The sequence below is a fragment of the Sparus aurata genome, chromosome 5, assembly GCF_900880675.1.
Source record: "Sparus aurata chromosome 5, fSpaAur1.1, whole genome shotgun sequence".
Taxonomy (NCBI): domain Eukaryota; kingdom Metazoa; phylum Chordata; class Actinopteri; order Spariformes; family Sparidae; genus Sparus; species Sparus aurata.
In genome coordinates, this window is record NC_044191.1 from 11,233,309 (window position 1) to 11,519,035 (window position 285,727).

Below are 285,727 nucleotides of genomic sequence, written 5' to 3' on the forward strand. Positions count from 1 at the left end.
ATAGATTCAAATATTAACTTGAGATTTGATGTCGATTATCATAGCCTATGGCCTTCCTTGTCTGGAGCCGTTACTATGGATATTCATCCAACCATTAAGAGGATAGAATTATACTGCGTAACTGCAACAGACTTTGAGAAGCTCACAGCAAATTTGAGGATAAAACATGCACAGCAGGTAGTCTACTTGGTAGCAGCTATTCCTCATAACCTGTGCTGAACCTTCTCCATCTTATTAATCACCCCCTCCCGGATTAATGACCTAAGAATGCCTTGATCTTCTCAGGGAAGTCATTTCATCGCCAAGAATACGTAGGCAAACAGAGTCCCCTTCAATAGGTCTTTATTCCTCAGGGGCAAGAGGTGGGGGAAAAGGAGAGGAATAGGAAGCAGCTTTAAAAGAGACAGAACGGAGAATAAGAGAGAAAAGAGAGGGAGGGCCGTAGAGAGTTTGAGGGATAGAAAGAGAGAGAGAAAAGAAAAAAAACGAGGAACGGCATCCCAGTCATGAAGTCAGTGAGAAGGAATGCTGAGCTCACAAGCTTTACCTCTTACACTTCAGCAGTAGCTCATATTATTAATATCACGGAGAAGGGCTATTCATCTTCCCTCAGACAGCACATGGGGGAGAGATGTGGGATGCAGAGGGGAGGAGAGGAGGACAGTACCGAGGGGAGGTACAGCTCGTGCCGCTCTTGGACAGCACGGATGGGGCGTGTGGAGTACAAGTTCATCTATGAAATGAGTTTTCGCTCCTGTGACAGTCAAGTGAATTTTACTTGCAACTACTGCTGTGTGGTGTTTAATGCTGCCAGCTAGAGATGCTCTTCTGCGCGCTTCAGTGCTTCTGTTTCTAATACGAGAAGACATGATTTGAAAAAAAATCCGTCCCTTTCATTTTTTACAGACGTGACAATATTTATCTCTGTGAAAGTCAGTCATCGTGATTTTGCCAGTTTCTGAATGCGACCCATCCTCGGCTCTCAGTGCTCTGCCCGCAACGGTGCGAGAGGGCTCGCTTTTTGCCATGCTGTCAGCTGCGATGAGCCAGCGCATATAAAAACAAAAATAGGGAAGAGCACCCCTGACTGTGTGTCATTTCACTCTTCTAGACCTCTGCTGAGAAGTCACTGGTCCGTTCCACCGCCTTCAAGCCTGTGATTCCCAGGAGTACGTCGTCCGCAGAGACAGGCCACAACAGCCTGGACCACATACTTTGTCCTCTGAAAAAAGCAAGGAGTCCAGAAAATCAACACAAGCAAGACACCTTCTCAGGTCTTTATGGAATATTGATACACTCCTACCATAAAGTGGAATTTTTTCTGGTCGAAGGACAAATCCTCATAAAATAAAATGTCTTTTTTTTTGCCTTTCAGGGACTTTCTCAGACTCCGGACGTAACTCCATGTCTAGCCTGCCCACCCACAGCACCAGCGGCAGCCTAAGTACTTCCACCGGCCCTGTCAGTCACGGCGATGGCAGCTCAGCTCCCGCAAACGGCCTCAGCAAGGGAGTACAACCCAATTTCCCTCCATGGGTCAGCGGGAACAGCGCTAACCTTGACTGTAGCTACAGGGCCGGTTTAAACAGCGGGGGGTCGACATCTAAGGGAAATGGGGATGCGAGCTCCCCACTCTCCGCAGACGAGCCAAGCGCTCTCTCTGAAACTTCAGGTGGGATTCGCTCCCCGATTACTACGGACGAGTCACTGATTGAACGTTTGGAACAAAGGCTGCTCGAGAGAGAGACTGAGCTGCACGAGCTACAGGTACCAAGTTGTTGCTTCACAGTCAACAGGCACCTCTCTTCCGTCGTAAACTGTTCGAGACAAATTCTAACTGAGATGTCTTCATCCTTACCACAGGTGAGTTTTGAGGAGAAGGAGGAAGACACCTGCCAGCTGTTTGATGAAAGACAAAGATACTGTGCGGAGGAGATGGAGGGGCTCAAGCAGCGGTGCTCCACAAAGCTACGGCAAGTGTCGCAAATGGCTGCAAGAACCCAGCAAGCTCTTCAGCTGCAGGTCAGGCAGCTCCAGGTCAGTCCCCACCGATTCATTCATAATCCTCCCTACAACCTTTTCCTATGAATCCATTGAGATACCAAAAAAAAAAAAGCATCAGCAGATGCATTTAAAATCTTACCTTGCACACAAGCTGAGTGAAATGAGAAATCAACTTTTGTGCAGGCAGAGAAAGAGAGACTCCTGGAGGACGTCTCGAAGCTAACCCGGGAGAAGGGTCTCGTCGAGCTCAGACTGAGGTCGTATGAGACGGAGAACACGCAGCTGGCTCCGACACTTGAGGAAACTCAGTGGGAGGTGAGTCATGAGTCATTTATGTGAAATATCAGTAAGTTCAGAAACCTTGTAGCACACAGCACAAACTGGTACAACCTTGATGACTGCCGCTGAAGTGTGGGAACATCAAGTTATTCCACCCCTACAGGAAAAATCTGCCATTTTGCACCATATTTAAGAAACAGAGATCAGTCAAAAGAGTCAGGGATACAGACGTCTTTTATATTTTTCGCAATAACTGACAGTGTTGCCTCCGAAACATCAGGGACATTACGTACTTTTATCTTTAATCAAACTACTCCCTTTCTTTATTATGAGCTCTTGAACCTGTGTGGGTGTAGTGTCCCTAGTTGCACACTTGATTTCCAAAGAATTATGAGATGAACTAACTGTTTTTTCTCTTCCTATAAAGATTGAGTTAAATGATTTTGTCTGATGAGAAAGGTGTGACTCTCAGTGATGAACCTACAGAGAAATATTTCCAACTATGTCTTTCTTTTCAAGAGGGCCTCAGCAAACAAGCTCTGATAAACAGACTGTAGGGTACTTGGCCAACATGACACCAAGTACAACAACCCAGTCACCATTACGCTTCAGCAAACCTAACATATTTTACAGAATCACGTTTATTCAGGTTCCATTTTCCATTTATGTTGCAGCAGTGCTGTGCTTATGGTCTAACTAGGTTAAAGCACAAAAATACTTGGTTAGGGTTAGGGGAAGATCATTTTTTGGCTTAAAATACCTATTAGTCCACCAAACACGGCACAAGTTGTGCTGACTTCTAAAAATCTAAATTTTTGCCGCCACAGACACCACTGGAGATTGTCCTGAGGTCTCCTCAACGATATCCAGTGATGTCACGCTTACAAATGTTGAAACGCAGGCTCGAGCTGTGGTTCTCACCTGTAGCTCCACCAGCATCCCCTCCACATCATAAACATGTCAAGTCAATTTTAGTTTTGTATAAATGACAATATGTATATGTAGGCCTATGACACATTCGACACAGTGGAACATTTAGCTCTTAAAGGGTCAGAAGTGTCCCCGTGTTGGTGGAGAACAAAACAGGGAGAAAAGGAGAGTGACTACTGGACTTGCAGGGTTGCCAGAACCAGGACTTCAAATAAATGCTAATGTTGCTCTGTGTTTGTCAGATGAATTAGGCAACTGTTTGCGAGGACTGCCAAAAACATACCTGTAAATGCTGATAATATATTAATGTTTTGCTATCAGACGGTTGCGGGTTTATCTGATAAGGACGTGTTGGTCTTGTTGCTCCAACATTGTGATTCATGTTCCAGGATTATCATTGCAACTGAGCCAAGGTAACAATGCCAACAGATGAGGCAGGTTGTGACTGATGGTTGGGTTCAGAACAGGACTTTCCCCCAGTAGACTTAGATTTGTCTCCTGAGTGGAACTAGTTATAGTGTTGACTTATTCTTTCAGTTTTCCGTCATTGGTCATGTTACAGTTGCGCTGCTTTCGAGTAGCCAACCAAAAAAAGTCAATCAGCGCACATTTTAGACATATTCTCTACTAAATAGTCTTACTTTTGGCACGAGATGAAAATGTAGTAAAGTAGTGTTTTCCATGCCTACTACTGCCATACGATCTGTGTTCACAAAATAAACTGAATAGTTTCCCAGCCACCTTCTATGTGCTCTCATTACAGGAAATGTACCAAATCCATAATTGTAAAGATGCTCAGAGAGAAATATATCCTAATCCTTCTGGAAAGTCTTCCTCTGTCAGCGAGGGGTACAAAACACACTCAATGTTTACTCTGACGGTTTCATCTTCATATTTGTCTCCGTCCAAATGTAGGTGTGCCAGAAGACAGGGGAGATCTCGCTGTTGAAGCAGCAGCTGAGAGACTGCCAGGCGGACGTCAGCCACAAGCTAAATGAAATCGTCAGCCTCAGGGCTTCGCTGAGGGAAAACGCGGCAAAGATGGAGACTCTCGAGAAGCAGAATAAAAACCATGAGGACAAACTTCGCTCTCGCACTATCGAGGTTGAGGTTAGTCGGTTGATGATTCAGCGGCATATAAATAAGGACATACAGCCCATAATGCCCACACAGTACTTAATTAAAGCACTTCTCGTTAGGAAGGATATCTGCCATTATGTGCTACACTGAACTGTGACCCTCAGACTGTTTTAAGCGTCCACGTTTTAGCAGCAGGCTTAACAAGAGAACTTATGTGACACTTAACTTGAGTAGAACTGTTACATCAGTCAGAATAGTCTTAATTGCTGCCTGTGTCTGAATATTTGACATTTCTTTAATACAGGTCTGCCAAAACGAGCTCCAGCGCAAGAAGAATGAGGCTGATTTACTCAGAGAGAAAGTGGGCAAACTTGAGACGGACATTCAGGGAATGAAACACGACCTGGCCATGGCCAAAGAGCAGAGGCTGCAGCACAGTTTGCAACGTGAGGTCCATGCCCAGACACAAGCCTTGGAGAGATTAATCCAAGGCTCAGACTCCCCCGCTCTGGGCCAGGGGGAGGAGAGCAGTGGACATGTCTCCGCAGAATCACTCCAGAGAGACGTGGAGAGACTGAAGCAGCAGCTCAGGGAGGAGAAGGAGGCACAGGAGAGGCTGGCCAACAGCTTTGAGCAGGAGAGGCAAACATGGAACAAGGAGAAAGGCAGGGTCATCAAGTACCAGAAGCAGCTCCAGATCAACTACGTGCAGATGCACAAGAAGAACCAGGACCTGGAGAGGATCCTAAAGGAGCTCACCGCCGAAATGGAGAGCCGGACGGAGCTCGGCATGGACATCAACTACGGCTCAGGGTTACAAACATATGAAGACGTTATTGCCACAGAGATTTGACCGGAGCGGTCACACACATTTGGTGAAAGCGAACCGCACACTTGACTGTTTGTTCACCACAGATATTTATTACACCTGGGGATCAGTCACTGATAACTAGTATTTTACAAGGGTTATTTAATAGAATGTGCATACCGTTATATTGTGTATTTTCTGTCTAGGGCACAACAAACAATAAAGTTCTAGCTTTTTGTGATGACGCTGATAGTTCTTGTTCAAAAGTAAATGCTAAATTATTAAATGTTCAAATGAGAGTATTTTTTTTTTTATTTTTCTACCACGCTGTCAGAGCAGAGAACGTTGAAATTGTGTACAATTTTGCCGTTTAAACACCATTTATGAGTTTTTAAGCGACACAGATGAGACAGTGGGTGATTTATCCGTCTCATGATTAATGTGCGATGGTGACACGTGATAAGCAAGATCGCGGCCTCACATCTGTCTTTTCCAGCATGAACAATGGCAGTGATGTATCACCTATTGAGAGTCTGGGTTCCTGAACCTTAATTTTGTTTGCCTCGTGAATCCACATATACGCTCCCACACAATCCATTCTTGTGCTGTTTGTGCATGGAAAAGAGTTTTAAGTTATTGCAAAACAGTACACAGGTCTCAGGACGTGAATATTGGCAAACAAGGTGTCTTGCACTTCAAAAGACGTGTTAAAATATTTTTTGCTTTAATGCATCTGCATCCTTTGAGGTCCTGTTTGTAAAAAAAAGTTGATTTTTGACTCTCATTCCCATCTCGTCAAGCACTGACACTTTGGAGGGGTGTCTGACCCGTCCTACAATCCCAAAGCACCAGTATTTGACAAGTTGGGAATGACATTCAAAAATCATCTTTTCTTACAAATAAGACCTTTAAATTCATTTCACCAGTGAGAATCTAAGTCAATATACAACCACACAAGACTAAACCTAGTATATTTATTATATAACCTCTGCTTGTTTTTTTGTTTTTTTTGTTTTTTTTTGGATCTTGTGAAATTCAAACTTTGTATTATTAATAATATATCAGTGATCAGTGAATACATCTTGCAAGGCAGAGCGCTTGCATGTCTCAATTCAGTGTGTCATGTTAAAAGGAAACTACGCTAATTTTACACATTGAAGTGTGTTTACATGTCTTGGGAGGGTAAAACTACGGCAGTGCATATGTGAAGAATTTAGTAAAAAGCCTTTTGTGGTTCCAGAGAAAGCTGCATGTGATCTGATAAATTCCCTCCAGTGATTTCACTCATTGGCAAGGTTGCATTGTGGGCATTGTAGGCTCCAGGTTTTGGAAAAACAAGAACAACGTGTTGAATTAAAGGTGATATCTCTGCAGTGTTTCCTCCAGGATTTTTTTCAGCAGCGGGGGCAGGCTCTCCGGGGAGCCGTGGCGGCGTAAACAAATGCCACTTGACTGCAGATTTTACTTTTATGCCCAGCATAATCCCCCTTTTTATTGAATGGCTGGCATGGAAAATGGTTTTTTAAAGTCTGAAGGTAAAAATAAAAAATAATAACAAAAAATACAACAATGAAATTAAAAAAAAATTGTTTAATTTAAATTTCATTTAATTTAGGGTCCCAGCCTGATAGCCTGTGCTTCCTTTAGGCTTTTCTCCTCTACGCTCATCTCTCTCTCCTGCACCATCACTTTGCTCTCCTGCTCCTTCTCTCTGCTCTCCCCCTGCTGTACTCTGCTCTCCTTCACTTTGTTCCACTGCTCCTCCCTGTCTACTGTTACTTGTCTTATACGATTACATAAAACTTTAACGTTAGATAATTTACACTCACATCACATCTGATTACAAATGTGAACACAATTTTTTACCAAACCATCATCATTTGAGTCAGTAAAAGGCTTATGATACCTGACTAGCGTCATCTTTATCAGGTGTCTTTCTCTTCTTTGAGAACTATTTGAACAAGCTCATCTGAAAATGCAATCAGCAGTTACATCATGGCATGTATATATTCGCTTAATGCTATCAATTAGTTTACTCACGTTAGTGACACTATATTGGCATCAATATTTTGCGAATATCTATTGAACTTATAAGATCTATTATAAGTTTTCTTCAGCTAATAAGTCTACCTTTTCTCCGGTGAGTCGTTGCCCTTTTTTCAAGATGACACTCCTCTGACTCTCCGACCTGGTGCCTGGTAGCTTGACGTGATGTTACTTTCAAGGCCGCGCTCTCGCGAGTAATTAACGTCGATGGCACCAGTAAGTTCTTGGGAGGGGGGGGAATCTACTCCAAAGAGCAGATACTGAGCAAAATAGTTATCTAGTTTACCTCAGCACTCGCGACACCCGACCCAGTGCAGGACTCTGCTGTGAAGGTGGAGATATGATGCGGCGGTGGTGTTTTTGCGACAATTAAAACTCCTAAATGAATGTAGAGGAAACACTGCTCTGGTTCTGCTGTATCAGTTCGGCTCATTTGTTTTGTAAACTGTCCATAATGAGTACAACAGTGTTAAAGGAGTGCAATGTGAGACCAGTGGAATGCTGTTGCCGCCATTAACCAAAATGCTCGCTGGAGGCAATTTATCAGATTACATGCAGCTTCCTTTAGAGGCTTCATACAAATTTTTTCACATATGCAGTAGGTCTCTTAAGACCTGTTAACATACTAAATGTATGTTAATGTTACCCTTTAAGTCCTAAATGCACTTATGCAATTGCAACCAATCCACTTAACAGATATTGTTTTGGGTTTTTTTTTCTGTATGAACATAAACTTCCGCAATGGGTTAATTGTAGTTCAGGGTGACTGTGTTGATGAGCTCTAATGGTTGTAATCTAATTGTCTAACTTAATTTTCCATGGCTTCGTCTACAAACTTTAAGAAGAGATAATGAACAGTCTGAATCGGTGGAGAGTGCCACTGCATTGTCTAAGGGTGCAGAAACCGGGACTTTGTTAAGGCAAACATTTTGCCTGAGCCATGCAGGAAGAGAAACACTATTTCAATGTGTTGTGTTAATTCCCAGTATAGAAATGCACGCAGCACTATATACACTGCAGAACACAGCTGACAGATACCAAGGGCAAATGCAAATGTCGGGATTCACTTTGTGCACTGTGTGTGTTTAGAGAGAGAAAGATAGATTAAAGGACCGGACGAAATACAATAAAGGCAAGTATTTTAAGAGAAAAACAAAGGGAAAAAAAAAAAACGGTGATCTCCCTGTAATGTCTATCTCTCTCCCTGCATTGTTCATCTAACTTTGTGAGAGTTAGCTGGCACTGCTCCACTTGGAGACAAACAATCCTTCCTCGCAGCAGCTCTGGCCATTTGGCTCTACTATTTTGGAGCTATTCCACTTCCCACAAGGGCAAAGTAGTTTGTGAAGCAAAAGTTTAACTACTTCACCCACTCAATACTCAGAGGCTCACACAGACTACCAGGCAGATATATATGCACGGAATGTGCTGGTCAGGAGTGTGTGGCAATCTCCGCAATGAGGCTTCTCGAGATTACTCGGCAAGCCACCATTACTTTACATTACATTACCACGGAGTGTCAGGACAGATTTGGATGCAGACAGACTAAGGGGAAATCTAAGGTGAGGTGCTGGAAGCAGTGGCACTCAAACTGAAGTGAGAGATAAGTGTGTTGCAGCCCTTATTCTGGGATTTAGCACAGAAAACAAGGATGCAGCGCTGGGACAGTTGATAATGCAGCTACGGGGGCTGTCGCAAATTTCCAGGGATTACATCTACAAAATCAAATGTAGAGCAACTTGCACAAAGCCTCTGCGAAGCAGCCGGTATTAGAATTGGAAATAAGTTTCAACAAACAAGCTCTGGTGCAAACACAGGTGATTTAAAAAGCAGGAAATGTTTGTCATTTGTGCATCAGTGCTCATTCGAAACACCTCTGCTAATTTACATTTGCTGTTGGCTGAAAGTCTGTTTATCTCAGAAAGTGAATCTCAACAAACAGACTTGTTTACTGGTGCTTTTCGTCAGAAGCAGATTCAACCGTGTTCACGTTGAAAGGTATATTAGGTGAATGCTTTTGATGAAGTACAACGCACCACCGTGGACAACACCACAGCCGTAGACGTGTGCGATCTTGAAAAGCTTGTCAAACAACACTTACTATTCATTACATAACTTCAAAAGCAGCGTTTTCGCCATTTGGAAATAAATATGAATGCCGTTGATGTATATTCAAAGCTGTCAACTGCACTCTTTGTCAATCCCTCATTATCATTCCCCATTCCTCTTGGGCTTAAATAATGAGAAGATTGTTTTCCTCTGCCGTCTAATCGTCTAATTTCGGCCATTACAGCGTTTCCTTCCTCGCGCAGAGGCTCTTTCCAGCTCAGAGTCTGTCATAACTAAGCTGATTGGACCAAATCAAAACTGAAATCAAATTAAGGCCCATTGTCAATGTGTGTGGCTCCGTCACCGAGATGAAAGGAGGACCACACCGAGGAGATAACGCAAAATTCAAAGTCGCTGACATGAAAGAAAATAACAGAGCCGGCTGGTTGATGGGATTTCTTCCTCAAAATAACAATCTAAGAATCATCACCTACACACATTTGATTGTATGCTACAAATAAAAAAGTTCTAATCTGTTTTATAAAAGAAGTAAACAGCAATTTCAGGCAGAATAGTTTTAAATTTTGATTTTAAGGTCACATTTTTTTTTTTCATGAAATCGACCATTTTCAATCACAGCAGGTTTTTTTGGGGGAAGATTATGATAGGCATCTTTTTGAATGGGCTCAGCTGAACATACAGAGTTTTGGTCCGGCAGATGTCTCGGGGTTGACTGGACAGCAGTTAGGCAGCCGTCAGAAGACACTGGGTGATAATTTAACCCTGCCCTGCAGTGACATGATAATAAAGCACTCATATCCTGCTGTGATTCGTCTGATCGGCTGACAGTCAAGCACAAAAGAGCCTGAATTCATTAGTAATGGTGAGGCGCGTTTGCAGACCTGTTCGACATACAAAAAGGGGATCTCTGCTTAAATATTCGCAGCATACAAATGTAATAAATTCACTTTTGAACTGTTGTGGAAAAAAAAAAAAAAATTGTACTCCTATGGATGTGAGTTTCATTACACGGCCCGACCCTCACCTCGAACATTATAATAAATATTCCATACCGGTAAATAATAGATGAGTCAATAACACTGTATCAGTTTCTACCTCGCCCTCATTACTCATTACACTCACATACTCAAATGTGCTATATCCCGGCCATACCCCTAAGCAATTAGTTGCTCTAAAATATCAGGGGGCTAGTTATTCAGGCATGTATTTCATATTTTTATTGGTTCATTCGGAGCCCTGCATGCAGACCAGGCTACGGCAAGCACAGCCTCAGCAAATCCCCATGCTCCTCCACAGTCAGCAAAGTAATTGAGGAGGGAGTCCCAAAGGGTCCTCGCACACTACTGAACACTTTGCTACCGACAAGTTGAAATGGCAACGGAGGTAGATAGGAGTCAGTGTTAGTGCGGTACAGGGGGTTGCTTGAAAACTTTGTGTGAACAGGCCCGCAGTCTTTAGAGACTCGCTGGTTGGCTGGGAAACCATCTGCCTCCCCAACCCCCCAGCTGCATCGCCCATGGTTCCTCATTTCTATGGGGATGGACATCTCTGCCCATTGTGTGTGGGTGTGTGTGTATGTGTGGGGGGGGGTCCTGTACGGAGGCCAATTTAAGACCCCACTGCTCAAAATTAGTTAATTAACTCTATCTCTCACACAGAGAAATTTCCTTTGTAAGTAATTCTACCATTCATCACAATCCAACTGTTTTATTCTTAAGCTCTGCCAACTATCAGCTTTTGAAATTAGCAGGAACAGTTGAATGTGGGATAAATCCATAACATTACATAAGAACAAATGGGTTCCAGCTCATTTCAGGGTTTTGGCCAGATTTTATTTAAATTTTTTTTTTAAAAAGCACCTTTCAGTCTTATGCTTTGTCTGCACTGATAAGATTAAGATGATACAATTAATTTTTGTTTTGACATAAATTAATTCATTTCTCAGAATCAATGTGACTCACACATTCATTCATTATGCGTATTAGACCCCTGGTTACTGTTACAGCTGTCTGCCACGAGGGAGAGGACGTCAGTGTGCATGTGTTATCAGGACAGGCTAAGCATATAATGAGATCTACTCAAATGGACCAGTAAGTACCAATAATAATGCCACAAAGCCATTTTTATACAAAAATATTCCACAAGCGTTTAATTCACAACTAAAAATCATGTCAGTTTTGCACACTGACTCTGTGCACTGAGACAAAGTGGTCATATCCTGAGGTGATGATAAAACGAAGGTGGGTCGCACTGCTTCCGTTTAGCTGTAAGAAAAAAATTAAGAGATGTTTTGTTTTATCTGTTAATTATATTTCTTCATTTTGTTTTACATCATTACACTTTCATTCTGACTTACTGAAATAGCATTTGACTGAAGGTGTCCCTCTGTGTGTTCAAATTCTGCAAAAACAATCAGCTTGTTTATTCCTATTTAAATTCGGTGGCATTAAAAACAAATGTGCAAACATACACTGCAGGTGGATGGCCCCTTACCTTTCTCTGTAACAGGCTCAAACTGAGAAGCATTTTGCGAGGTGTTCTTTTCTATCTTTAGATGCTTGACTGCAAAAGAAAAAAAACACAACCAGATATCTATAAATGTACATATAGGGGACGCATCGGGAATGGATTTTTTGTTTCAGCCGACACCAAGAAACACAATAATTACCTGCTTGTCATGACTGACACCTTGAAGATAACCGATCATTTGAAATTTTTCTATTCTGAAAAGAAGTTCCTAACCTGCAGTTTATGCACACCCGAGGGCAAGACAGCTTATATGTAGTAAGCAAAGACGGATGATTTATTATTCCATAACTCTGATGACATTTGTTTTGTTAAAGCTCATCTTGGTTCCCTTGTAGAACATGTATTGCAAATTACAATTTCCCCCTGAAACAGTAGAAAACCTTGGGGCTACGCTGCACAGCTCTACCCAGCTGCATTATTTTGATGTCACGAGTGCGACAACAGCGTGCGCCATGCTGCTCTCCTTCTAGGTGTTTACTGACAGATTGCAAGCGAACTTTAGAGGAGCATGCTGTCACGTACTGTGTTGGTCCAAACTTAAGCATCTCTAACAACTACTGGATGAATTGCTATGACATTTTGTAAAGACATTCATTGTCCCCTGATGATGATTCTTAACCTGTGGATCCACCATGTGGATAACATTTGTTGTTTTGAGTGAAATGTCTCAACAGCTGTTGAATGGATTGCTACACATAGTCAAGCCCCTCTCAGGATAAACTTTAATTATCTCCTCACTTTCCATCCAGCACCACCATCAGGTCAAAATTCCAATTTGTACCCATGATCTGGTTTATGAGCAGAGTATTCCCATCAGAATCCGATGTGCTTTGTGCTCATTGATAATCAACATGTGATTTTACGCCAACATGCTAAACTAAGATAGTGAACATGGTAAACATTATACTTCAGCATGGTGGCAATATCATCGTTAGCATATCCGCATGCTGATGTTTGGGTTTCAGATCAGAGCACAGCGTCAGTGCTGGTAGCATGGCAATCGTCTCTCAGGCTTGTTGAAGTATATTAATTCTAATCATGTTTTTTTTTTTTTTGCTTCAAATTACCACATAGTCAGATTTTGTCCAATAAAGAAAAGTAAGAAGAAAAGAGAGTTTGAGTGATATATTGATACAAATGCATAATAATATATAGGTGTCTGCACTTCAACAAAATAAGGATTAAGGGCTAAATCTAAGAAAACTAAATACTAATACAATAAGTTGCAGTATAGACCTTGCATGCACGTGATTTCATTCTACAGCAAAAGGCATGGCAGAAAACAATGGCGGTGAGCTGATAGCTGATCAAACATGGACATATGCTTGGCTGTAATTTGCGTGTATTCTGTCCACAGATTCTGCCCATTAAAGAAATTAGGGAAATATAAAGATACATCCTTTGGATTTAATCTAATTATGATCAGCTGTAAATAATGTGAAATTTAACATGGACAGAAGCAGTGACGAAGTCAATAATTCTAATAAGTCTTTGCTTGATTTCTCAAACAATTTCTTTGACAGTTAAGCACAACATATGACACCATTACTGCCTCCGTACCATTGCAGCTGTCCACTGTCACAGCAGAAATCTTGGTGGGTTCAGCAAAGCGAATGATGAACTCTTGAGGAAACATCCCGGTGGACATCCAAAATGTTTTGGTGTTTCTGAACGAAGGGGACAAACAGTTGGTTTGGGTTTGGGCTTCATTAGCACTGAATAAAGTCAACACCTGTCATTAACTTTCATTTGGCGTTTTTTCATAACACATTAAAGCCAACACTCACCCGTCAGTGATGTTTTCTGGTGGGTGATTCTCATCGCCGCATGTAGCGACGACAACTTTTGCACCCGAGGAGCTTAGAGAGGAATCAATCATCTTCGCTGACTCTCACAGCAAAGCCTGTGGCCCCCAGAGCTTTCCCGTTGAAGAAAATAATGGAAATTTCGATGATAATAACAGGCCCACACAGTTATCTGCTCTGTGTTCGGCACCTGGAGAAGTCGACGGCTAAAGGGCACCGCCGTTACCAAGCCAACCACTGCGTCGCAAGATATATACGTCAACATGGCAATAGCGCGTCACCACTTCCGACGCACGTTGTTCGTTAGTTGTTTAGCAGTTAGCCGTTAGCAGTGAAATCTACGAGTCTTCACATGGCGAATGGGTGCGACGACGTGTTGTTTGCACGAGGAACTGGCCAGGTTAGTGGAGACGCTCTAATGAGCGTAAGAGGACAATACGTGTGGGGACTTTTTGTTAGCCGGTGTGAGTTTGGCCGAGATGCTGCGCTAGGATGCTAAGCTACAAACCATTGTCGAGTTCGGTTAAGTTGGGGGGCAACAAAGGGGAATTGAAGTGGGCAAATAAAATCAGAAGTGCAGAGTGTAGCTCTCGCGTTTCGTTAGTCGAGATACTGTAAACTAATATGACGTCTCGGATAATATATCAGGCCTATTAGCTTAAGCTGCACACAGATGTTGCACTTGTAACTTCCTGTAGCATCCTCTCGACGGTGCAGGACGCAAAGATAAACAAGTCAGGTGAACTGCAGAACATAGCTGCACTATCATCAAAATAAATAAACCAGATGACAAAGAGTCGTCTATCCCTTTGCATCTTATCGGTGTTGCTTTGCATTGGAGGGGGGAAAAAAATGCTCTAAATGTTTTGCTTTCTTTTTCAGAGTGATGATTCGGATATATGGGATGACACGGCATTGATAAAGGCTTATGACAAGGCAGTTGCATCATTCAAGGTAAAATAGGTGCCCTGCAGTGTATGTGTATGTGCATGTGCATGTGAAACGATTATGTTTGTCTTTGCCACTTATGTTGATGAGGGTTCTAAGTCATCCAGGTCTTGGCAATTCTAAGCGCTGTGTCATAGGCAACCGGACTTTCTGTTCCTTGAAGACATTGCACCTCCCATCATTTACTCCTCTTTCAAACCATCTGTCTTCTCTGGCCAAGATGTTTGCATTGTTGTCCTCAAAGGAATGATGTTTCTCGTTCAGATGTAAGTGGACAGCAGAGTCTTGACTCTGACTCTTAACTCCTCAGGTCAAGACTCTAAAAGAATCCGTCCGTATCACACTGGAATCACTGTCTTTGAACGAAAGGAGGTGGCCTACGACATTATTTATCCCCCGCTTACAATGCAGTACTGAGTTCCCTCCCGACCCATTCACACCCGGCTCACCTAGCCCTAGCAACCCACTTAAAGGCTGGTTGGGTCAGTCACCCACAAGTAGCCCTAACTACCCTGAAATTCAGAGCTCACTCGTGTCCTTAACAATTCTGTAGGGACACTTCCACGCAGAGCTTAAAAGCCTGCAACGCCTCTCCGGTTAGAACTGAAGAAGCCTCTTGGATGAGAGGTGAAACATCTCCAAGAATCTGAACCACGTCCAGTTGCCTACATTACAGCTCTTAGAATTTGTCACTTATGTTTCTGTTGTTGGTTTGTGTTCCAGACTGCCCTAAAGGGTGAAGATGAGCCGCAACCCTCTAAGAAAAACCAACCAGGAAAAAAACGGAAGAACAACAAAAAGAACCAGAGCAGGAAAAGAACCAATGCACCACCAGATAAAGAGGTGTGTAAGTTTTTTTTTTTTTTTTAGAGCTATGAATAAAAAGTCATCCATCTTTGCCCGCTATATCTAAGCCTTTTCTTCCCCTTAGGGGTGCATAAATCAAAGGTAATGAACTTGTTTTTAAAATTCAAAAATGTGAAATTATTAACAGTATCGGCCGTGAGAAGCAGGTAATTATTGGTTTTGGCTGGAAAAAAAACAAACTAACCGGTACTCTTTTGGTGGGGGCAGTGCCAACACCGATATTGGGAAGAAGGAATTCAATATCTGCCGAAACATATACTTTTTTTGCAGTGATCTCTGAAACATGGTTCTAAAACACTTGTGATTTAACCAATGTAGTGGAAGCAGCATATAGAATAGATCGACTAAGATTTCACCAGTGCATTTAAAGTGTAAACTTTTCTCGAAATGCATTTAATTATATTAACCCCAAGCTTCTATTTCTGTATGATATTCTCAACTGATATCGTTTAACCACATAGTCACCACATATTTCAATGATCCAAATCAGTGTTTCACCCACCTTTTATTATTCTGTATTTTATTTACTTTAGATCAGGATACAACCAAGACAGTATGGTTACGCTTTCATTTTAATTACAATTTATGTTGTGACACAGTGGCAGGTTGGGGACTCCTGCAGTGCATACTGGTCAGAGGACGGCCAGCTGTACGCAGCTACCATCTCCTCCATAGACAAGAACAGGGGCACTTGTATAGTCGTTTTCACCGGTTACGGCAACGAGGACGAGCAGAACCTTGAAGACTTGCTTTCAGAGATTTCTGAGGGTGATGAGGAAAAAAATATTAAGGTAAAGGAAAAAAACTTTTAATTCTGCTTGGCAAATTGTTATGAAATACAGTATGATCTGTGTTTTATTAGACTGTACATGTTTTTACCTTCCTACCAGGTTAATGGTGGTGCACATCGCATTTCTTGAATCTGTTTTGTTTGGTGGTGCATTTATATTATTCCCTCATGTCAGATTCACAAGATATTGTGTCATGTACAAATAGCATGACTGAAATCTTTCGCTTTTAGAGGTGTGAAATGTTTTGTCGTCACTCAGTCAGAGGCAAAGAAAATAGCTTATTTCTAGACTGAACATTTACATTTTCAGTAGAAATAAACTAATTTCACAACACTCACGATTTACACTTTGTCATTTACCATCTGCAAAGCCTTTTTTTTTTACTTCATTTCAAACTATCCCTCTGGCAGTGAGCCAACTCAAACCTGGTAATATTTTTATAACCTCTAGTCAAGCAAGGCAGCGTGATCCTCTGATAAAGGTCTCACTAGTTTGTCTCTACTCCACAAGTATGCACAGCCGAACACCACAAATGAGAAATGAGACTAAATAGCCAAGTTGCCTTTTGTCTGGCACACTAAAGACCGAACAAATAGCAGAAAATTACTCACAGCTGAGGTCACTTGAGGCAAAGTAAGAAAAATGTAAATTAAAGGACTTGATCTTTATCAGATGATTACTGCTAGATTGCAGGGAAAGGGGGGAAAAACTGCTATCCCACAGTGTAATCAATCCAGGGATTAAGTTGCATTTATTAAAGCACTTGAATCTCAAGTGGATAAATTAAATTAATTTGACAATTTTTCCAGTTTTTTCTTTTGTACCTTTTTCATTGGTTCCAAAACAAGAAAACTACTAAACCAATTTGTCTTTGCAATTAAGGTAAAGGAGGTTGAGTCATCAACAGAGGAGAGTGACAGGTCAACTACACCAAACCAACACAAACAGCATCCCCACAGTAAACCCCCAAAGTCCAGAGGCCACAGAGAACCTCCTCCAGTGTGGGGTCCTGGTTTCCCCGGGTTTCCTCCAGGCCCACCGCCCATGCACTCGTTCAGACAGGTAAGAAGAATTACCCAGTTCCTTTCCTCATTAGTCAGCAAGCATAATGAAGTGGTAATAGACTGTCTTCATGGATATTAGTGTTTGAGATTAAAATGTTAAAATTGAGATTAAAACGATTTAATCTATTTAGTTTTATTTAAATTCGCTGAGGGTTAGCTCGTTACTGCAGGAGATTTAATAAAATAATGAAATTTGTACAATGAACAATAAAATTAGACTAAAGACATTTATCTTTGGGCAATTGCACTGGATTATAATAAATTGCGTTGCCGTTAATGTGAATAGATTTAAACTCTGCACAAAGTCATAAAAGAGAGGAATGGAAGCAAAATGATCTGGGGTACTGTTTGGTGATACTGAGATCATAGTGTTTTGTTTTTAACCCCTTTTTTTCTTTTGTGTTCTCTCCCAGGGGGGAGGCAGACGATCAGGTGGTCATGGGCCGGTGCCTCCTTCCTGGCCTCCCATGATGCCTTTTGGTCCACCAGTGAGTTGCATATAATCTTTACACTAATTGCAAATGTAAACACTACAGCAGGTACTGTTTATTGCAGAAAGCTTTGCAATTTACAGCAAATCATCTTGATGAGATGATGGACCACTATGTGCTGCCAGAGCGGCTTCAAAGCTCTTTGGCATTGATTGTTAAAGTTTCTGGAACTTAATTGGACAAACGCAATCCCGTTCTTCCAAAAGACATTTCCTTGTTTGGTGCTTTGATGATGGTGATTGAGCGCTGTCAAACATGTAGGTCCAGAATCCCCATATGTGTTTAATGGAGAGGAAGAGTCTGGTGACTCTGAAGGCCACAGTGCATGATTAACATCATTTTCATACTCATCAAACCATTCAGTAACCCAGCACACAGGTTAAAGGTGATCGATCAAAACAACTGTATTGTTTTACATAGAGGTCCAGGGGTGTCACAATAAAACAGTTATTTTCAGTTGTGACGGCTCTGCTATGGGTAGACTATGTTATCTGGATTTTTAGACAGATATTCTTTACAAAGCCACAACAGCTGGACTTTATCCTGTTGGATTTTTGCAGGTTCCTGTTAAGTAGGTTCAAATAATATTCACCAGAAATAGCAAATTCTGAGTTCAACAAAAAAAATACCACCCTTTAGGGACTCAACAACACACAGTGAAACATAAAAATGTAGTGTGTTGCAAACTTCAGTTTCTCAATTTTTGTTCCAAGTAAACCCACTTCCCAAAGAAATCCATACAGAATCTCTGAAAATATGATAAGTTCAGTTCAGGTTCCCCCCCAATCAATTAATTCGAGTTTGTGGTTTAGGGCGATTTAAAAAAAATTTAATCGAGTTTCTCTTTAACTTGCTCCGCCACCACTCCGCATGGGCTCCGGTTGTTCATAGTGGGCTCCGCCTTCCCCCTGCATTTACTGTCCACAGAGAAACAAACACAACAACATGGAAGCAAGCCAAGAGTTTGTTCATAAAAAGGCACTGTCTTGTTAACAGCTTGGTTTTGTGGCGTTGGACCCCGAACAAACCACGGTCCGCTACAAAGTCTGTTCAAAGGCTGTTGCAACTAAAGGCAGCGGACCGACCCATTTATTTCAGCATCTCAAACAGACGCATGCATCACAGTGGGACACTTGTTGTTCACTATGAGACGCACAGGAGCGTGGCAGCCCACAAATACCCGCTAAAAAGCAGCCAACATTAGCAGAATCATTTAATCATTGTGTCCCGTATGACAAGAAAGGGTCCCGGTGGACAGCTGTTACGGACGCAGTCACGTTGCATATCGCTAAAGATATGGTGCCCGTACATACAGTGGAAAAGCCGGAGGTTCATCCACATGCTGAAAATGTTCGACCCCAGGTTTGTGCCACAAAGCCACAACGGTGCCTCAAACCAGAGGCAGGAGACGGGCTCGTCTTCATGGCCAGAAATTTGTAAAAAATGACAGCAAGCACACACCTCATGTTCTGTACATCTACCAACATGTGATGTTTACTTTGCAATGCAATGCAGATATTTAATTTAGTTTACATATCTTCAGGGATATAAAATACTTTTTATAATCAAAAGGCACCTTTTGCAAAATAAAGTATTTAATGAAAGTTATGTTCACACTTTATCAATACCAATATGGAAACTGATCTGTGTTTAATAATAGCAAGCAATCTGACATGTTAAATGTATGTTTACAAAAGCATTTTATCAAAAAGGGACACAGTCTGTTCAAAAAGATGCACTATTATTTATTTTTTCAAGTGAGTTCGAAGGTGCACTGTTTACAATGGCAGGGCAAATTTGTTTAAAATAAATGCAATGCTTTTAATAATCTTTGTCATTTTAAGTTTGTTTTTGAGAAGGAAAAAAAAAATCGATTAAAACCGTAAATCAAGTTTGGTGAGAAAAAATTGGAGATCCAATTTTTAGGTGGTATCACCCAGCCCTAAAATAAATCTAACATTACCCAGAATGAAAAGGAAAAAGCAGTGGGGGGAAATCATCAGACAGAGTCATGCTTTTGATTGAAATTCCAATTTTGTCAAAATTGAGACATTCCAAGCAGAGATTCTTTCCTTTATTGCAGGGCTGGCCAGAGTAGGCCCACCATAACATTCAATTTGGCCCGAGGTTTCTAGAGATAAAAATAACAATTTTTTAATCAATCATAATATGCATCTCTGTTAATGCTGCATCATTTCTTTTTGTGAGGTCCAAATTATCTTTAGATATCTGTCAGATCTTTAGGTATCTCAAAGTATTGATTATGTTTGATAGTCGGAGCACAGCAGGCAGAGTGACACTTTCTGCAGGAACTCAGTCAGTTAAGGGACATTGGGATCCTTGTTTCATCTTGCATCATGGCAATACAATATATTAGGTGTTTGCTTTTGGCCCGCCAGTAGAAGTTTCTGTTTTGGCCCAACAATGCTTTCACCATTTGCATTGTGATCACACTCTGTCTTTCTGTTGTGTCTGCCTCAGATGATCCCTCCACCTCCACCAATGAGCCCTGACATGGTGGATGATGAGGCCTTGGGCAGCGTGCTCATCTCCTGGTACATGAGTGGATACCACACAGGATACTACTTGGTATGTGCACAGAAGCTAACTGAAGCTTTGTGGATTTCCAGCTTTTATTCACAGTCTCTTGCATTAACGAAGAGCAGTGGGCGTACTATATGGTAATGTGGACCCTGTTTTGCCTTTTTGGTTAAGTTGCTTAATTTTCGCTGCCATGCTTCTCAGCGAGAGAGCCTTTTCATCAAATGCCTCCAGCTTCATAATAGGTGGGAGTCCTTGATTTTTAAACACCATATTCTTTTTACAGGGGTTAAAACAAGGACGCAAAGAAGCTGCTAATTGGACGAAACTGCACCACAAATGAACCGATCAAGTCAAGATTTCATAGTTTCTGTGACCCGGGGCATCACCTGGAGCAGCAGCCATCCTCCCTGTTGTGCCTGATGCGTGTCCTCCCTGTCTCAAACAGAAATGTTATGAATGAAGTGTACATGCCACATGAGTTCAAGGAGGAGAGTTTTGTATTCTTTGTAAATAGGTGAAATAAATGGTATCAGAGCACAGATGATAACTCGCTCATTGTTTTCTGTCTCACGTTGTAAAATGGAAATTTATTGTACAGATGTGTGTTATTACCGACACCATACATTCATTACTCATTAGAATTATTTCTTTGCTTATTTATATTACTTGTTCGTTAGATAATGTATATGTGACACTCGATCACGTGTGGTTGTAATGGCGAGTATTGTCCAGCAGAAGTCAGACTAGTCTAATGTATTCCCATTATAGGAAAATGTGGCATGAATACAAAATAGCGTGGGGTATAAACCTGTACAGAATCACAGCCATACAGAGACAGAAACACTCCCCACTTCTAATTGTGTGTCTGCTATACACTTGTGTCTCTTGGCATGCTCACAATTTGATTGCAAGCCAGACTTGAGTCCTGCTTAAGCCCCTCTGGTGCTTTCCACACAGTTAATTCAGAGAATCGTTCCAGTGTATGCCTTGCATTCGAGCTCTCTGTTTTCCCTGAGGTGTTCCCTCGTACACCGGCCCAATATAGGACCGCATCCATCATAATGTTTTTCAACTTGCATCAGATCGGTGCATATTTCTGGATGATAGTAAACAAGGTTTCAAGAGCAGACAGTATGACATATTGGGTCACTTGTGCAGATGCAGATGGATTCTCAAACAAAGTTGTGAAGGCATTAAGATTTCTCCACGGTATTTTCTCTAAACATCTTCTGCACTTTACCGGCTTGAACTTGCAAACCGTAAATGCAGATAATTTAAGTCGTACATGGTGTGCTTGTGTGGAGTTAGACCCCGAGGTCCATTACCCTGGTCGTTTCATTAATTTTGTTGTCCTTAAACTGATCCTGGAATGTCTGAGGTTTAATAACCTTAGAACAGTAGAGAGAAGCAGAGCACCAGTTTCAAGTACTGTATGCCAGTGTATATTTAGAATATAGAAAAACACATGTAATTACAGTGCAAAAAGCCACAATCATGCTGCTCAGCCTGTAGTGCTTTCGTTCCATGAAAAGGAAGCCAAACTGATTTCCCATAGTTCTGGTGGTTTGCTGCCTGCTTACACCCACTCCTCCGGTTCTTAACTGGTGGCCAATTGATCATCGACTGTGTGTGAGTGTGTGTGAGGGAGCGGAGGAGAGCGAGAGAGAGAGAGAAAACAGAAACAGAATACGATTTTGTGGTACGATTGTAACAGCATGATTGTCTCCTGTTTTTTTTCACCATGTGATCTTCCTCCAGCTGCTGCACGGCCGTTGCTTTCTGTGTGAAGAGCGGCCCCTTTGTTTGTGTACTGACTGTGGTCGGCATTTTATAGCCCACTGTGACTGTGTGCCAGTGTTGACTGCCGTATTTGATTCTCACTGTAGCAGTCACTTTTGTTTTTCAGCCCGTCTGTGTGGGCAAAGGAGAGAAAGCAGGGGAGAAGAGAGTGACGGCATCAGGGGAAAATGTAGTTTGTGGGATTTACAAATAGAATATGCAATATAAACGAGGGGCGATAAACCAAACCTATCTTTCCCCCACAGATGGGTTTAAAATCTGCCACGGCAAAGCCTGCGCATAAGCCCATTGCTTGTCTGACTCTGCAGCAAACTGAGCTGCCCAAAGGGCTCGGTGGAGCCCAGTGAGGAGTTAAAAGGGGGTCAGACCTAGCTTGGGAAAGCACTGTTCCCCTCTGTGACTGTCTACCCCCTACTGACCAGAGCGGCATGAGGCATGTAAACATAATCTGCATTTCACATAGTCCCTTCTAGGGAACAGACAGGCATCCAAGTGAGATCACATTGCTGCATGAGTTAGAGCGCCTTCAGCTATTTACTCAAGCACCCGACATCAACAAACATCCTGCTTTTAAATAAGACACTTGGGGGGAGATTAGAGAAACGGGGGCTGCGCGAGAACCTTACCCCTTTCTCCATAGAGACCGAGCACCTCACTGAAGAACTCCAGTCATCGCTGTATGTTGAAGATTATGTTTTAACCCCAACAGAGGTGAGTGTGTGTGTATATAGTTTTTTTTTGATGGGAAAAGATACATTTGGACTGTTGAGCATAATGGGTAAGAGTTTGGTCTGCGCTAAATCGCTGGATTAAAGCGCATGTGAGACTTTGTTTCACAGTAAGCGCCAAGCTGTCAAGTAATCCGGCTGAAACGCAGCGTGGGAAATGCAACACTATTTATATTTGTTCTGTTCCAAAAAAGACAAACATGTGCCTCCAAAGAAACTAAATTTAGGTGTGTGTGATTGGCAGACAGACAACAGATACAGATTCCTGTATAAAGGCTGTTTACGCTTCAGACAAAAATCAAAACATGCTCACCATCATAGCATGGCACCATGACTCTGGCAAGCGGGTCCTCAGAGTTAATTGCCTACCCGATGTAAATCAAAGCGGTTGTGTTGAAAACAGTGGCAATATCACAGTGAACAATGGTTTCCAGTTCCATAAACTCTATGATGTCAACTTTATCTTAGTGCGCTGAATTTCAGCCTGCCAACATGAAAGGATTTTAAACATATTCCTGGCTTTTAGGTGCCTTCTGATTCCTCTCTTTTTTTTAACGGCTCACAGTGTTGGCATAGTCTCAGGTGATACAGCGGGTCATGGTCTGGGTTACACAGTGCCTGAATGTGCAGAAAATGGATAAACAGAGCTTTGTTGAACACTGGAGTTCTAGTTCTTGTAATATCAACACTGAACTGCCCACTGGAAAGTGAAAGTAAGGGAAGAAAGACTTCTGACATTGACGCATTTCAGGCAAGATGTACAAGCTAAGGCCAAGCAATGTGGCCTTAAGATATTATCAGGAGGCATAATTTATATTTCAATATTTTGAAGGCTTCTCAGAAGCACTTCATAAATAGCCAGACTTGGAGACAAAATCAAATATCATCATATGGATAATTAAATCAGGAGCTGATGTGTTTACATCTTTACAGAGACCTGTCTCCGCCACAACATGCCAGATCAAGCTGATGCCTTCAATGGCAAATGGGACATCCGGACTCAGCGATGCTTGGTGCTCACACAGGGTGAAGGTTGATGGACAGTTTTTATGCGATGTCGAACTTTCAATGTGAAGATGCCCGCCATATTATCACCTTTACAGTAAAATGCACTGCGGAAGAATTTACCTGGGTGAACACAATGTGAGTTTTTGATAAATAATCCTCAGTAGTGTGGATAGAAATGTTAAGTAGGTAAAGGCAAGTGTTAGAACAAGTGGAACAGTCTGCTAGAAAGTATCAGTAAGTCTAAGGCTGTGTGTGGGGACATGCTAAAGCGCTTACTTGACACGGAATAAACCGCCAAACACACACACACACCTACGATCGGTTCCACGGGGTCACGAGTTGGATGCGGGTCCCTGCTTGTGGATAAAATGTGCCTTCTTCTCAGAATCCTGTTTACTGCTAAATATTTTTCACTTGGTGTGTTAGTGCATCACAATGAACACACTCGAAAAGGAGATTAAAGCAGCTCTTTAAGTCAGCGAGGATTGTTAGATAAAACGAGATTGAAATTAAATATGAAAATCATTGAATAATCAACAATACTATCAGTATTTACAATGTGACTCTTTTTATGCGACCGTATTAGCAGAATCACCTCTTGTCATGAGGCCCACGACTTCCCAGCAGACCTTTGTCACCCTCTGCGCGGCCTCGGTGAGACTGATCCTCGATGACTTTCTGACCTCTCAGAATTCCACTCACAGCAGGTTCAGTAAAGTCCCGGTGCCAGCACAGACTGTGATCCACATTCCTGCTGGATCTTCATGCTCAGTTGCAGATGCTCGTAAATAAAATGTTCCGCCATGGAGGCAAAAGCCCATACGCCCAAATTTAAAGCCCTCGGTGTAGGCTGCAGTACAGGTATTGAGGAAATTGGGATTCTCAGAGACTAGAAAAGTATTTACTGAAACATGTAAACTACCTATATGTAACCTGGTAAACACCTCAAGCTTCCCAACTCAGCAGTGTTGATCTAGATGGGGAAGAAGAACAATCTGGACCCTATAAGATCTGGCGTCAGATCTAGTTATTTTAGTTTTATGGAGTGGTACAGCACTTCATCCATTTGAATACAGGCTGCCTGTGTGTCACCCTAGATGATAGCTTTTGATTTGTAAAGTTCCTTTCATGCATAAATTATAGCTCATATACACCGCAACAAATTTGAGCGTGATATACAAAGTCATTGTCCGCTCGCTCCCGTGCTGATGGAAATAGAATGAAGTTTTACAGTCCACAAGTCACTTCTGGAGCTTCGCAGCAGGACAGAGTTGCAGCAATTTTGTAGACAACAGAAGTATATGGGGACTGGTTTTAAAACATAAAAAACAAGTGGGGGAAAAAAAATAAAAAATTTTGCTCCATGCAAGTCTCTGGAAGCTCCAATATCCCAAATTGGCGTGAAATGACCAGGATTTGGAAGGTAAGATTCAGCTGAGAGGATTCTGATACAGTTAATAAGTAGCTGTTAAATATGTAGTCAGTCAAGTAATTCACGCGTTCAGTGTCAAGTGTGGAAAAATAACTCCTTTTAATAACTATTTGGGATCCCAGGGCTTCCAGAGACTTGGATCACGTGAGACGAACTTTACAGAGTCACTTGTTGTGGAGGGACTTTTTCCAACAGTTTTAAGTTGCCGTGGATATGTTGAGACGAAATGAACATCAGAACAAAAAACGCCCAGAAAGTTAACAACTTAAAAGATGAAATACCAAAAAAGCAGCACAGTTTATATTAATTCTACATGTAGGCTTTAAAGGGGCACTGTGTTATTTGGAGAAGAAATCTAAACTCAGAACTTTAATATCTACAGTATTAACGAGACCCAAAAATATTTTTCGCCATAGCTGCATAAACAAGCTGTTCTCAGAGGTAAGTAAGGTCCCCAGAACACTGTTTGAAGCTAGACAGGTGGCAGGGTCCGCCACATATACAATAAACTGTATGAAATTGTGTAGTCCTTTATGGTGAGTTTGTTCATTCAGCCATGACAAATAGTTTGTTTAGTCATTAAAAATCAGCCAATGAAGATCTCTCTCTTTCTTCCCCAAAAACTACACAGTGCACCTTTAAGGACAGACCTGGTCTATTTTGAAAGTTGTACGCCAGGATGAAATCACTCGGCCTGCACGGACTGGTGTGGTGCGCACATGTGGTTTTGCTGGATGACTTGCACAAACAGGCCTAAAGAAAACAGGCAGTTGAGATACTGCCATAGTAAATCTCGGTGGAGTTGAGGACACTCGTCGCCGGCAGAGGTCTCCGGGCGCAGGGCAGGGCAGGGCAGGACAGGACAGGACAGATCTCGGCTGCAGCACATGGGGTGTCACCGTGTCACCGTGTTTGGGGAGAAGTGAAAAGTCGGCTGTGAGGGAAGACTCGCGTTCAATCTGCCTCTGGACCGGCTTCGCTCTCTGCTCCCGCATCAGAAGACACGGCGGTGTTTGACTCGGGGTTTTCTGCCTGAACCCTCCCGGGAGCTTCTCTCTCCCCCCCGGCGGGGCGGCGTTGTTGCCACTTTTCGAAGCGATTCCTCTCGTTTTTTTTGTTTTTTTCCAACTTCATCTTATACGGTCTGCACAGGACTTTCTGTGAAGTTGCCAGCAAAGCGGAGACGATGTTTTGCCGGAATCAAACAGCGAGAGCCACGGTCGCCCGCGGCTCTGCCCTTGAAATGGAGATACGGCGAGGGAAGTTCAGAAAGAGCGTTTTCCTGGACACATCACAGGTAGAGTCAGATTGTCCGCCAGTTATCACCACCGTCTCACCACACACACACACACACACACACACACACACACACACACACACACACACACACAAACACACGCTGTGGGGGAATCTCTGTTTATAACTTTGACTGATCTGTCTCCCTCTGCAGACTAACTTATTTGGCACACGTTTAATCTCGTTCTGGAGGCATCTGAGAGCGCACTTCGCTTTGTGCGGCGTTTTAATTACATTGCACTGGGGAGCCGAGCTTGTTGCGTTCAGGTCCTCAAATTAAAGCTGTTAATTGCCGCATTTTCAAGCTACTTTGCATTTTACCCGACTCCCAACAGCAACAACAACAAAAACAACAAAAAACCCCCCAATAATATTCCTATCGAGACCTGGAAGTGAGTCTGTGGTGCTCAGTTGAGAGTAAAGTTGTGTTCCGTGTCCCGTGACACTGTTTCAATATTCTTGTTTAGTTGCTGTTCTGTGATGTTTCAGGTGTTTGTTTGTTTTTTTTTGCACGACATTCGCTTTAATGGTTCATCGTGAGCTTAATAATGATTTTACTTCCATGTAAAAGTGTTCCAAAGGTGTCTTCCTCCCTTGGTATTCAACTTTTCTCAAACACTTCCCTTGAATAACATTGCACCACACCAAAAAGTGTTCCTCTGTAACCCCACAGCAGCCCAACCGATACCAATAAAGATATTGGGGAGCCAGAAAACAAACAAAAAAAACAACAGCAAAAGAACAAGTCAGATTTGCATAAATCAGCTACATAAACACATTGGTTTTTTTTTCTTGCAGTGATCCTTCAAATGTTGCTGTCAAAGAGAAATATGTACAAAGGAGGCGGGATATCCTACAGTTTAAAAATAATCTTTATTGTCAAATGATGTCAGAGCTCTGAGGTAATAATGTTCACTGGCAATTGAAGAATTATAAATGATCCCTAGCTTCTTTAACAGCATTAAAATCTCTCCCAAGAAAGTCTCCGATACGCCGATACCGATATATCTCTGATGGGCCAGTTAGGGGCTGTGAGACGCATGGAGTTCAACGTCTCGGCTCACTTGTATGTAAAGCTGCAATGATCTGTCGATCTAAAGAAAATTAAATACCATCTATTTCAGTGATCAGATCAATAATTTTGAGATGTTGATACTGTTGCAGTGATAATGAATGTCAGTGTGTTTGCAGTTTCGTAACTGCAACAGATGAAATCTACCGGAGCCCGAGTGATACAACAACTGGCCAATACTATCGGCCAGTATTGGCGGAAAGGTTGGTTTTTGAGATTATAATGCAGATAGAAGACGCTCGGAGTAGTTTCTAATAATTGAATTCCTGGTGAAGTGTTACTGTTTCAGTGCACAGACGTCCTCTTGGATACTGAATACTGCCTTGGCTGTCAGCTCGTCTGACATACATCAAATGTAGAATAGTACACGGCGGGCGAAACACTAATTTGCGAACAGAGCCAGACCAACGTGGCAGTTTGTCGATAAAGTATAGTAGTAGGAGGTTAGTATCTGATATGCAGCAGTATGAAAATGTACTGCAGAAAAAGATGCTTGGGGTTAGGGTTAGTGAAGAGACTTTGAGGTTATGGACCGAAGCAAACAGAGGAGGACGTCACTGTGGGAAACTGTGATGTGAACGTGTGTCACGGTTTTCAAATGATTCATCGAGTAATCACGAAAACAGTCAGCAGATTAATCGGAAATTGCAACCCCATAACTTGTTTGCCTTCGTGCTTTAGTTCTTAACGAAGCGTGTGTGGACGGACACCTTCAGAGAAACAGTCAGGGGGGGGAAAAAAAAAACAGAGGGAGGCTTCAACCAAAAGTTGGGAACTGGGTCAGAGATGTAGTCTGTGTATCCCTCTCAGCTGTTTGTCACTGGATTACAACTGGTACTCTTCATGCATGTTTTCCTCTTCCTCTGTACAAAGCCCCCGTGTAGACATCTGCTTCATATTAGCCACCGTTTGTCGGCGGCGCAGACAGGCACAGGAGCGGCTTCCAATCCAAACTCTCATTATTACTACTCACGGACCGCTTTTAATACTGTTTTGATCTCCCTCCTCTTCCTTTCTCTTTCTCCCTCTCTCTCTCACACACACACACACACAGTTGCGTGTGGAGCGCTGATGATGGTATTTGTTATTCAGTCTGAAACATTCTCCCGCATTAGGCGTGTTTGCATCTGTTAGATTAAAACTAAACCCACGCTTTTAGATGTACGCAGTTTTGGAAGATCAGAGAAATGTTTGGTAATTCTGGACAGACGTAGAATCGAGGGATGTGTGTGTGGAAGAGGGTGGGAGAGAGAGAGAGAGGTGGAGTGGGGGGGGGGTTCTCAGTGGTAAGAGGATACTTAAGGAATGTTAATGGTGCAATACAGCAAATGGAAAAGATAGGGTATTGATCCCGTCTCTCTCCTTCCCTCTCTGAATCTTTCTTGCCTCTGCGCTCTTGTGTGTGCAGGCATACACATTGTCAGCTTACGTGTACTGGTTGTTTATAATTCATGTCACAGGAAAAGACCGCTAACCCCCCCGGTGGAGCCAGTCCCACTCCGTCGTATTGATCTGCAGTCAGCATTGGCCTGATCCTGTGTCGGAGCGGGCGCAGGTTCATATCTGACACACAACACTTCTACAAGTCTGCTCAGCTTTTTACTCCGAGGGAATTAAATGATCTCATGCCTCTCCGGGTTTATTTTGGGATGGTGTGAGTCGGTGTTTGTCTACAGAGATTAGGAAGAGTGTAAGCAGAGCTGCAAGTCCACTCAATCAGTGAGTCGACAGAAGAGTAATCGCCAACTTTTTTTTTTTATCAGAGATTAATCGTTAAAAGAGACATGTTGTGCTTATTTCAAGTTCATCATTTTGTTTTTGAGAATAGGTTTAGCTTCGGTTTCTCTAAGGCCCGCCCCCCGACCACCCGATATGCTCTGATTGGTCAGCTTACACACGCCTGAGACGGCACCGCTCACCGTGTCTCCAGTCGGCTCCTCTGCTGCGAATAGGCTTTAATCGTGGTGAAGTGTGGAAAAAGAAAGTGCGGATGTAGGGAATTTCAGTCACTTCAGGAGCAGTGTTTTCCTTTTGGGCTTTTTAACTTTTGAGACATTTTATGCACAAAAACCTGTTAAAGCATGGTAGGTCTCTTTTACAGTAATTTTTTCATTTGAAATTGGCTGAAAATGCTGTTTTCTGCCTCTCAAATATGGCGATTTCCTTCTTTTCTTTGGGCTTTGAATGGAAAAAACAAAGCATTTAGAGACGCGGCCTTGGACTTTGGGAAAGTGAGAAGGATACTTTTCACTATTTTCTGACATTTAACAGACCAAGCGATTGATTTATTAATCAAGAGAATAATTGTCAGATTAATTGAAAATGAATATAAATGTTAGTTGCAATTTATCCCTGAGGCATTTTGATAAGCGAGATGAAAAGAGGCACACATTCGTATTCATGTATGTATTTATTTGTTCTTCGGGTTCAGGTGAGGGTTTGATAAGGAGTGGAAGGGGAAAGACTGTTCTTTACCTGCACTTTGTGGAGAAAGACAAACACAAAGGGGATAAAAAGGGTCTGAGCAGGCATTTGCTGGACCATCACCTTTATCCTTAACCCACCCTGAACTCCTATTACCTTCCCCTGTTTGTTCTCTGTGTTACTTATTTATCAGGGTAAAGACTTCCTTTCCTTTCACAACAGCAACAATCACTGCTTCCTTAACTCTGTAATCTGTCCTCAGCTGGTTCTCATACAAGATTAATTTGTGTCTCTGCCTTTGTTGCCAATGCTAATGATCCTTTTTCAGAGACTGGGTCTCTCCTCCGGCTCTGTGTGTTAGAACTCTCTCAATGCCACCGTGGAACCAGTCTGTGGCATTTCAATGAAGCAGGCTACCCTCGGTGTGAAAGCACCCCATTTTCACTGTGCCAAGGGATATCATGGTGTGTGTGTGTGTGTGTGTGTGTGTGTGTGTGTGTGTGTGTGTGTGTGTGTGTGTTCATTCGTGCCAACATTTGAGCCTCTTACGTAAATGTGTGCATGTTAAGGTGGCTTGCCTGGAATTTCTGTCGGTCAATGACATGTTATCAGAGAATGAGCTGGTGGAAAAATGACTCCTTGGTTGGACTGAACCAAAAGTGAGTATGATTTTGTTTTGCACACTCCCGTGGGTCATGAAAACGTGTATCCAGCAGAAAAAAGATACAGGTTAGGACTCTCCTCACATGCTCCATTTGGCCACATTCACAGCAATGAATTGTGTCTATTTCACCCGGTTAAAGGTGCAGTTTTAGTCGAAAACATTAAAAAATTAGGATTAAGATTACGATACTATAATGTTATGTCCAAGATGTCTATGTATTGTGTTGCAGAGATATCTATTGAAGTTAGCATGCTAACCAGCTAGCCTGTTAGGTACAGTTAGCAGCAGTTAACTGTTACTGTGGTGATGTGCTGCCAACTGTTTGTTTGGAGGATGAATTCGGCAGGTGGCCAAGAATTTTGAATTTAATAATATGTGTGTTTGGTGTTCAAGGGTCGCTTTCAGTATCCTTTGATTGGGGTGAAAAAAGCACTATTACCAAATAAATATGCACTATTACCACTTTTACACCAAAATCCACATTGTCTAGCTTTATTCTTCTTCTTAAGCGCGTGTTACCTTGTTAAGCAAGGTGCTATGAATAAAGTTGATCATTATTATGATTATTGAAATAAGTGTGAATGTGCAGGTTTTTCAAACCCACTACAATATAGGCAAATAACTCCTTTTCCATTGCCAGGGGGTGAGTTTGCGGCATCATCACAAATGCCGCAGAAAAACATTGTACCTCATCAAAATAAATACATCTTCAGATGTCTTTATCACTAATAGTATTTGATGATGGTAGCTGCTAAGAAGTGAGAAATCTCACTTCTGACTCATCTTTGTTGAGAGTTGCACATGTGCAGTTCTGATCAGGCGGCTGGCAAGGGCTGGACAGTAACAGGGCAACGGTGGTTGCTTCTTTAATATCTTTTACTCCAGTCTCTCTTTCAAATTCAGCACCGACGGCACTGGCTGCTCAAGCAAGGATGGATGGCAAAGTATTTCCAAGCCGGCGGCCTAAAAGCCTGATAGTGGGTGTTAGGAGGTTTTTTTGTCCGGTGTGAAGGGTTTATGTGCCTGGAGGCAAATGCCAAGAGCATGATTTTGTATGGCTAAACGACTGCTATTATTACTCTAGAAACTGCAGATTAAGACTTTTGGGGATGTCTGTGGACTGTGTGTCTAATTATGGCAATCAGTCATGTAAATAACAGATTAAAACGTGCCAGGCATCCGGCGTAGACGTTTTGACATATCATATCCTTCACAGGATATTGTTTCCCTGCAAATATAATTCAACTGACTCAGAATTATCAAGAGAAATCCTGACAGCCTGTCTTGCTGTGTGCCGACTCCGCGTCCTCTGAGGTCCGGTGGTGGTGAATCATTCTGCTGTGTGGGTATCACAAATTGACAGGCTAATATAGTCAGAGGGTGGAAGGAGAAAAAGAACCTGAGCGAGCGATTTCACGCTCATGCGGCATTTGTCCAGAAATCCATTCTGCAGCCGGCCTGTCGATCCCCTGCTCGATGCTCTCAGTGGGAGCAGAGAAGACATCTGCTTTCTACATCCCTGCTCTCTGATCCACGAGGCCAACAGTGTGTCTCTGCTCTCTGCTCCGTCTCCGTCCTCGTCGGGCTCTGCTGTTTCAGCTGAAGCCACCCAGGCATGCAGTGGGAGCCCGGGCCTGGTGCGGTTATTATTATGGAGGTGGGGATGGAATGTCCTGTATTTCACTGCTCCGACTCTGCATTATGTTTAACTCGAGGATGGTCCCTTCTAGCCTGCTGTGGCTACCACCAGCTATGCATGGCCAGGAAGTGGTTAGATTGGGTGTGTCATCGCACACACATCCACCCACACACACTCTCTCCCAGCCTTGCAGGAGTGGATGGCAAGGTCTGGGAGACTTCCATCCGTGTTGAGTAAAGAGCTTTAACAGCTTCGGGCTGCGGTTTGGTTGGTTTTGGTGCTCTGCCCTTCTCCACCCTGTAGATCCACACACAGATCTCACCAGCACGTATCCAAACTGAACATGCTAGTGGCTTGGGTGAAAATTCGGATACCATGGGTGTTCCCTTTCACTCGGCACACGTCACCCACCCTGAGAAGAATGTGTTGGTCACACCAGCAGCGCAGTAACGCCTATATCTGAACATTTAGATTTTGGTTATGTAATGCAGTGTTTTTGTTTTTCGTAGAGGGACAAGAGCTTATCAGAACTCGTTTCAGCCGGAGAAATGTTCACGTGTATTTTCTTCAGTGTCTGATCTTTCAGGTTTGAGGAATACTCCGCTTCTATCAGTGTAAAAAGATGCATTGTGGTGTTCTTTCTCCGGAGTCTGAGATATTGTGTAACTGATATGTTTTCTCCAGATGCTCGGATGTATGGTTTATAGCTCACAGAGGCAGACCTCGCACTGTAAGGAGCCTCATACTCAGTGGCCTCTCGCTGTGGCTTCTGCTCGTGTTTAATGTGGCCTGGCAGAAAACGGTGATAAACTAAGCCTGTTTATGTTTGCATATGTTTGCCTCCGCACATACACTGAGGGAGAGAGGTCGTATGGATGTTGCCGGGACGACACTTTTGCCAGCGAAGAGGAAGCACCTCAGACCATGAACCCATTGAGAAAAGTTTTCAAGGAATGCCAAATCTTCCCCCCATGAGTCCTCCTCTCAAGGCAGCTCTGTGTACCCAGAGAACAATGGGCCATCACTGCTCCGTAGCCCAAAACAAGGCAATGTTCCGGGGGATGAAATGCTGGGAAAAAAGGGGGATCAGGGACCTGGAGGTTCTACGCTGTGGATGCATTCTACAAGATATCTTGTGTTGGAGTTGGCAAGACCGGTCCACATGGAGTTCTGTGAGAGAGTTATGATACAAGACTTTTAGACAAATCTGCCAAATGAGTGTGGGACCTAGCCAGCAGTGCTTAAATCTCTGTAAACTCTAAAGTGTGCGTGCACCCTCAGGGCTTTCAGGCACGTTGAACACTGTGGGGGTGCAGGGGAGATGCCAGGGAAAAGTTTACCCCTCTTAAGACCTTTCCTCTCAAACAAAGCTCGCCCACTGGAGCTTTCTGCTCGGAGGCTTTCTTGGTATGTTGAGGGATATTTTAACTAGCAAATGTTTAACTTCTTTTTATTACCCCGGCTTTGTGTGCGCATCACTGTGGAGCACTTTTTCCCACTCAGCCTCTGAGTGCTAGCGCAAATGAAAAATTGTTTAATCTCGGATTCTTCGGGCTGCGACTATCATTCTGCCAATGTCCCGCTATTGTTCCCATAGTAATGACTGGACTGTTTGCTTAATAAGGCTGGTGAAAGAGGGAACAGAGATTTATTGTTTAAATACAATATTTAATAAAGTTTCTTACTTCTCACGCGTACACGTTCTTTATTGTTTCATGCAACAAGACAATCTCACCTTGTAGCTTATTATTTAGCACAGTAGACCTATTGTTGGTAGGGAAATTTCATACATCTAATGTGTTCTTTTTCACTGTGAGCCATCTGAACAGCTGACAATCCTCTTATACTACTTGTACACTCTTTGCCGAGCCTCAAAAGCCCTGAGGGTCTGTGTTCTTTCCTGTTTCATATGACCAACACTCACGGACACACAGTGCGCTCATAGTTAGCGGATGTCTTACTGCGCTGACCCTCCACTGGTCCCCTCAACACACAAGGATGGCACTCTCCTTTACAGCCTTACTTTGTCTCAGTGATCGTGCATGCTGGGTAACAATGTGACGCCTGGCTTGGAGACATCCTAAGATTGGTATCATGATGGTAAAATCTGATGTTAATTTTTAATTGCACACAAAATGTGTGGGCCATTAAAGTTTGGCTTGCCAGATGTTTTTTTCTCATTTGATTAATGAAAAGAAAGTTATAATATGCATCGCTGTTTATGACTTAATATGTTTTTGTGAGGTTGTTTTTGAGATGCAAGTGAAAAGAAATTAAGTAACTTTGAAAGACTATCCTGGCAAAACTCATAAACGAAACAAATCAGTAACCCCGGGAGAAAAAACAAATGATTAAATGGATGATCAGAATCTTATCTCACTCGCGGACCTATAAAATTAAGTGTTGCCCCCATTTTCATCTTAGATTGATGGACGGATGGATAGCAGCAGGGTTGAATGAGTTTGTTGCTGAAGCTGCTCTTAATCTTAACATCTTAATCTTTTGGCCCCTGGGCCACCATAAAGGTTCAGTCTTGGCCCTGCAAGAGAAAAAGTTTAGGAACTTCTGTTCTAGAGTAATTTAATAGTCATTGTACAATACATAGTGTATAACAACACATCTGTTAGTAGTAAATGTTAACATTGGCTCCAATTTTTTTGTAGTTAGTTTTTGATTATTGGACATTTATGAGCACTGGTAAGAAATTTGTTAAGAGTTTATAGATGCTTAAGGGCGTTAAAGGTCGGATTCATACTCCACACATACTGAGCAGCATATCACCGAGTAACTTCTAACTGCTGCTTAATGCAGCTGCCATTTGCTAGTTAGCTCAGTTAGCCATGCAGCTAACGGCCCAAACTGGTAGCTTGGTGCACTGGGGGATTGTCGTTGTTGTTTACACTGCTAGCACAGCAGTTTTGAACTTTTATCAGATGCATTATTATGAATCCCAAAGGACTTCTCGCAAGACCTGCACTACTTTGACTGTGATAGGTTGGCTTGGGTGGTTGCATGAAGGTAGCATGCTAATGTAGGGCATTCATAAGGCCTTTAATTACCTTTCTTAGGAAGTCTGTAGTGTAAACTGTTAGTGAGGCTCTTTAGTGCTCAAAAAGGTCTCATGATCTAACAATTCACGTCTTTACGACACTATTATTGACACTCAAGTAGACTTAGTAACACATAAAAATGAGATATGCGTCTTGTAATGACTTATAAAGTAATGCTCATTAAAATGGCTTTAATTTAGTGTTAATTTCTGGCAATGGATAGTATGTTTTTACTCTGTTGTATCCCTTATTTGCTTGTTACAATGTTCTGTGGCCATTCAGTCATCTATTTCCAGCCCCTCGTTGCTGTAAAAGGATGCAGAGTGGATTGCCTCAGTGTGAGGGCCGTAAGTGTTTTTAGATGTAAGCGTTTCGGCCTTGGAATGTGGTTAGCGGCCTGTGTCTCTATGTGGCAACTGGTGTCAGGGTGCAGTTTAACAGCTGAGGGTCTGTTGCTGATGTTGCATGTGAACCCCACCCAACCACAGTACATATTCTTGTACATTATGGGGCTGAAGACGGCGTCAGGCGTTAATGGAGAGAGCACAGACATAACAGACGTGCACGTACACACACAGGAAGTGAGTCACACGTGCTGCGAGGATCCGGTTCACAGATATATCTGCATCTTCCTTGTTTTCTGTTGTGAATGAATGCTGCTGTTCTGAGCTCTTCATTAGTCATACGTGATGACTGCAGTTCGTCAGCCTCTGTTTCACCCACACACGTACACACACACACACACACACCTTCAGACAGTGACTAAGCAGCTGTCTCTCCTTGAGCAAGGTCCGCTGCATATTCTCAAACATAGACAGGCTTTGTTCACACAGCGTACGCTTGTCCTGAGGGAGGCTGTCACTGGCAGTGACTCGGTTAACAGACACATGGAGAGATAGATGGAGGTGGCGTAATCACTGGATACCATCCCAATCCCCCAGATGGGGAAACTTCCTCCATGCATCATCAAACCTGTCTCATTCACTTACTACCTCTGCTAGTGAGGTGGATAACGCTTCTGAAACTGAGCAACCCAGAAACGCTTTCCAGTCAAGTCTTTTCTTGTCTCCCTGTTTTTTGTTTTTTTTTACTGTGTATTACTGGAGAATGTTGCAATGGTAGGATTTGGAATCAGTCCAAAGCTATCCCAACATTTTGAATGGGTCTGAAAGGGTTATAAAACAAACAAGATTAGGGCTCAAATGATCTGAAACAATGTTGTGTCTTCCTGAGCGAAGATGATAAAAGTGGTTAACATTAAAGAAACATAGTGCAGATAAATCCTCAGCTCTGCCTGCTTTCTGCCTCCGTTTTATTTTATGTCTTTCCACTGTTTCATTCTCCCCAATCCATCTAACTGAGCGCCTCCCTTCCCCAGGAGAGCCACATAATGTGGGCCACACCACTTCTTTGAGGCTCAGGTCCCCTGATATAGCAGGCAAATTGGTACTTTTTGTCATGTACTGTAGGGCTAACCCACTTTCCTGATCCAGATTACACAGAGGAAGTCCTTTTTTTTTGTTTCCTCTAGGCAGCTATAGAAGATTACTGTTGGTTTTACATCCCTTTATCTTTCAATCTATTTGCACCGTTCGCCTTTTCTGTAAACACCCCACCAGAGACCTTAACCATGACCCATCGAGCCCAGCGCTAACGGACTGTAAAACAGAACTTGACTGCCTCATGCCAAAGGTATCTTCTTCCTGTGAACACAAGACCCCCACTGCGCTCTGCTCTGTTAAACATTGACAAAAAGACACCAGGACACAGACACACACACAGATTCCGATGTGTGGTTTCACTTACAGTCCAGGACACTTGTTGTCAGCCCCTTTGACTTATCACAGAGGGCTTAGAAACACGAGAGGCTTTGTCTCCATGTGTAGAAATGGCATTCTCTAACAAACATGCGTTGCTTCGGGAAGTAGTTGCAAGTGGTGGCATTTGTTTAACTTTGTGCATGATTTTTGCATGGAAATATCAAAAAAAAAAAAGGAGGCACTTTTGTTTCTGTGTCACCCCCTTGTTCTAACATGGGTTAAAAAGTAAAAAAAAAATGGAGATAGACCAATTACAGGCCTGTCTGATTATCAGGATATTCAGCATTTCTCTGATAATCCTTTCAGGGGTTTTTATGCGTCCAGTTGAATAATCTGAATCTGCATAGCATGTAGTGACTAAAGTTCTTGAATACATGTAGTGGATTGGAGCCATACAAGGTAGCCGAAAATGGAAACACTTAAATCAACCACCTCAAAACTGTACTGAAGCACGGTACTTTAATTCATTGGTCATTTTACATTTTGAAGATTAAGATTTATATAATTTTACTGCAAATGGAAATTGGATTCAAATACTGGTGGTAACCCATACCACATGAACTGTTCTCAGCACGCATTATTTTGAAAGTGTAACCAGACGTTGTATATAACGTATTAGCGCTGACTTGACAGCTGAGCCCTTCACCTGCAAAACTGATTCCAGAAGGAGTGGATATGTGGGAATATGTGTCGGCCAATTCCTGTTGAAAACATTTGTAACACCTTACAGCGAGGTCGCGTGGACCCAGATAGGCAGTGAAAGTCACTTTGCACTCTGTGTGAATCCAGTACAACACACACCGTATCCTCCAAGTTTAGCCTGTGACTTCACCAGGGACAAGTCATTAACCTTCAATTCCACACGGTCATTACGGCTGAAGAATATGGGGCATGTCTATGTCAGCCCACTTTGCTACATGCTCTCTGTTCACTGCTCTCTCTATTCCAGGCTGTTCGCTCATTTTTTTTTTTCCTGGACAAAGACGCTTTTTATCCCATGCTGCTATACATCACATAACTACCTGATGTTATTGTGAAATAGATGGGAGTCAGGGCCCCTCTTTCATACAGAGGAACGCACTGTGAAAGGAATCGATACCCAGGAATGTTCAGAGGTGCGTGTGTGTGTGGGCAGGTGCACTGTGCATGCCTGCTCCTGCACTGATTTGGACTATTGTTTTCATTTTGTGCAATCTCGCCAGCCTCCAGTGTGATGAGTTCAAGTTACCTACATGCGCGCTGTGAACTGTGTGTGATAACCAGCGGCTGGGGGGTGTTTAATTGATGGATGTAGGCACTGTACTGCAGTCATGTCCTCATACTGTGTAAAAAGACTGTCTGTGCCAAATGCAGTCTAAATTCAAAACTACTTCGATAAAAAGGAGATTTTTGCAGCTGATGATCACTGTGTGTGTGTGTGTGTGTGTGTGTGTGTGTGTGTGTGTGTGTGTGTGTGTGTGTGTGTGTGTGTGTGTGTGTGTGTGTGTGTGTGTGTTTGTGTGTGTGCGCGGAGAGAAGACGGGGCAAAAGGGCACAACCACCAATGATGTTGCTCTCTGTTTTGATGATGGCGAGCAGGTGTTTGACTTTATGAGAGCAGATGGGTCTATTATGCATGTCTGCCTTCCCCGCGCGCTGCAGTAGTGTACTAGTCCCTGCCAGCATGCCCGTGTTTTAATGTGTTTGTTTACTGGGCCCAGTGGCAGACGGCGCGGTGTCAGATCTTGTTGTATAGTTGTGTTGTTCCTGCTCTCTCAGCAATTATTTTTTATCTTCTCTGTTGCTAGTTTCCCGTTATTGCCTACCTCGAGGAGAAAAAAAAAAGGGGAAATTAGCTCGTCTAGATGTTTACTCGGGTGGATTTGGACGTCTAATCACCTCTACTGAAGGTGTGAGTAATACGGTTGACTGTGAAAGATTGAGGCTTGACGAAATAAAGCGCTATGGAGAGGGGCTTAAATGATGAGGATCAGCAATCCTGTTACCAAAAACGGTCGTAATAGGTGGATAAGAGTGAATGCCAGTTAGCACCATTTATCAGCATTAAGTCCAGTGTGATCGGAACAAAATAGATAAATCGTGTGTCCAAATCTGATCAGTGCATCAGTTGAAAAAGATGCCGAATAAACTGTTTTACTGTATGCTTGTCTGGCAGTACCTTGTTGGCTGCTATCAGCCTTTCGACAAAAATCCGATGACATTCATGCCTATCTGCTGTGTCACATCAGTTTGGTGCTGGCAAATTTGTGTCATTCTTGCCATCAATTTCTAAAGCTATGTAATGACTTGGAAGTTCATATCATTCAGGAGTTTATATAGCAGTTTAAAAGGCTTTAGAATGAGTTGCTTTTCAAAAAAAGATAATGCAAAAGAAGGTTATATTGAAGGTTGTTTCATAAATGTGCTTAATGGGATTTGTTCCCTTTCAAAGGAAGTTAAATGAAGGGCTGAATGGCTTTAAAACAACTCAGTCAGCTCCTCATGATGAACATTTATTTGTCACCTGGCAAAAAAAGGGGCCATGAATAAGCAAAATAAAATAACAACAAAAATCATCATTATCAGCTAATGGCTTCTGAATATTTTAGAATCTGGGCACCCTTACGACACAGAATAAACTTGTTGATAAAGGAGTTCAATGTTGATGCGTCAGAAACGTTCATCATAGGTGGATCAGGTTGAATGCTTGTTAGCACCATTTGTCCGCATTAAGAGAGGTCTGGCAGTCCGATGTGATAGCGGCGTTAAACAAATCACCAAGGTCCAAATTAGTTCATGCATCAGTTTAAAAAAGTGTAAAATACATTTAAGGTGTTTCATTGGTAGCAGTCCCACAAATCAGACTATTTGCTGTACCGACAAGTGAAAACAAGTAACATTAAATAGGTATTTCATGCAGTAGAACTTTGGTATGTAACCAGATTTGAAGCACCTTTTTGTAGTGGAGTCTGCAGTGGTGAGTTCTTGTTGTGTATTTGTATATCACACTGACATACAACATATGAGAGCTGGAAAGATTATTAAATGAATCATCTAAACCTGAAATGAACTGCTGTTAGCAACTATTAGATAATGGATTGTTGAAGTCATTTATTAAGCCAAATATTTGCTGTTTGAACTTTTTAACGAATCTTTTAACTTTTAACTAAAAGCCGTTTTTCTCTTGTTGGTGGGACAAAATGAGACATTTGAAGACGGCCGCTGGAGCTGTGGGAAATCCTTCTCCCTGTTGGCTGACATTTAATTGACTGAATGATTCTTCATTGACTTCAGCCGCATAACTATACAGTTTGTGGGTTGTATTATGCACACCACATGCGACGTATCTTTTGCTTTCAGATACTGTGAGTATGAGTATGAGTACTGTTTGTGTATATGGACGACTCGGCTCTCAGCGGGGAGATTCCCCTGAGTTGTGAGTAGCGGGCCGGATGAGAAAACCAGCTGACTAAGGGATGCTTGCGGCTGATGATTTGTGTGATGTCATTTTCAACTAAGTAGTAAACAAAAACCATGTGTCTCGGAAAGCAAGACAACTAAGGTAACACCAGTGAGAATGTTATTGAATATCACTGCAATGCCAAATACAAGGCAAAAAGAGATGAAATCACCAGAATGGTTCACACACACTGACATCATTCAGTCTCCTCTCCCCTCCCTCACGTCCAGCTGACCAGAAATCAGTCACCTTTAAATAAATCAGTTTGAGATGTGGTCTCCCTCACGTCTTTCTCTGCAGATGTTTAGATTTTTATATTCTTTCTGCAGATGTTAACATTTGCGGCTTCTGTTTTCAATTTTCCCCAGACGGACTTTTACTACAAACAGCAGCCCTCTTGGTGTGAGCGCTGCTAAAAATATTTATTATGGTCTGGCAGAAGTGACATCACGGCAAATAAAAATGCAGGCCTGACTTTTTATTTATGGAACAATGAGATTTGATGTGCCTGTCTCTGTCTTTGTCTCTGTCTGTCCCTCACTGCTGAACCCTCGTGTCTGTGGAGCTCATCTTCACCATATCTGGATTTACTTAAAGCTGCTAAAAGAAGCTTTCATTTTTGTGTTGACTCTGGCGGCCCCTGTGGACAGAAGGGGTAAGATTACCACAGGCTCATGTAGCAAAGATCTTGGTCTGGCCACTGCTTGCATTTGTTTTGACTGTGAGTGGAGGATAGACACAACCTGCACCTCCAGCAAGGAAATCATATTTTCACCTGTGTCCATTTGTTGGTTGGTCGGTTGGTTTGTGCCCATTAACTCTTGGCACGTATCCAAGAGGACAAAAAGCAGAAAGGACAGATCCGGAATGTTTTTCTCGCTTTCAATATCATCGTGACATATGGTGTTCTTTTAACATTGTTAATCTCTCCGGGCATATTACATCTTGATGAAAATAATCAATAATCTAAAGATAACCAGTTACGGGCGGTTTAAAATTTAGATGATACATCCCTTGAGTTTGTTATTGAATTACACAACTGGCTGTTGGCAGAGGTATGCACTCTGCAGGGTGCCATTCTAGTTAGGATGCATGGTGATGAGATAATGTGTCTATTTTGGGCGTACGCAAGACTAATAACTGTGACATGATGAGGGTGAAACACAGTTAACTTTGTGTTGTTAATGTTTTAATTGTATCCGACCTGGTGACGGCCATTAAGAATAACATAAAATATAATAACTCTGAAGAAACAGCCTAATTTTTCTCGCCTATGGTCCTGTTGACTTATGTTGCTCATATAGAGGCATCAGTATTAAACTGAGATTGTTTCATAACCAGTGAGATACTCCTTGTAGTTTGTTTAAAAGAATAAGAATATCAGCAACGTTATCTACTCATTCTTTTCAAGCCTCCTTTTTCAATATTGTTCAAATGTAACAAACTGATATGGACTCACTCCACAACTTTGTTATCCTTATTAACTCGCACAGTACTGTGCAGCTTACCCCACCCGCTTGTGTTTCACATGGTGGCACATCATGCTGCGTTGCTGCTGCCGCTCTGCAGAGGGCGCCATTGCTCCATTTCAGACTCAGCAGCAGCAGCAGCAGCCAGGACACACCTTCCTGTCTGTTATTCACCTTTGTTTTACACCTTTGACATTCACTTTATTTTCACCTCACTGATAGTAATTAAAGAAAAGCCCCCGCGTTTTTAAATACTAAATGAATTCCCTCAGTGTACATACCCTCTTAAATCCAGACATATCCCGCTCTGGTATTGCACAGCCGGCACCCCTGAGGGTAGAAATCGATGGAGATGAATTGCCTAACGAGTAAGTTTCTCTTTCACTGAGCTGCCCGCTTCTTCAGAGTGATGAGATGCTGCAGTCTCCTGTGACTGGCTGCGGAAGCGTTCCTGAAAGTCAGCAGTAATTCCGGGAAGCAGCCGGGTAGCCGTGCTCACACACGCTGCTCAGCTGTCTCTCTGGGTATGTGTTTGCCTGTGTATGACTAAGTTCTGGAGTCCTGTTTTTCATCATGGGTAACAGTTGAGTAAAAGGACGGCCCCTCAAACCAGGTGCTTCCAAGAGTCCATGTTTTGTCATCGTTGTGTGCGTTTGTTTGTGTGTGATTGTGTGAGGAGGCAGGCTACTCCCCCAGCTTTTCTGAGCTCATCCACGGACTGTGACGCAGACATCCATTTCTTTAATACGTGATATCCAGTTGAAATTAAAAAAAAGAACACCAGCTGCATGATTTATGGGTTCATGTCCAACACTTCATTTACGACATTACTCATGTTCGGATCACAGATTCGGAGTAGAAGCTTCTCTAAAGCATAACATCCCCTCTATTTAATCTTAAAGTACCAGTCAGACCAGTCAGACATTACAGACTGAAACTGATACACCTAATAACAAGGTAGACCGTCGATGAGATTTACAATGTCATTACTCCGTCTCCGTGTCTGAGTTATGGCTGCGTAGCTGTCAGCGCAGAGGTTTTCCATGCTCTATAACTGAGAACTGACCTCCGGGGGGATTTCTCTCATGATACGTCTGGTTTCACAGCCCGTCACACGCCTCTGTCATCGATTGGAACAGATGTGACCCGGTGCCTGCCGTGACACCGGCGTGTAATTGAAGTCCTGTGATATTCAACTCGGTTGAGGCTGAATTTTTTTTTTTTTTTTTATTTATTTTTTCATCTAGCTGACTGGATTTTAAGTGCGCGTGTCCCTGTGCGTCCCCACAGAAGGTTTCATTTGATCTTTCTGTCACAAATATGTTAGACCTCTGTGCAAGCTCCTTTATTTCCTGACGCACACATTTTATTTGGCGCTCTCGGGTTTTCACTTTTCATTGTGCGACTATTAATCGGTTGATGGAACTTCTTTTTCACTCACTGTCCTTGCGAATTAAACCGCCTGAAAGTGTGAAAACATGTTGTACACTGGGAAACAGGTCTCTAATAACTTCTGCCTTTATTTCACTCCTGTGTCCTCCGGGTGTTTGCTTGCCAGCCAATAATCAAACCGACAAACCCTAATTGGCTGCATTCGGCTTATATTTTAAGACACTTCTGCCACAGTTTAATTTTGCACGTCTGTGTACAGTGTTCATATGGTTCACAGGGTGTTTGTTTATGCCCGGGTGTGTATTTGTGTACGTAAGTGTAGGCTTGTGTCTGCATACGTAGGTCTCAGTTGGATGAGTGGGAGCCGTGGCGTGGGTGGGGTTCAGTTTTCAGATTGGGTGTAGATGACAGTAAGGCTTCTTTGTTGTGGTTTGGGGCCCCGGCCGGCCTGGGGCCCTCTCCTGTCTCACTGCCCTGTTCTGCTGCCACACCGCGTGTCAGACTAAAAGCAGCTTTGAACCTTTTCTAGCAAAGACTCTGCAGCTGTGGAGATAAAAGGTTGCGGTGCAATCTGAGGCGATAAGATGCTGCTGATTAGACGCTGAAAATGGCATTTGTGTGATAATCATCAGCGTGTTTGTTTTGTTTCAGTCTACAGAGTACCATATGGATCTCCATAGGGTTATTTTTTCTGTCCGTTGTTGACTGCCTGCCTGTCTGAAAACCAGCCATACTGATTTATCACAAAGTTTTTCACAGCTTTTGCCTTCATAACATTCAATTCAACAAGATAACTGACGAGAATCTGGAAAAGCAGCATCATCCCTATAAAGACTTCTGAAACCTGAAGGCAATCATGCAGATGTCAAACAACCCCCGCAGGTCTGAAGACGCACTGACTTGGACGAGCAAATGAAGGCAAACAGCTATTTCTAAAATTGTTCGATGTAAATACAGAGAAATGTAGAGAATGCAATCAGAGCCAGCAGACGCACAGTTACCTGCGCAATGAATTACCGCCGCCAAATATTTGACTAGCTTCTCAGCTGGATGGAGCGAGAACACTGCCTCTAAACTTTGGCATTGAAAGTAAAGTTCGGCTTTGAAAAAAAAAAATAATAAACCTGATCTGAAAAAGGAGACACTGGCATTGAAACACTTTGTTATGCTGCCACTCAAAAAAGTCAGACAGCAATTAAAAAACTTTTTTTTTCAGCGCCAATGCAACTTTTTTTCCCAATACAGTCTGTGATCCAATGTCAGTGTTTCGTTTTTACACCTAAAGTTTTTCAGTGCCGAAATTAAGCCACAATCTTAGCTGCATACGCTGACTAACTAGAGGCCATCTTACAGAGGGGTCCCACCGGCTGCAACATCTACCAACAGCTTTACATTCTTATCCATGAGTACTCAGTAGTCATTGCTACATTATCATATTTTACGTACTTATATTATCCTTTTATACTCAAATACTGCTAGAGTTGGGAGAGGGAAGAGATAACGCTGCCAGCGATGCAAACCGGCATCTCGGTTGCGCCGAATTCGGCAGGTTTAAGAAGAGAACGACAAGCGTGAGACGTAACGTTAGCGCATTCAGCAGCCGCTATACCTTTTTCTCTACCACATGTCACAAATACTAACAACTCTGAGGGGACGCAACTCTTCTGTGCTCCCTGCTGGGGCGTCTTTTAAATCAGGTCGTTAGAGCGGTGCAGGACTCAGTGGTCGATGGCTGTCGGCCTTCAGTGATGGACGATGGCATCGTCAGTCTGCACAACCCTCGCCCTACTAAGACTGCTTCTGTGTAGTTCCCAAAACAGTAGGTGTCTCCAGCGCTACATTAAGTCATGATGACACACACGCACACACACACACACATACACACACACACACAGACTTACAGGGTGAAAACAATATCAGCCCACACTGTCATAGCCGACATAATCTTGCTGAAGTGTTGGCTTGTTTACAACCTTTTTCCATCATCTGAAAGCTGTTGTTCCTGATGTGTTATCAGGAGTGTGTTAGTGGGGGCGCCGTTTAGCTCAGTGGGTAGAGCGTGCGTCCCATGTGCTGAGGCTCTGCAGCGGACCTAGGTTCAACTCCCGGCCCGGGTCCCTTTGCTGCGTGTCACTCCCCCTCTCTCTCCCTGTTTCCTGTCATATCTTCAGCTATACTATCAATAAAGCCATAAAAGGCCAAAAAAAAAAAAAAAAAAAAGGAGTGTGTTAGTGTTATCGGCCGATATTGGCTTATCACAGATCCGTCGGTATCGGCATTTATGCTGTCCGATATTTTCCCATATGAAAACTTTTTTAAGAGGTCATCATGCAGAAAAAGATGCCATTCCCAGTGAAGCTTACTGTTTCAGTGCACTCGTGTCATTTTAGATGATAACAATTATTGTTAAAACATAAATTGTCCTGTCTCCATTGAATATCCTCATCACAAGCGTTTGATAACCGCATTTGAGGGGTCTCTGCAAGAAGTGCGTGGATATCAGCCACTCAGCACTGGGATTTATTTTGCTCATAATATCAGAACTTGATTGCAAGTCGGGTTCTATAATTATGTTATGAAAGCTGACGGAAAATGAGCATCAGACTATTACAGCGGAGTGTAGAGTTGATATGTCTCAACAACCTTTTTTCCGCTCCTGTCTATCGGTATCAGCTAATGTTCACCCTGTTGACAGCCTCCGCAAATAAGATGACCTTCACCGATGGCAGCGTCGATGTTTGTCTGTTGTGTCACGTCAGTTTTGCGCCGGCTCATGACCTCGCTGGTTGTAATCACTGAAGAAACTGAGATGAGTGGGTATTCATATGGCAGGCTGAAAAGACTTTTAAAGAGGGGACTTTTTCAAAAAGAAAAACAATCTCGTTCATGTCATCGAGTTTGTAATTCGTAATGTAATGAGGGCTTGAATGACTTTAAGATGGACCAGTTTTTATAATGAAGACTAATTTTGTTTCCCTGGCACAGACGGAGGATTAGATAACAACAAAATTGAATCAACAACCACAAAAAAAAATATCTTTAACGTCAGCTATCGACAGTCAGCGGCACCACTGCTTTACAAATGACCCTCAGCTCCGACTCCAGCCTGTTTCCTCCAGCTTGTTAGGTGTGTGGACAGGAAGTTTTCCATATTCCTCCACGCATCCGCTCAGAAACAAGAAACGCACCGGCTATTGTCCTGAAAGCAGTCCAACCCCCTCAGAACCTATTACGCAACTCTCATTGTGAGTGTGTATGTATGTGTGTGTGTGTGTGTGTGTGTGTGTGTGTGTGTGTTTTGGGGAGGAGGGATTCCATCCAAATGTTCTCATCGTTTTGTGGAACAAGTGATTCCTGTCAGCGTTCTGTTGACCTAATCCTCCGTTTTTTGATCATACCTCACAGTTAGTGTCGGATAAGCTGATTGTGTAATAAATTGGTTTCGCTCCTCCCTCATGCCGTCCAATTAGCACATCTGGCCCCTCTGCAGTCAGACCGAGCCTTTAGTCACAAGCTGCTAATCCACAACCCATCAGAAGGTAATCAGTGTTTTAAACGTTGTAAAATCCCAGTCAGGCCCGAAGCTGTCAGGCCTCTCTACTAACCGCTAATCTACTCTCTCTGAATACCTGATTTTCGCCTCGAACTCGGTGGCTCTGGGCCAAGAAGCAGCGATGCTCTGTGTTTGAGCTAGTCGCACGGCAGCCTGCCTGCCTGCCTGCCTGCCTGCCTACCTGCGTGCCCTGTCATTGAGATAATGGCTGTTTTCCGTCTGTTTTGTGTTCAGCCTCTAGGCTTTTGTCATAAGGTGTCCGTCTTTGTGTTTTACTGCGGGGAGATTTACCTGCAGCGTGTTCTGCTTCAAGGAGCTGCTGCCGGTGTAAACCAAAGAGAGACCAAATGGATTAAGTGGCATTGGAATAACAACGTGTTGTCCTGTGTTCAGTCTTTTAAAAAAAAAAGAAATCCTTGAACGAAAAAGTGAGACCAGCTGTGGGGAGAAATCTGCAGTGCTTCATTTAAGGACTTGAGCCCGTTTTAACACAACTCAGATAAATGTTTGAGTTCTTGTTAAGTGAATATTTTTCCAGTTCAGCAGCGTGCCAAGATCGACTTTCAGAGGGGATTGACTGGATGTGAGTCGGTGAACTGTGAATCAAGCGCACTCGCACAGGAGCCCCGGTCCCTGTGTGCATTCACCTCAACTGTTTCTCTTTCCACCTCAGGAACAATAAATCTCTTCTCTTACTGTGTGTATGTTGGTGTCTGCCACAGATTAGCCGGGTGATTTAAACTCTCGAGGGTGGAGGCTTTTCTTGGGGAAATGACCCCAGCTTGCTACTGGCACCCCTGGCTCCTCTCCTCTGAGGTGAAAAGGGCTCCTTACAGCTCCTTTGTTTTCACTGTTTGCCTGCGTGAAAGGCTTTCCAGAGCGAGCGTGCTCTCGGGGTGATGGAGGGCCAGATGGGCATGTGTGTGGAGAGGAGTGGTGCCAAAAGTCAAGTCAGAGTGACATACATCAAAGCAGCCATCCCAATACTTGTGTAAAATTGTAAAAAAAAAAAAAAAAAGAAAGAAAAAAGTCATACTTAAAGGTCACTCATGCAAATAGTGCTTTAATAAAAGTCTTTTAAAAAAGGGCATGCTAATCATGCTAACATGCTAAACACAATTCCAACACCAAGCAAGTAAAGCAAAAACAGTGCATGCCCACAAAGCAGGTGCTAAAGCAATCATGGTATTTCAGACTAACGACACAAAATAAATCAATATAAAAGCTGAGACACTCCCGATCCAAGGCCAAAAGTATGTAAGAATGTATGTATTTCAATGGAAGTTAAACTTACAGTGAAATGTAAGAAGAAATGAACCACGTTTACTTTCTGCTACCATGAGAATTCTACAACGGCACTGGCGGTGCCAAAATGTGCACAAGTGTCACATTTGGAGATCCCGCCTGAATATGTCTCAACTAAAATCTCTCTCACTTTGCTCTGCTACACTTGATGAGCATCAATCCTGACAGGGAATGTTCAGGTGCTGTGCGGTGGTTTTCCAGAGGTTGCATCTCCATCACTCCAAGGGGTTCTTCGCTCAAAAAATGCCAAATGTTGTTGGGAGGAAAACAAATATTTGATTCAGGATGCGTTCCAACTTCGTTTTACTCTGACCCAGTGAGGTCCATACTGAGGCCTCCAAGTCTCCAGCAATCTCACAAGTATCCCCTTTTTTGTTGGTACAAAGATTTTCCATACAGACCTTGTAGCAGTTTGATTTTGCTGATGCCAGTTCTTAACAGGTTGAATGTACTTAAGTATCAAAAGTACAAATTAATTGATACATATTCATATTTACTGCTCTAGGTTGACTGATTGTCAGTTTGGCCGGTTACCAGATCCGATATTCGGCGTCTGAATCACTGTTTCTTTTGTCTGATGGCTGATAATGTGTGATAGTGTTGTAATGATGGGTTGCTTTGGCTCTGGTGCACCATGTAACCTGCAAAGTAACACGTAACTACAGTTATCAAATAGATGTAGTGCAGCAAAGTTGCTTGCCTCCAAACTGTAGTGGAGTGAAAGTATAGAGTATCAGAAAATGGGAGTACTCAAGTAAAGTACAAGTACCTCAAAAGTGTACTTAAGTAAATTTACTTGGTTACATCCAGTCACCGTATGTTTGCTGTAAGGAGGGATCTCCATCCTCATGACGAGCTCTCTGAAATCCCCTGACTTAACCACAAGAATGTGTGTTTTAATTAATACGCCTCTGTGAGCGGGGCGCACTGTGACGCCGGCTTCCTGTGTGAGTGGTCAGCTTGCACGCCACAAAGGAGGACACACACATTACACACAGCACACACACGTGCTCCGCTCTCCTTCTCCCTCTCTTCCTTTCTCTCTGACACACACACACACACACACACATCTGTATCGGGTACAGGATGAATGCTCTCTGCTCCTGCAATGTCGTGTATGTTCTGAAGAGCGAGGGCAGATCGGCTGTAGGAGACTTTTCTCACAGGACAGAAGCGGAACCGTCAGTGCAGTTTTTATGGCTGGGAGTCACATGGAGTAAACTCTGGAGCTCTCTGACCGGCGAACAGCTGGGCTGATGGGAGAGGAGACTGTCCTCGCCCTGGCGCACGACTTTGTGACCTATTTCTCCCTGCTGAAACAACTTTCCCTCATATTTCCGGACTACATAACTTTTATCCAACGGTGAACGTGAAGTTGACGCGTCTTTTGGGAACCGATGTGTTTTGTCGGATGTGCCAGGAGAGACTGTTATTAATATTTAAACCGTTGACTGATAAAAGATTGAAACGATCCGTGGCACTGGGGATCTGTGCTATGAAATATGCATTTGAATTTGCCAAATGCATGTGACCCTGTGACCTACTAAAATACTGCTTCTTCAAAATATCTGATTTTTCTTTTTAAACCGACATCTGGATGACTCTTGTTTTTTTAATTTGTAAAAGAAAGAAAGAAAGAAAAAAACCCACAAACGTGACTGTGTAATGATATAATTACACTAACGTAACACTTCTAGAGTGTTTCAGAATCGCTTTGGTGTTTATTTTCACTCCCTCCCCTCAGGACGAGCGCCAGCTGACACGGTTGTAATTCCTCCATTTATTATCGCACCAGTAAAAAGAACAAAGCTCCCCACCCCTCTACGCTTGTGTGGTGGTGTGGTATTCGCTATTTGTTTGTTTAAAGGGGCGTGGGGGCGTCTACAGTAATCTCTCCTTCTCCTTTCCCTCTTTTCTTCTTCTTCTTCTTCTTTAAAAAAAAAAAAAAAGTTCATTACCATCACCAGAGTCGCGTCGGAGGGGTTAATTCCAGCGCCGAGGAGTTGGGGAGCGTCAGGGCGCGCACAGTGGGCTAGTTGTGTCGATCACTCCCGCAGAGGCGATGCCCTTTTGTGGAGAGGTCTCTTGTCACACAGAGGACAGACGGCATTCACAATCGGGACACAGGGACACAAAGAGAAGAACTGCTTTTTAAAAGGCTCCATTCTTTGCCGCGCCACCGCTGGGTGTTGACTGTGGGTGTTTTCAGAGGATCTTTGTTGCCCGGAGAAAAGTAGAGAAGAAGAATACGCGCCGTGGACGGGCTGGGGGATTTTTTTATTATTATTATTTATTTATTTTCATGGGCAGGGTTACTCCAGTGCAGCCGGTGCTGTCATCCACACCACCTCTGTCGGTTTTTCCCGGAGCGACTGGTCCTGTTTTGGATGAGGAGCGCAACTTTTACGCAATGCTTTACGCACTGATTGTAGCAGGACGCTGTCAGAATGAACTTTCTCTCCCTGGTGCCTGCGGGGTAGCTGTGTGAGACGGAGCCGAGAGGACGTTTGTGGATATTTTTTCAGCTCAGAAGGATGCCAGTTGATAAATTCACAAACATGGAGGAGAAACTGTGGATACTGGAGGACCTGAATATGATGTACATCCGCCAGATTGCCCTCAGTTTACAGGTAAAAAGTTGACTTCCAGTTGACCATCACTTGTCTCTCATCCTCTGCACTCGGTTTTGTTGCCCTTTTTGCGCCGTCCGCGCCAGTTTTTACACAATCTCAAAGCTGTGGGGTGTGTGAGTGTGAGAAGCGGTCATGTCTCACACTGTTCTACTTTCCTTTTTCTTTGATCGATACAAGCTCTTCCTTTCAGACGTGTCTGCCAGTCCAGAGCACAGTGCATCACTGTGCCAGTCTGCAGCTGTGCCTCGGCTTGTGCTGAAGTTTACAGAGGGGCTTGTTGAAGAATCTTTTTCTATGTGACAAACAGCCCTGGTGTGGTCTCCCCCTCTTTTTACAGATGGCACAGCTCTCACTGACAGCAAACAGAAAACAACACCGCATGCCATCCATCTCTCCCTCTCCCTGTCTCCCCTTCCAACTGGGGTTCAGGCACAGTCCACAGCTGCGCATATGGGCCTCATAAGTCCCTGTGGGAATGCGTGCATGCGTGTTTGTGTGTGTAGGCTCATATTGTGCTCCATACGTCTGTCATTAAGGCAGCATCCAACCAGTCTCTTGTGCAAGTCTCCACAATCTCTGCCCCTCAGTTTAGGAAAGCGCGTGTTTTCATTTTTTTTCCGACACTTCAAAAGAAGAGGAGACACATGGCCGTTGGAAATCTCACAGGAATTTCAAAGGGAAATTCTAATAGACTTTGTTTTTCTGGCCACGTAATCTAAAAAGATATTGTCTGCCTGTGCTGCAGCTGTTCCGAGGTGTTAAAGGCAGACTGTTTCTGTCTCAGCGTGTCAACTGAAATCCAGCCCAGAAAGCCTTTAGCTGTGTGACACACGCGCTGTACGAGGGGTGATATCACCCACTGGTGCGTTGTACCTGTTAGCGGCCTGGCATCGCTTTTATGTGTGAGTCATTTGTGAGTTTATTGGTACCTGCGCCAAGTGCCACAGAGCGTGCCAGGTGCCTGGCTTTTTATTGCCCATGTGACGTGCGACCGTGAAGTAACACACAGTCCTGCAGCCTTCAGCTTGTGCGGGTCTACTCTCCGGTTTCCTAAACGTTGGGCTGTTTTGTTTTGTTTTTTTAAAACCTTAGAGCCACGCCTCCTCCAGAGTAAAAGGGATTTTCCTGACGCTTTTATAGCGCCTGTAGCCTGGACTGTACTGTCGCACAAACCCGATATCACGAGTTCCTTTTACCACCGACTTGATCGGGGCACTAATGTGATTATTAGTTCCTGTCACAGGGCCTCCTTTTGAAGAAGAAACTTGTTTACAGCTCGGGCATAGTCCGGAAAGTGTTGTGTGAATATTGAATTTAGGGCATTATGGTGGAATGTAGAAAACATACAGGCATCTCTGTGCGCAGGTCTCTGCATATTTCAGCGTTTTGTCGCCTCGATTCCAGTTTTATTTCCTTAAATTGAATTGCCAGGCTGAGGAATGCATCGTAACAAGATGATGAGCTCCTATTTAGCCCTGTGAGAAAACTCTCTTGTCACTTCCCCTCCATCAGAGGGAGTTCAGGGGTCAGGGCCGGCTGCAGAGAGGCATTACTCTGCAATAACCCAGCGAGGGTTTCAGCTTGCGGCGTACAAAATGTGCTCGTCTTCAGCTTGCAAGTCTTTCTTGCTGGTAAACACTCGCTTGTTTGCTCACATGCTCGCTCGCTCAGTCCCTCCCTCCGCTCATGTCTCCTCTGCCTGGGTGGGTTTATGAGACAGGGATTCTTTGTATGGCGCTGAGCTGCACGGCCCACAGTCCAACTGTAATTTCGGCGAGCTTTGGATATTTTCTGCTCCGGAGTTTTTTTTCATAAATGTCCTCCTGGGTCATCAGGAGTCGCAGTTACCACGCCGTAAACCCTTTTTCTCCCTCTTTGTTTTTCCCCGAGGCAGCGTGAAAACACCCTGAGAGCCACTCCCAACTCACGCACACACACGTATGTACAACATATGCAGAAGCACACCTTGTTTTGTTTTTTTTCTTTTTTACTGTTTTTCTACGCTGGTCATCTCCAGAAGACAAGAAAATGTTAAATAGTGGGAAGCTCATGCACCTCCTGAGGCCTAGCATTCCTCAGGCAAGCATAATTGCTGTGTCAGGAGCGGAGAGGGAGCAGCCATTGTGTTATTTTCGAGCTCAGTAGGAAGTAACTTTTCGGCTCTTCAGGTTTTAACAAGTCTGTTGTAATAGGAAAGAGTGCATTCTTGGCTCCCATGCGCTGTTTTCTTACGTCTTCCCCACCCCCTCTGTTACGAGGCCCGCAAGACAGTCGATGAACTGCTTTTTTCCTTCGCACACACGCAAGGTTTAAAGGCATTTTTACCCCACAGACGACAGAGGAGAGGTGGCTGATGGGAAACAGGAAATGGTCTCGTGTAATTGCCGTTTCCCAGCGGGAGCGACATCATGATGTCACTGGACTCGCTGCCATTCATAGGCACATAAACAACACTTCCTGTCCCCACAGACCCGGATACATGCGGATGTTTTTTTATTCGCTTTTCACCCCGGTTCACTCTCCTTCACCTGCTCGGGCTCTCTCACACTGTCCTGTCGATAGCCACAGGGCACCGTAGATGGACACTTTCTCCCCGGTCTAATTTTAGCCTGCAGACTGGCCTTGAATAAATGCGCCGCGGCTTTGCCAGAGTTAAATGTGGACGTTTGATAAAAGGGTTTCTGAGGTCATTCATTTTTGCCCAAGTTATAAAAGCAGGATTTGTCTGGTGCATTTCGTTCTGTAAGTCAGTCATTGTTTGTGACCGTACAATACTTTCTCTATGTGAGACTGCGTTTGCGTTGACCTCACTGGCTCTGAAGGGTTGAAGCCTGGGACATTTCACTGCCACAGCTCCGGCTGCCGCCGATCATACCAGTGATATCATCTCATCTGTTGAAAGACTGAAGAGCAGCCCAATCACCAGAATGAATCTTAGCTAACTATGTTTCTGCAAAATAGCACTTTTCGGACCCCTGAAAATGTCTGCAGGTCTCCTCTTTTGATGCCACCAAAATGGCTTCTCAAGGATCTCCTTAAAAAATATCCACTGGCGTGACTGGAACTGCCATCGCCGGTTTTACAGCCTTGTTGGCATGATAACACCACCTCTGTCCCCTCCCCCTCCTGATGCGAAAGTCAGCTAAAAGCATTATTGATTGTATTTAAGATAGTGTTAACAATTCAAAGTTTTCAGTCCTGTTTAGATTTTAATTTACCATCAGTCAGCCCAGGCTGTCATTGTAGTAATCAGGCTGACAAATTACAACTTTCATTTCACTCTTTATCAACAAGTTCTACAAAAAAAAAAAAAGAAAGTAATGATTGATTGCTCTTTGAAAACAGGAAAAAGAGCACTTAATATACCAGAGGCAATCCAGGCACTCCAGATATCAGAGGATGTTTCTGACAAGGAAAGAAATACTTCAAATGGAAAATAGATTAGGCCATATCAGTTTTAGTTGTTTTTGTGGAGCCCTGATGAAGACCAAGTTGAAACATTTTGGCTTTTTTAACGACAGGTCTTTTGATAATTTAGCCACTATAATAAAAGCTTTTTAATACTTTCATCCCCTTTTAGTTTTTTCCCTTTCCTTCAGTGGGTCGCGTATGGTATTGTGCAGATCTTAAAGGTTGAAAAGGTCAAGGTCCGCACGAACAGAAGTTACTCTCCCCCACAGAAAACACTGCTCCTTAAACGCCCCGTCAGTAGTCCCACCTTTAAATCTGTGACTTTGTGACATAACAATATGTCACCATGTCACACATTTGCATAATTTATGCTTAATGGCTAGTTTGGCACGTTTAAATGAACTGATGAATCTGTTGTCGTTAGCGGTGCTGGCTCAGGCGAGTCTACGCTGACCAATCAGAGCAGACTGGGTATTCTTAAAGAGACAGGAGCAAAAACAGAACGTTTCAGACGGAGGGGAATACAGTATAAAAATAAAATTATGAACCTGAAAATGAGCATTATAATGTATCATTAATGCAGTTTGTTATATTTGGACTGCCTGGATTGCCTCTGGTCCCTGAAGTCCTATAGAAATCCTTCAGAACCGCATTGACCCTAACATGTTGCAGCCACGGATGCTCAACCCTTGACCCTTGTTGACAAGGGTGAGCTCGCTTGGGGGTCAGGTGGGAGTTTTTGGCTGCCTCACCCTGGACTCTTGTTTGACCTCTCACACGCTCCCGAACTCTAAACTTAGCTGCGGTCATGCCTCGGATAGTTATGCAGATTCTAGACACCACAGGGCAGGCCTTAAATATCCACTGGCTGGTTTTCATGCAGCCCATTTGATCTCAGATTGCCTCGGCCACTTGATGGAGCGGGGATTATCAGAAGCCAGGCCGTCCGCTCCGATCGGTGCACCGTCTGTTTCTGTTTGTATCAGCAATGCTGTTTGCACAGACATAGCTTTTCTGTATGAATGTGTTTGTTTTGTTATGTGTAGTTAAGTGGCCATTTCTGCTCTGTATATAAGCCCTGGTAACAAATGCAGTATCAGCCCTGGTAACGGATAGTTGGATTCCTCAAACCGAGTGCCTTCTAAATGTAGGAGGTCCTGAAGGGCAAAGGCCAAATTGACAGCGGTTAATCCCTGCCTGCTTGCCAGCCTCTGGGACAGTAAACCAGTATCTCTTTGCACACTCTGGCTGGAATGATGAATCTCACTGCACACAATGAATTTATAGTAAAAAAGTATAAGGTTAATCTTATTTATTCTTGGACAGCCAGACAGCGCAGTGTAAGATTTAGTTTAGATATCCTTGCCTTTCTCAATTGTTTTCTACTGTTATCATTATCACCTAATAAATCGTCCAATCTGAATTTAGTGCCCGTCTTGCTCCTGTGATAAATCCATCCTTTTGGCTTTGTCGGCAGTATCAATATATCCTCCCCCCGAGAAGCAGTCAGCAGTTGAAATCTGTGTGTGTGTATCTGTAGGTGACTGTGTGTGTGTGGGAGTGTGTGTGTGTTAGTTCAGCTGTGAGCTTGTTTAGGTAGCCTAAGTTACGCCAGACCTGCTTGCTCCAGTGAAAGGTGCGCTAAAGCTAACAGCTCTCGCTCTCTTGTGATACAGGATACACACTCGCATCTGAGCCAAAGCACATTCCTCCACAACGGCCTGCTTCATCGTACACCGCTCCCCGCTGAGCTCCTCTGTGTGCCGCCGAGAGTGTGTGTGTGTGTGTGTGAGTAAATATTTGCAAAGAGTAATAAGCCAATACTGTAAAGCTATACAATCAAGCCAAGTGCTTTGATTTAATTAGGGACATTAAGTTTATCACCCTGGATTTCACTGTGAATGTGAGTTTTTACAGTTTGGGTTGAATTGGATGGAAGACTTTCCCGGCTGTAGTGCAGCGGCCCAAAATGAATGGAAACAGCCATCCGCTTGTAAGTGTTATGTACATGGGTTTTAGTCTGTTTGCTGCGTGTGCGCGCGTTGTGTGTTTGTGTAAGTGTGTCTTTGGCATCTCCGCCATGGATAGCTTCAGTGTGTTCCAGTTCTTCCAGTGCTGTATGCCAAAAGCAGGCACGGTGTGTGTGTGTGAGGTAGAGGAGAAAGGGGGCTTTGTATCACATCACACACACCCGTCCTCTCCTTCTTGGAGCTCCTCGCCCTCATCCATCTCTCCCAAGCCCTTCCTCTCCTCCTGCCAGCCTCGCGACTCCAAACCATCTGGCTCCCCACCTCACCTCTGCACACCCCAACTCTCCCCCTAACCCTTCAGGACCTCACCACAGCGCCGTACCCCCCCTTGTACCTCAGTCTCCACCCCAGGCCGTCGCCCATGCAGCGGTTAGGAGGAGCCGCACAGGTCTGAATAGGCGCTCTGTGCGAGCAGGAACCGGTTAGATGCCGCGGCCCGGGCCAGCTTCCTTTGAAAAACAGCAGGCGCGAGCCAGGGGAGTGAGAAGGAGAAAACACCGAGCCAAAGCGAGAGGTGCTGTTATTGGAACGTCGATCCTGACTCCCTGCGCCTTCCCGGCCTGTTCCTCTTTGTCGTTCACTCCCCTTTCTGCGCTATCTCTGCCAGAATCAGTTTCGTACTTTCACTCTTGCTTCTCTGCCTCCTTCTCCGCCTATAGCCATCATTTCCACACTCTTTAATCTCACTCTTCGTTATCACCTTTATTTAATACCCCCGTCTCCCCCGTCTCTGCTCTCACCTGCGCACACACTTTGATTTTAGCATTTAAAGGATTTTCCCTCTTTCTTTCTTTCTTTTTTTTTTTTCCAGCTGCAAAGAAAATTGGAGCCACTTAAGCTGTTTGAGTTTAGACTGCAGGCATTATTCAGATCAGCACAGATTGGATTTACGGCTATGCTCGACTTATCGTGTCAACAGCTCACGAGTTTTCAAGTGGCGATACAAAAAGGAAAAAAAATGCCGTATTCCTTTGTAGAACATGTAATTAAGAGCATCTGAACGTGTTGTGGAGATGCAGCTGGCGGCGCAGGCTGTTTAATCAGATGGCTGTCTTTGAAAATGTGTTGTGAACGCACGCACTGTGTTTAAAAAGAGCGTTTGGTAATGAGCTTAATTGAGCCTGTAGATGTTGCCTTTGTGTTTGTCCATATGGATACACTCTTTGCTCTGTCTGTTTGTGCGCTCTCCGGCTCGTGAGACAAACTGCGCCGCGAACATGATTGTTTGCAAGTTTATGGCTCGAGCATTGACTTTATTGATTTCTGTGCCTTTTGATGAGGTGCGTGTAGGGGGCGTGGGGGAGTTTTATGTGTGTCTATTTCTGTATGTTTAGCTCTCTCTTTATGATCTCTGATCTCTCCATCGCTCTCCCCGCTGTGACTGTGCAGAGTGAGCAACAGAAACAGAGAGTGGGTGGAAGTCAGAGAGGCGGAGGACAAGTGTGTAGCATAAGCTGTCTAAACAAACAATTACCCCCATTAAAACGGTCATAAGCCCGGCGAGCATACCCCTGAAGTGGATAGCATCCGTGGCATCATCGGCATCCTCTAAAGATTGGCTCTTTTGGGGCAGCGTGTGTGATGTCTGAGCAGCAGGCCAAAGCGCCTAATTGAATCAATGTGAGCTGCGGGATCTTTGGCCGTGTGTGTGTGTGTGTGTGTGTGTGTGTGTGGGGCCGGTGGAACATCTCTGTCAGCATTTGGAGGGTTGCCGTCCAATCGTCTGAGGGTCCATTCTGCTTTCATTCTCAAGGACAAGAGAGGACCTCTTCTCTCGCACATTTGTGATGTAATGATGTTATTGTCTCTCTCTCTCTCTGTAAGAGGCCCAGCGACATCACATAGATAGCAGTTTGGTGGTGACACAGAGCTGAACAGATGGCCTCACGGCATCTGCAAATGTCTTTGTTAGCACTAGCCTCGGTTCTAGGCTTCTCCTGATGTCCTCCTGGGTGTCTTGAATTGAGAAGATGGATGGCTGTGTTTTTCGAGGAGAGCCTGAATGCAAAAGGCGAACTCGTCACGGGGGAATTCCAGGGTTTGGAGGCGGGTCAGCAGGAGCCGGGGGCTCAAGCCTGAGGTAGATCTGAGGGGCTGAGGCTGCTGAAAGGGGCCTCTTGTTGTGGTACGAGGTGTTGAGAGGCATGTCTGAGCTGTTCAACACACACACACACACACACCCCAAAAAAAAGCGTCTCTGCCTCACCCTGATGAGATCAGTGGAACAAACTCTCCAGCTGGATGATGTCATGGCTGGGACTCGGGGTCAAAAGCGCAGGGTCACTTTTGGAGGAAGACGTGTGTGTCTGCGCGAGAGAGGGAAGGGTGTGCATGATACCCGATGAGAGTTAGATGAATTTAAACGGTCTGATGTTGGTCTTTGCATGAACAAACACACGCCTAAGCACACACACCTTTTCACTCGCGGTGTCCTCCTTTGCCCCTCTCCCCACTGTCGGTGAAGCTCTTAACACAAGCCTGTAGATCCTCCACAGGTTATGCGGGCTGAAGGCTGTCCATGTGTCACTGTTTGTGTTTTTAACCTTGTCATCATTAGGAGATGAAAAGGTTAATCCATCTTATCTTCACTGCAAAGGACTAAGGGACTGTACCGGGATTCCTATTGGTTCCGAGGGGCAGCATGGCTCGTCATGATTGGCTGAGTCGGACTGAAGACCCCTGTTAACCTCTGCAGCACTGTGTCATTGGTCAGTATGTCACTGGACACAGACGGGTTGTTATGCAACTATGTGTGTAAGTTTATTTAGGCCCTTATTTTAGACGTACGTAAGAACACAGGCAGCTCATGTCCTCACAGATGGCACCCACAGCTGTCACTGTGAGATCCGTCGTGATTGACAGTCAGTATATATAGCCGAATACGATCAGTGTTGATTTAACTTGCATAATATCAAGGCGCTGGGTGCGACAGCTATGCATCACTGATGACACAAGTGCCCCGTGAGGTTTGTTAGGCTTCTCACGCTGCAGGCGCTGAAGCTGAGGCAATCTGGAGGCGTCGCTGCGGGTTCTGGGAAATTGCGATGGGGATTCTTCGCATTTCTTTTAATGCACCTAATCGTGAAAATGATCCACAGATTCATCGATAATGAAAGTAAACACTATTTTCCGCCCTGTCTGAGATCTCATCTGTGATAACAAGCTTGAGTCGAGCAGCCCGTGGAGTTGATGTCATGCCTGTGTGTTGTCCCCTCCCTTGCGCACTTGAGGTTAGACAACTGTTCTGCAGCACCATCAGAGCTGACTGACTGATGACAGCGTGTCTCTACATGCATCAGGTTGCTTGCGTAACAGACAAAACAGTGACTGACACACAACATCAATATGGACGCAGTTTCTTTGAAGCAAGGCAGTTCGAGTAAAGGGGAGAAGTGAATGATCCTCTTTCAGTGTCTGTACATGTTGCAATTCCCTCTTGTGGCCAGTAGGTGGCTGATGGGCTGCTCAGCCTGGATGAATGAGGGGGATGTATTCTTCTTCCATTTCTCATCTAAAAACATGAGGTTGTGGATTGTGACAGGTCGATAATAAGAGTGGCAGTTAATATGGGAAAGGTTGCTGCAGTATGGCTGAACAATTCATATAAAGGGTTACAGTTTATTTGCTGGAACAGCTGGTTCCCCCAAATGGACTTAATATTCACGTCCAGTGCTGTTCAGGTGCCAAGTCCAATTTGTGTCCTATAAATTAGAAAAACTCACATCGCTTAATCAGTCATTTTTAGTCCAGTAATCACAAGGCGGTTGTGGACGCCACAGTACAGTGTTAGCCACACGTCCTGCACTATTTAGCCAAATAATTGCAATGATCGTCAGTTTTGTGCCGCAATAAAAGAAATGGCGCTCTAAAAATATGACGGTAGCAGGAAGAAAAAGCCATTACACTCCAGTGTTTTCATTCTTTTTCACCGGGCACCTTGCAGTAAAGCAACCGAAGCTTATCCGTGTGGTTCAGTGCTTCCTTTGGGTCAGTTTATGTGAAATTGCCCAGAGACCTTTATTCAAACAAAGGGCTGTGGAAAAAAAGAGGGTGAAGTATGTGAAAGAGAAACACAGGCCTGTCCCTCAACAACTGCTGTCAACAAAAGCACCAGATTAAAATCCGCAGAAGCCCAAAGTGCGAATTCGGTGAGCTCGCGTACTGTGCAGTTGCTCCTCCGGGCCCCGATAGGAGTTAAGATTTCATTCTTTTTCAAGCTTATGAAAAGATTACAAATTGAACAGAAGTGGTGTAGAGAGATGCTCTATAATTAGACACGTGGCAACAACAGGCTCCTCCGGAAGGAGAGGAAGGAAAGGGATCTTGAGGATGTACAGTAGCAGCAGCCGGGGAGGAAGAGAAATGGTTGTTTGGGGGGGAAGACACTCTTGTGAGAGAGTCAATAGGAAGTGCTCGAGTCTCAGAGGGAGAGGGCCGTGTGGGTTAGTCTGGCTGGAGGAATGTCCTGTCATCCTGTGAAACGCAGTGTAATGACTCTGGGAATGATGCTATCATTCATTCAGCTGGTCCCACTGACTCATTCAGCATGGGAAAATTGACCCTGTGCAACTACTGTTGGACGTATCCTCTATTCAGATTCCTTGAAGATTTAGTAGATGTGTTGCTGGTTTCCTGAGTAGCCTGTTTAAACAGGTGGACATGGATAGGACCATGGATGGGCCACATTCACGTTACGTACGGGACGGCAGTGGAGTTACAAGCAAGAATTTGTGAGTGCAACACCACCGGATAGTTTTAAGGACACCTCAGGACAGTTCCGGCCATGTTTGTGGAGATAAAAACATATACTTTAAGCTGACACATGATGTTTTCCTAAGCCTAACCAAGTGTTTTTTTTATGCCTTACATGAACTACACCATAAGCACAATGTTGTCACAAGATCAACAAGAAAATTGAACATAAAAAAATGCAACGTTTAAACTTGTCCATGGTGTGCCAAAGGGCCAGACTATGACATTCCTTAAGTCTGACCTGTAAATCTTGAAATTAAAATGCGTTAAATCAATGCACTTTTTCCCCCCCTCTGCTTTGTTTATTAGTTTTAATCTCAGAAGGAGGATGTCAATTGAATTGTCATGAATTCCCCCTGCTTAAACAGCCCCGGCTTCAAACTTTTAAAGGAAATAATTGCTTAGCAACAGACAGAGCTAATGAATGGGGTAATTAGTCACTAACAAAACAATCAAAGGGCCAGAATGAGCTTGTTAAAGGACCGCATTAGGCCCACGGACCGCCAGCTGAATAGGTCTGTTGTAGGCTCATGGATTAATCGCGGAAGTAACTGGCAGATTAATCGCTAATGAAGATGACCGTTAGTCGGAGTGCTAGTGTTGTGCCTGCTTGTTCCGGTCTCGTCGCTCACACGTGTCGCTCCCTGAACCTCTCCGTGAACTGTGAGCGCAGATTCGTCTCCGACAGCACTTCTCTGTCCGTCTCCCTGGCACAGCTACTTGCCGACGAAACCTTAATCTGATTAGCCGTGGGATATATTTACAGCGCTAAGTCCTGAGTTATCAAGGCTCATCTTGTTTTTGTCGCACGCGTCTACACTCCCACATGGAGAGAGCGAGGGAGAAGGCTTTATGTAAGAACTCAAATGTTAAATACTGTATGAGTTTAACATTCCTGCTGGCGTGTGATGCTCTTGGTTTCCGTGGAGAGTGTCCGTTCCAGTGGAGCGGACGCCGTCACAAAGCTCCTCTGTTGTCCTGAGCTGGAGGTCAGGGGCTGTATTCACCCAGCCAGATGCACAGATGTATTATTGCACCAACGAGATGGACTTTGTTGCTCTGTTGCCATTAGCCAAGGCTGCCCACAGACTGACTCTCTCCTCCTCCATCCCGATCCTCCTACTCGTCATCTGCCGCATCTCTGGACTGTGGAACTCGTTCCACTTCTCATCTCACCCACAAACAACAACAGCACGCGGCGTGCTTTTTACCAATCCTCCTTCGCAGTATTCTTTGTGCACTGCTGGCATTTTAGGAAAATGTTAAAACAATTTAAAAAACAAAAAAAAAACGTGAGCAACGTTCAAATCTTTGCAGTTACTTCCTGCCAAAGTGTATTTTCACAACGTTCCCCTCGTGTTTTCGCAAAAGACGTCCCGAACCCTCCTTCATTAGTTTTCCGGTGCGGATTTTTCCTGGAGCCAAACTCTCGGTCAGCTGATTCACCCCTAAACCGCCGAGCTCAGTTTATTCCCACACTTAACTCCAGCCGGACTCGCTGTGTTTTCCGCTTCCACCTGCCCACAAATCACTCCCATACATCACCGTCTGACAGGGTGATACACTCCGCTGCACTACTTCCCCGTGTGCACCTAGGCAATAAGCAGACGCAGGCACTGAAAGAGAAAGAGGAAGGGCAGAGGGAGACGGATGAAGATTCTTATTTTCCCTGGAATGATACGTTGTTCTGCCAGTATCAGTAATAGTGTTACTGAAGTAACTGAAGTATTCGCCTCTTTTCTGACCTACATGGAGTTTCTGCACTAATGTTCTTTTGCATCTGGATGTAGCATACAATTACAAACATTTGTAAAATAGAGATTACTGGAAAAAAAAAAAAAAAAAAAAAAAACTTTAGAGACTGTTTACCAGAGATGGAGTGTAACTAAGTACATTTACTCAATTTGTGCGCTTCCTCCGCTGACTCAGACTGTTCTATGCTCAAAATGAAACCGTTAGATGTGCTTTGGCTTCATAGTAGACATGGTAGACTTCATTCATAGACTATCACAGTCCAGGGCGAGGCAGGGATCGACAACCTCGTGAAAACTGAGATGAAAGTAATCGGGATAAAAGAATACCCCTCACTCCACGGTTCACACTACCCGTGAGGACACATGGCAGACATGCACACAACATCCTTGAGGACCCGTCACATATCCTACACCCTGAATACCAACTCTTACCCTCAGCCAAAAAAAAAAAAAATGCTACGGATTCAGCCGGTGTCAAAGCACCTGCTTCAAGCTTTTCCTACATCCATAACACTATTGAACAGAACAGCAGGTTGATGCTTAATGTAGAAAACAGGCTGCGAAGCACTGTTGTACTTGTTATTATGATTTTATGGTTTTACGGTTTCACAATTACTACCTTATCATTTCTTATATACTTATTCCTGTTATTTTAACCTTTCCGGGCGTGTGCAACATTGTCAGCTGTTTTACTTGTACTTTCAATATTTAAGTACACTTACTACAAGAAAATAACCGTAAGCACATTTAATATCAGATCAATAACAGGAACCTTTAACTATAGTACCATTCCAGGGGTGGAACTAACTATTTCAACCACTCAAATTACTATAATTAAGTAATTTCGGGGTACTTTTCATTTAATTTTCATCAGGTTTGGGGAGGCGACCATGTCCACTGAGAGGAACAGAGCAGGAGTTTGGAGTAATAAGACTGAAGATTTGGAGGAGCAGAACCCCTTTTGATTGAATGCCATTGCCACTGTTTACTTGACAAGCGCAGATAAAACTAACAGTATTTCAGCTGCTTATTTGAATTATGGAAGCAAGAAAAGGACGTGTGTGGGGGGGGGGGGGGGGGAAGAAGCATTGTAGTGCCCAAGTGTTCAGTTATTCACACAGCATATAGAGAGAGAGAGAGAGAGAGAGAGAGAGAGAGAGAGAGAGAGAGAGAGAAAAAAAAAAAAAGTTGAGTCATAAGTTAAAAAAAGAAAAACGTCTTTTTCCACTGTGGGCGGTGTAGGCACAGAGGACCACAGTAGATTTTTACTGACACTCTTGCAACCCACTTCAAACTATGGCCAAACTCCCAGCTGCCAGATCCTTCTTAAGTCAGTTTCTCCCAAATGGCTTTCGACCTTGCCACTGTCATTTCGGAGGGACCTCGGAGCCCAGTGGGAAAATAAAAACATGTTTGTGTGTCCTTCAGTGGACAACAAACCCGTGAGAAAAAAACCCTTCTCAGTAACATTATCTCATTACTGTGCGTCTGGTGAGTGTCTGTGATGACACTGTTAGTAAAACTGTGTCCAACGCCCCCCTGGGAATCTCCTCAAGGACCCCTGGAGGTTCCTGGAGCTGTGACAGCCACTGTCGCTCCCCTCTGCGCGCGCGCGCACGCACGCACGCACACACACACAGATTAGGAACAAACACACACACACACACACACACACCCGCCTCCTCAGAAACGGCTCTCGGTTGGTCCATCAGCCGGTCAGTCTTTATCCTCCCTTGCTCTTGCGGTGCTGGTGGTGTGTGTGTGTGTGTGTGTGTGAGTGTGTGTGGATCAGGACCGGAGCTCTGGGGCTACTCGGACGACGACGACAATGATGATGATGATGACAATGAAGACGACACAGAGAGAGGCTCACACACATGACCGCTGTCGTTCCCAGATTGCCAAGAGTGGGGTTTCTGATTTCTGCGCGGATCCTTAACAACTTCTGCGGGTTGATAACCGGCAGCTATTCTCGGATTGTCGATTTTATTTTAGCGGATATTTGCCTTGTTTGCCCTTAAATGGAGGCGCCTCAGAGGGAAAGTGTGATTTGAGGCATTTCTCGGGCTGTGTGGGACGCTGAACGGTCCCCTCGGTGTTGCGTAAAGCGCCCGTGCTTGCCAGTTTTGGAGAGTTGGGGAGCGGAGCGCTCCTCTTCGGATAGGATGAACAACTCGAAGAATCAAAGGGTAAGAGCTGGTGTCTTGTTTTCCAATCGTTTACTGGCGAAAGATTTCAGAGCACTTTAAGTTTTTTGTTTTTTTTATGAAATGGAAAATGTCAGTTGCGCTGCACGTGACACTGTCCGCTATTCGTCAGCGTCAGATCACGCAGACGGTGATTCCGAAGAGACTTGGAGACGTCTCATTGGACCCTCTATTGATCGTAGCAAGTCCAATCTGATAACACACCGTCCAGTCTGTTTGGGAAAGAGCCAACGTCACTGTTGAAAACGTGGCGTTTTGAAGTGTTCTTGTTTATCTCCCGTCGCTGCATGCCCGATCGAACCTGATCAGGGTCGGCTTTAAATCGATATTGATATGTTGATGAATTCGGCTTGCTTCTCGTTCAGTCAGCGGATTTAATTATTGCAAATTTCAACTTTTAGAATTGCTCCACTCTGCTCTAACGCGATTGATTTGGAGAAATAATAGATTAACCTGTTCTAGTTGTTTAATTGGATAGCACGATCTATGCCGAATTAAAGAGTGGTAGCTGATGATTAGTGAGATATGTTATGTCCTGTTGTACAGGTTAATAACATCGACTTATTATTAAGATTTTTGCTCAAATTTCCAAATTTCAAAGGGAGTTGGGTCACAGTGCATCCCAAAGTGTGCCAGTTGTCTTACGACAGATAGGTGTGCCATTTTACATAAGGGGACCGGCAGAGCTACATTAATTACATTTCCTGTTGGCCTCATAACAAACTCAATAGCAGTCGCAGATAATAATTTTATTTCTTTGTTGCGTGTTAAATAACTGTTTGGCCCTCTCTGTGCTGCGGGTGGGAATAGTTATTCTCATTTTAATGTTGTCTGGCTGCACTGTGACATATTACTCAGCCTCTCAGAGCTGGAACAATGTGACAACTGTGGGATATTACTGCAGTAATGACTTACATCTCCCAGTCGTCAACCTTTCCCCTGTCTTATGAATAAATCTTTCCTAAACGCCTCGAATTGGCAGCGCAAAAATAGCCACACTCCAGCTGACTACTTGAGAAGAAAACACATTTGCAGGTGTGAATTTGGTTTGGTTTCTTTTATTGCTTCTCTCCACATCAATGAATAATTAAAATGGAGATTTTTTTTATTTTAGAATTTTTTTTTTTTTTTGCATTATGCTTTTTTGGCTCTGAGGATGCCAGGCCACATAGTGTCATGTCTGTCATGCATTCATTTTTTCTGTTGCAAGAGGCAGTCAGTCTTTCATTTGAACACACGCACGCTGAGCCACAAACAAGTCCTGAAATAAAGGTCATGCTATCCCCCTGAGTGTGTGTGACGGGCAAGTCACTCCAGTTCCTTGGGCTTGGGCACATTTGACCGACAGGCTGGTAGCTATGACCACTTCCTATAATCAACTTTTCTATCACCGCTGAAACTCAATCCACGTTCAGATTAACCAGACTGCTGGCTGCATCTGTGTCTGGTGATTGCCTTCACTTGACTTAATGACGGGCCGCTTCCCGGTGCAAGAGAGAGCTGGATGTTTAGACTTTTGGACTCATGTTGATGTAAAAGGTCACCTGCATTAACATCAGTCAGAGATTGAAAGAGCGAGACAGATGTGATCTTTCCATTCCTGGGCTACAGCCTGCCCTTCTCTGTGTGTGTGTGTGTGTGTGTGTGTGTGTGTCTCTATGTACATGTGCATACGGAGATCAAAACACGTGGTGTGTGTTCATTTTGTGGTGTTACATCTCTTATCATTAGTTCGGAAAAGGTCAAATCCTCAGTGTGACTGCGCGGCGTCCTAAAGACGCAGTCTTCCTCATGCTGTTTATGCGATGATTCGCTGCATGCATCTCAGCCGGTTTCTCCTGAATGCATTTCGGCTTGTGCTTTTCATTGCGTTTGCAATTATACAAGAGGGGGGCTGGTAGTAAGCATCCTGTGTCAGTTCGCTGGCCATGGAATCCTCCGGCCTTTGTCTCCCAATCAATAACCACTTACTGCAGAGGAGCTTTCTGCAGTCAAGTCTCTGTCTGTCCACCCTGACTTTCTGTCTTCCTCCTTTCTCTCTGTCTGTCAAGATTTGTATCATGAATGTCTCCTCTGCTTGTATCTGTCTGTCTCTCCACCTTCTCTCCTCCCCAGCTTCCATTCACCTCTGCAGTCACGTGCGTGTGTGTGTGTGTGTGTGTGTGCGCGTGTGTGTGTGTTTCTTGCTCTGTGCTGCTGTGTGTCTGCAGTAGAGGTCATTCTGTCTTCTCTGCTGATATTGGCCATTGCTTTTTCCCAGGAGGCGGCTGCGGGAACTGAGATAGGTAGGACTTCCTCAGCCCTGAGAAACACAGAGGGGACTGCAGCCCATTACTCTGTGTACTGTTCGGCATGGCAGCAGCTGTGAAAGAGGTGGGGGGGGTGCATTGGACTGTTTTGTGTCTCCTTGAGCCAGTTGTCTGAGGAATAGTGTGAAAAATGAGCCACTTAAACCCTGCGCCACCAAAATATTGCCTCTCCACCCACCGAAATATAGATTATTTAACTTTAGCATATACACTCCTCCTCTCTCTCTGGAGGTTTCGTACTTTTTCACAGCCTCCCCTGCTTTAGGTTCCTGGCTTCATGGCTCAAAAAGACACTTAAAAACAACGCCAGTTCAAAAACTGCCCTGACATGCCAGAGCAGAGCTCTCCCAGTAATGTCCTGCCCTATTTTTCTTTCTCCTTTTAGAAGCAAGTGTTGTGGGCAGAGCCCTCGATGGGTTTGTCCTGACACGAGTGCCTCAAAAAGAAAGGAGAGTGAGAGACAGATGTGAAGGGAGAGAGAGGGGTATGCCTGTGTACTGTAAGAATCAAACATGTATATTCATGCAGCAGGAGACTGATGGTCCGGGCTCCCATGATGCCGATTCGGTGGATGAGGAGAGGAGTGATGGACAAGGCAGGCAGATAAACAGACAGACAGACAATTAGAGAGGAGTGATGACCCGACGATGCAGAGGGAGATTGTGTGGGGATGGATGGTCATGGAGGAGAGGGCTCAGCCGCACAGACGGATAATCAGACAAGCGGCTAATGCAGAGCTGCTGGTGCTGGCAGCGAATCGCAGTCAGACCCGGTCCACGTCTATCTGTCATGTCTGTCTGAGGGAGCAGATGCCGAGCTGTCAGTCATTTATACAGCGCCGTTTGACAGGCCGTTTGATACGTGCTACCTGTTGTGTGTGTGTGTGTGTGTGTGTGTGTGCGTGTGTGCGTGTAAGCTTTTATTTTCCACTGCAAACGCACTGCCAGTCTGTGATTAAGTTGTGTTTGTTGAGCGGAATTGCTCTCATGTTGCAGATATAAGGGATGGACAGTCACACACACTCAGTAGATCTGTGGAGATCTAACATAATGGATAATCCATCCAGGCTTCCCCTTTCTCCTGCTCCCACGGCCCTCTGATGAAATGCTGGCATGGCCGTTTAGAATCGATAATAATGATATGAAAAATGCAGCTTTACACTGCCTCACACACACACACACACACACACACACACACACACACAAACACAGACACAGGGGAACACACCTCATTCCTTGCACACACCACGCTACTCACACGACGCAGACAGAGAGGATTGTGTGTGAAGCCTGTGTGTGACAGAGGACACACAACTAGCACAAACTGCAAAGTACAACCTCAGTATCAAAGCACGTGGTTAAATAAACACCGCTCTGACGGTGTCGATCAAAACTGGACATTATCATCAAGCATAATCGAATTGTGCGTCATACAAATCACGAGAATCTGAAAAATCATCCGCATAATGAAGTACAAGACAAATCCTGTTCCCCAGATCTAAGAAAATATGTGTGTTTGCTGCAGACCCCAACAAATGTTTCTCAGTGTAAATGAAAATTGGGACTCGACAATAACCCTCACATGATTTTTAACTTTGTACAATATCACGCAGACCTACATTAGTTTGTGAAACTGTAGTGAATGAAGTGGCCGGTGAGTGTGTTTAACCATGATTTATTTATCTGTGTACATGGTCTCACTGAAGTCGGGCCTCCATAAATAAATGCCACAGAGCAGTGAGTGACTATCAGACCTCGGTGCTGCAATGGTTCCACACTGGAAAAACTTGACCAATATGGGCCAGTTCCGATATTTTTAGACCGACTTGTTTGGCCGATGATAATAATATTTACTCCTTAATTTTTCTGCGTTGAAAAGCTTTTTGAATCAACTTCTAAACCTGCATGGGACAGTGATCCTCTCTCAATTCAAACAGCGCAGAGACAATTCAATTTCACTGTAGCTTTCCTGAGACGCCAGGCTGCCGGTCAGCCAGAGTTGGCGCCGTCTGTAATTGTCTGTAGGCCAAGTTTTTGCGGTGTGTCCAGCACTGTCGGCACTTGTTGGTGGCTTTTCGGCTGATTGAGCATGTCTAATATGCAGCGCCCGCCTGTGAGAGAAATCCATCTCTGAGTTCAGCTGAGTGTATCCGTGCACAAGAAGAGAGACGGGGGGGGGGGGGGAAGCTCCTGGAGCCTGTCGCTATAGTATCGATATATAGTAGTGCGGTTTCTCTTTATTTATCAAACATATTCTCGATTAGAAATATCTTTATTAGCAAGAGTGGTGTGAGAATGATTGGCATCGTAACAATGGTTTGTTAATCCGCCGTCCTAATACTTCCAGACTCTCGCCACCTGATGTATGGGAAGTAATTTCCTGCCATGTAGGTGCAGAACGTAAGAACTAGCTGGCTGTCAGATGTAGTCTTTGCGATGTGTTCAAGCACCGCTTTACAGCCACGGCGCAGGAGACGTGGAGGAACTGCCGTCCCCGTTGCTTATAGATTAGATGACTGCCGGCTAAAATGGATATCGATATTTAATGAAAGGCCATTATTGGTACTATTTATCAGTTTCACCTAGATTAAACAGCACGTGTATTGTATGCATGGTTTATATATCCTGTGCAGACGAATGCATTTGCTCAGATTCCCTCCCTTCGCAGACGGAAGCAGGGGAGACAGATGGGGTTCACTTTGCTTAGTATTGTAAGACCATGTGAGGGCTCACCTAGCTCTGTTCATGGTCCATTTACATGTTAGCCAACAGAGGCTGTGCATTGTTCTGTCGTAGCTGAATAAATATTATGCCGAACTCGTGTGTGTGTGTCTGTGCAGTGTCAGTGCTGTAGATAAGTGGTGCAGTAAACGAGGGTTGCGGGAGTTTTCAAGTTTTCTGCTAGTTTGTGTGCGTTTATGTAAATGTTGATCCTCCCCAATCTGTTTAAGTTGTTCTGGAGGGCAGAGATAAGGACCATGCGCAGACACTCACACACACATACACACACATACACACACTTGCACGCTCGCACTTTCTGCAATTAATTCTTCTCGCCTCTCAATCTCGGTCGCCCTTATTCGCTTCCTCGCCTTCACAAACTAATTTTCTCACTGTCTCACGCGCATTCTTTTACACACACATATATGCATAACACGTACATACAGAGACCTAAAGGGTTGATGTAAACCATTAGTAACCAGAGCAGGCTGTAAGTGCTGTGAAGTGGCAGAAGGGTGGAACCAAAGTGACAGACTTAGGGACTGCGAGTGGATCTCACCTTACATGTGTTCTCTCTGACATTGATATGGCGGTCGTTAATCAAGGCAAATGAAACAAACACTGCTTTTATTATCCTGTGAAAGCAGCACTCCTCAGATCTTAATTCATGGTGGCTATTAATTAATGGCGCACCCCAGGGCTGTAAAGCTGTCCTCCTTCACAAAAACGTGGTGTGTTTTACATTTCAGGTCCACTGGGTTTCTCATTTATAAATCTGCATTTCTTGCTGACCAATGGATATGGATGTTCACACGGCGGCCATTTTTCGCTGAAGTCACGCTCAGGGTGGGAAGCTCGAATGTCGCCATTGAAGTCATATCAACTTTGGGGAATCTGACAAATTGTTACCATTTTACCATTTCCTGATTGATTGATAGTGAAAATGTGGAGGGAAGTCGGGCCATATTCAAGGTAAAACAACATACTGGATGAATCCCATTAGCTTCTGTTAGCATTCAGCCACCTTCTAGCTAACACTGCTTAATCCTATCTGTTGTGTTTCACTTCCTGGATTAGATAAATGTGTCCAAGATGTGTGCTGATATTAAAAAATTAGTTTACACCTTGCATTGTGGAACACTATTGAACTATCATTTTAGCTGGGAAGAAATTGGATGCTAACATCAGCTGTTGTCTGATGGAAGCTAATGGGTTAGCAGCAATGTGGAGGGACACCAGCCATATTTCAAGGTAAAACAGCATTTTTTCATAACCCATTATTTTCCGTTAAACAGTAACCCATGTTAGCATTCAACAACCTCAAGCTAACATTTCCGTTTGACAGTGTTTCACAACACAAGGCGTAATTAGATTTTAATATATCAGCCCACAACTTGAACACATTTATTCAAGCCAGGAAGGAAAACATACCAGACAATAACGTTCACTAGAAAGTGGTAACGGAAGCTAACGGCTTAGCAAATATGTTGTTTTTCCTTGAAATATGACCTTATGTGTCTCCACATTTTCACTGTCCATTGCTCTTTCAGTCATCAGTAAGTGCTGAAATGATAACGAGTTGTTATCATTTATGGGGCTTGCCACCCGGAACACAGCAGTATGACTATTTAGCAACGTCAGAGCTTTCATTTCATCCATGAAAAGTGCTCCAGTGAGCATGGTCTGCGGAGGGTACAAATGCTGTAATTTCGAAAATCATCAGAACTGTTAGAACTGTGAAATAAGTGGCTTTCATTATAAGCTTTAATCCCCCAACTCATCCACACCCATCCTCAGTCACACACGCCATCTGAGCCTCATCTGTCCCTTTCTTAGCCGTTTTTACCCTCAGGGCAGAGGGAGCAAGGGTCAGTTTAGTCATATCCGGCTTTGCTTTAGCTCAGCTCAGGAGCCCTGCAGCTTCATGAATATTATAATGGATCACATTCACTTCAGGCCTCTCGCTGGTCAACAGTGATTCAAGAACAGAGATGCAGCACTCACAGCTTCACTATCTGCTGCCTTTTTAATTGTCTTTCTCTGTCCTGTGCTGCTAGAGGACGGACGAAAAAACCTCACCTCCCCTCCAACAGATCTCACGTGGGGGGAAGCACATGTGATTATATATACACATGTGCCGTGTATTCTAAATAAGGCAACGGTGATAAATAATGGAGAGTGATAAAAAGCAGCTTCGACTACAGAGCTCTTGGCTTGAAATGGGGCTCAAAGAGAGCACACCGATATATAAAAGCTAGACGGAGGGGGGAGATTACCTTCGTTTACATGGATCGCAGTATCCCAATATCGGTTAAGACGAAAGGCAACATTTCTGATTACTTCCCAAGTTGCAATAATGAATTGTTGACCATTCCAGGGGATAGGAGAGAAGATAAGAAGAGAGAATAGTGGACACACGGTATAAATAGAGCGGGGACCATCTGTGAGCTTACAGGGCTATAAATACCTCGCTGCCAGTCAAAAAACTGTTGGCACGACAAGCCATCACTGCAAAATTGACGCTTTTATTCAGTTTGAAATAAATAAGCAGCAACATCTATACGGGACATATAATGAGTTTCACATTCAGGCTAACATTTTTAGATATAAAATGTTTTTAAAGGCCCAAACTTAAATGCCAAGGCAAGAAAAGCAAACACAAATCTTCAATCTCTTCTTCCTCCTCGCCTCAAGTTTATTGGCAGCTGGCAAACAACAAAACCATATGGTTAGCAGAGGGGATGGATACGTAAGATTGTATGTTAGGATTTTATAAAAGCCCTGTTTTTGACCGTGCTGCGCTGCGAGACGTGAGTTTAAAGAGAGCATTTGAATGTGAAAAGGAGGCTTACACGGAAAAGGAATAGTGCTTTTCCAGATTTATCCCCATTAATATGGTCTTAACCCCACATGCTCTGCACTTATCTGCACCTCTCAATGTGTGTCTGCCGCACAGCAGAGAGAGCGGAGGTAAGAGACAACAGGGAGGAGAGTTTGGCAGGCTTAAATGCTAGTTAGGCCGGCTGAGCTAATTAGCCCCGATTTCCTCATCCTGATTCAGACGCGGAGGAAAGCCTGGGATTACTGAGTCGAGCATTGTGTGCGCATCGCTGAAATTGTGTCAGGCTGTTGCAACTGTTCGTCAGCTGGGGGGGTTTGGGTGCGCTTATACTGCAAAAGTCAACTAATGAGAGCTTTACAAATGTGGCACAGCGAGTCGCACAGCAAGTGTTAGGATGGGTTTGTGGTAGGGAGATAACTGGTCAACCCCTCACCCCGCTGAGGAGGAAAAGCAGCTTAGAAGTGGGGAACCCAGCGGGGATGCCGCGCTCCTGTGGGAAACTGTGGCACTGTGACCTTTTGTCCTTGACTCACTCCCACCATTTGACCCTTTAGCAGTTCCTTGTCAGCTCATTTCTCTACACACACTGAAAAACACTGCAGAAAAATTGACTGGGATCAGTATGGCACCAACGCAAGGGTTCATTTTCACCCAGTACAAGTTATAAGGCCACATCGATGCACGAGGTGACAATAAAACCAAGCTTTTAGCAGATACCATTTTTTTCAATAGCAATACATTGAAGTGATGTAGTAAGATCTCCCTGAATTGACAAGCAACCCCCTGATCAAGTGCAAAAGACACGAACAGAGTATGATACAGTTCAAAACAGAAGATGACAAAGACTGATCCAAAGCCAAATCCTTGTACATGTTAAATCATGTATTTAAAGTGTTCACACAAATAAAAGCGCAAAGTATTTTGTTATGAATAGCTTCTTCAGTTTCCTCAGGTTCAGTTGTCTTGTAATGTTTTAACAATGCCTTGCTCATGGCCTGGTTAGATTTGGGCACAGAAACCACTTGGTCAGGGTTTAAAAGGTCATATTTTGGCTTAAAATAGCTGTTTTTGTCTCCTTGTAAAATATCCATCGGTGTCACGCTCACAATTGTTGAAATACAGTCTCAAACTCTTGTCGCTGGTCGTCTGTAAATCCTCCACCTCCTGGTATGAAGGTCAAGTCTTAACATGTCATTTGAACTTGGTGTCCCGCGTTGCCGTGGACATGTCAATATGATGAGCCAACGAGACGTAAATACACATCAGTGGTTTTCTCAAATCCGAGATGTTATCCTGGTGGCTGGGCTGAGTAATTAAATACAGCCCATCGTTGATCCTTCTCATACATCTGTTGTCCTAATTGAAGGGTTCCATTGTAAAAGGAAAACAATAATTTCAACTTTTGATTCTCTTTTTTTAAGGTTAGATATTGATCATTTACCCTGTTGAATAAACAACCAGTTATGTGACACTGTTAGCCAGTCACAGGCAAAGAACCATTGTCGGCGATCAAATCCGAGGCTTGTCGTTGTGTCCTCCTCCTCCTCCTCCTCCTCCTTCCCCCTTCCTCCCTCTCCTTGTTTACCCGAGGTGTAGGGAAACAAATCATTCTGAGAGCTGTCTGTCACCATGACATTTGCGCACACACGCTGAGATTCTTGGAAGAATCAAATTAGTTTTTTTTTCCCGTTTGTTGTTCACTAGAAAGAGTTGCGCCGCACACTCCGCCCCTTCCCCTCACAGCCATGTCAGCGTAAGCGATGAGGGACACCGCCAGCTTCCTCACCTCTCTCAGCAGGAAGAGAGAAAGAACGGGCTGTAACGCCATGTGGAAATTCCCAGCACAGGGTGGATTACGATGTCCCATCAGTCCGGTTTTGCCTCAAATGTGTATCTTTTAATGTGATTAAAGCTCCTTTACTCTAGCTCGCCGCTTAGGGATGACCTCGCAAGGTGTTCTGACGAAGAGAGATCAGAGCAGTCTTTGATCAAAGGCCTGCTTCATACTCGTTCCCGCTCTAAAACCCTCCTCTGCTCTGTCCCGCTTACATGCCTAATCAGTTAATGACAGTATCAACTTGTATAATAGTCTGTAGTTGTAGGCCAGCATTGCCTGTGCCAGTGAAGTTCACTGATGAGGTTACAATATTGCTGTGTGTGTGTGTGTGTGTGTGTGTGTGTGTGTGTTTCTTAATTCATTAATTGCCTCGAGCAGCCCCCAGACAGTCCAGTGTGCCAACTACTCTCATTAGGGTTTCTCCATTACTGTTTGCTTGGAGAAAAGGAAGCTGTTTGGCGTCAAGTCTCCGTCTCTTTTTCTCATCCGAAAGCTGTGGAGTCCTCACTTAAGAGCTGTGAAACGCACAAAACAATGCCAGAAATGCTCAAGGACACAATTATCAGCATCACATTTCTTGCACATTTTCTCGCTGCGTTTTTTTTCAGCCTTTTACGGCCTGTTTAGATCCTTGAAGAGTTTTTTTGTTGTGCTTGGGAGGATTTACAATCTGGCTTATTATCTTTGAGCATTATTTTGTGTTTTGAACGCGGCCCAGTATGCTCCCCCTGGTCCTCTTAGAGGTGAGATGGAATAAGAACAGGAGGGGGTTCTGCTGTTATTAGTGTTATTCTGCTGCTGGTTCTGCTCATAATAACAACCCTGCAGGTTGAATGTATACCTTTTTTATTTTTTTCCACAGCCCGCAGTTATTTATGAGCCTCCCTTTCTCAAATCTATACTCTCCAGGCCTGTTAGTTATACACTGAGAGACCACACACAGTCTAACACACACACACACACACACACACACAGGTGCTCTAACACTTCCTATATGTTTTTTCTTCAAATGATTCTGCAGTTTGCTTCGCCTGCCTGCTGCCTCCTCCCAGCTTTCCACTATGCCACTGTATGATTATGCAGACCCGGTGTATTAGGCTGAGTGTGCACAGTCGTGTAAGAGCCATCAAGCTTTAGTGTGCCTATAAATTGCTGAGGAGATCACTGCTTGGCAGACTCTAAGCTCCCTCCGCTCTCTTGTCGTAGCTCTAAACAATTTGTTTTATAGCTTGAAATTCACTCTACTGTTGCTCTCCTTAGGGCCAGCAGCCAAAAACACAAATGCACTTGCAAGCGCAAAGTGCACGCAGAACAAATATGCACCGATTCACTTGCATGCACTCTGCATTCACGGGCATATTCCATCACCTCAAGCATGCGCATAAAACATGATTTGCACTCTCTAGGCCTGGGCAGTGTATAGATATTATATTGTTATCATGATATGAGACAATATGCTGTATATGTTTTAGATTTCTGCTATCGTTATATATTGATATGATGAAGTGTTGTCTTTTCCTGGATTTAAAAAGAGACATATTATGCTTTTTTAAAATTAATTTCCTTTCCTTTAGTTAAAAAGCCCAAAGTGTGCATCAACAGAAGCTCCCACAGAAAACACTGCTCCTTAAATGCCTCGTCAGTAGTCCCACCTTTAATTCCGTGACTTCTTTGACATCACACTTCATCACACTACATCACCAGCGTTGCGTAATTTGTGCCTGGTGACCCCAACTGTCAGCTGAAAACAAGGACTGGAGACATGGGGGGCGGTGGTGGCTCAGGTGTGGGTGAGCTGACCAATCAGAGCGGACTGGTTATTTGGGAGGAGGCCCTTGTAGAGATGGGAGCTAAAAAAAAAAAACCCTGAATTTGTCACCTGCAACCACTCCTGACTGTAACACCACTGTTGTAAATACAAATCCCAGGTTTATGTTACAATATTATCAGATGTGATGTCAGATGAGCTAACTAGCTAATAGCAGCTACAGTTAGCAGCAGGTGGCGATAACTTTAGCAACAAGTAAAGCTAATTGTCCATCGGAAAACTCCGTCTTTAACAGAGAGTTGAGACGAAGCAGCAGCTTCAGGGGGGGAAATGTGATCCAATTTCACCGACAAAGGTGGTATTGTGTGACATAGTGCTGTGAAGCATGACACACTTCTCACTGGAGAGGTTACAAAGCACAAATACAAGCAATTAATGTGCAAACCTGGACCTGATAGAAACACCATCCACTCTGTTACAAGTCGGTGTATCGTTAAAATGACTTTGAATCTAAAATATCTAGATATATGTCGTGTATGGCGATATAGGCTAAAAATATTGCTTCATTACTTCAAGGCTGTGTCGCCCAGCGCTCACACTCATGGATGCATACTCTTCCTCTCTTTAGCACTTTCTGTTCTGACTCCACCCATGATGTTCTGGGACCCAGCTGCACTGAAAACACTGCTTTTTGTGCGAGAACAGCTGGCTGCAAAGTCATTTGGACACATGCTCGCACACACCAGCACATGTGGGCAAGCACCACGCAGATACACACATACTTTTCCATGCAGGCCAGAGCTGAAACAGTCTCTATTGTCGGCCAATAATTGAATGCATAAGCTGTCGGGAAAGGGGAGGAGGGGGTTTACAGTGTTCCAGCTATAAGGGTGAGCTGGTCCGCTGCTGAAACTCTATAGCAATCACCTCAATAATGACATCAGCATGTTGGCACCTAGACCGGGGTACACAGGCATATTTGGCCATACGAGAGGGCCCCTGGAGTGAGTGTGTGTTAAGTGTGTCCTGGCACTGAACAGACTTAGACTGCTTTGTAGCCAGCTTCGCTGTCAGAAAGGCGAATGCAAACCCTCCACCCAGTTACTGTTTCCCTACCTCCTCCTCCCCCGTCTTTCATGACCAGTACCCAACCAGTTCCTTCACTGTTGTTGTGCCCTGGCTTCCCAGCAGCAGCTGGAGTATGGGACTGTAGGGATGTTGTTCGGTGAATGGGACCATTGTTTTTGAGTGGTTTGGGTTTGGTTTGTCTGTTTTCTGTTCTCTGCTAATCTGACTCCGGGCTGTGTGTTTGTAAATCTGTGTTCACATGCGCACGTACTGCACTTGATGGGTGCTCTGCTCTGTCTCACTATATTGACATTGTGTTGTGTGTTACTGACGGCCTGCTCATTCCATTTCCTCCCCGAGGCGTCAGCAATTCACATCGCCGCACCATTTCATCCATTCACGTATATATTCTTATCCATTATCCTTTCTCCGTCGTCCTTCCAGCTCTTTCCTCCACTCTACTGGTGTCTACTTTCTCACTGTTCATTTTCTCTCATTTTCCAACCCTCTCCCGGTGTAATTTGCCATTGATTTTTCCCTCTCTCTCTTCATTTATCTCTTACTCTTTCTGGCACTCTTAACCGCTCCCTCCAGCCTCAACTGCAGCCGCGCTCGGGGTGTGGGAGAGGAAGAGGGTGAGCATGAGGGAAAGTAGCGGAAGAGGGTGGAGAGGAAGGCGAGGCACATACTTGTGGCCGGCTAATTGAAAGCCAGCAGTTTGGTCAGTGCAGTCCCGATTTATGGGAGTGGTCAGGAATCTGTGATTCTTGGTTATGTTTGTGTATGTGATACAGAGACATGACGCATTTGTGTCAATGTTCATGTCCGGGGCTGTTGAGAATTAAGGATTGCGGAGTATTTGACTGCGTGTGCTTGTTTTTGTGTGTGAATGAGTAATCGTCTTTTTATCTGCATTGCATCTCTGTTTCGGTCCTACTGTCTGCCCGTCTCCTTTCACTCTGTCTGTCCAAACAGCTTTTGTTTTGACTGCTGTGGCGTCTCGTCTGTTCACAAAGACAAAGGTTCAGAGTCAACAATGAAGAATAGGAGGCAAGGTTTTATTGTGGTTAGAGAACCCAGGCTTTAACAATTTCAGCGATCCTTTCTCTCACCTCTGACCTCCTTTTTACATAAGCATAAGGAGATTCTCTAGTTCTCTGTTGTGTCAGTGATGTTGACGTGCAGCTTGTAGTTGTGCACGTACTGGTGCTGCAGTAAAAGCTATGAACTGTCTGAATCGGTTTATTCTAAAAAGACTTGGACTCTGCTGCCATGGTGTGCTGCCTGAGGCCCTACTGTGGCACAGCAGAGTGTTGTACTAAATGCAAACACCAGCATGCCAACATGCTTATAATATTTACGTTGTTCATCATCTTAGTTTAGTGTGTCAGCATTGAAAAGTCATACAGGTCCTCAGTCTTAAAGGGATATTCCGGTGCAAGTTTAATCCATGTTTTAACACACCGTGACACCGAGTAAGACCCCCCCCCCCGAGAGATAAAGTTTGCAGACCGCTAAGCTTACGTAGTTTTAGCATCCTCAGAAACGACCGCACGACAACAATACATTGCAGTAAATGGGTCCAAGTATAAACCGCCATCAAAAAGCCACAAATAATGCTCAGAACAGCACCAAACTTCAGCAACATTAGAAACGGGGTCCCAGCACATATTTCGAGGCATCAAACATTTGATATTGTCGCCGAATTTGTCAGAAAAGACCCGAGAAGCCTACTTGTTGTGGGGAAGCCCTTTGATTACCAAGTGCATCCCGTCATCCTGCAGTAATGATCATCATTGAGCTGTTTCTAATGTTGCTGAAGTTTGGTGCTGTTCTGAGCATTATTTGTGGCTTTTTGATGGCGGTTTTATACTTGGACCCATTTACTGCAATGTATTGTTGTCGTGCTGTCGTTTCTGAGGATGCTAAAACTACGTAAGCTAGCCGTCCGCAAACTTTATCTCTCGAGGGGGGAGGGGGGGTCCTACTCGGTGTCACGGTGTGTTAGAACATGGATTAAATTTACACCGGAATATCCCTTTAAGCAAAAGTATTGGACAAGTTACAAATTTGACTCGATGATGGCATTAGAAAAGTCATCAACACGCAATTTCAAAGGCCTTGGAAGTTTCATGGTAAGTAGGTGGTAAATACAGCAACATATATGACATTTCTTAGAAATGATGATGAATTACCACAACAATTACCTTCAAATTCATTTAAATTTACCCCAACATTATTTGATAATAATATTCAGGTTTTTTTTCCCCAACAAGCAGCTGGTAATTTGTTTTGTTTTTTAGTTTGTAAATGCTTAAAACATTTACTTCAACATACTGGGCTTATAGCTATAAAGTTATAAAAAAATGGCACGATCGGCAGAAGTCGAGCAGAAACAGGTGTCCAAGAAATATATTTTAAGTTGCCAGATATTTATTGACTGCTGTTGGGTATTTTTTCAATACGTTTTAAAGAAAGAAATTCAGAATGTTACCACCTACCTATCGTGAAATTTGCAGGCCAGTGTTGCCAAAAAGTCCGCTGTTCATCGGAGTGATTACAAGCCATCTTGAGAGGGGAACATTAATGTCTCTGTACCAAACCTCATGGCAATCTAGCCAATACTTGTTGAGATCATTTAGTCCGGAACAAAGCGATGCACTAAACAACAGACTGAACGACAGACCTGAACGAACGTGAGTAATTTTGCTCAGAAATTTAAGCACAATTTATAATAACCCCTCCTCCCCTCTGTGACTTTCATTCTTAAGTGTTCTAAATTCGTGTGGTTCTGCTGTACAAAGCCAACTTTGTTTTTTCTTTAGGTTTTTTTTTTAAAACCCATTTGTATGTTAAACCTAACCCCCGGACCTATAGCCCCATGCTGGGACTGCAATCGTCTGGTCTGCTCGGGGATAGAGGTCAGAGGTCAGGGGGTCAGTGATCTGAACAGGAAAGCCTACTCATGCAGAACAACACATCGTAAACAAACCATTACACACCATCTGCGGCGGCGTCGAAATCCCGGCCAGTATGCGCGTGTTTGTGTAGGTGTGTGTGTGTTGCGGTGTCCCCGAGATCACACCCGGAGACACACAAGTGAGGATCAACACACACAGCCAGACGGGGACAGAGAGGTGACAGAGGAAGTGACCATCTGTTATCTACTGAGGCGTCAAATTACCTGCTGAAAGGTTACATCGGCTTTATGCATTATGCATGTACTGTGCGCACCGTTCGGGGATGCTTTGAAACGCGTATATATTGCTGTGTTTGTTTTAAAAACACGTCTATCATTATCTTTATTAGACACATTTATATTTTTTTATTTAACACAGGGTTTTTTTTGTAACCGAGGCACTCTTTTTTTTTCTTTTTTTTTTTCTAACACACTCAAGGAAGCATCAGTACGTAGATGGGAAGTAAATCACCTGCCCTGCGGCTAATGGCCAACCTGCTCCGCCATCTTCATGATTAAGCACAAAAAAAACTGCCAAAGTGTTCGGTCGATAAATTCTGTCATCACTCTCGTTCGAAGTTAATTGCTGACACGTAATTATGAAGTTTTCCGCCCCGGCCATTAGCGCAACTGACACGTTTTGAAAAGACAGACATGCTCTTTTTTTTTTTTTTTTTCCTTCCTCCCCCGTCAGACAGAGACACTATCTCCGCCAATTATTTCCACGCCTGCTCATTTACCGAGCTTCATGCTTCAACTACCTTGGCGGCAGATTCACTCGTATACTCTAGAAACCCGCCGCCTCTTTCTCGGCCGTCTCTTCATTTCCTGATTCCAGCCTCCTGCCTCTCTCTCTCTGTGTTGTTCTTGTCTCCTCTTGCGAGTCCAGCACCTTCATCGAACTCCCCCTCACTCGTCGTCCCCCCCCCCTCCTCGTCCCCTACACCCTGCCTTGTCTCTTCACATTCAGCGTGTTCTTTTTCTCTCTTTTCTCTCCCACTGTCTGTTCCCTTTCTTATCTCTCCTGCCTCTCCACTCGACCTTTCGCCCTGTCAGCCCATATCTCCTCCCGTAGCCTGGCTCTACCTGGCCTCTGTTCTTTTCCTCATGTCCCCTCTTGTTTTCACTGACAGCTTTACCTCCCCCTCTGTGTCGCTGCGTCCCCCGTTGTCCATCCACCCTCGCTTCACCTTCTTATCTGGCCGCTGTCCACGGCGCCCACTGGTGCAACACCTGCCACTTGAGAGACGCCGTGTGAGGGAATCACTGCGACAAAGTGCTTGTGAGGATTCGCGTGATGTTCTAAAATTAAAATCATCCACTCTAGGCGTTTGTCCTGCTTGTTGTGGTATTGTGGCTAAGCTCGTGTTGTTTTGGACTGTTTGTCTTGTACTTCTGGGTGTTTGTCTCAGTTAGCTGTGCTCTCTTGGCCCGACATACAGCCAGACACGTGGATTAGACTTCCATCTAGGCTGCTTGTCTTCTATTCTGAGATCCCCAGAAGGAGAAGCCTGTTAATTTAGCTGCTATAAATACAGGACCTCCTCAGCGGGTCACTCTAACACCCGCTGCATGGAACTGGACCGTGGTGACAGCTCCCTTACCCGGTTTATGTGTGTGTGCACTATATGTGTGTGTGTGTGCATTCCTTCAGAGCTGGCTGGCTAGCCTCCGGCGCAGTGGTGCATGGTTTGTGGTGCCACCATTGACAAGGACGTTTGGACAGAGCCTCTGCCGGGCTTTCTCTCGTTCCACTCTTTTCTCTCTCTATCCTTAGAACAAATTTCTTTTCTGGTCTGTCTTTGCTCATGTTCATCGCTTACATGTAATGGTTTTATGCTGATTAAATAATCTATCAAGAATCTTCTCAACGATCGATTTAATGGCTTCATTTATAAAACATGAGTTTGATCATGGTGATTTTTCCATTATTTGGGATAATAATGCATATATTAACACGGTAAATGTATGGTAAAGTGATTCCAGTAAGTTTCACGTTCATTTTGATTATTATCTGGGTAATATCAGGAATTAGAACCCTGACATTACATTGTTTAAATCATCCCATGCCGAGTCCAAGGGAGCCTAGTCAAATTAAGGCGAGGCAATATATCGAAAATATAGAATTATCCTAATATGAGACTGTGTATCGTTATCTGGATATTGTGATGTCATGATATGTTATAAGTGTTGTGTTTTCCTGGTTTTAGAGGCCACTTTGCTGTAGAGTGGTGTCACTTTCTGAACTTACCCCACTGTTCTACTTGTTGTAATACTTCTCTTAACGCATCATTAACGAGTCATTTATAAATCCACATTACTGATGATTATTGATCAGAAATCATTCCTACACTTTAATCGCCATATTGATATTGACATATTTGGTCAAAAGTGTGATGATATTTGATTATGTTGCCAAATCCAAGCTTTTGTGAAGTGCTTTTTTTTTGGCTATTGGCCATATTGACCCGCCCTAACCCAACTTTTGCGAATTAGTACATTTCTAATGATGTGAAAGAGAGAAAAAACAGCAGCTCTTATCGCTGATGGGCTGTTGTTCTACAAATGTAAGATATTTGATAGCTTGGGGAATTACTTAGGATTATTTGATTATCGAACTTGTCAGCAATCAGTCAAGTGATTTATGAAATGATTGTTTCCGGTAGGGATCGACCGATATGGTTAAAAATCTTGGTGTCAGAATGTAGGATAACTAGGATAATAGGTACGTTTTGCTCAAGTACTGTGCTAAAGAACAAGATGTACAAGAGGTACTTGAGTTTTGAAATGTTCAACTCTGCATTTATTTGATTATTTCAACTACTAGTTACTTTGCAGATTCAGAGTTGATTGGCTATTACTTGTGACGTGTAACTAATCAGATAGTGTTGTGGGCGGGACATTGAGTGAGACCACAGAGTGCCGAGGACCGTCAGAGGAAGCACGCTGCATCAGAATCAAGATTGCATTTTTGACCTAATTTATTAGATCGGCAACCGGACAAAAAAAACACAGATATCAGAAACCAAAATATCAGCCCTGATAATCGCTCTATCCCTACTTTCAGGGCTGAAGCCTGTCTGTCTTTCCTGTTGGCTGCACTCTCGTGTTTAGGATGTGAATTCTACAAATAGCAGACCATTTTTCATGTCTTCAACCTTGGCCTCATTTTTGTAGTATCGGCGATCTAGGGAATCCACATACCTTGCTCTCTTGCTCTCTTTTAAAAAGCTCCCTGTAAAAGTATTAACTCAAGTATTGACTGCATACACATCAAATACACAAACGCTGGCCTGGATGTGCATTTCCCTCCTCTCCCCTTTCTCAGTTCTTCTCCTCTCTCCAAAAACTCACGCTTGGATAAAGGGAACCGACCGGATCGATCGTCCCAAATCTCATAAACAAACACTTTAAAACTGAATTCCACACTTGCAACTTGCAGACATCCAGCAGTCAACTGATATCTGTGTTTATACTGTTTCTGTAATTTGGTCTCTTTTCTCTCACAGTCTTGAGTACTATAATTGCCTGAAGTGTTTATTTATTGACAGGCTTATTTGTGCAGCTACATTGTGTTGACAATGACCCTAGACTGATCGTCATCAGGATTAACACGTTAATTCACGCTCTGATTTTCTCCGATTGCTCTTCACTCTGGCAGAGAAATCTCCCAGCAATCACCTCAATCTCTTTAAATGCATGTCAGACTATTACCGACAGTCTTTTAATGTTTTGGTGGTTTGGTTTTGAGGCAGAGCAGTCGGTCCTTATGTGTGATTTAGAGCCGTTTGTGTGGCTTTCACCAGCACACAGAGCAATTGTGGTTATAAATCCCGAGCAGCAAGTTAGTTTTTCCGACGCAGAGGTTAATCGGAAGCCTCATTTTAGAGTGCGCCTCGTCCAAGCGCGAGGCCCTGCGTCCAAATGTGGAATTTCATGTCCAAACTGCATTCGCTCCTCTCCCACTGCGCCTCTGCTGAGCAGAGTGCGGGGCTCGCGCTAACGCAGAGGCAGGTAGAAAGGAGCAAAGGGGTTGCGGGAGGAGAAGAAAGAAAAAAGGGCCGAATGAGGACAGCGGAGTGGAACGGACGGTGGCGTGTGAGAGCAGGCGGAAGAAAACGAGCAGCGAAAGAATAAAAGCTTAAATCAAAAGAATAAAAAATTAATAAGAATCGGGCGGAGAGAGGGAGAAGATAAATGAGAAATATTGGAGCGGAGGGGAGGAAGGTGCATTTATCAGGCAGGAAAGGAAGGGCAAAGGGAGCATTAGAGATTGTTTGTGGGGAGAGTGTGTGTGCTTGTTAATGAATCGCTGAGGAGGGCGAGCACACGCACGTTAGCATACACGCACACACACACATCTGCAGTTGGGCAGATGTTGCACGCCATTTGTTCATATTGTAAAACACAAAGTAATCTTAATGCTTCCCAAATTTGCTCCGCCACTTCTTGAAAGCTGACCTTCCTGAGGGAAATCCTTTTGGTTTTAGGTATTGATGTGCAAATACATGATTTAAAAAGAGCACCGGCACTAACAGTCAAGGTCAACCCGGCGCTCCTTTCGCTGCGTCTTTGTTTGATTCCTGGATCCCTTTGTGCACTCTCATCCCTCTCACTGTGCTGACAGAGTCAGGAGGGGCTTAGAGATTTGTTTAACTCTGGACAGCATCACCAGAGGCAGAGCCACACTGTTGAAAGATTGAGGGACCTTTACTGTCTGCATGTGTTTCAGTCTGTTGAGCGTGTGTGTATGTGTGTGTGTGTGTGTGTATACTCCTGCATAAGTCTACGGAGCCTTTCTAATCACAGGCAGCCTGAGGCGGGATGGCTTTCTTGCCCCAGAAAAGCCAGGTCAGATTTAATTTAATAATATTTTATTTCTCCCCTGAGGAGAAGTGCAGTAGTTTGAAATCTTACAAGTGTGTGCATTTTCTGTGTCTGGGGTCTCTCATTTGGGCTGCAGGCTTTCGGTGTTTGACAGCTTCATTCTTTATTCTCTCACTTGAGACGGGCTGCTCCTCGTGTGTGTGTGTGTGTATGTGTGTGGGAGCGAATAAGTTTGCACTAAATGATTCAGCATCTCTGTGTCTGCTCAGTGGGGTAGTGGGCTCGTTGGTAGGAGGGCAAAAGGCCATATGTTTGAATATTGTGCACACACACACACACACACCACTGAACAATGACTCCTGAGTGCTTTCAGACACACCGTGCTGATGTATCCACGAGAGATATTTTAAATTACTGCAGACTTTTCACTCTCTTCTCGTCTCCTCTAATCTCCTTTCCTTCATTTCACCCCAAATGCCCTCTTTTTGGTGTCATTATCCGTCAGAGAAGTCGTGCCTTTCATTAGCCTCTCGCACGGCACTTCCCTAATAACATCTTTTTTCAAATGTGTCATTCATTATCTGTGCTCTCTCTCTCTTTTTGTGCTCGCAGGACAGCGACATCCAGAAGAAGATCGACCATGAGATCCGGATGCGCGACGGGGCCTGTAAGCTGCTGGCCGCCTGCTCCCAGAAGGACCAGGCGCTGGAGGCGGCGAAGAGCCTGCAGACCTGTAGCACTCGCATCATGGCGTACATGTCGGAGCTGCAGAGGATGAAGGAGGCCCAGGTCATGCAGAAGGTCACGCGGAGGTCGTCGGACGCGGGGCCGATGGACGACAGACTCCCATGCAAAGGAAAAGTGGCCATCTCAGGCAAGTCAGGCATCGTTGAAAAATGTCTGGATGTGCGTGTGAACCTTTTTGGTGTCGTTGTTTATTGCAGAGGCTGACATCCAGCTCCCTCCCTCTCTCTCTATTGGAGGATGTTTCATTCTCACATGGTGACTTACAGACGCTGCCCATTGTGTTACGAGAGAGGGCAGCCATATTTATGATAATGGAGCGACTCTGTTTGTATCGCCGTCGCACAGCAGAGAGATAATTCACAACATGGGTGAAAGGTTTTTTTTTTTCTTTCCCTAGCTGTTGTCATTTTGTTTGTTTTTATAAGATAATGGCGAGGTGAAAAAAATAAATATTAATGAGATGTGAGACTGGGAGCGTGTGTGTTTGTGTGTGTGTGTGTGTGTGTGTTGGTGGGTGGAGGTTCACGGGGGGTGCCGCTGCATGTCTGGTACCCAGCTGGAGAGCATGTTACTCACACTCACGCAGACACACGTACAGTCAGTAATTAGCCGCGGATACCTTGACTGAAAGCAGCTCGGGGAGGGAGGCGCACACGCAGATACACACTCGTTAGTGAGACAGTGAGGGCGATTAACATTTTTTTGTGCTCTAATCCCCTGCCTGTTGTCGTTACAGATCTTCGGATCCCTCTCATGTGGAAAGACACCGAGTACTTCAAGAACAAAGGAGGTGAGGCGCCACCTCCGTATGATGTTGCGTCGATGGGTTATTAATGATTTATGCCTGGAGGATTTATTAATGATTTGCTTGTGATGGGGACGGTGTGCGCCATCACACAGTGGTGAAAGGGAGGATTCAAATAAGGAGTTCATACTTGGTACTGACATGCTACTCGAGCGATTGGATCTCGCCTCGCTGCTCTTTATGCAAATGAACACAAACATCAAGGGAACAAACGGATATGTTGTTCATATTTTACACAAATCGAAGTATCGTCACGTGTAACATTGGCCGAGTTAACAAGAAGGCCTGAATAGTGAAGAATTTGTTGTGGACAGTGTTCCACAGAGTTTATAAAGTTTCTACCAACTGCACAGCCCGCAAAATCATGTGATTTCTTAAGGGAGTCTGGGGACTTTCTCCACAGGTTCCTGTTCATTTGGTTCCTGTTCACAGCATTTGTAAAATTTTACGTGCTTACCATCAATAAAATGTCGTCATCTTTCATAAATTTTGTGTAAATGGTGAAACTGGTGGCAGGGGCGGTTGAAGGGGGGGGGGGCCACCAGGGGCCAGTGCCCACGTAATTCTGAGTCTGGACCCCCCTGTGGCCCCCCTGACAGTGAGTCTGCATTAATAACACAATGACAGATTTCTTGCAATGATTTTGTTCTGAAGGGAAAGGCAGAAATAAAGTGTCTCAGCAGTTTACTACCCAATCAAAATTGCTGAAATTGTAAACACTGCTTTGTCTGAATGAGGGATTTATCCTTTTTTCCAGGTTGTATGTGCCCCCTAACAAAAAAGCCGGCCCCAACCTGGCTCCCCTATTAAAACTGGTCTAGAACCGCCACTGACTGGTGGAAATAGTGTGTTCCAGCAGCTGATAAACCCTAACCGTTGGACATTAAAGCAGACAGGACGCACTTTCGACACATAAGAAGACAGGTCGGTGCAGCGGTGCCACAACAAACAACTTAATGTATTGCATTTAATGCGAACTGTACAAGAGAAGATAAGAAGCTAGCATTGGCAGGTTTGCATTACAGTGAACCAAATGAAAAATCTGACAGTTGAGTAGTCCTTCAATGTGACCCAGAACACATGTGCATACACACTGCTTAAAGAATTTGGGCCACTTCAGATTGTGGTCTGAGCGATCTGATCTCAAATGCATGTTCACACCTGTACTTGGAGCTGTCCACTTGTGACCAGATCACTCAGGACACATGTTGATACCAAAGTGCGAACAGCACTCAAAGATAACCAAAGTGTGCAAAAGCTTGTAGAGTGTGGGATTCCTCGTGCCTAAAGAACAAAAATCCCCTTTTATCCTTGGCTTGAGGGTGAAACGCTGAAGTGAGCTCTTACTTTCACATATCAAAGATATGCTGACCCATCCAACCGGACAGACAGAGACCGTACAGTATGACATATTCTCTATGATATGCGGGGTCCGTCGCACAGGTCCAGGAGCTGATCAGTGCAGTCTGTTGCAGCTTTAACAGAGTTCCCTGCCTTTAACAGGAAGTGATTTCTTTAGACGTGAGAAGCTCCTGGCAGCACAACCTGAGCCACCGTTCATTCCTGCTGGCTTTGCCTCTTGGCTCTGAGAGGCAGCAGCACACAGGCGCTGAACTGAACTGGGTCATAATTAGCAGCGTAGAGAATACGAAAAACAAATGAAATCTGTTGTCTCTTCTGTCCTGTTGAATAGAACTTGTGAACTGGGTCATATTTTTAAATGTTATCGTGGCATTTCAGAATTCATTGGCGCGCTGAAAATATAAGGGTGCTAATCTTCATATTGACTGTTTGCCATCCCACCTCCTGTTAATGGAGTCAATGCGGGTAAGCCTGCATGCAGTCATTATACGTCTCCGTTCTCATTTTCTCCCCCGGCAACTTGAACGGAATTAATCTGCATGACCTGTGCATGTAAATGAACTCAAGAGACAGGTAGTCGACTCTTAACGAAGCTAAATGAGGCTGTTAGTCAAGGTCATTAAGCACACCGAGACATAAACTGAGCCCGGGAGGTGAGGAGTAAAGCATGTTCCTTCTCTCGCGTGTCCAATCATATTTTATTTGTTTGAGTGTTGAGCTCAGACTATGTGAATATGAAGTATCAGTGTGCCAAAGCACGGAAGAGGGAGCAGACCGCCTCTCTCAGCCGTTTTTTCTTTCAGCTGTAACCTTGAGTTTTAATGAGAAGAGAAAAAAAAACACCTCACAATTAAAGAAAGATACCGTCAGGGGCCACACTATTAATATTACAACGATGATACCCAAGGTACTGTTTCTTGCATTTCTCACTGTTCTAATTGATTACTAATCATAACAAAGCATGCCCAAAAAGGGTATTAAGGGCTTTTTTTTTTCGCGATTGCACGTGTATTCCCTGAGATGGTTTTAGTTTACGCGATGCAACATTAAAGACCATTGTGCTTCAGTTTCAACCGCAAAGCTGCAAACAGTGCTTCTTCGGATTTTTTTGGCACAGCTGGCCATCGAGTCTGCTGAACTGAAACTAACAACAGTCGAAGTGCTTACAAGCCAAATGGAGGAGCTGATCTCTTAGACTTAAACTACTCAGGTCACAGGCGTTCTCTAAACGCTTTGTTCAGACAGTTGTGTATCATCTTCAGGGGTTGCAGGCGAGGCTGTTTTTGAGCTGAAAAACGATTTTCCTAGTGACTGACCGAAAGCTGTTTGTTCTCATATGCTTTCGTTCTGACTTTCCGCCTTGTCCTTGGTAGAGCTTCACCGGTGTGCAGTGTTCTGCCTGCTGCAGCTGGGAGGAGAGATCTTCGACACGGACATGGTGATAGTGGACCGGACACTCACCGATATTTGCTTCGACAACACCATCGTGTTGTAAGTCCTCCGGCGGCCACACATTTCGTGAAAAACACAGGACAATTACATTCAGCCCGCAGGTGACACTGAGAATGTTTTCATCCTTTTCGCAGTAGTGAAGCCAGCCCGGGCTTTGAGCTGCGCGTCGAGCTGTACAGTTGCTGCTCGGAGGACGACTACTCAGCAGGGAGCACGCCGAGGAAACTCGCCAGCAAGCTGAGCTCCTCGCTGGGGCGATCGGCTGGGAAGAAGCTCCGGGCAGCCATGGAGCCTGGACCGTGTAGTCCTGTTAGCAATGGAGGGGCGTCTCCTCTTCTGCTGCCAGTTCCATCCGTACCGTAAGTCCAATTTGAAACATTAGCAAGTGTTGTCGTTTTTTCTCTGCATGGAAGGAATGGTCAATTGGATGGCTTCCTGACCTCTCCTGACACACTGACTTATCCTTTTTTTACTATCTGATTTTATCAAATTTTATGTGTGTAAAAATAACATGAAATAAACAGATAAATCATATTGTTATATGCCCTACTTGCTAGATAACATCATCCATCAGGTAGATATTGAAATCGTTTATTTCAGGGAGCGCAGGCAGGCGTATTTTCTGGACACCTTTTTCCACTGAACCATGAACATGCGATGCTTGAACACAGAATAAGTGTCTGTCTTCTCTCCTGACAGGGGCCCTAAATACCACCTCCTAGCTCATACCACCCTGTCGCTGTCACACATCCAGGACAGCTTTCGCACACATGACCTCACCATCTCAGGCAACGGTGAGTGGCAGCCTTCATCAATCTGTCTCCTCGCCATCTTTCTCCAGTCTCTGCCAAATCAGCCATCTGTCTGTTTTTTTGTCCCCCTCACTCGCTCATCGCCGTCCCGCCTCTCCTCCCTGCATTCTAATAATTTCCCTTAAACCGAGCATATTGTGCGCCCTCTCCCCCCCCTTCTCCTTCCGCCCCCTTTCCTCCTCGTCCTCCCATGTTCTCTGACAGGCAGCCATTGTCAAGGTCACTGTAATAAAGGCCGGTGCTGGTGAGGGGACCGCTGTGTAAAGCTGTAATGATGTGGGCTAACAAGGGCCCAGACCTCAGACAGACAGGCCCCTAGTGTTTTATTCATTGGCCCTTCAGCCTGCTGTAAAGTTTCATTGCAGCACTTCATGACATTCCCTGCAGCTGCCAGTCTTTTACACCCCTGTGCCTTGTTTTGAAGGGGGTCTGCAGTACGTCATGAGGAAAAAGTGTGTGGATGCACAAGTGTTGTGTGTGTGTGTGTGTGAATACTGAACGCCACGTGGGAATATTTTTATTTATTAATGCTGTTTTTTTTTGCCCGTCCACCTCTCTCTCCCTGCAGAAGAGTGCTCTTATTGGCTGCCGCTCTATGGCAGTATGTGTTGCCGCCTTGCAGCTCAGCCTCACTGTATGACCCAGCAGATGATGAGTGGATGTTTGAAAGTAAAGGTAAGCTGGCAGGTGTGTGCAGCGGTGATGAATGGAGTACTCCTCTCGAGGTCTCCATAGTTTTTGGCTGTAGCCCTGGTTTATTTCTGCCCTTTTCTCCTCCTCTCCTTCCTATGTTGCCATCTTTCTTTGCGTTTCCTTCCACACTCAACTCATCTCTTTTCTCTACCTCGCAGCAGCTAGGTGGTGACACTCAGAGTTGGGCGGAGGTGTACGCTGTTCTGAAAGGAACAAGCCTTTTCTGCTACCACCGGCAGGAAGATGTGGAGGCCAACATTGAGCCAGCGTTCACCATTGCCATCAACAAGGTCAGCAAAGGAAAAAAGAAACTTAGTAAAACACCGTCTCCAAAGGTTGATCCAGCCTCACAGAACCTATACAGTTGTGTTGTTTTTCAATAACGCCTCAGGCATCGAGGAAATGGGATTGTGGATCGCTGCCAGTTTGAATCTCGAGCCAGCAAGTAGACTGAGCCAAAAAGAAAAGAAAAAAAAAAGAGTAAATAAGGAATGATGCTCTTCTCTTAGCAACTATGACTACGCTGCCCTTGAATGAGACATTTAGCCCTCAGCTGGCCCCAGAAGAGCGGCTCAGAAGCCAAGAGTAGAAAACTGGTTCGGTTGCTCAGCTTACAGGTGCAGCTGTGCAGATGTTGAGCAAGGCTAGGAAAGAGCAGGCATATCTGGATATGGGCCATCAACGATTTCCAGAGTAAAAATTCTCCTGTCACAATCGAATGCAGTAAGAGTCAGCAGTCAAGTCATATCTCGCCGATCCGTCGGTTTTTCCAGGCACCAAAGTGAAGAACAGTCAGTCAGCCAGCCAGCCAGCCAGTCAGGTTCTTCATCATCTTATTTCCTGTCTCTGAGAGTTAATGCCCGCGGGGCTTCTCATTCCTTCCACCCAGCGCGCTGTAGCCTCTGACCCTGAGCTCGCAGCCGACCTGAAGCCAAGTCGGTCAGATCAGGTCGGCATGATCCTTTTGTTAGTCAGTTGCCTGGCTCATCCAAAGGGGAGGGAGGAGGTAGCGCGCAGGTGCAGGTGGATGAATGAATGGAGCAACACTGCCATCTAGTGGCCGCAAACGAACCTAGACACAATTGGAGGAGAACGAGGAGGTGGGAATTGGGAGTCTGCACCTTTTGTTGGATAATTGCTGAAGGGAAATGGTTTGGAAGAGGACTAATTAGCGGCTTTATTAGTAAGGGCTTATTTTCACCGGGGACTCACAATTACAATTGCAGTAATGATCACTTGTTGCCGCACATGATTCCATTCGTTCAGAAGTGCTGGCATTCACCCCTGACTGTAGTCATTTTGTGGCAGATGATTGTATTCCTTGTCGCCGGCGTGTTTTCAGGAGACCAGGATACGTGCGTCAGAGAAAGACCCTCAGAGTAAAGTTCAGAATATCTGCGTGAGCAACCAGTACGGAGGCGAGGAGGTCACACACACGCTGACCACAGACAGTCGCGAGGACACACACCGGTGGATGGAGGCTTTCTGGCAGCATTTCTACGACATGAGTAAGTACTGCGGAAGTGCGTGTGATACATCCACGGCACACACTAAATGACTCAATTTCAAAGGACTGGTTAATGTTCTGTGTCTGCCGCTCGGCGTGTTGAAAATGACGGTTCATCTCCAACGTACAGGCCAGTGGAAGCAGTGCTGTGACGACCTGATGAAAATTGAACTGCCATCGCCGAGGAAACCGGCTCCTGTCACACCGAAACAGGGCTCGCTCTATCACGAAATGGGTGAGAACCTCTCTCTGGTTGCATCACTGTGCGATCACAAAATATCTTTGGTCACTTTTATCTCAAGTCGGAAGTGGGAGAAAGTAGAAAGAGAAGGCAGGGAGAGACGTGCCTGCGCTGCATGCGACTGCTGTGTGTAGCTTTTAATTTCCTCGGGTCCGCGTGCATGAGAGAGATGCTGCCACAGTTTAATGTTTTCCTCCCACGATATCTCGAACTCACACTCTGCTTTACTTCTCTGAACTGTAGATAGAACGGGTCTTATCTCTGACACGCTGACTCACTCTCTGTCCTTTGTTTCTCTGTCCCTCTTTGTCCTTTTCAATTTTCCTTGTGTGTCCCCGAATCCATCACTCCTTGGCTCGTGCCTCTTTTGTCCTCCTCTTATTATTTCCTTGTGTCCTCATCCATTATTCATAATCAACGGCACATTTTCCATCGACTTTCGCTATTAATTTTTCACGGGCGAATCGTCTTTATCCCCGGACGGATCTTTTTTTTTTTTTTGTCCCCTCATCACGCCTCAACATTCATTTCCTTCATAAACACGCGCCAACAAAAATCACAAAAACTGATCTCCACCTGTTGCACACCCCCTATCCACTCTACCCTTTCTGTCTCCCCAACCTCCCTCTCGGTTTTTCCTAACCCCTCCTGGCAGCCCCTCTTGCCACACCCTCCTGTGAGGGTCTTCTGCTGCAGGATAACGCTGTGTCTGCTGAGATTCGTGCTCTGCTCTCGTCCTATTACAACGACAGGTGAAGTAACAGGAGTAGGGCTCCCTATAAGTTGTGTTGTGGTAAATGTTGAGGATTTACTGCAGATCCAGAATCGGCCTCCTCTGGCTGGTGGTGAGTAGGTTCTGTGAAACACTGCAGGACAGGATCTCTATGGATCATGGATATGGATGGCTTGCTTTTTGATACGTGATCTTGTAAAATCCCAAATACACAAGTGAGCAGAATTGAAATGCACAAAACGCAATTTGTGCTTTGTTTTGTTTTTTCATGATGCCGCTTAACTCTGCGATGCATCACCAGACAAACAAAATACCTCAACATCTCATCTGAGCTCCATATTAACTCAAGGATACCTTTCAAAGTATCAATCCCTTCTAAATCCATACTTCCAGTGAGATCAAATCATTTCTTGATTTTGCTTCATAATTACAATCCCTGCCCTGCCTGATGAATTTGGAGAAAAAAAAATTAGACAAGAAACTTTAAATTCATAGAAAGATACGATGAGATTTGTTTTACCCAACTCAAATGTCAGATTGAACCCAAACCAATTATTCAGATCTGTCAGGTAATAATCTTTTTGAATAACAAGTTCAAGCCCGGTCTCCGGCAGTCTAATGATGGGTTTTGCTGCCTCTCTCCTGCAGTTATTGAATCATCCGATGACCTCAGCAGCACCGTGTCAGACATCCTGGCTCGGAGGATGCAGGAGCTGGAGCTCCGCAGCCAGCTGGGCACCTCCCCCACCTGGATGTCTGTTTTTGACGAGAGCAACCCAAAAAGCGCCGGCCGCCCCCGTCCCTGTACCTCTCGCCTCTCTGGCCACAGCCCCTGCACCCCTCCTCGACTGCCCCGGAGCCCTCTGAGCCCTCACCGCTGCCCGCAGTTGGGTCTGCTGTCCTCGGACGCAAGCCTGACTTCCGACAGCGACAGCCACTGCAGCACCAGCCCCTGCTCCCAACGCCACGGCTGGCCCGAGCCTTCCTCAAACTTCTCTCTCCTGTCGTCCTCCCCCTCCCGTCTGAGGCCACGCACTCTGTCGCTGGATGCCAAGCTCAGCACCCTCCGAGGGAGGGGGTACGGAGGCGGAGGGACCTTCCAGTGCCCCTGCCAGCCTCCTCCCTCCTCGCTGCTCGCCCCACTCCCCATCTCCTCCCGTTCACCTCTGTCGCAGCGCAGCACGCAGACCACGCTCTCCTGCTCCAGCTCCACCTCCAGCAACAGCTCCAGCAACAGCGAGGGCAGCCACAGCCCCGAGTCATCCGAGGGAGCTCCATTCTCGAGGCCCTCCCCGGCCAGACGCAGCCTCAGGAACCTCAGGGCCAGACTTGATCCTCGCAACTGGCTTCAGAGTCAGGTGTGAACTGTTGCGCTGGCCTAAAGGCTGCGGTGCTCATCAAACCATGATTTAACTGGCTTAACATATGTGAACCAACCTCAGGCACTCTGCTAGGCCACATGCACAGCCCTGAGGGGGATAAGCTGCCTCTAGCCTGCCTCCTGGTGGAGGATGGATCACGGAAGAGCCTCCTGGGGGCAAACTGGAATGTCTTCTAACACAAAGGACAGTTGACAATCACTGCACAAACTGAATGGGAGGTACTCTGCTTGCTTTGAGAAACCATGGTCTCGCTGCTTCGGAGGAAAGTGATGCTAAAGACTGACACACACATCACACTAAGCCTACTGTCTGTCCTCGGACTCTAATCCCGGAATTAGAAAAGGTTTCGCCCTCCACATCGGCCATCCCGGCGACTCAAACTTTACTTCAAGGTCATCTCTACTAATGCACTAGCAGTAATTTTTGACTGGATGTTTCCTATCTATATTTTATAAATAAAGGTTTGCGGTGTTTATGCTATGAAAGCCAGTGAGCATGTGGCGGGATGAACACGCAAGACGAACATAGGGTATAATCAAGAGTTCTCAGACGTTAGAAAAAAACTGTTAAGCGTGGAGGGACGGGTTGGTGTCTGTTGCCTGTACTGTGATCTACTTCGGTGTAAGTATCTAATTAATCATTCAGCGGATGACCGTTGTGGTTCTCCCGAAATTACTATGCACCATTTTGTTTTATTGCATGATCTGACGTTCAGTTTTAAATGTTGAACTACTCGAGATCATCTCAACAATGAATCTGGTGAAAGCTTAACTTTATGCAAGTGCTCATACTTACTGTACTGGTAATTACTGTGATCTCTTCAGGGTGAATAATCTGTGCTCTGGTCTTAATTTTTACACATTCATCTGCACGCTATTGACAAGACTGTCTTCAGAAATGTACAATACATCCATCCACACATGCATAGAACAAAAACCCTAGAATAAACTGAAATTAACCAAAGTTAAAGTATTATTGAACACACCAAGCCATACTCACAATCCTCCCCCACTGCCTCGCTGCAGTATAGTGGCTCCTCACTTCCAATAAAATGTGAAAAACGTCCGCCGCTCAAATATTTATGCAACACAGACACGTTTTATTATTTTATGGTGGCTGCATTCTAGGCAACGTTATATACTTTCTAACGCCCCCCAACCATTAGGTCACGTTGGTAAGAAAAATGATAAAATTGTTTACACTGCCGCCCGTTTCCCTTTTTAAACAACTATGTGAGTTATTGTCATTGAGACAGCTCTTTACAGCAGAAAACATCTGACTGAAGGCGTCCATGTGAAAACAATCCGTCTGTGCAGTAAAGCCTCTTCTTCTTCTTCTCTGTCTGTCTGTCGTTTACTGTGGATTTTACTTTGGTAACCGTTTTCCCTCCCGGGGCTCAGAACTCGGGCAAACATTTCTACTAAGAATTAAAACTGTCAAATGGTTGTAAAAAAAAATGAAAAAAGCAAGCATTTGTTACTGTAAATTAATTTTTATATAAGTTAACAAATAAACCTCCTCTCTTCGTCTTTTGTTACATTATTGATTTTGTTATAAATGCAGCTATATTGATACCTGATTATTATCATAATGTTAACAGATGATGTGCAGATCTTTAACTGTTACAAATAGATAACATTGAATGTTATAACCTTGCAAGAGTTTTCCCGTGTTCGCAGGCTTTGTGTTCTGCATGTACGCCGTCCTAGGGGGCAAATACGAAATGAGAAAAAAAAATGTGGAAAATCTCATGTTTAAATAATATAACATTAATTATAATAAATGTTTTATCAATTCACAGCTGACTCGTTTTTCTCTACATGAGATATGATCTTTGATTTCTATTTTGATGGCAAGACCTCCTAGTTTGAAATCATCAATCCTGTGTTTTCTTACATTTTGACAGATATATGGACAGACTCCTTAATCATAACAGCTTGGCGCAGAATATTTGACTGTTCGCAGGTAAAACACCCCGATTTGTTTCTGCGGTACACGACAAATGGAGTTGAGGGAAACATTCTTTCTTCTCCACCATGTTCCCTTTTTTCCTGCAGTGGGAGAGCTTCCTGTCAGATCAAGTACTCACTGCACTTTGAGCATATGATGGATCATATTCTATCCAAGTCTGTGTGTCTGCTCTTCCACCCTCCAGCAACAAATCCCACAGGAGAGCCCATCTTATGTGAAGATGATATTCCATGTAGAAGCTGCAGTTGTCTGTCTCGTGAAAGCATCAAGAAAGGCAGGCAGAACAGATGCTTTATTGTCAGTGTTTGATAGCAAAGCCTTAGATTCGTCAATAGTACAAAGCACTGTTACAAACATAGGAGGTAGTCGACACTGAGTCTTCACTGAGCATTGTAAAATGCATAGAGAAATACTATGGCCATATTGACTCTGTTTCAAATGCCTCGGAGGGGAGCCTGAAGCTCCCTGCTTACTGTCTGCAGTGCAGAGTTGTACCATTGTTGTGCTATTATAACTTCACAACTGCTTAAAGTATATAAAAAAAATACATATAATCATATTCAACCCAACGGATACATATCACATTAATAAATACTTTATATTATATGCTTCATATCAGAAGGATTATTGACTTATGTAACCCAATAGGTGCATTTTACACAAAGTTTGGCAATTCTATGATTTCTGTTGGATTACATGAGTAAATGAACAATGTTACATCAAGTTGGAGATAAATGACCCTCTTTCATGTCCTTCATATTTAAACACTTATCTTTGTGCACTTGTGCTTCCTCCAGCTCCGCGATCCCCTCTCATTAGCAGGCGCTCCGTGGGTTACACGCCCGCAGCGCCACCCCGGCCAGAGTTCTCCAGGCGAACGTGGAGAACTTTGCAGGGCACGTTCCAGCTCGGCTGATGTAGGTCGATGCGATCCGGTGGAGCCGCTTGGCACCGAAGGTGTTGTAGTGTCCTGGGAGGACTTGGTCAACCTGTTCAATGAATTTGCCAGTGGTTAACACTTTAAAATCATGTACAGCACATGCTACATTAAATCCTAAATCATCAGTTGTGGCTGGGGCTGCAGGATACGGCCAAAACAAAAATCCTGTTGTGATTATTTTGACAGATATTGTGATTAAGAAATGAGTTGTGACTTTTCCATCGCAATTTTCATTTTGACTGAAGCAACTTAAAATCATGATGATGTGACACTTATTGGAGTTTGTAAGACATGTAAATGCTGCATCTGTTGTAGGCCCGAGCGCCTCTGCAGCACCACAGTACCTCATTAGAAAGCTGTCTCGTCACACATTTTGCTTCCATCAAAAAATTGCAACCCTCAGCAATTTGGCTATTTTACTTCGCCACCGTTTTAATAATATTCCAATTAACTGTGCAGCCCTAGTTGTGGCCCACTCAACCTTAAAGGATAAGTTCAACCAAAAATGTAAATTCAGTCACGATGGACTCACCGTCACCGTTGCTAATGTGAAGTCAGGTGAAGTTTCATTGTCTGTAAAACATTTCTTCGACTGAAAAGCAGCGGTTCAGCATTCTCCTAAACGACTGAAGTAGATGGGGACTTGTTTTTAAATGTAAAAAAATATATATATAAAATGGCTCCATACAGCTCATCCTGTGTTATCCAAGTCTCTGAAAGCCCTGAGTTCCCAAATTGATTTGAAAAGACTTTATTTATACCCTTTCTAACGTTGAAAACTTGAGCTGCTGAGCTTAAAGTGTTGCGCACTCTATCTGAAGTGGGTGTACAACCTCGCCCGAGCTATAGTTATATATGGTATTAATGTAGCTTTTCTAGAAAGAACATTGGTAAACTGTAAATCTCATTGTCACCGAAGACGGTGAATGATTGTCAGCTCAGCAGTTGCATTTAACAGACATTTCATATGGGATTGGACTGTTTGTGCATCAAAACTCAAGTAAACTGACACCAGATAGTGGAGCTATGGGGTGAAATGGTTAGGAGGCTGACCCGGCGTGTTTCAGTGTTACCTGTTCGCTGTCCACCAGCCCAACCAGGCGCTCACAGCTGCTGACGTAGTCGCTGACACGGCTGTAGGGCAGCCAGTCGATCATGGAGCCGTCGTACACAACATCTCCGCTGAAAAGCAACTTGTTGTCGTGGTCGTGGAGGCAGATGCTGCCTCGGGAGTGACCGGGCATGTGGAGGACCGTCAGCTGTCTGTCGCCCAGGTTGATGACATCACCTAGAGAGTGAGGAGGGAGAGATACACACACAATATAACTTATAACTTCAAGTGCACGCCATCCTGGGCTTACATCCATAATAAATCCTATTTTCCGCATAGTCTGACCGGCTGGAATCAAGCCTGGGTTATATTTCCGTCACCTCTTATCAGTATGATGCACAGAGTTTAGGACATTCTGCATGTAATTGATTTAGTCCAGATCAGCTCTGAGAGGCTCAGTGTGACAGTAGTGAAACCGACACACCAAGCAATGAGATATTCCATCTGCACTGCAGCAGCGGCTCTGACACAGCAAGTCAGTGTATTGGCCGACGGTGCAGAAATTACCTCTGAATACTAAAGACGCTAAAGGTAAAGCACCAACATAAACAAACCTGCTCGTGCCCAGTGCAGCATCCTTTGTGATATGAGCGCTGTGTGAACAACTGTCTTGACATAAATGAAAATCTAAAGGTGCAGAATGCGAGTTTCATGTATTGCCGATTGATCTGCGAACAGCAAAGTGTTGTGGGGTCAGTAATACTCTCAGGTGTGGCCCATCTCTGGATTCTCTTCTTCTGTCTTCTTTCTTAGAAGTAACAGAATCCAAAGCCATCGACACGGCGGCTTAAAATAGAGCTGCTCTGCGAATACACGCGAAGAATGAGTGAAGTCGCTGCCAGTGAACACGCAGATTTCCTCTGGTCACATATTGTCTCACAAACTATCAACGCAGTTTATTAGAAACAGAGTTCTCTTGGCGTGTTTTCCAGCAAAAAGCGGCTGGATCAGGTGCTTCTCAGCTTGACTACGGCAAAGTTGCAAAGAAACAAAGGGGACAGGAACACACTGATACGTTCACATGCACAATTAAAGGCTGTAAACTTACCAGTGTGCTCCGGACCCCTTTATCAACGCAACCTGGTTAGGTTGGGCCCTTGACAAATGACCTGTCTCTGCACTGTTGTGTAATAAGACATTTACACCTGTGTAAGCACTGGCCAAAACCTCATGATGTGAGATCCTCTGTGCACCATCCATCATGACACTTCCTTCTTCCTTCCTTCCTTCCTTCTCACCTCATACAGCACCTGATCACTGTCTCCACTACACATGTGCACGTTATGCATCTGTGTGTGTGTGTGTGTGTGTGTGTGTGTGTACACATTCATTTAGTAGGACATTTTTGGCCTTCTGCAACATTCCTTTGTGTCGTGAAATCCTCCTGTGGGGATGGAAAGGATCCTGTTCAGAGCATGATGTTCTGAGTCCAGGCGCACCCATTAAAATCGCCTAATGGTATCGACCTTGATTCTTATCCCTTGGCAGATGCATTCAGACCTTATGACCTGGCGTGTGATCGCAGATCCACTCCCCTACAATAAATCACATCAGCTGAGGCTGCAGACTCCTGCCTACCTTCCTGCAGTATGTGCGTGGGCTGCACAGCCTTCACTTTGTAGTGCCTTGCCCTCCATCCCGGACTGGGAGCCTCGACTATCTCCCTGTCGCTGAGCCAGGTGACCGTCTCGAAGTTGTCTCCGTTGGCCAAGGCATCGACCTCGGCGCTGTGGACGCCCACTTGTTGGAACTGATGCAGCCCGCCCGAATGGTCGAAGTGGGCGTGGGTGGCGACGGCCAGCAGCGGGTTCTTCCTCTGCGGATCTTTGCCGAGCAGCCCCTTGGCGTCGATGTAGTCAGGTAAGCTCCTCAAGCCCAGCCCGGTGTCTATCACCACGTCCTGGTGTGAGCCGCGGAGCAGCCAGATGTTGGCCCGGTTGTCTGACTGATAGAATCGCTCCTGGATCCAGAAGATACCGTCTCCGAGCGATTTGTGAGCGTACCAGTCGGCTGCAGACATCCCAGTTCATGCGCTTGTCGAAGTAGTCTGCTGCGGGTGTCGTGCTGTCGGGGGGATTTTGCGGCGGAGAGGTGCAACTAGCCTTCTAGCTAGAGGTGATATGTTTTCATTGAGGTTAATGTGATGGTGGCCGCCGACACACCCTTGTTGGAAGAGAGCGTGGCCATTGGGCGAGCGGGTGAGTGACGACAACCTCAGACGCGCTGCCATTGGCTTTAAATAACGCACGCCCTCTGCGACGTCACGCAGGGGCGGGGTGACGTTAAAGCCACATTTACTGCTGAGTGGAGTGTGAGTGGAGGTTTCCTAGCCGGTGTTAGCAAAACTGTACAGAACCTCATTCGGATTTACGTCAATTTAAGCGATTTCAGGAGTTATTTTACGAGCCGAACCACAGAAGAAATGGAGTAGCCGAATGTTAATGACAAGTAAACTCGAAAAGTGTAAACATGGAGACTTAGTATGGCTACATGCCGATAAGTAGCCCCGAAATACACAGACTTTTACATTAGAAGCAATTTCCTAACAGTCCCATAGTGAGTATTTTAACTTACTGTGTATGTCTGTGAGTCTCTGTTGTAGTTCAACACCGCCTACTATGCAAAGACAGGCCAGAAAGGCGGTGGCAGCTGTGTTGCATTCACTTGTTGTGTGCACACGTGTTTGACAGTGAAGTTGACTGGACACATGTGGACTCTGTGCTGCAGGTACAGAGGAGGCTTGGAGCCATGGCAGGCAAGGGTCGCGGAGTGGCTGCCTTCACTTTCAACGTTGAGGCTCTGGGCATCGGCAGGGGCAGCATGCCAGAAGCCAGGGTGGGGCCCAGCCCGCTGTTTCCAGTAAGTACCGAGCACACACTCACACACACATAGATGCAGAGACCCAATGATGACACATCATTTCAGTGCATTCAATTGACCTAAAAGCCCTCATAGTGTTGCATGATGGCACAATATCTCAGAGAGGGGGGACTTGGAGCATGTAACTGTACTTGTAGTTGTTGACAGGTCAGAGAGATGGGTGAAACCTGCATGGATTTAGTAGGATCTACTTTGATCTATTGAACAAATGTATGAAAAACAATGTTTAATTTACATTCATTAATATAGTTATACAACTTGCGTGCACAGTTTGTCATGGTCTTGTTGAGCACCTGTCAAAAGCGGTGTCCCATTAAACACCTCTTCCAGAGCATGTTCCTCTAACAGACTTTCAGCTGCCGTCGGATGTGTCTGGTTTATTTCTGAATGATGCAGCAAGTATGGGAGGCATAGTCAAAAAATGACTTCTCTTTCTTAATACCTCCTGTGCATTGTGCATTTAAACAGTGGTACTAGGTAAAAATACATTTACGTTACTGAAATATTACTCAGTTACAAGTCAAACAACTGGTATTAAAGCAATACTTATATTTTATTAAGTTAAAGTACAAAGTATTCTTCTTAATAGCTACTCAAGAGTATAGGTTACCAACTCCACTCAATGGTCACGGTCACCTCTCCAAACCTGGGCCTGAGTTTTGTGTTTTTGTGATCAGACGGCCTCACTGGCTACAAAAATGCAGATAAAAGGCTAAAATGTATGCTAGGTAGATTACATGGTGTGATGCATACAAGTAAAATTACAAGTAATTTGAGAAGCTGTAATTAGTTACTTCCATCACTGGTAATCCAATACGGCTTGATTTTATTTTGCATAGACCAACCATGTCATTGTAATTTAGGTGTGTGAGTGTGTGTGTGTGTGTGTGAGTGTGTATATATGCAACATCTTACTACAGAAGAATCATTGTATATGGGTCCTTTGAGGCCCCTGGGGTCTAGTTTTACCTGCTGTGTATGACAACTGTCCACTGACTCGGGCTGAAGGACCCCAAATTCTTACTGTTAGTTTTGTGTCACCGTTTTTGGCTTTCCACAGATTTGTTTATTTGTTGTCATATGTGCAGGAGGTTTAGTTATTTTTGCCCATGTCCATTAGTTGGTTTGTCAGCCAGCCTACACCACTAACAACTACTGAACAGATTTCCACTAACTTCGATGGAGTATGGGTCTCAGCCCAGAATAGACCCCTTTTTAACTTTGGAACAGATCCTGATAAAGGGACAGGTCCTGGAGATTTTCTCGCTTTCTTGAGAATTGTGATTTATTTAAGATTTATTGAATATTGACATTTTCTCTAATTCTCATGGGAGTAATGTATGGTTCTTGATGGGGAAACAATCAGGCTTATTTAGGTGGCTGCTACCTTTCGAGGGATGACAGTTTTACACAGATGCATATTCAAATCCAGATCCAGTGAATATTTGTTTTATTTTTTTGATATTGGATTAGGCTTGATTATAATAATGGTGACTGTTGGGCCTTGGCAGAGATATGGGTATTAAGTGCCTTTCTAATCGTCCATAAATTATCTCTGTTAGTTTAACTGTAGGATCAGTTTTGTGCAGTTCAGTATTATTTTACTGTAATTGCATGCTGCCACATGTGCTCCGTAGTTGTCGATTGAAGATAAGTGCAACAAACCGGTTATGCGATTGCTGTCATCTCCCCTTCCTCTATGTTTCCTCCTCCAGAACACAGACTTTAAGCCGGTGCCGCTGAAAGCAGGCGAGGAGGAGGACTACATGTTGGCCTTAAAACAGGAGATGAGGGGAACTATGCAACGGCTACCTCACAACATCAAGCCTAACTCCAATAAAGCAGGTGAGTCGGAGAGTGGTGCATTAGAGACCTGCCGTCTAATAGAAATGCTATGGCAAGACAGTTGGCTGCTGTGAGGGAAGATAATGCAGCACTTGCGAGCTAAAACATTTAATAAGGGTCATCATGTCTGAGGAGAGGAAAGAAGGGCAGATTTATGGCAGAATATTGAGTTACAGCTGCCGCCTCATCTGAGGGTTTTAATATGATTTCTGTGGTCTAGCTTGATAGGGCCTCTTGAGTTCCCTGATTCATATGGAACCAACGATTGCTTACTCTAAAGTCAAAACTATTAAAACTAGATTTACCGTCTTAGAATCAGGGGTAGCACCAAGAGGTTTGTGTTGGTTCTGATAAATGAGATGTGAGAGCGAATTGGGACTTGTTTAAGAGCGCTCTGAAATAGAACTTTCTCTTGTTTACATTAAACAGAAGTGGAGAAGTACACGGAGAGATACCTGAAGCAAAAACAGATGGAGGATGACGAATGGACTCCAGGTACTTGCACACACGGGCATGTGATTAGAGCAAGTTGAGAAAAAAAGTGGTCATTAACAGAAATATTTATTCCTGATATTTCAGACTGGAACCTCTTCCCGAAAGAATTGATGCCCCAAAAGAAAAAACCTCGAGTTAAACCAGGTATGTGAAATATGAAAGCAATCGTGTATGTAATAAGATCTCATCTGTGGCTATGTGAATAATAACAAAATGCTTAAATCCAACAGGCACAAAGAAGAAAACTGTGATATCACGCAAAGACGCAGAGGCCGTGCTGAGTAAATTAGATGTAAGCTTTTCTTCACTTGTTCTGTGTTGAACTCCTGAGCATTACATTTACTCTTGATTTACTCTCGACCACATTATGCACTCATTAATGAAGGCGTCAAGCTTATGCAATATACACAAGCTCAGGATGTTTGTGTCCTTACCAAGAACGTCTTTCTAAACTTTGCAAACTTTTCGCATCGCTAATCCAATCTTTCTTTCATTATCTCAGGAACTGGCAAAGAACGACGACGGGAACCCTGAAAAGTCAGATGATGAGACTGAAAAGAAAAAAGGGAATGAGGATGAAGAAGAAATTGAAGAGGAAGAATATGAAGAAGAGGACATTGAGGAGGTTGGATAACAAAAGAAAGCCTGACGTTTTTTTAATTGCCACATTTGTGAAATGAAAAGATATGCAACAAGCAGATTTCATATTTGACCGTTTCCTTTGTTTCTCTGTAGGACAACGACTACATTGAGAGCTACTTTGACAATGGCGAAGATTTCGGCGCAGGCAGTGATGATAATATGGATGGGGAAGGAACATACTGAGACGGTGTGACTCAATCCTGCAAACTGAAGCAAGCATGAACTGCTGAGGATTACAGTTATGACGTGAACGATTGTATTGGTTTAAAATGGGAGACACGTTGGGAATATTGTTTATAATGGTTGTTTGTTTTGTTTGGTCATGAGAGGAAAGCTTTCCTTCAGGATTTATGTAAATAAGAGATGCCAAACTATGTGCATACTGGCAATAATTTATTCAAAATAGATGTATTTATTTTGCAGCCTGTAGCACATTCCCACAGTTTGAAAGGCACATACTGTCAACAACACATAATGCTTTTTCATGAAGTGTCAACTGAAGACAGTGATTAAAATAAAAGGGCTATATATATCAAAGTCTGAAATTCCACATAATTACATGTATGAGTCATTGTGGGAATACTGTGCATTTCCCATTGTCCTCACGACGCTCTTTGAGGATTTCTGTAATAAGAAAAAAAAGAGCATTTCTCTCCGCGCAGGCTAAAGAAACGAAAAATATTCAAGCAACTTTCATGAAAATTCAGAAACATAATTTAACTGGCAAATCCCAATACTGATAGTGTAAGTAAAGGCTAACTCTCAATAGTCTTGAAATAAATTAATTCTATATCAAACATAATGGCAGCAAGAGAAGTGGGAAAATACACTATTTCTAACATGGCAAAAAACACAGTTGGAGCAATTTCTGTAAAAACTGATAAAACCCCATCCGCAGACATAGTTATTCTCTCAGGGTGTGGCCGGTGCTCCATTGCGGAATAAACAAACCGGCTGATCAGAGATCTTTAGAGTTTTCTGTGTCACATACTGAAAATGCAGCAGCGTATATGATAAAAACATCACCTCAATTTTATCGGCTACACTGATAATAAAACTCTGTATTCGTCTTTTAGCGAACCGTAACACTCGTTACCATTTGCCCATTTACACTCCTTGTTGTACAGCATATAAATGCAAATAGGCAAACAAGAGGAATGACTATGGCCACACCCTGAATTTTAGTCTCTCAACCTTATAAAAAACAGAACTGTTCCCACTATAAAGTGACTGTTCCAGTCTGATAGATTGCATTGATATATCAAATCTATAAAACAACTCAAAATGATAACATCTACCCAGTTTTATTAGGTCTCTGAGTTAGCCACAGATCTGTGAAGTTATAATCCCTTGTTATGTTTTCTCAAGCTCTCCGTGTCCACCGTCTCCTTCTTTGTCCACATCCACTTCCTGCTGCTATCCGTTAATCACAACTTGTGGTCATTAGCTTTGGTAATATTGCCATGATGGCTGACGTCAGCTTTCATAAGAACCTCATAGTACAGCAGATAAAACACAGGCGTGACGATGCCAACAACCAGCATGATGGCCACGGCCGTCCACCATCTCATGCCCCAGTCTGCTCCGTAGTAAGGGTCCTTTCTCTGCGCTGGTTTATACTCGACTTCTCCTAGCAGTGGCTGCTGTTGCTGCAGCGTCAAGGAGGACACGACCTCATTCAGGGTGCTTCGAGATGGACCTGTGGATTTCACCAGCCGCTCAATGTCCTTGTCCTTCTCCATGAGGAATCCTTCCACACTGTCGGTGGAAGAAGAAGAGTCTGTGGAGGACTCGGAGGGGAGGGAGGTAATGGAAGTGATTTGGGGCAAGCGCCTAGCACCTGAGGGGGAGGCAGAGTTGAGAGGTCCAGTGGTGTGAGTCTCAGTCAGGACGCTGAAGCGCCTCACAGGAATCTTGACTGAGCGCAGGGCGAAGAAGTCCTGCTCCGTCAAAAGGTTGTTGGCACGCTTTATATCAGCCACCTAGGAAAGACACGTAACATACAGTTACTACGCTTGCTATGTTACTATGCTGTTACTACAGTTACTATGCTATGTTTACAGACAGATGATTTTATATTTACTCTCACAAGAATATTCTGGATTCTAAGTCAGGATTTGTGGTCAAAATGCCAACTACTGTCACAATACACAAAGATTGAAATGATATATTGCGGCTTTATTTGACAGGACAGCCTCTGACATGAAATGGGATGAGAGACAGCTACATGTCCTCTACTAACCGTGGGCCACAGCGAGGACACAGTCCGTGTCAGTGGGGCACACACTCTACCAACTGAGCTACCATGGGACTCCTAACATGAATATCTATCAAAGTGTTTCGTCGTATGCTACTGTATCAGTCATAAGCTGAATAATTTTAAATAGTATAGAGGTGTGATGGGATCTACTTTGATCTACAGAGTCAAAAGCAAAGTTGAAACAAAACTGCAGACTTGTGTGTGGGGAAGAGGCGCCGCTCAACTGCTATGAGCCAGCTCGAGTGTTCGGAGCAAAGCCGGACCTGAGGAGTGCACGAGTGAGGAGAAGGACCACAAATGATCCTGCAGTCATGCTTGTTTACACAACCACAATTGCTGTTGAAAATCTATCCGATCCGACTCGGTCACACATGTTGACACACAAGGTAGTGTAAGGAAGTCATTTTAAGTCTTGTTGCCTGACTTCCCTAAGGCGGAAGTAGCAACGGCGACCTAATGAAATGCACCAGTAAACTGAGTTATCTTATAGATTTCCCTGGGTTTGAACACTGTTGGAAACATTTTACCTTTACAGTTAATATGGTTTGCTGGCAGTTAGTTACATGTTTGCAACCCTGCAGTCACAGAGCAACATTAGCATTTATTTGGAGTGGCCACCTGGTAAATGTAATTCCATATGGCTTTCTGGTCTCCGTCAACTCCTGAAGGAAACATCCAGCTCTTTAGCTGCTGAATGCTGCGCTATGTTCACCAGCAAGACACCAATTTTGTCTGCCTGCCTGAGCAGATGGTGCACAGTGTTTTTATTAAGAACACCTGCCTGATGCTTAGATATTCATAACGCTCCATCTCCTTCTACACATTGATTATACGTCAATGTTTATACATTGTCTAGATATTCATATTCACTATTAAACATTTATTTTCAATTTTATTTAAGGAGCAGTATGTTGTTTTGGGGAAGAAATTTTAATTAGAAAGTAAAATATTCACTGATTTCATGACTTTAACTAGACAAATTGTCCTCAAAGGACAGCACAATTTCATATTCTTTTACATTGTTAATATTTGCAGGACCATTCTAAGTAGCCATCTTTTTTAGCTTCAAACACTATACTGTGGACCTTGTTTCCCTTTTGAGGACAGCATTCGTTCAGGCACAAAGCGTTATTCACCAAATAAACATTTCTGAGTTTATTTACTGTGTAGATATTACTTTATTTTAGCTTAATGTCTTTACCAAAACTACATAGTGCACCTAATATAAAGCTTATAATGGCTATGTTTTACATTTGTGTACAAGTGTATGTAAGAAAAGAAATAACATTTTAAGAACAACTTTAACATGAAAGACTGTAGAGTTGGAATTCACAAGAGGAGAAAGACAAACAGAGACAGACACACAGTTCTGAGCACAGACGTACTGAGCAATGGTACTGCAGGGCGATGCTGTTCAGGGTGTCACCCTCCTGGATATCTCTGGTCAGGTAGATAATATCCTCCATTCTCTCTCTGGAGGTGCTCCTTCGCAGCCTCTCTCTGCCACGTGGCCGCAACTCATAGCTCTCGCCATCTTCCTCTGACAGGTCATTCTCGGACCCATTGTTTCCAAACAGATAGGCGTGACCGCCATTGGCTGGCTGCACCATGGTGGCGGACTGGAACCCATAGTGCTGGTTTCTACTGGACATTTTTTCTTCACTGTAATGAGAAAAGAACAAAATATGCTTGATTACCACATCTTGAACTTGTGCAGCATATTTCTTTAACCTGAAGGAAGTTAACAAGGAACACTTAAAGGGGTCTTGTGGTGCTTTTTGAGTTTTTGCCTTTCCTGCATTGTGTTATGAAGCATTTTTGTGCATGTAAAAGGTCTGCAAAGTGAAAAAGCCCAAAGTCCACGCCAAAGGGAGTGACTCTGCAACAGAATACACCGCTCCTGAAACGCCTGCTTTGGAGTCGAGCCTTTACATCTGTAACTTATGTGCATCACTATGTAACAGCCGTTGTCTCACTAAAGGGGTGCTGCAGCAGTGCATCATATGAGAAAAATAATGTGTTTTCTGAAAATTTAAGTATATAAAACTATTCTACTAGGACCCCTGAATAAAAGTAAGAACCTGAAAATTAGCTAAATATGACCTCTTTAAAGCAAAGGTGTGCTATCTAGCGAATATGATATGTTCATGATAGACACACAAGTCACTTTGTGCCAGTGTAACTTGACAGGTAGAGCATGAAAGACTTGGCAAAAAAAATTTAAAAAATGCAGGTGACTATTGTGTTATTCTTTCCACCAGTTTTGGCAGCCTGTGGGTAAAGTTTACTTTGGGTTTGGGTTCAAGCTTAGTATGTTCCATTAAAATCATCAGTGTCAACCCTAATGTGACCACTGTTTTAGATCATCTCCCAAATACAACCAATCAAGCTGTACAGATAGAGACAAGACTGTGAGCTGGTCTATGTCTAAGACCCAACATGCATTTCTTCCCCTAAAAGCTGCAACTAACAGGTGCTGGCAGCAGCGAACTTCACTTACAACTAACATTGCATTCTCACATTATTCAGCATGCTGAACCAGAAACGAAAGGCCACATATCTGGCAGTCCTGAACATGCAAGTTACAGTAAAGATAGCTAGATAAGATTTGGCCTCTTCCGATATGAGAGGTGACGTTTCAGGCAAGCACATCCAATCCTCTGATGTCAAGGTCCTCTGTTTATGTAACATTTCTGGCATCTTCCCTATTTCGACCTCGGGAACACCACCAGCTACGTGGCATATTGTAAAGATAATGTTATAGATCTATTCCCCCGTCACAACTTATGATTATCCTCACCTTTTAGCAAAGCTAAGCAGACTTGACTGCTGGTTACTTAAATCCAGATGCTAGATTCCTGACCCACGTAAGGTAATGTTAGCTAACGTTAGGCTACTGCCTAACAATCTAAATCCTTAACCATAAAAACACCAACAACTATCTTGCATCAAGTACGCAGGCGTGTGATTAACCAGCTAAGCTTGCAAAACCTTACTGTGGATAAAATAGCACACCTGACTACTTAACTAAGCAATTAATATGGCAGTAAAGCAACATAGCTAATGCTACACGTCAGTATCTCCCACCCCACTAAATCCAGTCGATGTCATTGTCCAGTGGACACTGTAAACAAATTTGTTTAAGCCGCCGCATAAATAACGCCAATGAAACGGTCAGGTGGGTCTTCAAACGATATAAGTTCAGGTTACAGTAACGTTACACAGTTCGCAAACTAAGAACCCTCTGCACAGGCTAGGCTAGTGCTAACTAGCGTCCATTTATGTTATGTGGCTAGTACCGTTAGTACATTTCTATCGGGTAACGGTCAAATCTGGTGGGTGAGATATGTGGATGAAATCGTCAACGGCTACCCTTACCTGAGAAAGTGAACACCGGATCAGTCAGTTGATCTGAATAACATCCATACTTCCATCGGAGCAGCTTCGGTCTTACCTTGCCTTTGATTAAGGCTAGTTACCTACCTGCTAGCTACCGTTGAATTGATACCGCTCACGCCACGTCAACAGAATATTACGTAATGACGTTGCCACGGACGCCTCAGACAAAGCACTCACTTTTAATCACGAGATGGCGCTAAAGGTCAAGGTAATAATAGCTCGGACCGCTAATGTTTGGGACGTTTGAAGTAATTTACGGAGATTTACATGTAAGTTATGTATTACATTTTTATTTCGTTGTTATTCAGAGTGTATTCACATTCTTATTAACTCATTTCTCAGTGTTTATATAACGTTATACCAACTATGTTGGTCCAATGTGTAAATAAACTTAAACTACCTAACGTTACCCAGCCATCAGAAACAAGATAACTACAGATAACTCAGCTGGCTTTCTTAATTAGCTAAATAAATTCCCTTTACCACGTTTAAATATGCAGTATTTAAGTCTAAATATGTAAATGCAAGTTTTGCACAACTCCTCCTAAAAATAGCATATAACATATATTTAGAGTTGTAATACGTATTTTTATATATGTTCAACCGGGAACAACGTGGTCGTTGACGATGCAAAAGACATTTCGCATAATTCTGCTTGTGTTTAGGCTAGTTATGATATTATATCAGATTTCAAATTACAACTTGATGATGTACAGATTGGAAACACAAGTTCATGCACAGAGAGGACAGCTTCTATGGACAGCTCTGTGCCTGTCCGGCTCGCAGGGTGGAGCTGTCCACCACCACACCGAGCAGCACCCTTGAGAGACAAATGGGATTAAAACATCTTGTCTCATTAGGGAGCAAGCGGGGGACGAGCCGGAGTCCCTGAGGAGCTGCAGACTAATCTTTCCACCGGAGCAGTGAGTCGTGCGTATGTGTGTGTGTTTGAGTGTGTGTTTGTGTACAGTAGCAGCAGCCCTCACATGGCTACAGGAGCCCGGAGCTGAGCGTAGAGAGAGCACAGGGTCCTGAACAGACCGGGGGAACCGCTCAATCTCCTCGTATTTCTCCCGGCTCCAGTCCCGTTAGATGACATACGCGCTTCATCCCATGTTGTTTACCGGGGACCCAAAGCTGCCGAGAGAAAACCCAGCACAACACAAAAACATGATGCACTTACTGGCTGCTGTTTGAGAAGAGAAAGAGCTGAAGACCTCGGGAGCGCTTATCGATGTTATCCTCAGCATCAGATATATTATAGTAATTCATCTTGGACGGAGAGGCCAAGCAAGGTGTCAGGTAAGTTGGAATCACTCATTTGATGACTCCTTTTTTTTTTTTTTATTGATGTGTCTGTTGGTTTTTTTGTGATCGTGGGCCAAGCCAAACTTTGCTGATTAATTTCACAGAAAGATGCGAGAAGAAAGCGCTTTGTGACACATGCTCGCATCGTCTCCGGGACAATGCAACCGCCTTGAATTGATTTTTCAGTGAGTGAGTCAGTAATGATTGGTGACTCCAGGCGCTATTGCCAGTGGTAGATTAATAGCACGGAGGAATAAAGGAAACAAATGAGTAGCGATACTCCTCATCAATTATGCCAGACAGCTCAAGCAGACATATTGTATAACACTATAAGAAAACGATTAAAAGTGGTTGGCCGCTGCTAATTTCTTTTCGCATTGTGCCAAAATATCCCCCTCGGTGCGAGCTAATAAAATTGAAAAGCCTAAATATTGATTCAGCGCAATCAGTAAATGAATGGCCGGGCAGCCCATTGAGGAGGGAGACAAACGCTTCCATGGTTACATCCAGGATCTCCAGTGTGATTACTGCGCTTTGTGTGGGTTTTCTCTCTCACACTGAAATAAAACAACAATTCAGGGGGAACTGCCACACATGGTGAGCTGGAGACCCTCTCATAAAGGCTCCGTTGACTAATCTATAGGCTTACTCTGGCCATAAGTAATCTTGGCACACTTTGAGTTGCGCACATGTGCTGTTACTGTTAAATCAGCGAGTGGTGCCTGCAGCCTCATTGTGCTGCTGCCTCTTTGCGTATTTTACGCAGATGTTCAGGCTCCATAGTTTACACCAGTTGATGGGGTGGGGTGTGCGGTGCTTGAATAATTGATAATAATCCACCTTATCTCCAATTGATTTGACATGATGTCATCTTGCTGCGTCCCTCGCAAATCTCTTTTGTTGCCTCCTCTGTGGTGCCTCAGCAGAGTTAAATCCCTTTTCTCACTGGGGAGGAAGGGAGGGAGCTGCCTCTGTATCCATTCAGCGCTTACACCTGCTCTTCCTCAGCGCCAGCCTTCACTGCTAACTGTTTCTGAAATGTATCTTTGTATTAAGGGGTTAGTAAATAATTCGTCCTTTCCCTTTGTTTGCTAAGAGGCAACACAACTTGGCATGAAATTTTCACGTTTTTTTATTTCCTCCAGCTTATAGTCTGATAGGCTATCATCACAAACACACAGGTCGGTCTGACGTATTTTTTTTCTGGATTTGTCTCCTCTGAGATCCACACTTTTAGAGCTCATGGTCCTTTGTTTGTCTGTGTTTATGTCATCGCCTGGCAGGGGTCAGCCCCCAGTCGCCTGTGTGAGGGTCTGAATGTGATTCACTGGGCGGAAACTGTTTTACTGCCTGCCTCTCTCCCCTTCTGTCTCACCCTTCTAATGGCTGCACACTACAAAAGGGGACAGTACCATAAACAGAGCCTGTTCATTGATGAAAGGTGCTCAAGTGTTGCACACTGCAGACAGGATGAGATTGATGCTTGCCGGGGATGAGAGGGGCTTGCGTTCCCAGCATGTGGGCATGATGGAAAATAGTAGATGGAGGCACAGCTCTACATACGCTGAACCACTCTGCAACAGGCTGCGCCCGCCTCATCTGCTCTGTGCACCATGGACCACTGCTGGGAGCAAGAGCTATAAAGGATGTCTTTATCTGTTGAATAGAGGACATTAATGTGTTGGGGCTTTGCATGGCTTGATAGCTGTATGCATGATCCTGTGGATCTACAGTGGTTCCATAACCTTGGAACATATCTGTGCTAGTTAAACTGAAGGATGTGATATTGTTTTCTTACATGTTTTCTGCATCTTACCATATGCTCATTATATTCACATAAGAAACTGAGGAGACCGATGGTCATTTACACATCGCAAAATGTTTGCTTGTCTTGTCTGAAGTGCATGTTCTGGATTTACATTTTTCAAAGAGAAAACCAACAGACCAATACCCACAATGCACCTCTTATTAGTTATGGTCTGGTTTTCATTTCCACACCTCAGGAGGATAACATGTTGTACCTACTTCCCCACTTCTCCATTGCCCTTAGAAGTACCATGCAGTATAACAATTCCTAATCCCTTGGTGCAAGACATGTATATCACAAACCTGCCTTTTTTTCACGGTGCTGGGAGCTGACCGGGTTCACTGAATGCTTTTTTGAGTGTGTGAACCATAGGTATTGCATTTTTGAAACATCAGATCAGATTCCCAAGAAATCTTTTTGGAGCGGTAGATTCTTAGTAATACCCTAATGCACAGCTGTAATGTGCGCGGTTTCCACAAACATTATAAAACAGTGCAAAATTCTTAATATTTAAATGATTTCCTGTGCTGCAAGTGGTTGTTAGATTATATTTTATACATTGCAATCATTTTCAGATTTTCCTCTGCCAAGAAGGTAATGTTCTCACCCGTGTCCATCTGTTGGTTGGCTGGTTTGTCAGCAGGATGCATGATGGAGAATGGTTCTTGGCCCAGAATTGCGAGTTGATCAAAAAAATGATCTTGAAGAAAAAATGAAAAAAAATCCAGATCTAGTGGATCTGAATGTTTTATTCGCTATAGGATTAGGCTTAATTGAATTAAAGAGCGCTGTTGGGCCTTAGTGGAAGTATGCACTCTACTGAGTGCCATTCTAGTTGCTCCTTGATTTTGTGACATTTGGCCAGTTTCTGAAACAAAGCACTGCTGTGGTGTAGGGATTCACTGATCAGAGGCTGATACTGGATATCTGTCCAGTACTGACTCAAATAGATGGCTCGGGTGTCTGTGACAATTGGGCTGATCTTGGCACCAAGTGATTAAAATAAATTCTATGTTTACATCTATGTGCTAATTTATGTATATATATATATATATATATATATATATATATATATATACATATTTACAGAGTTATTTGTTTTTTGTACTCATTTGTACTGTGGTTTAATTTAACACGTTTTTTTGCACTAGTTTGGTTCTTAACTGTAATTCAGTGTTTACATTTAGTGCTTTTTTTTATATCTATGTATTAATTTGTTACCCTTTGTTTTACAAAGTTAGACTAAGGCTCAGGCTTGTAATGTTTAATTATAGCCTGATGATGATTTTCATTTAAAATAATTATCTCAGTCAAATAAACTTAGTGAAGCATACAGTTTATTAATGAAACACTGGTATCGGATTGGTACAAGGTATCACAAGTTCAGGTATCAGAATCGGATCAGAATGGAATAAAAATGGACCGCTGCCTCCCCACTGTGGGCAGACATTATGATTAAGCCTCTCAATTCTATGAGGAGATTTTGGAGAGACAAGGAGTGTGCTATAAGGTCAAAAAAAGAAAATACAAAATGCAGGAAAATGCCTAACAACAGCACAAGATAAAAGAAAGTGATCCATACCACTGATGAAGGAAGGAGTTTAGCATGCCTCAAACACTTCACATGGATCTGGAGGCCTGTCTAGTGCTCTCAGTGAAGGCTACTTTTGTGACAGGTTAAAAAACAAGGAACAAAGTCCAAGGTAGAGTGGAGTACATGGATACAAACCACAAATTTTTATGAAAGGACTATGTGCGTTTTCATCAGAACGATGTGTACAACTCTCATTGAGGTGAAAATAATGTTTCTTTAGTGCTAAGATCTGATGTAGCTAATGTTGTATTTACTCATTTCTATCAGTAGTTTCTACTTCTACTATCCTTTAAGACAGGAACAGTAGTGGTTCATTTTTTCCCTTGTGTTTAACTTGACTCACATCATCAGGTTCAATGCCAGAATGTCTGGGAACCCTGCTGAAGTTGATTTTAGATTTAGTGAATGAACAAATTCAAGTCGTGAATAAGTCTCTTATAACGCACTCTGGGATTTTAAGACCTTGTTTTTTCAAAAATCACTTGACAGTTCATGCTTACGCACAGGAGACAGTGTCGTGTTTTAGTAGTTGTTGTGCTTGGAGCAGAGGGACAGGAAAATGGTGGGCCCTCAGCGATGGCCAACAATCCTGAGGTCTCTTTAGTGGGCCTGACCAACCACGTATTGTTCCCGGTGAGAGGATGCTAGTACGGTCGCAGCAGCAAACCCTCGGCCATGACCTTGCTGTCAACTCTCATAATCGCCCTCAAATACATACACTTATTGTTATATCTTGCACCCTGTAGAGGTGACGGGGAGCCTCCTACAGCTCCCCAGCATCTCCATTCGAGTATTAAACTTGAACCCTGACCTCTTGATGCTAGTAAACCAGTAGCTTCAGATCGCTCTGCCTCAGAGCCTCTCCTACCTGCTGTGCTGAGCGTAACGCATGACCAATTCCTCTATTAGGTCTAACAATGATCAATAACAAAACACTCCACCACAAATTAATGAATATCAATCGATAACAGAAAAACATGAGAAGTTCTGTTAAGTCGTATGGTTACTTTGTTTGAATCCACTTAATCCAACTAAAGCAGCTATTTTTCATTTCAACTTGCAAACTGCGTGGAAAATCAGTGCAGGAAGCGCACAGAGCAACATCCTTTTCTCAAATGTCAAAACAGTGAAAAGTAAAAGAACATTTAGGAAGGCTGTTTCCTCTGGCCTCTGGTTCACATTAGCTTGGCTAGACTCTGTACAAATTAAATTAAGGACTGTCTGAAGCAGGGATTCTTTTTTTTTCTCTTCTTTTTTTTTTTTGATCATTGAATGATCTATTAAGCCTGAAGCGATAAACCTGCTCCCATAACCTTATTTGATAAATGAACGCACTCCTTGGTTACTCTTCACTGATCCCATTTTTCAAACCCGCGGACCCCTGCGTGGGATCCTCTCTCCGGCCATAAATCACCATGAGTTCTACCCCTAGCCTCGATGTTTTGGGGGGAGCCACGTGGAACACACCCCTTGGTGGCCTCCGCTTCCTGTGCTAATTTAGACAGGTCAGGTTGAGTAGGTCACACTTCGGCTGGAAGGACATCATGCCTATCCATCCTTATACCCTTCATTCCTTGCATCCTCACATTAGGATTTCTGTGTGTGTGTGAGAGAGACAGAGTGAAAACTAGTGAACTTCAGAAAAGGAAGGGTTGGGATGTCCAAAAAACAAACACCTGCTGATGAAGGTCACCAAGTCTTAGAACAATCTAGCGAAACCCAGACTTCTCTCCATTACTCTTTAAACATATTTATCTGCCATTGATCGATGCGTGTGTATGACCTATTCTGTATTACTTCATCCACACAGATACACTTGTTTCCACCCCCCACCCCCCCATCTGCTCAATCCCTTACACCAGCCCCTCTTTCTTTCTTTCTGTTCTTGTCTTTCTCTGTTTATCTCTCACTTCCCTCATTGTACTGTAGTTGGTCACGGCAGAGGAATTCCACACGAAGGTGGGGGTGGTTGATACGAGCGTGGCTGAGAGGTGGCAGGGTGTGTTTATCGTTGTAAAAAGACGTATTTATCCACTTTCTCTGGATGCCTTTCATTATAGATTATAGGTTTGTGAGTAAAACATGCCAAGAGATCAGGAGATTGTAAAAGGAAAAAAACACACCCCGCCTCTTTGTGTCTTTCACTGTGTGATCTGTGATGTGCTGCCAAGAAGAAATGGCTTATACTGAATATTGCTGAATGCAAGATGAGATACTGTTGAAGTTGATTGGTGTGTTTTTTGGTTAAGTGTACAACAAGACCCACAATCACATGTATGCTGGCTTCAGTTATATGTAGGCACCTGTAAATGCATCTTCTCACAGTGGCAGTTGAAAGCAGCAGTTCTGTTATTTTTCTGTATGATAATAAGGAGTCTCCTGACCACACTCGCTCAGGGATTTGCCTCCTCCTCAATCCTGCCATCTGGCCCTTCAATGCTGCAAAGGCTTGAAAGAGGGGCTGCCCCACACCTACTGTATCGGGAATGTGTGTGCTGTGCGTGTCCTTGTTTAGGAGTGATAGAGTAGGGCAGAGAGAAAAGAAGTGAGTCTGAATAGGATGGCTTGGATTCTGTTGGAAGAGGAGGCCAGCGTGCCAAAAAGTGGGAGAAACAAAAGAATCGAGAACTGTGGCAATTTTAGAAATGCACACAAAACACAAAAAGGAGCATGAGTGAAAAAAAAAGCCTGCTCCTTAAAGTTGTGTGCTAGTCAGTGAATCGTAAAGTCCCGCTTCTCCTCCAATGAAAATACACCCCCGTTCTGGGTTGCCTCTCTGTTTTGGGAACTCTTTTGAAATGCAATTAGCATTTCATCCAGGCCCAACCGGTTACATGCAATGAAGTAATACCCTTTCTAATTTGGCCCTTTGGTCTGCGAGACTGTGGAGAGCACAACATTGTTTAATCCCCTGAAAGTGCTTTTCTGTCTGCTTCCATCACTGTGTGTCATACAGGCTAATCAGTCAGCCAACACTCAAACTGGAAAATGCTCTAAATTGCTCACGCACTGGTTCCTACTCAATTGGAAGTACTTTCCTTTTTCTATATTCCTTGCTCCCCACTGTTTCCCAAGAAGAAGAAAAAACTCTTGTTTTTAGTTAGAGATGCGAGATGCCATTGGCTCAACTTAAGAGCAGCCGACCACGGCCGTGAGGACAATACCTCAGTAAAACTCTCCCTCACTCTGTTTCTTTTTTCACAGTAAAATGCACACTTGATTGGCAGCCTCTTGCCCCTGAAGGAGAAATGCCTGGTTGAAAAGTATCGTCTGACAATAGCTGGAAGGCTGACCTCATGCATTTTTGTTCTTTAGAGAGGTATTCATTCAAGTGTTTTCTTGGTCCCCTTATGTGGAATGGCATAATTTGGCTGCAATTCAGCTGCCATCCGCATTTCCCCAAAATCTTTCCCTTCCTTCTTGTTGAACTAATGGTAGGTTTTCTGTTTTTCTCCTCAAAATAAATAGAACTCTGTTTTTGGCTGGAGCTCTCCAAAATAAGCCCAGTGAGTAACACAGAGTTTTTTGTCAGATTTAATGATGTATGTTTTAGCTCTACTTGCTTATTAAGTTTCTTAATTTCTTCTCCCCATCTTCGCTACATGGCGAGAACATTCACTGATCTAAAAATACCAGAGGGAGAAACTACATGTGAAGTGCAATTATGGGCTTGTGAGTTGACCGGGTATGGCAGCCGCGGCTACGCCGGGCTGAGAACGGACGGTGGGTGGTTTCTGAGGTAGGGCCCGACACACATTGGGCTGGTAGCATCGCTTAGCGGGGAGCACAGCTCAAACAGAAAACAATCCAATAAACAGAGCAGAGGAGGCACCATGGTTTGGGGCCAAACACATCGCCTGAGACTTATAAATGCAAGTTCAACTGGCAGAACCCTGTCTATGAGTTGAAAAACATTTTGTTTATATACATTTAATCACGCAGTTTTATTAGATTTTTATTTTGCATTTAAGGTATTGGTAACCTTAGTAAACCCTTTCAATAACCATTTTAATAAACCCTTTCTTATATTATATATTTTTCATATCTAATCTGACCCCTGAATAATAACCCACCATTTTCCGTTGGTCACATCCCTAAAAGACTGGCTTAATGCATAAATACAGCTACATATGAAAGCCTTTATCACCTCTTTCTGTATGTCTTTCTACCCACAACACCATCTGTCTCTGTATTGCTGTTTACTTTTATGTTTATCTCTGTCACTCTGTCATACTGTGTGCGTGCTCGGTTTTTAGTGTGAATTTGTCCTGAGGAGACACATGCAAACGTTCCAGGAACACTGTTATATTAGTAGATGGTAATGACAGAGCAGTTTCTTTTTGTGGCCAGACTGACTCCAGATCATCGACCAGAGCTGTAAGATTGATGAATGAGATCCCACTGCAGGCCTCCCAGTGTCAGAAAACTGGAGATCCCTTTGTGCGTGTGTGTGTGTCTGGGTCTGTGCGTGTGTGCAGGCATGTGCATGTGTGCATGTGACCAACTGCGAGATATAACCACAAGCTCCTCACCAAGGGCGTCTCAGGACCAGGGAAGCCTCAGGGCAGGGATGCCTCATGGGAAAGCCCTTGATTAAAACTCTACAGACTGTTATCCCACACACTCTCCAAAAGGAACCAAAGGAAGTGGGAGAATGGCTTTCCTTTTTTTCAAGCTTTTTTCCTGTACCAATAATTCTCAGCTAGATAACTAGGGGAAAGGCATGTCGTTGGCTATGATTATAAAGGCTGGCAAGGAGAAGAGAAATTCAAGTGACTTACCACCCAACCTAACAGCATGTGACAGCACATTTGTGATTGTGCACTGTATACCAGTATCGAAGGCCCGATCAACTGACCAGCCACAGATGGCACATGGCACGTTCTATATGGTGAATCCTGCAGTGTCACGCTTACTACCATCCTCTGACTGTGAAGTCTTGCAGTGAATAATTAATGTTAAAGATTACGACACAGAGGCCACTGTTAAGAGAAACCCTAGAGGCATCAGCGTCGAGTGCTGACCCCAGGAGCAGCCCTGCAACCAGACACCTCCTCAGCACCTCTGACAGGGATATCCAGTAGATCAGTTAGCGAGTGTATGTGTGTGTGTGGTGTGTCTGCAAGGGATCTGCTGTAATAGTTTTTGTGACCAGGCTCCTGACACCAGTAGGCTGCTTTATAGAGGGCTGACAGGTGATGGGGGTCAAACCACCAGTGACCAGCACTTATCACAGTGACTGGTCATGTGGTTTATCATGTTTGAGCCTGCGGTGAAGAGAATGCTCTCTGGTGATGAGCTGTCCATCAATGAGATACAGCAAAAGGAGTTTGTCTCCAAGAAGAGGGAAGCGATAAGATGTGTGACAGTATATCAGAAGATAGGAATGCGTGATTGCAAGTGGATGCTGAAGGGATACTCTATGGAGTGTGTGTGTGTGTGTGTGTGTGTGTGTGTGTGTGTGTGTGTGTGTGTAGGTGGGCGGGTGGGTGGGTGGGTGTGCATGTGTGTGTGTGTGCATTTGTGTGCGTGTATGTGTGTGTTTCCTATGCATTGTTCGCTTCAGCTTTGATCTGAGCTTAGTTTGGGACTGCTGTTGGAGCTCAGTGCCCAGCGCTAAGAAACTTTCCTGGCAGGCACAAACCCTACTTGTGGAAGAGGACCATAACTCTAAATGACTCTGCATATTGAAAAGAAGAAAGACGTTAGCTGGAAGTGTTATGTGATGAACAAAAACGGTTATGGTGAAAGCAGGTTCAAGGTCAAGGCTTAACGAAATAATAATCTGATTTAAACACTTGCTTTCGGAATTTGCACCTAATTGTTTGTGAGAATGATTGAGGATTGTTCCAAGCTGAAAGTAAAATTTACACAAAAACAATGCATTGTTGTTATGTTGTGTATGAATACAATTATCTGCATCACATATTTAGCCAGTACTAGGGGTGTGCCAAAATATCGATACTACGATATATCCCGATATTTCGTCTTGAGGTACGTTATCGATACACTGGTGCCAAATATCGATATTAAAAAATGTAAAAAAAAATAAATAAATAAATATATATATTTTTTTTTTTTTTTTTTTTGCCCACCACCTCCACCCCTCTTCGGAGGACAGCTTTATCTTTATTCAAACATAGGTATTCAACCAAATAAAATTAAAAAAATGGTTTAAGCAGCTCTGAAACCCACACAATAGATATTTAATGATAGTTGTAGTCAGTGTGTGTGTTAAGAGACACTGTGCAATATACTCTTTGTTTACTTGGCTGTCATTTAAGTGAAATTGATTGACAATGTTTTGTCATTCCTGTGAAATGGATTCAGTGAGTCAATAAATTCTGAATTTCTTCATTGAGACAGATATCGTGATGTATCGTGGATGAAATTTCTTGCAATATATCGATTATCGCAGAATCGCTGTATCGTGATATTATCGTTATCGTGGGCAAAATATCGTGATAGTATCGTATCGCGAGGTACCTGGTGATACCCAGCCCTAGCCAGTACTATATACTAACTATACTAAGGCTCCTGAAGATGCTGCGGCTCCCCCTAAAAAAATTGTCATTTTATTTATTTATTTATTTATTATATGACAAATTAAGAAGGTCCAAATAATTAATAATTTGTCATATACAGCATTTTACAAAGTTTTTGAAGTGGTGTGGGAAATTTCTCTTTCTTCATCTAATTGCTGCACTATGTTGTTGGTCAAGCTTGTAGTCTGCTGTAGTGCAAACTGTTTGGAAATTGTGGTTGATAACTACTAAATATAAATGATTCTGGCCATTCAAAGAAATAGAAGAAATACGAATGTCAATCACCTTTTACAATGATGTCATTATGTAGACTGACCCCTCTGCACCCCCAACTTTGACTGACCTTGCGCATCCCTGGTGCTATATATAGTGGGTGATACATGATTATTTTATGTCTGTGCTCCAGGAAATAAAGTAGCGCAATAAGTCAGCTGACTGAGGTCAGATTCACAAAATAAGTCAATAAAAGCAATTTTGGATGTTCAGAATATGAAGGTTCTTTAGTTGTGGTTTTGGCTGTGGCTTGTTAAAGTGCCAGCTCCCACAGTCCTGGCCCCTGCCATCATTTTTGTGTTTCTTTGGCTCAGTATATTTGTGATGGACAGTGTGTTTTCATGCATTTTAGAACTCTCCAGTGTCCTGGCCTGTCACCCAGCTGCCGAGCTGAGCACTGAGACCTTGCACTTTGGATGCATATGCAGACGGCGACAGTTTGTGCAAATCCATCCATGTATGCAAACTTTTATGTGTGTGTGCACCATGCAACTGTGTCTCTGTGCATCTCTCTACATGGACTCTGACTCCCAGCCTTATCAATGTCAGAGGTCTGCGCCAGGCACTCCACGCCGCCTTTTGCTGTGACAGACAGATCCTTGGTCCCCCCCGTGGTCCCCGGGGTCAGGGTTGGCACAATGCATGATGTCAGCACAAAAACTGCCCTGCTGCTTATAAAACAGACCTGTGCCATCCACACAGCATCTGCTTTGTATTAGGTTCTTTGAAGGAAGCATTTGGGTCAGTGGATGTGAAACGGACCACCTCTCTGTTATAAGGGGTTAGGAGAAGAGTGGGTTGGACGCTTGCTACCATCCATCTTAAAGATTGTGGTCTTAGTGATGTTAGGCAATCATTTGGAAGTTTCGAAGTGGAATTAAGGCAAAGGGATTTACTGGAGAAGAAGTTTGTGAGAAGTCGGACCTTTTGTTCTGAAAACCGAAAGCAGAGATGACGTAAAGAGACTGAGATAAAAAGAGAAAATTTTGACTCTACATGAAGAGGTTGCGATGATCTTTAGCAAAGTTTGCAGGCTGTGGTCAAAGATGTATTGCCATGACTAAAGCAGACATTTGGTACCTTAACCATGGAATATAGCTCAATTAGGCAGGCAAGTGGATATACACTAGCAAGTGTCCAGATGCTTTGAAATTGCACACACCCTCAGGTACACTATTACCTTACAATATTATAGAGCGATACTGTGTGAAGTGCAAGAGAGAGGGTTTATAGCGTTTCATTCAAGTTCTTGGTCAGTGGTGCAGGAAGTTCCCAAAACCAGGAGAGAGAGCAGGGCAGATAACAGGATTTATTCAGCTCCAGCTCCTCTTTGTCCTGCCACACACTCACCTCTCGTCCCCCTTAGCCTCACCCTCTGTTCCCCACTGTCCAGCCTTGCTACCCACCAGCTCTAAATCCTTTTTTGATGGATTTCCCAGCAAATTCTCCACAGCTGGAATGTGTGAGACACATACACAGACACACACATTTGTGGGTCCCTTGACATCAACCTCATCACACAAACTCCCACACACATGCTGTCACGCACACCTATAACATCTGCATCAATTGAATGTGAGTGTATCTGTCAACCATAATTTTTAATGCTGATACAGTGTTTTGCTTGTTCTCCTGTCTAAGCTGACAAGCTGATTGATGGATGGCTCCTGTTAAAACACCAGCCAACACTGAGAATAACTCAGATTGATATAACAGTAATGGAACATATGAAAAATGGGATATTTTCAATGTCCAACTTTCCTAAACGATTTCTGCTTATGAGAAAAGACCCAAACAGCATGACTTCATCCACCGTAGCTGCTGATGTTCTTTTTCAACCTTGTAATTAAGAGAAAATATTTTTTTTTTAAAGTCCTCACGTGTTTGTAATGTTGGCAAGGCTACGTGGTGCAGATTATGAATGGGATGGGTAGAAGGCAGCAGGGAGGGGAAAGACAGGACGAAGTAGCCGCAGTTTAGCTTTAAGATGGCTCCACCCCACTAGTCATGCTGTGTTGTTTTGTTGTGTTAACCATGACAACTGTCTGAGTGGCTCCATCCAGCTTAAGGATTATTCTGGGTGAGAGAGCTGGGCAGTATGGACAGGGGGAGAGGAGAGAGAGAGAGACGCAGAGCAGAGGGCAGATGAGGAGAGGAGTTGAGAGGCAGAGGGGTGCAGAAGAGACAGACTGAGAAACGAGGATGATTGGAGGACGCAGGGGGTCAAAAAGATAATTAGAGAGAGAGAAGAAAGTGTTGGCAGTGCAGGATTTTATCTTCATGCTGAATTACTGAAATTATCTTGAGCGATCGTATTTATTCCAGCATGGCATTAAATTCATGTGGTCCTCAAGAATTAACTACACAACAACTGCCTTAACAGTTATGACAACATGAGGACAACAGCTGTTGGAATTATGGAATAATGTTATGAATCATTTCGACCACAGTGACCAGCGAGCCTGCCAGTCAGCCTGGCTGGCTGCACATTTTCAAAAGTTAGGCCTTTTGAACATCTGGCCACTCAATACTGCCTGTGGATCACATTAGTTTTAATCTACCCTGACAGTATATTGTTTGATTTTGATATCAGCATTCATCAGTATAAAGAATATGGTGGTATCATATATTAATTTCAGATGCTTGTTAAGTGAATTTTAATCATTGTGGATGATGTTTGTGACAAGAGTTGTTCTTGATCTTTGTAAATATGGCTGGGAAGCGCCCACATTGCCCTCGTCTCTGTTGTTTAATCGTAATATTGATTCACAGAGGTCTCTAAATGAAGATTTTGCTGTAATGTGAGTTTTTATGCAATGCGATTGGCCTCTATAGTGGTGATTAGTAGGTGCACATACACATTTTTGACTCAGAATTTGTGCAGTGTGAATGTGTATTAGAACAGATCTCTAAAACACTAAATCTTGGGTCTATTTATGTAGGCCCAGAATGAACTCAAAGTTAACTTTCTCGAGCTTTCTTAATCTGTAAAACTCCTCAAAATGTACCCATATTGGCCTCTGCTTTATTTCAATATATTGTGTCTGTATTCTCTGCATCTTTATTAATGTTTCCCTCTTTTTCATAGGAATGCTCCCTGTCCTCCTGCTAGCTGGGTTGATTCTGGCTCAGTCCATCTCGGGCACTACGTCTGAGTCAGCCACGCTGCAGTTCCTTGGGCAGACTGACTTTGTGGTCAATGAGAGCAGCACAGCTGTGGTCCGGCTGGTTGTGGAGAGAGTGGGAGATCCGGTCAATGTGACAGCTTTGGTTCTGGTAAGACATGGGACGAGCTTCTAACGGATGACTCATTGTGAATACATGCTCATCTATTCTGCCTGTATCTCATCACCTTGCTGTGTTGCTGGGCTGTCACCTTTATGCCCAGTGAAGAAGTGAAACAGTGACCTTTTTTGCCAGACAGGGGCTAGTGTTCAGAGCCAGTGTCAGCAGAAACTTTGTTGGAAATCACACAGTGTGCTTTGGCTTTACATCCTTCACATGGGGGCTAGTGTCAGCTGCTCACAGTTGGTGTCTGGTAAGGTGAGACGGTTGTGTAGTGAAGTGTGGTTCGGGGGGGGGGGGGGGGGGGGGGGTTCCTATGCTTCTTTATATCTTTGCCATATTTCTTCTTGAAAGGAACTATTAACCTTTGATACCTGGGCTTCCTTATTAGTTAATGAAATAGTGTGTAATATCGGAATTTCCTTGGGCATAGACAACATCACAGCAGAACTTAAGATCAAGTGGATAAAGGCAGCAGTAGAAAGGAAGGAAAGAGACAGAGGTACAATATTTGCCTGGGGAAATAACTATTACAGCCAGAAATATCAAGCTTGGGGGTCTCCTTTTGGCTCAGATCTCTAAGGCACAAATCATGTACCTGCAGCATCCCGGGTTTAAAAAGATCTTGATCTGCAATGCCATATTGTCTCCCATTTCTCTTGTACCTTTCCTTTTTGCTCACCTTCTTACTCCTTTAAATAAATGCAAAAAGGATCTCAAACAAACCAGACGGAAAGAAGTTCACTTTAGTGAATTGATGAATGATACAATTTTATATTTCCTTGTTTCACCCAGCTAGAGGGAGTCGACACAGGAGACTTTGAAGCCGTTAACGCTGCAGCCTTCTTGCTGTCCACTGAGTCCAGTAAGACCATCTTCATTGCTGTGAAAGATGACAACTTGCCTGAAGCCGATGAGACATTTACCTTCAACCTTACAGTACAGGTAAACATCAGTTGTTTGTCTGAAAGTTCATGTCTGTGTTTGCCAACTTTTCCTTTGCATTTTTGTGCCAAATGTCTGTTTCTCTATTGAAGATGACGCGCTCTTAAGTTCCCAATCACCTCCCAAGCTTCCTCTTCACAAAGTCCTGCTGTTCTAATTCTTCCCCTGACCGTCTTAAACCCCAACCCCAGCTACTAAGCAATAGAGAGTGGGGGCGGCTGCCACAGTAACCCTGGGAGGCTCTGAGCTGCAACTTCTTTGATGTGTCTGCTCTACAGGACTTTGTCAAGGCTGGCCTGGGTGGGGCCAAATGTGATGTGCGTCTCTGAGGTTCCCCACTAAAAGACACCTTTGTGAAAAGAAACTAACTTTGACAGCCACAGAATCCACACACAGTAGATTAAAGTAATTCCCTCATTCACTGTCCCCATTGACTTTGATGGGCATGTCCGTTCCGTGGATTCCGATTCTGTATGTGCTGTGTGTTCACCATTGCAATTGACACACTACTGCAGATGAAAGCTCAGTCTGTTAGAATGAATGAATGGATTCAGAACCGAGAACACTGAATTTTTTTCATGCATGTTGACGCATGTTGAGACTTTTTTGCTGACACCACCAAACGCACCATATCATACACTAGAAGGTGCAAATGACTTCTTAAGGCTGTAAAATACATAACAGACGGATAGCTTTTGTAACATGTTACTGTGATTCTACTCTTGCACATAGTCTTGTTGTTGGATAGCTTTAGGTGTTTTAAAATTTGAAAATTATTTTTTAATGGGTTTACATTGTAAATTCTTGTCAAAGGATTTACCATCACAACCCAGGATGCCTTACACTGAGAGACTATCTCCATGGTTTCATGTAGCCTTTAGCTGTCAAGTTTGATTGATGAGCTGGGGGGGCCTGGTCCCGCTGTCTGCCCGTCTTGTCCCTCACTGAAAGACCTAAGACAAAGGTCACTGAGAATCACTGATTGTCAGCTATGTACATTTACTAAACAGCAACAACTCAACAACTGAACAGCTGTCAGCAAGAGTAACTTTCCTCACAACATTTTCAATTTGACACTGCATTTTTGGGACATCTGGTTAAAATCCAGTAGTGCAAGCTCATATTTAGCCTGCTACTAGAGTGAAAGGCCAGGTGAGGCCCACTTAGCCCTTCTGTTTACACTACAGTGGAGACAAAGCTTTGGCCAAATGCTGCCCTATCAGTTTACTGAACTACTGTCTGTAGGATGGATGTGCACTACAAAGGGGTGTCATAGATCAGGCACAAGTAAGAACTAACAGGTTGATCAGGGTACATTTATCATGTCTAACAGTTAAATGTGTCAAATATGTTCCAAGAGGAAATATTTTACTAACTTTGTTTAAAGTAAGTCTGACAGAATAATAACCTATAATATAAAAATAGTGTAAAATTATTATGGAGTAGAGCAGGTGCAGCATCTGAGCGCCATGGGTCGTACTATTTTAGGTTTTGGGAAGCAGGGTTTCTGTAGAGCTATATGGGTATAAAAAAAGCTGGTCTTTAACAAGCTAATTTGTTGGCATGAATTGTTGTATATTTATGTATGTTTGGGAACACAAGAGTGTGTGCACATGTGTGTGAGCAGCTTCCTGTCTCAGCCAGGGGCTTGGCTTTGTGAAAGCGTGTTGATTCTGTGTCTGTGAGTTGACCGCTACAAGAGCTCAGCAACGGAAAGAAAGCTCTGTTACGGCTGGGAGAAGAACTATTTGAATTGGGGGATGAAGGCAAGAGGCCTGAACGCTTTCTTGTTTTTCATTTTCTCCCTTGCTTGCTCTCACCTTAACATGTGCACCCAAACATGCATGAATGGGGTTTTCTCAGATTTAATTGGATTTTTTTTGGCTGAAAAAATGGAAAACATTTCGAAATTGTGTTTGAGGGAGAAAGTTGTGTTTCTGTTTATCATCATGACAAGACTCTCGCAGTCTCATATTCATTTTCCAGACGCCTGCACATATGCTGATTAGCCTGTGTCCAGATGTCTGTACGTTGCAACGGGCTTTTGGAAGTTTTGGTGGAAACCTGTGCACTTGAGCTCAAACAAGGTGGTTGTCAGCACAGTTGGTCCATGAGATGCTTGTGAAAACATTGGTGAGCTCACTAATGGAAACCTTGGAAAGTTTCACCAACTAACAAGGCTGTGGTCTTTCTCTTTAAGAGCAGTCAGAAAAAGGAAAACCCTTGCACAGATCATAGGTTATGGTTCTTTTTGTCAAGTGAAAAACACAGAGTGTAAGCCTTGTGAAGTCACTGTGTGATTTCAAGCCCGCTGAGATTTTAAGTTTGTCAGGTCTTAGTGTCGAATCACAGAGCACAGCACCAGTCCTGAAGAGGTATCCTGCTGTGAAATAACCTGACAAATCAACCGGGCTGAGACCAGTACTTCCTGTCTTTGTGCCTTCTCACTGGGGCTTCTCAGTGGGAGCACAGAAATGAAGTGAAGACAGTGGATAAGGCAGGGGCCTATGGTTTTGGGGGAGGTTAAGATGTGTTAAGGTGTGTACATGCTGTACTGTATATCTGGCCTGGTTATATCTAACCATTTCAATTCTCCCTTCTTTTCAGAGCTCCTCTAATGGCGTGACACTGGGAACACCAAACAAGGCAACCATCACCATCCTATCCAATGACAATGCCTTTGGAATAATTGCCTTCAACTCAGTAAGAATCACTCGTAATCCACATGCATCTTATTTAGTCTAATCAAATTCATCATAGTTTCTGATGATTTTATAATGTAAATGTGTCATTGCTTAAAGTTCAGTACAATCTTTGCAGTCACTCTTCTAGATGTGTACACACTCTTAGTGCTGAAACAGCAGCTTTGAGTAAACACAATTGCAAAAGGCAAGAATGTTTCTATTTATGCAAATAACTTTGAATATAGGGCATTTTCAGTCTCTTCTCAGGAGGAGCTACCTGAACTCTTCCCTTAAACCTTCAGGAAACTGTCAGCTTCTTTTTAGGGGCACAATAAGTGTTAAGTTGACTGTCCTTTACTTAAATTCCTGCCACAGCTACACTTTTTGATAACATATTCCTCCTACTATCAATAAATGTATCCGGCTCCAGTCATTTTCCAACTTTATGCACAGTGCATCAAGTTTGTACCTGTGGTCACCAGAATTGTTATACTTAGCTGACCACAACAACCTACACTTGAATTTGTGAACAGTGAAATAAGAAGTGAGCCCACTGACATTAGTAAGTAGTAATTGAAGTAGAGTAATCTGCAGACTGTGGTTCAGTCATGCCAGTATTGTGGTTGTGGGTTTCCAGGGACAATTAAAACCACAACACTCCCTGGTTTCACTTATCAGTGGGAGTTTACAGCGTTTCCATGGTAGCTGTGGTATATTGGGAACTGTTTGCCCTACCAACCCCAGATGGTCTCACATGCTGTATAATGATTTGGCTTGCTTAGAATCAATAAAGGCCTCCTGGCCTTGGGAGATGTGTTTATGTTAGAGTACCGAATTAATTTCTGTATAGCATTTCTTTGCTTGGTTTTCTTCTTCTGTGTTTGCATTCTCCTGAATTTCTTTGGTTATGGCAAATTGAGCTGGAATAATGAGGGACAACAGAAGGGGATTTGATTTCCACAATAAGGACTTCCAAATGCAGTGAATTTAAGTATTACTCCATGTTAGCATGGAATATAGCCTTCAAGGCTGCATTAGATTTATTTACTGAAACATAATACAATGTCTTATGTAGCTTTCACTGCTGTATCCCCACTCTCTTCCAATTCCAATCATTTTCATTACTTTATTAGTACTACCTTTCATCAAAACTAATATTTCCAACGCAGTTTATAAAATTAATAAGTTGTAAATGTAAACACATATAGATTAGACATGTTTTATTCACTATGATAAGGTATGATCAGTACCTGTAACAATGTGTAGCAATTCCAAAATTGAGAGGACAGACTTCAAAACATTTTAAAAACACATTCTCAACATTCTCTTCATTATTATTATGTTGGCAGTAGGCTGGCTGTATCTGATTAGGATCTGTCCTTGATCTGCCAGTAAAGAGATATTCAGCTCATGTGTACTCTCTGTCCAGGGCCCATTTACACTAGTGTTTCATTTTTTTATTGCAATATTTCAAATATGCAGCCTTTTTTTGTTTTTATGATTTAATTTATTAAAATTGGGAACAGGAAAACAGCTGAAATTTATTGGATTGAACTAATTGTGGTTCTATTTCTGTTTGTCTTTTTTTTCTGTCTCACCCTTTTCATCTCAGACTGAAGAGATCGTTGTCGATGAGCCAAGAGGAAGGAACCATTATGTGCCCTTCACCCTGATTAGAGAAAAGGGAACATTTGGGACTGTGACCGTGAACTATGAGGTGAGAGGGATGCACTGTACATGACACCAAAGAACGAAGTACTTAAAAGGATGGGACGTTAATGTTATGTAGGAAATTGCATATAAACAATTGTCCTTTGTTTATATGCAGTATATTAGCAATAAATGGGCATGCTGGATTATAAACATTACCGTAACTCCTCCTTTTCAGATTTCTGGAGGTCCTAACCCTGCCATTGAGGATCTCAGTCCAGACAGAGGGAACATCACCATTCCTGTTGGACAGGCTGTAGTGCACTTCAGTGTCCTCATACAGGATGACCAGGTATTCAATAAACTCTTAATTTAAGGCAAATGGACGCAAACTAATCCATTTGTGGTCAAATGTAAATATTAGCTTGTATTTTAGAGACATTGTTAGTTAGGTATTATCGAAAATTGTACTGTTGCAAAGAATATCCAAGTGCCCTGATGGGTTTGTCATTTTTAAGGTCAACTTTTCAAAGTGTCAAAGGAGCAAACAGGTTTGTGATATACTCAGCTGCTTAAATGTACAACCTCATGTGAAGGTGTTTCCTCTCGTTTTTGTTAGATCCCAGAGGATGATGAGGTGTTCTTAGTCAGGCTAACGGGTGTGGCAGGTGGAGCCCTCCTCAGGCCCAATGCAAGCAGCGTCCAGCTGAGAATCCGGCGTAATGACAGTCCACTGCGGTTCTCCCACTCAATTATGGCTGTGCAAGAGTCAGCTGGTGTCATTGCCCTCAATGTGACCCGTGGACGGTTGACTGAAGATGGGCCACTCATAGGCTCCATTGACACCGAGGTTCATTTCTATCAATTCAGTAATTTGTTTACCTAGAGTTTTAAAGAATAGGGTGCAACTACTTTAATTATATAGGTACAATATATACAGTATGCAGTGCAGTTTTGTTTCAACCATCTGGACTCTACTTCCTTTAGGTCTCTGTAGACTACATGGTGGTGAGCGGTGAAGGACTGGGCAGCGCCACCCCAGCTGTGGATTTCCTTGACCTTCAGCCAGTCAGAACACTTACGTTCCCTCCATTTGTCTACAAGAGCAGCCTGCTGTTCAACATTAGGGATGACGACGTTCCAGAAATTGCAGAATCCTTCCATCTGGTCTTGCTGGAAGAGACCATCAGAGGAGATGCAGTGCTAGTACCATCCAATGCTGTCCTGGTGACCATTGAGCCTAATGATAAGCCTCATGGTGTCCTGTCAATCAGTAGCAGTGCGGTCTTTCAGCCAATCACCATTAATGAAGACTTGACACAGAGGTGGATAAATTACCAATGATATGATGACATATGTATTTCATCCCATTGGATGAGTATTATAACATCTGTCTAAATATAGTTATCAAAAATTAACACACCCAATTATGTTTTTAACCATCTCTATTTTGTTCCTCTATCATTTCCCATAGATTTGAAGGCATCATTATTGTAAGAAATGGAGGCAGCTATGGTGCTGTGTCCGCCAACTGGTCCATCAGTAGGAACTCCAGTGACCTCTCCCCAGTGTCCGATGATTTGACGCCCGCGGAGGGTACAGTGAGATTTGCTGCCGGTCAGGTGACAGCTATGATTCCAATAAACATTGTGGCGGAAGATCTACCTGAGGAAGCGGAGGCTTTTCTCCTCAAGCTGCTGCCCAATACCGTGACTGGAAACGCAGAGGTCGACGAACCAATGGAGGTCAGTTCAGAGAAGCCATTTGATTGGCCAATTAAATTCATTTATTTATATCTGCTCTGTGTTGCTGTAATGTATTTGTAACATAGAGAGATCAGAGAGACAGAAGGCTGCACTTGTTGGGGAACATATCGTCCAGATGTGCATGTGCTATGCATGTGTGAGTGTTTGCGTGTGACCCTAATGTAATGTACAGTGGCAAACTTGGCACATTCTGCAAAAATCGGCCCCTTGCTGTGTCACTTTGCTCTGTGGGTGTTCCTTTAATGTGGCTAAATCAAAACAAAGCGGAAACAGCAGGCCCACTCTGTGTGTGGTGTCTCAGTGTTGTTTTTTTTCTTTGAGAAGGCGTGGGTGAAGTGGTGACAGGTTTTTTATAGCTTCCATCTTTGTCCAAGCCTCTTGGCAATGTGTGAAAGCAGTGGGCAGATCTAAGTCTTGTTTATGTTGAAGGCATAAGATGAGACGCATACACACTTCACTTTGGTCACATACAAACACACACCAGAGCACCACCTCAGGTTGTGAGCTTACAGGGGTCTGTTTGCCATCTGTGCACAAAGAGTTGATTCAAAAGAAATCACTTAAGGATCAGGCAGTCTGACAACTCAATAAGTGTTAATTGTCATGAATGTTGCAAATTATATATCACACACGTTACATCTAATGTGTTTATTGATTTACAGCCGTAAATCGCCTATTGTGAGCATGCCAGGCCACGCATCAGACAAGTGTGGGTTTCAGGGAGATGAATGAGCCGCAGTTGAAACGCTCATGAAAACTACTCTAGCAGGCTTAGCAGAGTTAATTAAAGAGGATGCCTCTCTAAAGTTAGCTCAGGACTGTTTTACTACTTTCAGTCTCACTTGTTTTCTTCCCTCTCTCTCTTCATCACCTCTTCTTTCTTCTTATGATCCAAGATGCAGTCTTAGTAACACATAAACAGGATACATAACAACATCCTTCAAAGTAATTGATGGTAAATCTAGGCTTCATTGCAATTATCTCCTCACATCCAAAAGATCAGTCTTCTTCCTTCTCATTGCACAGGCAACCGCACATTTCCTGGGTTGAGGTGTTCCTTTGTAGGCAGTGCAGCTAAAGCCCATGTGTCAAACTTGTGTAATCCCATTCTCCTCCATCAGGGTATATTACACCTGAAAAGGTTGTACATTTTAGATATGAACACATTATGTAATGTATCATCATTGGTTTCAACTCAGGCATTCATTTGATTGAAGTTAATTGATTAAGTTTGATTTGCTGGAGCTTTCAGGAGAGGGCAACCTGCAGAATAACAGGAAACTGTGAGGCACTATTTAAGGCATGAGCAAGTTTCATAGTGAATCCCCATAAATATAATCTTTCCCTGATTTGTGTGTCAGAGGAAATACATACAGAGAATGTGTTTTTGATCATTGCCTCATCAGTCACAGTCATAAAGTCCAAATTAACTTTCAGTTTTGTCATCAATGCATTAAAAGCAGCTTTATTGATTTGTGTGGGAAGAGGGTTTTACTTGTACTTGTTTACTCGTGGGAGAAAACCTGAACTGAACAGAAGTGGCACCATTGCCAGAGATGCTTAATCGATATGTTTAAGTAGAGAGTTTACACACCGCATAATTGTAAACTGAATTCACAAACTGAATTGCTATTTTTTGTTGTTCATTGTTGCATCCCTGAAAGGTGGTATTGTTTAGAATCATTGAAGTCTGAGGCATACTGTGCGTACTGCCCTGATGAAGACTTAAATGGAGTGTGTAGGCATGTTTTTACTGTTATTTTGATTCAATAGCAAGTATTCAAGTATTTTTAACTCATTACCCCCTTGAGTGCTTCAGACTGTTTAAACAGTGTTAACTCTAACCTGCAAAAGGAAAAAGTGAAGTTGTGGTTATGAAAAACACTTCTTTTGAAAGAAGGTTAGAGAATGTAAGTAACTGTTGTCGGGACATAAAATCAATGATGTGTTGATTAAATCCAAATGGGATAGTTTAACAATGCCATGGTCATCAATGCTGAAATGCTTCTATTGATTTTAATGATGGATTTAGAGAACCATGACACCCTTAGTCAGAATATTACGTATGCCTTCTTCTGCTTTCTTTTGTTGATTTTTTTTTCCTCCCCCTCGTCATCTTGTCCTTTCTTTTCTCTTACCCCAGATCGTGTTCCACATCCAGGATAGTGACGATGTCTATGGTCTTTTTCGGTTTGACCCAGCAAAAGAGCAAAGCATCCAGAGTCAACCTGAGGGCCGCTTCCTGTCGCTAAATTTCCTTCGAGAGGGTGGTACCCTGGGTGATGTGTCCATGACCCTTACCACCCTCTACATTCCTGCAGGCCCAGTAGACCCAGCACTGGCCCGTGACCAGGTTCTGAATGTTAGCAGCTCCATTAAAGTGGTGTTTGCTCGTGAGCAGATGGTACATGTCATACTTCCAATCAGGAATGATGCCTTTCTTCAGAATGGAGCTCATTTCTTAATACAGGTAACGAGGACACAAAATGAATATGTAGTGTTAATGATTTGTATGTTGTAATTTGGGCAATGTTTTGCTTGTTTTGCATGTCCAAATATGTGCTCTTTCTCTTTGAGTTAGTACTTTCTCGTCCAATCAGTGCCATCCAAAGTTAAAGTGCCTCATTTGCATGTGTGAATGGTTTGACACTGGCACTCAAATCTGGCATCTTGCTATGGGACTGTCCTAATAACAACACCACCAAGCTCTCAAAACAAACAAAAACGTATAAGAAAAGCCCTTTTCACATTCTGTAGAGTCACCCTTTAACACATGCATGCACAGACATAATAGGAAGAAATCGTGCACTGACGAGTAACAAAACAGAAATAATCAGATGGTGAAGAAAGAGCCGTATCGTATAGAGAAATTAATATTTTAAAAGTGAGTAATACTTACTCACTTTTCAAATCTTCCTCTCCAAACATCTGTCCCCTTCTTGCCATGTTTAGGCCTTTTATTTATTGATTTGTTTCTTCTGTTTCCTCTAGTTGAATACGCTGGAGCTAGTTGATATCAGCCCTCCAATTCCTTCAAACAGCCCGAGGTTTGGGGGACCTCTGAACCTGACCTTGACTATCACCCCAGACATTGCTAATGGGGAAATCGGCTTTATAAGTAACACCACAGTAGTGGTTTACGAACCAGAGGACAGCAATACCAGCACAGTAAGATGTGTTCTACGTTTACAGCAGTATTACATGTTAAGTTATGTGATGCTTGTCTCTTTTGACTGTCAGAGTTCAGTATCATGTGAAACAAAATATATCTATAATGAACCGTGATTTGTGCTATTGCATTTTGTGAATGTAAGTATGAGATTGAATTAATGTTGGAGATCTCAGTTTGAAGGAAAACTCCTCAGTTTTTATTTAGTCTGACTCTGCAGCTGTAACCTGTGTTCAGAAAGTGAGTTTTCTATATGTGCATATAGTATGTGCATGTATGGGAGGTTAATTCTAATGACATTTGCCGCTGCAGGTTAGCCTCCCTCTGCGGCGTGACGGAACAGACGGTCAGGCTGAAGTGTTCTGGAGTCTTCAGCCAATTGGAGCCAACCGTGCGGATATAACTGACAAAGACCTGGAGCCTCTAAGTGGCTCTGTGGTCTTCCTCTCAGGGCAAAGTGATGCCTTTATCAACTTCACTATCATGGCTGACGACATCCCTGAAGTCAACGAGACCTTACTGCTCTCTCTGGATAGGTAGGGTTATTAAACTCTGTGAAAAATTACAATTAACAAACATGTTAATTGTTCACTTTGATAATTATCATAAAGGCGTATTAGTCCCTTCTATTCTGCCCATAAACATGACTGTAATACATACATGTTTTAAAGTCAATTTATCAAATGAGTGAGTCCAGTGGATTTAGAAAGGCTAAGTGGATGCTATCTCACCCAATCCCGCTGTTTTTTCTGGAGATATGTGTGTGTTTGTGGTAACGGTTTGGGGGTTGATTCTTCTGGTAGTCTATGTTCTGATAAGAATGGCAGCTCTCTCTCCCTCCCACTCCTCCCCTGCAGGGTGGAGACTGCACGCTTTATAGTGTACTTTGGGTAAGTGGAGAGTGGAATGAACCTGGGCCTTTTGTGTGGTGTGAATCAGGACTTTGTTTTTCAGAGAAGGGCCTACTTCAGAGTTTCTTGGGTCTTTGGTCGACTAGGGATGAGGGGGACTGGGGTGGGGAGGGGGATTCAGCGATGGTGTGAAAAAAGGGAGCCCAAAGGAGAGTGGTTGTTGAGGGTAAATAGAGAATCTTCTTTATGTGTTGCGCTCTAATTTGACCAGGCTTGATTGTGCACCCTTTTAAAGATGTCAGTGTTTGTATGCATGCAGTGCTTTGGCCGTGACTGTTTGTTTGGAGTTCTTCATTCTGTCTTGTCTTTGTCTTTAATTTGCCCGTCATGTGATGCTTACTTGGCTCCAATTTTCTCAACATACACACACATACATACACCCCTGTGGAGCAATAAAGAGGCAGGCATGGCGTTGACTGACATTGTTATTAAAAGTGGGCTGAACAGCAGGACCTCAGCATATGGAGCCAATAATGGATTAGCGTAACACAATACAAAGAATGCTTTATAGAATTTAGATTAAAGTTGAGCTGCTTTCTCATGCGATCAGTCAACAACAAAAACAGTTTAAGAAACCTTCATGTCAGAGTTTTTATTACTGCACAGTGTTGAAGTTCATTTGCCGCATATATTTACTCCAAAAGCAGTGTTATCTTAGGGAAAACGTATTGTCTGGTTGAGTTTTAGCAGCGGTCACTTGCTATGATCTAATATTCTTTATGTATGTATGTATTCCAGGAGTAATGTTGACAATCAGATCCTGAAAGCTGGCTTCACCAGCAGAGAGATTGTCATCATGGAGAACGATGATCCTGGGGGAGTCTTTGAGTTCTCCCCATCCTCCAGAGGTCCATGGCTCATCAATGTAAGTCTTGTTTGAAACGGAATCTAGAATTATACCTAGATTTGTTTTTGTACTTACTTTTGTATTGGTGACACTCATGGATGCCAGCACCCGGGTAACATCTAGGCAAATTAGCCAACTTGGAACTACTAATAGGAACTTTTCAGGAAGCAAAATGTTCCAAAAAATGTTCCTAAAATGTTGTGAAGTCTGGAGACTTGCGAAGATCCAGAAAATTAGTCAACTGACATGAAAATGTGCCCAAGGGTTATGGTTAAGACCTGGGATCAGTCGCCATATGAACAATAATTGACAAAAAAAACTAACTGGGTTTCAGCTTTATAAAAATGGTTGCAGCATCAGCAGTACTGTTCAATGTTGCAAGTCCTATCCTCAAAAGTTCCTGTTCTTTTGGAAAGTACTATCCTTCAAGCAGGGTCAATAAATGTCCCCAGAACTTTATTTAGTCCCTGGTCCCTGGAGTGGAAACACAGTTCCTCCAAAGGTTTCCCTGGGGAAAGGCTAATGTGAAGTAATTGTTATATTAAATGCCACATATCTTTATTTAGTCTGTTGTCTCTGGTTCTGGTCACATGATATCTGTAAACTCTAAACTTTTCCTAGGAGGGGGAAGCTGTGGAGCTGCATGTGGTCAGAGCCCAGGGGCAGCTGCTGAAACAGCTGGTGCGGTATGCTGTCATGCCCTCAGGCAACACTGAATTCTATGGTGCCACGGGCATCCTGGAGTTTAAACCAGGAGAGAGAGAGGTGGTAGTGGCGCTAGTGGCAAGGCCTGATGGTGTGCCTGAGGTAAGAACAAGAACAATTCAGTGGTGACCATTAAAGTGTATATAAGTATTTAATTCACAAAAAAATAAAGTCCTCCCAGTCTAAAAGTAGTGAATGTTTGTTTAAGCAAGTGAAATACGTATTTTAATAGGCTAAATAAAAAAAAAAAAAAAGGCTTAAATCTGTTTTTCTGTGTGTGTGTTTTTGTGCGCATCTGTGTGTCCATACAGCTGGACGAGACTTTCTCTGTGGTACTAAGTAGCCACAGCACTCCACCCAGTCGCCTTGGCAACCACAGAGAGGTCAACATCACAGTGCGGAAGAACGACGACCCCTTTGGCGTCATTGAGTTCATCCAGCCGGGATTGACGTTGTCTATCAACGAGAGCAAAGGGGACGAGATGCATCAGGGTACTTTGAAGTAGCAGTCCTTCAGATAAAAGTGATACTTTACCATGTCAAGTGGTTTCTCATTGACACTTAAAATGGACCTAATTGCAGTGAAACACAGGACATTTGCCTGCATGTGGAATGAGCTGGACTATGACAAAAGCTTGTATTTGAAAATGACTTTTATTTGATAGCCAATTCAAAAATGAACAGAGATTCCTATATCATGTGTGGCTAATAAGTAAGGATGTTTTAATGCAGATGTAAAAAGAGATAAAAGTTAGACTTTGCTCATTTTGTAGAACAGGTACTTTGGGCCCAACACAGTAATGATGCAAGCAAAAGTTCAACCAGGTTGTGACATCAGGAAGAACTGAAAAGCTTCTCTCATCCTTTTGTGAATGTATCAACAGCGTTTGCTCCTAGTATACGTGCATACATCAGAGTTACACTAGTTAAAAACTGTTTATGACTTTAAGGGAGCTTTCAATAACTACCTGAATGCATCTCTGTCTATTCTGCTTTCAGCGGTGTACCCTGTAGTGAGGAACAGGGGTCACTTTGGGGAGGTGTCAGTTTCCTGGGTCTTGGAGCCAGCCCTGTCCGGAGACGTCAGTCCCCTCCAGGGAAATATAACCTTCAAGGAAGGGGAGTACCTCAAAAACCTCACTCTCTTCTCTGTACCCGATGAGGTAAATTGATAAATTAGCACAAAAATGCAAACATTGCAAATTTAAGTTATATTTCCTTTGTTTGAATTTGTATTCATTTTTATTTAAGATCCCGGAGGACATGGAGAATTTCACCATCACAGTGTTAAATTCTACAGGTGGTGCAAGACTGGGGAACAAACTCACTGCCAATTTACAGATTAATAAGAATGATGATCCCATTTACTTTTCTGGTAAGTATACCGCTCTGAATGTTAAAGGATTCCCTGAAAGAGTGAAAAAACACATGAATATATTATACCTACAGTCATTCACTCCCATGTCTCACCCTGTCCTCAGAACCTGTGGTCATGCGGCTTCAGGAAGGTGCCGTGGCAAACTTCAATGTTCTACGGGCGGGGCGTGCAGATTTTGTTGCCACGGTGACGTACCGTGTGGAGTATGGTAATGCGTCTCCAGGTGACCTCACTGTCCTGAGTAATGACACGTTGCTGGTGTTTGATGTGGGTGAATGGATGAAGAACATCTCTGTGGCTGTGGAAGACGACAACATACCGGAGACTGATGAACCTTTTTACATTGTCCTCTACAATGCCACTGGTGAGTATGGGCTTTCTTTTAAAGTGTTAGGTATGGTGTATGTCAGGTAATATAATGGATGTCTTGTATGTTAATATACTATGCTAGCCTGTGATATAATGAAAACAATGTATTCTCCATTCCCTCTGAGGATTAAAGTCAATTGCTTTTCTCATTTTTGAGTGTGATTTATGGAGAAAGAACCAGGCACCTCATTTCAAAACAACATCACCTCCTTCCCCCCTGTTATCCCCTCTTGTCTTAATGCCAGCTGTATATGTACGAAGAGGAGTCGCTGGGTGATTTAGCATTGTCTGTGGTAACACTGAAAGCTCCCCTAATCCCAGTATTGTGTGTCAGGGATGGGGAATGAAAGGCCAGTGGGCCTCAACAGGACCTTAATTACCAGACTCCAGACTTTCTAAGACACAAAGACTGCCCACTCCACTGGCCTCTCTCTGTTTACTGATTGACATGGACTAGAGTCGAGTAAGGGTTAGCCTCTGATTTATGCCAAGGGATAGTCCTTTATAGTGCTTGTGTTAAAAGTCAATAACCCCCATGTTAGAACTCAATCAGACTTGTACTGGAGCACTAAGACATTTATTAATGAGCAGATTTGCATACTTCTCACTACTGCTACTTGAAAATAGTGCTTGAACACTATATCTGCAAAATTTCAACCTGTAGTTTTTTTAAATTCCTTGTTTTTATGAAAGCTTAGAATACCGGGCTGTGGTTTATTAAGACTATGTCCAGGGCTTTTTTCACTTTAACTCCTTTGCTGTGAGACACCTTTATTTGGGATGTTTTTTATGAATGAGAAGCTCTTTCCTCCTGGGCTTGGTTGCCATAGTTAAAGTGTGCTATGATAATGTGACAGCCTCCCCTTGTTATATAAAATTTGGCATGACAATAATAAAAGGGCAGTGCAGTTGAACTTGAATCTATCTGTCTGTCTATCTGTCTATCTACAGTATTCGTTACTTGAGGATACATTCTAAAAAAAAAAACACTGACATGACCTCAGCATGCTGGTCCTGATCTAAGCTGATAATATGCATTGTGTACACAGGTGATGCTGTTGTATATGGAGCAGACAAAGCTACTGTGGTGATCGAGGCCAACGATGATGCCAATGGCATTTTCTCCCTGGAAGCTATAGAGAGACCTGTCAAAGAGGGCAAGACCAATAATTTTTAGTAAGGAGCAGGTTTCCAATTCATGTTACTTTTGTACAAAAAAACAAAGTACCTTTTGTTTCAATAATTATTTCAGATTAAAGGGTATTCTCAACTTCTGCGAATTGGAGTTGACATATATTTTCTCTTATTTCACAGTGTCCTACGTGAAAGGGGCCATTTTGGCAGCGTAACAGTCTTCTGGCAGCTGTTTGCCAATGACTCAGTGACTCCTCTGGAGGAAAACCAGGAGTTTACCAACACTTCTGGTTCCATCACCTTCACCACAGGGGAGGAGACCAAGCCTATTGTACTGGAGGCTATCTCGGATAAGCTTCCAGAATTCAATGAGTTCTTTGTCCTCAGTCTGGTTAATGTCTCAGGTGAGTTCAAGCTAAAAATGATGTTTTGCAAGATAAATGATCACTAGAGAAAACTCTCTGGACAAATTAGCATTGTGTTTAACTTTAAATTTGGCATTAAATTTCACTTGAGTTATCAACAGTCATGAAGACGGATACTCTTCATTCATCATTTTGTCTTGAAAACCCTTCATCGCTTGTCTATAATTTCTTTAAGGTGGTTACCCAGGGGAAGGTGGACGACTTGCAGAGACATCTCTGAATGCCTCAGTTCTCATCCCTTTCAACGACGACCCATTTGGTGTCTTTGCCATCGCTGACAACAACCTGGACCAAGAAGTAGCTGAAGATGTACTGTCAGAGGATGATATGGCTGATGTCACTTCCTTTACCATCCTCCGACAGCAGGGTACTTTTGGAGATGTGCGTGTTGCCTGGGAGATCGTCTCTGGCCGCTTCCCAGAGGGCCTTCCTCTGATGGATGACCTGCTCCTTCTAGCCTCCTTCCCAGACGAGGTTCAGCTCAGGCCTCATGCCAGGCGACACCACTCAGCCACGGATACGTGGTTTTTCTCTGGGCTTCCAGGAGCTTATGGGACTATCGCCCCTGAAGATGGGCCTGCTGCCGTTGGCAACTTCACCTTCTCTGCTTGGCTAGTGCCCAGACCAGACACTGATGGATTCATAGCCAGCAAAGGAACCAGTAACGGGACCTTGTATTATGGAGTGAAGGTCCACACCAATGAGTCTCATGTCACGGTCATGTTTTACTATACAGTGATTGGATCAAATATTACTCAGGTGTCCCGGGCTACTGCTGAGAAATTTGTGGAGAATAACGCCTGGTTACATGTCATCATTACTGTGGATGATGGGATTATTGAGTTCTTTCTGGATGGTAACCCTATTCCTGGAGGAGTGAAGAGCATCAAAGGAGAGGGCATCACTGATGGTGAGCTATTTTATTAGAGACTTATTAAACATAGCACAGTGACACATGTCAGATTGTTGAGCATATCATGTCCACAACCCTGTTTGCTACATTCAGCATGTGTGCTCTTCTAGCATGTTCTCTCATGATCTTTTTGTTTGCAATTCAATTTTAGTTGTGGCATCGAAACATGGCCTCTTTGCATCACTGTTAGTTGTTTCATGTTGCTTTGGAAAGTTACCAGATTATATATACTGATACTGACTTGGGAATCAGAAAGATCTACAAGCTCTTGTCTCTTTTCCTTGGGGAGATACGTCTAGCTGCGCTCCAATTCACACAGATTTTTCTGCAACCTTGTTTGTAACGGGCAAAGCACAGCTGTTTATCTAATATGGGGTGGTTTTAAACAATGACTGGCAGAGGAGTGTCACTGGCCCAGAAAAGTTACACATCATAGGTTCTTCTGCTCTGATTAGTTTTTAGGTCTATCCACTTGAGTCTAGTCTAGTCAACACACAAAGGTCATGTACGTAACTCAGATCAAACTGTCAAACCAGGCAATGCTGACCAAATATACATCAAGATTTGGTCACTGCACTACCTAATTCCCACCTAAAATGTTTTCAAAGGCACAATTTAGTGTACTGTTAGGCTGTATCTGAGAAAGATTGTGACCAGGCCAGTGTCTGGGGAGAGGGCTTCAAGCTTCTCATTGTTCACATACGGAATAACAACAAGTCTTAACTTCTTACATACACACGGCATGCATTCCCTCACACACACTCATGCACATTCACACACACACAGACTCACAAACACATTCACAAACCTCTCAGTCACTTGCTCATTGTTCAGCACTACTGGGACTCTGCAATGCTTGAGTGACCACTTAGCTTCAGCGCTGCTGGATATTGTTACTGCTAAAGGGAATCAGCTGGGATCCTCTTTTCGTCCTATTCTCTCTAATTAACGGAGACAATAGTCGCAGCCTGCATTGGACCCAAAGCTCCCTGAGGGGGAAATATTCTGATGGCTCTTTGGCGAATTTCAATCACAGTAGATGTATACCTAATCATCAATCATGTCATGCGTTATTGTCTGCTACTGGTAACTCAACCCACAAAGGGATTACTTTGTGTCTGGGCTTTGTACTTGCTCACTGTGGCAGATTTCCTATATTTGTCCCATTTTGTACAAGCAGAGGAAGCGATAGGCACAAGAGGTGTAAGTATATAAATGAGTAATGAGAAAGAGCTGGACCTAGGCATTCGGTGGCCTTAATCAAGATTCTGTTTGTGATCCCCATACACTCTAGCATAGCAACCAAGTTAGTTCCACTATTTATAATAATATGACTGGGGCTGCACAATTAAACCAAATATTGTCAAAATCACAATATGGCCAAAAGCAATATCCAAATTGCAGAAGCGGCAATTTTTAGAATTACTGTAGTACTGTAGTGCGGCCTACATGTCTTTTCCCCAAGATGTAAGAAAACATGTTTGTTTAGTACCCAACAAATGTCACATCATAATCATTTTAATCATTTTTTCAATAAAAATGAAAATTGTGGTCCAAAAATAATAATAAAGTGCACATCTTGGTTCAAAAAAGGATAAATGTTTAATGTTTAAGTTCCAGAGTCAAATCACAGTGACATTGCGATAACAACAGTTACTTCCAGGTAGAAAAACTGATTTGCATTGTGGAGATATGTGAAATTGGCACTTTGTTTATTTCTGTTTTCAGTTTTAGTCACAATTATAACATAAATAACAAGATATGTAGTGAAATACGGTGGTCGGACCTCTCTGGTGTTTCTTCTGTGCTTATTTTATGTACTGTGTTGCTTTGCTAGCATCTTTGATATATCCTTAACAACGCATCTAAGACAACTGTGTTGCAAGCATGTGTTCCAGCACCACAGTAATCTACTAAATGTTTGCATTTCCTCTTTTTCAACATCATATCTGTTATCTTATATCCTGTGCGATGTGCTTGAGGCAATTGTAGTAATTTGTTTTACATGTGTGTCCAACCAGTCCCTGGTTATACAGCTAAAACATGAATGATTTTGCCATTTGCTGTATATGTAAAATGTTACGCTCTCAATTTTTCTACTACAGGACCTGCATCAGTGTTTATTGGGTCGGATCCTGAGGGTGAGCAGCGGTACACTGGCCTTCTCCAGGATGTTCGCTTGTACAGGGCTAAGCTGAACCGCAGCCACATCCACGAGCTTCACACCCAGCCGGCTAAAACAGACCTACGTAACATATCAGGTTACCTGCGGTACCGGCAGGATGAGAGGCAGAAGTCATTTGTGGTGGAGGTCAGGGATGACAGTGAGGAGGAAGGAGAAGAGGTGTTCAATCTACAGTTGGTGGCAGTTAAAGGTGGAGCACGCCTCCCTTTCCCCAGACCCTCTGCTATTCTGCGAGTCATGAAGAGTGACAATGCCAACGGACTTTTTGGATTCACCGGTGCCTGCATTCCTGATGTAAGTATTTAGCAGCATTAAGTCGACCATTTTTGATTATCTATAAGAAGAAAAGAAAGAGAAAAAACTAAATTATTAATCTACTAAATGAGTCGCGTCATCACTCAGACAGATAAAACATATACATAGAAACACATGTAATATAAACCGACTGGTTTGTCAGTCCCTGTCCTGCTGCATATTTCATCAGTCTTCATGCCTGGCTGCAGGAAGAGCATGCTCTCCATTTTTAGTTGGATTGGATGCGTGAGCTCTCATGTTGGTCCGTCTCAGGTAGAGCGACAGCTGGCAAGGCTGCACAGGACTGTCAGTCAGGGCATTCCTGTAGAAGTGGATCAGGAGTTCCAGCACTAGAAACGGGGGATCTAGTTCCTCGTTTTCATCAGTGCAACAGGTGGCAAGGCTGGGGATGGCATTCCATCAGAACTAGAGGGTCTTCTTTATTTCTTTGATCCTTTGGGGATAAATAGACATTGAGGCATGTGGGCTATCAGGTGCTCCCTCTCTAAATCACATGAGTTCTGTGCTGGAATGAGTAAAACCAGCTCATTAAACCTAACAAATTTAATGACTACAGGTGGATGCATTCAGTGTTTATTATTTACTCTTTATTTTTTCCTCCAGTGGTTCAGAATTAATCAATATTTGTATTCCCATGTTTAGACAGCTGAGGAGGGCTCCACTATTTCCTGTGTGATTGAGCGCATGCGGGGATCTCTCGACCACGTTTATGTCAACTACAGTGTCACCCAACCGGACAGCGTGGACAGTGAGACACCAGCCAGTCAAGATTTTGTTAATGCCACGGGAGCTGTGCTTTTCATGCCTGGACAGCGCTCTGAGGTGTGTGTACTCTGTGTGTGTGGGAGTGACTCAACAGTTGGATCTGTATTGTGATCTTACATGAGCTGTGGAAAACCCCTCTTGGTTAATCCAGGTCACACAGAGAGCAGTTGCTCAGTGGATAAAAACAAGTGTGATGTACTTAGTGTGAACTCTATTTACACATCAGCATACTGACTTCAATTAAATACTGAGCAGCAGTATTGCATATATTCACCTAAATTCAATGTTTTTAGACAACCAGCCCCACCTAGTGGTTGGTTGTTTCTGAACTTACTGATGAGGCAACAGGTGTGAGCTGATAATTGAGGTTGTACTTTTGCTTGTGGAAGAGCACATAAACACTATAACCACATTTTAGAAATAAATATAAATAATACTTACATAATTATGTTTATATTAACTTTTCCTGGCAGGTACTGAACCTGCTGGTGCTGGATGATAACCTCCCAGAGCTGGCAGAGTCCTTTCAGATCACACTGGTATCAGCAGAGTCCGGTGATGGGAAGCCAGGCTCCACCCCAACCAGCGGTGCAAGCATCGACCCAAATAACTCAGTTAACACCGTCACTGTCACAGCCAGTGACCACCCTTATGGTATTTACTCGCATGCCCAAAAACAGCACTGCCTTACTGTCAATGCTGCTATTTATAGCAACAAGCAGTCAGTATTAATAAGATTATGTTGTTACAAAGGGCTTATTTGGTCAGCTAAATATGAGTACAATTTTCACTGTCTTTCTCCCTCTTGCGTGCATTAATCCTCCTTGTTCCATCACCCCTCTCCCCTCATTTTATTAATTTCTCCCCTACTCTTTCTTGGTCCAGGCCTTCTGCAGTTTCAACCCAGCCCTCCAGGTGAAGGACTGATCTCCCCAGCATTAGAACCTGCCCACATAACTGTCAGTGAGGAAGATGGACAAGTCCGTCTGCTGGTGGCCAGGGCCCAAGGCCTTTTGGGAAGGGTTATGGTAGGATACAGGACAACCCCCTTCACAGCATCCAGCCCTGAAGACTACGAGGTTAGTGATTCACAATGCACCGATGATGTAATAATAAACAAATGAGCAGATGAAGAGACAATAGATTTTTCCCCTCTCATTGTATTCCAATGGCAGGACTCAGAGGGTATGCTGGACTTTCTTCCAGGGGAGAGGTTAAAATTCGTCACTGTGACAATCATAGACAATCCTGTACCTGAGCTGGACAAGATTTTTAGAGTGGAGCTCTACAATGCTGATGGAGGAGGTGAGTAATGAGTGCCCATTAACTAGATAACTGTTTTCATTAGCTTGAGTCACTACTTTCCACAATTTTTATTTTCAGTACATTTGTATTAGAAATCTGCCTGTCTTAGACATAAACTGACCCTGTATTCTCCCCCTACTGTTTTTGTGTGTTTTGTGTGCTGTGCTCCTGTGTGCTTCCTCATACCTACCCTCCTTCCCAATTGCCCATCTCTGGTGTGATCCTAACCTGGTGTGACACTTGTTTGAATCCTTGTGTGTGATCCATCAGTGGATCAGTTTCTGCGTAGTGAAGGAAGTGGTAGTGGAGAGAGTGACTCTGACTTCCTCCTTCCATCCTATCACCACCATGGTAAGTATACCCCTCCTTTTCTCCCCAAACTGCCTCTTGTGTCCATTCCTTCACCCCACACCCACATAATTTGTCTGTTCTGTGAGGGATCAAGTAACATGTTGCTGCTGTTGGTATGCATTATTATTATCTGAAATTTTAATGGGACCATTTTATGACCTCAAAATTATTGGCATTGTCTTTCTTTCAGTATAATATTTTTTGCTGGATAGAAAGATACCGCTAAGTTACTAAAATGATTGGGTTAATTGAACTGTTGATTGCTCAGATAAAGATTTGAAGTGGAAAACACACTACCGATACATCTGTAGATGTATCTGTACATCTGTAGATGTATCAGTAGTGTGTTTTGCATGTGTGATTAACTGTGTGTGGTATTTACATTGTACTGTGACCCCTGTGAGAAGCAGCCAAGGAGAGGGATGTGGGAAAAGCAAATAGTGTAGCTATATAGCTTTTCACAGGCAGTAGGGGTAAGAGGTGGACATTAAGTGTCAGGGACCCCAATGTTTATTGCAGCCGTCCCATCCCCACAATTTGCATGAAACCACTATTTCAATCTGTTGCTCTTGACCATAATATCACTTCAATAATTTGCAAGAAGGGGGCTTTTTACATCAAACTCACATTCATTGATTTGATCTTGATGGTCACATTTCCATGTCCTCCTCTCTGACCTTTTATTACCAGTTTGAATTCAAACGGAAACTGCAACCAAAATGTATAACTAAAAACTAACACATGGTCAAATCTGGTATTTTGTGGTTAGCCAGCTTGGGAGTTGCTTCCCGCATCACAGTGACCATCGCTGCTTCTGATGATGCCCATGGAGTATTTCAGTTCAGCCCTGAATCCTTATCTGTTAATGGGACAGAACCTGAGGATGGACGCAGCTCTGTGATTCTGCAGGTCAGTGGAATGCAAAGTTTAAACATTTCTGGAGAGAAATTAATTCTTCTGTTTGCATTAGAAATTCAAGATGTGAAAACTGTTCTTAGAAAAGATGTAGTTTTTTAATTCAGTGTTTGCTCAAGTATTGTTTATGTTTTTTTTTGTTCTCTCCCAGGTGGATCGGTCATTTGGTGACCTCTCCAATGTGACTGTGTACTGGGAAGCCGATTCCAGCTCTGAGGGAGAGCTCCTCAGCCGGTTAGGAAACATTACTTTTGACGTAGGTCAGATGTCAGAGAACATCATCATCAATGTGGCCCAGGATGAGATCCCTGAGTTGGACAAGAGGTTCAGTGTGTCCTTGGTTAACGTCTCCCACGGCCGTTTGGGTGTACACACGTTTGCTACTCTGACTGTGCTCTCCAGCGATGACCCTTATGGTGTTTTTGTGTTCGCTAATGTAACAAGTTCTGTCAGACTTCCTGAAGGTGACTCAACCGTCTCCCTGACTATCCTTCGACAGAGAGGCCTGATGGGTCAGGTATGTAGGAAGTATGGAAAGTAAAGCCACCCATGATCCTGTTTATTTGACCTATGATAAATAAATAAACCAGAATGACAGATGTTTATGTAACGATTTTTACTATTTTAATTTGTCAAGGTGCAAGTCACATATGGGACACTAAATGAGGCACAACCAGAACCTTTCAGGACCCCTGGCGTGGGCCGAGCCACTGAGGGGCGGGATTTTGTTCCCCTCCTGGATTCTGTTGTGTTCTTGCCCAATCAGACTGAAGCAAACATAACCCTGCAAGTGCTGGATGATGAGGATCCAGAAAGAGATGAGTCAGTGTTTGTGAAGTTGATCAGTGTTCAGCTCATCAAAGGAGAGCAGGAGAGGCTTCGTAAGATATTGACACTTTTACCCGAAAAAATAATTTAAGATTTAAAGACACTTCAAACGTACAACACCAAACTGATGAAATATCCTCTTACCATTCCCTTCAGTTTCCGATTCCCCTTCTTTGGGCCCCAGGTCTGAGATCGTAGCCCAGGTGATAGTGGAGGCCAGCGACGATGCTTTTGGAGTCCTCCAGCTGTCAGCATCTGCAGTCAGTGTAGCTGAGCACTATGTTGGGCCCATAATAAACGTCACACGTGTTGGTGGGATTTTTGCTGATGTGTCTGTCAAGTTCAGAGCAGTACCTTTGACTGCCAGAGTCAGTAAGTGTTGGGTGCAGAGTTCAGTCTTTCTCCATATGATTTGTGTGTGAGCAGGGAGATCATGTCCATATGCATGTGTGTAATCCTATAGGTGAGGACTACAGCGTGGCCTCCACAGATGTGGTCCTCCTTGAAGGGGAGTCCAGTAAATCTGTACCCATCTATGTCATCAACGATGTTGTCCCAGAGCTGGAGGAGACCTTTCTCATTGAGCTGATCAACCAGACTACTGGAGGAGCTCTGCTGGGGGAGCTTACACGTGCCATCATCACCATTTTGCCTTCTGATGACCCTTTTGGTGCCTTTGGTTCGTAGGAATTATCCATGATATGTCTTTACATCTTATTTTGGAAATTATCTCACTTTAAAGTTCTGGGCTTGATTTTATTTCTACCTAGTCTTCCAAGCGGTTCCAGTTACAATAGAAGAACCAGGATCTAACTCCATGGAGGTGACGTTGCCTATAGTCCGTAATGCTGGTACTATTGGCACAGTGGTGGTCCAATGGCAGGCCACTGTCAATGGTAAACTAGCAGTGGGGGACATCAGACCCACATCAGGAGAGGTGACCTTTGCCCCTGGAGAGACAATGAAGACACTTCAAGTGGAGATTTTAGCTGATGATGTACCTGAAATCACTGAGGTAAGAAGCTGATAGTCAAAATGCTTTGAGGAATTCACATAATTTTAGTTGCAATGCTTATGACACACTTTATGTGTTTTCTAGATAATAAAGGTTGAGCTTATTGGTGCCAGTAATGGAGGAAACCTTGGAGCTGACACATCCGTTGACATAATAGTGCCTGCAAATGATAACCCATATGGGACAGTCTACTTTCAACAGTCCGTTTACCGCATTCAGGAGCCGCTGGAGGGAGTGTTCAGAGCCAATATTACTGTCCAAAGAAGGTACTTTTAATTTATTTTTTTTCATCTGATTTTATTTTATGTCTTTTGTGCAACCCTACTCACATTACCTTTCCATCCTCATTGCCTTTTATTTCAGAGGCGGTCATTTTGGACGCCTGGAAATCGTGTACAGCACCTCTGAGATTGACATTGTTAGCTTGGCTCAGGCTGATGGCCAGAACCTGCAAATGTACTATGACCTCCCAAAACCAGGTGTTCCATCCACTGCCCCCCTCAGGACAGTTAACATCACTGGTCAGACTGACCCCCTCGATGCATGTGCTGCTGCTTGTCTGAGAGAGCGTGCCTGCCAGGCCTTCTCTCTGTCATCAGGGGTGACCTCACCATCTTGTACTTGGGTGACTTCAGGGGCTGACCAGCTGACTTCTGAGTCTCAGGTTATGACTTACGTAAAAAACGCGACGGCAGCTGCTGTCCTGTTCAGTGCCCAGGCTGTGGCAGGGAGCGATTACACCCCTGTGACAGCTCAAAGTGCCTTCATGGATGATGGGTCAGGGGTCACCAACCTCACAGTCCCAATCTTGACTGATAAATTCCCTGAAATGGATGAGAGCTTCTCCATACAGATCTTAAAGGTAAAATCCGTCACATGTATTTTGCTTTGTGTTTATTTGTCTTCCTGCTAGCTGTATAACAATTACAACATTTTGTCATGTATTCTTTAAAGGTAGAGCTTATAAATCTGACTGTGGCTCAGAAGAACCTTCCCTCGATTGGCCAGCCAGACAAAGCCGTGATCACTATTGGGATGAATGGAGATGCTTTTGGCGTATTTTTGATATACACTCTCAGCCCCAACGCCACTGATGAAGGGCTCTATCTAGAGGTTCGTGAAGAGCCTATGGTTGTGGTGCCCCTGGTTATAGAGAGAAGAGGAGGGAATCTAGGCCGTGTCACAGTAGAGTGGAGGTTTGTTGGAGGAAAGGCCACACCAGATGCTGACTTCACTGGGACTGGAGGGACTCTAATTTTTGATGGTGTGTTGATTTAGATGCCAACAATTGCTCGGAACTAATTACTTTGAACAATGTTGTATTAAATGGTCATCATTGATGATTTCTTCTCCAGGCAAAGAAAATGGTCATCATTGATGACCATTTAATAGATTGTATTGTATCTTGGAATTACACGTTTGAAGGTGTTTGATCTTATTTATCTATTAGTGAGGACAAATAAAAGAACATAAGCATGTGCACTTGTCCTCTCTTCCCACAGGTGAGCTGAAGAAGACCGTAGAGATAGTAATCAGAGATGATATTGAGCCAGAGGACAACGAGAGCCTCATGATTGGTCTCGTTAATGCGGAGGGAGGAAGTCGAATCCTGCCCAGCTCGGACACTGTAACCATAGTGATACTGGCAAACGATAATGTGGCTGGGATAGTGGGGTTTCATCCATCTTCGCGCTCTGTCATCGCCAGAGAAGGTGGGTGGCTTTTTCTTTTATTTTTCAGTCCATGTTGTGCATGTCTGAGCACATTATCACCAACCTATTTTACATTCCAAACACTTCCCATTGTCCATGCCACCAGAGATATGTCCTAATTATGTTTGAGCGCAAACGTAAGGGAATGCAGTTACAGTAATGTCAGGATGCAGCAACAGGTGGGCCATGTGGTCTTCTGTCATTATCTTGAATTAATTATGCATGAGCAGTTAGTCACCCTGTGTAGAATCCACACAATTAAGACCTTGAGTTGCCTCTGCTGGCATCTACAATATAAGAAAAGACATTCACATTAGTATCCACCTTAAAAAAAAACTATATTCATATATGGATAATGGTCCAATTTTGTTCTGTTTCTGCTGATTCCACCATTGCATTCAATTTAGTCCCATATCTCAAGAAATCAAGAAATATTGTAAAATAGGACCCAGTTCTTCAGATTGCTTTGCATTTGCATTAATTGTTTGGACTAACTATTATATTTCACATTACAGGTGAGAAGCTGTCCTTATTAGTGTTGAGAACAGCTCCTGGTCAGGGTAATGTCACAGTGGATTGGGCTATACAAGGGCCCCTTGTACACCGGACCTTCACACAAACCTCTGGGACACTTTTCTTTACTGAGGTAAATACTAGATGGAGATCACTGAACAGTTTATTGTGGACTCATAGTTTGGCTTCTGCATTGCCCAACTACACATCATCATGTTGTTATTCTTCTTCTTCTGCTCGGGTAGTTGAAGGCATTTCATTTAATAAGGATGGTGTAGTTTCCATACAAAGCATGCAACTGATGTGCGGCACAGTTTTTTTAATATTGCTAGTTTTCAGCTCTGGTCCCGAGTTGTACAGCATTATTAAAGACAAATCCTTTTAATCATGCTGTACATCTGACCATCTTTCATTGGTTAGTATCATTAAACCACCATACACCAATAGATATGGATGTACAATATAATATACACACCACAAGACACAGAGATTTTATGTCTAGTTTGATTTCAGTTGGTCATGTGTTCCAGAGTTAAGAGCCCTTTATGAAGAACAAGCTGACTGAGCTCTCAGAATTTAGATAGAATGTACAATTTGGTATTATCTAGTTGCCAGTCACGAGTCTCCTAGTTACTCCTTTGCTGTCTCATCTTTGGATATATCTGGAAATAAGCTCTGGGGATGAATCTTGACTATTAATTTGAGTAAAAAAAAATGTGTAAAGCTCTCAAAGCTTAGTAGATTTTATCTCAATCTAACCATAGAGAAAGTAGAAAACAGTTGTGAGTTGGAATCTGTAGCAACAATTATGTATTTGGGATGTGTCTTCTACAGGCAGAACTAAACAACACCATAGTCCTGCAGCTTCTCGATGATGCCGCACCAGAAGACAAAGATGAATACAAAGTGTCCTTGTCCAACATACAAACCTTTGGTAATGCATCTGCTCTTAGTGTCTTTGTGGTTGATAATTCTGCATGAAATCTTTTGAAGAAACCTTCTTGAACATATTAACTTTCCCCTGACGTCCACACAGGTGTTGCGGTGACAGGCCATGCTGCCCTGGATGCTCAGGGCAGTGAGGCGGTGCTCACTGTGGACACCAGTGATGAGCCCTATGGGCTGCTTTCCATAGCCCCATCATCCCTGAAGGTGAACACAGAGGAACAGGACCGAACTATAAACATCTATGTCAATAGAGAGTTTGGAGCCTCAGGTCAGTGGGCTTAATATGAATGCAACTATGTTTACTAAATTAATGGGTTGCCTTTTAGTTATTTCTGTTTCCATTTGTTGAGTGAAGTTAACTTGAATATTATATCTGAATGTTTGTGTATAGGAGCGGTGAATATCACCTATGAGGTTATAAGAGGTTCCCTGCAAGACCTGTCCAAGGTAGAGGGTGCTCTCGCTGACCCCGGACAAGACTTCATTGCTGGTACTGGTTCTGTAATCCTTCAGGATGGACAGACCTCTGTCGCCATCCCTGTCACCATACTGGAGGTAAAGACAGTGGCTGACTTTCATTCTTCTATGTATCTGTCAATCAAACATGGTACCTAAGATGATAGGTCAGACATGACTGGTTTTCAACTTGCCATTGTGGAATGATTTATATTTTCAAAATGACTTATCACTGATTGCTATAAGGCGAGGTTGAACCACCTGATCCATCATTTTGGAGATCGCATTGTTATCCTGTTTCAACAAACTGTCAAATTGAATATTTGATCTCTATTCATATGAGCTCTTATTTTCTTACTCACACAAGCTCTGGTTACTGGAGCAGATTTGTTTGAATGTAGAGTTTAAAGCTTTTCATTTCCATTTGTTTTCTTAGGATGACATCCCAGAGCTACAGGAGTTCTTCCTGGTCAACATAACATCAGCAGTACTCGTCACAACCCTTGCCACTGTTCCCCAACTAGGTATGGAGCATATTAAGTCATTCATGTCTTTTATCACCTCTGGTCACTGTCGACGGTGTGACTTTACAGTGTCAAATCGATTCTTGTTCTCGTCACTGTTTTTCACTTCTTTCCGACTGTTTTTATATATTTTGTCTTATGTTATGAAATCACTTTCCTTCTTTTCTTTCTATAATTTATCACCATTTGCTCTCTTTGATGAGTAGAGGTTGTGCATTGCACATTGCCAGGTAAAATTACACATTCACATGTTCACATGCTTTGCCTAAAAAGCAAAGTAGTTTGATGTACAATGTTTCTGTATTGTACATAAAACTACACATTGTAGTTGACAAAATGTCAAATTACACCATGAAAGAGCTTGGTAGTCACTGCTACTGCTTTTGCATAATCCAAACCACAGTCCACTTTATGAATGAGTAACTTTAGAAAGTGATGAGTAGACAGAACACTACAGGCAGAGCAGCTCCCAGAATACTATCGGCCTTCTGCATGGAGACGCACAGTAAACACACAGCCACTCTTTTGGCAGCAGTCATTATGTGGCTTGGATGGTGAGATTGATGCTTTCCATGATTGAGGAAGCCTGGGGATTTGATGGGAGCCGAGTAGCACTGTGTGGCGAGGACAGAGAAAGCCAAGCTAAACCCGAAGCTGGCCTCCCAGTGTCTTGGCTGTAGAGTGAATGGGAGAAGACTGTTCGGGGGGTCATAAATCAGTCCACCCAAAAGACTTGGCTGCTCAGCCTCCCAATCCACTTACAGAAGACGCTTCTTTGCTGTGATATTTTGCTCAAATGTGCCATGACGGAAGTTAGATCCTCAACTGTTTCCTTTTGCTGCTGGTTCTTGCAATCTAGTTATAGCCCTGAAGTCAGCACTAATGCTCAACCTTTTACTATAGTTGTTACAAACTTTTGACAGTCTGGAGGCCATCAAATCTTTTCTCTTTGAATGTTGTCCTTTCTCCAGACACCCAGGGTTTGGTTGCTGAGGTTAGCATTGCTGCTAATGATGGAATCAGAGGAATCATTGAATGGACAAACACCATGTAAGAAATTCTTTCAGAAATAAAGCAGTTCTTATGTTGATTTGCACATGCCCTAATTAGGATATTTTCTCATGAAACTGTATTTGGTTTCCAGGTTTGAAGTGAATGAAACAATAGGGGCACTGACTCTGGTGGCCTACAGGAACAAAGGGACGTATGGGAATGTCTCGCTGTTCTTCTATGCTCAGAACCTAGAAGCTCAACAGGGACTTGACTACAATAACAGTGAAACGGTCAGACACAGTATTTTCAAACACTTTACACAAAATCACAGACTTGCATGCTTACTACAACACATCATATAATACTTATAGTGGCATGAATACCCAGACAGGTTTAGTCAAGGGCAACTTGTCTTCAAAAGGACTTTGAGTTCTAAAGAGGAACTGACAAAGCCTTTTAGAGCTGAAAGGTCCTCAAGGGAATCTAGAGCAAGCAAAGGTGCCCTTGACTTAGACCCCCTGGAATTTTACTCAAATGAGGTAGCATGAAGCTTTTAAAGTGAAAACTTTCCTTCTGTCCACCCAGATGCTCCATTTTGTTGATGGCGAGAGGCATAAGTTCGTAGAAGTGCAAATCATTGATGATGCCATTCCAGAGGGAGCTGAGAGATTCCAGCTCATCCTGTCCGAGCCTTCACCTGGGCTGGAGCTGGGCACCAACACTACAGGTAGATAAGTAGAAGGACTAAACAGATGATAATATAGTTTCTATATTATATATAATTTTTGAGTCAAACAGCATAACACGCTGGAACACAAGCTTCCAGTATATATTCAGTTAAAATGTAAGATACAACAAAACGTCTTATACTGTTGTTAGCCATGCAAAATCAGACAGGTTTGTTAAGATTTGTAGGAAGTTTGAAGCGCAGTCAGGATGCTTCAAACATTATCCCGGTGAACAGAAGGCATCAATCACAATAATACTCACTTGTGTGTTGCCATACTTACATATTCTGCTTTTCATTGCCTTCTCGTGGTTTCCTCCCAAGGTCACAATTCTCCTGTGTTTCTCCTGACTTATGACACATTTTCACATCTTTTTCCCCTTTTATTCATCACAGCCTGTTTCTGGCACTGACACTTTTAGTTTACTGTACCGTTGTACCCCCATGAGAATGACAGAGAAATGGAGAAAAGAAATACTCTAAAAAGAAGAATCCATGCTCCTTAAAGCAGTTTATAAAGAAAAGGGGTATGCATTTTCAAAATCTGCCGAGACAGTTTTTCTGTCACTCACAGGGTTTGTATCGATGTTTATCACCATCAAGAAGCTGACAAACATTGGGTATTGGCCTGCATAGATTATGTAGGTGGCTAGGGTCAAAAAATGGATGAATGACTGAAAACTGATTTATATTATGCTCACACCAGAGGGGTGAATCATTCTGCACACTTTTGAGAAAACTAAAAGTATTCATTATAATGCTGTCGGACTTGACTTGAAAATTCATATTCCTGGTCCCCTTTAGCCCGTCTTTGGTTTCAAAATTCTATTTTTGAGTTCTCAAGGTTAGCAAGTAATTGATTTATGTCAGGTCATGTGAGTTAAAGAAACTGAAAAACCATGTAACATGGAAACCAGGTGGTAGAGACTAAGAGCTATTTAGTGTTCATATGCTAAACAGTATTACAAAAGTACTGTATGCAAATATACTATTATTTTCCTAAGCTTCATCATCTGTTTTCTTATAGCAACCGTGAATATCCTGGCCAGTGACGATGGACATGGCGTAATTTCCTTTAACACCAGCGAGCATTTCTTATTAAAGGAACCCACGTCTCTGTCAGGCCTGAGTGAGAGTGTGGCCACCCTGTATGTGGTCAGGAACCCTGAGGAAGGAACATTTGGCACTGTAACTGTTCAGTTTACCATCACTGATGCCAACGGCAGTCTAGCAGAGGGTGATCTGATGCCAGCGCAAGGGTTTGTGGTACTGGAGGATGGAGTCAGATTTAAGGTGAGGGAAAGTAGATTTTAACTGGCTAACAGCATGGAACATGAGAAAACCTGAAAAGTATTTTGTGTTTGAAACAGCATTAACATCTTTTGATTTTTTTTTTAGAAGTTCTTTTGTCTCATTTGTGTTGTTGCAGATGTTGGAGATCTGGGCTGTACTAGATGCTGAGCCTGAAGTGAATGAAACCTTCACAGTGACCCTGTCCAACCCAACAGGAGGTGCACGGCTGGGAGACCAACTACACATTTTTGTCACCATCCTGGAGAACTTGGCTCCTTCTGGCTTGTTCCGTATCGGACCTGCTATAAATAGGTCTTAATACAGTTGCAACAAATGGATCAGAAATGTTTAAACACTTGTATAATTTTAATGTCATATGCACGTGTAGCTGTATAAGGGCACACACAACTATCCAAAAACATTTAATCAAGTCTCATTCAATATGTGTTTTTCTGTACAGAACTAACACGGAAGTGGTTGCTGATGAAGGTGGCCACACTGTCTTCCTCACAGTGTCTCGCAGTAATGGTCTGGAGTCAGCTGTCAGTGTGGAATGGGAGACACAGTCGGACACAGCTATTGCCTCAGGTGATATAAGTGTTTCAATTAAATCAAACTCTTTTCTTGTGATAAGCAATGCAATTATGATTATCAATTTTTATATTTTTTTGTTCTAGATGGTCACCTCTCAGTGTTGAGTTTGTACCAGAGCTTCGAGGACAACCCCACCTCTGCCTGGTGCTCCCTCCCTGAAAGTCCTTCCTTCCTGGCTATGAGGCTGGACAGGAGGCCCATGGTTGGATCCTCTCACACCTTGGCCACTCTGTATCGGTGGCAAGGTGTTTTTGTGCCAATTGAGGTAGGCTGACAACAGCATTGTCCCTCGACCAGTGTATGATATCCCTACAGATTTAATTTAGAGTAAATAACACTTAATAATTTACAGCAAATTACATTGTTAGCATAAAAATCTCAATGTTCTTTGCTCACTTCAGGCTGTAAGGATTCAAGGCCCCAGCTCTTGTGTTGGGTTTGCAGTGAATGGTTCTACCTACGTAGGCATCACACACAGTGGTCCTCCCTTCTCTCCTGCTACCAACCTCAGTATCTTCAAATTGCAGAAGGATCTCAATGTCACATTTGTATGTATGAACCAAATCATTGCAATACTTGACTATCATGTTTTTATACATCATGAGATTATGTTGTATTATCTTTACATCATTTGAGGCAATCTGATTTCTATAGGAACAAACTTTAGGTGTGGAAGCTCTGGATGTGAAACACTTTTCCACTGAAGGTAGAGAGTATCTAATAGCTTCAAGCCAGGTGAGGCTGACCGTTCTACTATTTAGACAGATCTTTCATTCCTTTTAAGTGATGTCATTAAAAGTTAGAAGAAGTACAGCAGCCTCATGTGCCTGAACTCAAGTTTTGTTACTCTATTTGTTTCATGCTGTAGATTTTTGTTTGGACTAGAGGCTCCTTCACCCTCCACCAGACTCTTGACTTCGAACAGGACATCCTCAGTGTGACTCCATTCACTCGTGAAGCTGTTCCTTACCTGTTGGTGTGCATAGACAGACAGACTGTCAGCTGCCTCCTGCTGCAATGGACCAATGGAAGATTTCAGAACCCACAGCCTCTCCAAGTCGCTGGCAGAGCCATTCATGTGGAGACAATAAACACAAGGGTAGAGGACACTATCCTCTTGGTTCTTATTGAAGGTGACCTATCTTGCTTTTGTGTCATATAGCATTGATAAATGTTGTTATGTTTATCTTGCACATTTAAATAACTTCTCTACTATTACTGTTTTTGTATTTGAACATAAGTCAACTTTTTGTGAAGAGTAGCCTAGAATGGTAGGCAAGTGCACTTAGTCTATGGTGTGTTAAGAAGATGGTTGTATTTTGCAATAACAAGATGCTGGTTTTCTTTGGCTGTATTTTCTTGTGGATTCTTCAGTGGTTAGATGTTGGTTGGGATAGTACAAACAAATCGGTGATACTTAAGAGGCACACAGAAACCATGTGTCTGTTACAGAAAAACAGCCTTGTTATGTGGTCGAAATTCACAATGTAAGCCAGATCATGTATTTATACTATGCTCCGTATATTTTGATGAGGCATAATCTCTCTGAGTTTGCAAAAGTGGTGAGTTTTCTTGGTTCAGACCTGTTGTGGGTTTACGGGAAAAGCCTTAGTGAGGAGCAGAGGTTGTAATTTGTCTGTCTTGGGTGTGTCAGTAAAACCAGTCCTTACTTTACATAAACATGCCACTGTTGCATGAAAGAACCTTAATCTGTGTGTTTTTTGTGCATTCCTGCATCTTTCTCCAGGTCTCTCTCCATCCTGTGAGGTGTTAAAGTGGAGCTCAGGACAGCCTTCACCACAGTTTTATCAGTCCATTCCTCACCCAGGACTCACCTCTATTCACCCCTTCAGTGCTCCTTCTGGGATCAGTAAGTACACATGTCTTAAATTGCGTTATTTGTGAAGAAAACTTTTATCTAGTTCTGTTTCTCAGTGTTAGAATAACATGCTGTGACAATACTCAATCTTTTTCTTCCCCATAGCTTATGTTGTGCTCGCTGGAAGAAATGGCTCATCACTCTACTCCTGGAGGTCTGATGTCAATCTGCTCGCCATGATCCTCAAGGCCCCTCCAGCCATCAGCTTCTTCTCTCTCATAGTCCCATCCCTGAACACTACCAAGACCCTGTTGGCTTCCTCTGAGGAGACTAGCTCCACTGTTTATGAATTCACTTCTGTCTCCAATCAGTCTGATTTCATACCCAGGTACCAGAACTGTTTTCTATAACTGAGAGAAAGACAAGCTTAGAAAGCAGGTCCATTTTGAGGAGAAATATTATACAAATAAATGAACTATGTTGTGTCTTCTTTTCTTCATTCAGTTTTGGTGAGCTGCACTTTGCTCCCGGTGACAGTGAGCTTGAGATTGCAGTGAACATCATAGATGATGACATCCCAGAGGAGCAGGAGCACTTCCAGGTCAGCCTGAAGAATCCAAAGGGTGGGGCTGAGATTGGATTCGGTGGTCAGGTGACTGTCATTGTTCCAACCAACGATGATGCCCATGGAGTCATCGGCTTTGCTCAGGTAAGCAGATAAACCTTTTGATATTAGACAGCTTATGCATTTGTCCATCATGTTAAGTACTCATTATGTTTTAGCCATTGTGGTTTTGACTATATCAGAACATTTTCAAGGGTATTTTCTCACCATTACCTCAAAATTGTAATACCAAAATATATTTTCACTGCCTCTCTGCAGAATTCTCTATCTGTTGAGGTAGAGGAGTTGGAGCAAAATAATCAAATTTCTCTCAGTGTGGAGAGGAAAAGAGGGACGTTTGGCCGACTGACTGTTCACTGGGCTGCCAATGGCAGTCTGGCAGACATTTACCCCACTTCAGGAGTGGTGAGTTAATCTTGCATGCAGATTCCTGTATGTGTGAAAATGAATGCTTAGCAAAATAAACAATGGCAAAAATATGATTTGTGTCATACCATAGGTAACATTTTCAGAGGGCCAATCAGTGGCCATCATCTCACTGACCGTGATAGCAGATGGTGTGCCAGAGCTGAGGGAGAGTGTTACAATCACCCTCATGGATGTCACCACTGTGGGGCTGCAGGACCTACGACAGGCTGCAGTTATTGACAAGCAGCGGGCACAGGCTTTTCTCACCATCCTACCAAATGGTTCTCCCTATGGGGTGATTGGATGGCATCTGGACTCCCAGTTTACACTCACACAAGAACCAGAGAGTAAGAATTTCTGTTGCAAGAAATGACTAAATAAGTGGTGGTTTGTCAGAAAATGAGTTTTTCTTCTAGATTACAGTGCAGAGGAGTCTTACAACATCTCTCAGTCCCAGAAACAGTTGCTGTAACTTTAGCTGGTTGCTTAATACAAGCCATTCTTTTTCTGGGATGAGGTTTCTAAAGGAGCTGTTATAGTAATCGCACTGTGCGATTTACTGTAAAGGGGATCTGCAGTGATTTCCAGGATGTGAAGTAATTTAGGATTTGTCTTAATCTGTCCATTGGAGGCCTGCCCAGTGTGTCAGAGAAATCTGACTAGTAGAGCAACATACCTAAATGATGACCATTGAATGTTATTTTACTTAACTGTGAGATATATTTACCAATTCAGCTTGTTATTGCCATCTTATATTTTCCTATTGGTTTATGTAACCTCCCTTTGCTTACAACTTGCAGGGGTTCCAGTCAATGTGACTCTGTCCATAGTAAGGGAGCAGGGCTCTTCAGGTGAGGTGGAAATTCATTACCAGACCAGGCCGGCCCTGTACCAGCCCCCATCCAACCAGGCCAGTGCAGGACAGGACTACACCCCCAAAGACAACACCATCATAATGATAAACGGTGCTACCGTGGCTCTTGTCACTGTCACAATCCTACCGGTAGGGAATGTGTCGAGTAATAAGAAGTTAATTGAATCTATGTCAATAAAAAAGACTATATCAGGAATAAGACTAATATGTAAACTAATGTAAGAGTTCATGTTCTCTAATAAAGATGTAAAACCAAATAAAAAGAAAGAGTGTAAACAGTAGAAGTATGATTCCCCCATCAAATTTTTTTAGGCACAATCTTTCTGCCTATTTCTTATCTTACACCTCCCACACTTAACGCCCATTCACACTGGTTATGCAGCTTGCCACCTGTTGCTTGTCTTCAAGAAAAAACATACACACTGGAATCAGTCTTGTGACTGTCCAAAGATTAGCCTCGAAATGCCTAGTGTTGGCCATCACTACGGAAAGAAATTCACCAATGCCCCCCCGTCTCCTCAAGGGGTGGTACAATTTCGGTTCTAAATCAAAAACCAATTGAATTTGGCTTTCAGTTTCGATAATGTAAATCAAGAGCAGGATCAGCAATTCTTCTATTTCTTTCCCCCTCCATCCCTGCCCACACACACGCCTACAAAGAGAATGAAAAGAGGACACAGCAAGCTTAATATTAGCCCGAAGCTGCACACTCTTCCTGTGTGATTGAAGACGCTCAACTGACTGATAGCACTGGTAACACCAAAAGCTTCAATAGTATAACAATTACATAACCCTCAGTGCTGAAAAGAAAAAGGTTGAATTGTAAATAGAATTGAATCATGACCATAAAATCTCAATCAAATTGAATCCTCCTGTTCCATTCATCCGTAAACATAAACTTTCTTTTGCTTCTTCTCTCTGTTTTTCTCACACTTGCAGATATACAAGTGGGCCTGTAGTGATCATTTTAGGGGCTTGTGAAAATGCTTTAATGAAGTATTTATCTTGCAAAATTCTAGATTCTAGGCAGCACTTATACTCATAGAAATACATTTTGGGACACCACTTGCAAATAAAATCATGACTGTGTTGGTAAAATAGAAACGTGCATTTTTCCATTTCCCAGTTTACATGTACATGTGTGTTTTCTCAGGATGACATCCCAGAGCTGGCGGAGAGTTTCCTGGTAAATATCACCAGTGTGGAGCTGGTTAGAGGGTCAGTGGGGGCAGGGCAACCCAGTGTGAAGAGGCCTGGTATGGAGGTAGCGGAGGTCACCATCCAGGAGAATGATGACCCTCGAGGGATTCTGAAGTTCAACGTCTCTGAGGTGAGCACAGGCCACAGACACGAACATGGTAGACTTCCCAACTGATGCAATAGTGACAAAACATTAAATGTAACTATTATACTTTATATTTAATTGATAATAGTATTCAAACTGACTAACGCATTATTTCTGTATGTGTTGTCCAAGGATGTCAGTGGAATCGTGCTGGCATATGAGATACCACCACCAGACAACATCCTCCATCTGTCAGTGGTGAGACTTGCTGGGACAACTGGAAGACTGGTCCTCTACTGGGATGCTGAGCCAGTCACTGCTGATCTTAATGATTTCAGACCCACATCTGGGAACATCACGTTTCAAGATGGACAGGTATATGGAAAAAGTACCTTTATTTGAACTGAACATGCCTCTAATATCACATTAAACCATGATCTGAGTCTTTCAACATAAACGTTCTTGCAAATTGCTTCCAGGGTTTTAGCTTGTGTTTTCTCACCCTTGTTTTTAGAGAGAAGCTACGATTGCAGTAACCATCTTGGATGATGAACGGGTGGAGACATCTGAGACTTTTAGAGTGAATTTATTGCGTGTGATTGGTGGTGCTCGACTGGGAGACTTGACCTCTGTCACTATCAGCATTCCACCCAACGACTCACCTCTTGGACGATTTGGATTTCAGGAACTGGAGGTAGGTCTAAATTACTTATACTAACTTACGCTTTCTGCATCAATAGATTTGTGATCCACCATCTGAAATCCTTAATATATCACAGCGATCCCTAACTTATCTATATCTCCGTAATCTTTTTCCTTTTAGTTTACCATCCGTGAGCCAGAGTTTGTGGATGATCCTGCTGCAGTGGCTACACTGTCAGTGCTACGTAGTGAAGGAGGCGAGGGAGCAGTGACCCTGGGATGGCAGCTGGAAGACGAGGCTTCAGATGACCTCTCACCTTTAAATGGAACTCTTGTTTTCACTGAGGTACATAAGAAAGAGGTGGTGTCTGTGTCTCACCACATGTACTGCGCAATCCTGACGCTATTATCTTTATGTACTGCAAGTTTTAAAATATGCTAAATTTTTCACACTTTCCAGACTGAGTCGATGAAGACGTTTATGGTCAGAGCACTCGCTGACACTGAACTGGAAGGAGATGAGCAATTCATTGTCAGGCTGTTTCCTTCTGCGAGCGGTGCTGTCATTGACCCCTTAAATGGTCAGTTTTTATGAAGGAAGAAGAAATTAACCGCATTTGCTTTCATTATTGAAATAATCATATCCAACCATCCTCTCTGTCTCTACTACCCTTGTTTTTCTTGTAATCCTCCAGGCATGGCCACCATCACTATCAGGGCAGATAAGGCTGCCCTGGGGATTATTGGAATATCAGAGTCTTCCAGGAAGATCCTCATTGGAGAACCCCAGGGAGATTACAATGGTAGTGCCATGGTCAGGTGAGTTTAATATCAAACTGTAACACTAACCTGGGAAGACAAATAAAAGTTATACATTAACTGTTTGGGTTTATTATTTGAGGATTTAATGTCAATATCCTCGTTTTTATCCCTCAGCCTTGTGCGAGGACCAGGTGTGTTTGGAGAGGTCCAGGTGTACTGGAATATCACTCCTGCTGTGGTTTCTGAGTTTGAAGCCATCTCTGGCAGTGTGACCATGAGAGACAGACAGTCTGCTGCCACCATTTTGCTGAAGGTACTGAGTAATATAGATCGTTCACAAAAAAAATCTACATTGTAGAATACATACGTGCAGACCAAATTGCATGACAATCATGTCTCTCTCTGTGCTTTGTATTAAAATATACTTGTCATATCCATCATTAACGCCAGGCCCTGGATGATGAACTCCCTGAAGAGCACCGTGAGTACCAGCTTACACTGACCTCCACCACCTCTGGACTGGAAATCAGCCCAATGGCCAAGCATGCCAGGATTATTATGGCAGCTAGTGACAACCCCTACGGCCTGTTCTCCCTCACCCAACACCAGATCATGGCGACAGAGGAGGAGGGAATGGTGAGGTCAACAACATGGGGCTGATACATTTAAAGATCTGCTTATGATCCTGAGTGGGATCATTAACAGATGAGATTGTGAATACGGAGTCATCTGTCATTTTCTCTCTTTACTGCAGGTTAATGTGACAGTCAATCGCTCCTTAGGAAGTCTGGGCAGTGTGTGGGTGACCTACCAGACCTCAGCCCACACAGCGGTCAGCGGAGAGGACTTTGCTTCAGCTTCAGGGCGTCTGCTCTTTACCTCAGGCCAGACCTCACAACAAGTCACACTGCATATACAGGATGACAATCTTCCAGAGGGACCTGAGATGTTCTTCCTCAACATCACTGAAGTGGAGCTAGTCAATATCAGGTATAGTAACTTGTTATGGTGAAACTGATTAAAAACGTTGTTGTTTGAAAGCTGAATTTTAGCTTCTACAGGTGGTGAGTGTTATTGCTTAAAAAGGCTGTTGCAAATGGCACTGGAGTCGAGTATGGAGCTAATTTCCTGCACAATCACAGCAGTAGTATTGTGCCAAATATCACATATCACACATTTTTTTGATCTTGTAAGACATGTTTTCTGAAGCAGGATCTATTAGAAATATATTGTGTATTTGTTTCATCTGTACGTTTTGTATTACATGTTTAATAATGTTTACATTAGTTTATCAATGATGTTTTGTTTTTGCAAACCACATAGGTTGTTAGTGAATTTTACCACATGTTTTTGTGGGAAATCTGCTCCTTACTGGATGATTATAGTAATTCATAATATACAATAGACAGTGCAGAGCCTCAAGGATTCCTGCCATTGACTCTTCATTCTGTGTCTCCCTCTGGTGGTCAGTGGTGTGGACTACACCGTGAGGGAGTCAGGTCTCCAGCAGGACCAGCCTCCAGCTATAGGCAACATCTCTACACTTGCTGTGGTCATACTAAAGAACGACAATGCTGAAGGTATCCTGGAGTTCAGGCAGGACTATTCTAACATCACAGGTAAGAGTAAAAAAAAAAAAGGTAATATGATACGGAGAAGATATGAAAAAATTATGTGCTGTATGTAAACATTTCTTTGCTTTCTTTTTTTTCAGTTGAGGAGGATGTGGGCTCAGTGTCGATCCCAGTGGTGAGGAGAATGGGCTCATATGGACTGGTCTCAGCTCAGTTCATTTCCAGAGGTATGGGTGCAACCCCTGACCTCGACTACATCCTGAATAATGGCTCAGTGATGTTTGTCCATGGCCAGAATACCAGCCACATCAATATAACCATTGTAGATGACCTAGACAGGTGAGAGATGAAAAGAATAAGCTCTGAGTTGAACTGTAGAGAAAAATACATGAATATAAGACTATAATAAGTGAAGAAGTTATTTAATTCCAATTTAACACTGAAATGATCTCCCCCCAGTGAAAATGCAGAGATCTTTGAGGTCCTACTTGTTGGAGCTACAGGGGGAGCAGTTCTAGGCTCTCAACGTGTTGCCAGGGTAACCATCGCCAAAAGTGACTCTGTAAGTGGGGTTGTCCGTTTCCTCAACGAGAGCCTAATCACTCTGGTCAACCCCAACTCCACTCTCAAACTCAACCTTGTTTTGGAGAGAGCAGGAGGCCTTGTGGGTGATGCAACAGTAAGAGAAACAACACCTTCTGCCAGTAAAGAAGTTCTCCCAGATGTTTTTTTCCATGCACATCAGCTAATTCAAACTGGTTTTACTTACAGGTTGCTTGGTTCATCCGTGGCCCCAACAGCAGAGATGTCCTGCCTCCATCCAATACAGACATAAGAGAACCTGTGAACGGGTCATTCTTCTTCAGGGATGGAGAGGAAGGTGCACACTCGATTGAGCTGCGGATTCTCCCCCATGGGGAGGTGGAAGTGGAGGAGATGTTTGTAATAGAACTCAGCATTATGTCTGGAGAGTTGGAGGTTGATCCTCAAGCTGGGTCCATAACACTGAAGGTACTTCATTGTACAATGCCTGCAATTTTTAATCAATTAAGACTGTTGAACAAGGACCATACAGTTTCTTATCCAAATATGTTGTATATCATTTTGATTTATTTTCCTCAATTGTCTTTTTTAATTGTGAACTCTAGGGAATATCAATGAACTGGTGTTTGTTTATTCATTTTACAGTTGGCTTTTATCTGTTTTTGCGAATGAGCTCTTCACCTTTTATTCAGTCTAATGGGATGCAATCCTCAGCACCTTACTCACCCCTTTTCTACCTCAATGTGCTTCTCTCTCCCAGATAGAGAAGTTTGGTGACCCAAATGGTATAGTCCAGTTCACTGAGGATGCTCTTCAAGAGCGTGTCTACAATGAATCCACGGAAGCAGAGGGCCCATTTAACATTTCTCTGTCAGTTACACGCAGAGAGGGTGTCATGGGTAACATCACGGTAATCCTACATCAACATACATTTATCATTTATCAATCACATCCAGTATCAGTGATTATACAAACTGAATTCTTTGTGTCCACTTTCAAACCATACTCTCTCTCATACCTCAGGTGCATTGGCAGATACAAAGTGACTCAGATATAGCCGGTGACTTTCTAGTCTTAGCTGGCTCAGTAATGATCCTGGAAGGCCAAAGAGAGGCAGAAATTGTCCTCAGCCTGATGCCCGATACAGTGCCAGAGCTGGAGGAGCTCTACACTGTCCGCCTCTCAGCTGTGGAAGGGGGTGCTACGTTGGATGCCAACCCAAACCTCATCACAATGCGCATCAGGTATGTTGTGATGTTCTGTTAAACTTAATAACATGTATCAAATTTCCAGGAAAAAGTCTAAAATGGAATTAACTTGAGATGACTCTTCCTCTCTCAACCATAGGGTGCTTGCCAACGATGAGCCCCACGGTGTCTTTTCCCTGAACCCTGAGCAGCAGTCTATAGTGGTAATAGGCGCTGGGTCAGAGGTCACCAGAGCACTGGTTATGAATGTGACCCGGCTGGCCGGGCTGTTCGGCAACGCCAGTGTGGGCTATAGGATCAGTGGAGGGATTGATGAAGTGATGGACATTGAGGAGATACTGGGAGGACAAGCTGAAGGAAGGCTGTTCATGAGAGCGGGAGAGACCTTCAGTTCTATCACTGTACCAATCAGCAGCCAGGTGAGCAAAGACATAAGTTCAGGAAATTAAGACTTGAAAAATTCAATAAAATATCCGCCCATATAACATTTGTTTGTTTTACCTGCTTTTCTATATGTAGGTGTTTTTGTCAGATGGTGAGAGCTTAAGGGCAGAGCTGACTGATGTGAGACTAGTCAGTCTTGTTCTCGGCTCTCCTCCTCGTCTCCTTCATGAGGCCAGCGTTGTTACAGTGATTGTGCCTGAAGAAGCTGCCAGCTCAGAGGCGAGTTGTGGTTGTGTTTTTATATACAGTATATATGATATATATGTAGGTGCTTTGCTTTAAGACATTTCATTAGGGTGTATGTTCCTTCAGATGATTTGCTCACTGTCACTTTACAGTTTTTTGTTCAGAAAGATTCTTTTCATTGAATGATTAAATTGCATTGATAGGAAATTAATCATTATACATCAGTTTATTCAATTATTTCTCGACCTCTTGGGAACAGACTTGGACTTACTGCACCATATTCCTCTAATATAATTTGAAACTTACATAAAACCTTGATAACTGAGTTAGTGCTGAGTCCTTGACTGCTCTGTGAACACTCAAGTGTTTTGTGTCAAGCCTATTGAAAGGTCCATGTAACACACTAGGACTAATACATTTAACTGGATGCTAACAATAACATTTAATGAACAGACCTTGTGCGCGTACTGCATAAAGATACCTCATAAGAAATTACTTCTTTACTGCAGAATACTGTAATATATAACTTTAATCCAATGAAAGCACAGTGCTGTAACATAATTATAAGAACGGGTGTATTTTTTTTAGTTTTATAAACCTGTTTCAATGTTAAAGGAACCATCAAGATAACAGCATCATTAACTGTCTTCTCTCACATATGTTGTACAGGTTGGATTTGCGTCCCTGGCTCTTCAGGTTTCAAGTATTGAAACAGGAGCATGTGAGGCAAAAGTGACAAGAACAGGCCTTTTTGGGGACATCAGGGTGCAGTGGACAGCTGGGTATCCTTCAGGACAGGCTCCACTCGGTCTCGGACTGGGAACTATCACCCCAAGCTCAGGTTAAACACCCAGAGAGTTAATGATGTCTGAAGTGGTGTAGAATCACACACTCTCTCAAACCACTCTCATAATTGTTTTCAATGATTTAATGTGAAGTAGTATTTGAACAATCAATGCTTTAATACCTCATTTGCTCCTATTTTAATTTTCTATTTTCTTCATGTCTTTCTGTGTCCTCAAAGAAATGTCAGTAACTTCCAAATTTGGGATCAATACAAGACATCTGTCTATCTATATGGATGGTATCTTGTGTTCAGACTGATGCCAAACATTATCTTGGTTTAATGATAGCTTTCATTATTAACTGCAGGTAATTGCCTCCTTTCTTCATATTCAGGCTCACTGAAGATGGCCCATGGAGAGAGGACTAAAGACATATCACTCACAGCTGTTGCTGATGCATCTGAGGCAACTTCGTATGCTATACACCTCAGTGCTGCCACCTCCAGCAGTACTGTCAAGCTCAGGTAATGGTTTCACAGTGGAGTTGTAGGAACACAAACTTGCTACATGTTGCAGTAGTTGGTTTGGTGGCGTTCTTTTTTTTCTACAGATCATATATACCTAATGAAAAAGCAACTTCTCTGAGACTCTGTCAGTGATTTCTGTTGCTAATTATGCGCCTTAACACCTTAACATAATGTTAATGTTACTTGTGTTATTTAAATAGCATTTTTAAATATATATATATATTTAGTTGACATCAAATGTAACCTCTCTCCAATGTCTGTCTTCCTGCACAGGTCAGGATTCACTGTGGCAGAAGTGGAGCCATTGGGAATCTACCAGTTTGCCCCTGATTCCCGGAAGCTCGTCATTGCAGAGGACATCCAGACAATAACACTTTATGTTCAGAGACTGTACGGTTCTCGTAGCAACAGCACCCGCCTCTCCTATACAACAGTAGCAGGCAGTGCAGCAGCAGGAGAGGACTTTATTGCAGTGCCAGATGGCCGTTTGGTCTTTGACTCACCTCGCCAAACCAACACTTCCTTCCGCCTTTCAATACTTGATGACTCTCTTTCAGAGGCTGATGAGTACTTTCACGTCAACCTTACAGATGTTCAAGTCCTTACTACAGATTTAACTTGGGCAGAGTCCGTTCCTCGCCTCAACCCTCAGCACAGCGTTGCCAATGTCACCATCCTGGCCAGCGATGTGACCGGAGGAGTGCTGAGTATCGGACCTGAACTGGTCCAGATACCTGAGGACAGGGATGAGGACACCCAGCAGGAGAGGAAGGTGGTTCTGAGAGTGCGCAGATCTGACAGTGCAGCTGGGGATGTGAGGGTTCGGGTCCAAGCATATGGAGGTTTGTGTCTGTCTTGCTGCACTGCTTTATTTCCCCCAATGCAGCATTATATTTTAATATACTGTGCTGCTGTGGTCTTTTATTCAGATGGAAGTACAACACCTCCCCCATTCACTCTGGAACCTGTTAGGAACCTTGCGAAGGAGCAACAGGACTTCCGCTTGGAGTCCACTATAGTTTCCTTTCAGGCTGGTCAGAATGAGGCAGAAGTCATCCTCCTCATTCTGGATGACTCAGAGCCAGAGGGACAGGAAGTATTCTTCATTTACCTCAGTGATCCAGAGGGAGGTGCACAAATCACAGACAGTCCATACCAGGGCTTTGGGGCGTTTACCAAGATCACTATCCTTGGTAAATAATGAGAGAAAGATTTTGTTTGACTGTTATGCTCTGGTGCGTTCCAGCAATTAAACATTGTGCAAAATATTTATTTTTCAGTATGCATTCTGGACTTAATCTTCTTCTACTGTATCGCAGAGTATCATTTGGGCGAGGTTCTAATCAAATTGACCCACAGACATGTGTATGTCAGTGTTCTTCTTCAGTTTCTTCAGGTCATTGCTACATTTGTCACCAGCAGCTATTTCAGGCCTCACTTCTCACATAATAGCTGCAGTGGGCAGCTTATTTGATTATTCTGCCTGTATGATCATTTACAAAAAAAATATTATTATAAGATTTTGAGATTATGCGGAGATTAATCTGCATTCATTTTGTTTTATTCTTCCCTCTGTCCATACCAGGGAGTGACTTCCATAACGGTATTGTAGGGTTTAGCTTCAATTCCCTGATGGGCCAAGTTCTTGATGAGGATTCAGAGAACAGAACTGCTCTCCTCTTTCTTCAGAGACAGGAAAACAGGTAATAAAATCAGCTTTTGGTTAGAAATTGAGGTCAATAACGAATTGCCCCCAAAAAAGGTTCAATATTTGACTGCAACCAAGTTATTTAGTCTGCTCCTCTTTCTTTTGTTCAGAGCCTTTGAGGATTTGCAGGTGTTCTGGAGAGCTACCTTCAGCAAGGCAGCACTAACTCTTGTCAACAATGGGGTCAACCTAACCGGACAGCTGGTGCAGACTTCAGGAACTGTGCTGTGTAGGAGAGGAGAGATAAGCTGTGCTCTCACTGTGGAGGTACAGGATGATGAGGTGAGAAAGAGGCAGTGGGCCCTGGTGAAAGCAGTTGCAGCATGTCGGTATCTGTCCGCCCTAGTAATCCATTCAATCCTGCAGTATAAGTGTAGATCACAAATGAGGTAGAAGAATTATGTTTTTTCTTTGAAATAATCTTTTGTTTGTATTGCGGTAGGAACCAGAATTCCAGGCGTGGTTCTTGGTGGAGATTTATCAGGTGGGTGCTGGAGCGACCATCAACGAGACCACCCGGTTTGCCAACATCACCTTGGCAGAGAGCGACGATCCACAAGGAGTCATTTACTTTGCTGTGGGCCATAGGCTGCCCATTGCCACTCTGATGACCACAAGGCTCAGTCTCCAAGTCCACAGACGAGCAAGCACGGCTTCAGTCATGTCTGTACAATACCGCACAGTGGTAAGAACAAACAGATAACAAGCAATCCAAACAAATTATTGTGTACATGTTTGAAATAGTATTTGAAATCTGTTGAATTTAACACTTTTGAAAGCACTAGCTTTGCCATGGAGGTGTTGTAGGAAATCTCATGTAAAGTCAAGGCCGACATGATTCCAACCATTCCTGAATCAAAAAATAAAATAGCGGGCCGCCCCGTTAACAGAATGGTAGGGGAAACTGTCCTTGGCATAGAGTATTCAGTGGTATTTTCACAAGGTTTGATGCATAAAAGCCCTGTTTTTTTGTATTACATGTGTCAGTTTCACTAATGTGTGAGTGGGCCCTTCTTCTTGGTAACTGTGATGATGATTCTCTCTATTTTCTAAATTTGTACAAACCAAACAACCAGTCAATTAATGTAAAAAATAATCAGCAGATTAATCCATATTGCGTTGCATTAGTTGCAGGCCAATTCAAAATAGTTCAAAATGAGCTCCACCTCAACCAGCTATGTTAAATCCTGCTTTTCATTAATGTATAAGCCATAATAAGCCGTGTTACTGAGTATTTTGACACTGTGTAGTAGTACTACCTCTACTAAAGTAAATGCTCTGAATTTTTCCTCCACCCGTTCCGCTTTTGGAATGCAGACCACATGGACACTATTCACTAAATTAAATTGGGCCGTATATATTCTAGAGAAGTCGGATGCACAGATGTTTTTTTTTACTTGTTCCAAGTTGTGTGCTCATGTTAATGTTTTTACATTTTGTGGGTTTATGACACGTGTTGATGCAAAACAGTGCTGGCTTACAAGACTCCATCCAACACAAATCATTTCTGTTTTTCCTCTAGGAGCTCCCTAGAGAGGAGTCGGTGGGTCCCACAATAATCTGGCCTGCTAAAGCAGGGATGGATTTTCTTAAACAGGAGGGTAGGCTTACCTTCGATGTGGGCCACCGTAATACATCACTGGACATTGTCCTTACACCTGACCTCAGTTCATCTCTGCCCACACCGAAGCGCTTCCAGGTGGAGCTCTACAATTCAACAGGGGGAGCCAGAGTGCATCCTCAATTTGGGCTGGCTAATGTGACTCTGGTGTCAAATGCAGCAAGTGAAGCTGTGTGGGTCTTACTGGACCAATTACATCAGCCTCTTGACACAACTATATTGAACCAGGTGCTGCAAGGACTCATTAATAAAGTCGATAAACCTCTAAGTCGTGAGCAGATGGCAGCAGTGCTTGAGGCCCTGGGGAAGGTAAGAGGGTTGAGAACAACAATATTTGTCTGCAAACGAATACCAAAACCTAATTTTAATTACATTCCTCCTTATTTAACGTGGAGGAGCAGATACAATTGTTAATTGTAGTTTCAGTTTTTCTGGTAATTGTACTGTAATTACTCTGAAACAAGTCATTTGCTCCAAAACATAATCATATTGTCCATATGAACATATTTGGCTATACACATATTTTAATTGATCAGTCTTTCCCAGCTGTTTGTCCAAATAAACTAATTTGCGCTTAATTTTTAAAAAAATTATTGTATAATGAGTCAGTAATGAGGGAAACACCTGCTTCTGCATGATTTTATTTTTTCACCACTTAAAGCTTTTAAGCCATTGTAGTCCTCTGTGTCAGACAGATCCGCACTTAAGTGCATGCATCACCACTACTCCAACAAATCTAAGGAGCAGGTAGTCACCTGAAAAGGTCTCAGTTGTCACTGCTTGAGTGCTGCTATCACTGCGCTGCTCTGATGTTAGAGTACATACTGTATTGCACTTCCTCAGCCTCCAGACAAGCGGAGACTTCACTGTAATTTAACAAGATGGAGTGTGCAGGGACAGAACAGAGAGCGAGAGAGAGACAGCAGAAATGAGTTACACAACATGAGGAAACGTAGGAGCATTTAGGGAGAAGCAAATGAGGCAGTGTAAAAAAAGGGCTTTATTTTACTAAAGAAGCTGCATAGCAGTGAGGCCTAAACCAAATAAAGTGACAGTCACAGATTCAGGAGGGGTGTAAAGGATAAATACAGCACTGCAAATCAGAAATATAGATGTCAAAACAAGAAACATTCAAACTCTACCCGAGCAGACTGTTTCCCAGAGCATACTTGCTTGACTAATACAGAAAACAATCTTCATTCTCTCTCCCTGTTTATCTCTTTCTCCTCTGAGCTAGGTGCTTGCAGAGGCAGAGAGGGCTACTTTACAGGAAAGCAGCCGCAATCTGACCTATGACCTGTTATGTGCCTTGGCCAATCCCAGTAGAGTCGATACCAGAGGCCTTAGCCATCTTGCTGAGGTGGCTGAGCGATTTGCATTCAGCATCCTCACTCACAGTCAATGTGAGATGTAAGTATCAAATCTCAAAAAGGGAACATTTTACAATGTTGAGCATGTTAGATACAACCTTTCCATGCATATTACCTCAGAACAATGTTTTTTTAATTTCTGTATCTTTTTGTTTAATTTCTCCTGAAGGGGTACCATCCTGGAAACATGTCCATATATGACCATTTCTGCCTTCCAGTGGTACCCCACACAGATCAACGGACACAGATTCAGAGGCCATAATGCAGACTTTTTCCAGCTCCCAGATACTCTGCTGGCAGTACCAGCAGCCTCGACTGCTGACTGTGGCAACCTCAGCCGCATTCAACTAACAGAGTTTAGAACTGAACACTGGTTTCTCACCAATGATACAATCACTGCTCTTAATGGGAAGGTAGGGAACCACTGAGATAATTGGACTAAATATTTGCCTCTAAGTGGGTAATTGGGTTTCATTAAAGACAGCAGGTGGCAGTATTACTCCAGTGTAAACTAGTCATTATTTTTTGTAGCTCACTCCACAGCTGATCTCTCCTCTCTTCTTCTGTTTATATCTACTGTAGGTATTCTCAGCCAGCCTCCAGAACAGAGGGTCACGACCTCTAGAAGATGGCAATGAGGTGGTGTATCGTATACACAGCCCTGGTCAGCAAATTAAACCGGGCAGGTCTATGTGCCTTCTCTGGAACCAGACCACTGCAAGGTAATATAGCATTGACGCACCTGTTCTAATACATACAAGCTTAAAGCAGCCAATTTAAACGAAAATGTTTCTATTGTCAATAACACAGCCATGATCGCTTTAAGATTACCTGTTAATATCAGCAGTACAAGTCTTTTTCTATGCCTACTGAAACTTTTTTTAATCTTTCAGTAATTGTTATTTATCTTAATTAACTCTTTACAATCTCTCTCTGAAACCGTACATATAAGTACACACAGTTTTCCAAGTAAAGTGCAAAAGACCAAGTAAGGCCTCTCTGTGGCCACAGGGGAAGTTACTTCTCTCCTCTGTTCCCTATCTGCAAATTCAGTCCGCCACACTCTGAATCCTCCCACTTGGAGTCAGTTTGTTGAGGACATTCCTGGGGCGTGGAATGGGACTTGGCTAGAACAAACTGTTACTAGTTGGGAATTGGCTGGAACAGCCACTTGGACAATGTACCCTCGGAAACAAAAAGGTTGAGATGGAGGGTAAAAGTCACTGTCAGGGAAAGGTCAATGTTACTGCATGATTTTCTTGTTGTGCCTATTGTTCTTGTGTGGTACTTTTGCAACTAAATCCAGAATAAACATGATGAAAATGTTGTGTTGCACAACCTCTTTGAATGCTAAAGGTCACAGTGACAACAGATGACATTAACACTTGAGAGCAAATTGGACATGATGATACATCCTCTCCTCTCCTCTCCTCTCCTCTCCTCTCCTCTCCTCCTCTAGCTGGTCATCAGATGGTCGATACTGCAGGGTTGTGAAAGAGAGTGGGAACTATGTGGAATGTGCCTGCTCCCACTTGTCTATCTACACGGCCTACGCAGAGTTTGCCTCTCTTGCATCCTACAATGAGGCCTTCTATGCCTCGGGATTTATCTGCATCTCAGGTATCAAACACACACCATCCACTGTATGTCTTCTCTTTTTACACACTACCTACCTGTCTATTTCTTCGGCTTTCTTTTACTTTTGTGTTTTAACATCCACATTCCTCCAACATTGCTATAAAAAGCCACTGCTGATATGTTATATAAATAATTTATTGATTAATCATCAATATTGGTTCTCTCTATCTCCATCCACAGGCTTTGCATTGGCTATTATATCCCACGTGCTGTGCTCCCGTTTCCCCATGTTTGCTGCCAAACTGCTCACTCACATGATGCTGAGCTGCCTTGGAACCCAGGTAATACAGCTCCTCTGTTCAGATCTTGTGCAGTAGTACAGTGCTTCACTATAAAGGTCACATTGAGCACTCACAGTTCAAAGAATTATGAATGCTGCGACTTTCATATTCCCACACCATCTGGATTAGTTTCTTTGGCATTTCCATCCATTTCTATCTACACATTTTCTATATGGCCTTTAATTTAAATGGATTTGCAAATTGTTTAAGATGCCTTCATGTCTCTGTATGGTATAGATCAGTAGCTCACAAGCATTAACACAGCTGTAATGCCTGTATTGCAACACACACCTTCACTTTGAGCAAATACTGACAGAAAACACACTGATCTACACACTCATTTATATTAAAATAAATTGAAATGTGCACACACACACACGCGCGCACACACACACACACACATGTGCTACCAACCCTTCTCACTAGCCTGTAGACATGTCACAGGTATTTTCTTGGAAATGTGCATAGGCGTGAACACACATCATCCAATGTCATTGGTTGCGCAGCTTGCGGGCCGACGCGTCCTGACAACGCAACCATGCCCCCCGCACCATCGCCCATTAAAAACGCAAGCTGTCACATAAGCAATGAGCGAGATAGATATGCGGCTGCAGGTCATTCTCTCAGCTGGTCCCACTCATGTCTTTGTGTGTATGTGTGCGTGTGTGTGTGCGTGAGCGAGTGCGGGACTGGTAATTTTCCACTGGTCCCCCGTCTCTTTGGATGACAAACACGAGCCCCTACTAAAGCAGACTGTCATTGGGGGCTAACACCTTGGGCTGGACCTGTTTATGGCCCAGGCAGAGCCCCTGAACCTAAAAGGGTTTTGGATGGAAAATTCCGTCCTGTTCGGATTCCTTGTTGGTACTGTACTGCACGCAAGGCCCTCTTCCTTGGATGCGCACATGTCTGAGATTGTGCTATAGTTTATAAAATATGTGTTGGTGTGGGAGTGTTTCTGTGCCCTTCTGCTCAGGGACACTCAATGAAGGCCTCCTTGGATCCCTGACTGAAGGCCTAACTGAATGGGCTGGTCGTGAGATGTACCCACTAAATGGTCTTTTGGTACTGCTGGGAATACTATGGAAGTAATGGTGGGCACACAGTACAGGATGTGCTGAATTTAGATAGACCATTTGACGTCATTCTTTTCACTTGAGTATGCACTATCTCAGATCTGAGGCAGATTGAGAAAAATCTGAAAAAAACATAACTTCCCTTGTATATAAACACATGGGTTGCATGATGTTTTCTCTGCCCAGTATTCTGGCTGCCAATAAATAGGCCAGTCAAGAACACTACATGTACCTTCCTGACTGGCTCGCCCTTCATTGTTATAACATGCATGTATAAGGGGATGTGTGCAGTGGACTTAATTTGAAAACATGATAAATTGTCCTAAGATTCAGTGTTTCAATGCTAGAGAAAATCACCCGCCTCGCACCTGGAACTTTTTATCCCATATCGGATGTTTTAACAGGGAGGAGATATATTTTATTTAAAAAAAAACATACAATGGCTCTAGTAACATTCAGGAAACGAGAAGTTGTGGTTCAAATGTTCAGTTCCTGGCAGTGCTCCTGACAGGTTCTATTATTATTTTGTGTTCCTTGTGGTTAAGTACAAGTATTTAAGTAACGTATGTAATTAAGTCATATCGTCACACCAAAACTACTTTGCTGGAGGCAATCTGTATTCTATCGAATTGAAGCCCAGCTAAGCCAATGGATTCTATGGTTTATGGATAAGTAAACACATTAACTATCGAGTCTCTTCAGGAAAATATCATGTCATATAGGTAGACTATTGAGATAAATGTATATGTTTATGTGTTTTGATGCATTAAGTACAGGGTTGTGGTGTAACAAATAATGATGACATGTAAGACGTAAATGTTCTCTCTCTGAATGTTGACTGATGGATAATTGAGTTTTGAAAATTGAAAGCAGCAACGAAAAACGAAAAAACACAAAAGAAATAAAACATTCCATGTGTTGTACAATACAAAGAGTACATCTCAGCACAGGACAGTATAGTTTGTGCGAGTACTGTTCTTGTGAGATTAATTTGACAAACTGTCGATACTGTAAATGTAAAATGCATTGTATTGAATTGAAAATGTTTTGAGATGCCTAAATCATAATCATCAGGGTTAAATTTCTGTATTAAGGAGGCCAAAGATCTTGTTACTTTGACAGACGAGACAGAAACGTCTCCTGAACTTGTGGGTCGCAGCCATGCTCGTGCCTCACCATTGATTTGAACTGTCAGGTCCAGCTCCCACCACCTCTAACAGAGAGGGCTCTCCATCTGTGGTGGCTGGGCTGTGATTAGTCACTGACGCTGCCCTCTGTGGGGAGAAAATTAAAGCTGCGGGTTGATTTATTTCTCTCTGCAACAGCTACAGTCAGCTAGAGAGAACTGGATTAAATCCCATCCCTCAGTGAGAGTCTGAGAGCTGAGAGCAGGTGGAGAAAGCGGAGGCTTGTGGTTCAATTTATGTAGTTTTTAATTGTTTTACTGTCTCAGTATCTTGACTGCCATTCTTTTGACATTTGTAGTTTTGAGTTGGAAAATGTTACACCAAGGGTTGTATGTTTAGTTTTTAAAGAAAGGAAGGCAGCAAGAGTACGAATATAAGCAAGAGAGTGAGCCGCCTGTTGCTTTGCTTGTTCTCTACAAAGCTCTGCTCTTGCCTGTTTTTCTAGGCATCACATAATTTGACATCCTGGGATTTGCTTCTCTTGTCAAAAAATAAATTACAAGACAAAGAGCCACCTTAACAATAGCTCTATTGTCAGGGACCCACTGATAGAAGGTCACAGAGGTGTGAGGGACATGTTTAGTCTCATCTTCAATGTTCCTTGGCAACTGTGGCAGTATCATCAAAAATTAAAAACAATGAGTTATGTTCTCACATCACTTGGTAGGGCCACAAAGCATATGACAAGTTAGTCGTTTTTGTTCCATCACAACTGTTTCCTTAACTTTTGATGTAAACATTATATGAGTTTTTAGCTCAGTCCATCAAATGTTTTAAATAGCTAGTGCAGCATAATGTGCGTGTCTCATAGCTAATATGTATCCAAAGGTGTACATTTCTTAAACTTCTGAGATTCCTAATTGAAAGGATGTATGAAAATTGTAACTCCATACAGGTCAGATTCCAGTCAAGTTGTGACTCGATGTTGTGGTTGTGACACAGTGCAATTATTTGCAAACAAACTGTGTTAACCGTCAATAGCTTCATGTTCCCAAGCCCATGTAGTGATATTCTTTACACAATCATGTTTTCACAAAAATCTAAAGTTGAGGTAAAACATGAAATATGATGAATGATCATGTTCTGTTTTATGCATGTCATATACAGCATCCCAACTTTTTTGTATTAAGGTTAAAGTTTCTGGAGATAACTTTAGATAGGTATTTTAGATACAGAAGCGTTTATAAACCTGATCTAGTTTTAGCATCAAGACACCCACAGGGCGACAGAGAGCGCCCCCTGACATCGATATAGACGTCAGACCTCCTACTGAGAGGTATAATGATTTGTCCCTTCCACCACCACAAGGGAGAGTCCTCTGACTGGGAACGACTGCTGCTTTATGTGTGTGTTTCTGTGTGTGTGTGTGTGTCAGAGCTTGTGTGGTGATAGGGTCCGGCTCTAGGCAGCAGTTTGTCCTCCCCTCAGCAAGACAACTGAAGATTGTCTGTGTTGAGTGGAAATTTACCAGTGCATATGTACAATGTAAGTGAGCCTCACCTGATCGTAAGTGTGTGTATGTTGGTGTGGGATTTTGTGCTTGTCTAGTGAGTATGCAAGTGCAGTCTGTATATGTGCAAATGTGCATGGATGTTTTGATGGGTTCTCCCCTTCTGTCGTCAACATTGTAACATTGAAGAAATTATTTTATGAAGTGAGAATTGCATGATCTTCTTAAGAAGATATTTGTTGACTAAGTGTGTTGGTCCCAGAACAGCACAGTTCTTACCTCTGTCTCTCCAGAACATGATATGTCCATCAAAATTAAATACATTGCACAGATTTTCTGCAAAATAAAATGGAACAACTACATACGGACATTCTGACTTTGATAGTTGTATGTGGTACTAATTGTAAAAAAAAAACACACTTCACTATCAATTAATTTTTTTCAGTCTCCAGGGGACAGATCACTGTCGTCATACGTCTGCATTTTATTAAAACATAAATCAATGACAATAAGAGACAGCAGGGTCAGGGTCTTGATGGATGTTCTAGTTATAGGCCTCCTATACACAATGATGGTTTCATTTCTCTTTTTATTTACACCCCTTCTCGTTCCTTTTCTCATCTTTTGCAGCCCCGCAGGCTCTTCATCATCCCACTTGGATTCAACCTTTCCCACAAAATAATATAAAAATTAGCGGCCTTAAGCCATGGCCAAAGTGATTCCCGAAATGGAATGAAGTAACATTTCCTGACAGGACATGATATAATAACGAACTGGCAGTCTTTCCAGGGAAAGGTGAAGAGTCATTAGAGAAGTTTTAGTTCTGCTGTAGCACTGTGTGCCAATAACTGAAGCGTCACTTTACAAACTCTAAAATGTACATAATTGACAGTTAGTAAAATCACAGACACTAAAGTGAATGTAGGCCTGTCATTTCAACAGCCTATGAATCTGTTGAAAGTCATTAAACATTTATATTCAAATGTTCCCAAGCCCAGTACTTTTAGGTCCTTGTTTAGTAATAACATGATTGACAGAACTCTCTGCTTAGCCTGTTCAAAGACAGTTGGGGTTTTGGAGACGTGTTTGTGCTTGAACACACATATTCAGGTGTCGGTGTGGGAAAGGAAAATCGTCTCCATCTCTATTGCAAACAAACCACAATTTGATTTCTCATCCATTGTAATTAAACAGCCCTCCACATCCCAGACAGCCTTTCCCACACACTCAGTGAAGTGTTTACCCCAGTGGTCCCAGTGCTTTTTTCCAGTATCTGGGAGGTGTTTAGGTGATTCTTAGTTCTGGTTATAGAGGATTTCCTGTTAGCTCTGGGACAGGATCCAGCATTCAGACGTCTGCGCCCCAATCCACAAACACACACACGTGTAAACACTAACTTCTGTCCCTCCCATACACCACCCACACAACCCCTGACGTCCCGTCTCTGAGCAGAACAAAGACGCAGTCTGATTTCTGTTGGGATCCCTTAAAGTTCCTGTTTGTCGTCAGTGTGCATGTGGACGTGGGATGGGGGGGGTTTATGATTTGGGTGAGTGTGCATGCAGTTTCTCAGCTCTCCAAGAATTGCGTAATCCAAAGCGTCCTTGTCAGTAGACAGTAAGCTCGGCACAAGTCTTTGTAAATGAAGTGAGTCACTTTTCCTAAGGATGTTCATCCTTTCCATCACAACCAATCAATCCTTAAATTCATAAACAGAGAGAGGTTTTGTGTTTCTGTGTGCGTGTGTGTCAGTTTCCCCGGTTTACATCAGAGAAAGGGCCTACATCTTATCATATTCAGTGCTCATTGTTGCAAGTGTATGGGAACAAATTGAGAACACAAAAATATTGTGTTTACATATTCCTTCTTCCGTCCATTTTCAACCTTTTTTTACAGTTCTTTCATTATTCTTGAATAATCAGCAAGATAAAGTACACAGCTTGCCCTTTTTAAGATTTAATACAATTCTAAGCTCTTCACTGTCTATCCGCCCAAGCTAATGGCAGGCAAGTGATGGAATAGTATAAAGTATCAGCAGTCAGGGCCTGTGTAACTGTGTGAGTGTGTGTAGACAGGACAGTGGAGAGGTGAAGACGGCCTCTTGGGAGACTCACATTACGCTCTACTGGCCGGTCCAACGCATTGTGCCTAGTGTTGCCCTGACCCCTCTCCTCTTCATCTGATCTGTCTCTGTTCAAGTCAGCAGCATCCGTCTTCTCGCTGTTCATTCTGACCTTGTCTCTTTTGCCTGATACTGTAAAATGAGATTAAACCATCAAACTAATAGCTCATTCTTTGTGAGAAAATCGTCTTTCATGTCTTCATTTTCCTGTTTACTTTCATATGTCTTGGCTTCTTTCTGCTCTTCTCTCCTAACCTTTATTTCAGTAAATGATGAGTAATGTCAATGCTTCTATTCTCTGTCCCATTTATCATTCTGGCTGCTGCTAGGCCTAGCTACAAGCCATGACATTACGAGCTGCAAAAAGACTGTTTCAGTCTGTCTCTACCCCCCCTTCTCTCTCCATCATTGCGAAAGTGGCTGGTCACATCCTGTGTGACTCATCAGTTTGAGCAATGACGATATTTTCACATGTTGCTTTTCTGTAAACTGATTACAGACACTTGACTTGCTCTCTGATACTCACCATGTCTGCCAGAACCACTTTTATCAAAGTATAATAACATCATCAAAAATTGAATCAATGCCAGTCCTTAAAGATACCCTGTGGAGTCTTCTTCTTTCTTACAGGAGCACATTGTAGCCCAATCCCAATACAACCCTTGCCCCTCCCACTTAGCCCTACCCATCTGCTTTGCACGATCATGCCTAGGGGTAGGTGTCCCAATGGGACAGAGGATTGTAATGACACAAAAAACAAAACAAACCAGGATAATATGAGGACGCAGGCAGTAAACGCAGGAAAAACACAAGAATGAACTAAGGCCAGGGAACTGACAAGAAATGCAAGACTGACGTGAGGGAAAAAACTGACACAAACTGACAGAGAGAGGGAAAGACTCAGACTTAACAGACAGGTGAAACTAGCAGGACAATCAAACAAGTTGGAAAAGTGGAAAAAAAGACAGGAAGTGGAAAGTAAAAGATGACACATTAGTGTCACACTTGCAGTGTTTGGTTTGTAGACCGTTTACTAAATAGGGCATCTGATTTGACAACAAATCATCAGTAGACATAGTCAGCAAACTACATAAATTGTTTTTCTGCCTGTAGAAGACAACCTTCTGTCTGATCATCTATTATCAACTTCACAAAAAGATTACACAGTATCAAACCCTAAAATCTGCACCATGGAAATGAAGGCTCAGCTCACCTTCTCTTTATCACGTACAACTTAACACATGAGACATGCTTGTCTCACCCACATGTTGTTGCACAGATACCTAAAAGGCAGCAATTGTTCATGTTTTTTTAGTGGTTCATCTACCAGGGTGGCCAGACATTAGTCATATCTGGACTGTATCCAGAGTTGGGCATTAGAAAAACACATGCACAATATTATAATTGTGCCATCCTTTTCAGTCCAGAACACGTTTCCTTTGCAAACTATTGACCAAGAGGATGGTAAACTGATAACTGTATGTGCAATCATTAACTCACTTTGCTTGATATTATAATTGATTATATGGACATAATTTACCTGTGCAGTATTTATAATGTGCAGTTAATGTGCTTTTGCAGCGGTTTCAAGCAGTTATGGTTAAGTTGCATTAGATGTGTTGGTTTTTAGACAATTTATCGTGTAGTGACAGACTCCGCCCTTTCTGGACTCTGGAAGTTACACTGTCATTTTTGCCAAAAGTGTGTTGTCCCTAACAACTGGTGACTGCAGAAAAACTTCCACGAACTTTCCCCTATTTCCAGATAACACACAGTAAACAGGAGCCCACAGTAGCTATCCTCCTTCAATAGGGTTCTTCACAGCACACATCAATGAGTGAATCTTACAAGCTATCAGTGCCAAAGGAATAATTTATACAGAAGCATGCTGCAAAATGCAATCATTTACTTTTTTAGTAAACTGGTGCAGTTATCTGGTAATGTGAGGGGTTTACAGATCCACTTGTAAACCTCCTGAACTGCTCACAGACTAATCAGGTCCGCCCTGATAATTTCAAACACGTTTGAAATTTACAATTTAAAATCTGGATGATTACATTGGTACTTTCTGAGCCTAACCACGACAACCAATGAGAGAGGCATTGTGGAGCAGGTGATGGCGCTGTCAAGCAATGGTAAACAGCCATGCCCCGGCTACATAATGAGATTATACAGATATTGTGTCCTTATTGCACCAATTTCTACACTGTATTCATCAGCAACAAACCATACAAGTGTGAAGTACACCAGATGAATGGTTCTTAAGAATGTCCTGCTTTATAGTTCAATAACAAGTCACTGTATTAAGTCCATAAATACAGCATCCAAAATAGATATGGATAGATATTCTGCTGGAATATGTGCATTTCTTTTTTATATGAAATGTATGTTTCAAATACTCACTCTGCACTGTGCACTTATAGAATCTCTGAATTTACTAAATCTATATCCAATAGTTATGACATATTTCTTTTCTTCGGGCTGTAACACATTGACGTTGCTTCACTACCTGCTTCAGTAGATAAATGACAATAAACAGATCGATATCTGGGTGCAAAATTACTTGCGGCAAGTCAAGTCAGATCAAGGGCTTCTATAATTTATCAGTTGCTGGCAACCCGATTAACTTGTTTCATCATGATGGGTTCATTATTTAAGAATTTAAGGCAATTGTTAAGTAAATGAACTGGCATGAATAAATCAGTTTAAAAATGTAACAGTGTTGATCTACTTAGTGTTGTACTACATAACCTCAATGCAGCAGCAGGCACCTTTTACCTGATTTTGTGGAGTCACTGAGTTTGTCATCAAGGGCTTTATCAAACAGGCTGCTGACACACTGAATGATAAACAAAGTGGAAGCCCACATTTGTCAAAGTCCTCGCTATCCTGCTCTATTTTTGGATTTCGACAGCCTATCTTGGCAGAGCTTTTGTGTGTAGAGCGGCAGTTTAGAGAAGTGAAAAGGTGCTGTTCCTTGAAACTATTGAGGTCAGTAGTGTTGCCATACTAGCATGATGTTTGCACTGGGTTTCTAGGTTAGGTTTACCAGGATGTTTCCCAATTGCTGTAACATACATACAACACGACCGTTTCACATGAATGCTGTCTGGTTCTACATCTGTTGCACAGTATTTTAGCCATTTTTGTATTGTCATTTTTGGTGACGTTTCTTTCAAAAGCCATTTGAGGTTTTCTCATGCCTGGCTACAACATTAAAGCAAGGGAGAGAGGAAGAGATTGAGTCAGCCCTGTGATGCCAGCTTAATTGCCTGAAACAGAATGAGAGTCGCCTAACTTCCTCAAAGAGTCAGGAAATGTTGAATGGAGGAAGGAAATTGCGAATGGTAATCAAATTAAACTGTATCTATAATAAGCTCTGTTGTCTAGCAGATTGTAATCAGTGTAGTCTGTCAGTTTGTTTTTAGCTTTGCTTGAATCTTGAAACTCATTTTTATCCTCAGTATAATTTAATAATTTGGAGCAGGAGGAGTAGAAGAAAATTACGACAGTAGGTGCTCTGCAGATCTCAAGTGCTACATTAGCTCACAAACACAAGATATCTTAGCTATAAAATAATTTAGAAATACACAGATCAACACTTACATGTAGATTTGCGCACACCATTTGAACATGCTCCCACATACGAATACATATATAAAAACACAAATGCTGTTCACGGACCAGCTCCGCGATCCCGCATAATTAGAAAACGCATGCATATGCCTGCATTAATGATGCACAAACAGATAAACAATCACAGATGGCTGTATGTGCATGTACCCACTCATTCAATCCACTCCACCCTATACACACATACAGAGAGAGAGGATACACAGTGTAGCATCACAGGCACAACCTATGCCTTCAGCTCTTGGTCACTTTGACCTGCAGGGGTCACTGTAGCTCCACAGCTAAAGCCAAGTTCAACAGCAGCTATGAATGAAGTGTCTGACCAATGACTTCCCTGAGCTCTTATTTTTATGACTAGACATTTTTTGGAACACGCTAAGACATCGCTGCACTGAAATCCAGACGAAGACGGTTTGAGTGAAATATTCATCTTTCATAACTTGAATACATTTAATTGTAAAGATGTTTAAGCCATAAAGAGGAGGCCAACTGAGACATTATATAGTGCATGATAGTACAGCTGTGGCTCTGATTAAGTCTAAATTACACACTGAGGTACCACAGCACAGTGTAGAGGCAGACAAATCGAGCATACAGTCTTTAACTTCATCAGGCTCTTGACAAATTGATGATTGGCCTTATAGTCACAGTCACCCATTGACTGACACAGAGCTGCTGCAGATGAGCCAGCTTACGCGGAAAGGATCTCTCCTCGGTCGATGGCCTGTTGGTTTGCAGTGGACGAGGCTGCTTTACTGGGTCTGTTTAGGTTTCTGTAGGCTTTCTGTTCAGTATGATTAGACTTGCTCTCATTCTGCAGATAAATGGCTGAAGCATGAAAGTACTACCGATATGGTAGTGATGCAAGAGGTCACCATTGCAAGATCTCTGTGTGCTTTCTTTCAAGCATGAGTGGCTTAAGTCTTACCTGTGATGTAACTCACATGGCCCTCTCATAATCATATCAGCATGTTGAAAAGACATGTTACATATCATTTAGACCAGACCTCCATTTCTCTCTCTGACTCTGAATCTTAATCTAAATCAGTGTCACATGAAAGTGGACAGAGTGTGCTATTGACTAAAATCAATTAAAGGGTTGAAAAATCAATCAAGGGTTCTTCCACCAATTTCAACATTAAATGGGCTGTATTTAACAATTTGTAGCAACTTGCATCTATTGATCACTTTTTCATTGGCCATATGTGAGCATATTGTAACATGACGTGAAAAATTAGACCTTCCCTGTAACTCCTGGTTGCCTTTACAACAGTGTGGACGATTTGTTTAACTTGTGTAAACCTGTTGGACTGTGGATTTCTTTGCAAAGGACTTGTATTAAGATTTTGCCAGAAAGTCCAAAGGAAGCAACTATATTCACATCCTTTAGTGCCTCATCTCAATGCCTCTCTCCCCTCCTAGCTAACGTTAGTTTAGAAATGTCAGAACAATACAGAAGTTCCACAGAACCCCTTTAAAATGTGTTTACCTTTCTTGGGGAGTACTACAGAATATGTGAAAAAATATGATATAAAGATGTTGAGGAAGGTGCTCAGCCATCCAGGTCTTGGTTATTCTAAGTGCTGTATCATAGGCAACTGACCTTGTTTCAGTTTCTTGAAGACGTTTCACCTCTCATCCAAGAGGCTTCTTCAGTTCTAAACTGGAGTGGAGTTGCAGGCTTTTTAACTGTGTGTGGGAGTGTCCTTACAGAGTCATTAAGGACACGTGAGCTCTGAATTTCTGAGTCGCTAGGGCTACTTAGGGTTAGCTGTTGACCTAACATCCTTCATGTGGGTTGCTAGGGCTAGGTGAGCCCAGGTGTGAATGGTTTTGAACCTGTCTCAGTACTGCATTGTGCGTGGGTGATAAGTAATATCATAGGCCACCTCTGTTCAAAGACGGTCGTTCCAGTTTGACATAAATGGATTCTTTAGGAGGTTTAGTTTCCCTAATGTACCAATCTGTGCAGTCCTGGTTGCATTGAAAAAACATAAAATACATTACTCTGCTTATACCTGGGTTTTTTTCATTGGATGGACAAGTTTCTGCGTCAGTGTGTTGGTAGGTAATGTGAACTAGGAAATGATGTTTATTGCAAGTTTATTGAATCCTCCTGAGTTTCTTAGATATTCATGTGAAGTAAGGAATGACCATTTTGTTAAGTTTTTCCATCTCGCCCTCTCTGTCTGCTCTGGATCTTTTAGAGGTTTTGACAAAGGTCCAGGTTGGGTAGCCACAGTTTTAAAGTGCTCCCCTGATGTGCTTCTGTTCCTTCTCCTTGCCTTCTGTCTTTGTGGGCATGATTTTCAGCCCGATGGTTTAGGGTTCTAATGACCCCCAGCTTGTGCTCGACTGGGTGATGAGTGTCAAACAGAAAGTACTTAGCTGGGTTACACACATCTGTGTTATACACAGATACACACACAAGTACTGTACATCTCAATGTTAAGGCCTCTGTCTTCTTCAATGTGTACTGCACAGTCCAAGAGAGGCATTCTGTCTCCTCTGACATCTTTGCAATGTAATGGTCTGTCTTAGCTTTGTCCTTTTCCAGTTTTTTCAGATATTCTGTAACTTTCTTTTTGTAGCTACTGGCAGGATTCTCGTCTCAGTGTTTCATAGGTGTTAGTATCACTAAGCAGATCAGTGACTGGTCAGTGATGTTGTAGTCCACTGTGTTTAGCACTACAGTGCTTCTCCCTTTGTCTGCCGGCAAAATGGTGATGTTCCAGTCTTTTTTGGTGATGCCAGGGCCTTACTTTCCTCAGTAGTGAGGTTGAAGGGGGCTGTTTTTGCATTAGCAAAGGCAGCGGATACCTTCTACCATAGTTGTTCTCCCTCTATGTCTGCCAACTTGTCGTTTCTGATGGCTGACTATTTTGCTGTGATGAGATCTTCTACCAGTACCTGTTCTGGAGCAAAGTTCCGTCCTTTGGCAAGGACAGCCTTCTCTGGTTGGGTGAGCTGTCTATTTTTAACCCACTTCTCTTGTATGTCACGTTTGCTGTGTTGTCGATGTCCTTATTCCTCTAGGTGAGAACTTTTGATCTTTGCGAGTTGCCTTGACGTACCTGTAATGTTTGGAATTGTCATATATGCCATTCCTTATGTTTATTGTGTTGCGATGCTTGTGCCTTCTCAACAAACTTGATATACTTTTTCCATGACATTGCTTGGTAGCAGTGATGTTAGTTCCTCAGAATGTCTGGTGAGTGCGTCGATGGTGAAATTAATCTGTCGCACTCTTTCACTGAGTAGCTGTTTTTGAGCCCTCTGAAGGATCCTTGTGGCCCTGTAGTATATAAAGCCTTTTGTTGCTCCAGAGGAAGCTGCATGTAACCTGATAAATTGCCTGCAGGGATGTCACTCAGTTGCTCAGTATAATGGGTAATGTAGGCATCAGATTTTGAAAAGGTGATCAAAACGGTCATATCTCTGTAGTAGTACTCCCCAAGACCTGCAAAGCACTTTAATGTGTGAAAATGGTGGAGTAACACTAAGTTTTGTGTATCTCATTGAGACTGAAAGACCTATACAAAACAAATAAACTCCTTTCACAGCACATTGTGGTCATGTTTTCATGATTTTTTAATCATGTTTTGCTGTGTGGCTTTTTATCTCTTCCAAAATAGCATAAAGCAACTAACCTCAATGGTCAAACCATGGCAGTAGATCGTAGAAGACTACTTTGGAATTGGTGCACACCCATTTTATGTATGCACCAAAGCACATACACACACAGAGAGTTTTGTGGTAGAGCAAAGTAGACCCATTGAGTGTGTGTGTTTAGGGAGCTGACCTTGAGCAGCTGTGTTTTTATAGGTGTGTGTATGCACATGAATTCATGTGCATGCGTCTCGTCCCTCGCAGCCCAAAGAGTTCTCTGTCTGCTCCTCAGACTAGTTCACACCAGATGTTGAGGAAGGAAATTCAAGAGGCTTCTTGAAAGTGGCCCTGTCGTGATAGAAAGCAGCTGCAGGTCTGCAGCAGTAGACGCTCTTTGACTGAAGTGTGAATGGCAGAAAAGAGAGGAGGCCTGCTGGAATGCAGCTAAATGTGCTTCATGTGGGTGGCACTGCTGAGATCTTGTGTATGGGGGAGTTAGCATGAACATTAGTGGGAGATGCAGGAACAGCAAACATGTCATTGGGAGTACTTTTTATCTACATGTGCTCTCACTATATCACCTGAAGATTTACCACACAGAAATATCATCTTGTTATTTGAGAAATTACTACTTATCAAAATCTCAGTTGCATACAATGTTCTCTAATTTGGCTTCTAATTTGGAATACAATAAATAGTGCTTAGCAACTGGTGTTGTAAAAGGTATTTTATCACTTTATCGCTTTTATTCAAAGCTTTATACACCAAACAAATCTAAGATGTTTCCTTGGTTTCAGCATTCCCTCATCTTTAAACAGTAACACTTATTGCACTGTAAATTTGTTGACAACATTTGAGCTTGCTTTAACTGCTCATACTCTTCAAAGTGCTGACAGTCCCCCAGTGCTGCGTCACAGCGGATCACAGCGAAACTCAGAAACCTGCAGGCTCTCAACTCAACATTTATTCTGGGAATATATGAGTCATTCCCAAAATACCTAGTAAACGCTCTTGATATCATTCTTCTCTGCTTCACAGGAACACATGGACAGTCTATTGCTGTATCACTGTGGCTGCTCACGTAATCAGATGTTGATGCAGTGTTGTGGTTGTTTGAATGTGAAACAGACAAAAGGGGAGTGGGTGTTTATTTGCCAACAGCTGGCTCAGCAAGTAAGTCTCAGCCTGAGGTTCAACCCAAAACACCCATGAACTTTACTTCTCCACCCTGACCTTAAACAACTGGGCATGCTATTTGTGAAACATTTGAGATAGCTACTCATTAATACACCTGCCCAGTATGCTGGGAAAGTGTCCAGTGAGGCTCACAATGGTGAAGATTTAATTTTAACAGTAGCTCTGTTAACACCAGTTGGATGTAATCATTTTCCATCGCAGCTGTGACTCAAAAGTTCACACAGGGCTCTTCTCTTTTTGTTCCTACTTATTTTTGTTTTAACAACCTCACATGTCCTGTCAGCAAATGTTAAATCTCTCCTCCTTCTCCACGCACAGTGGCCTACTAACCCAGCTACCAGCCATCGCCATGTGACCTGCTTCTTGCAACTGGCTGTCGCGTGCGCTTCAGCACACAAACACGAATAATCAGAGAGGCTGCGGCACGTGAGGAGAGTGACAATGTAAAATTTGGCATAGAATGGACCTGAAATAAATACAATTTCTAGACACCTTACTCAAATTAAAGCAGGTATACTTTTATAGATGAATGTGTACTTTGAAATATTTACACTGCCCTTGCTGATGTTGCTAGAATTGTGCGAATTGGTCAGCTGTGAATGAGAAGCTGCGGAGGGATTGATAGTGATGAGGACTGAAGTTGCTTGATGGGAAGGGATTGCTTTAGTGAGAAAATTATGAAAAGAGTAAGGGTGGAATCTCATATTTCTCTTTCTCCTTTTCATTTTGCTTTATCTCTTTCTGAACAAAGGCATAAGAGGAAACACCCAGGGTGCAGGCTGAGGCTGGAACCAGCTAGATCAGACCGGTAGCTGTTAGAGAGAAGGGGGAGGTGAAGGAGAAGGGGGGGTGGGGTGAGATGAAGTGGAGCAGAGGGTGGAGAGGGACTTGCGAGTATAGAGAAGGATGGGAGATAGGAGGCTGCAGGAAGGGAGAGGTGGAGGTTAAGCGTTTTGGACATGAGTGTAGATGGATAGTCTGGCAGGCAGACAGCTAAGGCCCCATTCCCTCTGTGATGTAATGCATCAGGCAGATGCTATTTTTAGCTACACTGGTACTCCTAGCCACGTTAGCGTCAGCACGCAGGGGCTATCGATCAGCTGCAGAACTCATTGGGAGGATGAGAGCTACAGCCAGCAGCAGCAGCAGCACAAAGTGGCTACACCAGAATATTACATTTCCTGAGAGCAGTTTGTTTTTGCAGCATTTTTCTGATCTCGTTTGTAAGCCCTTATAAATCAAAAGTGATCCAGCTTTAAACTGTTTTGTACTGTATGGTGTTGTGGTTAAGTTTATGCTAATGCTTTTTATTTGTGTCAGCCCTCTTGATTAAGCCCTTTGGCATTTGTCCAGTCATCTTCTCTATCGTTTACTACTGCAGGCAAAAGGTTGAAAAACAAGCATTTTTTTCTTCTTTCAGACCTGCTTAACATATCAACGTGAGGCTAAATCTGAGGTAAAGATAAGTAGAATCATTCCCAAGGCAGCAGTAGATCTGGAACAAAAACAATAACAATGAACTGACAATCTCTGGGGTGCTTCAAGGCCACGAAACAAAAGCATGCTCACTGGTTGGCCATTTAGCCCAGAGATGGACCAATAGTTCTGGCTTAAGAACAAAAATTCAGTAGAAGCATAGCTGCTTTGATTTCAACTTTTATATGTATTCCCCTCCCGTATCTATGTGCGTATATCTAACTCTGTTTGCTCTCTGACAATAAACTGGTTGTTGTGGTCTAAATCACATGTGCTGGAGACAGAATCTTGACTTGTAATCTTTGTACAATGGGGTAATAAATTAGAAGCATTCAGGCATTATGCGTGAGAGCTTTGGTGGTTCCTGTTTTAACAGACACAAGTGTGCACAGAACACATGCTACACTGACATGACTTGTATTTAGAGTCCTGCGGCACCTCCCAGTCTCTGTTTGTCAGTAGCCCGAGGGTTGGGACAGGTCGACTCCTCGTGTTTTGCAAAAAGAGAGAAGAAGGCTCGGGGACAAAGGACAGAGCAGTAGATAGGTGGGGATTTGATCAACGCCACATCTGCACCTGTCACCTCCCCACCCTGCTAGCCCATTCCTGACAGCACTGACACATGCCTGTCTTATTTTCACAATGGACTGAACAATAGCCATAGTTGTATCTGTGGCCTCCATACCCATTCAGCTAATCTCAGCTAATAATCCTCCACAAAGGCCATATCTAAATCAAAGCCAGCCCTGTGACAGTTTGCTGCTGACTTGCTGAGTCGCTATACTCGGTTGTCAAGGTGTCGGAGCTTCACCATCAAAGAACCAATGGATATAGTTTGATTTGTCCAAATTCAAACTATCCTCACAGGGGACTCTATAGTCAAAGGCTGTTACCTTGAAGTTCTGTCACAGTTAATTAGTGAATGCAGTTAGTGTTTGTCAGTGTTAATATGTGTTGACTGGAAGATCAGTCTGGTCTGTCATGAAACCCGATTGACGCCAATTTACCCATATCAAACCTCCCCTCTTTTGTTTGACTCTAAGGTTAGTGCTTTGTGCTTCGTGACACTTAGCAGTTTGTTTGTCCTGAGTGTAATTACCTCTAGGGAGGGAAAAGAACTCCCTTATCTCAGTTACACCCTATTTCTCAGACTAGTTATAGGACATAGGTTGTCTTCAGTGGTGTGGTGAATGGGTTCATGCCAGGCTAAGATTACAAGAAATTTGGGATTATTGGTTAAGGCCCTTATTTGGTACTGTTGTTAATTTCTCATAAGTAAAGGTCACCCTGCTTCAGCTGCAATGTTAGATGATGATCGCAGAGCTTTTTAGCCTCATAGCCTAGAACAACTTATTATGAACGTTAAAGTGACAGTAAAAGTAAATAATCAAAATAATAAACACTCCAGAGGAAAAACAGTTTCTGTATCCCATATAGAAATTCTGACCTTTTTAAATGGAGTTTCATGCCCTGCCCTGCCTTTTTAACCAAATGTCATAAGGTGTGATACATTTGCCAGACCTTGCCAGAAGTGACAATAGAGTATTATGTAATAGGCACAAAAGTAATAAAAAGTCCTGTCAGAGTGTGATTGTTTGTGTGTGTATCTGTCTGTTTGTATTTCAGGGCCTGTTGAAAAGGCAGATGGCAGTCAGACAAGCTCTGATAAATACAATCATTATGTAACTTTATCACCTGTTGATACATCCAGACTTGTACACCTGGTTTCTATCTTTGACGTGAGTCAGATAGTTCTTAGCCCAGCTCCATAGGGGTCTTAAACACACAGACATATGCACACATGTGGGGTATCCACCTGTTAGAGAGTCCATTCACACCACTGCCGAAAAACACACTGACTTACTTCTAAGCCCTTTGCTCTCCTTTCCATTTAGGGGCATTTCTCTCTATACCTGTTATGTCATCATTTCAGCACAGGTCAGTGGTTTCAGTGGTTCAATAGCTATCCCTGAGGCTATTAGAGTTTGTCACGAAAGGCTAAAGTAAATCGGTGTGGTTGACTGCTGTAGATACATCCAGATTTTAAAGCCCCAAACAAACGCACTTAAAGTTTATCCTACCCAAATGCCATGTGCCCTTGGTGCACACAGCCACAAAATACCTAAAGTAGGCTATCACTCCCTTGCATGCAACACTTGAACGTTACCTTTGATTTCCCAAAATTAGAGCCTTTGATGTAAAACAAACATGAGTGTGTGTACTGCATGTTTGCTTTTGATTCTGTGTCTAGCATCCTGCACTTGATTTAGCACTTCTCACTTGGTAGTTTCCCCATTGTTATGAGAGGATGGATGTCTGTCATGCTGCGCCTATGGCCAAATGGCGGTAACTCACTGCCAAAAACACACAACCGCACCGCATAATCTTTGTTCCCATAAGGTACCTGAACAGCTGCTTCACTCAGGCACATATCCAGGCAGTCCGGGCACGAGTTTCCTTCCTGTGCCATCCCTCCCCCACACACCCTGCAGGGCTTGGATGGGAAAGTGACTCATGATTCTTGTTTTTTTAGAAAGGCCCTGGCTTTTCCCCTTAGTCAACAGGAGGACGCAGACAGGGTTAGTAAGAGTTGGAAAAACCAGGAATGCTTATTTAGGGTTTTCCAGGTGGGTTTTCAGAATGCAAGCAAATAAGGCAGGGGAAAAAACCCTACAAAGAGGGAGAGAAAAAGACTGAAATACACAAGAAAGCCTGTGGAGAAGAGAAAAGTGAGGAGTGACAAAGTTGACATCACTCCACTCAAACAGGACAGATTACTGGTGTCATCTGAACAGCATGTCACTTAATATCATTCTTTATCAGGAGTAACCTCAACACAAAACAAGGCCAACCAATACAAGCGAAGAGTACATGTGAAGAGCAGGTCATCTCACAGCTCACCATGGCTATTTACCTGGTTGCTATAGAGACTGTCTTGCTAAGCAAATTAGCTGAAACCATCTGGTGGCACTGAGAGTATATGTTAGCTTGTTTTGGAGATATAAAGAGCTCAGCTGGTCTGTCTTCAGAATAATTTGTTTGGCTTCGTTGAGTCAAATCAAACAACTGTTGAGGTAACAGAGATAATTACTGTATGTGTAGGGTAAAGCGCCTCTTTTTGTGTTAGAATCACAACAAAATATAGTCAGAGTTAAGCAGAAACCTTCCCTTTAACCCAAAGCTTTGTCTGCTTCTGTATGACAAATGAGTGTAATGTATATAATGTAAGTAACATTTGACACCAAGTTATCCTTTGCACCACATCCCTCGGCTCCTTCTCGCTTTCATTCACCTTCTTTCTGGTCTGTGGAACTGGCAGCGGGCCGACAGGCAGCAGGTTATGTAACAATCGTCCGGCTGCACGGGCACCACAGTCTGTCAGTGCCAGAGGTTAATGAAGCTCTCTGATGGACGGCAGAGCGGCAGTATTTTCTGCTGCCCTCATGGGTTTTCCACACAGTCCTGCAATGTTACAAATTGAATTTTGGCCCAGATGCGTTCCCGCCTACTAAACTCTCTCTCCCTTTCCCTCCTGCTATCTCTCTCTTTTGCTCTCTCACACACTCACACACACACACACGCACACACACACACACACACACACACACACACACCGCAAGCTGTTTTCTGCAGTGATTCTGCAATGCCCTTTATTCTGTTATCCGGACAAGTGTTGCACCCACAGGTTTGTACAAGTCTTTGTGCGTGTGGGACGATGCGAAAGGAACATATTTGTCAGTGTTGTTTTCTGTTGTTGTTTTTATTTTTGCTCACGCCTGCATAGCTTGCTGCATGGTGATGTAACAGGTCTGCAGGATAGGATGTCTCCGTGGGAGGGGGGCTATCTGAGTCCTGCTGTCTCCTTTAAAAATGTATAGGCTTTAAAACAGGCCTCATGCGCAATATGACCCGCTGACACTGCAAGTACAACTGCACCTGTGTGTGTGTAGTGGTATGCCAGGTAGTCATACAGAATGTCATCATGTTCCTTAAAAATATGTGTACGTGCACGTACGGTCATTCCCATAACAATGTGCTTCTTATTTACACACAATTGTAACTGATTTTTAATGTGTCTTTTATCTCTGTTTCTCTGCAGATCTGTTTCCTGGTGTCAGCATTCCGTGGTCGAATGTTTTCAGAGGACAGCTGTGCTGCTCTGGCGCTCTTCTCTCACTATTTCCACCTCAGCCAGTTCTTTTGGATGCTCATACAGGTAACAACAGGTTAACAAAGCAACAACAGACACACTTGACTGAACATAGCTACCTAAAGAACAAGTTCACCCAAAAATTAAAATGCAGTCATTATCTACTGACCCCCAAGCTGATGCTGCACAACTTAAGTAGATAGGGACATTAAAGCTTAATCAACCAAAAACCAAAACAGCTTAATCAAGGTCTTCAGAAGCCCTGGAATCCTAAATTGATTTGCTAAAAGGTTACTTACACCCTTTTGTAAAACCAAATCTTTTACTACCATAGCTGCTAAAACTATGAGCACACTCTCGATGTGAATTTGGAGCTCGAGCTTGACTGCACATCAATGTCTTTTCAAGTAAATTGTGAATTCCTCGATCAAGACGATGAGGTGGTACCTGTTCACCATGTGTTATCAGTATAACTGTCTGTGCAGTCTGCAAAGCCTTAACAATGAGGTCTATTCACTAGGGCTTCAATCATACAGTGGAGAGTGGGAGTGTTGAGATTTAACTCAAGAGGGTCAAAAAGTCAGTTTGTTGCTTAAACATATATAGTACAGTAGCGGATGAAATGTGTCCTAATATGTTGTAATACTTTATTTTTAAATATGACCCCTTTCACATTTAATTCTTCAATGGAGTTTCTTGCAGTTAATCTGGAAATCACTTTTTTATGACTTCAGATATGATTATTTTTCATTAAGTGGCATCTGTAAGTAAAATCTCCTTTCTTTCTCTTGCCCATTTTCTCATGACTTGGTATAAACAGGGTTCCCATTCTTTCTTTCGTCCCTTACATGAAGCATGTGTTTTTTTACGTAATAACTAGTGAAACCTCCATCATGTGGGCTCAGCCAGGTTTTAATTAGTGGGTGAGATGAAGGTACCAGAATGCTGCTTGACATGATCTTTGACCCTAGACTGGTACCACTTAGTGACACCTCACCCCAGCAGTTCCTAGCCCCCTCCTTCTTGACTGTCTAGCCTCTGCTTCTTTTTCTTTTTTTGGTTACCGCCAAGAACAAAGCCTGACAGGCAAAGTCCCAACTCTCAGCTTAAAACGCACACGCACAAAACATATTAAGACGTGATTTACACTACTACTTAAAGAATCCACCCAAAAATGAAAATCCAGTCATTATCTACTCACCCCATGCCAGTGAAAAGTCAAGTGAAGTTTTGAAGCAAAACAGCATCGCAGCATTACCCTAAACAACTGAGGGGACAACCCGAAAAAAAGAGGCCCTGAAATCCCAAATTGATTTTGAAAGAACCTTATTTACTCCCTCTGATGAGTTCATGCACGCACCTCAGACATGTGCATCTTTTAACTCTTATATTTTAACAGCTACAATATAGAATATATTAGATTAAAAAAACATGTAGATAATGTATTTTCAAGCTAAAGCCTTTTTCTACAATTTTCAGTATTTTTCTTACATTTACAAATAAGTCCCAAGCTACTTCATTTGTTTAAAAGAATGCTGAAACCTACAACCTGTTTTGCTCCAGAAACGTTTTGAAACTTCACCCAACTTTTCACAGGGGTGAGTAGATGGTGAAACAATTTTTGGACAAACTCATCCTTTAAACACCATAATACATTTATATATCTGATCCATTCCACACAAGATGGCATTAAAAAGAATATGATTTTAAGTCACCAGTGTCATTCTCGGTAAAGCCAATTTTAATCCTATGGAGAGGCTAAGGATGACTCAGGAATGTGTTGAACATGGCAAAGTGTACTTCTTCAGCTCCTCCGGAGAGGAGCAGTGGCCCAGGATGACCTGTGCTTCCTGTCCTGAAGTGATTTTTTTTTTTTTAACCTAATTAAAATAAATCTTTGTTTGTGTGTTTGTATGCCATGGACAGCACAACAACTTTTATATACAGATTTCTTTGTTGCTTTATTTATTATTACGGTTGACTGCAAACCAATTTATATTCACTGGGTTGTGGCTGACTGTGTTATGAAAATTGTAGTGAAAGCTCAGGACCAAATAATATTTAACTGTTAAAGCTGGGAAATGTGATCCATTGTCGTCATAGCTCAAAATCTCTTAAAGCTATTGTTCAACCATGTATCCGATAACAAGAATGTATACAAGTCATGTAGCCTGGGTTCAAATGAGGTCCATCACATAATCATGGTGTCCCAACAAGACCTGTCCCTGTATGAATTTTTCTCCTCTCCCCCTTTCTCCTCTTGTTGTCCCCCTCTTGCGTAACTGACTTTGTTTCCATCACTCAGTCTTCTACAATGTCTGACGTTTGTAGGTGAACATAATCATTGTTTATGTAGTGGATATAATCTCTCCTGGCACATACGTTATAATTGGTGGAGTATTATAAGATTAGTCCTTTGAATTAGCTAATGGAGAGTGACCAGAACAGGTTTATACTGGGATCCAGCAGTGCTCTACGTGCCGGCTGTATGCCTTTTTTCATATCAGACTGTTTATCAGATGACCTCTGAGATATCCAAGGGATAAAGGCTCAGGCCAACGGCTTTCATGTGTGTTAGAATTTGAAATGATGAGAACTGGCAGTGATGCGATGTGTTTTGACGTCAAAAGCCGGTTTGGACACATGGTAGTAGTTAGAGTGGTAGTAGGGCTGATATGATCAAGTGAAGGAAACATAAACTATGATTCACCCCAGAAGGAATTTAAGTCAAAGGAGAAATGCTACAATGAGTAAAATATTACCTTTGGATTTTCTGTCTTTTATTCATACACACACACACACAAACACACACACACACACACACACACACACACACACGCAAACACGCACACACTCACACACACACTTCTACTTTTTGTTAAATCGCCTTTGGTCTTTAACACCCCTGCCAAAAATGTCTCTTCTTCTTTATTGTCAGCAACAATAATAGCTGACAATGAAAATATTGCTGCCACTCTGGCTCTCATTGATGTGTGACACTAAAGCCGACGTCTCCGTATCGACCACCTTGATGTCTCCCCGCTCATTTTTCCCTCCCTATCAGGTAGCTGCTTTCAGCTAAGTGGTTGATATGTGTGGGCGCCAGCAACCCATCTCAGACCATGGAAAGGACTTTAAATCAATAAATGCAGTGTGGGTGTGTCTATGTGAGGATGTGCACGTCCAATAGTTGGTCAGAGGAATATGCCCTGACATAATGCCAGTAAACAGCCAATAATGTAATCACTAAAACCATTTTTTTTCTTGACTGTAGAGGCTCGCACAGGCAACCTCAGCTTGAGAAGCTGCATAATATTACATAACAATACTGTACAGCTTTTTCAGCCAGGAAAGACCTGCTAAAGCCTTGGCACTGGCCTGCAGTTTATTTCTACACTGTTTCACTGTAGCTAGCTAGACAAACAGCCAGCAAAAGTGCCAGTTTCACAGCAATGTTGTAAGAGGATACCTGCCAGTGTTTTGCTAGTGGACAAATACATTGAATTGTGATTGTGAATGAGTAGCCAGTCAGTCAACCAGGCATGAGTTACCCAAAAATACTGCTTTAATCCCACTTAAATGATCAGTTAGCCCTACATTTAAAAGAAACACTTGACCTTTACTGGTATCCAGTAGTGCAGATTCTGTTAGTAATATTTGCTAATATGACCCCTTCTAATGTAATATGAATATTTCACAGAACACATTCAACTGTAGTATTTCTCCAATAAAAAGTAGTTCCAATGAAAACTTTTCAAAATCTTTGGATTAACTCAGGAAATTGTTTTCGGAAAGATGCACGTCTGTTGATTTTTACACCCACCAAGGAGGTCACATTTTTACCCATGTCCATTGGTTCCGGATCCCGATCTAGATTTAAATATAGGCTTGAATGAATTAAAGGGGACCCTTAGGCCTTAGCGAAGGTATGCGCTCTTCTTAGTGATATACTAGTTCATAATGTTATCTTTCAATACTGGAAGGACCATCACCGAAATTACGTTGATCTGCATCCCTGTCATGAAGCCTGGTTACACATGCCTTTATGCTTTGGCTGCAGTATCATTAGTCAGAGAGGGAGGCAGTCCATAATCCCTTAACTGTACCTCAACAGCTCCAGCCTAACATGGAAAAGGCAGCTCTTGACTGACCGGCATCAGTATAGACTGATTGTATAGTTTTGTGTGCTGCTTGTGTATCTGCTTGTTTTGTGTATTTGCAGCAATGTTTGTTGTGTAAGTGGTTATACAATGTGATGATGGTCATGCAGGAGATAGAGGTTATCTGAGGAAGAGGTCAGCATCCCATAATCTTCTTTTATTAGTTGCATCGCAGTGCCCTCTGTGTAAATTTCCTGCTTAAGTGTTAGCAGACAGATGGACAGTCACAAACATCATCAGCTGTTAATCATAACAGCTGTTGCACTATTTCATAATGATCAACAGAAGAAAGAGCTTTGATTGCTGTGTTGATAATGCCTAAATATTTTCTTCTTTTTCTTATGAAAGTTCATTATCAATGGTGGACCAAGTTTGGCCTTTATGAGGCTAGGTGAAGTCAAAGTCTTCAATTTACATCCCCTCAATTTGGTTGAAAAACTAAGAGTGGCTTTTTTTTTACCTTTGAGCCTGATTTAAAGCTACAAATGAACCTTTACTGGTGCAATGATTTAAAGCTGTCTTAAAGATATGAGATTGTCTGCTGAGATCTTCACACAGGGATAAGTCATTGTGTCTGTGTTGTAACCAACAGGTGTTCAGAAAGGCTGCTTATGTAACAATGGAGGGCTTAGTGTATCAGATGGATAAAGCTATCAAAGCCATCTAGATTACAAAGCAAACGCAGCTATTGTGGATGTGATAAAACTGTGGTGTACTGTGTGTGTTTTAGTACTTTACTCTCTTTGAAGACCAAATGTCCTCAAAAGCAAAGTTCAGAATTCAAACATTTTGTCTGTCCTCACAACATACACAATATAGTGCATGAAGGTGTTTTATACACACATCAGCCTACTGGACAGTGTTTCAGTGCACTAGAACATTATGCATAATTTCAGGCTCAATGCCTGCCTCAACTTTGGTGACATAAAGGTTATCCGACTAATGCAGTTGCACATCTGGCTCAAAGACTACTGTTGCACTAGAAATATCGTCTACGTAAACAATACCACCACAGATCACTTTAAACATGACTGCCTCCATTCAAATCATGTAGGATCTCTGAGTCTTTCACCTAAATGTCAAACTCACACTTCACTTTTTACTAACTCCCATGCCATTGAAAGTCGGGTAAATTTACGGTTAGTTCAAAACAAGCAAAACAGCATTTTTAACTTTCCCTAAACAACTGAAGTAAATGGGGACTGGTTTTAAAACATTAAAAAAGGACTGAACGAAAACATAAAGGGTGGTTAGGTTCATGATCGGGATTAAGAAATTAAAAACTTTCCTTTATATGTCTTTAAATATGCATTCATGTTCTCTTATAATGTCTTCCCTCACTTGACTTCTGTGTGCCCAGGCGGTGAACTTCTGGCAAGTGCTGGTGATGAACGATGAGCACACAGAGCGTCGATACCTGCTCTACTTCCTGTTGGGCTGGGGACTTCCTGCTGTCGTCATTATTATCCTGGTCATCGTCCTGCTCGGTGGCTTCGGATGGACGATACACAGCGTATACGGGCTGGTGCAAGGAGACGTGTGAGTGGACAGAGCTAAACACATACTTACAAACAAGTGGTGTTTAGAGAATGAAAAGGAGGTGGAGCTGACCTAACACTAACATAATCTGTTTTTGTATGACGACTCGTGTGTTTTTTAAGCTGGTCTGAGTCGTGATGACTTCAGTTTCTTTTTCAGGCTTAAATTCCACTTCAGGCTAGAGTAGAGCAAACAGAAAACACCTGATGCGATGACATCATGAGAGGAGTTAGCTTGCCCAATCAGCTGGATGATTGAATGTGTCTCCTCATATGGAAACTTGAGCCTTTACCCTGGAGGGGGAGGCTTTCACACAGCAGGGCACAGAGTAAAGTAGAAACCCTAAAGAACCCTTACACTGTGTGGCTTTGTGTGTGTGTGTGTGTGTGTGTGTGTGTGTGTGTGTGTGTGTGTGTGTGTGTGTGTGTGTTAGAGCTAAATATAACCCTGTGCCATCTATGTATAGGGCACTTGAAACCTAGAACAAAACAAATGCTGTCACTTTTTAAAAACCTGTACAATGCTCCCTACTCAGGTGTGTTCATGCTGCAAGTGTGTGTTTATGTGAGTACTAATCACCAAAGTAAACATGTACATTGCAGTGTATGTGCTTGAGTAGGAGATCAAGTATGCGTGACAGGGAAGATGAAGTTTGAACCCTTAAATCACATCTAATATTAGCCTGTGGTCTTAGGTGTGGCCCGTACGTGTGTTTCCTCTGGGTGCGTGTGTGTGTGTGTGTGTGTGTGTGTGTGTGTGTGTGTGTGTGTGTGTGTGTGTGTGTGTGTGTGCGTGTGTGACAGTAAGTGTATACATGAGACATTCAAGGATACAGAGGAGTATTCATATTTCCTGAAAGCGTACCTTCCTCTTGAGGGAATAAAACAGCCTTTGAATTTCCTCTCTCTCTCTACATGAGTGTAAACAGATCACAGTCTTGTTTCCTCATGACTCGAGCTGCCTCAGTTTCACCCTGCCTACGTGCAGACAGGTGTCAAGCTCAGGTCTTGGCATTTTGTGTCATATTGATTGTATTTCTATAATCATGTTATATATAGTCTACATGCTAACTAGGAGGCTGTGTTCAGTCCTAGTCTGGTGTCCAGCCGTGTTCACTTGTTGATGGCTGTTACTTCCCCCATGATCTGAGGTTGCTGTGTGAGCTAACTACAGCCTTTGCTCCACAGCTACCTTAGCTATTTGCTAACAACAGCTTGTCGCTACAACTGTAGCTATTGTTATAGCTACTTCAAAGAGTATAGTGAGCAACAGTTACACATTATGCTGCCTTTTTTAGTTATGGAAGTACCCATATATTGTTGCCATTTCTTACAAATTATACCCTGAACAGTATTTAAGTCCTCCCTTACTTAATAAGTTACTCGTTACCTATGGACATACACGGACAATAAGCAGAAGTGATCATTAAAAATGGATTTGATATACATTTTTTACCATTACAATACAATTTATACTATATACAGCTGTTCCTTATCCATTCGATGACTTCAGCTTATTCGGGGTTGGGTTGCGGTGGCAGCAGGCTTAGCAGGCTTTTCCTCAGCAAGGTTTTACAGCCCCTCCTGGGGGATCCTGAGCGGTTCGCAGGCCAAATGGGATGTATAATCTCCTCAGCGAGTTCTGGGTCTCACCAGGGGATGTCCTCCCAATTGGTCGTGCCTGGAAAATCTCCGAAAAGTGGCACCCAGGAGGCATCCTAATTAGATGCTAGAACCACCTTAGCTGGCTCTATTTGACATAAAGCTGCTTGTCACAATCTCAATCTTTCTGTCGACCCACAGTTCATGGCTGTAGGTGAGGGTTGGATTGTAGATCCTGACTGATAAATCTAAATTTTCACCTTCTGGCCCAGCTCATTCTTCACTATGATGGTCAACCAGTTCCTTACTAATTCTTATTTGAGTTTGACATGGTGATCTGTGTTACCCGGATGGACTTATGCATGGCTTGTTTGGCTGCTTTATACCTAGACTATAAAGATCATGTAATTTCCTGGAGACATTCAAACCTCATATTCGTTCATCCCATGTCAGCTGTTTTATAGTCTTACCTGTGGAAATATAAATTAACAGCTTTCTTGTTCTGCAATCACAATATGTAAGTTAAAGGCTACCACGGAACGATGTATATCTCCTTAAGATAGACATAATTAATACAGTACTCTTTATGTTCAGGTTATCCTTGAATAAGACCCTGAGCTTAAGTTAACCTTGACCTAACACTGCCATGAATATAAAAAAGAAAATAACAGCAACATTTCTATGAAACTCACCTGTAAGAGGCATTGCTCATTTAACTTCTTGCCTCCCAAACCATGGCATAAGTGAAATGGGCTTCTCGATGGTGTTTTTTTCATCCACTATATTTATATACTTACATACTTTTTTGTGAGACTCCCATTACAGTAGGATCTCATCCTCCCACAAGGCCACAGCAGAACCAGATATCTACATTACAGTGTGCTTACACTCTCAGAGTCTGGCTGTTCTGCTGGGACAGGGTGATGCAATGCTTTATTTGGCATACTTCATGTAATGTTATGACTAGCACAGCTCCAATTATTCCTTTGCGATTAGTCAAGCCTGCGGTGAGCTCCTATCTGTATTTCATGCTCCCACCAAACCAGAGGCTGAGCTTGTTTTGTGAAAAAGACAAAGTCACATGAGTGTTTTGAAAGTTGTTTGGCAGTTACAGTTAATACAAGGATGTTGATTTTCCCAGAGAAAACTAATTTGTTCAATTGTTTTCATAGAGAAAAACACTTCTGATTGGACAAGAGCTGGGAAAAACTCCTGAGAAAACGGGAGACAGATAAACAGTAAAAAAATGAGTTGTACTGACTCACATGAGTGGTTAGATATATTGTGGAAAGACAAATAATTCAATCATGATTGTAAAAAACATTTTTTTTTTTTTTAAATTACCTTCATTCTAACCTTTTATTTGTAGTGCAAACCAATTGTCAAATAAATTGAAGCATGAGAGTTTCAAGATATAATTTACAAACCCCAAGGTGTTCTAATAAAAATGCTAATTTTCTGCGAGCTGCCTCAGCTACGGCCCCGTAACAATATTCTGATTTGCTAGAGGGCCCCCTGACCCTTCAAAGTACATGTGTTTACTTCCAGGTAGAAAGGTAGCTGTAGCATGTTAACAACTTTGACAACTTGTGCTGAATGTTAGATGGAATTACATGACTGCCATCAGGATTGGTAATGCTTCGAGCCCTCTCAAGCTTTGGCTGAGGCATGTGTGGTGCACCAAAGTCAAAGAGGTTTTGTTAAATCTCCTAGCTGTTTATTAATGCATTAATTTATGTTGTTTGGACTTCAGTTTGCCCCCAAAGAAATGGTTGTTGGACAGGATCAGAAGATGAACTCACATAACAACCCTCTTAGTGGAGAAAAATGGATCATGTTGTTTGCTTGTGGAAATGCTCTTTCATCCTTTAAATAGAAAACATGTTGGCCTTTGGCCTCATATATTTTTCTGCTCTAGCTGCAGGGTGACCTGGTTGTTCAGAAGATTTAAAAACATACATATTTTGCTGCTGAAGACAAAAAGCTGCTGTTGAGTAAGACGACTGCAAGCTTTAGGCGGGCTCAGGGCTTTCACGGCCAGATCCTGTTTGTGCAACTTGAAGTCTTAACTTGAGTAAATGTAGAGCAATATAGGCATGTAATCTGTTTCTGTTTTCTATAGCTTAAGCTTTAGCTTTCTCAATGCTTGTAAGCATGACTTCCCCCTCCTGTTTTCCATTTCCTCTTCTTTCTACATACACTGCAACAAAAAACAATCACTCATACTGTCCATCCCTCCTCTAGGTGCTTCATCCCAAACATCTATGCTGCCCTGTCTACGGCTGTGCTGGTGCCCCTCATCTGTCTGGTTGCAGTGCTGGTTGTATTCATCCACGCCTACCAGGTTACTCAGCAGTGGAAGGCTTACGATGACATTTACCGTGGACGAACCAACAGCACAGGTACACATACACAAATACATGAAATAAATGCAGGTAAATGTAAGTCCAGATTTGAGAATGTACACTCCTGTGCTTTCACTTTGAAAACAAGCAGCCTGCTGCCAGGATGCCCTCAGGAGCTGGACTCTATCCACCCCTATTTTTGGCTTAAAGTTTTAGCCCCTATTTTGCTCAGCTTACAGGCTCTGTCTCTATCTGCTGTTTGTATACCCAAGGGATCCATGATACAGGAACAAAACATTAGCAATACCTGCTTTTGTAAATGCAATACTGCTGACATTAGCAGTTTTATTAAGCCACTCTACTTACATAACTTAATGGAACGATCTACAAAGCTGAATTTAGTTTAGCAACCAGTTTAAAGCCTTTAACACGCAGTTTAAAGTGTTATGGTATAAATATGATATAAACATTTGGAAATTCTTTGGGCTCATATAGCAACTGTACGGACTCTCTACCACATCCAGTGTGTTCCACTTGCATATCTGCAGTGTTAAATGGACACAATGCAGTATGATGTGTGGCAACAACCCTAAACTTTGTACAAGATTCTTGTTTGCACAGATATGACCAACATTATGGTCAGAATGAATCATTCAGATTTATTTAGTGCAGTCACTCACTTGGCCCACACATGAAGAGCCTAGCCAAACCACATTAGTCCCTCAGTATCATGGCTGTAATCAGTGGTCATTGGTGAGAATCAGCAGGCTTTAGCTTGTTTTGCTCAGTCAAGGCCCTCCAATGACAAAGCAAAGCCTGAATTAGTGCCAGTCCTTTGGCTGGCAAGCAGTTTGCCCTGCACTCTGTGTGTGGCCTCTGAAGTAGCACAGGAGACCAATGCTGCAGGTAGGTGTGCATCATTACCAAGACAACAATACTTTGTCTTTCACAAACAAGGCTGAGGCTGGGGGTCAGCTTGTAGGATTTTAACCTGACTAAAGTGTGGACAGCGGAGTAGAAGTATAAAGGTAGGCAGTCTGAGCAGTAAACCAGATTACACCAGCTTCCAAAACACCGTGCTCACCCTGAGAGAGCAAGAGAGAGAGAGAGACCGAGAGAGGAAACGCAGGGGAAGGTAGGAACTGCACACACTATTCAAAGCAGCAATCTAAAGACCCGACAGAGTGTGTGTGGCACAGTTCCCCTGAGGTGTGAATATGTGTGTCCAGATCTGTGTACAGCAGCTGCACTGTGAAAAGGCTGCTCATGACAAAACGCAAAATGGGACAACGACATTCTTTGTTAAAGGTCATGCAGTGATGGATCAGTGTTGGATACACCTTTGATAATATGTCCAGATAAAGTGATAATCCACAATCAGAATAATGACACAATAGCACTACATATATGCATGTACATCATATACTGATGGACACAACATACACACAAACAGTATGTAATGCACTGAGTAGCAGTTTTCTTTTCTTTTTCTTTATTGTAGCTTTTGGCAGAGTTACATATTAGTACTGGCTTTGTCTCAACCTGTCCAGAGTCCAAAGAGGCATAAAACGTTAGGGAAAAGGCCTATAAGATTTTATTGTTGTAAACACAAACTACGCCTCTGGTAATTCCCTGGACTTATCTACAGTTTGTCAGAGTTAGTTTAAAGACCCACAAGGACTGTTAAAACAACCCTAAACAATTTCAGCCCTACAGTGTGCAGTGATCAGACAAAACACCAATCGTAAAGAAATCTTTTGATTCTCCTTGATATGTTAATCAGATGTGTTTTAAAGGCTTTTTCTGTGGTATCACACCTTACCTCTAAACAGGCCAAATGACGTCTAATCATTTTGTTTTATTTAATTGGTTCTGGGCTATTTTCAGATGGGTACCTTAATCACTCTAATAAATCTTGCATAAATCTTGTGTGTGCTTCGTTTTGATGGTACCATCTGATTAGAATTTGTGCTGAACCGGGCATCCCAGTGGCTCAGTTGGTAGAGCATGCTAACCATGTACAGAGGCTGTGTCTTTGCAGCAGCAGCCCAGAGTTTGAGTCTGACCTTTGGCCCTTTGTTGCATGTCATCCCCCTCTCTCTCAGTCTTGTCTCCTGTCACACTCCAGGTTGCCCTATCCAATAAAGCCACTAAAAAGGCAAGAAAAAAAGTCAAAACAAAACAAGAAGATTTGTGCAGAACCTGTCTGATGACAGTTAGTCTTTATGTCGACAACATTTTCAGTTGCTACCCTTACTGCAGAAAAAAAATTATGAGATAAGCTTATGTGCTAATCAGTGTATGTGTGTGTTTGTGTGTCTCACTGTGAGAAACCCACATGTAAAACTCACAGGGCCGTGCGAGATATAGCAGCACTTCTGACGTCAATGAAATCAAGCAAATGTACCTGTGTGTGTGTGTGTGTGTGTGTGTGTGTGTGTGTGTGTGTGTGTGTGTGTGTGTGTGTGTGTGTGTTCCTGTACCTCAGCAAAGATTGGACCTGAGCCATTGTGCCCGGACAAAAAAGAAATATAAATTAAACTCCTAATAGTACCTGTTCATGGCACATCAGTTAGCCGTCGTCACTGCCCCCACTGAACCCACTGAACCCACTGAAACCACAAGGTATATTTGCAAGACATGATGTTCCTTTCATACGGAAGTGAGCAGACTTTCAATTCTCACATAGAGCAGAGTTGAATGAGTAACTATTATTGTTCTGTTTTTATGGCTCCAGGAGCTCCCTGAATGCACTTTGATTGTTGATTTGTTGGGAATGTGTAAATAAACAAATACATGTGATGGATGAGGTTTGATTGCATAGTGTTGTTATTGTGTACTCTGTGTGTGTGGAGGTGCTTTATTTGGATGCAAGAAGCACTTTTTTTTATATTTTGCTCTCATGATCTCATTATCAATAGCCTTGGATTGAGGTTTATTTTTCGATAACATGGCAAGACTGGATTTGTTTTATCACACCTGGTTTTACGAGATGTATTTGTAACTACTGTTGAGTAGATTTTGCAAGCTAATACTTACGTTCATTAACTTAAGTAACATTTTGCATGCAGGGCTTTTACTTGTATCCTTTATTGTTGTATTGTTATTTTAACTGAAGAAAATTATCTTAAGTACTTTTTTTGCAAACTCCTTAATTTACTTTTGTAATACTCACATTTCTACAGTGTGTGTCTGCTGTCTCTAAACTGCACAAAAAACATACCTTTGCAACTCTGGCATTCTTGGTAATATCATGGTTTGTCAGAATAGTCCTTTCCAATCAAATAATAAAACAAACAAAGCTTTTGCTGCTGTATATATTCAAACTTAGTTCCTACACACATTACTTGTATGTGAGGTGTTTGTGAGTGCTCATCACACACTCACTGCAGCTTGATGTTATTACAGCTGCTGACCTCTCTGTGACAGTAATGTCAGCACTGTCTGGAGTTGCCGCCTGGCTGTTTTCTTTGAATCCACATTTTCTTCCCAGTTTGTCCTCTCACACCAGGAACCAGCTCAATCAAACATAAACTGGAGACTGTCCTCATGTGGAGAAAAGATTTGAGCAGAAGTTGCACCACTGGGGGTTAAACTGTTTGTTTAATTCTTAGTTCTGCCAGACTGAGATATACCCGTGATATCATTTAGCATCTGTCCAGAGATTAGAGAAGTCTTTCTCTTGTGTTAGCTTTCATATGCAGTCATGCATGCTCAAACACATACAAGCAAACGTACACGTATAGTCACTACTGATGATATGTAGAAGCTCTACTTCTTTCTGCTTCAGTCAGTCAGCATTTTGCAGCGAGTCTCCATTTGGCTCCAGGAACCTGTTCTTACTGTGGGAGCTCTGCCCTGTCCACAGACTGGAATGTGCTTACATGGTTGGAAAACTCAGACCAGGGAGGGAGGCGATGGAGACAGATGTGCAAGATAGAAGAAATAGAGAGAGAAAGAAAACGTTTGTTAGATTTGGTGAAATAAAATATGTTCTTAGAAGAGTAAAATGATGAACAGCAATGGATGAACAGGCTCATTAAGCAGATTTATCAACTCTGAATAAAACAGGATGTCCAAAGCTGGTGTCAAGAACAAACAGACTAGGTGTGAAACAACACAACCGTGAGCTGTGGAATATATAATGACTTTCAGGAAATAGGTCCCAAAGGAAAAGGGAGAGGCTTAACAGGTATGAAAATGAAAAGAAGGAAACATTGTTCGGGCTCAGCTAGAGGAAAGTTGCAGTGAGATAAGGAGGTGAACTTGGAGCAGAGTTAAACGGACAGGGTGGTGGAAGTGGCACCTATGTGAGGGCTTTGTGTGCAAACTTGCCCTGTGTTTCCATCCTACTTGTGAAGTGAACTGGACTGTACAGTCTGCCCTACATTACACCAGCCAGACTACAGCCGGAGTGACTCAGCAGTGGCATTTTGAATTGGTGCATTTTTCAGTTACCATTGAAGGGTCAGCAGAGAAAGAGAAAATTACTCTAACTAAATCATAATTGTCCCCTCTGTGGCTCATTGTTGCAGACCGTGTGAGAAGTGAGAGTGGAGATAAATCCACGTTTTAATCCCAAAGGTTCAAAAAGTAAAGCAAACAAACTTTGTGCTGTCCTTGACTTTGGGTGTTTATTCTTACGGAATCTCCAGGCTCTGCCCACGGCTGTCTCCTCCAGAGCTCACCAGCTCCAGCAGTTGTCTGCCAGTTAACACAAACAAGGTAGCTTGTCAATAAAGAAAAAAAAGTTATAGAGAGCAGGCTGTAAATATTTTTATTTATGCTGTAAAGTTGAATAGTTTAACATGGGCTCCTATGGGGATTGACTCGCTTTTGTGCCCTACATAACACCAGCCAGACAGCATCCAGAGTGACACAGCAACATTTTGAATTTCATTTACTCTTAAAGGATCAGCGTTTGAGTCAGTTTGAGGTCAAGCTGATTCTAAATGCCTTGAACTCCATCTGTTATCTAATACGTAACATTCATAAAATTGTACATTCAGTTGGTCATAGTGAATATGACTTTATGGAGCATGAATGAATGCTATCAATGGTACATCATGCATTCAGTGGCATGATGACAACTAATCGAAACAAGGCACTGCAAATGTATCTACCTTCCTGGTCCACCTTCCAGCAGACACACACAAATTGAAATACACAAATTTATCAAGCGTCTAATTTTCTGAAGTATTGCAAACACACCTCTCTCTTTAATTTTCTGTAGAACCATCTTTCTTATGAGGAGAACATCCCTCTCAAAATAGACAGTATTTCAGCTCATTTCAGCAGCTGTTTCCATCTCGTTCTGCTTCATTATTTCCTCCTGGTGGAAATGAGCTGGATAGTAATGAGCTGTTTTATTTATCAGGCCTCTGTCCTAATGACTCACTCTTGAGAGTCAACTCTGCCTGCTCCTGATTGGCAGCGTTCATTTTGTTTGTCCTCTAACTACCTGTCCAAAAACGCCTGGGAATGATTTTTCAAGCTGAGAGGAACACCGTGAACCGATGAAGATGAGGTGCAAGGTTACATCAGTGGCCTCCACTTCAGTGTGAGACCAATGTTGTTGAACTCTCACTTCATGAATCATGAATCACGAGGCATTCATTTAAGGAAACATAAATATATCTGCTCTTACATTGATAGATAAAGTAGAAGGTGCGGTGTTCACCTCTGCTTGTGTAGTGTGCCTTAGTGTGTGTGGTGTGTCAGTCCTGACAGAAAGTAGGTTAGCAGTGACACCAGTTGTTGCAGGAGAGCTCGGTTTAGAAACACGTGCAGAAAGACCTCTCGGCGTTCTTGTCTTATCTTAGAACACTTGACACAGTCCAAATACAGGAGATCTGTCTCAGTGTTTTTCTGCATGCTGTGTTCAAATACAGTCAGCTGTGTGTCTGCTGTCTGCAGCATGCAGGAGGTAGAGTGAGCATTTTCACAGGAGGTCACTTGTTTGCGTGCTTTTATGGCCTGTAGATTGCATGTGGTCATATTTACGAAAGGGCATGCTATTTACCAAGTGCAAGTTCAGACTCAAACTGTGGGGTGGGGAGTTGTGCTTGTTTAATAAAGATTATCTTTTATGAGAATGTCACTTTTTCAGTTTGGGACATGAGTCATAACATTAGACCCACTCACTAATGTACTGAAAGAGGTGAGGTGAGCCAAGATAAAAGGTATTCCTATAGTGAGAAAGTTGGATTTTTAACCCATTAACACACCCGCGTGATAATTTCTATGTCCATATGTCACCTCTCCTTGAACAATAAGTGCAGATGGATAAAAATGAATTTGCCGTCCTCTGGCTAAGATGTTAAAATGTCTTCCTAAAATCACTGACTGTGTAAAATAGTGGCCAGAGCTACCATGACATCACCCATAGTTTTCTGAAGAGCGCAAAAGAAGGTCAGAGTGAGTGGTAGCGGCCGTCACCATCTTGGCAGGGCCTGACTCCACCTCACTCCTGGCTAATCAGCAACGTGTAAAGAAGTGTAGCTTTGGTGGAACTGAAGCAAACGTAGTTAGTTAAAAGAAAGCCCACCCAGGAAGATACTACCAAGCTAGGACTAATGAGCTATCAGTGATCACACATACAGAGAAGCAAACTTCATCTCATATTACAAGTTCGACTGTCAGGAGGTTTGTTTGTCCCAAACAGACAGAATACCTCACATTCTCTTGATCCTCTGTTGCTCGATTCTGCAGACAGGTTAAGAAAATTGCTTCAAGTGAAGATAATTCCACTTTTTAATCCCGAAAGTGTTCTAAACAATCTCAGTCCTCTCTTTAGCTCTGAATGTTCATACTTCTAGAAGATCTGGGCTCGGCCCAAAGCTGTGTCCTCTGGCGCTCGGCAGCTCCACCAGCTGTCTGGCGGGTAATGCTAACAAGATCGCACATGTCCCTCTGCTTCGGTCTCTTAGACCAGTTAACCGCACAGCAAGTTTCCTTTTTTCTAATGGGGTCTTATGGGAATTGACTCTCTTTTGGAGCCAGCTTAAAGTGGCCATTCTAGGAACTGCAATTTTAAGTACTTCAGCGCTGGCTTCATTTTTCAGCCCTGAAGTTCACTGTTTGCAAAAAATATGACAAGCAAAAGCAAAATAAAGAGCAAAGTAAGACAAACAAGAAAGGGGGAACAATTCACAAAATAACACTGGACATGCCATTTAAAGAATGGATTAGACACATTTTGTGAAGTAAACAGTAACCAGTAAAGCCAGTACTGACATATGTAGAGTACATATAGAAAGGCATTGCAAACGAGCAGAACAAGCAGACATACATAGCAAGCTAAACTATGTATGTGGCTGCACATGCTGTGTACACACTGGCTGTTAGATCAATATTAGTGATACTACAAATGCTCAAGTGAAAGCTCTGCTTACATGCTTAATCTTTGGCATAAATGAAAGTGTCTATGTGTGTGTTTTTGTGTTTCTGTGTGGCTGAGGTCCTCTCAGCCAATCTTAATGTGTCTGCTCTCCAGCAGTGTACTTCGTTCCCTAGTTTGGGCTTTAATCAGGAGTCCACATGTGGACTCATTAAGACTTTTGGAGCAGAATAATGGTTATTCTGCTCCAAAAGTCCTAATGAGTCCACATGTGGACTTTACACATGTATATTTCCGCAGTACACCAGAGCTGAATCTGGGCTGTAACAGCTGGTTCATTAAACAGCTCCCGAGGCCTGCTCCTGGGTCTTACACCACACCTCTTTTTGCTTTCTCACTGCTGGAGTGTATAAGCACATCTGTATCTGAAACATCTTATACAGTGTATCAGCCAGAAAATAAGTCATGCATTAACATCTGGTTTTAAAGTGTTAATTGATTAGTTGTCAGTTATTGTATTGAGCACCAACTACTTTGATCATTTTTAAAGAAAAGTAAGTCACCACTCTCAGATTCCACTTTCTTGAATGTAAATATTTTCTGGCCTCTTTAGTCCTCTGTCACAAAAACTGAATATCTGAGGGTATAAGGACATCATCTTGGGATTTGGGAAACACTGAATGACCAAACAACTGATCGATTAATCGATGAACTAATTGGCAGATTAATCAAAAATGAAAATGAATTGAGATGCACCGGATAGAATATCATCAACTTGATTTAACAGTAATCACGAAATCTGTTTTATATAGATGCTGATGTAATAGCTTTTACACACATTGTTTTTAATCCTTGTCTGTTGTTGTCTTGTGCTCCAGAGGTGCCGCTGGTCCTCTACCTGTTCCTACTCATCTCCCTGGTCTGGTTGTGGGCAGGTCTACATATGGGCTACAGGTACCTGTGGACGCTCATCCTCTACGTCATCTTTAACTGCTTGCTGGTGAGCTCATTGACTTATTTATCTACTTGTTTGCATGCATGTCAATCATTAGTTTTGTCATTAATTTCACTGCTAGCAACAACATAAATTTTAAATGTCACGTTTGCAGTACAGCACTATGAAGTGAAACTAATCTTAACAGATGTTTTCGTTTGCACCCTCAAGCTTGAATCATGTTGGATTTTGCCAAGCTTTCTTTTTCTGATTTGACTTGAGTTGACTTCACCAAGGATACGCTCAATTTGTCATACATTACCTCAAGCTGAGGTATTTGATTTCATGGACTAGAGGCCTAGAAGATACCACAAATAAAATATTGATAAATTAAGCCACTAGACTGCTATGTGGGTGTGCCTGTGAATGCTTGTATTGTAAGTATGTGTGTGTCTGTTGATGTGCTGTGGACTTAGAGAGTGAGCAAGTGATGAAGGCTACTTCATCGCACTTTGAAGCCCTGCTTTGATGTGGTAGCGAGGCAGAACAAGAAGGGCCTCTGGAGTGAAGAGAGAGGGAGGGTTATCACTGTGTCACATCTTACTGAAGCATCTCTTTCTACTTTCCATTTGTTTTTTGTCTGTTTGTTCTCGCTCTGTTCGCCTCCCTCTTAATTTGCAGCTCTTTGCCCTTATTCCGACTCTATGTTCCAACTTCAGAGGCAATAAAGACGGGACAATAATGAGGCACAAGATAACTCGCATCTCCTCACAGCTGGACTTTTTATTAACTGTGACTTCAAAGAGTTACATAACAGATAATAATCACTGATTATAAGTCAAACTCAGTTATTTCTTCTGGTTCTAGTATTTCTCTAGTATTATTAAAAAGAAATTCCTGGATCTGTTCCTTCGTCTGGATTCACGCCAAGAGTTAATGGGGTCTATTCTTGATCAAGACACATCCTCTTTTCAAGGTTCGTGGAAATCTGTTTAGCTGCTTTTGTTTAATCGTGCCGACACATAACAGCCCTGTTGGAAGAAATGTAAGATTTTCACACAAGGCATATGGAGAATGTTCCAGATGAGCTCCACCAGCAAACTACAGAAGTGAAATCCTGCTTTTACATTAATCCATCGATAATAATAATTAAACTATATAATATATTGTGGTAAAATATTTTCCTGCACTGAGTTCTATAACTTCGAATACTTCAAGTACATTTTCATAAAGATACTTTAATATTTTTACTGAAGTAACATCTCAAATACATTTTTACAGTCTGTTAGTACTTTAAATTAAGTAACCAATCTAAATGTTTCTTCAACCGCTACTAAACTTTTACACTGATATCACTGCTGTGAAACCTGTCTTTTCCTAACCTGAAAAGGCCGCCAAACCATCTGGACAAGCATATTTCCGTAATCATACAGTGTCACAAGATGATGTCATGCTGGTTCGAGAGCTTTAACTCAAAAATCATACTAGTGTTTTGCATCTTGAGGGACTCAATAATGTCCCGGACGCTCTCCCAACCACCCTGTCTTTGGTACAGCAGCTTCTTTTCTTTCTTGTCCAGTCTAATAAATGTTCGTGGTGTCTTCTGTCATCCTCTGAGAGACACCACCTGCCTGTAAAGTGTGCTGTAACAAGTTTGTGGTAACCTGTGGTGAAATTTGGCATCCACATGCAAAAGACAGCAGTGATGCAGCAAAGTAAACTTCTCCTGTTGGTGCGGTGACTAATGAGGAGAAGTGATGTAAGCGCCAAAGGGCAATGTCGCAGTTAGCACCTGCTTATGAGCTCCAATAGAGTTTGTCCTACTCTGTGACATCATGTGGTCAGTTTCTTCAGCTGACCAATAGTGTGGTGGTGTGCTCTCAAGTCAGAGCACATTAGTCAATTACAGGAAATATACATTTTATAAAATTACATTTCATTACGTTTAAATTTAAAAGTGAGGGAAAAATGCTGCCTTTGTCCTGTGGGAATATTTCAGGCCTACATCAAGCCAGACAAATTTGTGTTGAGCCTCGCAGCCAAGTTTTTAAACTCAGCCTTCTCTGAAAGAGAAAATGTATTTCGGGCTATACTATAACTATGTCAATAGATTTTCAATCCTAGCTCCTGCAATTGAAGGCGCAAAGCTCAGACTAAAAGGCAAGCCTCTGGGGTTTGGTGTGGGTCTGCGGAAGTAATAAAAAAGGATTCATCTGAGTGGAACAGACAAGTAAAGGACAAGGACATTGATTAGCAGTAAACAAACTCGTCTGACCCAGTTTTTACAAAGCACTGCCAGGGAAAGGTTCTCCGTGTCGATGGAGATGCTATTGCCATGAAGCAAGCATGGTTGCAATTAGATTTGTTTTTCCGTGTGTGCACCTAATTAATTTAGCTGTGAAGGGGGTGAGAGTTGCAGATGCAGAAGGCTGACATTTTGTGTTGTTGTTCCATTAGGGACTGAATGAAAGCAAATGGGATCCTGATAAACGAGGCTGAAAATGTACCTCTCATCAATCCGCTCACCTTGAACGGCACTTAGTTTGTCACGACTTGGACCAGATGCTGGCCTTCAAAGTTATCATTTATGTGTAAACGTGTCCTTATGTCATTGCAAGTAGTTCTTATTAAATGGCTATGTCCAGACTGCCTTTAGAAACGTAATGATTTCACACCCATTAACAAATTCACCTTTGCTGGCTTTCTTCTGATCATGTTTCATTACACCTGTTATGTACCAGCTCAATAACCAGAATTACTCATATTTTTTTCACTTTGTTCCTACACTTCATTCATGAATTACACAGTCATATGTGGAAATGATCAATAAACTAAAGGATAAGTTCATCTTAAAATGAAAATTCAGTCGTTATCTACTCAGTAGAGCTTGTGCATGTACTTAAGACGGGTTGCGTACTTTTATTTTCAAAACAAATTTGGATCTGAAGGCTTCTGGAGCCTTGGTTTATATATTTTTTTAACAAAAGCATGTGTAAAGTCCCTATCCTTCAGGTGTTTCAAAGAATGCCGCAATGATATTTTGCTGTGAGGCTCCAGAAATGTTTCGCGACTGCAAAACTTCACCTGTCTTTGCATCGGCATAGAGGACATATTGTACAAGCTGAGGTGCTGCATAATCACCTGTTTCTGGCAACATTTCTATCCGACTAGCTGCTTTTTTGAACAAACTGTGTTATCCTTTATTCATGTGTTTAATGTAATCTTTTACCATTTTTTTCCATCGCCTCGAGGGTTGGAAGTCATTACACTGAAGGTCTCTGCTGCGAGGTCTAGCAGAGCTTGTTGTTGTTGTTTCCTTCACACCGTGAATTTTCCATTAGGTGAATTTTCCATGTTTACCTTGGTTTTGTTGTTGATGTGGCTGTGTGAAGCACTTTCCAACAGCTGATTACTGAGCACCATTAAACAGCTGCAGATGTTACAGCTGTGCAGAACTGTGTGCGTGTGTGCGTGTGTGTGTGTGTGTGTGTTTTGCAGAGCACAAATTACTCTTCGGTTATTGAGCGCTTTGCTTGTGGAAAGCAACCTTCAGTCTCCCGCAGAGTAGTGAATTGAACCAAACTGTGAAACTGATCATACTCGCTGTGATAATGAGGAAAATTTGAGTTTTTCATGCACATACCGCTGTTTTTTTTTTCTCCCTGTTCTCTTTATTTCCTTCCATCCTGAATTTTCCATTATGCCACACTGTTACTCTGGCTCCACATCTGTGCCACATCAGGCTGAATTAGAAGACAATAATCAAATCACCACAGCACCACCCCTCATTATCTCCTCCCGCGGCGGCCCCTCTGCAGGTCAACCTTACTTCGCTGCGAAACATCCACAGTAGTGAAGCAGCACCATGCTCCATTTCAATTCAATTCCACCACCACTTCCTCATTCAACCTTTGTACTCTCCTAAAAATAGGACACAGGATATCTGTGTGTTATTATGGATAAGAAGACCCGGGTCTACATGTGTCTGCACACACGCAATCAGCTCTGTGAAGCCTGCAAAGAGTTAGGATTTGATGGAAATAGATCTGTTGCTTTCATGAGAACAGACAATGATTTCCACAAACACAATACATGTTTTCATGTTAGGATTGAGAGGAATATTGCATTGATTATCAAGTTAAAAACAACTACGCTGGCCCCAACAACAACATTATCGATATCATATGAGTCCATTCAGCGGACTCAGAAAACCTCCAAAAGTTTGTGCTCATGGCCTTTCTTCCATCCCTCTTCACTTTCCCTTGAGCCAAGCTCTGCTTCTTCCCCCCGCCCCATCACCTTAGGTCTGTGCTTTCCATATCTAAAGACGTGGCCTCTCCAGTGATCAGGGAACACTTACATAACAGGCCTATGGTAGCAAAGCCTGTTCCTCAGGCGGCACAGCCTGCCAATGATCTGTGCTAATCACTCACGCTGCAGTGGATAGCAACACGCACACCCATACGTGCATACACACCTGGCTGCTTTTGTTATATGTTTTATGTTATCACACAGGGAAGATTCATTTCCTTCTCCCCCCCATATGCAGCAAAATGCAAACAAAAAGTCACGGCAGTACAATCAGTCTACACACCACTAAACTTTTCCTAACCTGCAAATGTCCCATCTTATTTCAGGATTTACAGCACTCACAGACGGTTTGTGTAACTCACTCATAAAGAACAACCAGGTTGTAAAGCACTCCTGTTATGTGTTCCATGTGTTTTATCTATTCACAGCCCTCTTTTCCTTCTTTCATGCTTCTTGTTCCTATTTTACAGTGTGCCCATAAACATACAGTTTCCGCTTATGGTTCCTGTTGTCTTCCTCGTGATGGTGATTGCAACCATCAGTGCTGTTGATAATCCCTTTTCTATGTCACTCTCCCTCGGTTACATGGGTGATGATGATCGCTTTACTACATATGGAAGCATACTGAGGAGGTTTACTGTTCCAAATTAATTGGCTGTTTGATGTGCTGTTAGACTTAAACTAGAAGCATCGTGGTTTGGTAACAACAAGCTTTATTCTATAAATATATAACAAATAGCTTTTCATGAAGAAGGATGTTTAAAAAATTCTGTTTGGGACAGGATTTTCCCACCGCCACTTGTTGAAAAGAAACCATTGCACGCACCAGACATATTTGAAGAGTCTCTCAGTGTTTTTCACAAACAATGCAACTAAAGAGATCTCATGCCTCATGCCTGATCAAAGCGGGGACATTTCAGCACAGTACTCCATTTTCTACTCTACTCAGCATTGGTAACACATATGCTAGAAAATGCATCTGTAGCCTTGTTGCTTCGCTATACCCTTACATATGCATGTCATTAAAATGTTTAATGGCTACTGAGATTCAGGACTTTACTGGCCTAAATTGCCACTTTGACAGTTTGTATGGTTTTAATGAATTAGCAGTTTACATTTCGGGCCATTTTTGGTCCCTTTGAGATTTTACAGTGGGTGTTTATTGGACAGAATGTTCAAAGGAGCTGTACATTCTTTAAAATATTAGCTCATAGATCCTGCTCTCAAACTCACAGTTTTCACTCCACATACTATAAATAATTTAGACATCAAAAGTAGGAACAATTGTTCTGGTCGCACACATGTAACTATGGAGGCAAACTCACTTACACTTTTGGCTATAGGAGTTTCCAAGTGACAGGTGTGCCTACCTCAAAGGCTGGCAATATTGGGTTCCGAACAAAGCATCAGGCACCCATGAAATTTATTGAGAAATCTTCTGCAAAGATAATGAATGTTGGTTGCTCTCTATGCCATTTTTAGAAATGTATGTTTTACTGTCTGTCATGGTGTGAAGGAACTTACTCCATCTCTATTTCCTCACTCAACCACAGTGTGTCTGACTGTGCTTCTGTGTGCAAAGACTGTGTGTTTGACTTCACCCGTATGCACACACCTTCACACTTTTGTGCGCTTGTGCGTTCAATCTCTGTCTGCCGTCACCACCCGGTGATGGGTGTTGTGAAATACGGGATGCCCCTGTGGTATTTGACACTCCTGTGTTTTGGGGTAATTCTCAGCCTGGTGATGTTGACCAAGAGGATTTGGTAATGAGAAGGAAGTGGAGGAAACAGAAATACCAGGGTGCCAATGATGTCATGGCCTCAATGATGAAGTAATACTACATCAATCGTGCTAGAGAATGCTGCTGCGGCGCTGTACTTTTGTACTACTGTACAAGCAACGATGGAACCTACCAGCATCAGAGACTTTGTCCTTGAGTGGGCTGCAAGATATGTCATGTCTGCACCTTTAGACTGATCATATATGATAATGAACAGCTCTGCAAAACATAAATGAACAGAGATGTTGAACTTATTTCCTAATGCAGATTTCCCCTCTTTCCCCACAGGGCCTGTATGTGTTTGCAGTGTACTTCGCCATGCACAACCAGCTATGTTGGCCTACTAAGGCCAGTTACACAGTAGAGATGAGTGGCCATGACAGTCCCGACTCGACCTACCAGGGAGGGGGACCCACCTCTGTAGGGGGCGACATCAGCAAATCAACTCAGAATCTCATCAGCGCCATGGAGGAGGTAAACACACACACTTGCATACACACACAGAGCTTAATGGTCTATCAGAGAAACTAATACACTTGTGTAATCAAGCTAGACATGTTATACATACTTGATTATGCAGACTTACAGCATTTATAACCCATATGTTCCATATTCCCAGCTCTAACTCTTTGCATTTTTAGTTACAGTGCAATTCATCATCCACTCCCAACTACATCCTCATTTTATAACTGACTGGAAAATGTTTGTTGTTTTCTATACATATGATCTGGGTCTTCTCCTTGTAGATTTGACTTTCATTTGTATCGATTATGAAAATATTTTACTAACAAACTTCTTCGCTGGGATCTGACCCTCCAGATGGTTATTACGCAGAACCATCTGGGAAGTCATCCTTAGAAACAGGAAGAGGGAAATAATTGGCAGGTGATTGAATGAACCATCTGTCAATAACCATCTATCACAGGCTAACTTCAACCAATCAAATGAACAGTAGAGCGCTACATCCAGGGAAGCCTGTTGGTTAATCAAGCTCTCGCCAAAGCAAGGAAGAAGAGTGAAAACATATTTTCCATCAATGCTGTTCTTTGCCTTTCTTTCAATAAAGAATTATTCTCCAGTTGTGATGTACACTGTGGCAGCATCTATGCTAACCTCTTTAGAGCTGCCATTGTTGGTTACAAGGAACAGTTACTTCTCTTGCTGGTTGTCAAACCTAAACTATCCGTAAATCGTAAATTAACTGTTTTTATGTTCATGTTGCACTCTTACTGACCGCTCAAAGCTCTTTACAACACAATTCAGCATGAATGTGCTTAACACACATTCATACACTCGTGGCAGAGGCTACCATGCAAGGCTCCACTTGCTTATCAAGATCGATAACTATTTATACAGGTTTACACACTGATGGGATAGCCACCTGAAGAAAATTGGAGTTTGGTATCTTGTCCAAGGACACTTTGACATGTAGTCAGCTGGGGCCAGGAATTACACCACCGCCTCTCCAATTGGTGGGCGACCACTCTACCTCCTCAGCCACAGCCGCCCCCAACACGGCCATAGCTAATATTATCATAACTAATAGGAATTAACTTTATTTTTTTTTTAATTAGACTTAAAGAAGGTGTTTAAAAAAAACAGATTTTCATACGTATGTAATTGGAACATCTCAATCTTGGCTTTGCCCTCCCTTAGTGTGTTCCACCTCCTCTATTAGCTGATTTTCCTCCCTCCTGGTTTTTTCCCATGCCCTCATTCCCATAGCTCGATTTGCCTATTCCTGGTTTCTCCTTCACACATCTCTCACATCAGCTGAGCGTAACTCCACAGAAAGCGCTCATGACGTTTACCCTCATTTTTTTTTCCACTTCAGACTTACGTAACGTCTGTATGTCTCATGTTAAATTTGGTGTGTGTAAACGGTCGCTCTTCATACCTCGCCAGACACCCACATCAGCTCCTCTTATGACCTCTCTGCCATGTAAGCACACACTGAAAACACACTGTACAGTCAGACACATGCAGTATTTCTGTAGTCTCTGTGTCCCTGGAGAATACCCTATAAGGGCCGAGCTGGTGAAATGGAGGGGGAAGAAGGAGAGGAAAAAAGGGGGCAGGTTTAACTCCATTACTCCTGGGAACTCCCCAATCCCTCTCATCTGTTCAGTCTTTCTCCACATGTAGGAATCCAGTAATCTTGTTTTATTCATGAGAGCACACTCACACCTCTCTGAGATTTGGCTACAACCCAACTAGAAAATAAGAGCGCAGATAGAGACAGCTTAGAGTGGCGATAAGAGTGTTACATGAGTGTCAATTTGTGGAGTGCATTGGTTAAAAGGAAACTGAAGTGAGATTAGAATTTGGGTAGAGGACTATAGTTTGAAGATTGAATGGCTTGAGTCATCCCCTCAAAGTTGATAGGACACATCTGAGGTGCCTGGTGGTGCTTTGTTCACCTCACTGGGACACTCTGTACCGGTTACAGCCCAGCAAGCCTCAGAAGTTTGTACAAACGCACAGACAGAAACATTTATGCATGTACGTGGACAGATGAGGCGTTCATAATTAATGAACACAGCGGAAAACAAGAAGCGAGGATGGATTCATGTAGCTTTTGTGAAAAAAAAAAAAAACATGTCACAAAATTAATTTATCATAAACCCTTTAAGTGGAGACGAAAGATACAAATTTAGGGCTTTTAATAGACAGTCATCTCTCTGACTGTGCTGGCAGCATAATTTCCATGTTGTAAGGCTCATTCCATATGAAACTCTAAACCCACTAACCTTGCTTTCACCCCATGAACCCACTGTGACCCTGTGGGTTGGCCTTAACCCGTTGGGGTGCTTGGACAATATGAACTCTGCCTGACCCTAACTCTTAACAGACATGATTACACGGCTGACAGACGAAACCATTCGCTGAATTAATCGTGCGTGTGTGTGTGTGTGCGTGTGTGTGAGAGAGAGAGAGAGAGAGAGAAAAAGAGGGTATATTGATGAGGAGGATGGTCGACCTGATTTTGCCCTCCGTTCATGTGAAGTTAATGTTTTTGGGCATCAGTTTAATATTTATAGCCCGCACATGAACACTTTATCGTCTTTATTGTATACTTTGATATGTATTGGAATATGTAATATGTTTCACATGATAATGTATGTATGAAAAGATTCCTGGATCAGTCCCTTTATCCACATCGGTGGGAAAAGGTAATGGCCTGAGACCCATCCTCCATCCAAGTTTCGTGAAAATCTGTAGTTTTTGTGTAATGCTGCTGACAAACCAACCAACCAACAAACAAACATGGGTGAAAACACAATCTTCTTGGCAGAGGTAATACATTGGTATTTGCATTACAGTGCTGCTATCAAGGCCAAACCTCACATCTCACTTATACTTAATAACATGAAGTAACAGGAACTTTCTGTTTCTTTACCAGTATAAAATAAGAGTATAAAGAATGTACAGTATAAAAAAACAAAACATAAATCAAGCTTCAATCAGTAACAACTTTGAGTCATGCATGTTTATATGTGCATGTACTCATATAGCTGTATGTGCATATCTGTGTGTTTCAGGTGTCAGCAGACTGGGAGCGAGCATCACTGCGACCCAGCAGTCAGCCCAGCAGTGTGTATAAACCCAGTCCTGTGATGGGGACGTACACCACAGAGGGAGGCTTCATCAACACCAACCTGGTCACCACTGATGAGGAGTCGCAGGAGTTTGATGACCTCATATTTGCCTTAAAAACTGGTGAGGATCCCATGAAAGTACAGATGTATTGTACGCTTACATATCCATGCTGTTTATGTGGTGTAGCACAATAAGTTTCTCTTATGCTGTATATTAATCTCTTTACTATTATTCTACCTCAAATATAATTAAAACTGTGCTGTACTTTATTCTTTCCCTTCTGTATCTGATCAATAACGTCATGATAGTAATGGTACTATACAGCATATTGTTTCTCCCAGAAATGAATGCATACAACCACTGATATTTAATCACATTTTCATTGCATATTATTTTAAATGTATTCTTTTGTTTAACCTACATACAAGCAGAAAGGTCCTGTTGAGGTCTGATGGAGATCCAGCCAAGATAGGCTGCAGCACAGGAGCACAATATAATAAGTACAATGTGTGCAAATCAACCAAAAAAGCAACAAATTTAAAATGGCTGACTTCCTGTTGAGTTAAGGTCATGGCAACAAGATACTTTTCTGTAGGTCTAGGCTTGGTACACAGGTACCAAATGTCATACATTGAGATAAAACTATCCACGAGGGGCATAAAACACATACATTTTCATCACATATAACTCGTATGCAAAGTTTAATCATTTTCAAGTAGCTTTAGCCCCTAAAATTGCAATTAGTTTCCTCTTTGGTTTCAGTGTTTCATTACAGAAAACAGTTTCAAGGTTTGCAGTTCACTAGACAAGTTTAATAAGTTACTGAGTCAAAAAGAAACATCAGTTTGATTTAGTCCAACTTTGACTGAAAGCATAATAACATCTTGTGAACTCTTCTGAGCCAGTACTTTTCTCTGAAATAAAAAATAAGGGCACTGTGTACTTTGCTTAAGGTCACCAAAATCCAAAACAATGCGTTGGCCTCAATACTTTTTTAAAATATCAAAGGAAAAACTCAACATGATTCCAAAATAAAAACCAACTGTTGTACATGTGGTTTACAGTTAGAAAACACAGTCATGTTATGAGTGTGTGAAAGTTAGAGACAAAGAGAAAGAGAGAGATGTTGTGTGTGTGTGTGTCAGTGTGTTTTTTCTTTATTTCACAGTATACTTCCATACAATATATATTGCATCTATAAGAATCAGCCCTGCTTAGTCATTCCTCCTCGTACCTTAATTCTCTCTGCTGCCATAGCAACCATTCTTCCTCTGTTCCCATCAATGTTTCATTAGCCAAGGGCCCAAACTACAAACTGATATTTCACCAATACATACACACACACACACAGTCCTCTTCTCACTCCTTTAAATCAGTGAGTAATTGTTTCACAGTGTCTGAATAAGAATCAGGCCCAGCTGGATAAAAGCCAATAGGATCTTAATGTGAGACATCGACAGAAAGTGAAGAACTTTGCTCAAGTAATTTCACACACTTGGAAAACGACCGGTCTAAAAAGGAGAAGGTCTATCACTGCAGACAAAGCAGGCTTCTAACCTAAATGGTTAATATGAACGGGATGTATTCTGTGACTTTAAGATGTAGTTTGCTAGCATGAGTATCAGTTTTAGTGTCACATTGCAGAATCAAGATATTGTCAACCATTTGAGCCATGCTGCTGTACCACTGTAATGTAATGAGTAATCTTCAGGCATGCTGTTTACTGTTACGACCCCATATTAAGTTCATTTTCAAGTTCATACTACCTCTATTCTGTGGATTAGGATTAATTATAGAAATAGTTTTCTGCCTGGTGCTCATCCCTGGATCTGATTCTAATTCTCTGGTTATTTATTGCTTTACGGTCTCTGTCACTCTTCCTGGTAATGGACAGCTGATCATTTAAAACAGTCAATTAGTATATCCAAGTCTGCTTTAGTCTGACATCATGGAAAGAGCAACAGTATGCTCTTCCATTTGGTGGTCTCTCTGAGAGAGATAAGAGATATGACCCAAAGGCAGACAAACCAACCTGATAAGACCCTACAGTTTATAGGACTGAGGACAGGTCATGGTGGATTTTAGGGTCAATCTCTTGGGATAATGGTGGCAAGAAATAACTTTCAAGAAAAATAAATGAATCATTAAAAATTACTGAGCTATTATTCTTCTTCTGATGGTTTTTAGCCCATTAAAACTGAAGGCCTGAGGTCTGATTTGACTTTGACAGAGCAGGTTTTCAATCCTGAACTTCAATCCAAACTTCAATCCAAGCTGCCAGCATGCATCTCAGAAAAACAAAATTCGTAACCATGGAGAGAGCCAAATTAAAAACTCCTTCCGAGCAGGTGCGAGATGGAGAAACTGACGGTGGTTAATAAATGTGGATTAGGATAAGAGGATAGTGTTACGGCGAGTAAAAAACTTTGACAGAGATATCCTCTTATTGATTGTGTGGTGAGAGCGTGAATCAGACGCAGAGGTGTGTGTTTCAAGTCAATTAATCTCGAGTAAACGAGCAGACAGTTACAGCATTCTCTGGCCTGGTCTGCTCTTCTCCTGACCTCTCCCTGCTGTCCTGTGCTGGGCTGGTGTTCAACCTTAAATAGCCTTGAGGCTGCAGCAACCAGGCCAGGGAATTTATATGTCCCCTTGTCTGCAGATTCAGCAGGGTGAAGTAATAATTCATGTTATTCAGGATAGCAGAAAGGCAAGTTTGGAAGATTTAATTAAGTCAAATCAGTTGGCTCCTTGCAGGCCTTTGGCATGGCCTCAAGAAAATATAACTGTGTGGGAGACACTTGATCTTTGCTGTGTGGAGAATAGAATCCAAACATGCAACTTAATCTCCTTTGCAATTACTTAAGGATGGTCTTCCATTTCGAACTTTCCCTGGTGTCCTGTGACCTTCTGTTTATCCATACATGTCACACTGAACTTACAACCTGCTATAATCTCAACCAGTCAGTGAGCAGTAAAGATATATCCCTCATCAGAATTACATAATAGGGCACCACCTGATGGGGGTCATTGAGTAGTGGCAGTAATGAGGGTCTTCACCCTTCATTTGGTAGTGAACTATTAACACACACAGAAGAAGCACACATATACACGCAGCACATGCGCGCCGCATATTACTACACAGAGCTGATCATTAACGTGCTGGTTTGAGTGTTGATGAGCAGTTTTTTCTTATCACTCAGAGTCAGAGGGAGCCTTGACATACTGACTGCATGAGTCAGCGAATCTTGACGCTCCTCTGGTTATGTCATAGAAGTTATTTCCATTATTGGTTCTGGTGTTTTAACAACCAAAAACCTTGATCAAGACATAGACAGGTATTCAGTGTCTTCCATCTTCTAGAGATATTGTTAAAAAATGGATTTAAACATGAGAAAAGTAAATCATATGAACAATCGATGCACTTTTTTGGGGAGCAGACAAGGTGAAAAATTAAAATTATACAGCTGCCCCTCGCTTTACATTCTTGTTGAACACCCACAGTACAGTACACATGCCCGGGTGACTGTTGTATAAAATCCATATAACACAAAGCATTCATACATTGGCATACTATAGCAGACCTATTCAGCCAGAGGCCTGTCGGCCAAATGTGGCAACCAACCTCTCCCTGCGATATAAACACTCTGTTAGTAGACTAACCCATTTATTAGTTACGTCTGTTAAAAGCTAAAAAGTTTGAACCCCGAGTAGTACAAGTAGAGGGAATATACAAGAATCAAACTGACAATCTACATCCAAGAATGAAAAGGTGCATTGTTTTTTTCCCCCCTGTTCTTTATATATATCATTTGTTTATCAATTGTGGAAATGTAGAAGTCTGGCCCCGCAGCACTTCTTTTAAATCTTAGTTGAATATGCCTGTTATACATGCACTGCATGCATTACTGAGCATGTGTTTACTGCACAGCAAATACAGTACATCAACAAGCCTGCTGTATGATTCATCTCTTGGACTTACAATGAATAACTTTGTTTCACAGCCTACTTCCACTCTTACATCAGAGTGCACCATTTATTGCCACTACTGATGAGATACAGTCCAGTATACAGTTTGATAACACAGAGATTATGACACGTTAGAATCGATTGCATATTGCCTTGTTGGCAAATGTGACAGATATTGTGGTAGTATAAGTTCAAATAAATAAATAAAGTCATTATACACTGGCCCACATGCTGATGAAAGTCATGTGAAGTTTTGTAGTCCACAAAACTTTTCTTGAGCTTCACAGAAGTAGACTTGTACTAATTGTACAAAACCAGAAAAAGCGTGTTAACATCTCAAGTTTTGTTGTGTTAACCTGTAAAAATGTAACTGAAAGACCAAACTTCACCTGTTAACACTCTCACTGTAGTCTAAACACAAAATCTCTCAGACATTATCTACTCAGGGATGTTATTTTTCTAAAGTGTTCATGCATAAGCATGATAAGCCATTGTCAAAGTTCAGAGTTTATAAAGCACAACATTGTTGGGTCTTTCGTTTAATGGCTCTCAAAACTGAAATCAAAAGACATAGACTTATACAGATAGAGATTCCAGAGATGTAATAGAGGTAAAACTACAAGAATGAATAATAAATACAAAGACAAAGTTTAATGCAACCTTTTGTGTCTGTCTCAGGGACTGGCCTCAACGTCAGCGACAACGAGTCCATACCTGGAAGCCACGATGGAGGGAGCGTGACCAACTCCCAAATAGTTGAGCTGAGACGAATCCCCATCGCCGACACACACCTCTAACCTTTTCACCTCACATGGATCCCATGTCGTCGGTTCTTCATATCAGAAAAGAATTACAACACAGTATTTTTATATTATAAAATGCTTTTGCACTAAAACACAGTTTTTTGAATAGAACATTTTCATATAGATGTTTGATACTGTATGCGATTTTTACTGTACATCTGTTTATATATATATATGAACGTATACATAAATGTTTTACTAAATTAATTTTTTTAAGTCCTTGATGGAGTTGTTTTCTGAATGTATATCTGGATTTTTTTTTCCCTGTAGAGACCTAGTGAATGAGGTAGCCAGATGTGATCTCAGCAGAACTGCTGCTGCTGAGGATGGAAACTGTGTAACATTGTTAATAAATGATTGACCATTTATTTTACATTTCACTGTGCTGATTGCTTCTTGCCCCACAACCAGGCCGTCTACAACTGAAGGGTGCCTCTGATGGTTATGTAAGTGAGTCCCTTTGGGGTCAGGGGTCACACCCTTACAGATTAAGCGATCACTGCCTCACAGAACTGGTTCCACGCGGAGAATCGGTTTCACAGATTCAGTGCATGAGGACCGTGGAGAATATTCAAAAGTATGTGTAAGCTTAAGATTATGTGAGCTCTACGGTCATGTTCGAGTCACTTAACAGCATTTTTTTTAAAGCAAAGGCTCCTCTTTGATCTGCTCCGTAAAGAATCAGGTCACGGAGATGGGCTGAAAGTACAAGCAAATATTCCCCTTTTAACTTCCACAGCAGCTTTGAACCTCCCGGAACCTGACGTCTACTTGAATCGTGTGCCGACCTTTCACCTCTGCCCTATATCAGCTCGACTTCTGAACTTGGTAGTTGCACAAGAGGCTTGTAAGAGAAGAGATGGGCTAAAGAGAAGCAGGAATCATCCATCCATCTATCCTTTCATTGCTTGATAATTACAGCTCCTCTCCAAGGTTCAGTGTGGATGGCTGAGGTCACGATGCCAACATATGATGAGATTGCTGCAGCATTAGGATATGAGCGTGATACTTGGAGATGTTTTGGCACTAAGTTAGAAAATGTTTCTTTATAAACCTCCCTCCCACTGGTTAATGACTTCTTTCTCCTTCAGGCAAATGGGGGTGAGACTATAGAGGGAAGAATGGGAAGAAAAAAGCTAGTTTTCTTCTTTTATACAATAACCAGTTTATTTTTATTTAGGAAGTGAATCAGAGCCAGTGTTTCTTTGCTCTGAAATCCATAAAATTTATTGATCTCCCTCTCACCCCTCTCTGGAGTGGGAGACTGGTTGTGACTGGATGTGCTGAACTTTTCTTTTTCCCTGTTTTTTTGTTTTTCGGTCCACCTCTGTGGTCAAGTGGCAATGTTTCAGAAGCAACAGTATCCTAATGGAAATCCTATTACATCCTCGGTCAACAATGTTTAGTGTGCGTCTCGTCTCTGTTTTCCGCATGGTGGTTACATCATTTTCCTTTACCCATCAGCAGTAGTCTTTCCTCTGGGATTAAGGGAAAACTAAGAAAAAGCCAACAGGTCGTTCCGAGCATTTCTAATAGGTCTGTTTCACCGCTTGCCTCTTTCTAAGATAAGCAGTTAAGACACGAGCAATTAATTTTCATGCATTACTGCAGCCTGCCATCGTGGCGACATTACAGCTCAGACATATTTCCATTATGTGTCCATTAGAGCAAACTGTGTTGCCTGTAGACTGTGTTATGTCATCATTGTTGATGAGAGGCGGAGCGGCCAACATCATTAATTTCTGCAGAGTACAAGGACATCGATCTGCTGCAAAAGAAACGCAGAGGCTCCCAAACCTTTGATCCGCTGATAGACATCTAAATTAACTGCTGCATGAAATCTGCTGACTGATCGGGAACCCGGCGCACTTTTTAGCACGTTTTGTAGCATATTTTAGTTATGTAATGAGCTACAGTGTACAGTTACAATCTAATCTAATGCTGGAGGTCAAGTGTTTGATTATGCAGCAGGCTCAGATTAGTTTATGAACCCTTAGAAATGGATCTGTCGAGTCATTTAGAAAGCCAATCAAAAGGCGGGAAGAGCAGAGTGACAGCTGCTACAAATGAGGATTCATTGTTTGCTCGTCGTTGATGACCTTTGAGCCACAGCTGTTGCATGTGGTGTGATAACATCATACACCAGGGTGTTCCTCTCGGGCTTGGCCTGTCATTAGATTGTCCCATGAAGTGTAAATAGTGGGCAGAGCTGCCATCATGTCAGGTGCCTGAAGAGCCACTGTTGAACTACATGGCTGATTGAAAAATGGGTGATGAAGGGGGGGGGGCGTGGATGGATGAAGCCTGGCTGTAAACACAAACATCTAGCTCGACGTCACAAAGAGAGCTAAGTAGCTAACTAGCTAGCTGTGTTCAGCACAAGTGAGTTTGATCTCACATTTATCGGTCCCAAACAGACAGAATTACTGTTCATTAGCCGTAAGCAAGCAAGCAAGCAGCAGCGGGCACACTGAGTGTATGTGTGCCTGTGTGTTAGTGTTCACCTCAGCCATCGCTCACCTTACCTCTGTCCCATTCTCCTCTCTCCACTTTACTATGTAAAATAGAGGTAAATCCACTTTTTAAAAGGGGTGTAAAGCTCAACTGATCTGGATTGATTTCATTGATTCAGTGATCAAGAATCCAAAATAAAGGATGCAAAGTGAAGACTTGGATCCATATCATCATCTTTAACATCCGCCCTTTTTTTGCACCATTCTTCGATTGCGCATTCTGTACACACCATCAAACACCAGAAGCCATCTGGAAATGGGCCAAATGCCTGGCAGGCATCTATCACTATCTATCACAGGCTGACACCAACTGATCAGATCGAACATGGGACAGCACCACCAACTCTTACCAAAGTCAGTCGTGAGAAGAGTGAAACTATCTTGTCCATCAAGAAAAGCACTCTGTGCTGATTTTGCTCATCTTCCAATAAAACGGATCTCCACTGCGATGTAACTGACGCTACAGCAGCTACGCCCAACCTCTTGAGGAGCCGCCATTTTTTTCAAACTAACACACACACACACACATGTTTAGCTTGAAGCCCGGCGAGAAGGATCTGGAGAATCCAACAAGGAGAGGCTCTTATGATTGGAGTTGCCTCCCAAACTACTATTTCAAAGGTCAAGAATGAGCCTTAGCTCAGGGATTAAACATGATAAGATTGCTCCTTCCTCTGTGCAGGATGTCTCAGGCATATTCAGATTTGTGAGGCGCTGATTTTGCTGGCTGATATAAAAGTAATAAAAGTTCTCTGCGAGCACTTCACAGGCTCTCGGATGAGATGCTCGGAGATGAGTGTTCAAACTATCTAAATCACCTCTCTTGGCTGTACGGGAGTAGAGCAATTTAATTGCCAGAGCAAACAGCCCGATGTCCCAATCCACCGGCCTCATCCCCATAGACACAAGACTGGAGGCAGAAATGTTTATGATGAAGTCCCTGGTCTTTTTTTTTTCGCTCTATCTGTCTGTGCCCAGAGGGAACGACAGAGATAAGACCACTAACAACCAGGCAACAGCTGATTCACACTCATTTGCTGTCCGTCTGTATGGATGCTCAGATGATGACTTTCCTCTTGTAGCTATCGGCAAATCACCAACGAAGACCATAGATCCCCATCACTCAAGGATCTATTAGCAATCTCTCTCTTTTCACAGCTTGCTTTGCCGTGTCGATGAAGTTGTTAAATGGTATTTTTTGGGAAAGTCAATCTTTTGAGGGAGGTTTGCCCGAAGATGAAGTTACACGGTAAAACAATAAGAAAATGACCTTGTGTTCATTCATATACTGTCGATGACGTTCACCGTTCAAGTTTATTATGACAACAGCAATCTCCATGGATTACATCATTGTTTAAATTCAATGGAGAGGGGCGTGAATATCCGAAACCTGATAATGCCACCTTTTCACTGTTTTCACTTGCTCTCTTCCGAACAGCACAATGCGCGTAAGAAAACCCTCCCTTAATTCTTCAGGCTCTGAATAAGTGTACAGTTTTGGTGACTATAAAGCGAGTCAGACCTTTTAACGGAGCATGCAACACCTCGTCCCGGACGACAATAGAGTGACCCAGTTGCAAACATAAAGCCCGGCTGGAGCGGTCGACGTCAGTTGAATCAATGCAGCCAGACGGTGAGTCAGGAGTCGCCACGGTGCCAAGGGCCGAACACGGCGGAGGAGTCACAACGTGTGCTACCTGTTGCTTTGGTTAACACCCTTGTTTTTCTGTTTGCACATGCTCGAATTGATCCGCGCTGCGGGGTAATTCGGGCTTCTTGTGGCGAAGACACACACTCGAACAGTCATAACAGTACATTTCGTGCAGTCTCGCAGTGTTCCGGACTGTATCTAATCACTGTAAACCTACCTCATGTGTAGGTGTAATTTGATGAAGCAATCAGCCTCCTATGACGTCTGTCTGATAATCAATAACTTGCCTGAGGGTAATTTGAAGGGTATGGGGGCTGATTGCCAAAGAAGTCACAGATCTAATTGAGAATACCTGGCTTTGTCAGTTAAGTATGGTGTGCATGCATGACAGTGGCAAGAGCTTTCATAAAAGATAGCATAAAATTTAATTCCACACCAAAAGAGGAGGCTCAACCCAACCCCTTCAAGTTCCTCATGTCCCAAACAGACAGCTGAGCAAGCACTTCTGTCTACAGTCACAACCTCAAAATTGGTCAACATCAAGGATGATTTGCACTGCTAGTAAGCATTTGTGAGCCTGTGTGTGACGCACGCGGCGCTACATTCCCAGTGCTGTCGCCAGCCCTCCCTCAAACACGCCACAGTGCAGGGAAAGGCAGCACACGGAGCCAGCAGACGCGTTATGCAAAGAGTAAAAAAGTAAACGTGTTTGAATGAGGTTGCTTTTGTACATGTGTTCGTGTTTGTTTGAGCATTCGGTCCTCATGTCCGTGGGAGCGAACAGGCCATAATCACAGTGAGGACACGGTGCAAATATATACATACATTAAAGTAAATGTGTGCGTGTGCATACAGCACAGTGTGTGCACACTATACTGCCCCCTCATTAAAATGGCAAATGGTGCCCTTGCTGTAATGAGATCAGAGCGTGCTGCTCTATCTGCACCTCAAAAGCCGAAGTGACCTGCACCGTCTTGTCATCCAACGTCAATTACATCGCACTCATCGCCGCCTCGCTGCGTCTGACATCACCAACAGCTCCTGGGGGGTATCCGGTGGCTTCAGCAGTGCCAGTGGAGTCTCGCTGCTTGAAAAGTTTAAGTAAGTGTTTATTCTTGGGCGATTCGATGAAGACTTTGGCCTTCTAAAGCCAAATATGGAGGCCTTTATATGAGTCTTTAGTCTTCCCTGTTATTATAAGATATAGTACCTTATGATACGTTATAATAGTGGTAATGGCAATGCTTTGGTGATCTAAGATATGCCAAATCAATTTTTTTCATTACCTCCCAACAAAAGAAAGAATGTTGGCAAAGTAGTATTTTAGTAAAGTGACCATTGGCATTCCGCATATATATATAAGTACACAGTGTACAAGCCAGACTGACAACTTTAAATATTTTTTTCCTGACCTCAGTCTGACTGCTCTCTGTAGGGGAGCATTAGCCTAATAAATGTTTAATTTTCCTATTTTAAAGTCATTAGTCACAAGTGGTAAATTCTGATAAAGTGGTATGTGAAGTAGCCTGGTGGAGTGCGAGAACCTTGGGCTCAATTAGAAAGAGCATATGGCTTTATAGTTGTTGAGCTCTCTTATACAAAGTGAGTCAAACCCCTTTAGTTACAAAAACATCTGATTCTTCATGTTTGCGAAAAAACATCATAGCCACTTGGAATGAACTTCAGTGGTTCTGTATTAACTCGATTACAGTACATGACATGCACTGGAGCCGTTGCGCGTTGATCGTATTTTCTGGGGGTCTAGCATCCTCTCAGTTTTTATTTGAGGCTGCTGACAGCCAGGTCCGATAACGTGACCTTCTGACTCTTTCCGTCCACTGACTCCAAAAGGTCAGGCAGATTAAAGGAGAGCCTGTGGAGGTGTAGCCAGGAGCACTGGAGCGAACTGGACGTCTTGAGCTATAGACATAGACGTCATAGATCAATACGGCATGTTCATTGAAATGAGCAGGTTTATTGATCGACGCTGACCGCGGGGTGTAGCAGAGCAACCCTGAATGACCAATGCAACTGTTGTGAGGGGAAGAAAAGGAAAAGAAGGCAGACCTTCTCTTTAGTCTGTCTTTAACTGCCTCTCTCTGCCACATTACAGTAGACACAGTGTGTTGTAGCCGCGGGCTGTTGCTGCTCTATGAAATGTGATTCTGCAAAGTGAAAGGCAACACTGTCCGCGTTGGCCTTGCCAACATGGCTGAACGAGGGGGCATAAATGCTGGGTTGTATGTAGCCCAGGGGAGCAGACGTATCATGTCTGCAAATGACACGCTATCTTGTTCGCACTATGCCGTCTGGTTGGCCAGCACAACGAGGCCCTTTGTGGCATATCGTCGGTTGTTCTTACATGTAGGTACTTCAATGTATGTCTGTTTATTTCCTTTGTGTCTGTACCCTCAGTGCCTGCTGGTACTGTATAGATGCTTACATGTGGGTGAAAGTTGACACTAGAGTTGTAGCCTGCTGGTTGCCACATATATTTCCCCCCCCCCCCCAGCAGCCTTAAATAGTCATCACGTTTGGACATATGTTGTTTTGCTCAGTACAAAGACCTCACTGAGAGCCACTAAACATCAGATCCGAGGCTCAGATCGCGATCCTTTCATCTCGAGTGTTCGTTTGTATGACAAAGCTTTACAGGATCAAATTTGTGTGTATTGTAAATTTGCTTTTGTCTGTTTGTTGAGAGCAGCGCTGTGTTCCAGCGCAGGTCAAGTACGGGTCTCTGCGAGCTGTGCTTTCACCACCACCACACCCATTTGTGCTAGAGTGTGCAAAGCCAGTCAGTGTGTGTATGTGCACACACTGTGTACATCAAGAGCCTTGATAAAGTATTTCAGAGTCATGGAGTAAGGCCGGTTAGGAACTTTCTCTAGCTCTCCCTCCCGCCCTCCCTCCCTCTGCTGCTCTCCCTCTGCCTCTCTCAGCCTCTTTCTCCTTGGCGTGCGCTGCTCCGTCAAGCAGGCTGAAACCAGTTTTTGCTTATCACCCACCGGTCGCTTTTGCTGTGACAGCCTAATGCTTGTGAGGGACAGATAGCTGCCGTCCTGTCATCCCCTCACCGCTATTTATTGTGGCAACCGCATTCATCGCCCCCGCGACTGCCAGCGTCATCATCATCAGTATCATCTTTTTAATCGCAAACAGGGTCGGCGGCATTCTCGGTGACGTTGCTGTTTCTTAATTTCTGCGACTATGGATTAGGAGAGGCAGAATTTGAGGGTTTGCTGCAAAGACAACATTCATCGGACCCGTTAGTCACCTTGTCTCATTTTCTAATCTCAGTTTGTGCCAAACTCAATCATCTGCATAAATGCTGGCAATGTATGTTTCCAGTAGTTTAGGTTCAGATGTTCAATATCATGTTGAAACAATGCTGTGTCTACGACCTGGCTAGGTTCAGGCACAAAAAAACACTTGGTTAGGGTTAGGAAAAGATCATGTTTTGGCTTAAAGGAGACATAAAGTGTTTGCAGGTTCATGATTTTATTTTGGGTTACTACTAGAATAGGTTTACATGCTTTAATGCTCAGAAAACACATTGGTTCTGTCCAGTGCTGCAGCAAAAAAACAGATTTTGACAGCACTCTGTCTGAAACGCTAAGTTTTAGCTCCTGTCTCTTTCAGGCCCCTCCTCCTGAAAGCCCAGTCTCCTCTCATTGGTCAGCTCACACATGCCTGAGCCAGCACCACTTACAAACGACAGAGAAGATGTGTTAATCAACTCTTTCCTTCTTAACTAGCCACCAGGCACAACTCATACAAATGTTCGACTACGTGATGTAGTGTGATGTCACAAATGCACAGACTTAAGGGCGAGACTACTGATGAGGCGTTTCAGGAGCAGTGTTGTCTGTGGGAGAGAGGACCTGACATTTTTCACTCTCACAATCTTTCAAATGCACAAAAACATATTAAGAAACACTGAAGGAAAGGAAAAAACAAAAAAGCACAAAAGTTCTGCTTTAAAAGTACCCGTTTTGGCCACCATAAAACACGGTCGGAGATGTCTCAACTTCCAGAAAGTATCCAGTTTTTGTCGTCACTATGCCTGGAAAACTATGTCTTTAGGCCAGCGGTTTAATACTTACAGATGTTGAAACGCAGTCTCAGGCTGTGGTGACTGGCTTGGCTGGCTTCTTGCTCAATTCCAGCACCGACCCCTCCGCCTCCCGATATGAAAGTCAGGTCATGAACATGCAATATGAACATGATGTGACACTTCTTGTAGAAATGTCAGTACGGTTCGTGGCCTATGACACGTAGCAGTGATTTGCAGATACGTCAGCTGGCAACATTTTTATTCTGCCCGCCGGGCTGTGTGTGTGTGTCAGTCCTGTTTAAACAGGACGAATTGCCTCGCACTCAAATGAGTAAATGATGTTTGCCTGGAGAGATGAAGCACTTTCTGACCTCAGTGGTGAGGATGCACTCTACGAATACCACAATCTAAGCACGATAAGTGGAAATGTGGCTTATCATGCTGACAGATACACAGCTCCGTTGACATCTGCAGGCACCCGGAAAAAGGACAACAACTAAGCACAAACGGGAGGACGTGGGGCGAAAGTTGCTGGAGTGAAAACCTCTGGTGACCTCAGTGGAGAGACGCGTGACCTTTCCGAGCTAAAGGAAGTGGCACATCAGAGAGGGTAAGTCGTCGTGTCACACTGGTGGCTCTGTGTGTGTTCAGCCAGGCACAGCTGGTTTGATCCAGCAGTTCTTCGGCATCAACAACAGCAGCAGCAGCAGCAGCAACATGAGGCAGAGTAACCGGCCCAAGCAGGCTCAGACTGCATGAGGGAACAATATCAGTTATTGTTGGGTGTCCGTAATGAAATGTCAAATGCAAGGCAGTCCGGGCAGGACCTGGGGGGGGGCTGACCAATCTGGAACAATGGAGTGACTGTGATGAGGGAGAGAAAAACTTTGATATGAACTTAATTTTTAAGTGTTATATCTTTTCCACCATTCCCATGACTACCCCACAGACACATCTCTGAGGTCATCAGAAAACTGGAGACAGCGTGTTTAAACATCAGGCTAAAGCACAAGATCGGGCATGCAGATGCCTAACTTCATCTTAAATTGTACTCCCGTACCTGAAAGCCATTCTGTGTCACACCTCAATGTTACACCGCTGATTGTACTTTGAACATCTTTACCAGGAAGTGTTTATTCAGAGTTAATGCAACCTTTTTATATGCCGCATGCTTCACAGGTCAGGTATGGTTTACAGTGGAACACCTGTTGTTCCACATCCCGGGGCGTGGAGAACAACGGAGGGAAGCACATGCAGAGTTTGGCACTGGTAGCGTTACAGTCAGCTGTGTGGGTGTTTCAGCATTTTAGCCGACCACAATAAAGTGAGACATGAACGCAGTCTCGTCTCTCCCATTTCTTCTCATCCTCCAATCGGAGTTGACACCTGAACTTAGCTGAGGATCTGTAAAATGACACACAGGGTGACATGTTGACTGAATAAGGATTTTGGGCACAAGGTGAGAAATGGAACAATGAAAAAATAACATCTTCAAGAATAAAGAGTATTCATGATTGTGTTGACAGTGGCCTCAAGATCGCTTCATACCTCTTTGTTTAAAATATCTGGTATAAAGGGGGAATTTCAGTATTTTTAAACCCGAGCCCTGTATTTGCATATTTTGGCGTGTCCAATTATACCTACCAAAAGTTTTGGAATTACGCAATAGATTGCCACAGCCGGCAGAGTTGAGTCATGCAACAATGCTTGTTTATGTCTGAAAACATTTCGGAAAACAATAGCAGAGAACGACTTTTTGTCCAAGAATAAGATCCTTTTGTTAACCAGAACTACAAGTCTGGCTTAAGAGGACGCGTTGCTCGGAAATCTCGCAAAAGGGGGGAGGAAGACGATGGGGGAAACGTGAGTCAGAGTTGGAGAGAGGAGTTTTGAGGGGCTACCAACAAGAAAATGATTTTTTAACAGATCTCGACAGTCCAGCTGAGGAGATTTCAGACTTGACTCCTTGAATGAGATTTCCGAACTCGTAAATTACTGACCGTTTGGGATTTTAGGTCAAGACGGCCGCCATCCCAAATGTCAGGATGTGACGAGTTGGGTATTCTTAGATATGCACTGTTCCAAAAAACAGGGCCCAGGTCATATGTGAAATATGTCAAAATAGCGACCAGGCTTAAAAATGCCAGAATTCACACTCCAGGCTTTTGTACTCCAGTTCATTGTGAGAGGAGCAGGAAGCAGCCGAGCACATGGTGAGCAGAGGGCGAACTGGTCAGAGGACGATTGCACTGATATGTGTCACACATTCCTCTCTGTCTGCTCAGCTTGCAGTGACGATAAACGGAGCCCTTTGCAGCGCCCGCTGCTGCAGCTTTGCTTATTTGGAGGGAAAAGAGAGTGGCTGCCAAAAACTGACTCAGTTAGATGAAATGAGAGTAGCCTTTTAGTCTCTCCTTTTTTTCTGGCTGCCGCTCCAAATGATTAAAATGAGTCAGAGAACTGGAGCAGACTGGACCGGGCCGCCCTTGTCCTAAAGTGACTCTTGCTGGAAAGAGGCGGGGAGCGAAGCAAAACCAGCCAGGAATGTAATACCTATAGGTATGACACCACACACTAGAGATGATAGAAGAAAAATAATATAATATATATTTGTTTTTTTTTAAACATGATAAAGTGACTGAAAATATGCTGTTTTTGAATACATCAGGAGGTATACTGCAGAGGTAAGGAGGCTGCTTCCTTGAAAGTAAAGGCAGACAATTCCGAATCATGTGTGTGCAGTCAGATGTTGGAGTAGCAGCGAGGGCGGATCTAGTAAGGGTGTGGTCCATCCCCTTTTTCCTATTGGCTGATCCCTGTCAGCTGAAACAGTTAGCCACAGCCCAGGACGGGACCCTCATGACTCAATGGTGATTCATCAGAGAGGAGAGGAGAGGAGAGGAGAGGAGAGAGACTGAGAAAATAAAATAAAATCTAAAACAAAGAGAAAGAGAACCACCAGAATCAATATTTGAATAGTTTTCCAGAAGAGCTACGCAACATTGGGAAGAAGCATCAGCAGACTGTCAGATTATGAAAAAACAGGAAATACGAATGCCGATGAGTTGACCTGTGATAAGTCTCTGAAAGTTCCAGCAAGTTTTTAAGCCTCTCCCTGACTAAACATCACCTCCTCTCACATCCTTCTGTCTCCACTGCTCAGCAGCGTTTGCCAAAACACACAGGCCCGACAGAAGACCCAGCCTCACTCCTAATCTTTTTACGTCACCTCCAAAGAGTGAGGCACAAGTTTCGTCAAAACCTGGAGTTCTTGCTATCTGGCAGCCGCCGATATACAGTCATAGAAAACAGAAAAGCGTCACAGAGGGAGAATATATAAGTGTGTTTTTGTGCAACTGCAAAAACTGGAAAAAGATGAATGATTGCAACTCGTCCTGGGTTGTGTAACCCTGCTCTGTTATGCTCGCTGTTGTCACAGAGCCAACTGAAATCCCATCAACCCTTTCAGCAGCTCCCACTTTGTTATGATTAATAACTTTGGTGGCTTTCATCAAATTGTCATTTAGAAACAACCAAGAGCGTTGCTAGGGGACAATTTGTTCTCACAACCCGGGTTCGTAACGTTGTTGACCTGTGAGCTCGCTTGTCATTAACCACCTGGTTATTCCTATCCGCTCAGCTGGACTGAGCTTTACCGACACCGGCCGGATTTACCGGCAGGGTTGTTTACATGTCTGTCTAGCCCAGGGAGCAAGATCAGGCTCGGGGTAATGCCCACCGGTCCAGTCCAGACCAGACCAGACTCACGGATGGAAACTTCAGGAACATGAGCTGAAGTCCCGAGATGCCTGACAAGACATTCAAGGGAAGAAATATAAGTGGTCTTAGCAGTGGGCCACACTACACCTGAGCTGATCAGATGTTAGATCAGCTGAGTGTTGAGTGTCGATATTGTGCTCCATTAATAGCTGAAGCCTTTCCAACAGTATCACTTAGCTAAACATAGCAACTTGATTATTGCGAAAGATGTCGTCAAACCTCTGAACAGAAATGCCGTTCGCTGAGCCGCTCTCTGGAAACACATCACTGATATTTTCTCATTTCAAATCTTTCATCTGTAACAAAACAAAAAAGTAGAACAACTCGTTGCTTATCCACTTTTTAAAAAAATGGAAAACAGAAAACATCATCACTCATCTCAGCTCTTCAGAATCACGCCGCTGCTGCTGCATATATGTATATATATATGAGCTGCATTTTAATGTCAGCTCATATATAGACTAATCAACAGCGAGTGTCCCGCTCCTATTTTGAGCGGGGCCAAAGAGATGTTTTTATGAGTTCTCCTCACCGTGAAGTGGGTTTATGTCTCGACATTGCAACAGCAGATCAAAAGGGTTCACACCAGTATAAACCTAAAAATGGGAGGGAGTAGAGTGCCCCGAGCCCATCAACATACATCCTTGGGAACATTTACACAGCAAATTAAACACAGAAAAATGGAAAGGACACCCACAGCAAAACCCCTTTAGACTTGCCTACTTGCCCCTTGGATGCTGTGTTGTGCAACGTGCCCCATATTACTGTGTTAAGGGCACCTATGCTATTTTAGGAGTCAGTGGGCTATCACCTTGTGGGTGTTCAACAGCGGGATCTGGGTTAGAGAAGTAAGATGATCTGATGTCTAGAACCTGTGCAACAGGCCTGATGGCCTCGTAACCATAGAGGCATCATAGGCAGCAAACATTTTTGACCCACAAAAGAGGCGTCTATGGTCGAAGTTTGGGAATGTGGCGCAACAAGCAGCATGTAGAAGCATCTGCATCACCAGACAGGGAAGTAAGTGTACGCATGCACTAGCCCCATTCACACTGCCGCATGCATGCAGGTATCCTGCGCCAATTCTCCGCCTCCTCCTCTGTGTGAAGGTTTTAGTTGGGGCGAGGGATGAAATTTTGGGCCGCATTATTGGCAAACCAAACCAGTGTGAATGGATAAGCCGGCAACGCAGGTTAGGGTTAGGGACGCGGGTTAGGGACTGTACGATGAAAGAGGCACTTTAAAGATTTATCGTAGTTTTGTTTTTGGGCAAGCTAGCATCAAAATCGCTATTTTTAAAACACTAAGAAGGCTCGACACAACATGAAACTTTGCTCATAGTATCACCAGGGTCTCTACACATGAACACGAGCATTGAGAACATGGTTTGTGCCCGCAGAGTTTACTAAAAAGAAGGTTTTTGAACTACTCACCGTAGGAGCTGGATGTCCGGTGCGCTGCCGTCATGGCAGACAAAATGTGTCGATCCCCAAGTGCGACCTAACAGGCAGGCTTGAAGAGCGGTCCACCATTACCCTCCTTTAGTAAACTAGTAAACTCTGTGTACACAAACAATGTTCTCAATGCTCATGTTCATGTGTCGAGACCCTGGTGATTCTATGAGCAAAGTTTCATGTTGTGTCGAGCCTTTTTACTGTGCGTTCAGACCGAAAGCGCACAAAGAGGAAAAAGATCCCGGAAGTCATTCATTGTGTATTGGGAGCCAGGCGGACAAGGAGGGAAAGGTGGAAAAGGCGGAGGCGGGAGGAATAGGCGGATTAGGAGGGGAAAAAAAGTTAAAAATCCTCCAACTTTATGTAATGAGCTATGACGCGTCTAGGTGGAAAAGGGGGAAAAGCCATGCGATAACCAATGGGGATGTCTCGTTCTGCTGTCGTCCCTCGGTCAGGTCGGTCCGAGAGAAACACCAGAAAAATCTGGGATGAAAATGTCACAAACTTCGCCAGCTTCTCGGCAAATTCTCTGGCATCTTTCTGTTGTTGCGGCGGAGGAAACGATTCAGCCAACCAGCACTCGCGGCAAACTCCTCATCTCTGCTGTCACTCACGGTGGCGTACATTTGTGTCGCCATAGCCCTGATCATCATGCGGGGCACCCTCTCATGGCGTGCCAGTTTGCTGATCACCCATCCCCGCATGTTTATCTCAGGCTCCTCGCTAGACTTCTTCCTGCCTCCAGCAGACAGCCTGGCCCTGCTGCTGTCCTCCTCAGACAGAGGCTGAAGCTCAGTTTGATTTTTTCGCCAATCTCTCACTCTCTTGGGGTCGACAGAGAAACGATAAGCGCAGCAGAAATAAATAAATCAATGAATAAAAATAAAATAAAAAACGGCCGTTCATCGGCCCACTGAGAAAAATCCCGGTACTCCCGATGGCCGGTCCACCCCTGCGATAGCAGTTTCTCCAGTGGCTGTGCGTGTGTCCAAGCGTGTGTGTGTGTGTGTGTGTGTGTGCGTGCGTAGTGCGTTATCAAGTTACTGTTCATCAAGTAACTTTCCGTGATCAACGATGTCGGTAAATGGATGGGCTGTGCTACAGCAGTAGTTGCGTGGTGGTGTTTAATGCGAGTGGCGTGCGGGCCCTTTAAATTTAGAAGCAAGACCGAACAGGGTGACTAAGCGACTTAGGTGGAGTGGACAAGGCGGACAAGGCGGACAAGGCGGATTTTCCTCTTTGTGCGCTTTTGGTCTGAACGCACAGTTAGTGTTTAAAAGAGCAATTTGATGCTAGTGTAAAAGTGCCCCTGCACCCCATTGAAAATTAACTTGCCCAAAAACGACGCTACGGTAAATCTTAAAAGTGCCTCTTTCTTCGTAATTATGCTTTTACATGAAGGTTTGACTCATATTCAATCGCAAATAAAGCCTTGGTTGCTTTTTGGCGAGAGTTTCACTTTAATAAAGAAAAATGTCCTACAAAGCAACGTTACATGACCAAACAAAAGTGACATAGTAACTGTAATTGTCTTTGGCAACTTATATGAGGAAAAAAATAGGTCAGATATACGTAGAGAAGCGTCCGTCCTCCTGTCTGTCCTCCCGCCCATCCTACCGACTCTTCGTCACATTTCTGCCTGAAAAGCAGCGTCTGTCACGGGCAAAAAACTTTAACTCACCGAGTGTATGTGATGAAAATAAATCACCGCGATGGTCAACCCTCAGGACTGGGACTTCAGTGAACTTTCCCCCGGAAAACAGAGTCAGACAGCTTCCAGTTTAAAAAACTTAACTTCGTCACTTTCCAGGATGTTTGGTGGGTCAGGATCTCAATCACTACACATTATAACAACATCCATATGACTATAAACTGTTTACGCGTTTAAATTGACAGGGGGGACACCGGGGAAACACCTTGAAAACACACCGACGTCATCATCATGACGTGTACCGTCACACCTCTTTAGGAGCCGCAGCGCTGGCTTTCTGTGTGAATTACACAGCGGCTAGTCTTTTAGGCGGAGATGCTTCGCTATGTGTGAATCACTATCGACGGAGAATTGGCGAACCAACGCTGCGGAGATAATACGGTGTCACTGTGTAGAAAGGGCTACTGTTTCAGCAATAGAGAAAGGTATGAGAGGCAGACATTAAGTATAAACCAAAAGGAAAAGTATTTCACAAACAGAAGGTCATTCTTGAGATAAGCTCAATGGGGATTGCAGAGGACGAAGTATTATTTTCCCCGCATGGAGACTTTGCATCCAGCAGGGAGGAGAGTGGCAGGAGTTTGAGATTAGAGGAGCGGAATAGTGGCAGGGGTGAAGCAAGGGCGGGGATAGAGGTGGAGGGATGGGCAGACAGGGTGAAAGGGTTTAGGGAGATTGGGTGAAGGATGGTGGGGGGGGGGACAGATTGGATGTTTGGAGGCCGAGGGGTGAAATAACGGTGAGAAGTGACTCGGAAGGCTTGGACACGCTTCGCATCAGACAGCCCGCCCTCCGCAGGCCCCGCTGCACCTGTTGTTTTTCAGGAGCGAGACGCACAGAGGAGGGGAGGCCGGGGAAGGAGGGGTGAGGAGCGGGGTGTCTCTTGCTGCCTGTGACTCAGGAGAATCTGAGCAGGAACAGAGAGGGAGAGTTAAAGCTGAGCAGGGAGTTTGAGCTGAGGGTAGGGGGAGGGTTGGCCGCTATGCTATGAGTCAGCCATGGCTAAAAAAGGAAACTGAGCGACTTCCACAGGGGACCAGCGGGGTAAAATAAGACAAGCAGTGAAACAGCATTCCTCAGCCTGGCCTCTCATCCCCTTGAAAGAGAACATAAGGTGACCAAGGACTTTTGGGAGGGAGCTGCAAAAAAAGCACATCAAGTTTCACCTTGCGCGATCATGCTTGATTTTGGTCGCTTGCCCTTAGATATTATATTCTATATGCTGCAAATAGACTTACGGAAAGAGACTGTGAAGTAACTTAATCACGAGGGGTCTTCCAAGAGGTCATTAAGACAGTAATTAATGCAGACATATAATCAAACCACCACTCAAACTGGCAATGGAGGGCCTTTTCACTTTAACTCATCAGCGTGAAGAAAGTACTGATTGCACGGTGTAATGACTATAGGAAAAGGACGCCATCCACGTATAGACTGGTTCCCTATAAACATCGCTTTCACTGTGCTGACCGGCCTGCCACAGGACTGCATTTCTCCTGGAAAAAAACGAGAGCAAAATGCGGCACAAAGCGAGCGCGTCTGCCATCGTGCAGCCAAAACAGGAAGAGTTGTGACTGTACTCTGGGTCGCTAACCCCAGGTAACAACTGGAATAACTGTGTAGAAAGGAAAAAGACCCCGCCGATGGGGGAGAAAGATGGAGGTTGATAGAAAACAAGAGTGAAAGGACTGGAATTCGCTTGATGGAGAGAGCTGGTGTTGTGTCAGAGCTTGTTCCCCCGTTGATACGTGTTTCCCTTTTACCACCGAGACCCTATTCTTTCGAAACCTGCCTACCTATTGATACAACCAACGGTTTTACTCTGCCTCCTCATAGCACTGAGATCATGATTTCGAGCACAAACTGGGATTTTTACCGTTGTTTTTTCTTGCTTTGGACAGTAGCCAGGCTGCCAGTGCTGCTTGAGATCACAATCGATATTGTTGTTCTGGGACCATAATTCTCGTCCACCTCTGGACCGAATTTGTGTGTCTAAAGGGCTGGAGTGTGGCACTCTCAGCTTTTTGTATCCCATTTGAAGAATTCCCTTGCATTTTGACATGAAGTTCACTGAAAGTTCTTTTCAGTTTTCTGTCACTACTTGTTAAGTTATAGGGAACAAAAAAAACTTTGTTAGGTTTAGGCAAACATTGTTTGGGTTAAAAGAGACCCTCTCAAAACACTATACACAGTGTCAGAAAGGAAAACTTCTCCCATGTGCTTCTTTCTTCAGTCTTTTACCCCGAGTTGCAAAGCGATGACATAAAAAAAAAAAAAACAGAGTGGTCACTTGCACTGATGGTCCTGGAGCAGCATTAATTCGGATTTTCCTGGAGCAACACCAACACGGCGATATCAGATCGTGCCACCACTTAACAAGGTATTAACTGCAACATCTTTGCAGTTCATTAGGTGGAATTTAAGCTTCTTTTTTTAGGGCTGCAACAGAATTACACCCACCTCCTTCTAAGCCAAATTCTCAGTGACATAACAGAGAGTTACTGGGGAAGATATCTCCCATTCCTCCCCTCGAGCTCTCAGAATAGAGCAAAGCACTGAGCATTGCTTGCAGTGTTGAGGAAATGCAGTAATCTGAGTTGCGCAGTACACTGCTACACTTCATGTTGTGAGGTACACTTGACTGATGACTGACTTTGTTTCTCTCCTTGAGTCGGTGTCATGCAGAGTGCTGGGTGCCATCAGTCTTCCTGACATGGTTATGATAAGAAATGTCATCCCATGTAGCGTTGCCTGGGCCATCGAAGCAGCTTTGGCCTCTGCAAAGCTTGTCAAACGCATCTGGTGATGAGACGAGACTTAAGATGGAAACTTTCAGGAGTGAAAGAAAACAACGTGGATGCACAGAATACAGCAAATGTCGAGAGAGAAAAGGAGTCAAATGCAATCTGTAAAAAATGTATTCCGTGTGATTTTTTTCCCTGTGGTCTGTCTCTGGCAGGACTTTAAGTATTCTGTTTACCTTCTCTGTCAGGGAGCATGAGCACGGCTGAAATCCTACATATGCAACCGTATAGCTGTAGGCTTCCTAATCCCTCTGCAGCCTGAATAACAAAAATCGACTGGCGTCATTCTCTGCTGCTCAGTTACAACTGCCACTCGAGGGCCGGATCTACCCTCATCTCCGGTCTCACAGGTGCATTTAGAGATTAAGATGGCCCAGTTTAGTACATACAGTTTGTCTCTTTGGGCAATTAAAATGACACCTAATATTATCTCCTGTACCTTGAACCTGACCCGTTCCTTTAACTACGTCTATTTTTGCCATTGCAAAAAGTGGTAGGAACGAGACTGTAGCAACAACAGGGTCCTGAACTTGTGCTGGGTAAAGAGTTGCAAACATGCCATTGAAGTGCGTGCGTGTGTGAGTGCAGGCGTCCGTGCGGGCGTGTGTGTGTGAGTGTGTGTGCGGGCGTCCGTGCGTGTGCGTGTGTGTGTGAGGGATGCTTGTAGGTGGAATGCTGGCCATGCTGGGACTTTGGTATGGCAGGGATGGGAGTCCTGGCATGGGAACATAGCAGTGACACTCTGCCTATCAGGTTCCTGTCCATACTAAACCTGGAGGGACACAACAGCCCATGAGGATATTTAAAAGGATTTTTAATTAGCACCATCATCATAGATACTTCATCCGTGTCTCGACGCCACTGCAACTGCTGGCCACGGCCGTTTTTCTCCAGTTTCCTTAACAATTGACATCTTTGTACACAATGGCACATCGGAGTGATGTGAGGACAGACTCAGGAGACTTGGCGCTGCGATTAGAAGAGGAATCTTACATCTGTCTTTCATGGAGGGACTTACTTAGAGTCAGGCAGTCTAAAAAACAACAAGTGACATGTCCTGTTCATGCGCAGCAGCTGCTGCTGACATGCACGCACTGTATCAGTGTTAATATAAGATCGCATTGCAGTCAAACGTCATTTGCACACATGTTGACAGAGACAAGACGCGGCGACAAAAGGTTCATGCTGACCTCTCTCTGCTAATATGCAATTACAGCAGAGTAAATATACAGAAGTGCGAGGTCCTGCTTTGTGTCACGGTAAGTTTTTCTCTCTTCCAGCGGACCATAGTGGTGCATTCAGTGACGGTAAACAACTTGTTCCTGGCAAGGTCGAAAAACAGCCGGGCTTTCTGCGATGAAAAAGCAGCAGCCTCTGCTGTCAGCCTCCTCAAGCAGAAGTGCTTCAAACTGGAATGATCCAGCTGCCGAGAGAGAGATCATGAAGCAAAAGCCCTTGAGGAAAAAAAGAAAAACTTGCTCCCCTCCTCCGCCTCCATTCAGTCTATCTGTAGTTCTATCCCTGTTCCTTTCTTTGTGCCCGATGAGAAAAACAGAGCAAGTCTGTACTCCAAACAGATGGAGAGCTGGCTGCAGTGGTGCGGCTGTGTGTGTGTGTGTGTGTGTGTGTGTGTGTGTGTGTGAGGGCTGATGAAAAACATGATGAATGTGTTCCTTTTCTACAGGATGTGACAACTAAACTAAAAGTCCTTCTGTGTCATTCCTGACTCTGTCTCTAATGGGAAACCAATCCAAGCCAAGACTGATCCAATATGCAACTTACACAAGTGTGACGCAAACTCAAAGACTCCGGTGTTCAAAGGTCCAGTGTTCAGAATTTACTGTGATCTTTTGGATGAAATGGACTCATCATTTTTAAGAAATATGTTTTCATTAGCGCAAGCACCGGCAACTAAGAATCGCTGTGTTTTCATAACCTTAGAATAAGCCCTTTATAGTGACAGAGGGAACAGATTAGCTTCTACAGAATCCAACATGTTGCAGCACCATGTTTCTACAGTAGCCCAGAATGGACAAACCAAACAGTGGCTTTGCAGAGGGGCCTTTCACGTGGAAGGCCTTTGTTGGGCTTAAAGCCTGTATTCAGAAGGTAGTTGGATAATGTGCATTGTCCGCTGCAGGGATCCTATCAGAGAGCACAAGGTCACCACGCATAGCTCAACTTCTTTACTATGCTGCTAGGCAGTAACATGTTGGGCAGAAGTGTACAGACTTGGCTTGGGGAAGCAAGGCACTGTAACCCCAACTGCCCTTGGTGCCTGACTACAGGGTAGTCCCATCACTCCAACATCTCTGCACACATTAAAGTCGCGGTTGCACATACCTGAATGAAGGAGAATAAAAATTTCCTGCAGTGCTGAATCTAGGCAGTGCAGGATGTGAGGCATGTCGAACTCCGATTGCTGGTTTGTAGTCGGTGTGACACACTTCTTTGATGTCGGTTGTGGCCACAACTTCACCGGTCAAAGTTCACCAAAGTTAAACGAGCAAAGACGCGGATTTGCCCCGCCACCTTATGAGACCCCTTCACACGCTGAGAATGGAAGTGAACGGGAGGCTAATGTTGATTTTGTGTGTGTAGAGTGAAAAAAGTGAATTTCCCTGATTGGAGATTAATAAAATGTTCTCCTTCCTCTAACATAATTACACACTGTCACATGCTGTACATAACTGAGGGTAACCATATGCAATATAATTCACTACTGTGGGAATACACAACGAAGGGTAATTCAATGGTTGCAATCTATCCAATCTGGACCTTTAAATGTTTGAAATTAAGAATACATAGGGCATAAATCATGGTACGGTCTTAAATATTTTAAGCTAAATAAGTGATTCATGTGCAGATGACTTTGTGTGGTGAGACTGGGCGACCTATGACCTGCTATGCTCAGCCAGTTGAGATCCTGGTGCTTGGACGGAGAAGCGCTGGAGTTTATCTAGCAGGTTACAATCTGGTCTGTGGCTTCTGGACAAGAAGGACAAAAACAGACCAATTAGATGATTTTGTGCAGGAAAAAAAAAGAAGAATTACACTGATCGGTTACATGGGCTCACACATAAAATTGTTTTTTGGTTTAGAATATCCACAAAAAGAACTTCAGAAATGTGGATAAATGGATTGGATCAGATTCGTGGAGAGATAAGGCGTGCGTTCCAGGACTGTGGGCAAAGTGGTGACCTTCCTCGTGGAACTTTTTCTGTTGCTTCATTTGGCAAATTGGTTATGAAGAATTAATGTTTGACACAAAGCAGTGGCAACTGTGTGTTAATGATAACTAAACAGAAGCACAGTTTTGTCAATAATTCCAGTTACCAGTTGCAGAGGCCAGGCCGCCTCTGGATGAACTGGATGTGACTTTAAGTCATCAACATATTGTTCTTCAAGAGATGTTCATCAAGTGTGACGTGGTTTGTGTGTGGCGTCACTTTTAGGGTGATTTTATGATGCCAGGAGAATAAGCATTGTTATTCCTCTGAGATGACATGCACAGCGGGATATTATACTCTGCTGACTTTAATTAAACAGCAGTCAAGTTTATTAAGTCATATCCTTCTCTGTGGATCCGTTACTACATAACATTTTCAGACCTTTTCGTAATGACGGTTGTTCCATTGTTTCCAGGAATGCGTGGGCTCACATCGATGCTGTGCTCTATGCCTCAGTGCAGAGATGTGTGTGTGTGTGTGTGTGTGTGTGTGTGTTATTTTGTATTATGTCACAGTGATGATGTGGCACTGGCAGGCAGACGTACGGGGGCCTCAGTCCAAGCCTCCCCGTCCATGCTGAACGTGCCTGGTCACATCAAGCTGCTGAGAACCTCTGGATCACAGGGGCTTCTGGGTAGTGGGATTAGCTGGTGAGAGGAAACAGCTGAGGCCTGTGTAGCGTCAGCACTTGCTAATCAACACTCCCACCGCACACACATGCATGCACATCGCCCCAATCTATGCTCTCCCTCAATAATCCCCTCCTCCTTTTTTTTTTTTTTACAATCTGCAGGGGTCAGACACCCACAAAGGCCTGGGCCCACAAAAGTCAAAGGGGGCTGAGGGGCGGAGGGGACTGAAGTGCTTGGTCAAAGCTGACGGGGCTGCTGAGTCATCACTGATGCCGGTTCAAACTGATAATGTGCAAGAATTCCCAGTAGAGTTGATGAGCTGTCATTTCGTATTTAACGTATCAGCGTCAGTTCAAAGTGTAGACGTGGTTTGTCATTTCTTTACGGGACATTTAAATAAATAAAAAAAAACAAACAAAAAAAAAACAGCCAAGTTCAGTTTTGCAATAGCAATGACGTTCATGCTTTTCAGAAGTCATCCTGTGCTTTTTCCTCCCAGGCCGACCGTCTAAAAGCTCACGCTCGTATTTCTACAACAAAATCAATTTGCATGAATCCCGGTTTGACGTAATGCAAAGGTCGATACACTGCGAGTAAAATTGATTGGCTGCTTACAAAATAGACTTTTGGACGTTATAAATAGGTCATGTGCGGACAGACCAGGAGCAGCAGTATATAGAGATAGAGAGCTGCAACCTATGCAAGTTAAATATTAGCCCGACACAAATAAAGCTGTAAACGCTCCCAAAATCGCTTACAGATTGGTCAATCTGTAAGCGATTTTGGGAGCGTTTACAGCTTTACAGGTAAATGTTAAAACATTTGTGCAAATGAGACTTTAGTAGAGAAAAGAGCTTAAAGTCACCAAGAGGGAATGATTTGATGCCTGAAAAGTTTATGGGAAATGACACGGAGTCCCGTGCTGATACCTCCCCCATCATTCAGTAGGGATCAATGAATCAAGTGTTTTGCTGTATGTCGACCTGTGAGTGTTGTTCACTCGGCCGGCGGCCTTCAACCAGTGTAAGGTTTCACTGAGACTTTCCTAGAGAGGGGTGCTGACTGATCACCAGGAATAAACAGCTAACCCCGCCATGGTCTGTGTATTTGGTTTAGTTACTGTTTCCTGTTTTATTCTGTAAGGTTCATCCTCATGTGTCACCTGTCCCTGATCACCTGTGTGTTTAAGTCTGTCTCTCCCCCCTCTCTTGGTCAGTTTGTCTGTTTTGTTCCCTGAGTTTGTTCCTTGGGTTTCATCTGAGTTCCTGTGGTTTATTCGGTTTGTACTAGCTCTTGAAGACTTTTATTCCCTTTGTTCTTGGATTTTCCTTCTGTGTGTTTTTTCATTAAATCTTGCTTTTTGTTCTAATATTCGTCTGAATTCGGGTCCTTTTTTTTGTTTAACCTTAACAGACCCGGCCTGGTCAGTATTAAAAGATCTGCTCTGCAAATTCAAAACCATCTGATTTGAGGGACATAAACTTCAATAAAAGAAAACGAGCCTGTAATATAAGTTAAGGAGTCTCTGAGTAAATGACTTGGCACTCTGAATCACTCAGACCTGAAGCAGTCCCATAATTCACATAAGTGGCACTTAAGCAGAGGGAGAAAAAAAAAAAAAAAGAAGTGCTGCTTTTTTCTCTCTTCTGAGGAATCCTGACTTAACCTCTGGAAACTCTGGTCACTAGAGACCAGTGTGGACATGTACAAGCCGACTGAAAAGAGGAGTAAACCCTGAGGTTTAGGGGCCATGATTGTTTCATTTTGGGGATAATGATTTCGGTTGACTCTTTGGCAAATGAAAATCTCAATAAAACTGTAATTAATTGTATCACTATTTTTAGGATTAAAGAAGGGCTTATTCCATGAAAGTCTTTGGGTTGTACTATCATGTAACTTTCTGCAAACCAGAGGTGCAGTACATGAAGCCACCTCCAGGGGCAGTGTTGCACTAGTTATAAGAGGATAATCTGTGTCCAGCACAGTGGCACCCTGCATGCTTCTAATCGGAAGCTGTCCTGACCCAAATAACAATTTTCTGTCAGTGTAAAGCAGCTGGTAATGATTAATCATCTGCAGCTTCATTCGAACTCTGTATGCTGCTCAGCTAAAGGAATGTTTTGTCGTAATTCTGTCAGAAAATCAGTTGCTCAAACAAAGGTTATAACACTATTGTTGTTGTGGTATGATTGTGTTCGGTCTCGCATAAAAATTCAAATCACAGTCCGTTGTAATTTAGAACAAAACGTTTATTCAAATCAAAAGGAAGAACTAGACAAAAGGTTAAATCATTCAGAAAGTAGTATATTCATAGAATATCTATACATCGTCATGATAAACAGACAAAAAAAAAAGATAGTAACATACAAATGGAGAATGAAGAAAAATTCAGTGAGTGATATTGCACTTTGTTTCTAAAATGTTTCAGATCCCGTCTCCCAGGTTCTTTACCTCTGAACATTTCAGTTCCTGCCTTTTATCGGGGCAGGAGTTTAGCTTAGTTTTGACACTGGACTTCTCTGAGGCCCAAGCAAAATGGACTATGGAATTGACCAACCTGAAACAAATATGTAAGCTTATTCAAAACCGCGTAGCTTGATTCAGTTTCCCTAGGATAAAATCCGAACAAACTGCAAACGAATAGCACAGGAAAGAAGGTGAGTTAAACTGTGGAAGAAGCAGTTTGTCTGCTGTTATCTAAATGTTTCTCAGAGGTGGGGGGAAGGGTGCTGATCAACAGCTGCCACCCCCCAGGCCTGAGGGGGATCAGAGTGGTCAGAGAGACTAACTCAGAAAGGTTGCTTTACACAAAAAACAAACAAACTAGGAAGCAAACTAAACCAATGCCCGGAAATACATGAAAAATAAAATGAAATCAGTCAACCATCATCAGCTCCAGAAAAATAACACAGTCGAGAGACCTGTCCAGGATGTCTTTTTTTTCTTTTTCTTTAAAAACACTTGCTTCTTAAGGACTTTTTTTTTTTCCCCCCCTCTTCCCTTTTTGTCCTTTTTGAATAAACACGGAAAGGTCTACAACACACAGGTGTGTACGAACATAACAAAAAGGAGGACAAGAGTTGGACATAGACGCCGAAAGATGAAGAATCATGATCAGGTCTTTTCTGTGTCAAGGCCACTAAGATAAGATCACTTTAATAATCTGCACTTTGTCGATTACTGTCAGAAGCCGTAGATTTAGTGTAGTCGCAGCTGGATCTCGATAAGAGCGTGCACACACACGCGCGCACACACACACACACACACACACACACACACACACACACACACAAACTGGTGTCAGCTACGTTTAAAATGTAAACTTAGAAAAAAAGTCACTAATCCTAAAAAAAGTTAAATAATGCGTTAATGTCCTACACAACACTGCTTTACTGAGAAATCCTTGTTAGCGTGGTTAGTACCAGATGGTTTTTCTCCAGACCTTCACCACTGAATGCTCTTTTTTTCTTATTATTTTCTTATCAAAAAAAAGTGCTGCTTTTTTTTTCTCTTGACTATGACAAACCTCTGTTGCAGCTGGTCGTTTGTGTTGAATGAGTTAGAAAACCAATGTATTACTCATGTCAACCTACTACTACTTGTTCTGACCAGTCCCAACAGAAGTTTAGCAACGTCCCCAGCTTGTGGGATTCCTCCTTTTCCTTTCTTTTTTCTTTTTCTTTTTTATAGATGGCATTCTGGCTTCACTGGTCTGGTAAAATCAAACTGCTTGTTGGATGATCTGGGCAAGTGCAGCAGGACAAAAAAAGGGAATGTGATTCATCTCAGAAAGCTGCCTTGCTGCAGGTCTATTCTGTCGTTTTGGTAGTTTAAAAAAAAAACAAAAAAAAACTCTTCATCAATTTCAACAGTGCGATTTAAAATAAATCCTAAAACATTTTTTTTTCTCTCTTTTTTACGACCGTTTGGCAAGTGAGAAGACCACCTGAGACAGTGCTTTTTTGGGGGGGCAGTTATGCAAGCCTGGCTTGCCCTGAGATTAGGAGTAGAGGGGCTGCAGGCAATTAGGGTGAGGCGAGTCCCTCCACATTGTACCACCCCCTCTGTTTCACACAAACACACAGCGTTCACACACACAGACTCACACGTTTCTCTTCAGCTACAATTTGAGTGGCAAATGCAGGTCTGCAACCCTCCTAGTCCAAATCCAGAGCAACCTCAACACAAAAAAAAAAATGCTAAAAGCTATATTCTATGATTGGAGCTAAATACAAAAACAGAACAACAGAGCTTAACTAAAAGAGGAGGGAAGCCACACTTGGATCCAAGCTGAGGAGGCAACATCATAAAGAGCTTCCAGATGGAGACAGTGTGCTGCAGTTGTAGTAAAAGTCCAGTCTAGTTGTTGTAAGTCACTGAGGAAATGTCATAATGGAGAAAAAAAAGAAAGTTCTTAAACAGCTTAAACAAATTCAGTGCATTGTTCTCGTCCTTTTCTGTCTTTTTTTTCCCAAAAAAACAAATCCTGCTCTCAGCGCTGCTCAAAGTTATGCAGATGAAAGTCTTTAAGTTAAGCCTGCAGTCTCATATTCTTAGTCTGGCGCATTACAAGGCTGAAACCAAACTATTAGTGATTTTTTTTTTTCAATTCTTATTAAACGGAGCCACACAACTCAAGTAAAGAATAAAATGTGCAAAACAAAATTCCAAATGAGGCAGGAGGACCTAGTCTTTGCTCTATAGTTGACCGCTGCCGCTGAATGCTTCCATTCATACAGACTATGGTGGTTAGAACGTTGTCGTTGTTGTTATTTTTCTCTCTTCATCCCGTTTATCTTTAGGTGATTCTGCTGAAGTCTGGACATGATTTAGTCCTGCCCTTTGTGTGAGGAGCCATGTCCTTATGTGCCATGAGTACAGAAGAATCAGGGGTTAAAGAGGAGCTTGGCAGACTGAGCCCTGCTGATTCCTCCTCGTCACTGTCAGTCACTATCAGCAGGGCTCTCGCTACCAGTGGGGTTTTTCATACAGACTGAATATGTGTTCGTCTGTACATATCCAACCCCACACTAGTGACTCCTGTTTCTCTCGCCGAGGGAAGGCAGGAACAGATTTGTCCAACCCAACTCAACTGTGGGTATTTGTCCAAGTCTTTGTCTGTTAGTTGGTGGGTTGGATACTTTTCTCTTGACGTCAGCAGCGTTGGGTGAACGCTGTTGTTGGAGAAAAATAAACAAAGCTGAGCCTTGCAGGCAGGTTTTCTTTGAGCTCCCCAAGTCGCTCGGGGGAATTTCAGGAGCACCTTTCAGCGTGATGGACAGGCGTCGAGCCGGCGCTCCTCTGTACGGCTGGCGTGATCTGGGTTAGGATCGATCTGGAGTGGAGGGGAGAACAGAAAAAGAGGGTTCATTCAATGAAACGCAGAGCTGATTTAATTCAGTCTGTAACAGGGAAATTAATGGACAAATGCTTTGCTCCCCCGTTTCATTTGGTGCTCACCTCAGAGTACAGAGGAGGAGGCTGGAAGCGGAACTCGTGGATGTAGGCGAAGAGAGGTCCGTCCAGCTCCTCGCGGGCAGCTGGAACATCCAGACTGCTCTGCCTCTGCTCTTCTGTTACAATTTCTGCATAGCTTGGAGGAGCTGCAGAGGAAGAGCAAGCCACGTGTTAGCATTCAAGGGAATTATTCTCCACACCACAGAAACAGAATCTGAATCATGACCTTGAGATCCAAACCCACCTTCAGGCCTCTCAGGCAGACCCATGCCCAGCCAGCTCATGCTGCACTGGCTGCTGACACTGGAGGTACGGGAGCCGAAGGGGTGGAGAGGGATGGTTCCGATGACCAGGGGCAGGTTCAAGGACAGGTTTATGGCCCCAGGGATGTCAACGTATACCTGAGCACAGACATGAGGAAGAGGTTATAATATGCAAGTCATTCTGACCGTGTGGTAAATGTGCTGCCCTGTAGTAAATAACTACTAGGCTCTGGAGCTGAAATTAAAACCATGCTAGCCAGGGCTAAATGGGTTGCGCAGTCATTCAGCGATATGTGGGTCGATGTCTTGAGATTGAGTGCTCATGCAAGGTAGAGCCCTCAACTGGTGGCTGTCTGTTCACAAGGTAAAGAGGTCATAAGCACCCTCTAGGCAGGTGTTACTAAAGATATTCTGGGCTAATGCTCTTAGCAGCATGTTGAGAGAACACCTGGTGCAGTCCAATGCCAAGATTTGGCAGCGCGAGCTGAGTCAGCCAGGTCTTTACCTGGAGAGTTACTAGCTTACTGGGAAATATTGATTCGGTACGGATAATAGTTATGGTGATAATAAGTACAAGAAGGCAGAGCGGCTTATGTGTCAGTGCAGGTGATGACTACACTGGGGTCATGTGTCAAACAGGGTTAAGAAAAAGTAACTGTTCTCACCATGAGGGAGTACTCGACTCTGATGATGCTGCAGTCCAGGATGGAGGGTGACACAGGCGGGATCTTCAGCATCTTGCCGCTCCAGGTCTCAGTTTTGCCCGAGGACAGAGACTCTCCCCGCAGGTTGGCCACCAGCTGCTTGACCTCCTTCGTCTTCCCTTTGGCATAGAAGGTCTGGGTCTGGTAGATGGCTGCCTTTGGAACCACCATGCGGGATGAGCAGTTCTCGATCTCTGCAAAGATCTGGATTGACTCTCCTGCAGGGTTCAAGAGGGTAGAAGGAGGGGTGAATCAGAGTTTATCTAGGTCTCAGTCAACTGTAATCATCTGTTTATTTCAGGCTTTAATGACGTGATGAGCAGAGTGTGGTACTTTCAGGAACGTATCTGGTTAATGGATGACGAATACGATTATCAAATGCATTATTAATCATAAACGTATTCTCACCTGGGGTGTATCCCTTCCTTTCAATTTTGGCACTTAGGGAAATAGGACCTGAGGTGCAGAACCAACAGCAAAGCGTCTTGTCTTTCGTGCCGGCCTGTGGTGACTGAAGAAAAAGAAAAACGGATGCTTTAGCAAATTATCTTCATATTCCGCATCACAACCAATGAAAGTGGTCAATAATGATGTCTACGCCACTCTGATCCTGCCGTCCGTGCGGCTATCGGTCAAAACCAGACTACGCTTTCACTTTGACACTCAATCGATGCTGAAAGTCTCCCAGGGCTGCCTCAAAAAGACTCACCAGCAATAATGGAGTGTTGATGTCAATGTGCTCAAAGACTGTAAATTCCTTCTTGGTCTTCATGGGCAGGAGCCATGGCCTGTGGAGTTCTGCCTTTACCCAATAGCGCACACTGCCGTGCTTCCCTTCAAAGGAGGTAGCCAGAGGTCTACGGGAAATGAGAAATGAGGGGAAAAGAAGAGAAGCGGGTTATTTCAACTGTCACAAGCTCACCGCTGCTATTACTGAATAATGACAGTAATGATGATTCATCTTACGTCTGTGGAAGCTCGAGGCTGAATGCATACTCATGTCTTCCTGAATGGATAGTGGTGAGTCCTTCCTCCGAGTTGTCATCGTCTGAAAAACAAGGAGGACAAGATTCCAAACACATGTATACCATACCTGGGTAAAATGCTCTACGAAGGCATCTGAAAGTCATACCAAAAAAAAAAAGAAAAAAAAAAACACAGGGTGGGGGAGACAAAAGAGAATAAAAGGGATTTTACTATCATATCTGTCTGTGATAAATTAATGTATTGAGAGAGAAAAAGAAGAGCAGCAGCACCTAAAGTAAGTTGATTGAGGTGGTAGAAACTGAGCGTGAAGGATTGTGCTCTGTGGACAAAGAGCTGCCATTTGTGATGGCAACACACAAGCTATGATGGGGAAAAACCCCGGGTTACATGGGGCAACACTAAAGCCTGTTCAGTGGGTAAATGTTTTTTTGTTTTTTTTCTTCAATACACTCAGTACACTTCTTTTTCAGAGGGAGGGAGGGAGGGACACTTTCGAATCGTCGAATGCGCGTAAATTTATTTTTGTTTTGTTTTCAATAAAAAAAAAAATCATATATATTTTTTTTCATTCAAAACATCATCAGTGCGTTGTTATTTTTTGAAGAGCTGTATGGACAGGCCGGGTGTGCTTCTGCCAGCTCAGCACTCCCTCCCCCTCGCAGCAGCAGCAGTCGTGTGGTAAACAAGTGCGGAGCTGTCAGTCAAACGGCAGACTCCAGCAGGAGGAGACCGGCCGAAACCGGTGCGAGCAGCTTCCCACAGCCGCTCTGCTCTCATTACGCATTCATTGTGCGACATCCGCAGCGGGCGCTACTACCGCCAGCCTGCCTTGCCTGCTCCCCGCACACACGCACATACACACATTACCGCAGCTCAGTCACTGGATCTGTTTTAATAAAAGAGCTCGTAATGAAGATGTCGTTGATATAGGGAATGCGGCGCGGGTTTGCAAACGTCTTAGCTCCGCATTTAACACGTTTTTCGCCGCAGTTTGCTGAACAAGTCTGCCTTCATGACAGCCAGCGTCACACACGCCCACCAGAAACTACGAGAGGTGTTGCAGACGCACGAAAAGCTCCGAGAAGACACCAAAATGCCGACCAGTCTGCGGATAAATCGGCACCGTTTTGTGTTTTGACATATCTCGAGCACAAAATAGCTGACAATTAAACAAACATCGACGTTATATGACAGCAGACTCGTGCATAATGTGATGTGTTCAAAGGAAATAAAGCAGCACCTCCAAATACACAAGCAGAATGAACCTACAGGTGCTCGACAGACTTTTTTCTACATTGCAGGTGTCTTAATTAAAAAGTTGCAGAATCCTCTGTCAGTCTCTGCATGACGGTGATGTCATTGGCCACACATGAGCACCTCAGCCAATGACGCGCGGTCGAGGGAGGGGCCATGCGCGTCGCCCCGCCCTCCCCAGGTCCAGTTTTCTTAACAGGATTGAACCGCTTTGAACAATGGGTGGAAACTTAAGAGAAGCTACAAAGAAACAGCCATTATGATGCTTTTCTCGAGTGAAAATGTGCGTCAAAGACGCGGAGACATCACCGCAAGGTATTCATCTATCGTCCCATGGCTCAAAAACGGAGAATGATTGTCGTTTTTCCCTTCAAATATCCTGAAAAACACTTGCCCGAGCTGCTGTCATTCATTCTGTCACTTTGACACAAGCGACCGAAGATGGAGCTGAATACAGCCAATGTCACAGAAAACATTTGTACCGACAACCACCTCAAAAAAAGGCCACACAACGAAAGTGATCAGTTTCTATCATGTGTGTTATTTTCCACCATTATCTCTGTTCCTGACATCCAAGTCAACAGCATCCTCCACTGAGCCTCATCCCCAGCCAGCACAAAGAGCATCTCACAGTCAGTTTCTCTAAAACTTCTGCTAAAAATGTCAAATAAGATCTCTCTTACCTCTCTCGTGTCCAATCAAAATATCTTTGTGGTTGAGATATTCCACTTCTTCTGTGTAGTTTTGCGTGTAGGCAGTGTTGGATCCAGCATTTCTCGATTCAGTCCAACGAACTTTTGCAAATCCTTTTGCGTGGATTTTGAGAGATTTCACGCGGATTTCTCCCGTGACTTCGATGACCACCCTCCCTGAGACGCAGTCCCCGCTGGAGAAAACGGGAACGTTGCTGTCATTGAGACAGTCGTAGCTTACTGTGAAGCTCTTTACCTTTCCTAGCACCATGGTGGAAAGAGATAGGCTACAGAGACCTTGAAATACAAAAAGAGTCTGTGAAAAAATAATCTCATATGAAAAAGAGATGCAGTTGTAGACACTGATCAGTATCTCTGCCCTGCACGCAGCAGGAGGCACGATCAGTGGCTTCTTTGCGAGCAGTTCATTGAGATGTGTGATGGCTGAATAACAGCAAAGGATGCTGTTATCATCCGCCTCTCTGCGAGTTGGTCTCCAGTCAAAGACAAGGAAACCCCCGTAGCTCAGCTCACTTTAAGCGACGGGCTGTGTGAAAAACAACCTTGGGCGCATGCGCAGGGCTCCACTGCCCCCTCCTTCCGCCTTCTGGAACAAGGCAAAGAGAAGTGTGGCAGCGAGCCAGATGACAAGTTTGGTCAAACAGCTGAAGGACTGCACAAAGAAACGCTCACAGTAGTTTTAGAACAGGTTGTTGTTATTACATCGTTATATATTTTATAGGTTTTTCAAATACATGAATGCGTCTGCCAGAAAAGTCTCAGTACAATTTCTTTCCTGGCTTTCAGATGAGGAGATGATGGAACAATGAAAAAAAACACATCCACTCTTCACAGTATGTGTAGCAGTTCTCTTATACAGCCTGCAGCCTCGTGTGCAGGAGTATGGCTCAAGTGTCTGCCCATTCAGCTCTGATATAATCGATACAGAGGCTCACTTGAACCTCCACATCTATGTGCAATCAGCAGAAAACAAGCTGAATGTTGCCTGATGCCCGCAGCACAAGGATTGCTGTCCTGTGTGGGACTTTACGATCCAAGGGGGGAAGAGGGTGAACAGGCTCCCCAGAAACGCTTCCCTTACATTCAATCCCACATACCTTGTTTTTGTACAATATCCATGCATGTATACAATGGGGGGGTTGGGATCTCTCATTGTACTGAACTCACGCTTACAGAAAAACAACTCTGATGTCTGAAACGCCACCTGGCGGGCCTCTGCGATGAGCTGCAGTGTCACCTGTTGAGCGCTTTCAACAAACAGCTCATAACTGCAAAACAACCCTTTTCGTTCTAATTCTCCGTGATTATTTACGAGGTGCCACACCCGTTCAGTAATAAGGCGATACAACCTCCACACCATCGGATGGTATCTGACTAAAATTGGGCGTTTGAATAAAATACGTAATTTAAACCAAATAATAAGGAATCGTATTTCGTGCTACCCCCTTTAATTTGAAAGTGGATCAGTTACAGTCACATGATTTGTTTGATTTCACAAGTTATTAGTCCAACTAAATATTTGGTTTCTCGTACACAAAGTACAGCTGTGATCATGACAGCGTCAGCCCAACATAACTGCATTATTGATGTTTTGATAAAAGACGAATGCTGCCCTCTAGAGGTCCCACTTTGTAATCACATGTATAAAAAAACAGAAACAACTATTTATCCTCATTTTTAGATCCTTTTTCGAAGTATTTGTTGGAATGGTTGGTGGCAGTTATGATGAGTATATATAAAAGTATTTATGTTAATAAGTTAATTGTCTTTTCCGCTTCACCTCAATTAGCACAGCTGGACTGACACGACAAACTCTTATTTTGAAAGCGTAACCGGGAAGTGCATGTGAAGTTCCTCAAACGAGAAAATAAGTATCGCTCGCAGTCAAAGAGGAACACTGGTTGAATGTCTCTCTGTCCAGACAAATCTCTACTTTTGAAGACAGCAGCTCACCCAACTTGAAGGCGGTGCTGCGCCGTCATCATTATGAAGTCCTTGGCTTTGATTCTCCTGTTTCAGATTTATGGTCAGAGTTTGAGCCAAAATGCAACCAGACCCAACATTGTGATGGTGATGAGTGATGCATTTGTAAGTATGAATTAGGCTTAAGTACCTTGCTTTTAAAGCACAAGATGACAGGAGATACTTACTTTTTGTCATATTTTATCTGTTTGACGGTTCAAATCTGTGACTTTGAATCTGAAAGGTCAGTTTTCCTCTTTCTGCAGGATGGGCGGTTGACCTTTGACCCTGGCAGCAGGGTTGTGCAGCTCCCATATGTAAACTACCTCAGGGAGCTTGGTACAACATTCCTCAACGCTTACACTAACTCACCCATCTGTTGCCCCTCAAGAGCAGGTAAGTTACCCGCTAAAAGACTCAAATCAAATCAAATCAACCTTTATTTATATGGCGCTTTTCATACAGAAAAGTATCGCAAAGTGCCTTACAGAGATGTACAGAAAAAGAGAAACATCAAATAAAATCAGGAGAAGAAAGTTAAAAGAACCCAACCCTCCCACCCCCACTCTTTCTACTCCAACTGTAAAGACACTGTGGTGTAATTGGATAATGGTGTTATAATAAATGTATTACAGCTGCTTACTCTTTGTTCTCAGCGATGTGGAGTGGTCAGTTTGTTCACCACACTCAGTCATGGAACAACTACAAGTGCCTCGATGCTAATGCGACAACATGGATGGATTTGCTAGAGGCCAACGGTTATCTTACCAAGATGATGGGCAAGCTGGACTACACCTCAGGGAGCCACTCTGTCAGGTAGGCCGACACGGTCAGCAATGTGGATAGGAGTGGCTGTAAAGTGGTGCCTGTATCTCGGACAAGAGAAATACCATAATAAAAAGGGCGTTTCAAATAAAACACCTTCATTGATCTTTTCTTATTCCTATTCACCAAACTAAGATCAATATAACACATGTACACAGCATTAATAACATAAGATACTGTGTGTGTGTGTGTGTGTGGGCAGCTACTTTTCCAGATCAAAATGAATCATCTTTCTTTTATGCTTGTCCTCACTTGTTTCGTTCCACTTCCCGTTTTCTGCGTCTCTGCCTGCATCTTGTAAACCTTTTGCATGTGTTTCTGTGTCGCTCCCGCAGTAATCGAGTTGAGGCCTGGACACGGGATGTTCAGTTCCTCCTGCGCCAGGAGCCCAGGCCTGTTGCGCAACTTGTGGGGAACATGTCAACCATGAGGATCATGAGAAAAGACTGGGAAAACATAGACAAGGCTACAAACTGGATCCACCAGAGAGCTGCACCCTCACACCAGCCCTTCGCTCTGTATGTTGGCCTCAACCTACCTCACCCATATAGAACTGAATCCATGGGGCCCACAGCAGGAGGATCCACCTTCCGTACCTCACCATACTGGCTGGGAAAGGCATGCTCTTACTTTGTGCATTACTTTAATGTTTTTGTCCCATTATTGCTGCGTTACATTGTATGTTTTTATATAAATCACTCTAAAATGTTAAGCGCTTATTTTACAAACACAGGTGTCTTCCGAGCTCATCACTGTTCCTAAATGGCTGCCTCTGGACTCCATGCACCCCGTTGACTACTACTCCACCTTCACCAAAAACTGCAGCGGTGTTTTCACTGAGGAGGAAGTCAGAAGCATACGGGCCTTCTATTATGCCATGTGTGCCGAAGCTGATGCCATGCTGGGTGAGCCGACAGCAGTAATTCACTAAGGGGCAGTCTCATTGAACGGGAGGTACTGGGTCTGACAGCTGTCTTTGAGCGTAACCCTGGTCTTTTGGCTCAGATTCAAACCAAACTCTGCTGCCAAGATGATGAAGCAGACCGAACCTGCAAGTAGCAGTTTCTTTGTTCAGGCTCACAGATCCAAAACACGAGTAAGCATTGTTACAAAATCAACACTAAATTCTAAGTGCTGACGTGAAAGTAGTCTTAGAGAGGGACATTTTGTGACAGCCAGTGTACCACTCTATAAGACAAGGCGTAGCATTACATTGACGGATTTTAAACACCGAGTTTCTTCAGCAGCACGGCTGTTGATTTACTGCTATCTTGTTTCACTGCCTTCACTTGAATTACTTTTAATAAAAAGGCCCTCAAGAAATACAGGCAGAAACCAAAAAAGTAAATGCTTTTTAACGCTGCACTGATCTGATATTGCCAATATTGATTGTAATTTTTTTTTTCTACATTCACTTTCCCACTTAACATATTAGAAATCAAAGGCATCATCATTTATCAAAAGCTTAGTTAACAGTTGCGTGTGCTCAATAAAGGATTTATTGATTTTAGTAGGGAATTGTTCTTGCTTTACACCTGGTAGCTGTTGCAATTACACAGGTGAAGGCGGAGATGCTTTGCTCTGTGTGAATCACCATCGGCGGAGAATTGCCGAACCACCGCTCCGGAGATAATGCGGAAAGGCTGTTTAAAAACGGCTATAGTTTACTGTTGATAAGTGTGTAATTAACTACTAATCAACACATAATAAAGTAACTTAATAAAGCAACCAAAAAGGTTTATCATTGACATGAAAGGGAAGTTAATTAATCAATAAATGTGTTTTTGATGCAGTTATGAACAATTATAGGAAACTAAATAAAGCTTATCTTAATGTTGAGAATCGTTAATACGTTCTTTATGAGTGCTTTTAAATGTGTTATAATTGAACAATAAATGTTTTCATGAAGCTATTATTAAAGGTTATATACTAAACAGTACTCTTTAACATGTTGACAAGCATTTGCTATATAAATGTCTTGTAATAGGTGTTAGTTAGTAGTTAATAAGGGCGGCATTACCTATTAACAAACGTCTACTACAAGGACGTTAATATGAAGTATAATCCAACTCCATCCTTTCACTGCTGTTTGAATGATGTCTTTGACTGAATTAAGAAAACACCCAGAAGAAGATCAGCGCTTACTCATCGTCTCCAACACTGTCCCAACAGGCCGGGTGATTTCAGCTCTGAGAGAGACTGGCCTGCTTAACAACACTGTTGTGATCTTTACGGCTGACCACGGAGAGCTGGCCATGGAGCACCGGCAGTTCTACAAGATGTCAATGTTCGAAGGCAGTTCCCATGTTCCCCTGCTGATCATGGGACCTGGGCTGAGGTCTGGCCTGCAGGTCAAGCAGCTTGTGTCTTTGGTTGATCTCTATCCCACTGTGCTGGGTAAGGAAGAAGACAGAAAAACATAAAATGAATAAAATAAAATGTCTGTTGTAGGTTGTAAATCATTTAAAGAATATAAGCAATGGTAGATTTTGATTTGACATTTTTAATGTTTGATGTTACACACTTTTTTATTTTGCAGACATCGCTGGTCTGTCACCGGTGGGTGCTCTCAGTGGCCACTCGCTTTTTCCTTGGCTATCCAAGGCCAGCGCTTTTTCCAAGAAGGAACATCCTGACTGGGTTCTGAGCGAATATCATGGATGTAATGTCAATGCCTCTACATACATGCTGAGAAGTGGCCGGTGGAAATATATTGCCTATGCAGATGGCCTGAGTGTCCCCCCACAGCTTTTTGGTGAGTCCTCATGTGCTTTCAAGAAGATACAAACAGTCATAAAACGGTGGCTGTTTTTGATTTTCTGTACACGTTCTGTTTTGCAGACTTAACAGTGGACAAGGAAGAACTTCATAATGTATCCCCCAAATTCCAAGATGTGCGGGCGCATCTGGACAAGCTTTTGCGCAGCATTGTAGACTATCCAAAAGTCTCCACAGCGGTCCACCTCTACAATAAAAAAGCTTTTACAGCGTGGCGCAATGGTGTGGGGAGAAACTACAGCCAGGTCATTGCTAACCTCAGGTGGCATGTGGATTGGCAAAAAGATCCATTGGCCAATGAGAAAGCTATTGACAAGTGGCTCAATGGCTCTTTTTGATATTTTTATGGTTGTAATGATGGCACACTTTAAGGTGTGTGTCCTTTAATGAGCTGGACTCAAATTCAAGCTTGGATTGTTATAATTTAATAATACGAGAACTATTGATGGGTGGCTCTGCAGCTCTTAATGATATTTAAACTGTAACAGCTGTAGAGATGGAACATCTCAGTCTTTGTTTTTGTTTTTTTTTATGTCCTAAACTCACACTCTGAGACTTTTAGTTATATGTCATATCTCATCACTATCTCAAAACAAATGTTCCAGGTCTGCAAGGTCTGCAACTAATGAGTATTTTCAATATAATACTCAGCCAATTATTTTCACAATTAGCCTTTTAATTATTAAGTCTATTATAAGAGGCAAAAATTTGAAAATTGCCCAAAATCATGTCTTGAAATTGAAAGAAAGAAAGCAGCAATGTTTTCAACTGACCATTGCAGCTTAATTCCACAGAGACTTTGAGCAAGAATTGTAACTTATATTCAGTTCCTTCGTTTATACATCTCTTCGTTCATTTTGTTTTTCAAATAAATAAATATATATTTTGCTCACTTTTGTATTGATGTGTCGTTTTTTTTTTTGTTTTTTTTTTGTGCTTTTCTGCAAATTATTTTATTTTGAAACTCGAAGAAGGCGTGGCTATTTTGACTTCCGGGATCACTCGGCGAAGAGCAACTTGTCAACGTAAACAGTGGGTCTGCCCAACTTTCGTTCACGTTTTTGAAAACCTACATAGTTAAATAACAACCAACGGAATACGTAGCCGCCTATGCATCAGTTAATATTTGAAGAATGTTTGACAAGTTCTCATTTTAAAGTACATAGTTTAAAGCCTTCGACAAGCTCACAGCTAATGCTACATTGGCTGCAGCAAGCTAACACTGCAATGCAGACTCAAGCTATAGAGTTTATTGTCAAGTCAACTGTTTAGATAGACCACTGCTACCTGGTAGCCACAGCACAGATTTGTAGGTTGGTGTAATTAATTAGTAAGTGTAAGATAGCTCACGGTTCATTTAAATTGACGCCATAACGTTTTGTTGGAATTTCATGTAGTTACGTGGCTAACAGTGACCCTTCGTTTTGTATCTTTGTTTCACGCAGATAGTTTTAAGATGTCCAGTAAAGAAGTGAAAACAGCACTGAAAAGTGCAAGAGAGGCCATAAAGAACAAAGAGTTCAAAGAGGCTCTAAAACACTGCAAGGTAAACCAGCTCAGGTTCACTTACTCAATGAAGGGGGGTATTTACATATGTTGTAGCTGTCTACATGCAGCTGTTCCAAAGAGTCTGGGTATTCACTGATCTGATGAGAACAGAGATGGTGTATAGCTGACTTTGCTCCTTTCCATCTGCTTTTAGGCTGTGTTAAAACTTGAGAAGAACAATTATAATGCATGGGTGTTCATCGGCCTGGCAGCCAGCGAGCTCGAGCAGCCAGACCAATCGCAGATGGCTTATAAAAAGGCTGTGGAGCTGGAGCCTGAGCAGCTACTGGCATGGCAGGTAAAGTGGGAAAATGTAGTGGTTATAGGCATCAAATGTCTTAGACTAATTATGCTCTGCATGCCCCACACTGAGAGCAACTGTGTATCACTTGAGGCCAAAGTAAACCAACGAATTTTCACCTTGATGCTTATTGATTTAAGATGTCTTAATTTCATAATGAAGACTCATATCAACTGTGCCAATGAGATGCATTTTTTTTAAGGGCTTGTCAAATCTTTATGAGAAGACTGATCAATGGGATTTCCAAGTTGAGCTACCTAACGTCTATCAGAAGCTTGTTGAGCTGTATGCAAGGTATCGTATAACATATGAGAAACCTCTGCAGGATGTTTCGGAAAAGTGATGATTTTGCAAGTACTTGCTTGTCTCAACCTCCTGGTTGTTGTTTTGACTAGTTTCACATATCTGATTTGTGCTGACTCATTCTCAATATGTTCTCAATCAACAGCTCTGACAAAAATAAATGTTATGAGACGATCAGAAAGCTGTCCGATATCTATCAGTCTGATAAAGAATATTTAAAGGTATGCGATTTAAAAGTATGCGTGTTCAATGATGAAAAAATACACTATTTTTTGTTCTTGTCAAACATTTAAATGCATTTGTATGCACACAGTTGGCAAAAGTTTGGCTGCAGCTCCTTCAACTGAAGGAGGAGGAGGCTGTGGACAAGAAAGAGTTACTGCAGCTATGGCAACAGATGACCAAACTCCTCTCAGACTGCCTTAATGAGGAAGAGAAGGATAATGAAATTCAACAGCATGTAAGATTTCCCTAAATGTGGATTTTAACTCAGCTATGTATAATGTTTGTTTTTGTGTATGAACACTTTGCAACAAATGCAAGTCCATCGCCTCCTGTACATTTGCAGTACGTTAGCCTTACATTGTGGTCAGAAGCTCTTATTACTCCCTCTCACTTACAGACAAAAATATTTTTCTCAATGCTGTTCTTAGTGACAAATGTTTGTTTTGTTTTTTTTTGGTCATCAGTTAATCACAGCATTTGAGAAGACCATGGTTCTCATGGATCCTATACCAGGAGAGGAGCACAAGATAGTCTCAACTGACTATGTCAAATGCCTTTCTAAAGTAAGTGTGCCAACTCTGATCTGAATTTCAAGGACAGTTACACTTTTTGTTCATCAAAAATATCAAACGTACAGATATATTCAATTCAATCAGCTACTCAACGTGTATTTCCCCTTAATGTAGCTGCCACAAGAAGAAGTGAAAATGAAAGAGGCATGTGAGTCCATGCTGTCCCTGTACCCCAACCATAGTTATCCTCTTGAAGTCCTTTGTTCTCATTACCTAAAAACAGGTAAGAGGCTGTTGTCTTGCTCATAAAATCCAAAATCAAAGAATGCAGTGATTGGTTCACAGATATGCAACTGTTTCGTCCAATAAAATGACACTTTTAGCCATTCAGATTCACCAGTAATAGATACAATTATGTTTTTTACTGAAGGTGTTCAGACTGAGGATGCAGTCAGCTCTTTCTCCCGGCTCCTGGATCTGGCACCAAGCAGCGGATTAGGTCACTTGGGTCTGGGCACCAAAGCACTTCAGGAAGGGAGGTATAAGGATGCAATTAAGGACCTTGCGCAAGGTTGGTTTCTGCACCAACAAAGAATGGATTCTGTTCTCAATGTTAATGCACCTGAATATTTCATAAAGAGACATATAAACCATGAATATTTAAATTTGCATACTATCTTTGCATGATCTCATCATGATCTTCACTGTTTTATCAGGGTTGAAGAAAATGAGCTCCAGCACTGGATGGTGCAATCTGGCTGAAGCTCAATTTAAAATGCAGAGATACTCAGACAGTGCAGTATCATGCTCACAAGGTATGTTTACTCTGCTATATATCACTGTAGTTATTCAGATGACATCACAAACAACATGCTTTCATGTATCCATCAAGTCCAAAGAATATGTCCAATCAAACTTCATAAGGGGATCATTGAAAAATCAATTGAGGGATTTGTGGAGGATATGATCATCTTCAAAGTGCAGCTGTCGTTTACCCCTGAAGCTTATATTGAACTTCATCGTATGTGTGTTGTTGTGTTCTGTAGGTCTGACGGTGTGTGCCTCTGAAGACAAGGAGCTAAAGGTCAAACTGCTTAAGCTAAAGCTAGAGGCTTTAGTCAGAAGTGGAGGAGAGAAAGCTGCAGACCAGGCTTTGGAGACATTTGCACTGGTAATGTGATTGACTACTAATTTTTTTTTTATTCAGTTAATTTCTTTTTTTTTTTTTTATGAATATATTTTGCAGTGTTAACTTTGGACATACATGTGTAGTTATACATAGTGTTAAAGCAAATATCATAACTATTGTGTTTTTCCTTTTTTTTAGATCCAAGATGCGGACAAAGACCCAGTTCTAGTAACCCTTAAAGGACGTGCATACCTCAACAAGGGACAAGTCGATCATGCACTTAAGGTACTAAATGATTCATTTAATGTGTCATTTTAGCATTTTTTAAGGATGGGGCACTGGATAATATTAAAAGATAAAATTCCCTCAGCTTTTTATGATATATGGAGACTAAGAAAAGATCACTTGTATCAGACAAAAGATAGGTTGAACATAAGTAAACATAAGTAACAGGTTGGATATAAGTAAACCTCTGCCTCTTTTGTAGGTGTCATCAGAGCTGGTGTCTTCTAACCCTAATCTGGCTCAGGGGTTGGTACTGAGAGGACTGGCACAATTGGCTCAGGGCCAGCAGCAGTTGGCAGAGGAGAGGTACAAAGTGTTTGTATTTCTTCTTCTGTGCATCTGTGTTTTTAATCTGGATTCTCCATCGTTTTATACCTATTACATTTGTATGGTGCAAAAGGTTTTAGTTCTCAGTGAACGTTTCTAACTTTCTCTTCTGCTCTTTTGATGTTTAGTTTCCTAAAGGCGGCCAGCCAGAGCCCCGACTGTGGAGAATATTATTTCTTGCTGGGAAAGCTTTACTGGGACATGGGAGAAGAGACCCGTAAAGACAGGAGCAAAGCTCATACACACCTGCTCAAGGTTAGTACAGTTATTACTGAAATTTGGAAGGGATGGAAGTTTTTTAGATAAATAATAAAAAAAATAATGATGGTCCAGTCTATGAAAGATTATTGTTAAAGGACTTGTTCATGATTAAACTTGTGAAATGTCACAATATAATTGGTATTGCCAGAAATCACCTGAAAGCTTAATTTGTCCATTTCAGGCTGCAAAGTTAGACCCAAACCTTGGTTGTGCATTCCGCTACCTCGGACATTATTATAGGGAGGTGGCAAACGACCGTGGCCGGGCTCGAGGCTGTTATAAGAAGGCCTTTGAGTTGGACAATGATGATGCTGAGTCTGGAGCTGCCTCAGTGGATCTGTGTATGGAGCAGGATGATATGGTCAGTGGAGTTGTTGGCAAAGGCACACAAACGCCAAATTGCCAAAATGTTCATGTTTTATGCTGGCATTTTGTACAGGTGCCTCTCTATTGTCTTGACCCTCCCCATGCTCCTTTTGTACCTTATCATGCTTTATGTCATCTGCTTCCCCTTTCCTAAACGCTGTAGGACACTGCCTTAGCAATACTTCAGTCAGTGATTGAAAAAGCCACTCCAGGCTCAGCTAAATGGGCTTGGATGAGACGAGGACTTTACCACCTGAAGGTTGGAGAGCATCAACAAGCTACAGCTGAGTAAGAGTATTAATCTCAGACAGTAATATATATTACCTTAGAACTTTAGCATTTTCTGCATTATCATAGGAGTTTCTAAGAACGTTATTAACCGTTTTGTTTTTGTTCATAGTCTGCAGGCAGCTCTGAGGGCAGACCCAGAGGACTGGGTGTGTTGGGAGTGTTTAGGTGAGGCCTACCTAAACCGCCGAAGCTTCACAGCAGCTCTGAAGGCCTTTGGTAAAGCCCATCAGCTTCAGCCCTCCTCCATCTACAGTGTCTACCAGGCTGCCGCTATCAAACAGACCCTGGGCAAGTTCAAGGAGGCAGTTGCAGAGTATTTGCAGATCACAGCGCAGCAGGACTATGTTCCTGCTCTTAAAGGTCAGTAGTCATTTTTTAATTTATCAAAGACCCTCACTTTGTTTTAGTTTGCTTATCTCTGAGTTATTTACCTGAAACTGGACATTAAATCACATTGGTGTGATCCGTTTTTTCAGGTCTTGGGGAGTGCCAGCTGTCTCTGGCAAAGAGTCTGATGGAAGACTGCAGAGATGGGGGAGCCATTGACCTCATTCAGCAAGCAGTACAGAACCTCTTCAGGTAATGACTTGTTTAATTTGTAAATCTTGATATGGAATACCACTTTGTCTGTGATCCGTCAGATGGTTTTCAGTGATCCATTCCTTCACATTTCTGTGCCCATCAGAGCTGTGGAGCTGCGTCCAGACCTGTCCTGTTTGTGGAAGCTGCTGGGAGATGCTTGCACTGCAGTCAGCAATGTGTCGCCTAACAGAGCCCAGGTTCTGATGCCTGCCCCACTGGCCGGTTTAGACCCAAACACTAAGAGCCACACACTGACTCAGGCCCAGACTCTCAAAGTTGGTGAGAGGTATGACTGCAAACAGGTGTACATTTTCTGAGCTGCCTATACCATAACCACTCTGTCAATGAATATATTTAGAAGTCATCAGTACACAAACAAAAAAGTTGACATTATATAGCTTTTCAGGGTATGATAATCTTTAAGTCACCCTTGGATACCATCTGCTCCTGTTAGTCAAGCATAGAATCTGAACACTGAACAGTAAAGGGATGTTTTTGTCTGCAGATGTTATGCCCGTGCTTTGAAGCTGATGTCTGAGGTCCCCAGCCTTTGGTATGACCTAGGACTCAACTACTTCCGCCAGGCCAGCCTACCCTGCCCTACAGAGGGAGACCAGAACTCCCCATCTCTGCTCCTAGAGAAGGCCCAGCAGGTGATTCACAGAAGCCTGTATCACAACAGTTTTGCATTGTTTTCTCCTTGAGTTGGTCTTTTAAGAGTTGTTTTCTTCCCTTTTCAGTGTTTGAAAAAAGCTATCATGATGGACAGTGGGAACCATAGCAACTGGAATGCCTTGGGAGTGATTTCCATGAGCGAAGGTAATAAGATGCTGTAGCTGTCTATCAGGTGACAGACTGCTTGGTTGATCAGTTTGATTTTAAGTGCAGTATTGACTGCGTCCTCTTGACTAGATTAATTTATTCTCTGTATAATTGTTACTGTAAAAGGTTTTACATTGAGATGATAATGTATGAATATGAATAACATTTCATGATAATGATAATGTTAATAACTAAATAAAGCAACTACTTTTGAAGTGATACAATTTTTTTTATGTCACTTTCTTTCTCTCACATCAGGCCTTGAGAACTTTGCTCTGGCTCAACATTGCTTCATCAAGTCCATAGATGTTGAACCAAATGTATGTACTACACATTCTTTCAGGTGATGAATGGTGTTTTCAGAAAATATTCTTATGTTCTTATGAGACTTTAATATTGCATTACAGAACGTTGTTGCTTGGACCAACCTTGGTACCCTGTATTTGAAAAAGGACAATATAGAGGTTTGTGTGATCTTAAAAAAACAAAACGTTTGTTTTCTTTTTATCATAGTACTATAAGGAACACAGTTTAATAAATATATATGTCTTAGTAATTGTAGGATGATATGTTCTGTAACGAACTCTGGTCTTGTTTTCTTAGCTTGCACACAATGCCTTCAAGATTGCTCAGTCACTGGAGCCGCTTTATGTCAACTGCTGGATTGGACAGGTACAAAGACTTCTTCATTGCATACATTTACATTATCTGTACTGTTTATGCATACATTCCGTAAGCGACACAACATCAGGCAAATCTAATAGTATAATTAATAGGAAAAAGATAATTGGAAGAGACGATTAGATTTATTTGGGATGGTATGAGTGTTTCACAATGATAAGGAATATGCAAGCCACGTGAGCTGGGTGTGGGGCCTGGTAATGTTATTGGTGAGTTGCAAAAAAAAAGGGGCTTTTGTCAAAAGCGACTTACAAAAAGTACATTTGTCACAAAAAAATCCCACACAGAAAACCACAACATATCACTGTCGATAAAGTCAGAAATCTCCTGTCCTTCTTGAGACATCTTAATTTAGAATTGCAAGGATTTGAAGTTCAGTGGGAGGTAAAATAAATATGATGTAATTGGCTACATTGTACTGTGCTGAAAAATAGAGCATACAGTTTGATTAAACTAAAATAATTTGTATAGCATCTTGCTTGTGTTCATGAGACTTAATGAATTTGTCTCTTTGACCCCTTTGTTCTCTGTCAGTCTGAATGATGTTTTATCTTTTTGTCCTCCTACCAGGCGCTGATAGCAGAGAAAGTGGGAAGCTATGACACCATGGATCTTTTCAGGCACACCACAGAACTCAGCACACATGTGCGTGACCTCCCAAAATCACTGGGGTTGCCATTGTAATACCTGTTAATTATCTGGCTAATAGCATATTTGGTTCAACGTTCTCTGTCTTAAAGTGCCTTATAGCTGAGAATCTAACAGAGTGACAGAGAAAGTACTAGTACTAGAAAGTAATTAGGGGTGGTACCACTATGAAACAGAAAATGTGTATGCCTTTCATCAACATTGCTCCTTTCTTCTGCAGATGGAGGGGGTGAAAGGTTATGCCTACTGGGTGTGTTCAACCGTCTTGGATAAGAGCAACAGAGACTCTGAACTGTACCGCTACAACATAGTACAGATGAATGCCATCTCTGCTGCTCAGGTGGCTCTTAGCAAGTACACAGGTACAGCATCTATTTATGTATCAGTGTGCATGCAGGATCCACATGTCCCTGTGTTGTATTTAGGTCATGTGTTAGAGATGGATGTTGTGAGACATAAAGTTTCTTTTGCATCCTTTTTAGAGAGGATCCAGTCTGACCCTGTTGCCTTCATCATGCTTGGTTACCTGAATGAGCATCTGCAGCTGAAGAGGCAGGCCTTACGGGCTTACCAAAGGTGTCTGTTTGAATTACACTAACCGACTCCGCAGGCTCACAGATGAGGCATTGTACCAAGAAAATAATGAGGGATAGAAGGGATAGAAAAAAGTTTTGATGTAAATACAACGAGAATGTTATAATTTGCTAATCCTTTTTGACATATACAGTATGAAGACAAAATATTTCATGCTTATTCCGAATTTGATGCCAGCAACACATTTCAAACAAGTAGGGACATGGACCACAGCAGACTGGAATAATCCACAGCTTAATATGTTCATTGATAACGGGTGATAGTGTCATGATTGGGTAAGAAAAAGATGTCCTCAGAAGGCTAAGATGATTGCGTTCTGTTTGCATCTATGTTTTACAGTGTCCTTCTTTGGAGTTAGAGGAATAGAAGGTGCACAATGTAATGCATATTGTTTTTTACAGTTCAACTTTTTAAATTTCAACTCTCTTTCCTCAGAGCTGTTGAACTGCTTCAGTCCAAGTCCTCCACAGAAGAGCTGGCTTTTGCCTTAGGCAATTATGGCAGAGCTTTATGGTAACATCCTGTTGTCTCATTATCATGCACTTTGACAATGCCTTCCCAGTACCCCAAACAACATCGTTATATGTCCCACTGTGTCTTTTGCAGCACCTCGGGCCAGTTGGATGAGGCGGTGTCTGTATATAATTCCACTCCGCTGCAGGAGCTCAGTGATCTGACTGGGCTGGCTCTGGCCTACTGCAGGGCAGGACTCATTGCAGAGAGCATCAACGGTAAGGAGTGGGACTCGCACAGTAATCAGGGATTGTTCATGTTTTGTCATGCCAGAGAAACAGTGAACATATTGTTATGTTTCAACTGTAGCCTATGAACGTGCCTTGGCTGTGGCTTCCACTGAGAAGGACAAGGCTTACATCTTGACTGCTCTGGCCCTGCTTCAGCACCGGCAGGGTCACGTAGACTCAGCCAAGACTCTGCTGTTTAAATGGTGAGTGTGAGCGACAGTGTTGTCTAGCGTGATTTAAACATATTTTTTTTGTTCTTTTCCACTTTGTTTTCAGTCCAGACTAGTATAAGAATAAATTGCAAAGCCTTGACTCTTACTGGACATGAATAATGCACCTTTGATTCATTTATTTTTCAGATGGTATTATTGTGTTTTAATGCTTTGCGAATAGGGCAATATGATGAAGTCAATGACTATATAATACCTGATTATATTTTCAAGCTATAATGTTTATAAATATAAATAATACATTTATTTTTTATTTGCTTTCCAGTCAGGGACTGCTCAATTGCTTGTGGCCAAAAAGAATTACATTCACAAGCTATGATGCCAGAATACCAAACGTGAAAGACAACACGTTTATGTAAAAGGATTGTGCAAATATTGTAGTTTCCTGCCCTTTAAAAATGAAGCTGTTTAGATGCCTGCTGTTTAGAAGTCTTTAATATTGGAGCTTGCCAAAAACCATTTGAATGAGCTTTAGAACAATCTTCAACACATTTTTTAGCCAACTGCATTTCCATATGATGATAATACGTGGTAACACTTGTTCTGCACTTGCTTGCAAGCTAAAAGTATTTATGTCTGCTTTTTGTCTCCACAGCTCAATGTTAAAGGAGCCAATCTCGGAGTCCCTGCTGTGTTTATGTGCCCTGGGTTTGGTCCACAGTGATGCTACATTAGCTTCAGCTGCCTTGACAGAATTGCTGAAGCAGGGTTCAGCCTCTGGGGATGTTGTTGAGCAGCGGTGTCTACTCACCTGTGCCTTGCTGGCCCTGCAGGGCAACTACAGAGCGGTGCAAAGAGAGGCTTCCAGAGCTGTACACAGGTAAACTGCTTTGTTTGTATGAACTTTTGATGTGCTGCACCATACAATGATCTTATTTGACTGTAAAAGAGACATTTTATAAATCAGTGGGGTCAACCTTCATTTTGACAGTGAAGGCCAGATTAACTGAGCCTTTGGACCTTGTTTCATGTGCTTTGTGTGGACAATTGCACTACAGATTGTAGATAGCATGTTAAGTAGGTTTGATTGCATGTGTCACTGGATTTGCTGTTTTGATGCAGTTTTGCGATAGAAACATACTCATGGGAAAAGCCTTTACATGACTTACAAATTCTTCAAGGTCTTTATCCATTTTATTTATCTGCATTAATTACAGCAATCCTGGAAACCCATCTCTGTGGGCCCTGCTGTCAAGAGTGGTACCACAATACTACCCCAGAAAAGCAAATGTGAGCCTACATACAAGACATGCATAACATTACAGACATCTCAAGCATGAACCCTGGAAGTCTACAATATTCACACACGTTTACCTGAGCATGCTCATACATGTTTGCTGCACATTGATCGAAAAAAGGCACATGGTTTTGTCTACTGTGTGTTCCAGGGCGGAGCGATGGCTGGTCATGTTGCCTGTCTCTCCAGTATGACTCAAGGAAAGGTAAGAGTAACTGCATTTGTGTTGCAATGGCCTTGTTCTCTGTTTGTTTAGACCTTATTTAATGTTACTGCCATTGAAAATTAAACTTAAAACTAAATTGTGTTATTTTCCCTGAAGTGAATAGTACCTATTCTGTTTTATATTGTAGCTATGCCAGCATCCAAAATACTCACAACATTTTTTGTTCTAATACAATTCAGTAAATATTAAATCTGACATTTTTGTCACAGTGTTTGTAAATGACACTGAGCTGGTCTTTCTTGTGTGCCTGCAGAGGGCGTTGTTGTACAGTGGAGTGAACCAGCTGGCCAATGGGAGACACTCTGGAGAGGACAAACACAGGAATGCACTGAGGACTATGCAGAGAGCTGTGCTGCTCTGTCCTGGTATAAATATATTGTATATTTTATATGGCATACCTCTGTGAGAACCATTCTTCCACACAATGGTGTCCCTAATATATACAGTAAAGTTTTTTGCAGCTTTGTGGCAATAACAGACCTCTTGATGTTTATCCATTTTTATAAATGTAAAGCTGCCTTACACGTCTGTGTGATCTGAGTCTCCCCTCCTCTCCCTACTTTCAGATGATCCAGGAACATGGGCAGGATTAATGGCCGCCTGTCACACAGAAAACACCTCGTGTTATCTTTCAGGTTCCGCTCCCTGCAGACAAGGACTGGAGCAAATCCTCATGTCAGTGGTTTCTGAGAAAGGTGTGTGTATTGATGCATGTGTGGTTGATGGTGTTTATTACTTTGTGTGTGTTTGAGTGTATACTGATACCTTTATGTATCTCAGTGCGTAATGTTGAGGAGATAGAGCGCCCTCTGGCCCAGAGTCTAGAGGGCTGGGTACTACAACAGGCAGTGACAGGTCTCATGCTGGGAGGACAGCTGGAGCAGGCAGAAGCCCTCTGCTCACAGGTCAGATATGAACACACAAACGCACAATCTCTATTATTCTTTGAATGACTTCATTCTACGACAGATTAGAGTTGTTACAGACAGAAATTAATGGGGAATTCCGGTATTTTAAACCTAAGCCCAATATTAACATGTTTTGGTCTAAATGATTCATTTGTACCAAATATTTTGGATTCAGTCCAGTATATTTCCTCAGCTGGCAGCCACAACATGACTGCAATGACTGAAACTTAGTCCTTTGGGTTAAGTCCAGCTGTCAAAATTATGTTAATGTTAAGTTTTGGTTACAAAAAGGATCTTATTTTTTAACAAAAAGGTCTATTACCATAGGAGTGGTTTCTGTAATTTTCTTAGACACTCACAATAAGTGTCTAAGCCTCACAGCCTGTGAGGGGAAAAAATCCAGTACTTTTAGTGGACATTAATTTGACTAAGTTGCAGCCATGTTGTTGCTGTCAGCTGAGTCAATCGACTGGGCCGAATCCAAAACATTTGTTATATAGGAATCAATTACACACAAAACATGTAAATAAAGGGCTCAGGTTTTACAATAACAAAATTCCCCTTAAACATAGATGAAGTGATACAAGTTGCATTCATTTTTTTTCTGATGTGGTGCCTTTTATTGTTGTGTACCTCATGCTCTCCCTTTGTCCCAGGTACTGAGTGTGTCTCCAGAACACCCAGCAGTGCTGCTGTCACTGAGACAGGTGCAGTGCCATCGCCTCCTTGCTTCCAGTGGTGGTACCGTCCTACCAGACTCTGTGCTGGAGCAACTAAACAACGCAGTGATTATGAACCCTACCAACCTTGGGGCATGGCATGTAAGTGGGCACTTCATTATCGTTTTCGGTGTTACAGTGAATTACTGATGAGCTTCTACTTTTTAATTTCAAGCGCCAGTGGTCCCCAAACAAACTGTTTTACAAAGCGAGGCTTGAAAATATTGGTGATCTGTCTTAGTTCAGTTGTTTGAATGTTAAGGTCATTAAATGATAAGGTTGTTTTTCTTCTCTGCATTGCAAAAGCCAATAGCTTTGCGTCCACTGAAGCACTGGCCTTATGAAGAACATTTCTGTGCCTTGTCTGAGACGTCATATTTGCTGCACTTACCATCAAATGGCTGCGACAAGCATGGGAGAAGCAGCAAAGACAGCAGGCTCTCTCTCTCAAGCCAGGAACATATTGGCAGCTTTTGAAGTCATGGCTAATGACCACAAATGTTACAGTATAAATGTGGGGTTGCATAGCAGTGCCATCTTCTTTACAAACCTTGACAGATTACATACAGTCATAACTGAACAAACATGGGGTCAACAATTTTATAGTGTGACTAATGCGATGTAGACTATGGGCATAATAAGCCTGTCATGAATCCACTATTTCAGTTGGCATTCTCCTCCTTTTATTAAAATCCCTGTCTCTATCGGAAAACAACAACAACCTCCGAGCTAGGAGCCTACACACAACATTGCAGGTTACACTAACATAGTTTCCAAGATTATAAAAAAAAATAGCAGTTGTTGCTTTTTCTTTTGCGTGGATTTGATTTTAATACCCCACCCCACCCCCACCCTTAAACACTATTTTCCAGGGGCACCGTAGCTGCATTCTGGGCATTTGTGATTGGTGTCAAGAAATACAAACAAGCCAGTGCCTTTTTATCCCCAATAGCAAAACGATGATGAGTGCAGCCAGAATTTCTTAAATTTTGGCACGGCACTATTAATCTGGCTATGCAAGACAAACAATTTTATGTAGAGACAGAAAATCTCATTGCCTCTCACAATCCCTTTTTTCTTCACCTTTCATGTTTCCCCTCCCACGTGGTCCCTTTGTTAACAACCTATTTTCACCTCTACTCCCACTCATCTTTGATTCGATCATACTCTCGCTCTTCCTCTCTCAGTGGCTGGCTGAGGTGTATCGCAGCCAGGGTCTGCTGGTCCAGGCAGTCATGGCCTACAGGCAGAGTCTGCAGCTAGCCTCACAGCTTGGCATGCACAGCAGCCAGGTAGCCAGCCTCCTTCGACTTGCCCTGCTGGCCCTCGGACCTTGTATGGTGAGTTGCTTTATAGGATATAACAGCTATCATATTTTTTTTTGTATTATGATAGTTGTGCTGAATCTTGGGCTGTTGAATGTTGACATTTAGATCCAAAATAATAAACATGTTAATGTGAATAAGTATAGTTATTACAGCACAGATATCTTCAGTATTTTTCCTGCAATACTCTCGCCACAAGTAAGAACCTTTACAGACCTTACAAAGGTAATGTTGCTGTTAAAAGTAGCACTATGTGTGACCACAGCACTGTTTTTCTCTTGGACTAGTACTGTTAGTTTTTTAGAATAAGAGGAAGACTTGCAGTTTACTATGCACACACAAGGCCAGAGGCAGCTCCTGTCTACACCCCTGTCAGACGGGCAAAAACAAGGCATAGGAGATGAAAGATGGGTGAATATCCAGCTGGATTATAGGATCAGAAGCCAAGGCCAAGCGGAAATACAAACAAGACAAGAAGCTACCTTTGTGATTTACCTGGAGGGGATGTAGTTTTTAGTCCACTACTCACAGCACAGCAAATCCCATAGCTGTGTACCATAGGTAAGATAATAAAAAATATACATGGTTAAAACAAGTGGGAGTCTGGTAGATGAATAAAACATAATTTTATGCAATTATTCATACTTTGTTTTATTCTTCACCCTGTGTCCTCTGACCTCTCAGGCGGGTGTCCCCGGAAAAGACTGGACGGACCTGATTCTAGAGGCCACCACTGAAGTCTTGAAGCTGGATTCATCCCCGATGGCCCTACTTTTCCAGGCCCTGCTCCAGTATGTGACCAAGATGGCTGCTAGGTGAGTGCTTGTGACTGTGTGATTTTTTTTTTCTTTTTTTCTACTGCGGCTAGAAGTATGCAAATAAACATGCATGTTGCAGGTGTGGCGGTTGTCATGCATTGATATTCAAATGGTTTTATCCCATTGGCGTGTAAGTCTATTACATCATCTAAAATGATTAAATGAATCACAAGTTTCCTGGAAATTCATATTTATGCCTCCATCTGTCTTTTCAAGATGTTTGTACTTTTGGAACAGCAAAGCAATTTATGAAGCAAGCAAAGTTTTGCTGTCCTGACATAATAGCCTTCTGCCAGTATTTCACAGGCCTGCCAGGGCGCTTAATTAGAATGCCACATTAATCAGAGAGTTTAGCAGAACTAATATGCAAAAAACATGGACTGGCTCAATTCCTGATGAGATGCTGAAGGACCTACTCTATTCCAAGCACAATCACTGTATCAGAGGCCCTTTCATGCCAGAGACAAGTTTCATTTTATCAGATATATATTGGAAAACAGAATGGTAATGGATTCAGACAGGGTTTCAACCCAGACTAAATGAGGAAGGACATTTGTGCCAACTAATTTCATCCAGACAGCAAACCAGATCAGCAGCCGTCCAACTTCAGGAGCAAATGAAGCATATGTGTCATTTACATATTCAACAGGTCAACACCCACATTTTGGCCTGCAAGAGATATCCAGACAATTAAATGTAAATGATTTTGGTGCACATCTAACAAGGCTCTTTTCTGTGTGTCATCTGCAGGGAAACAAGGCGTTTGCTGGAGAGGCTGGTATACGTCCCCTCTCAAGAGTTCCCAGTGACAGTGGTTCATGTGGCCAGCTGGTACCTCCTCAGACATTTGCATACCAAAAATGACCAGGAGCTAATGAATGTGAGCACACAGCTGCATCGTACCCGCACCGTCACCAGATTGAATCTTTTGTGTGGGATAAATAGCGATGTTTATTCGTTTAAAATGCTCATTTATGCCCAATTTTCTTACTCATGTATTGGTTGTTTATTTTGACTACAACTTTGGTGGTGGACATATTTTCTCATCTTTTTTTTTTTTTTTGCAGGTCCTTTTGCAACATGCCAAAATGAATGGGGATCAAAGACTGCTGAATTTTTATTCACTGGTTGCCTCCTCTTCATCCTGAATTGTGTTTACAGCTGCATCACTATGGAATCATACATCTTGGCTGGTTTATCCAGAGTTCTAAGTCATCACCAGTACAGCTTTTCTGGGTCTCTTCACTAAAAATGAAATCATATCAAATCAGACATTTTGGGTTTTACACTATAATTATGGCGTTTATTAGCTTTACATAATTTTTTGGTTTTACATTATACAGTGTTCCGGAAATAAAATATCATGAGCATTATCACATATTTAAAGTAAACAATGCCCACATTCAGGCTAAATAAAGGCATTTGGCTCAACACATAACAATTGTCTCTCTTTGATTGAAAAATAATCCTAACACATGCTGATCTGCCAACATAACACAAGTGAAATACCAATCAGAACATTATAATAAATGTTGAAAATACGAATCAACAGTACAACAATGCAAAAATTACAGCTAATTATTTATGGACTGAAAAGAAGGTATCTCTGGGGAAGAAAAAGTGGAAACTTTGAGTCCTGTCTCCATAGTAGGATTATACCCTCAGCCGATATTTTTGATTCTTTGGTTTACTTCAGTTTCTCTCCACCATATAAGATCATCATGCTGAACTGGATCCTTGTTCCATCTCTTTCACAATGGCACCTTGTTTTAGGCTTTTACACCATCTTAGACGGTTCTTCGACAGACATGCTTGGTCATGAGAGTGCAGATGGTTTGCCCACAGCCCCAGCACTGCTGCTTTGTATGTGGATGACCTTGCTGGGTCTTTCTCCTGCACAGTGAGCATACATCTGAAGCGCCACCACCTTGTGATGCTACACCCACATCTACTCCACTGGAATTTCTTAGACTGCTCGCTAGGAGCTGTTGAAGCTCTTCCTGGACATTGCTGTGTGCCCTTGCAATGCCCACAACTTTAACATTTTTGGGGTCAAACACACAGTCCTCCTCTAGACCGCTGGGTACGGCTTTCATGCCACAATTGGGAGGCACCCAAGCAGTGTCATAGCCCTTCGCGTTCCAGGTGTACTGCAGAGGATGGTTGTCAATGTTAATACGAATGACGCGGCCAACACGAACGCTCAGTTTAAGGGCCACGCGGTCTGAAGGGTTACTCTTTAATGGATATCGCTCTGCCTTTTTCCTATCACGGCTGACGTACACGCCCTTTCCAAGCATGCCACCTGATGACTGCCGAAAGCCATTGGCAATGATGAGCCGTGCATTGGCAACGCTGGTGCCGTGGTACATGGTGTAGACCCCGCTGTCTTTGGGCTCCTGAGATGCCCCCAGCTCTAAATGAGAGTCATCATCATAGGTCACCTCCCAGCCGAAGAACTGCAGTGACATCCTGCTTTAACAAAGGGAGCTTTTCACGTCCAGCAGCTCTGTGACAAATGAACAAAAAGAAGGCATCATGTTATAACAGATTTCAGACCGACTCGGTGCCACTTTTCATTAATAGTATTTTGAAGAATTCTGAATGTACAAACCACAGTATCAGCTGATATTCTTATAAACATAGACTATTATCCAAACCCCCCTTTTCTTCAATTAATACTTACATACGTATGTGATAGAGGCAGGATACAACAATTACACAACAAACTTTATTGTCCAAAATGACATTTGGCACTTCAACAGTCAGCTTCACTGCAAATTTGAAATGAACCCAGGCATCTTTGTTTGCATTTTGTTTCTTCATGGTACATATAGGACAACATATAAGCCAATATCTGTAATAGGCCAATATTGGCCGATTAGATCAGTTGATCAAATAATCGGTCGGGCTCCACTTTGTACTCACATTTGATAACTTAAGTTACTAGATACTTTTCAGATTACATACTGCATTTAAATTGATATAAAACATTTTTTTTTTTTTACCAGCAATCAGATAAAAAAAAAACAAAAAAAAACAACAGCAAACAAACAAAACATTCTGATCAGAAAAATACTGAATATTGGTTCTGATAATTGTCCAGGCAGATAATCAGTTGAGCCATAGTATACAGATCAATGTACATGTAAATATATATTATTCACTTTTAACTGTACCTTTGACATTTAAGTACATTTATTGCCAGAAAAGTACTTTTGATATGAAAGTAACTTGCATCTAATATAAACTATTTTCACTTTTTTCAAAGTAATAATTCGATTAGATTTTTCTCAAGTATGACGTTTGGGTACTTTTTTCATCCCCGTGTTCAGGTAGCACTAACATTACCTGTCAAATGTGTAAATGTCCAAAAATCTACAGGAGGCTACATGTTTAGTAAAAGCAATGACAATAGGTGATGTCATCAAATATGATTTTTTAAAAAAGAAATCTGACATTCATGACATGGTCACAAACGTTGGTCTAAGTACACAACGACTCTTTTAACCCCAAGCTAGCATAAGCTAGTCTCTGAGGGACTTTAATCAATTTCCATGTTCAACTTCCTGTAATAGATTTAACTTATACACACAGTACATGCTGTTGTACAGATCGACTTCTCTTAATCTTTAAAGCGGTGTAATGTCGTCTAATCATAAAAAACTCCATGTTAACAAACAGCTGATATGTTAATAAACCTTACCGTCAGCGAGGAATCGTTCACTGACTTAACCTCAACAACTTTCACTTTTGTTTCCAAGTAAAGAAGACCAAGATCATTTCCTCATCATAGTCCCGTCAAATTCCTCCTATTGATTTACACTACTTTCTTCCGCCCTGTGTACGGCCGGTTAGCTCAGTTGGTTAGAGCGTGGTGCTAATAACGCCAAGGTCGCGGGTTCGATCCCCGTACGGGCCACTATACGCTTTTTCTCAACTTTTAATTATGCTGTTGATCTCTGGCAGACATTACTCATTAAATATGCATGATAATATCGCTTAAGAATTTGAGCATTTTGACTCGAATGGAGGCGTCTCTAGTACATTGTATGACAGCTGTTTGAATTATGATATGAAAGCTGAACTACTGCATTGGTGCACATTCCTACATACATTGTGTTTAATTATATGATCACATGGCAGCGAACTTAAAAGCCAGATAGTATTCCAGCTGAGGAACAATAATCAAAGGGTGAGGCAGGTGTCATTTCTGCCCCATAGTATGTTAATCCAGTCAATGAGATGATGTGTTAAATGAAAAACCCAGTGGGCGGTTGCTTCAGGAAGTTTGGTCGATTTTCATTCTTTTATAAGTGTATACAGTTATGGTCTCAGATCACGAAGCCATTAAAATTTGTTACACGAGTTGCTCTGCCCTTGTAAATATAACTACACAAATGTGTCTTGTAAAGTGGGTAACTCTTGGGAATTTTTTGTATCAGCCTAAAAAAAAGAATATCTATGATCCAGACTTCCCTCATATCTTCAGTTTACCTCTAGACTGCAAACAGCCAGTCTGTGGCCTGTAGCGAACTTGATTTTTTTAATATGATCATGCGTCTCCATCCTGAATTTTGTAACAGCTTGAGTATGAAATCATGAAGTTGTGGAGTTTATCTGACAGCTGAATCAAATCACATCACGCTGGGTCTGATGATATCAAAATGACATTTAATGGCTTTGGTTCTGATACATCATCAAGTGTTAAGTACATTATATTCATCCCGGTAAATCAAAATCCTGCATGTTATCAGGTATTAGGTAAATTCATTTTTTTAAAAAGCATTACATATAGTGTTTTACATTGACTGTCTGTGATCATAATGCCTGCTGACCAGAAAACAGCAGACATAACAAATTGACATTATCGTAAACTTTTTTTTTTAAATCAGTGAATGAGAACATGGCAGGTGAGACGCAACAGATTGTAATGCACTTGGGGACTTGACAAGGTTGACATGATGGGGCGAGGCCGTATGGATCCTCTGAGCTCTGTTTACACGCTCTCTTCTCCCATCGCCCCTGTCAGGGTTTGCCTGGACAGACATGCTTGGTCGTGAGAATGCAGATCGTTTTCCCACAATCCCAACACGGTTGCTTGATGTGTGGAGAACCCTGCTGGGTCTTTCTCTTGCACAGGGAACACACATCTGCAGCACCATTGCCTCTTCCTCCACACCTCTTGGATTTCTGGGCCAGAAGCTGTTGAAGTTCTTTCAGTATGATGTTGTTTGGTGCCTGTGCGATGCCGACCACCTCCACTCTTTTGGGATCAAACACGCAATCCTCCTCGAGGCCGCACATCAAACCACCGGTGGGTGGCAACCAGGCAGTGTCATAGCCGTGCGAATGCCAGGTGTACTGCAGAGGATGGCTGAACGTGTCAATACGCTTCA

At 42.9% G+C, this 285,727-nt stretch overlaps 13 protein-coding genes and 1 non-coding gene across 25 annotated transcripts in view; 8 read left to right on the forward strand and 6 right to left on the reverse strand.

Moving 5' to 3' along the window:
• lzts1 (leucine zipper, putative tumor suppressor 1) overlaps positions 1-6,474 on the forward strand; it is an 18,207-nt gene extending 11,733 nt beyond the window's left edge. For all 3 annotated transcript variants that reach the window (XM_030415686.1, XM_030415687.1, XM_030415688.1), the window contains 6 exons: positions 1,112-1,274; positions 1,376-1,767; positions 1,864-2,037; positions 2,188-2,319; positions 4,129-4,323; positions 4,598-6,474. In XM_030415686.1, the coding sequence (XP_030271546.1) occupies positions 1,112-1,274; positions 1,376-1,767; positions 1,864-2,037; positions 2,188-2,319; positions 4,129-4,323; positions 4,598-5,146 (1,605 nt within the window). In that variant the 3' untranslated portion in view covers positions 5,147-6,474. The remainder of the gene's footprint in view (positions 1-1,111; positions 1,275-1,375; positions 1,768-1,863; positions 2,038-2,187; positions 2,320-4,128; positions 4,324-4,597) is intronic.
• A 4,863-nt stretch (positions 6,475-11,337) lies between these two features.
• On the reverse strand, positions 11,338-13,821 carry hspb11 (heat shock protein, alpha-crystallin-related, b11). The gene is made up of 5 exons (XM_030418338.1): positions 13,534-13,821; positions 13,307-13,413; positions 11,711-11,779; positions 11,574-11,617; positions 11,338-11,481 (listed from the first exon to the last, which is right to left on the reverse strand). The coding sequence occupies exons 1-5, from the start codon at positions 13,623-13,625 to the stop codon at positions 11,389-11,391; spliced, it is 405 nt and encodes a 134-aa protein (XP_030274198.1). The 5' UTR covers positions 13,626-13,821; the 3' UTR covers positions 11,338-11,388.
• On the forward strand, positions 13,815-20,803 carry smn1 (survival of motor neuron 1, telomeric). The gene is made up of 8 exons (XM_030418337.1): positions 13,815-13,951; positions 14,434-14,505; positions 15,223-15,342; positions 15,966-16,157; positions 17,040-17,219; positions 17,635-17,709; positions 20,194-20,301; positions 20,540-20,803. The coding sequence occupies exons 1-8, from the start codon at positions 13,904-13,906 to the stop codon at positions 20,594-20,596; spliced, it is 852 nt and encodes a 283-aa protein (XP_030274197.1). The 5' UTR covers positions 13,815-13,903; the 3' UTR covers positions 20,597-20,803.
• Positions 20,804-25,916: 5,113 nt separating this feature from the next.
• Positions 25,917-96,998, forward strand: rtkna (rhotekin a). 5 transcript variants are annotated; one of them, XM_030416206.1, is made up of 12 exons: positions 25,925-26,521; positions 86,077-86,338; positions 86,948-87,001; positions 89,752-89,869; positions 89,965-90,189; positions 90,530-90,624; positions 91,211-91,317; positions 91,494-91,625; positions 92,678-92,843; positions 92,973-93,077; positions 93,739-93,835; positions 94,465-94,770. In XM_030416206.1, the coding sequence occupies exons 1-12, from the start codon at positions 26,411-26,413 to the stop codon at positions 94,469-94,471; spliced, it is 1,479 nt and encodes a 492-aa protein (XP_030272066.1). In that variant the 5' UTR covers positions 25,925-26,410; the 3' UTR covers positions 94,472-94,770. The 5 variants fall into 5 exon arrangements, with proteins under 5 accessions (XP_030272063.1, XP_030272062.1, XP_030272066.1 ...); XM_030416203.1 differs by lacking the exon at positions 93,739-93,835 and having other exon boundaries at positions 25,917-26,521; positions 91,497-91,625; positions 94,465-96,998; XM_030416202.1 differs by lacking the exon at positions 93,739-93,835 and having other exon boundaries at positions 25,919-26,521; positions 94,465-96,998.
• Positions 96,999-97,443: 445 nt separating this feature from the next.
• mblac2 (metallo-beta-lactamase domain containing 2) lies at positions 97,444-101,399 on the reverse strand. The gene is made up of 3 exons (XM_030416207.1): positions 100,799-101,399; positions 99,183-99,397; positions 97,444-98,158 (listed from the first exon to the last, which is right to left on the reverse strand). The coding sequence occupies exons 1-3, from the start codon at positions 101,238-101,240 to the stop codon at positions 97,985-97,987; spliced, it is 831 nt and encodes a 276-aa protein (XP_030272067.1). The 5' UTR covers positions 101,241-101,399; the 3' UTR covers positions 97,444-97,984.
• Positions 101,400-101,471: 72 nt separating this feature from the next.
• Positions 101,472-105,614, forward strand: polr3g (polymerase (RNA) III (DNA directed) polypeptide G). Of its 2 annotated transcripts, none has more exons than XM_030416209.1 (8): positions 101,472-101,776; positions 101,948-102,079; positions 103,816-103,945; positions 104,375-104,440; positions 104,525-104,584; positions 104,671-104,732; positions 104,943-105,065; positions 105,176-105,614. In XM_030416209.1, the coding sequence occupies exons 2-8, from the start codon at positions 101,969-101,971 to the stop codon at positions 105,263-105,265; spliced, it is 642 nt and encodes a 213-aa protein (XP_030272069.1). In that variant the 5' UTR covers positions 101,472-101,776; positions 101,948-101,968; the 3' UTR covers positions 105,266-105,614. The 2 variants fall into 2 exon arrangements, with proteins under 2 accessions (XP_030272069.1, XP_030272071.1); XM_030416211.1 differs by having other exon boundaries at positions 101,486-101,531.
• On the reverse strand, positions 105,475-110,876 carry lysmd3 (LysM, putative peptidoglycan-binding, domain containing 3). Its single transcript, XM_030416208.1, has 3 exons — positions 110,721-110,876; positions 108,728-109,004; positions 105,475-107,064 (listed from the first exon to the last, which is right to left on the reverse strand). The coding sequence occupies exons 2-3, from the start codon at positions 108,992-108,994 to the stop codon at positions 106,510-106,512; spliced, it is 822 nt and encodes a 273-aa protein (XP_030272068.1). The 5' UTR covers positions 108,995-109,004; positions 110,721-110,876; the 3' UTR covers positions 105,475-106,509.
• A 74-nt stretch (positions 110,877-110,950) lies between these two features.
• On the forward strand, positions 110,951-228,847 carry adgrv1 (adhesion G protein-coupled receptor V1). 3 transcript variants are annotated; one of them, XM_030417523.1, is made up of 97 exons: positions 110,951-111,010; positions 111,602-112,043; positions 125,357-125,544; positions 126,349-126,498; positions 129,106-129,201; positions 130,795-130,899; positions 131,071-131,184; positions 131,452-131,682; positions 131,820-132,157; positions 132,307-132,577; positions 134,742-135,068; positions 135,590-135,766; positions 136,080-136,303; positions 136,625-136,657; positions 137,417-137,543; positions 138,147-138,332; positions 138,542-138,722; positions 139,230-139,393; positions 139,482-139,605; positions 139,712-139,972; positions 141,027-141,153; positions 141,292-141,515; positions 141,712-142,446; positions 144,555-144,928; positions 145,592-145,771; positions 146,188-146,368; positions 146,600-146,793; positions 146,890-147,019; positions 147,290-147,370; positions 148,140-148,279; positions 148,437-148,802; positions 148,923-149,166; positions 149,270-149,485; positions 149,577-149,792; positions 149,884-150,128; positions 150,213-150,394; positions 150,492-150,990; positions 151,083-151,392; positions 151,631-151,840; positions 152,356-152,486; positions 153,188-153,287; positions 153,390-153,569; positions 153,693-153,856; positions 154,194-154,281; positions 155,253-155,331; positions 155,426-155,564; positions 155,860-156,001; positions 157,029-157,294; positions 157,431-157,606; positions 157,755-157,882; positions 157,972-158,153; positions 158,290-158,436; positions 158,543-158,623; positions 158,757-159,021; positions 159,636-159,758; positions 159,873-160,095; positions 160,212-160,416; positions 160,591-160,737; positions 160,832-161,087; positions 161,541-161,743; positions 162,768-162,944; positions 163,092-163,274; positions 163,414-163,593; positions 163,723-163,887; positions 164,002-164,122; positions 164,237-164,360; positions 164,478-164,616; positions 164,754-164,939; positions 165,058-165,293; positions 165,774-165,922; positions 166,018-166,216; positions 166,337-166,556; positions 166,649-166,888; positions 167,181-167,330; positions 167,444-167,664; positions 167,768-168,047; positions 168,148-168,291; positions 168,928-169,099; positions 169,438-169,567; positions 169,844-170,412; positions 170,500-170,763; positions 171,156-171,273; positions 171,389-171,560; positions 171,721-171,963; positions 172,801-173,208; positions 174,137-174,309; positions 174,439-174,682; positions 174,852-174,991; positions 175,729-175,889; positions 176,088-176,188; positions 196,038-196,154; positions 201,609-201,787; positions 205,633-205,790; positions 213,951-214,072; positions 220,389-220,574; positions 223,643-223,820; positions 228,348-228,847. In XM_030417523.1, the coding sequence occupies exons 3-97, from the start codon at positions 125,359-125,361 to the stop codon at positions 228,464-228,466; spliced, it is 18,642 nt and encodes a 6,213-aa protein (XP_030273383.1). In that variant the 5' UTR covers positions 110,951-111,010; positions 111,602-112,043; positions 125,357-125,358; the 3' UTR covers positions 228,467-228,847. The 3 variants fall into 3 exon arrangements, with proteins under 3 accessions (XP_030273383.1, XP_030273384.1, XP_030273385.1); XM_030417524.1 differs by lacking the exon at positions 136,625-136,657 and having other exon boundaries at positions 174,436-174,682; XM_030417525.1 differs by lacking the exon at positions 136,625-136,657.
• Positions 228,848-252,535: 23,688 nt separating this feature from the next.
• On the reverse strand, positions 252,536-260,202 carry arrdc3a (arrestin domain containing 3a). The gene is made up of 8 exons (XM_030417192.1): positions 259,653-260,202; positions 257,695-257,776; positions 257,438-257,585; positions 257,137-257,239; positions 256,690-256,946; positions 256,006-256,162; positions 255,765-255,907; positions 252,536-255,639 (listed from the first exon to the last, which is right to left on the reverse strand). Exons 1-8 carry the CDS (start codon positions 259,930-259,932, stop codon positions 255,571-255,573), a joined length of 1,239 nt encoding a protein of 412 aa, XP_030273052.1. The 5' UTR covers positions 259,933-260,202; the 3' UTR covers positions 252,536-255,570.
• A 1,325-nt stretch (positions 260,203-261,527) lies between these two features.
• arsk (arylsulfatase family, member K) lies at positions 261,528-266,139 on the forward strand. Its single transcript, XM_030416041.1, has 8 exons — positions 261,528-261,770; positions 261,911-262,040; positions 262,301-262,460; positions 262,805-263,087; positions 263,203-263,374; positions 264,642-264,866; positions 265,009-265,224; positions 265,311-266,139. The coding sequence occupies exons 1-8, from the start codon at positions 261,669-261,671 to the stop codon at positions 265,583-265,585; spliced, it is 1,563 nt and encodes a 520-aa protein (XP_030271901.1). The 5' UTR covers positions 261,528-261,668; the 3' UTR covers positions 265,586-266,139.
• An 84-nt stretch (positions 266,140-266,223) lies between these two features.
• On the forward strand, positions 266,224-281,763 carry skic3 (SKI3 subunit of superkiller complex). 3 transcript variants are annotated; one of them, XM_030417265.1, is made up of 41 exons: positions 266,224-266,279; positions 266,693-266,793; positions 266,950-267,093; positions 267,299-267,390; positions 267,545-267,620; positions 267,713-267,859; positions 268,089-268,187; positions 268,311-268,419; positions 268,567-268,707; positions 268,853-268,951; positions 269,183-269,307; positions 269,464-269,550; positions 269,753-269,856; positions 270,006-270,132; positions 270,320-270,499; positions 270,668-270,792; positions 270,905-271,155; positions 271,272-271,374; positions 271,481-271,663; positions 271,883-272,030; positions 272,118-272,196; positions 272,458-272,519; positions 272,607-272,663; positions 272,803-272,871; positions 273,451-273,525; positions 273,749-273,890; positions 274,011-274,104; positions 274,558-274,635; positions 274,729-274,853; positions 274,945-275,068; positions 275,691-275,915; positions 276,253-276,325; positions 276,484-276,537; positions 276,812-276,923; positions 277,125-277,253; positions 277,339-277,463; positions 278,123-278,287; positions 279,373-279,525; positions 280,195-280,325; positions 281,079-281,208; positions 281,396-281,763. In XM_030417265.1, the coding sequence occupies exons 2-41, from the start codon at positions 266,704-266,706 to the stop codon at positions 281,474-281,476; spliced, it is 4,713 nt and encodes a 1,570-aa protein (XP_030273125.1). In that variant the 5' UTR covers positions 266,224-266,279; positions 266,693-266,703; the 3' UTR covers positions 281,477-281,763. The 3 variants fall into 3 exon arrangements, with proteins under 3 accessions (XP_030273125.1, XP_030273126.1, XP_030273127.1); XM_030417266.1 differs by having other exon boundaries at positions 266,240-266,560; XM_030417267.1 differs by having other exon boundaries at positions 266,240-266,556.
• Positions 281,603-284,089, reverse strand: LOC115581824 (uncharacterized). Its single transcript, XM_030417268.1, has 2 exons — positions 284,035-284,089; positions 281,603-282,837 (listed from the first exon to the last, which is right to left on the reverse strand). The coding sequence occupies exon 2, from the start codon at positions 282,797-282,799 to the stop codon at positions 282,116-282,118; it is 684 nt and encodes a 227-aa protein (XP_030273128.1). The 5' UTR covers positions 282,800-282,837; positions 284,035-284,089; the 3' UTR covers positions 281,603-282,115.
• Positions 284,090-284,176: 87 nt separating this feature from the next.
• Positions 284,177-284,250, forward strand: trnai-aau (transfer RNA isoleucine (anticodon AAU)). The gene has a single exon. It is a non-coding gene; the product is annotated as a tRNA-Ile (tRNA).
• Positions 284,251-284,980: 730 nt separating this feature from the next.
• Positions 284,981-285,727, reverse strand: part of LOC115581827 (uncharacterized) — a 2,240-nt gene continuing 1,493 nt past the window's right edge. Inside the window, exon 2 of the mRNA XM_030417271.1 lies at positions 284,981-285,727. This exon is cut by the window's right edge and continues 323 nt beyond it. Within this exon, the coding sequence (XP_030273131.1) occupies positions 285,357-285,727 (371 nt within the window). The 3' untranslated portion in view covers positions 284,981-285,356.

Excerpts from the sequence above, each read along its gene's own strand:
- hspb11 (XM_030418338.1), bottom strand. The coding sequence starts at position 13,625 with ATGATTGATTCCTCTCTAAGCTCCTCGGGTGCAAAAGTTGTCGTCGCT. Across the intron at positions 13,414-13,533 it reads CCAGAAAACATCACTGACGG|AAACACCAAAACATTTTGGA; the intron begins GTGAGTGTTGGC and ends CCCTTCGTTCAG. Across the intron at positions 11,482-11,573 it reads TTCAGTCAAATGCTATTTCA|CTAAACGGAAGCAGTGCGAC; the intron begins GTAAGTCAGAAT and ends TTTTTCTTACAG.
- smn1 (XM_030418337.1), top strand. The coding sequence starts at position 13,904 with ATGGCGAATGGGTGCGACGACGTGTTGTTTGCACGAGGAACTGGCCAG. Across the intron at positions 13,952-14,433 it reads TTGCACGAGGAACTGGCCAG|AGTGATGATTCGGATATATG; the intron begins GTTAGTGGAGAC and ends TTTCTTTTTCAG. Across the intron at positions 20,302-20,539 it reads ACCACACAGGATACTACTTG|GGGTTAAAACAAGGACGCAA; the intron begins GTATGTGCACAG and ends TTCTTTTTACAG.
- rtkna (XM_030416202.1), top strand. The coding sequence starts at position 26,411 with ATGTTTTGCCGGAATCAAACAGCGAGAGCCACGGTCGCCCGCGGCTCT. Across the intron at positions 87,002-89,751 it reads GTACTTCAAGAACAAAGGAG|AGCTTCACCGGTGTGCAGTG; the intron begins GTGAGGCGCCAC and ends TGTCCTTGGTAG. Across the intron at positions 90,625-91,210 it reads CCTCACCATCTCAGGCAACG|AAGAGTGCTCTTATTGGCTG; the intron begins GTGAGTGGCAGC and ends CTCTCCCTGCAG.
- mblac2 (XM_030416207.1), bottom strand. The coding sequence starts at position 101,240 with ATGTCTGCAGCCGACTGGTACGCTCACAAATCGCTCGGAGACGGTATC. Across the intron at positions 99,398-100,798 it reads CACGCACATACTGCAGGAAG|GTGATGTCATCAACCTGGGC; the intron begins GTAGGCAGGAGT and ends CTCACTCTCTAG. Across the intron at positions 98,159-99,182 it reads GGCTGGTGGACAGCGAACAG|GTTGACCAAGTCCTCCCAGG; the intron begins GTAACACTGAAA and ends TTCATTGAACAG.
- polr3g (XM_030416209.1), top strand. The coding sequence starts at position 101,969 with ATGGCAGGCAAGGGTCGCGGAGTGGCTGCCTTCACTTTCAACGTTGAG. Across the intron at positions 103,946-104,374 it reads GCCTAACTCCAATAAAGCAG|AAGTGGAGAAGTACACGGAG; the intron begins GTGAGTCGGAGA and ends TACATTAAACAG. Across the intron at positions 104,585-104,670 it reads AAAACCTCGAGTTAAACCAG|GCACAAAGAAGAAAACTGTG; the intron begins GTATGTGAAATA and ends TAAATCCAACAG.
- lysmd3 (XM_030416208.1), bottom strand. The coding sequence starts at position 108,994 with ATGTCCAGTAGAAACCAGCACTATGGGTTCCAGTCCGCCACCATGGTG. Across the intron at positions 107,065-108,727 it reads CCCTGCAGTACCATTGCTCA|GTGGCTGATATAAAGCGTGC; the intron begins GTACGTCTGTGC and ends TGTCTTTCCTAG.
- adgrv1 (XM_030417523.1), top strand. The coding sequence starts at position 125,359 with ATGCTCCCTGTCCTCCTGCTAGCTGGGTTGATTCTGGCTCAGTCCATC. Across the intron at positions 155,332-155,425 it reads ATTGAATGGACAAACACCAT|GTTTGAAGTGAATGAAACAA; the intron begins GTAAGAAATTCT and ends TTTGGTTTCCAG. Across the intron at positions 171,274-171,388 it reads CTTCAGAGACAGGAAAACAG|AGCCTTTGAGGATTTGCAGG; the intron begins GTAATAAAATCA and ends TCTTTTGTTCAG.
- arrdc3a (XM_030417192.1), bottom strand. The coding sequence starts at position 259,932 with ATGGTGCTAGGAAAGGTAAAGAGCTTCACAGTAAGCTACGACTGTCTC. Across the intron at positions 255,908-256,005 it reads TCTGCCTGAGAGGCCTGAAG|CTCCTCCAAGCTATGCAGAA; the intron begins GTGGGTTTGGAT and ends CTTCCTCTGCAG. Across the intron at positions 255,640-255,764 it reads CTCCTCCTCTGTACTCTGAG|ATCGATCCTAACCCAGATCA; the intron begins GTGAGCACCAAA and ends CCTCCACTCCAG.
- arsk (XM_030416041.1), top strand. The coding sequence starts at position 261,669 with ATGAAGTCCTTGGCTTTGATTCTCCTGTTTCAGATTTATGGTCAGAGT. Across the intron at positions 263,088-263,202 it reads CACCATACTGGCTGGGAAAG|GTGTCTTCCGAGCTCATCAC; the intron begins GCATGCTCTTAC and ends TTACAAACACAG. Across the intron at positions 263,375-264,641 it reads CGAAGCTGATGCCATGCTGG|GCCGGGTGATTTCAGCTCTG; the intron begins GTGAGCCGACAG and ends CTGTCCCAACAG.
- skic3 (XM_030417265.1), top strand. The coding sequence starts at position 266,704 with ATGTCCAGTAAAGAAGTGAAAACAGCACTGAAAAGTGCAAGAGAGGCC. Across the intron at positions 267,391-267,544 it reads CTTGTTGAGCTGTATGCAAG|CTCTGACAAAAATAAATGTT; the intron begins GTATCGTATAAC and ends CTCAATCAACAG. Across the intron at positions 274,854-274,944 it reads CATTGCAGAGAGCATCAACG|CCTATGAACGTGCCTTGGCT; the intron begins GTAAGGAGTGGG and ends TTTCAACTGTAG.
- LOC115581824 (XM_030417268.1), bottom strand. The coding sequence starts at position 282,799 with ATGTCACTGCAGTTCTTCGGCTGGGAGGTGACCTATGATGATGACTCT.